The sequence below is a fragment of the Barbatula barbatula genome (genome assembly GCF_947034865.1).
Source record: "Barbatula barbatula genome assembly, chromosome: 17".
In the NCBI taxonomy this organism is placed as follows: Eukaryota; Metazoa; Chordata; class Actinopteri; order Cypriniformes; family Nemacheilidae; genus Barbatula; species Barbatula barbatula.
In genome coordinates, this window is record NC_136780.1 from 15933367 (window position 1) to 16221724 (window position 288358).

General features: G+C 38.6%; 13 protein-coding genes across 21 annotated transcripts; 6 read left to right on the forward strand and 7 right to left on the reverse strand.

Moving 5' to 3' along the window:
• The first annotated feature begins 4735 nt into the window (after positions 1 to 4735).
• On the forward strand, positions 4736 to 17487 carry cdh26.2 (cadherin 26, tandem duplicate 2). The gene is made up of 17 exons (XM_079477952.1): positions 4736 to 4857; positions 7058 to 7180; positions 7361 to 7522; positions 7633 to 7777; positions 7913 to 8085; positions 8244 to 8375; positions 9616 to 9798; positions 9966 to 10285; positions 10376 to 10518; positions 10588 to 10812; positions 12557 to 12778; positions 13757 to 13875; positions 13985 to 14035; positions 14521 to 14604; positions 15077 to 15118; positions 15200 to 15277; positions 15387 to 17487. The coding sequence occupies exons 1-17, from the start codon at positions 4822 to 4824 to the stop codon at positions 15591 to 15593; spliced, it is 2445 nt and encodes an 814-aa protein (XP_079334078.1). The 5' UTR covers positions 4736 to 4821; the 3' UTR covers positions 15594 to 17487.
• Positions 17488 to 29115: 11628 nt separating this feature from the next.
• LOC306906502 (cadherin-like protein 26) lies at positions 29116 to 35994 on the forward strand. 2 transcript variants are annotated; one of them, XM_079477953.1, is made up of 13 exons: positions 29116 to 29268; positions 30584 to 30706; positions 30925 to 31074; positions 31199 to 31328; positions 31416 to 31594; positions 32104 to 32235; positions 32364 to 32546; positions 32673 to 32971; positions 33060 to 33199; positions 33659 to 33877; positions 34100 to 34321; positions 34689 to 34807; positions 35187 to 35994. In XM_079477953.1, exons 1-13 carry the CDS (start codon positions 29236 to 29238, stop codon positions 35277 to 35279), a joined length of 2022 nt encoding a protein of 673 aa, XP_079334079.1. In that variant the 5' UTR covers positions 29116 to 29235; the 3' UTR covers positions 35280 to 35994. The 2 variants fall into 2 exon arrangements, with proteins under 2 accessions (XP_079334079.1, XP_079334080.1); XM_079477954.1 differs by having other exon boundaries at positions 35200 to 35994.
• Positions 35995 to 37531: 1537 nt separating this feature from the next.
• On the forward strand, positions 37532 to 41371 carry rhoac (ras homolog gene family, member Ac). Of its 2 annotated transcripts, none has more exons than XM_079477420.1 (5): positions 37532 to 37678; positions 38972 to 39127; positions 39378 to 39498; positions 40250 to 40380; positions 40491 to 41371. In XM_079477420.1, exons 2-5 carry the CDS (start codon positions 38972 to 38974, stop codon positions 40662 to 40664), a joined length of 582 nt encoding a protein of 193 aa, XP_079333546.1. In that variant the 5' UTR covers positions 37532 to 37678; the 3' UTR covers positions 40665 to 41371. The 2 variants fall into 2 exon arrangements, with proteins under 2 accessions (XP_079333546.1, XP_079333547.1); XM_079477421.1 differs by having other exon boundaries at positions 37626 to 37811.
• A 1544-nt stretch (positions 41372 to 42915) lies between these two features.
• On the forward strand, positions 42916 to 58934 carry rbm10 (RNA binding motif protein 10). 3 transcript variants are annotated; one of them, XM_079478342.1, is made up of 24 exons: positions 43017 to 43058; positions 43447 to 43525; positions 43595 to 43658; positions 44823 to 45276; positions 45352 to 45531; positions 45630 to 45699; positions 49516 to 49589; positions 51175 to 51261; positions 51335 to 51395; positions 51488 to 51646; positions 52727 to 52887; positions 53073 to 53170; positions 53250 to 53337; positions 53429 to 53612; positions 54176 to 54285; positions 54441 to 54528; positions 55480 to 55571; positions 55767 to 55940; positions 56137 to 56295; positions 56374 to 56436; positions 56676 to 56855; positions 57214 to 57279; positions 57415 to 57535; positions 57721 to 58934. In XM_079478342.1, exons 3-23 carry the CDS (start codon positions 43642 to 43644, stop codon positions 57505 to 57507), a joined length of 2658 nt encoding a protein of 885 aa, XP_079334468.1. In that variant the 5' UTR covers positions 43017 to 43058; positions 43447 to 43525; positions 43595 to 43641; the 3' UTR covers positions 57508 to 57535; positions 57721 to 58934. The 3 variants fall into 3 exon arrangements, with proteins under 3 accessions (XP_079334467.1, XP_079334469.1, XP_079334468.1); XM_079478341.1 differs by lacking the exon at positions 43447 to 43525 and having other exon boundaries at positions 42916 to 43058; XM_079478343.1 differs by lacking the exon at positions 43447 to 43525 and having other exon boundaries at positions 42942 to 43058; positions 57724 to 57856.
• A 975-nt stretch (positions 58935 to 59909) lies between these two features.
• Positions 59910 to 105460, reverse strand: frmd4bb (FERM domain containing 4Bb). Of its 2 annotated transcripts, none has more exons than XM_079477956.1 (24): positions 105332 to 105460; positions 89747 to 89812; positions 89538 to 89632; positions 87952 to 88044; positions 87632 to 87716; positions 86058 to 86114; positions 85958 to 85980; positions 84160 to 84243; positions 83294 to 83359; positions 83074 to 83131; positions 75642 to 75728; positions 73381 to 73457; positions 72413 to 72551; positions 71674 to 71812; positions 71288 to 71421; positions 70770 to 70886; positions 68796 to 69024; positions 68421 to 68477; positions 67868 to 68009; positions 67069 to 67233; positions 66214 to 66989; positions 63102 to 63234; positions 62693 to 62788; positions 59910 to 60912 (listed from the first exon to the last, which is right to left on the reverse strand). In XM_079477956.1, exons 2-23 carry the CDS (start codon positions 89810 to 89812, stop codon positions 62710 to 62712), a joined length of 2901 nt encoding a protein of 966 aa, XP_079334082.1. In that variant the 5' UTR covers positions 105332 to 105460; the 3' UTR covers positions 59910 to 60912; positions 62693 to 62709. The 2 variants fall into 2 exon arrangements, with proteins under 2 accessions (XP_079334082.1, XP_079334081.1); XM_079477955.1 differs by having other exon boundaries at positions 62693 to 62791.
• A 3411-nt stretch (positions 105461 to 108871) lies between these two features.
• mitfb (melanocyte inducing transcription factor b) lies at positions 108872 to 139562 on the forward strand. Its single transcript, XM_079477686.1, has 10 exons — positions 108872 to 109020; positions 121000 to 121243; positions 130236 to 130460; positions 131160 to 131258; positions 133140 to 133251; positions 133454 to 133546; positions 133823 to 133879; positions 133964 to 134039; positions 134166 to 134313; positions 135798 to 139562. Exons 1-10 carry the CDS (start codon positions 108917 to 108919, stop codon positions 136209 to 136211), a joined length of 1572 nt encoding a protein of 523 aa, XP_079333812.1. The 5' UTR covers positions 108872 to 108916; the 3' UTR covers positions 136212 to 139562.
• Positions 139448 to 149736, reverse strand: LOC306906700 (2-epi-5-epi-valiolone synthase; the record flags this gene model as incomplete). Its single annotated transcript, XM_079478300.1, has 6 exons — positions 139448 to 139513; positions 139684 to 139751; positions 145190 to 145442; positions 145575 to 145814; positions 147761 to 148394; positions 149603 to 149736. The coding sequence occupies 6 exons, from the start codon at positions 149734 to 149736 to the stop codon at positions 139448 to 139450; spliced, it is 1395 nt and encodes a 464-aa protein (XP_079334426.1).
• A 5602-nt stretch (positions 149737 to 155338) lies between these two features.
• On the reverse strand, positions 155339 to 159661 carry tmem106c (transmembrane protein 106C). Its single transcript, XM_079477646.1, has 8 exons — positions 159541 to 159661; positions 158911 to 159144; positions 158711 to 158774; positions 157707 to 157866; positions 157174 to 157314; positions 157048 to 157097; positions 156704 to 156757; positions 155339 to 156539 (listed from the first exon to the last, which is right to left on the reverse strand). The coding sequence occupies exons 2-8, from the start codon at positions 159119 to 159121 to the stop codon at positions 156383 to 156385; spliced, it is 837 nt and encodes a 278-aa protein (XP_079333772.1). The 5' UTR covers positions 159122 to 159144; positions 159541 to 159661; the 3' UTR covers positions 155339 to 156382.
• Positions 159662 to 169842: 10181 nt separating this feature from the next.
• LOC306906701 (uncharacterized protein) lies at positions 169843 to 177562 on the reverse strand. Its single transcript, XM_079478301.1, has 19 exons — positions 177226 to 177562; positions 176700 to 176794; positions 176459 to 176515; positions 175993 to 176371; positions 175681 to 175857; positions 175453 to 175541; positions 175086 to 175317; positions 174899 to 174973; positions 174712 to 174786; positions 174505 to 174561; positions 174126 to 174220; positions 173885 to 173941; positions 173419 to 173797; positions 173106 to 173282; positions 172874 to 172962; positions 172021 to 172739; positions 171294 to 171841; positions 171141 to 171222; positions 169843 to 171021 (listed from the first exon to the last, which is right to left on the reverse strand). The coding sequence occupies exons 4-16, from the start codon at positions 176327 to 176329 to the stop codon at positions 172485 to 172487; spliced, it is 2094 nt and encodes a 697-aa protein (XP_079334427.1). The 5' UTR covers positions 176330 to 176371; positions 176459 to 176515; positions 176700 to 176794; positions 177226 to 177562; the 3' UTR covers positions 169843 to 171021; positions 171141 to 171222; positions 171294 to 171841; positions 172021 to 172484.
• Positions 177563 to 192526: 14964 nt separating this feature from the next.
• Positions 192527 to 195874, reverse strand: LOC306906367 (PTB domain-containing engulfment adapter protein 1). Of its 3 annotated transcripts, XM_079477704.1 has the most exons (10): positions 195785 to 195874; positions 195039 to 195077; positions 194270 to 194339; positions 194040 to 194111; positions 193856 to 193957; positions 193637 to 193774; positions 193459 to 193563; positions 193312 to 193371; positions 193069 to 193138; positions 192527 to 192805 (listed from the first exon to the last, which is right to left on the reverse strand). In XM_079477704.1, exons 3-10 carry the CDS (start codon positions 194312 to 194314, stop codon positions 192756 to 192758), a joined length of 642 nt encoding a protein of 213 aa, XP_079333830.1. In that variant the 5' UTR covers positions 194315 to 194339; positions 195039 to 195077; positions 195785 to 195874; the 3' UTR covers positions 192527 to 192755. The 3 variants fall into 3 exon arrangements, with proteins under 3 accessions (XP_079333830.1, XP_079333831.1, XP_079333829.1); XM_079477705.1 differs by lacking the exon at positions 195785 to 195874 and having other exon boundaries at positions 193459 to 193524; positions 195039 to 195114; XM_079477703.1 differs by lacking the exon at positions 195785 to 195874 and having other exon boundaries at positions 195039 to 195114.
• On the reverse strand, positions 195785 to 198952 carry LOC306906366 (E3 ubiquitin/ISG15 ligase TRIM25). The gene is made up of 2 exons (XM_079477702.1): positions 198182 to 198952; positions 195785 to 197960 (listed from the first exon to the last, which is right to left on the reverse strand). The coding sequence occupies exons 1-2, from the start codon at positions 198911 to 198913 to the stop codon at positions 197079 to 197081; spliced, it is 1614 nt and encodes a 537-aa protein (XP_079333828.1). The 5' UTR covers positions 198914 to 198952; the 3' UTR covers positions 195785 to 197078.
• An 11221-nt stretch (positions 198953 to 210173) lies between these two features.
• Positions 210174 to 215518, forward strand: twist3. Its single transcript, XM_079478850.1, has 2 exons — positions 210174 to 211233; positions 214692 to 215518. The coding sequence occupies exon 1, from the start codon at positions 210415 to 210417 to the stop codon at positions 211021 to 211023; it is 609 nt and encodes a 202-aa protein (XP_079334976.1). The 5' UTR covers positions 210174 to 210414; the 3' UTR covers positions 211024 to 211233; positions 214692 to 215518.
• A 786-nt stretch (positions 215519 to 216304) lies between these two features.
• Positions 216305 to 283235, reverse strand: hdac7a (histone deacetylase 7a). 2 transcript variants are annotated; one of them, XM_079478329.1, is made up of 27 exons: positions 283012 to 283073; positions 268345 to 268451; positions 267576 to 267644; positions 245442 to 245620; positions 244925 to 245009; positions 240983 to 241100; positions 240809 to 240909; positions 239376 to 239498; positions 239097 to 239206; positions 237058 to 237159; positions 236795 to 236954; positions 235773 to 235951; positions 235003 to 235188; positions 234451 to 234667; positions 234228 to 234361; positions 233974 to 234094; positions 233712 to 233761; positions 229932 to 230039; positions 228936 to 228991; positions 227665 to 227752; positions 227187 to 227306; positions 226941 to 227038; positions 222785 to 222903; positions 222494 to 222627; positions 222208 to 222289; positions 220899 to 221037; positions 216305 to 219721 (listed from the first exon to the last, which is right to left on the reverse strand). In XM_079478329.1, exons 2-27 carry the CDS (start codon positions 268364 to 268366, stop codon positions 219676 to 219678), a joined length of 2946 nt encoding a protein of 981 aa, XP_079334455.1. In that variant the 5' UTR covers positions 268367 to 268451; positions 283012 to 283073; the 3' UTR covers positions 216305 to 219675. The 2 variants fall into 2 exon arrangements, with proteins under 2 accessions (XP_079334455.1, XP_079334454.1); XM_079478328.1 differs by lacking the exon at positions 268345 to 268451 and having other exon boundaries at positions 283012 to 283235.
• Between the last annotated feature and the right edge of the window lie 5123 nt (positions 283236 to 288358).

Genomic DNA, 288358 nt, shown 5'->3' on the forward strand with positions numbered 1-288358 from the left:
TTTTTTCTCTAAAATCTTGGATTTTATTTGTGAAGTAGCTCATCAATTCATCACTGGTATGCTGATATACAGAACCAGAAGTCTCTGACGATTTTTTTGTTTTTTTGTTTATTTAGACACTGTGTTAAATAAAAACCTATAAAACCCCAATATTTAATGTGGTAAAATCGCCTAATAAATATAATGCTTGTGTTGTCAATATATCTCTACAGGTAGAGACGTATTATCAACGAACAAACATTTTATATTTTGTAACATGGTTCAATAAAAGGAAGGAGGCATGAACCGGAGAATGTAACACAAGCTTTTAATAAAATAATCAAATAATAAATGAAAGTAAAGTGTTGTCACGGCCTGTCACGACCGGGGGGATGTGACAGAGGGAGGAAGAAGAACCCAAGCCCAGGCAGCAGTAGCAGACACACAAAACGTTAATATAAGACAAACACCCACGAGGGGGAAAACAGGAACGTAACTGAAAACAAACTGGAAACAAAAAACTCCCCACGATGGGGCAAAACCAAGAAGCAGTAATTAAACTAAAACACAGAACTCCATTAAATGGCAAAAACCACAACTGACTGGGGAACACAACAAAAACCAAGGTAATTCACTATATCCGTGTAGACATGGTGACACGTAATCAACAAGCGATAATGCAAAACGAACTCGCACAGGACAGCAAACACAAGGGCATTAAACAGGGGGAAACTAACAAGGTATAATTAAACAAGGCAGGTGTGGGGAATGAAACACTAATGGAAGCTAACAAGGAAACAAAAGGGGCGGGGCTAGAGATGGGACCGGAGAGAACGCATTTTATGTCATGACTGACGATAATATGTTTCTCTCCACACAAAACACGTGGCTCTGTCATGACTCTGCCACTAGGCTCGAAAACAAAGAAGGAGGCAGAATCATGAATACAAATTATAAAACAGACAAACATAATAAAACTGACATAATAAAAGTCAAGGCCTAGTCCTCTCTTGCCCTTACCTGTTGTTGCTCCTCTCTTATGCTTCCAGAGCTCCACCGTGAAAGATGCGAGACCGGTGCACACACCGTGCCGTTCCCTCGTGGCTCTCGTCCCGGCCTGCTTGCCACATATTTATTTTAGGATTGTTTTTAATTTTTGTCTTACTTTTAAATCAATCCAGCCCAAGTGCCTCAAAAACATTTAGCATTTAAAAGTAAGACCCTAAACAAATTAACCGTAATCATTTATATATGAAAGTTTAAATAAGTTACTTACTATTAAATCAATGTCGTATTTCTGTTGTTTTTTAATGTATAAATAAATCCGATATATAAAAAACAGCAGTTTCCACCAATTAATTGCTTGTGTTTTCTCCGGATACAATGACAGAAGTGTTAGTGTCATTACAATGAATCTGTGTCATATTAAACTGGTAACGGTTTCCTCTGAAGAAGCCCTTCCCTCTGCTCCTGTCGCCACTCCTCGATTCCTAGTAATATGGGTATTGTTTTCATTCATGATTTACCTACTGCCTACAAACTATGACACCTTTTCCCACAATTTCATTCTGCCGTGGAAATATCTCCTTCCTTCTTCTGAGAACAGACGTATGTGAATAAAAAGAAGGAAGGAAAGAGTTTCTGTTCAAGATTAACACCCACTCAGCACTTAGCCAAAGTATTTAGAGTTTTAGACCATTGGCTTGTAACAGTGTTTATATTGTTCCAAGAAATGGAATTTAGGGTGAAGGTAAACAGTAAAATTGATGAAAAAACAGTTACTACCAAACAAGTTATCATTGTTATATCTGAGGTCTCCCTGAACCTTGCTACAATGTTTAACATTTGTGTAAATGATTTAATGGGAAATTAGTCCCTTTCTCATTTATTTCAGTTAAGGCAACAGATAAGTAGGCATCGGGGTCATGGGTGCCCAAGACTAATTGAGCACTTTTCCACCATCCCGCAGAACAGCTCAAAGCACGGTCTGAAACAGTAACACCGTTTGATTCGGCACAGCACGATTACAAACCGCTCTCGGTCCGGAATTTTCGGGCTGATAGAATGCATGCGGTGACATCACCTAGATACCGGTTTCTCTCTATAGCCAAAAAAGTGTGTAGTTAAAAAAGGATATAAAATGAACTTAGCTGGTTAACAGCTGAAGCTGTGGGGTACCAAGAGAAGTGAAACGTTTTCAAGTCATAGCTCAATCTCTTGTTTTACCAAGGCAGTGAGTGCATCGGCATGGCTGGAACGATTAAGCAACGGGAAAGATTTGGCACGATGTTGGAAAAGCGCTCATTCATTAATGTAGGCAGACTGTCTGGTTCGAGGAGCTGAAATAGCTGAAAGTGTAATTCTGTCCCTGATAGGAAGGTGTCAAACAAACAGTATATCACAGTTTCTTTGTACGTAAGAGCTGGGCAGAGTGCCCATGATCTCCCCTGAAAGCGCATGCACTGGGCATGTGAAGGACAGAAACGGACCATGGAGCATCAATACTTTTGGTGTATCTGAAGGTAATGTACAAAGTGTTTGCTTGATTTAGTCTGATTTAACAACCCTGGGATGTGCTGGACCAAAAAACTTATTCATAGAGGCCCCACCCTAGACAGAGCGACAGACGGATAGATGAATAGATTGATAAAAATACATTGACGTACATTATCAATGGATTTCACTTCAACACCCTCACCATCTGCTAACCTGACAAACTTGTTCCGTGTTGAAGAACGATGGGGCAACGTTATTTTCAGTAAGCGCAAGGCAGAACTGAGATATCTGATAAAGCTACTTTCACAATTTTGTACATTAGGCACGTCATGAGTTTGAATTTGCTACTTTATATATTTTTCTTATACCTGTTTTTGTTCAACACTGTTGCCAAACAATCTGACATGCAATAAATTATCCATCAAAACATAAAGAAATCAGTTGATTTAATGAGTGTCACAAACAATAATACAAATGCAAGTCTTAACATGTCCATGCGAAGCTTTGTTTCACAACACTCTCCAAAGACAAAACGCACATTAACAAGGAAAACTTCAATTTAATTGCTGTCTTACATTTTAACACCACAACTGTTTTGGAATTCTGTGCACGCATATTATGTCACTTTCATTGTGAAGTTTGACGGATTAAACTGACTCAATAAGACAATAGAAGGTGTTTGTGTCGTCGCATCATGCCACATCTCTGTAGAGTTACCCTCCAAAAGTCATTTCAAGGTTCTGCACACTTATAAGAACATTATTCTGTGACTTCAAGATTTGCATGGTCATGGAGAAGAGCAAGGTGTGAAGAATAAGGAAAGAAAAAAGAAAAACGTCTGCAAAATATAAAGAGGTGCTAGGGAAAATTATTAGATATTATGACACCCCTAAATTGTAATGTGTGGAAACTTGTTTAGGCTATAATTCTTTTTCACCCCAACCACCCACCCGAGAAATCTCACTCCAGTTGTAATCCAAAGTTGGCAACCTTGCCATTAGATAGTAGGAAGTCTCGTGAAGCTGAACGATAGCTTAATGGTCTGTTGTCTTCCATTACTGCTTTGAATGGCCAAGGACCACCCAAGAAGCCATATGAGAGGAAAAGTAGCCAATCATGTTTCATTTTGTACAGAAATCAGCGTTTAGTTGATCCGGGCTCGGTTGCAAGAAACCCCTTAAGATAAGAAAAAACTTAGTGACAATACTGTTACAATTAGAATTAAAGGTTTTCTTTGCTTTCTTGCAACTGGACCCTGGAGATCTGGAAAACATCCGCTGTGTGGAAACATCTGATTAACATCTTAGAAAAGGCAGTTTTACATTCAATTCAATTGATAAACATCTTACCGACATCTAGATGTCTATAGGACATCTGGCAGGTAACAACTGACCTTGTTGTTAATGTTGTGGATATTTCAGCAAAAGATTGTTTCAATTTAAAAGCATTCGGTTAAAGAGGGAATTTAGATGCTTACGTTATTTCTCCATCAATGCAGTTTAGAATGACAGTGGGTTTGCTTAAACTTCTCAGGTAATATCTGTGGTTTGACCAATTTCAGGACCGACATGCATGCGCATGAATCACAGTCTCGTTTTAAAATTCATGCAAATTTAACACAGTTTTAAAACTTTTGGTACGCAGCATGATTCACTTAAATTATTCCAATGCAATTTTTAAAAATCTTTAAATATCCAGAATATCCTATTATTGCAATTTTTTTATCTAACTAAAACTAACATGGTGTTAAACTTGCTTTTATGATCCAAACCGCAAATCATTACAAACAAACATAACTATAACGAATGTAAAATGTTACCTTACGGGACTTCCTTCACCGGAGCGGCCATATTAAGCGTTGCATCCCATCCCCATCGTACCATTGTAGGAAAAAAACAATTGTAGTCAAAAGTGCCCCAGAACTGTTTGCTGTTCTACATTCTTCAAAATATCCTCTTTTGTGTTCACAAGAACCAAAAAAATTATTACGTATTTTTCCTAATATGGGAGTCAATGGGTGTTGACATCGGTTTGCTTTAAAGCATCGTTACAAATATATTTTTCTGTGTTCATCAGAATAAAGACACTTTTACACATATGGAACAGCCTGAGGTGAGTAAATGATGACAGGATTTAAATTTTTCAGTTGAACCTGTTTTTAGTTCGACCTCTAGTAACATCAAAGGTAGTGACACTGTGGCCCAGTTGCCCTGCCCACCCTCATTTGAATACACCCTCTCCTCCCCCATTTGTCACCTGAGCAGCTTTGAAAACTCGAGAAAGAGGAAAACTCAGTATCAGTCGTATAGGACTTCTCGGGGCTCACAATATTACCACAGCTTTAACATGAGGACCCTTCCTGTCACTTTTCTCCTGTTGCTGGTGAGTTAAAGGCTTATGTGATGTGATACTTGTGCAGTATAGTGTCTTTGGCCGATCATGCCGGGTCACGTTTCTCCCTTCGGCATGATCATCTTTCTAAACAGTGGTTGTTTGTGTTTAAGGAACTAAGTCGGCTGATCACTCTGTACAAAAGGGTGAAATCCAGCTTTATGTGAAATAAGTGACCGACGGAATGATGCTTTTGTAATTATCAGCTGTGTGTGGATTAGTACCATATCAAGAAGAGAAGCAAGGGCATGCTTGAATTTATTCTGTTGAGTATATAGAGTATATATTCATTCCTTTGAATCTTTTAGACACATGACACATGAACGATCGTATTCACTGATATAATCGCTTGCATTGTAAAGTCAGGTTGAATGCCTTCAGGTTAAACAGCTAATTGTCTTTTAAGTGAGGTATAATGTTTTCTTTGGAATGTTGTACAATTGAGACAATGCCGATCTTCAGGTTTTGCGCAGGACTTAAAAACATTCGGTTAAAGAGGGAATTTAGATGTTCATGAAAGTTTGAGTGCATGCTGTTATTTAAGAAATATGGGGTCAAAACAAATAATAAGACATTGTTGCTCATTTCAAAATTTGAATATAAAGTAAAGCTTTTCGTTTTAATTATGTTGGAATGTATCGAAACAAGGTACGAATTTTCAGGAGTAGTGTGTTGTGGTCTCCATCTCAAAGGTTTTGACGTGTCACAACTGGAATAGGCTAAATGAGGTGCTTTGCAAGGTTTTCTTGGGTATGTCCTGAAGCGGTTTCGAAGAATGTAACTGTAAATGAAAGTCGGTTTGCCATTACATACATCAATACACAAAGCACTAAATTTATATTCCCAGTTGCCTGTAGTTCAGGCTCAAAGTTTCACGATCAAGAACGCATTTTTATTTCGGGCAGATGATTTAATTGCATTCATAGCCAAAATATTTATATTTAAATCATACTTATTACACTAAGAAGAAGAACCATTGAAACTGGTTTCCTTTTCACACTCTCACATAGTGCAAAATTACAGAAACAATCCCCCTTAAGCAACCTCAAGTCAACATAGTTTTGATGTAGGGAAAAAAGGTGATAGTTCAAGTTTGGACTGCAACAGGATTCCAAACTTGACCTGTTGATTAATAATCTACATTTTTAACCACTGGACCACATCACCCATATACTCTAAACAAATGCAATTGCAGTAATATAAAAAAATTAAATTTTACCCAAAAAAATACATTAACATTATATAATTCATGACAGTTTGATGCAATTATGCAATTCAGCGGATGATTCTTAGTAGATCATTAATACTATCAATATTGTAACACAAAATATCGTCATGGCTTGAAACTAGGTGCAGGATTGCAGGGAATTATACGCACTTTATAAACTATTCAAGTCTAGTAACAGATTGAAAAAAAACAATTCCCAAATCGAATTGTGCAATAACCGTAACATCAATCAAACTGCCGTATAGAACAACTAAAAAAAACATAATAAAACACAATAAAAACATGATTACATTATTGAACACATGATTTTAAATTTTTTAATGGAGTTATCTGTTTTTGCAAAATGAAATCATTTGTTCGAGGTTTTTAACTAAAACAAAATAAAGTTAAAATGGCCCAACCTATATCTGGAGTAGACACGCGTCTTACTGTCTTAAATATGTTTGTTTTTCAAAAAACAAACAAACAAATGAACTGGAAAACTAACAAGGATAAAAATTACAAACTGAAAGACAAGTTCATACTAAGTTCTGTTTTTTAGTTTATAGGGGAGCATTTTATATTGTGAAAAAAAACATAATATTTCACATACTGCATTGTATGTGAATGTGTATGTGAATAGACATATTGTAACGTATATGTTTTTTTTAAGCAAAGAAATTGAATTGAAAGATGAGATGAGATGAAATACATTAATTTAAAAGATTCTTAATGTTCATTTTCTTAATGTCAATGAGAGCATGGCAAATGTTGAGACATTTTAACAAAAAAGTACTGTATACACAGTTATCATACGTACAATTCTGTGAAAGATAATAAATGAAGACGATAATTTTAGACGAATGTTTCAAAAATAGTTCTTCCCCAGAATCTTACTGTAATACGTAAGATTCACATATAATGTTATAATCTGTATAAATGTAAGTATATCACAGTAGGTTTTGTGTTTATCTATTTACTCAGTTTGCCTGTACCGTGCATACATGGGCTGATACAGGAAGGGTAAGACAGAAGCGTGCATGGATCATTGATTCGTTTTCTATTGAAGAAGAAAATCCTGGACCGTTTCCTTATAAACTCGGAAAGGTGAGTTGCATTGTGCAAGTCACTGCATTCAACTGGGATATATTTATCATCTTTTATTCTTTTCATTTGTAAAATGTTTTTAACATTGCTAATTAAATGATGGAAATAGATTTATTGTAATGAAATATATGAATAAATAATGAATGTCTATTTTCAATGTATGTGCTAAATGTGTTTCAGATTGAACTCGATAGGAAATATTTAGTGAATTTTGCCCTCTTCGGTGATGGCGTGGATAAAGAGCCAAGAAATATTCTGACCATTACAAAGGAAACAGGTGAAATTTATGTACATGGAAAAGTGGATTACGAAGCCATAACGGACAGCAGTAAAGCTCTCAAAGTATGTGTTCCTCAAAAAAATATATATATTTATAACATAATAAATCTGAAATGTCTTTCATTTAAATACACTGCGAGTCAGGTCTATTCAATGTAATCTTACCTTTACAGCTCCGTTTTGAAGCCGCAAATAGATCAAACAATGCAGTGGACACAAGGCTCGGGGTTGAGATCAAGATATTGGACGTAAATGACCACCCTCCCATATTTCAGTATTCAAACTATAACGTCACCGTGGAAGAGTCACACGCCCAAGGTCAAATGAAATTCAAGCAATAGTTCCTAAAAAATGCTTTAAAGTGTTTTTGGGTCCCTTTAAATGTTTTGACTGTTGTCACAATAATGACAGAATATTTGTGTAGTCACTTTTTTTCATTTTTTTCATTTTCAGGTCTCAAGATTTTGACCGTGTTGGCATCTGATAAAGACGATATAAATACCCCTAACGGAACCTTTTCTTTCACCATCAAGTCCGTCACACCAAAAACAGAAAATGTCGAGTTTTATATACAACAGCCTGACAGAATAGGGTTCATTTATTTTAAAGGGTGTTTGGATTATGAGGTATGAACTTCATGAACTTCAAGTACCTGCTATGTGTTTAAATTCAAATCTGCACTTTGTCACAGACATTTTTCAATTTCTACTTAACATACAGGACATGAAACAGACTTTGTGTATCGCGTATGTTTTCTTAAAGCTTCTCAATTAAAATGTTTCAGAAAGCTGAAAAATATACAATTCTGATTGAAGCAAAGGACCACGGAGAAAAGAAACAGCTCTCAAGCACGAGTACAGTAACAGTCACTATTTCTGACAATAACAATCACCTTCCAGAGTTCTCCGGCCAAACAGTGAGTTTCTCTATTGAATTGAAGATTTTTTGGCTGTGATGTTCTCAGTTATTGATTGAATGCTCTGATAAACTTTTTCCCAAAATAACTGTGAGTCAACTATGGGTTAACTGATTCAAGCGTTTCCCGAAACCACAGTTCCAACATGTTCGCAAACAGCTTCTCTTGGATAACACGGCTGGAAGCAACACCCTTATAGCTGCTGTCCTTCTGAAACCTAAATCTACACATTTCATGATTTAAATGTTTTGTCATAATTCATGATTATTAGTCACCGTTTATGTTTGTCGCTGGGTTTTGCAAACGTCTTACCAATAAAAAGTATTAAAAAGTGCATTGACACATTTTTGTCTTGGTTTTGGAAAGACAGCAGCGAAAGTTTCTTATTAGTTTCACAAGCACACTAACACAGATCATGTTCTTGAATGTTGTGTATTCTACAGGATGACATTTCCATTTGATGTATTTTAGTTTGTCAAGAGAAATAAAGCACTGTTTTTGAAAAGTGCGCATGACCGACTGATCATGCTCTAGTGCCACATCCGAGACGAAACATTTAAACGGGCACGTCCCACTTCCAGCCTCAGTGCATTTAAAGGGACGGTTCTCCCAAAAATGAAAATTCTGACTTCATTAACTCAACCTCAAGTCGTTCCAGACCTGTATAAATGTATTTGTTCTGTTGAAAACAGAGAAAGATATTAGGAAGAATGTTTGAAATGTTCAGTTCTGTGACCTCATAAACTACCATAGTAGAAACAAATATTGTATATTTTTTACGCAAAATAAGAATTCAGAATTTGAAGAATTCAGAAAGCAAACTGTTCCGGGGCACCTTTGACTAGCATTTTAATTTTTCCTACTATGATGGTCAATTATGTCCCAGCTATGAAAATTGTCAGAATTATGTCCCAGATATGAGTGGTCTTTCCAGTCCTTCGTTTCTTGGTTTAAGGTGTGCAATATCAAAGCCCCAGTTCTCTGGAATGCACTGAGGTTCTATGGAGGAGAAGCAGCGAGTCACGCCGTTGATCAGAAATGCACTCCAGTTTGACAGAAGATGATAGATGTTTGTGGATCCTAAAAATGACTACCACACAATGCATTGCAGAAGAATGCAGTTTTTTTGTGCAGTTCAGAAACGCAGTTGATTACCTTCAGTTGACGGCTTCCTGCAAGATCATGTTGTGAATATATAAAACTCCATACTATCATAACGTCACATTTGATTCTGTTTTAGGGCACTGGGAAAGTAAAGGAGCGAGACACTGGGATCGAAGTTTTGAGACTTCAAGTGACAGATAAAGACAGCCGTGGATCAAATGCCTGGAAAGCTAAATACACAATCCAGGGAGATACCAAAAATATATTTAAAATAGAAACAGACCCAACTACAAATGAAGGGATTTTAACTGTTGTCAAGGTACGCTGATGGTATTTATTAAGTATGCCAAAAGTCATTTTTATGGATAGAGTGTTTCTGAAAAAAATGTCCTCATAACAGTTTTTCTGATTTGAAAGCTGAAATACCACATACAGTTACATTTAAGAAATGTATATATTTCTCCTGTGGTAACTCTTTCCACCCAGCCAATGGACTATGAGGAACAAACATACCAAAATCTGTCCATCAGTGTGCAGAATGAGGCTCCTTACTTCTCATGTACGATTAAAAAGCGACCAAAGGATGCTTTGTGGGAAGTCAACAGATTTTTTGAACCCCCCGGCACAAATGATCTAAAACTTTACAAGTCCATCCCAGTGACCATTAATGTTGAAGATGTCAATGACCCTCCAGTATTTGTGCCCCCTGTAAAAGATGTTATTATACGGGAAAACACAAATGTGGGAACTTCAATAACAACAGTTACTGCTATAGATCCGGATGGATCTCATGGTAACACATTTAAGTAAGTGAAGCTAAATTAATGTAACACTAATAGCACTGTACTTTGCAAGATACAGAATCATATAAACACAGGTCCCTCTCCTTCTATAAGATATGTCAAGGGGCACGATGAAGCTGATTGGATAACTGTTGATGAAAAGACCGGAAAAGTATCCGTAGCAAAAATTATGGATAGAGAATCACCATTTGTGATAAACAGCACTTACACAGCAATCGTTTATGCAGTGGATGATGGTAAGGTATACTAACTACATTATAAATACATATTTTGGACTGTAGTATGTTCATGCATGTGATTGACAGGTTCACCACCGCTGACCGGCACAGGCACTGTGCGTATTCACCTACAAGATCAAAATGATAATGCACCAGTGTTGACTGTGAAGCATGTTAATATATGCATGGACAAGGAGCCCACAACAGTCAACATCACAGCTGTAGATCTGGACCTTCCTCCATACAGTTCACCTTTCTTCTACGAGCTGTTGGGAGATGTTGAGGGGAAATGGAAGATTGACCCAGCTCAAGGTAATCCCACTTTCCATCAACTGCATTCATTTATTAGAGTTATGATGACGTTTTGACCCAAACAAATGTGAAGAAAATGCATGTTTAAAGTCAACATGAATCTATAATTGACAATGTTTGCTTTCTTAGTACACATAAAGTTAGTACGCCCGCTAATTTGATTTATGTAATTCCAAACCCAAATTTGCTTTTTCATAATACAGAAAAAAAATCCTGTAAAATAGTTTTTACCCGTATTTCAAAAATCTTGTTAAAAAAACTGAAATTTTCTGCCAGCTGGGGCACCAGAAATAGACTATTAAATAAACATTTTCTCCTATAAAATAACATGTTTTCCCTGTTTTTCTGGTAAATTTGTGGTCTTTTTCAGCAATTTTACGTTTTTTTATACTTCATACTTCATTAACGCAGCACAACAATAAAAGGAAGAACAAGAGTGTAGTGCAAACGACTTGTGGATTTTCGTCTTTAATAGAACGTTTCAGTTTTTTACATTATACGTGAACAATCTTTAAAAAAGGACTGAAACTTCTGTAAAATTACTTTTTTTTACAGTGGGTGACACCGGGGGCAGTTGTAACATTTACATTTTCCTTCATAATATATTTCACTCAGCTACATTACTTTTTTAATCAGACTTTATTGAAATTATAGATGACGTACAATCAGAATAACTCAATGAGGTCATTGATGATGTCATTGATCAGCTGATTGATGATTTACAATGTTTTTACTACAACAAACAAGTCTGTTCCAATACGCCCTTTTCAAATGTAGTTTTACGTTTAAACTGAGTAAAAATATGTTCATATTCTAACAGAAAAATATGGTCATGTTGCTTGGGGGCAATTTTGGCAGTGTTTTAACTGGCCCTGGATGTTGCAGCCAAGATAAAATCTTGAATGCTAGCTAGCCACGTCTATGTTAATTTATCATAGAGTTCAAATGCATGTAAACTGTAGAAAAATACATCCAAAAAGTAACCGTGATACATCAAAATCAGTATTTTGTTCAAATCTTTGGCAGGGGTTCAATAATCTTGCTCTTTCTCCACAGGCAGAGAGAGAATCCTTCTGAGCATGTGCAGATGAAGTGTCATCACTTTAGCTTGTTTCTGATTGGAGGAATTTAGAGTTTTCTTTACTGTTACTGTGGTACATGAGACAGACATGGGTTTTTAGTTTTCTGGAACATTTTATTCATAATCACACTGAACCTTTAGGAGAACTTTATATAATCTCCATAAAAAGTGAAATAAAATTAATCTATGAACTTTGTTTTCGTTTTTGTCATGGGTGCGTGTGCCTTCAGCAAGTGATTTGCATAAACTGCTTTCTGCTGACAGTTATATGATTGACAGCTTATAATAGTATGTCGACATGCCATTTTGATTTTGTCATGAAACATGTAGCCTGCCAAACAGGTTTTCATATGGAATGACATTGCCCAGTCACAAGTGTGAAAGTTTCTGACAAGTCTCAAAGTAGACAGCAAAACTGTGCAAAGATATACGTCCTTCATCGTCAAAAAGAGATAATAACTAGATAATTACTAGGTTATAAGATAATAACTGTTTGGGAATAATTGGAAACGATACAAAATAAGAATTTATGTTGTGTGTGTCACCTGCACCATTGTTGTTACGTTAAATGGGTTGTAAACTCATAAATAGTTATTCCGTTTTGAAAAAGACCTTTGACATGCAAATACTATTTTCAGTTTTCTCCCCTTTTCTCTATTTAAGGCACGACTGTGGATCTTGTAAAAGAAAGCAATGTTTATCCCGGTCATCATTTCCTCCAAATAAGAATCTCAGACCAGCAGGGATTTTCCACCGTACAGAATCTGTCAGTCACCGTGTGTAACTGCGCTAGTGATTCCAGCTGTCGTGAAAAGATGGTGTCGAAGGTCGGAATAGGAAGTAGGGGAACCTGGACCATAATCCTTGCAGTTCTGTTTCTCGCAGGTAAGGTGCTGTGCCACTAAATAACAACGTAGCTCAACAACTGTGACAGCAGCTCAGCTGGTTTTATTATAGGCTTTTCCAATAGCAATCTGTTTTAAATATAACATAATAGGACAAGCAAAAAAGAGCAAGTTTCATGAGTTTCCCAAACTGGGTTGACAAACTCCTGGTGGTCTGCGGGGTAATTGCAGGGGGTTTGTGTGCTGGTGGAGCTTTTGCTTCTATTCTACTCTACTATTCAACTATTAAAAATATCTTTAGATCAATATATCAGATCTGAGTGTTAAACTACTGTTAGCTTATAAACTTCAATTTGTTCGATACATAGTTTGCGAGATGGGAAATGGAGGAACATTTTATTTTACTTTAAAACCGAAGGATTTTGCAATAAGTTTAATCATTTTCAGTCCTCAGTTCAGCCATGCAAGGTGTGGTCCTTCAGAAATACTTCTTTCAAACTATCAAAACTTTTTCGCACCTAAAACAAACTGTCAAGCCTGCATAAACCTGTAAGTGCTTGCATTACAGCATGTCAGTGAAATGCATATTTGGGAACCATTTCACATCTATGATTCATTGATGCTGTGTTTGGTTCTGATGAACACAGTTTTCTTTAAATGCATATATTTTACTTTTAACTAACTCAACAGAACTCTGCGATCAAGATTTTAGAAATGTAAAGAACAAAATAACATTATGTTGTGGAAATTATTGCAAATATTTTACATTCTCTTATATCCATGTCAATATTCAGATGTCTGCCAATGGTTCATCTTTTTTACAAATGCTCTCATTTTCTATTGAACATTTTCAATTCATGCTGAAATAACACGAATCATCAGGATTTCCAGGAACTTGTGAAGCTCATGTCAGCTCGAGTGCTGTGAAATCATTTGTCCATCATTCGAATTGATCAGAAAGGAATTTTTCACTGGTGATTTATCCAAGGTTTTAAAAATGTCTTACTTTGTATTTCAGTAATTCTCTTAATGGCACTTTTCATGTCATGCAAGTCACAGAAAAGAATGATACCATTAGATGATGGATGTGGTCGTCTGATCACAACCAATACTGAACTACCAGGAACAGACTGCATGGTAATTTCATCACAAAACTGTCTGCAACATTTGGATTTTGTATTTACAGTATATGTGATATGGCAGATATCACTGAATGATCTTCTATAATTAAAATCTCTTCATGCAGGTTCCTTTCAATGGGGACGGCGAGAAAACTCACTATCCTAAAGATATCATGGTGTGTAATGTATACTTAGATCATCACATAAAAACATCACAAAAAGTAAGATACAAGAAAACTAAATATTCCGTAACAGTTTGTTTTCCTGGGTCTTATTAGTTTTTGGAGAAATATATATAAATATATATGTATCTTGCTATGTGAGTACAGTGCTACCCATTGAGCCAATGAGCTCCCTTGATAATTTACAAATTTGAAAGAACTAAAATAAATTCCTCCTTTATTTTTCTGTAGTACGTTATTGTTCAGTAATCAAATGTTGGCAAATGTGTGACTATATGTACAAAACGCCTTCATTGAAGCACACAAGGATCTTCATGACCCCATTAAAATATAAGATCAAACCAAATACTTAAAAAAAACTTGTTGCTTATATTTTTAGGAGAAACTATTGCTTTAATTTACTTAAACTGAAAATTATAATTTTGAAAAAACTATGAATTTTGAAATCTGATAATAATCATGTTTCCCCTTAAAAAAAGACAATAAATGGACAGCAGACCGTTGCACAAATCCCGAAGCCAGCCTACCTTGACCTGAGTTTCCAAAGGTCAATAGACCAAAGAGTAGGTATTCAGGTTTTTTACTTCCATAACTACAGTTTTTGGTTACACTTGTTACATATTTTAAGGCAATTACTCAGAAGAAGAATATTCATTAACAACATGTACACCTCACTATAAAGTTAGGGTGGATCGATTTTAAATACGCAACTATGTATATTCTTAAAGACCGCCTGTGGTGAAAATCATGTTTTTTAATGTTGTTTATATGTTAATGTAGTGTTTTTAAAATGCATGTTAATTTGCATATTCATGTTTTCTTAATGAGGTGTAGAATTACATTCAAGCTATTTTAAAGCAGAAAGTTTAAAATGTAATTTTGATGGTCAAATATAAGTTTTAAGGGATAACGTTATTGACCACATGGGGGACTTTAAGTAAACATCTACTACAGTATATGAACCATGGCTGAAAGAATTAGCAAACGTAACCATTTTATTTCATTGTTTTTATGTTTTGTGATGTGCCGTTTCAGATTTCCTTAAGACGTTCATACAGGGATTTGAAAAATTATCAGGTAAAGAAAATCGACAGTAATAAGTAGTTTTTCTCATCAAACTGACACCCCGGCTCAATAATGTCCATTTCTTTCATACAGAGATCAAGCTTTAGATCAACCACATCTTACAGTAGCATCATCGTCATGAGGGGAAAACTCTCCAGTCTCATCAACCAGGTGATTTTGTCTCATTTTTTTCAATGTGTGCTACCAGCCTTGGAAAAGTTTGAAGTGATGAAGATATTGAGAAGCTGTTTTTTATGTCTTTTATATTCTTCTTCTGCAGCGACTCCTTGCTCTTCAATCCTGTGATGAAGACCGTGAAGTTTATAAACCGCACTGTTACGCACATGAAGGAGAATTTATTGCCAATGCTGATCTGGATGCAATCTCCATCGCAGAGACAGACTTTCTTCCAGAAACGCTTACTAAGCTGGACTTCAAATTCAATAATCTAGCAACCATCTGTAGTCCTCCCCCCATGAAAACGTGACCACTGTATCAGAAAGCATACCAGGTTCTCTGAGTGCGAGACCGAGATGTTATACGAGCTTGAAATATCCGAGATGTTATAAGAACTTGAAATTTAAGAGTGATATATAACAGTGAATGATCAGGGATGTTGGGTATGGAATATGGGACGAGGGTCTTTCTACTGAAAGTGTTATAGTTCAGAGCTTATGATTCTGTGTTAATAGTATGATTCTTTGCGCACATGTATTGTTTGCTGTAAATAGAAGATCACATGTTTTCACAATTGTGAACATGTAAGCATTCGGCGGGTGCTTTTATTCCAAGTGGCTCGCAGTACAGTGATATCAAAGAAGACACGTTATCAGTATGTGTTTTCATGGTACCTCCAACATTTCTGACTTTTTTCAACTCAGCTTCTTAAAGCAACACTATGTAGTTTTTCGACCTTAAAATAATGTCTCTAAAATTATTTAAGTGGTAGAACAACTCCAAACCGAACGAATTCTGCTGCCGCTGCTACCTGAGCAGCCTCATAGCGGCTACAAGCACACAGCCCCACCCTTCCCTGCCTGCGGAAGAGTGCCATGTGGTTTCCAAACAACGTTTCTGCATTCGCCAGTTCCATTCGTTTAGTAAACAAGTGCACGTGTGCCCAAGGGAAACATAATACCAAAACTTTATTTACAACATTTGTTACACAGAATTGCACTTATCAACCACACAGGGGAACCCGTGAGCAAAAGTTCCCCAGTGTTGCTTTAAGGTCCACTGAGGATTGGAGAAATGAATTGTGAGTTTGGTTTGGGCATGATGTTCTTTATTTACAATTGGACATGAGGTTCATTTAATAGAGTGACGCCTTTGTACTACAAAAACAGGCTTCATTTGCCAACAGTGCACTCAAGGTTAGGGCTTTTGGTGTGACGTCAATATAGTGCTGATTATAGCGATTTGATCAAAACTACTATGGTTTTAAGGTGCACACATTCAGGAATGCTGCCTGAAAAAACATTATGGTGCATGCTTGTTGTCGCCTTGGGATGTGTAGTCATTTATTTTAATTTTTTTCTTTATGTTTTAGCGTTATTGTATATTTGATTGGGCTATTGAAATGGATGACTCACTAATAAAATCCAGTATTCAGTTCAAGAGAGTATTACTGCGGATGAGTTCATTGCTCCAAAACGGCAACGGTTGCTAGACGTTTTCATTTGGAGACCCACAACCCGTTCAACCAGTTTTGTTCTTCTTGCTCAGTGAAAAGTTCCCATGATAGCTCAGTTTAAACTGTAACAGAGTTCAAATGTCAACTTCCTGCAGCTCCCTGTAAAAAACAACACAAAACTTCCTCACATATCATAAAAGCCCACTACGCTCCTTAAAGGGATAGTCATCATTTATTCAACCTGTAAATGACAAAAAATATACTTTTAAAAACGTCTCTCTGGTTTTGTGTCGATACACTGGAAATCGATAGGGGGAATGTTGGAGCTCGAGACCATATCTTTTTTGTTCATCTGTCTGGACGTCAATTCTGCATTGGCCCGGAAACTGAGAACAAGTGACTAACTGTTATCGTGAAAGATATCAGATGATATATTAGCATAGGTAAACTACAGGATACAAAAACTCATTAATGTGTCTATGGTCCCCTATGGTCCCCCAAAAACTTGCTTAAACATCATTTCTTGGCATGGTTGTGGACTCAAAGCATCAAGTTATGATTTACGACCTTGTTCTTACACAATTACTGCACAGCTGTTTTTTTCTTGACACCAAATAACTTCTTTCCAGCCACAACTTTCGTTTGCCTGGAACCTGCATAGTTACTGTCACTGACAGATCCTGTATTTTTATTAGACAAATAATTAAAGTGTTTTCGAAGTGACACAATAAAGATATGAATCAATGTTGACTTCAAAGTCGTCCACTTGTCAAAACCAGAGAAGGCAAAACATTGCTGTTACATGATTTATTAAGTAAAGTTCGACTTAATTTGTGTATAGAGTCCATTTGCCTTGAATGCAGTAGTACAAAGTCCATGTGTGTTTAGGTATGGCAAAACACAAACGGAAAAAATACTAAACCCCAAACAGATAGCAGTTGAGTGGAGAGGTTTATATGGTGCCCCCGAGAGCCCCCCTTATATTACACAATACACATTTTTTTAAAAATTTTCACACAACATCGGCATTCACACGGATCCGTGAAAACGAGTACAAACTGTGTATTACGCATGCCAGGCCAGTGGATGGCGATATTGCTTCGTAAAAAACATGTGCACATACATATACACAGTTATAAATGCCCCTGCCGCGACCGGACGTCTGTTTCATGATTCAGATGTCCAGTGATGTAAACAGTGATGTAGACCCCTGATGATTTACTTATGAGACCACTGATGTGTTGTCTGTTTTGACAAGCAGACGCTGAACTCTGAGAAACTGTTTCAGTGACGTCATCTCCAGGCAGATTATGTGCCAGGTCAAATAGCAGCCCTCCCATCGACCACATCCCTATCGGCCTTCCTCAGTCCGTTAATGAGCCATCAGATGTGAGCACAACACACCAACATCAGCCCCCCAAAACTGGGGCCTTGGACAGAAACCAAGGCTATTTCCACATTCTCAGGCCACAAATCTGCATGTAACCCTTTTTATTTGAAATTGACATTATCATAGAGATATTATTATTATGATTATATTCTCATTATAAGGCTTAAATACTGAGTTAGAAATTAATTCCTACCTCATTCAACTTATCATTAGATGAGGATGAGCATCTGACGCAAGTCTCACACTGCAAAAAAATATATTTTTGTCTTGGATTCCAATACAAATATTGATACATTCCTAAACTTTTGTTTGTGAAGCAAGACAAATTAGATATTGAGTCTTGTCGTCTGAAAAAAGTATAAAAATTGCTGCCACCTGCTGGAAGTTTTAGTTTCACAGTTACCATACAGCCGTGGGAAAAAATACCATTTCAAACCACATTTCAAATGTTAATTTTAAGCATTTCTACATGTGGTCATTCCAGTCCAGTCTCTATTTAATTTCAACAAGATCAAACCTCAGGAGTGACATACAGTCATCCAAAAACAATGTGAAAGGTGGACAGTATGACAAGACTGTGATAAAAACCAATATTTCTGTAATTTCTCCAGTTTTAATTTTTCGCAAATAAATGCAATTAGAAACAATATTTTAAACTAAAATTTGGGAGAAATATTGTTAGTGGTTTGCAGAATAAAACCAAAAAAATGATGTTATATACACGCAAATCTAAAAATAGTCGATTCAAATATTTTTCTTAAATGGTCTTTTAATTTTGTTCCGTAGCAGTGATTTCTGCCCCAATTTTCATTTTTCCATAGTCATCATTTCATTCTATATTAAAAACGTCTCGGTTACGGATGTAACCTCGGTTCCCTGATGGAAGGAACAAGACGTTTGGGTGAGACTGACAGAATGGGGTTTGACTTGAGAACCTATCATCTCTGATTATACTTTGAAAAGGCCAATGAACTGTCCGCGAATCGGACAGCACGCCAGACTCTGCCCCGTACATACGGGTATAAAAGGCTCATTCATTCACCTTTTTGGGCTGAGGAATTTGAGATGCACCCTCGTTCCCTGCAGCGGGCCGGCGTAGCGCTCGTGGCATGATGGACACAAGGTTACATCTGTAACCAAGATGTTCCCCGATGGAGGGAACGAGACGTTGTGTCGAGACTGACAGAATGGGGTTCTGTCGAAAATGCCACGGTGCTGCGCCGCGTCATGATTTCCGGCGTAACGACACTGACCGGCCTAGGCGAGTCACTAATGAGCTTCCTCGCGAATCCTAACCATCCAGTGGTGTAGTAAGACATCAATTCATGTCACCACGACGAGAGGAGGCCTTGCTCCTCTAGAGGCGAGTAGGCCGCCCAACACCGTAAGGAGCACTGGGAAGCGCTACCCCCTCCGGGTTGGGGGGGACGCTGTGGAGACCACATCTGCGGAGATAATTGCGTAAATACCTTCACGGTCTCACCAGTGGGGAGAACTCATGGGAGTAGTAGTGCGGAGTGCACAGAAGCGGTTGGAGTCCACCGAGGGTCGGTCAAAGGTCACATGACTTGGTCGGGTGCCTGTCAAACCGGATCGCGTGGCCAAGACGGATCATCCTCACTAGGCACCCTGATGTGCTGGGGAGATGTGATCAGGCCCCCAGACATTGTGACGGAGGAACTAGCGGGGAGATCTACTTCATTGCCCCCGTAGTGGGAGGTTCTGTGGTGGGCTGCACGGCTGTCCGGCCAGGGTTGTGGCCATGGGGGGGAGCGGGTCTGCTGACTTAACGGCTTTAAGTCTTTGCCACGCTGTCCACGTGTCAGGAGAATTAGCTCTTTTAGAAATATGCTCTTTGAAGACACCTCTGACCAGCTACTGGAAGTTGCAAATGCCAGGACGAGATCCACTGTACTGCGTCGTAGATCCAGTAGGAAGAATTGAAGATCGCTCAGAATAACACTTGCCGGTTCCGAAGAACAAAAAGGTGAATGAATGGGCACCCATTCGCCAAGTTCATCGGGCTTTTCAAAGTATTATCGGAGATGATAGGTTCTCAAGTCAAACCCCATTCTGTCAGTCTCGACACACATCAAGAGGCCGACAGAAAGAGAACCTTGATCATACAACATCATGTATCCACTTGTTATTCATAGTTAAATCTGATTTCTGTGCATTTTGTGATAAATCAAAGTAAATAAGATTAGGAATAAATGTGTGCATGCGAAATGTGAAAAATATTTCTTTTCATCTGTAAAACTAAAACTAAATTTAAAAAATCTGAAAATGTCCATACAGAAATGCAGGCCTAGTACATTCAAAATGCTCTTACACTCCCTCGCACACAAACACTCCTCCACTTTTACTATTTTCTAACGTTTATTAGACATAAATTCACTAAATGTATCGCAAAAGTTGTGATTTGAGCAGTTTGCCACATCCAGAAAAATGAATGGCTCTCTATGGCCTTCCACTGGTGAAAACGATTTATATTATTTCTGTAATCCTTTTATCGGCAGATTTGAGACCTAGATCAATATCCAGAATTTGTTTTTATTACATTCGGATAATCATATAAGTATTTTTTTCATAAAATGTAATATTTCACATTCAATGTAATGTATATATAATACTTTTAATGTATTAATGTATAGATAGGATAAAATTTTTGTATTATTAATCATTTATATTTTTTACAATTACTTCATCAAATGTACCAGTAATGTAAACAGGAAACGAGGACCATATGAGGGTTAAATTGAGCCCCAGCATCGCAGCGTTTACATTTACAGTGAAATAATGATGTGTAAAATATCTATATCAGCCAGGTGTAACACAACACTAACTGATGAACGATGCCAGTCGTGAACTGAGGTGAAAGGTGAATCCAACACAAGGAAAACATGTTAAAAGCCATGGAAACCGGTAACTCCAATACAAGGTAAACTAGGTACCATCAACAGAAACAACGAATAGGAAATTATAAATAGACCTGATAATGACTAGGCCAAATCACACGGGTTAAATAGTGTCCAGGGTGAAGAGCTGCAGGTGGGGGTTTGTGATCAAGGTAATCAGGTGCAAGGGATTAGAGAGCTGTGGGGATTAATATGCTAAATTGTTACACCAGGGGGTGCAAAAACACGAAGTGTGCCAAAGAAATAGCACATTGCAATTCACACTCTATGATTATTTCAAAACTGACACAATGCAGAAGAGTTTGTGAGGCTGCTTGGTAAACTGAGTGAGTTCAGAGCAGCAGGGCATGATGCTATAGCTTTGTGGATACAGGCTAAGCATCATGCCCTGCAAAACTAAGCGAACAAAAAACGTCTCCTTCAAGTCATTGTAGTGAAACACGCTTCTTTAGGGCAAATTCATTATAAACAGGACATATTGTTCCTAAGTATCGTCTTTTTAAAAAAATATTATATTAAGTTTCATCTTAAAGTCCAAGTGAAAGTGAAAATGATTTTGTTTTCAAGAAATATTGCAGCATTTATAGTAAATAGCTTATCCATGTGGGCCCTGTGTCATACTGTAAGCTTACTGTCTGGTCTTGATATCTGCTGTGCCCGTAGATTGCTGCCCCGACCACCTCAGCTCTCTTAGCACTTCTGAACATCTGTTCACTAAAAAACTAATCCTTTTTGGTTAATGACCTCATCACCAATAACGACCTGGACTTCATGTTTCTAAATGAAACTTGGTTAGATGATAAGTTGAAGTGTTACAATCCTCAATGAATCTGCCCCTCCAAACTCAAATCTCTTTCAATGCAAGCGTTACTTGGTGACTACCTGTCCTTTGAATGCTTGAGTATTGCTTTAAAGCAGGGGTCACCAACCTTTTTGATACTGAGAGCTACTTCATGGGTACCGAGTCATACGAAGGGCTACCAGTTTGATTCACTCTTCTGAAATAACAAATTTGCCTTATACATTATTAATAATGTGAAGACTCTGATTCCGTTAATGATTTCTTACAATAATTTATTTCTATTCATCTACAGTTCTTCAATATTTGAATTAAAATTTGCCATGGCACTGACATGTTGCCACTGACATCTGGTATCATTTTCTTTGTTAGTGGGAAGACTGGCATTGCATGCTGCTTACCATTGTGTTGTAATCTGGTGGGTAACTTGACACTGCAGCTGTGAGTAACTCTTTCAGATGTGCATCAGTGAGGCGTGTTCTGTGTTTGTGTTTGTTCTTGATGAAGTTCATGTCAGAAAATGCTGATTCACATAGCCAGAGGGTAAGTGCAGCACCTTTTTTCTCTGTAGCCTATATCCACAGAGAAAATGTTCATTTTGGCTTTAAATGCATTTAAAGCACTTATCATATTAACAACAGTCTTGCCTTTACCTTGCAGCTCGCAGTTCAAGTGGTTTAGTTTCCTAGTAATGTCCGTCAAAAATGCAAGTTCAAGTGTCCACTCTGTGTCCTCTAGCAGTGAGACGTCTTCTCATTTGGACTGCATGAACTCTTTGATTTCACCCAAAAGTGACAAAAAACGATGTAAAACTTGTCCTCTGCTGAGCCATCTGATTTCTGTGTGTAGTAGCAGGTCACCATATTTAGCTGCAATAGCACTTTGAAAATCCTGTGCCGTTTTGCTTTGGAGCGGATATTGTTTATGATTTTCACAACGGGAGTGTCAGAGTATTGTAAGCGAAGAACCCAAGCGCAGGCAGCAGTGCATACACAGAAGAGTTTAATAATAAAATAAAGCCCACGATGGGGCAAAACAGTAACGAAACTAAAACACAATCAAGAACAAAGACTTCCCGCAATGGGGCAAAACGAGAACACAGGATACAAGACTTATTCTTCTCAATTTTGAGAACAAATGATAAATAGTCCAAACCCAAGGCAAGGCAAGAAGACCACAAGACAAGAATACATACAAAACAATTCAGCACAGGATAGCAAACACAAGGGCAATATATAGGGAGGCTAACAAGGATAATTATCAAGGCAGGTGTGGGGACTGAAACACTAAAGGGAAGCTAATGAGATAACGTGAGGGGCGGGGCCAAAGACGAGACTGAAGAGAACGCACTTTATGTCGCGACCGACAATAATGTGTTTCTCTCCTCACAAAAGACGTGGTAATGTCAAGATCCTGCCCTAAGACTAGAAAAGCCTGACACCCAGTGGCAGAACCCTGACAGGGAGTCATCACATGCCCAAAGCCGATCACTGGTGAAACCGAACACAAACCCTGCTGGTGAAGGATGCAGTGGTAATGCAGAAATTTTGGGAAGTCTGGATCACCTTTACAGTGAGCGATGAAGCCTGCATGTCGGCCAATTATAGCAGGAGCCCCATCTGTGGTCACCGCTACCAGCTTTTCTAATGGTACCTTTTTCTGCACGAAAAACTCCTTCACCGTGTTATAAATGTCAACTCCCCTCGTAGTTGTCTTCATGGGCAGTAGTGTCAGGAGTTCTTCTCTTGTGGAGAAATCTTTAAACACCACCTGGATAAAAACCATCAGCTGCGCTGTACTACTGCTGTCCACAGACTCGTCGCACTGGATGCTAAACCACCTGTTCCTCGCCAGATCCCGGTCCAGCGGATCAACCAAGTTACTAGACAAAGCTGACACTCGTCTAGCCATCGTAGATGCCCCCAGTTGAAAGTCGGAGAGAGTGGCTATTACATCCGTTCCATATTTCTAGTTTTTAAGTACAGTGTTAGCAATTATCATCATTGCTTCTTTGACAGCTTCTCCGTCTGAAAATGCCTTCTTCTTCTTGATCAGGAAAAGTGTAGCTCTAAAAGAGCCTTCGGTTGCTTTTTGTGACTTTTTAGCCGGGCTTGTGAAAAAAGCCTGTCGCTTACCCAAAGCTGTCTTTAGCTCAAGGGCTTTTTCTGCCCGTAGTGCGCTTCCCAGTGGGTAGTTAGCATTGTAGTTTTTGTGATTCGTAGTAAAGTGTCTCTCCACATTGTGCCTCTTTGCCGTTGCCACTGTCGCTCCGCATATAAGACGCACGCAGGTTTCTTTCACAGTCGTAAAAAAGAACTCCGACTCCCATTCGTTGTGAAAGTGATATGTTTTCTTTCTTTTTTCTGCCATGTTTTTGGGGTAAGAAACTGCGTTCAGCGCCAAACTTTGCTGCGCCCGCTAGCTTACTCTTCACGAGCACTGTATTGTCACATGCACAATACTGACCTTCGAACTGGAGTACGTCAGAGATCACCTAAACTTATTTAAACTTCATGTATAAGAAACATATTTTTAAGATATTGTCATTTTTTAAATCAATATAAATCTGAGTGTGATTTAAAAAAATAATAGCAACAGAATAAAATAACATTTTATACGCAGCTGAGTTTTGCTATTTTTAGAACAGGCCTGCGTGCAACTCATGTGGTCCTTGGGGGCAACCTGGTGCCTGTGGGCACCGTGTTGGTGACCCCTGCTTTAAAGGGTGCACCACGCATTCTGTTTACAATTATTTACAGACCTCCCAAATACTCCTCAGTCTTTGTTGATGACTTTTCAGAACTGCTATCTGCTATTTCCTCTGAATTTGACTGCTTCGTTATTGCTGGATATTTTAATATTCATGTAGACAAGACAGAAAACAACACTGCAAATTAACTCTTAAATTTTTATGTTTTAAACACTTTTGATCTGATCTGATGTACTTTTTTTAGATATCAAGCAGTCCTGCCACTGAAGATGAAAACAGAGATTTTAAATGAGAACACCAGTGAGCAATTTATGAATGCTATGTTTTTGTCTACAAATATATCTGCAGACTCTATTGATGTTCTCCTTGATTGCTTAAATGCTACATTTTAAAATGTTATCGATGCCATTGCTCCAGTAAAGGTAAAGGTGATAACTGGCAGGCGTAAAGGACCCTGGAGAAACACACCAGCAAATCAAAGCATGAAAGGAACATGCCTAAAAGCTGAATGTATGTGGCGAAAAACAAAGCTTGAAGGTCATATAACACCTATAACGACAGTCTGCATGCCTTCAGGGTTGACTTAGGCAAAGCTAGACAGAACTTTTTCTCTAACATTATTAACTGCAACAAACAACAGTCGCACTCTTTTTGCAACGGTAGAGAGACTAACAAATACCCTGGGTCAAGTTCAAAGGGAAATTCTGTCTGATGACAAATGCAATGAGTTTGCAAGTTTTTCCATGAGAAGATCAATAATATCAGAATGGGAATCAGCAAAGCTCCATGCGGCTGTCAGGTCAGTCTGACTTCAGTACAACACGACAGAAATTAGTATCTGAATTTCAGACAATTGAATACTAAACCTTGGATGAAACGGTACATCATCTTAAAGCGTCAACTTGCAGCCTTGACACACTTCCCACAACCTTTTTTCAGAAGAGTGTTTAACTGTTTGGAAGCAGATCTCCTAAAAATTGTAGATACCTCACTGCTTTCAGGACCTTTCCCAGAGTCCCTAAAAACTGCAGTTGTCAAACCTCTACAAAAAAATAGCAATCTAGACAAAACCGTACTGTCTCACTACAGACCAATATCAAATCTTCCTTTTATAGGCAAGATCACAGAAAAGGTTGTCTTCAATCAGCTGACCAGATTCTTAAACTCAAATGGCTACCTGGACAATTATCAGTCTGGTTTCCGTCAGCATCACATAACAGAGACAGTGCTCATAATAAATGATATTCCATTGAATTCTGATTCAGGCAAAATATCAGTTCTGGTATTACTAGATCTCAGTGCTTCCTTTGAAACTGTAGAACACATCATGCTCCTACATAGCTGAAAACTGTTTAGGACTTTCTGGGTTGGTCCTCAAATTATTTGAGTCATACCTTAAAAGGAGAGGTTACTATGTGAATATAGGCAACCATAAATCTGACTAGACACCCATGACTTGTGGTGTTCCACAGGGCTCAATTCTGGCTCCACTTCCTCTTCAATTTGCATATTCTCTCGCTAGGCCAGATAATGAAGTACCAAATTGCTTAACTCAGCTATGCAGATGAAACTCAGATCTACCTAGTCATCTCACCCAATGACTACAGGCCTTTTGACTCTCTTTGCCAGTGCATTGATGAAATGAACTGCTGGATGTGTCAAAACTTCCTTCAGTTAAATAAAGACAAAACTGAACTCATTGTATTTGGTAAAAAGGATGAAACTAACAAGGTAAACACATACCTTGACTTAAGAGGCCTAAAGACACAAAGTAAGGTACAAAAGTATTGGTGTCATTTAAGAGTCTGGCCTTAGTTTCAGTTACAGAAAATAGTTTATCCTAGTGTCAAAATTCTTTTGAAATATGGGCGTTTCCCCTTAAAATTACAGAACATGTATTTCGTTATATACACTAATGTTTGTAAAAAATTCTATATGATGATGATAAAAAAACTTAAAAGAGCTCTTAAGGTCCAAAATTAGGAGTTGCGAGGAGGACTTTCAATAGACTTAAGAGTTTCTTTAGGAGCAGAGAAAATTCACAAAACAAGAACAGTGAGAAGAAATGTGTTGCAGAAATGTTGCATATTACTTTTAAGGTTGTCTGATTTTTTATTTGTAATGTTTTTTGTGTGTGTTCAACTTTTGTTTATCTTGGTTTTGGTTTCTTGTATACATTTAGCTGCTTTGATGCAAAGCAAATTGTAAAATCGCTATAAAATAAAACTACATTGAATTGAAGGATTAAGTTAATATGTTAATAAGTGACACTACACATTAGATCGTGCAGGTTCCATGTTTGTGATCCTATTGGAGACACGCTACCATCTCCAAGCGAGCAGAAATGCCATAGTGCCAGAGATCACTCCATTAACAAAATTCGCAACTGGAGAAATGCAGCTATGCAGCAGAGATGATTTGGTTCTGTCACGACCTTCTAAAGGGATCAAACAAACAATTACAGCACTTACAGAAACGTGTTGTGTCACCGTCCATTTTTTATCAAATATGTTGACATTTGGTAAATACAAAATAATAAAGAATATATATATTGTGCATGTTTGTGCGAGAATGCGGTAAAACAGGAAAAAATACATGGAATTTCAATCTAATGACCCTATATTTAATGCACTCTTTCAATTGAATCAATACCTTACAACGCTTTCTGTATCGTAGAATACCAAAGCAAGGAAAACGTTATCTTGCTGTGTCTTTTTAATTTCGTTTTCGTTATTTACCTCTGTTCACTTCATTATCTCCCTGGCTGTTGTTATTGTTTCGTATTGTTTTGATAGATTTGCATTTGTACTTCTTTGTACATTATAATCTTTGATCAATAAAAAATCCTCTTTCTTCCTTATCGGCCAACCAACCAATCACAGTTGAATAGACTGTGTCAGCAATGGGGTCAGTCCCGCCTCCTGACAAAGATAAAAGCTTTTGTCTTTTCCTTGCTCAAAATTGGTCCTGAATAGCTTTTAAGCTAAGACTCCTTCGTATTTTAAACTAAATTAAGAGCTTTCTTAGAAGTTTTAAGCATCAGGGCGAGATGTACTTTTAAATCCAGATTAAAACACACTTTTTTAGTTGTGCATTTACAACCTGAGCACTGTGCTGTTTCACATCAACTGCACTTTTACTTCTAATTTATTTTCCTTTTGTTCTTATTGTTTTTTTAAATACACTCACATTTTTTAATCAATTTTATTGCCGTTTTATTGTTTCTTAAAATCTTAAGTCGTATTTGTGTTCTTAAATAAATTTGCATTATAAAGATATGTCTAATTTCTCTTAGTCAATCACTTTATGTAAAGCACTTTGTATTTCCCAGGTATTTAACCTGGATGGTGTAGTCGCTGGTTTTTGTAATGCAGTAGGATTTCATCCTTCCGTCTGTTTTGTTAAAGTGCTTTCCTTCCCACATAACAAAGCAATAAATGGGACAGGTGTGTTATAGTGTGGTCATTATATGATCTGTTTTAAGTCTGTCTCATTTCACTTCCTATTAGACTCCGTATTCAGCGATAATGTTTTCAACATTTGAAATGATAGACTGTTCAAAACACACAACATGTAAATAATCTAGATATTGTGTTTTTTATTTTCTGTCATGTCACGTACCACCAGGTTGAGAACCACTGGTTTAGTTCATTGTAAATCATTTTATTGAAAAACATCTGACTAGTTATTTCAAGCCAACTTGAAGTTCAAAACAACTGCCGGAAAAAAAACAAGCATTTATGTGGAGTTTCATGTAGGTCACAGTGGCATTTTAATAAAAGATGAAAGACTGATGTATTTGTCTCAATACTTTGTTTTGACTCTTATCTGTCCCTTTAATAACCTGTCGTTATCTGCTAAATCTGCTGTTGGACTTTATAGATTCATGATAAATGAAATATGAAATATGTTTATTTGTCCTGGAGGCACTCTTACCATGTTACCTTGTTCAATGGTGTTTTGAGTATTGGTGATTTTAAAAGCAGTTCTTCCAAACTATTTTGCAGACACAGTAATACAAATAATTAATACAATAAACTGAGGCCACATTTATTATCCGGTTTGACTTTTGCTCCTGCTTTACAGGAATAGAAGGGCTAGTTTATGATCCCTTGGAAGATTATTGCTCAGGCACCTGCTGGTTTGACACGTGCCGATTTAACAGGAAATGCGTAGTTTTATTTCAGTGTCAGTCTGTACTGATTGACAAAACTCAAAAACACACACATGTTATGTCCATTCAACCTGTTCCCCCTTTCGAGACAAATAGATTTGAAAACAACTTGTATCTTTCAAAATGAAGGTGTTTGTGTCTAAATCTCGGTCACAGAAACCATCTCATATTTTCTTGAGTCACAGTCCACCGATTATCTGCTTTCAAGTGAATAATCACTCATACCACTCCAAACATGAAAGACCTGTTGTTTCTGAAACTCTTACCACGTAATAGATGTATGAAGTATTATTTTGAAGTGCCACATTCTTCCTGAGCTGATGAAATGGCTGGAAGCTTGCCAGAACATGTAATGCAAAGCTTCCTTGGAAATGACCATTGATAACAGATTTCCAAAGAAATTCTCCTCCATAGGTTTGCTTTAAATACAGCCTCGTTGACTGATGGGCTCATATTTACCACAACACAAGACGAGAAGAGAGACCAGTCAGTGTCATTGCTTAAAATGAAGACTATTGTGTTTGTTGTCCTTGTTATAGTAAGTAACACCTTTTACATATTAGTTTTAAAACTTGTTAAAAGTGTGAAAACGTAAACTGTTACTAGAGTTCATGTTCAATGTTCACGTAGAGATATATTTGTGTCATGCATAAATGATGGTGCATTATTTGACCAAATGTCAAAAGAATTGTCTCGGCGTACGGAATTACCGTAACGGTTATAGTGATACTTAAAGTGCCAAGTTTTTATTGGCACACGCTACCTGTCTATTAGTCAACATTTAAAGTAATAACAGACCGCAAACAAGTTGCTAAACAAGTACAGTACAACCTTTAGGAATGCATTTCTTGATGTGACCTGCCAGGTCCATTGTTTTCTGGTATTGTTCATTTATTTATAAATGAAAATAAGCTTTTCATGAAATGACGTTTGTAGAAAATAAGATGGTATTTCCTGGTGTTTAAATTGAGTTTACAGAAATTATGTGAGAAGTTAGACGCTTTAGATTACGGGCCGCATTCTACCCCATAATAAAACAGAATTTGCAGCATAACTAAATGTAACAACAATGTACTGTACCTATACAGTACATATTTTTAGGTAAAGGGGATCAATATGCAAAGACATATTTATTTTTCAAAAACATATTTATACTGTAAGTATTCTTAAACTAACTGGTTACTATATGTATATATATAATGTATATAACTTATAACTTATATATAACTTTTAGTATAGCGTGGTATGCATGACCTACAGCTACACAACAATCTCAACCATAAATAAGCTTTCTTTATTGATTTTAGGATTGTTGGTCACTATGAGGTATTTCGATGAATTTGAATCCAAATCAAAGTTGATCTTTTGAGACTATATAATCAAGAGTTCAAGAGCGGTTTGGATGTTAACATGGCATGCAGTTCCCTCATAAATAATATTTTTATTTTCCTCACTCTTACCCCTTTATCCCGTAACCGTAACATATAGTTCCCCTTTATTTACAGATATGTACTGTAGAGGTATATTATTGTCACACGTAGTTAGGCTGTTAATCATGTTTAATTATGCGATTCATTATTAATCTAAAGCGTTACCATCATTTCGTTATCAATGCAATGATATTAATGTGGCTTAATGTCAAAAAAGTTTTAATCTTTATAACTTCATGATGTATCTTTTTATTAAATATATGTGTATTTTAAGCACAATAAAAAAGAATTGACTCATTTAATCGTTCTTGAAATTGTATTTATTAATCAAATGTATTAATTAAACTTATTATTGGTAAAAGTTGTTTTGTAGCCACTAGTACAGTTTTATATAACGCAGCTTTATTTTATTATCTGTTTCAGAATGTCTGCTTTCAGTGTGTTACCCCGTCACAACAAAACATACGCAAAAAGCGTGCATGGGTTGTGGATTCACTGTCTATGGAGGAGGAACACAGTGGGCCTTTCCCATATAAACTGGGAGATGTAGGTTATATCGATATTGTATCATGATTTTGTAACAATCATTCGCATGTAGTGTATACCAGAATATTAAGTCTCGAAAATAACTGAAGAGAAAATGCTTATTTAAGGGTGTTTAAAATCTGAAAGAAGAAATGTTACTTTGTTTTGAGGGGATATTTGGGAAATACTGCAGTAATGAAATGGAGCACATTTGTAATGTTTCCACTCTTTGCTTTCAGTTAAATATTGAGAAGAAGATCATCAGTGAATACGTCGTTCATGGACCGGGGCTTGACCAAGATCCAAAGGGAATTTTTTCGATTGACAAGGCCGAAGGATCTATTTACGTTCATGGGAAAGTCGACTATGAGAAATATAAGCATTTAACAGTAAGTACTCATAAAAAATATTTTTTAGTTTGCTATTATTGTTGTTAGTGATTTGGCTTATGATGCGTGAAATTACAGTACGTCAAAGTCACATAAACCCATATTTCGTTCCGTTTGTTTTCAGATCACATTTGAATCGAAAGAAAAGTCACAAACACTTGCCGTGGCTATTGAGATTCTGGATGTTAATGACCATGCACCTGTTTTTAATAAGCTGGTGTTTGAAACCACTGTCCATGAATCAACACCACAAGGTATAGACCCTAACCGCACTCCAATATACAAAAGTTATTATTTATAAATAGTACACTTCTCATGCTTTTTCTCATTCTACCCCTCAGGTGAAGATTTGGTTACAGTACTGGCAACCGATGATGATCAAGGTGGAACAGCAAATTCACTGTTGAGCTTCAGAATCGTGTCTGTGACTCCCAGCCCCTCTAATGCTGAATTCTTCATTCAACAAACTGAAGGAGAATCAACAGGCAAGATATCTTTCAAGGGCTGTCTTGATTATGAGGTATGCTCATTTTGTATACGTTCTATTATTATAATATTAATCATTCGAACACATGTGCATCTTAACTAAATGCATCATATTTAATATATCAAATATAAACCGTAAAACTACAATATGTTTCCTCTGTAAAATAAAGTTTTCCTGGTTTTCTTTTAACGTATTATGAAAAATAAAGGAAAATCTGTATTCTGTGGAATCTGTGGAATTCCCTGAAATGACAGATTTTAAATGTTGAAAATCTGTTAAAAATAACAGAAACATTCATGAAAATTACGAATTTTTAACAATTTATTTTACATAAAAAACTCATAAAAAACTATATTTTAAACGCAGTCTGCATTTCAACTAGCAATTTATATATTAATATAAGATATTTATATTAATATAAGTTTTTACATTACGAATTGCTTTTAGTCTTTCTGAATACATCGTCAGTTTTACAGTCTCATTTTCTAAGGATTTGGACATTAAAATCCCATTGTATCGTTTTTGTCATGTTTATTTTTAAGGAGGCCCAAAAGTACACTATTTTGGTTGAAGCAAAGGATCATGGGAAGAAGGTGCAGCTCTCCAGCACAGGCACAGTGATAGTGAATGTTGTCGACAAAAACAACCATCTACCAGAAATCACTGGAAAAACAGTAAGTAAACATGTTTCAGTTAGTTTGCTATTTGACTTGTTTTTTATCTAATCTGTTCAACTGATCACTGACACAAATAGGGTAAAGTCTTTACAAGTTCAAATGTGTTTCTACTTTGTTTCTCGCAGGGTTCTGTGTGGGTGAAAGAGGGAAAGCATGGAGAACCGGTTTGTCGAGTACAGGTGACAGATAAAGACAGCAGAGGATCTCCAGCTTGGAGAGCCAAATACTCTCTTCAGGGTGAAAAAGCAGATCACTTCAAGATCGAGACTGACCCCGAGACCAATGATGGAGTCATCACAGTCATCGAGGTACTATATTAAACAATACACTTGAATCCATCTTCCTTAAGTTTTCGTTTAAACGTTGTCATCCGATATAAATGTTTTCATTGTTTCATCATAAAGAAAGACTGAATACTTTCATTCTTTCCTCAGCCATTGGATTATGAAGAGAAGTCGAATTTAAACCTGATCGTCAACGTGGAGAACGAGGAGCCATTCTTCTACTGTAGAGTGAAAGGGCATCCTAGCAAAGGCCTGTGGGATGTGGAAAACTCTAAAGGAAGGTCCTTTTCCACATCCGTGTCTCTACCGGTGACTATTGTTGTGGAAGATGTCAATGATCCTCCGGTATTTGTGGAGCCCATCAAACATGTGACTGTTATGGAGAATGTGGGGATTGGCCACAGCCTGTGGACGATCAGAGCTGAAGACCCAGATCAGCATACTTTTGTGTAAGAATTAAGGTTTATTTAAACACATAGGAACCTAGAATCAAACAGGAATTCATATGAATGAATGTTTTTTTGTCTCCTCCTGTAGATTCGTCAGAAAAGATAAAAATGGTTGGATAACTGTGGATGAACAAACAGGTCTTGTGTCTACAGTCAAAGTTCTGGACAGAGAATCACCCTTCGTGAAAGATGATACTTATACCGTCATTTTATATGCTGTTGACAATGGTGGGATATTAACAACTTTAATACTTTGCTTACGCTAATAGTGATACTTAAAGCTGCAAACCATATTTTTGGGGGCCACACTGTCTCTCATTTACAATATTAAGCTCATAATAATGAAGTTGACCCATCAGGTATTTCAATGAAAATGTCCTTTTAATGTCATTGGACTTACTTTTAAATGCATATAAAGGTGCATATTTTAAGTTTCAGATAGAGATTGCGATATAGAGGCAAAATTCACACACTGCAGCTTTAAATTTGAAAATGAAAATAACTACATGAAAGTATCGTTGGCGTTCTAATACTTTTGTGCTACAAACATTTATGTAAAGAATATTTGTAAAATAATATAAGTATCCAGTACTACAGTAGCCTTTCCTTTTGTTGTTTTAATCATATAAAATGATTTATAATATTTATGAAAGTACTAAACTATTTTTTATTATCGGTAATATGCAGGAATACCAGCAATGACCGGCACAGGGACCTTAATTATTCATCTTATAGATGAGAATGATAATTCACCCGTGCTACAGGTCGACCAACTGAGCATGTGCTTGTCTGAGAAAGCCACCGAAATCACAGCTTTCGACCTGGACCTGCCCCCATACGGAGCGCCATTCCACTTTGAGCTTATGGGAAATGTTGAGGGAAGATGGATGCTCAATTCCAGCTATGGTAACGGAAACATTCTTTAGCACCTCAGTACATGTGTCGAATAACCATCCAGTGCATTCAAGATCTCGATGTTATACGTAGTCAACTAGTTCCCTTGTACAGTGATGATGTCAGATGTTATAACATGGTGCTGATTGATTATACATATACACATATTTTAATCAAACTATGCAACAAACTACACACGTTTCTTATATAAAATGTGTCTTCTCTTGTGTATAGGAACAACAGTGGGGTTGATCAAAGAGGACACTGTTTTTGCGGGTGATCACAAGCTCACCTTGAAGATCTCTGACAACCAGGGCCAAAATTCAATCCAGACCCTTTTGGTTTGTGTTTGTAACTGTGATATTTCTGCAAACTGCAATGAGCCCAGAGCTCCAACAATACAGCTGAAGGTCACTGCTGTCGCGGTTATAACGGCAAGCTTCATCATTTTTTTGGGTAAGTCCATGACTTCTGGTTATATACAATACAATGCTACATTTGACTTCCACCATAGATAAACATACAGCTATGGCAAAAAAAAGAAAAGACCATTTTAAAATCTGTTTTTCTGATTTAAAATATATTTCTGCGTTTAGGTAAAATTACCGGTTTGTACTACTTACAATTTTTCTACCAAATTTTAAAAACAAATATTGAAATGAAAATGAACCCCACTGTGTATTTCATATAGTGCATTCATAGTGCTCTTCACTCTTAAACTTTGCTGTACATGTTAGGGGCTGCTCCAGTAACCTACTGTTTCTTCTGACGTCATGGATAAACTAGTATTCTTGTTTTAGACTTTTTTTTTTGATTTCTAAAGGCATCCTGTTAATGGCTTTCCTGATCACAAAGAAGAAAAGGAATGGATGGAAGTATTTGGAGGGATCTGTGGGATCTCTTATGAATTACAACATAGAAGCTCCAGGAACTGACTGCAAGGTAAAAGGAACAGAAATTGTATTTACTAGTGTTTTGATCATTAGAATCAGCTCATAATAATAATAATGATGATGACATCATTTATTTAATATGATGGTTTAGTAGTAGTTCCCTGGCTACCACCAAACTAAAGAAGCACATTTATAATGAAGGCTTAGAGACAAACTTTATATTTATTTACCTATAGGACTTTCCATCAATGGCATGTTCAAGTGAAAAAAAGAATTATCTGACACCATCACTTTATTTTATTTAAAGATGCAATGCAATGAGGTGGTAGAGACACAATTTGTATCTTGCAATAGACACATACGTATATATAGAACCAGGTTTGGGATTTTATGCTTCAAGTGTATTAATCTCAAATCTACATATACAGGTTTTCTCAACAGATCGTGAAACATGGCTATTGAAAGAAGCCTTGTACAGTCCGTACATCAGTTTACCTCGCAGTCAAGAACAGAGTTGGTGAAAAAAAGACTTTTTTAAAGGAATATTTGAGCCAATAATGAATGAACTGTATTACTCATCATCAAGTTCCAAACCTGGATAAATATTTTGGTTCTGAGAAAACCTTTGGATAAATATTAGCATTGACATTTCCCTTTAAGCAGTGCTTAAATGTAACCCATGGGATTTGTTGTGAGATATGATGGACACAAACATTTTTTTTGAAGGAATTCATTATCATCATGTTTTAAAAGCAACAATTTGTGTATTCTCTATTTTTTATAAATTTTTTACTGTATATCCATGATTGGATAGTTTATGTGAATCCGCAACATGCACTTGTTTGTTTTTGGTCAAACTTCGTCCAAAGGTTTGGTCTGCCTAGTTTTTGTGAATGTGAAATTATACCCAGGAAACGAAAAATAAACACATTACTGTTCATTGTTTAGTGAAGTAAGATTCGGTGTCATACATCTGCTGAAGTCAAATGGATTACATGTGATGAGTAAGAAAATAAGCACATAAATGTTTCCTTTGGGCTAACTGCTTTGTTTATTGTATAAATAAAGGAGTTATTTGTATATATGTTGGGAATAACCAGTTTATGTGTTACGATTTTTATCATGTTATTTCTTTGTATTATTAATAATAATATTCATATTTTATTTATAAAGCACCTTTACAGGCTCAGGGTCACTTTTTATTCATTGTGTTCAAATAAACTGCATAAAACAATACATTATGACCATATTTCATCCTTATTTCATACAGTACATCACACTTTTCAAAGAGTTCAGTTCAGCAATTGTTAAAAGGATCAGTGCATAACCTTTTTACAACTTTTTGTGTATGTTTAACTAAATATGTGATTTAAATGTTTTCTTAAAGAAATGAACCGACCATCTATTTCACAAAAAGGATCCTCAATCGAATGTCAGAGTCAGATGAACAAAACAATGCTGAGGAATGCCAGAGAGCTGTAATACAACAACATAAAGCTGCAACACTAACTAACTGGTTATTAAGAAACTTGTGAGACGCGTGAATGATGTAACTGGCATGTTACTATGTTTAGGTCTATCGTGAGTTATTTAAAAAACATTTCCTAAAGTCACAGGCAAATCAAAGCAGCTTCAATGTTTGATGTTTATCTGTTGTTATTAACAAAAGCCATTTAAAAAGATTTGAATCACTTGTAAAAGAACACTAGCATAGTGTTAGATACAGTATTGTGGAGGTAAAGACACCAAGTCCTATCATTCATAACAGTGTTTTGATCGTTTCTCCTGTGTTTTTCATTTCTTCACTTTATGAAGGATTACATGAATTTGCCTGCTCTGGATGTGGATTGTCATTTGCATTGAGATGAAATGTTTTGAGTCTGTTAGTTAATAAGAAAGAATAAGAACAGTGCTTTCCAAATGGTGGGACGTGGTACTCCAGACACCTTCAACTTCAACAGACTGCTCAAACTAAAATACAAAATTTTAAACAATTTTTTTTCACAACCCCACTTGTTAGCCTTGTTTTAACCATTTAGACCACTTGTTAACCGTTTCAATCATGAGGTTTTATTTTTAGTGCATGATTTTTCGTAATAAGTGCCATTTTCAGGATTGTCACATCCATAACGCTACATATCCCTAATAAATGGACACATCAAAATTTAAATAAAGTAACTATTTTATCTTCTATAAAGAGGGATCCCATCTCCATTCGGTATTATTGCTTCAAGATTGTGCAGGATTTTATTTCACAGAAATCCTACAAAGTTCGTCGTCTCCCAAAAACGGCTCCTTTTTTGTCACATCCACAACACGTGTTAATTTCCCTTTTTTAAATACACAATTCAGACTGACATTTTTGTATGTTTAGACTCTATCAACAAGAGTTTAGTCAAATATAAACAGATGGTTCGTAACAAATTCATCCTCGGAGCATTTTTATGTCACATCCATAACGCGAAATGTCACGTCCATAATGTTGGAATTGTCCATGTGCATTACAGGAAAATAGACATTTTCTATACTGCTATAGTACCTCTTAAATTGTACATTGTACAATAAATCATACATCATATTTTTCCTGAATCATAATTGTGATTAAATATCTGGGTTTGGGACAAAACGATAAGAGAAATCCACATTTAAACCAAAGTTGCATCATTGTACCCTTCAAGAAAAGGTTAGAATAAAAGTGAAAAATCGAATAAATGAAATGTAATCCTTGGAAATGAAGCCCAGAGCACACCCATGAAGAACCGTGAAATTAAACACTCGGGCGACTGTAGCATCAGTCAGTCGGTCCAGTGTGTGAGTTTAATGGGCGGGTTTTGTTTCGTGGCAGTAATGGGCGGACGTTAAAATTCAGCCAGGAAAAGACAGGAAAGCCTTTACTTCCCCAGAGCACAACAAGAAAAGGGTAATTATATCAACTTTATACGTGAAGTTAAAATATGTTAACGAATGTATATGGTCGTGTTTTCCTATGGAAGTCATAAGGTCGTGTGCATTTCGAGGGATTCCTTTCTGTTCACCGGCCTGAAGCTGTGACGGTAAACATCAATTTAAGTTCGCATGTTTTTACACGACTTGCGTTATTTAGGCGCAAGGTTTGTGCACTTTTAACCCAAACACTTTACGAGGGTTTGATGGTTATTTTCGAGTTATAAAACGAAGCGGTTTTATTAACATGAGATATAACGTGACGTTAAACATTTCATCCGATCACAGCATTATACAATTTCAAAGCCCTTCTGGTGGCTGTTCAATAAATGTTTAACATACGTAGATTACAGTTAGTTTTCTCTTTTATGTGGATATATTTGGTCGTAAAACAATTAACGTTTAGTGCAAATCGCGAATCTTTTCTAGCGATGTCGCGAAATGCAGGAAAAATATGTTGTGCACTTTGTTTGTTTCATGTTGTTTGTTTTTGTTGTTACGTTGTAGTGTTAAAAGTCTTTGTTTTAAAGCGGACCTGATAAACGTCGGCTAAATTCGTGGCTAAGCCTTACTCTTCCAGATCTGGCACATTTCAAAGCGAGCCCGCATCTTGAAATGCTTTTTAAAATATGAATAGTTTTATATGGTTGTTATTGTTTTGTTTGAAGTGTACGAGTACGTTATTTCGCTGGGATGAATACTAGAGATGTTTTGACGGTGGGGTGCGGTAGCACAGGCCTGAGGACACGACGTCCTATCGCTATTTATACAGCGCTCTTCAGAACGAGTAAAAACACAATGGGGCGATCAATAATGTGCTGTTTTGTAGCTACGGTCTATGTCATCTAATGAACGTTTGTGGAAAGTTTAAGGTGTTTTCTCGCCTTTTCCCCACATAGCGACACGGGTAAAATGTAACTTCCGGTCACGTGAGACTTCCGCAGCTGTGTTTCCGGTTCGTGTTGAGTACAGGAATGATGAACCGAGCACATTTAACTTCCGCTTTTATTCTGTAATGTGCTGTAAAAACGATGACAAGGTTGTTATTATTAGTGGGCCTTCCTGACTTGATTTGAATGAGGATTTACTGTACTGTGGGATATTGAAATGTTAATAAAAACTGTAAAATATGGAAAGAGTTTTATATTACGTAACAGCTCCTTCCTAATCTTTCCCTGTGTCAAATATTTCTGTCGATGGCTCTTCAGCAAAGCAAATCAATAAATTATAGCATTATTGTCTCGACCAAAACTCTCTCTTTCTCTTGCAGATGGCTGCCATTCGTAAAAAACTTGTCATAGTGGGTGACGGAGCTTGTGGAAAGACCTGTCTGCTTATTGTTTTTAGTAAAGATCAGTTTCCTGAAGTCTACGTGCCCACGGTGTTTGAGAACTATGTTGCAGACATCGAGGTTGACGGAAAACAGGTAATAGGACTGCCGATGACATCAGATCACAATAAATGCCATTTTACATATATTTTCCTTGATGGGCGAAATTATATATTCGCAGACTCATAGGCTGCCTTGTATCACCCAAATGGAAACTTTCTCGAATTGAGTTTTTAGGATGTTTCCTTTTTTTGTATTGTTTTTGCACAGTTTAAAATGTTGTTAAATGTAGTTACTGTTTAGTGACAGAACTTCAGGTTGTTTGTTGTTATTTCTCTTTTCTTAGGTGGAACTTGCCTTGTGGGATACTGCTGGACAGGAGGACTATGATCGGTTAAGACCCCTCTCCTACCCTGACACAGATGTCATTCTTATGTGCTTTTCCATTGACAGTCCTGATAGCTTGGGTAAGGTACATTCTACTGAATGTTTTCCAGAATTTACGCACACTTAAAGAGTTACATTTTGTATTTCAAAACCTGTGACTGACTGTTCTGTACAAACACAGTGTTTGGCTACCAACATTCTTCAAAATAACTTCTTTTGTGTAGTGCAGAACAAAAGTCATACAGTTGTTCAATCATGACATCAGAATTCAGTGTCATTTATTATGTTAATAAATAAACTGGATAATGGTGTTTAAAGGGGTCATATGGCGCGAAAACTTGTTTTTCTGTCTTTGGTGCGTTATCAGTTGCCCATACATGTATTAGGCACGTAAAATTGCAAAAATAAAAGTGTGGGAACAAAAGATGCGTTCTATCTTAAAGCGAATACTCAACCAGACCTGTCAGAAACTCCTTGTGTAACCACACCCCCACAAATCTACTTCAGATCGTGGTATGATTTGACTAAGACCGCCCAAATGTAACTGCAAGTAAGGTGTGCGTACCTGTCAGTACAATTGTTTTGGAACCTGATGTTCCAAATATAGCAAGAGACGTTACATTTCCATCACACGCTTGCAGGATTCGACCAATCACTACGCACTGGTTAACTGGCCAATCATAACAGACCTCGCTTATCAGAACGATGAGCTTTGTAAAAAATCTGCGCGTTTCAGAGATGCGGGGCAAAGAGGAGATACAAACATGCACACATCATGTATACACATTGCATTACATCTATATTGTAATATTTTTTTTCTCTGCATCACAGAAAATATTCCAGAGAAGTGGACGCCGGAGGTAAAGCATTTCTGTCCGAATGTACCCATCATCCTTGTGGGTAATAAAAAGGATCTCCGAAATGATGAGCACACGCGAAGGGAACTTGCCAAAATGAAACAGGCAGGGCTGTTTTGCTTTCTAGATTGGATTTAAATGTTGTTTACTTAAAAGTGGAGAGTAAGCAATCAAATGCACGCACTTCACACGCTCTGTTTTATTTCTACATTTAGGAGCCCGTAAAGCCAGAGGAAGGACGCGACATGGCCAACCGCATCAATGCCTTCGGGTATTTAGAATGCTCGGCCAAGACAAAAGATGGAGTGAGAGAAGTCTTCGAGATGGCCACCCGGGCCGCACTGCAAGCGAAGAAACGTGGCAAAAAGACTGGCTGTCTGCTGTTATAGAAAACCTGTAGAGGAGCGGGTATCAGTTAACACAGCCCAGGAGACTTAAGCACAGGGAGGGGGGTGGGTTGAAGCCTAGCATTCGTGTCCTAATAATGTCGGTGTATCTGACTGATACTTGGACAATGTGTCAAACTTAACCAGGAGAGACCAATGGACGACTTTGGGAACAGTTGGTACGGATGACATAATTTTCCTGTCATCACAAAAAGTTGGGGTTTCTGGTCATGTCGAACCAACATTTGACTTGAAATTTGTAAACAGACTCTACATCTAGGGTGTTATTCTCTTTTTTTACATTTTAGCCCCAAACACCAGTTTTAAAAATGTTCTCAAATAAGGGTCTATTTTAGGTTTACCCTCCTGTCTTTAGTGATTGTTTTGGAACGATTGTATGTATGTTTGTATATGTAAGAATATTAATGTCCGTGCGAATAAGCGCATGTCCGTCTTTTCGTTGTATATGAGTGTATCTTGCCTACTTTATTCTGTTTTATTATTCTGTGCTCAGCTAAAGCACACACTGAACGCTGAAGTGGACTGTATTGGGTTTAACCTTCCACTTCAGGCTCTTTTCCTTTTATAGCTGGTGTCTCAAAGGATTCTGGGCTGTACATAAGGATGTAAACCGTTTAACCATTCTGGTTTATTTAAGGCATACCATTTTTTTAAATAATTGCATTTAGAAATAAAACAGATTTCTCATTTTATATTTGTGTTCTGTTCAAGGGCACACTTCATCACAAATGCCACCCATGTCTGAAGCGTTGCAGAGTGCACACTTTGCTTATGTAATGCTGCGTTGACTGTCAGTTCTGCTGTGGAGCATGCATCAGTGCGTCCCAGCAAATCCAGAACTGTTCATAGAGTTGTTCTGGAATAGCTAGCTGAAAGCATAATTAAATTAGCACAAGTATTCAATGAGAAACTTTGGCAGCTTTCTGCAGATTCTATATTTAAAAGATGGTGCCTTGAATAATATGCAGTGAGATTTTCTTATAAAAAATCAAGGTCTACATCAAAATTGGGCTCTTTGTCATTTTAAACATTTGTCAAAATGCTAATTATTTTATAGACAAACGATTTTTAGTGTTGAAAAAGATAATTGCACCTTTACATATCAACAGTGAATTAATATGTTCTAAACAAAAAAAGAACTGATCAAAATAATCCAAAATAAAAGCTCTAATGAATACATAGCTGACGTATTGACATCTCAAAACATAAATGTCTAGTTTATCTGTGCATTGACCAAGGTTATTTTAGTTTACTCAAATGAAAGCTTTGAAAAATTGTTTATCAAAATCAAATATAACTGCCCTTAAAAGTTTTGAAAATAACTTATCTAAACTAAACATTTAAATGTTGCCTCAGAAATAAACTGAAATTTGAAACACTAAAATTACAATAATATTCTTTAGCAACATAAAAAATAAACATACATAATAAAATGACAAAAGCGTATAACAAAATTGCTAAAAATGTTACTAAAATGAACATAAAATATTAATAAAAAACTTTAATAACTCTGGCAGTGACAACAATAGCATGACCTACAATACTGAGGAGAAATTCACTTCAAACAATAAAGTAAAAGGAATAAAACAAAATCCAAGGAATGTGCATCTATTCATATAAATAATAATATTTCATGTTCTAACTGCCAATCAAACGGTATTTACTTTAGCGCCCTAAACAAAACATTTCAGTGATGTCAAAAATTTTTGTTTATATGATTTAAAATCAGAAAAATTAAGAGACCTTTTCAAAGACCATAATCGGTTTGTCTGAATTCATTATTTATAGGTAGGCTTGTGTGTGTTTGAGTCAAATAATTTTTTGTAAACGACTAACAATATTTCTCCCAAATTTCCAACAAAAATATTGTTTCTAGTGGCATTTATTTGCATAAAATGTCAAAATAACAGAAAAGGTGCTCTGTATTTATGCAGACCTCAAATACTGCAAACAAACAAGACCACGTTTACCTTTAAGCAATGCAACACATTTACACGTGTATGTAGGAAAGAAATTAATCATTGGATTGTTATCACTGTTTTGTCACTCTTTCGCATTTCTGTTGGACGACTCAATGTCACTCTTGGTATATTTTGTTTTACTCAAACTGGAATGACCACGATAGATCTAGAAACGCAGATTAAATAAAAAAATGTGTGATGGTCTCTTAATTTGTAGCGGCTGTAGTAGGTCATACGGGTGGTTATATCACGTCCAATGGATTTGCGTATTTTATTCCGGGAGTTCTTTGAGCCAATCAGGTTGAGCGCCGTGACCGCGCCCACCGGACTGGAGCCATCTTCTCACACCGAGCTGTGCGTCAAACGTCACGCATTGTATATATTTTAATGCTGTAACGCTGGTAATGTAACGGAGGTAAGCGAGTGTTGCACATTTCCTTTGTGTAGTTAAAATGATGTCGTTTAAAAGGCCAGTGGCTCGACATTGTATCGATTTGTAGTGCTTGTACTTGTCGCGCGGGTTGCAGTTGCGCACTCCGGACGCGAGCGCGTGAACCCCGGACTGTTTCTAACTGCAGTCAGCACACACGCTCTCGTCAGTTTGAGATGTTTATGTTTATGTTTATTTAGAGGTATGACTTTTGTTGACTGTTGGTGTGTGACGTAAACCTATCGTGCATCATTTTTAATAAACATATTGACCCTCTGATTGGTGTCAGGGTCATTTATGCATCTGCGGAAGAGATCAGTCCGATGAACAGCAGCGTGTGTATCAGACCTGACAGCGTTGTTGTTTGTTTAAGGTTTGGAAAGAACATGCAGTTTGCGGGTCTGATCAATCCAGTGCAACGCATCACATGGACTCTTGTCAAACTTTAAACGGTATATCGATAAACTCAGATTGTGTTTAATTGTTTACCTGACGGCTTGATTGTTGTGTTTTGTCAACAGTTGTAAATGAAGCAGATTGAAGCATTTTTCCAGACCTGCACTGAAACATGGATTATGAGAGAAGGTACGTCAAGGGTCTCTTATGGATGCACAGTCACATGTAAAACATCCAAGCGTGTGTTTATGTACACCTGAAACATGCAACAACATCAATTCAACGAAACGCCAACATTTGTTTAAAACGCAAATGAATGAATGGTGTGGAGTCTGCATTTCAGTTGCTGTGACTGGTGTAATTTTAAGCGTTTATCTTGAATAATCTCGACAAACTATATTCTCTTAATTAACCAGATAGCACAGCTATGTCTAGAAAACATCTGCTGCGTAAAAACATCTGGTAGACGTCTTTGAAAGAGCAGTTTTACCTTAGGGATGCGCCGATATGTCAATATATGGTCGATTATACAGTATCTAATTATTTATATAAAATTCCCCAAGACTGAAACAAAAGCCAACTAAAGGGGACAACTGCTTTTATTTGAAAACGTTCACTGCAGAAAACAAGGTAACCGTTGCCGTTTTTTCTCCTGAAAATCATGTACCAAGCTTTCTTTACATTAGAAGACCGTTCTTTAACCTTGAAACTGTTCTGGTATTTTTATTTATTTATTAAACAAATTATAGATGTTCTTCCAGCGCAACCCCAAACAATGATCTTGATAGCCTCAAGTCTTACAGGTCTAAAAACATACAGCAGTTTGATTCAAACAATATGCTTTTGTTCCTATAATTTACACATTCATAAATACTGTACCTACCGACAATGCTTTGCTAATATTTTAGTGAATGATCACGACAGAAAGACAGAACTGTACTGAATTTTAACTGAGCAGCGTGCAGCTGAAGACGTTTAACCAGAGGAAATGATTTATCGGCTACAATATATCGGCCAGAATTTTATTATCGGCCAATTACATTGAAAATGACCGTTTATCGTCCGATACCGATATGGCTGGAATTTATCGTGCATCCCTATTTTACATCATTCCTAAATATCTTCTATATATCCTATTAGACAGCTTACATAAAACGTCTTGCAGATGTAAATGCATCAAATAGACGTCTCCCAGATGTATGTGTGCTATCAGGAAACGGCTCATGAAACCGAACGCATTATATTAACACAATAAAAACCAAGTTGAAATGAACATTTTTCTCAATTATGAATAGCCATAATACAACATTTCCGTTGTGCGAGATCCGTCCTTTATCTTTCTTTATTCCATAGGGGTGGCCGCGGTGACCGCTTGGGTCGCTATGGAAAAGAGACTGATGATCATGATTACAGGGACATGGACTACCGTGGTTACGGACAGGAAAATGGTTTGGGACAGAATAGCAGCTTAACAAGATCGCATGGGCGTGAGGAAAACATCCGTAATTTTTCCTCAAGTAATTTCTCGAGTAACCAACCAGGTGGTTCGCAAAGCAAGGACATCAATTTAAGATTCCAGCAAGATGATGAAAACTGCGAGTATGAAACGGATGATGCGCACCGGAGGGATACGCCGTCGTTTAGGTCCGGGCAGAAGATGTATCTTGATCAGACTCCAGATGGAGAAGACGTGCTAGAGGACAACACCTGGACCAGACTCGGGGGACGGTACAACTCTCAGGATGAATATGTAGGAGAATGGAGTGCTGATGAAGACAAATATTCCAGACACATCAGTCACAGACAAGTAAGATCGTGACATCCAAATCTATTAAAGCTTTGGTACGTAAGCTAAACCTCATACGTTTTTTCTCTGATCTAGGGCTTCCCTGACCAGGTCCAGGACAAACTAAGGGATGGAAGCATCCACCATGCTCTGGAAATGACCCAGGATGAGTCGGAACCACATGACCAAGACTACAGGTCTGATAATGAACAGACGCAGAAACCTAGCAACATCATCATGCTGAGAATGCTCCCACCCAACGCCACCGTCAACGAGGTTTGCTGCCTCCCGTGTTTGTACATTTTCAGGAATGAATGCACCGTCTCGCCAAACCATGGATTTTGCACAAACATCATCTTGTTATCGCTCTTTAGATTCGTGGTCGGCTCCAAGAGCAGGGGATCCAGCCCAGGGAGGTTCGCCTCATGAGGAACAAGTCTTCAGGTGAGCTTGCTCTAATGGTCCCCTTATAAAGTAATGGAGACCTCGGAAGTCTTTCTCTCACCGCCTTCAAAAACATGGCTCATTCAGTGTTTTATTACAAGTCCGGCCATCTCTTCTTTCTCACTTTCTTCCTATTGTAGTTGAGGTGGGTTTTGGCTGGGACTGTTAAGTGCCGGTGCTATAAAACCTTCAAGCACATGTTTTCTTAACCCCTCTTTCGCTTAAGCCATCACATCTTTTTATTTCCACTTCTGTGATTTGTTTTTTTTCCTTTATCCGGAGATTTATCGTGTTATCTTTATCTAGACAATTTGCACATACAATGTCACAAAAGCACAAACATCACACGTGCATACACAGTCCTCTTCTTCCATCTATCTTTGATCGCTCTTGTTTCGGAATATGTGGATGTTTTTGTACTGTGTAAGTATACTATCCTGTGCTGAGAAGATAAGTGTGGTTGACCATCACATGAGCAGCGTTTGAGACCTGTTCACTTTGGGATATACTGTAGCTTATTTTGATGAACACGTTTGGACCAAATGGGTGGACAAAATAAGGAAACGCCAAGGTTTTTCTTATGTATGTATGTCTGATGCCTGAAAAATTGTTACACCTGTTAAACCAGGTGATAATACCTGCGGAACAAGTCCAAGTCAGATCCCTTCAATGCCCCCCGGCATATTACCAGATGAAAATGTCATTGTCTGCATCGTCTGTAGGAGCTCTGAATTCGCCCTGCTACGCACATTTTACCCACCGTCACTGCTCAAAGAGCGGAAAGATTCTGAATTGTGTGATAACGCACAGCTCACTGTTGAGAACATCTGAAAGAACATGATTCCTCCGCTATAGAATAGGTCCTAGTTAATGCATTATCAGATGTTTCCTTTATTTTTTCCACCCTGTATGTGTTGATATATGTTGGGTTATGTGTAAAAGACTTTAACGCAATTTAGGAAATCTTTGATTTTGACAGATTGATTTGACGTACATGTAAAATGTATGTGCAAAAGAGCTTTTCACATCAGTGCCAGACTTAATGTTTTGTGATAAAATAGCTATGCTTCAGATGTGTTCTTTTCAGAAATCTATTTTGTCTGCAATGGGAAACAATGCATACTGGTTTCAGATTTAGTCTGAATATTATTAAACATGAAAAAGTGTAAATGTAATACATTTGCTTATTTTGATATTTTAAGTCATTTCTCTCACACACCCACACATGTCTGGTTTATAATCTCTGTGGGGACAGTCCATAGGTGTAAGGATTTTTAGACCGTACAAACTGTATATGGTATGTCCTACCCCTAATCTTAAAGATCATCGAAAACATTTAGCATTTTTAGATTTTCAAAAAATATCGATCTGTGAGATTTATATGCTTTTTTTGCACCTGGGGACACACACACACACACACACACGAAGAGTTTAGTTTCAACTTCAGAACTCTGTTTATCAAGGTTTTGAAATATCATGTTGTTTTTTTACTGTGCATTCCAAGTGATATGTTTTGCACTATTATATTTTGGTCTACAAAATGATAAAAGCAAATGCTTTTAGATCATATGTTACCCTAAAGAACAAAACCAGTCTTAAGTCCCATTCGCATGGCCCTTATATTCGATGCGAATACTCGTCGCTATAACATTCTAGAACAAAAACAATAGATTCTTATGAAGCCTTTTGTATAGACCGCGAATATCCGCGCAGCGAAAAAGCAAGTGTTTTATGTGAGAGAATGGATGTCGAGTTGTCTGTCGTTGGTGTTTGAACAGACAGAACATTTGGAAAAGTCACAGCGACTACAAAAACAAGGACAAAAAATAAGTTCTGTGGCATTCAAATATAAAAGTATAAACCCTATATATATATATATATATATAACCTTTCATATGAATGCAATTGACATGTTGTGTTGTAGTATGGGATATTACAAATATATTGGCGGTACCAGTACAAGTCATCAAATACAATCAGTTTCTTCACATTTCTCTATTTTTTGCAGTTTTGCTTGTCGGTAGAGTAGATGCAGAAATTCTAAACTTTACATAGATACCAAATTGAGTGAGAAATTTCCAGTTTTGCTGCATCAACTCACCAAAAAAAGTGTTGATATATTTCCGGAAGCAAATTTACAAAATATCTTTATGGAACATGATCTTTTCTGAATATTCTAATGATTTTTTACATCAAATCAGTCATTTTCACCCATAAAATGCATTTATGGCTATATACAAAAGTTCCTGTGCTACTTAAGACTGGTTATGTGGTCCTGGGTCACATGTGATTTTTAAGAGTCAACACAGAAAATATTGTTGAAAAATTGATTAAATTTGTCATGTGGGTCGAGAAATGCAAGTTTATTCATCAGTTTAACTTTAAAAGAAATGTTAATCACAAAATCGAAATTGTGTGATTTTGTTTTATGTTCATAGTCAACATGTTTTAAGACCTCCCGGCATCTTTGGAACACAAAGATATTTAGGTGACATCAGAGGGATTTCCAGGCCTCCTCATAGACATCATGGTAATAGTTGTTGTCAAGGTCCAGAAAAGTACTGAAGACATTGTTAAATTGGTCTTTCCGCACATAGTGGCTCAGTTTGAAGGGACGAGAATGCTTTGTGCCAAAACAAACTTTAATCGCTATATTCTCCTCTGGTTTGTCAGTCTGTGGTGCACGTTCACGAGATTATCGAAAGTATCAGACATTTTGCGAAGATCAGTTTATATAAAGCATGTGTCTGCTTGTAAAAAACAAGAGTTGCCCTTCTGGGTTGTCCAGTCAGAACGCTGGCAGTGCCCCCACCGAATGCGTTGAAGTGCTCTTGTGAATGCGCAACATTACACTGTGTAAAATTACACCTTTTTTTTTAGAGTTTTTCTTTTTACAGATTTTCCACTTCAAAGGTAAAAAATTTTGAAGTTCCTGTTGTTCTTAGATTTTTATTTATTTTGGAATTGCAGTCAAAAACGTTAAAATTACAGAAAAAACACTTGCAAATTTACAAGAAAAACAGGGCAAAGTGTAATTTTACAGGTAAAAATCTGTTATTTTACAGTTTATTTCTGGCGTCAAAGCTGTCAGAAAATAAATTTTTTGCAGTTTATTTTCGAAATGCGGTCAAAAACTATAAAATTACAGAACAAGACGACAGCTTTACAATGAAAATGGGGGAAACTATTTAATATATATCCTTGTATCCTATAATTTTACTGAAAACTCTGTAAACTGGAAAAACTGAAATTTTGGTAACAACAAGCCAGAGGAGAATATATAGTTTAAAGTCGTTATTTGGGTTTGTTTTTGCACATAAAGCAAAAAGTCAATTAAGCCCCTATGAGCGGACGGATCATTTTTTCCAATGTCTTCTGTACTTTTCTGGACGTTGACGACTACTATAACCATGATGTCTATGAGGAGGCCTGGAAATCTCTGGGATGTCACCTAAATATCTTCATTTGTGCTCCCAGGATGCTGGAAGTTCTCTTAACATGTTGAACGTCATGTGGGTGAGTAAAAGAATAAGACAATTTTGATTTTGAGATGAACTTTTCCTTTAAACGTCATTGTATACTCAATATTGAATTGACCACAACAAAAGTGATGTGCATCTAACTGACCGGTGTAAAAAGAACGGGACCAGATGCCTCAGTTATGGCAGTGTAACTGCAGCACTGTTAGAATAAAGCTATACCTCTATCCACCACTCTCTATCTTTCTCTCTCTTTCTATCTGGATATGAAAACACTAACCCCTCACTGCGTTGTTGTTGTTCTGTCATTGTGGCCCGGCGATGGCTGTGTCTCCAGGTCAGAGCAGAGGATTCGCCTTCGTCGAGTTTAATCACTTGCAGGAGGCCAGCCGCTGGATGGAGACCAACCAGGTCACTGCGCACTGCACACACACATACACACCTTCAAGTCCACACGTGTATGGATGTATGTATAAATATGTGCATTTTTCGGCTGGATTCCTTATGATTTCACAGATTCGCCATTCCCTTAAGAAACGAGGTGTTCTTGTGGCATCATCAGGCATTTGACTGTGTTAATACAGTAGTTGGTTGCATTTGCTGCGTCTATTCAGCAGTGCTCTCGTTTGAGTCTGCATGGATTTGGAGTGTGTCAGAATCATCAAACGCCAGACGTGATGCATACAGTTTTTAGTCTTCCTCTAATATGTGAGTCTGTAGATGGGCTGCAATCGGAATAGGAATAAAGTCTTTTTTTTCATTATGTGGGGTTGTTTAGAGGGACTTTGTATGCAGATAAGCCTGGAGCAACCCCTGGGTTTAGGTTGTTGTATATATGCATATTGGTGACAAATTACGGCTAGTCTCCAAGGTCGGAATTCATCATTAAGGCTTAATTTAGAATTAGTCCTGATTTAAGTTAAATTAGGATATTTAAGTTACTTTTATAAAGATGCCCTAGTTAAAAACATTCCCAGTGTGCCTCCTGAGACGAAACAATGGAACTGACATATTTTAAGATGTTTTGGGGCAAGTTTTCAGTTCAAAACGTTCATTGCAGTCTGGGACTAGCTTTAAAGGGATAGTTCACCCAAAAATATTGTTCCAAACCTGTAGAAATCTCTGTGTTTTCTAAACACAAAGGAAGATATTTAAAGAACATCAGTAACCAAACACATCTCATCCCCTATTTACTCTGATAGTATTTATTTTCCCTACTATGGCAGTAAATGGAGGACGAGATCTGTTTGGTTACTGACATTTTTCCAAATATCTTCATTTGTGTTTAGCAAAACAAAGACATTTATACAGGTTTTACTCAACCTGAGGGTGAGTAAACGATGAGAGAATTTTTATTTATGGGTGAAGTATCCCTTCAAGAAGTCTGATCCAAAGCAAGTATAGAAGATCACTGATTTGGCGGACACCCGATATAGTGCACTACGACACAGATTCAGACACCGCTCTGGTCACGGTTCTTTTCTTTATAAAGAGGACCTACAGCGACAACTCTAAAACCAAACGTAATGTTTTATCTCCACAAGTGCAAGCGAAATAATTCTTTAGAAGGCTGTCGACCTTCTCGACGTCACAAATGAATACCTGCAGACTTTCTTTGAAGCGTTAAGATCCATTTGTCTGTTTTGCTTGAACATTCAGTGTTCTGTCGTCGCTGTGTGGCTATTTATTTTATTTTGTGACATTTCTTGTTGGGTGTGATGTGTAAGATGGGAAGGAGTGGGCAGGGTTCTTTGTTCCCCTGAAGGGGGGAGGTTGAGGGTCCGGGCCCGCACGTTGGCCGGCGCATCTTTCCGAGTCCTCCCAAGCCGATGGTGATATCTGTCTTCTCTCTCTTCGATCCAGTTACCCCCTCCCTCTTCTCTTCTCCCCTCTTGTGTGAGATGTGAGGTCTCAAGTGTGCTACGTCTGCCTCAAATATGATATTTACTCTTTTATTTCTCTTTTTTTCTTCTCTCGCTGTGTGTCTCACTTTTAGAGAGTGCTCACTATATTGGGACAGCGAGTATCTATGCACTACAGTGACCCAAAGCCTCGCGCTAATGAGGACTGGCTTTGCAATAAGGTAACTTTGTTTCACAAAAAAAAGAGACAATCGATGTAGTGAAGTGTTTTAATGCCTGTTATCTTTGTGTCAGTGTGGAGTGCAGAATTTCAAACGAAGAGAAAAGTGTTTCAAATGTGCTGTTCCAAAGTCAGGTGCGAATCTCGTTTTATTTCCTTTCATCAGTCACTCACTTAAATGGAGGAAATCTAAATAGCACTTAATGCCCCCTCGTGTTGTCTTTCAGAGGCTGAGCTGAAATTACCCCTTGTGCCAAAGAGTTTACCCTTGGGCCAGTTAAAGGACTCCTCTCAGGGTTTACTTCCCCTTCCTGCCATATATCAGACTGCAGCTCCAATTCTCAACATGGCGTCCTTGTCCCAGGCTGCTGAGGCAGCCAATGACAGTAAGTCCTGCACAAAGTTCACTTTGACACACCCATCCTGGTCATTCTCACGAAACCAATGAAACGTCATGTCAGTTAAGATTTTAATTAAACAAAATGATCAGAATAAACATGTTTTAGTTCTCTACTTTGCACAAAGCATCATTTTAACATGGAAATTTTGTTTTTTATGCTTGGACAAATCGGGACACGTTATGGTTATGAGAACTTGAGTGCACATATATTATATATATATTACACAATGCCAATGGGCCAATGTTTCTTTAGAAAGTTTAACATGCTGTATTTGAAAATCGCATGAATTCTTTTTGACCATCGATGGTACTCGCAAAAAGTTCAATATATATTTTATTTGTTATAAACGTATAACAAATATTTCACACATTTATACATATTATGTATTATTACTCGTACACAGAAATGACAAAGCAACAGTTTAACATGACAATTACTAAAAACGAGTCATCCCGCCTTCCCTATGCCACAGACATTTCTAGAATTTTCTGACAGTGACGATTGGAAAATAGTTTTACAAATATGTGAAAATGTGTATAGTTTTTGTTTATTTGAAATATACAGATATATCGTAATTAATCAAGAATGTACACATTGATGCTACATTAAAAAAATCCCAAAATATTACCACAATAATAAGCACCACATAATTGTACAAGAACTTTAAAGGGGTGGGGCGAAACATCGAATTGTTACACTGTGTAGTTTACATGTATACATATATACATACAGTGTGTGTGTATATATATATATATATATAAGTTGTAATTTTAACAGTATAATTTTTATATTCTGATAAAAAATCTAATATGTCATCCAATCAGATGTTCTAAATGACAAAAAAACAATGACAGAATATTCATGTATGATAAAAATGTAGAAATAATGGAAGAAAGAAGAGTTTAAACGCACAGTAACAGTAGTTTACCACATTTAATAAAGTCACATGTATCATATTTTTATTCAATTATACTTCATTAATGTATGTACGATTAATACAAACTTGATTAGACAACACGGCTTGTCATGTTTTGTTCTGCAAATTCTGACATCTGTCATTTTCAGCTCTGATATTGAGGAACCTGGGACCTCACACCACATTAGATGCTATTCTGTCAGCTCTGGTCCCATTCGCTACCCTGTCGCCCTCAAACGTGCGGCTCATCAAAGATAAACAGACACAGCTCAACCGAGGATTTGCCTTCCTCCAGCTCACTACGATTGTGGTAAGAACACGAAGTGAAAATCTTATTTAGTCGTGTGTCTCAACGTCCGTTTCATGGCGGCTTGAAAAGTTCTTCCAAACGGCAAACAACACCATGCAAATGACATAAGCTCATTCTTATGAGGCTGTGAAATGGAGTTGTGTCCGCCGAAAACAAACGGGCGCATTGTGTGGTTTGTATTTTAGGAAGCTTCACAGCTGCTCCAGATCCTTCAATCCCTGCAGCCTCCTCTCTCCATCGACGGAAAGCTCATCTCTGTGGAGTTTGCCAAGGGATCCAAACGGTAAGAAATCCTGCTGTTACGATGTCAGGACACTCATGCGTATGAGATGACATGTCAATAGTGTTTCTATCTCTATCAGTGATGGTTTACTGACGGACGGGAATCGAGCGAGTGTGGCGACCGTAGCAAGCACAGCTATAGCTGCAGCTCAATGGGCGGTCACTCAGGTCGGTTTGTTTATCATTTTCTATTGCTGATTGATTATTTTCTGTATTATTCATGATTTTGATCTTTACACATTTTTTGCTGTCCGCACAGACAGCTCAACTCTCAGGTTCAGCTCAAAGCGGTGATTTCAGCGTGCACCACCAGGGGGCAGCAGTGTCTTTGTTTGGGCTCGGGGCTGCGCAGGGCATCAGTGGAGAGGCACAACCCTTTAAAGGGTCAGCAGTGACCAATCACACCTCATTACTGACTCTTAACAGAGGAAGTGCCCCTACAGGTGAGCAGATGTATGAAATAACAATAACTCAGCAGGTAGATTCTCTCTGGTCGAGAACGGTTCACTAGTAAAAGGTCTATCTGAAGTAAAACACATATATGATTTGTTGGTATAGCAGTGTTATTTTTAATAATGTTTGGGAATTTGGAGATGGGGAACCCAAGATCTGGTAAAGATCTTGTTGCGGCCTGCACGTAAATTATGTTAAAACCTTTTTGTGATAGTAACTTGCTCTTATATCTTGAAAACAAACAATAAAACATTATAAACACAATAAAGTTATAATAAGTAATTGTGTTTATATAATTAATGGAAATATTTATTAAATAATATAAACAAATACAAATATAATTTTGGTTTGCAACACGAATAATCCTACAAAACCTGACTATATTTTACAATGCTAAATTGCAGATCAAAAGGTCTGCTAGGTGAAGCATCAAGCACGAACAGCCCTGAGCTTATAGGAAATGAAATTGACGTGCAAACAAACTGTTAATAATTTGTCCTATTTGAACCAGGCCTGTTTATATTGCATGAGTATTGTGTGTTTTTACCTTTAGTTGTGCCGATCTCCACGGAAACTGAATTTGCAGGTGCTGCCTCAATACTGTCTCTCCGAGCATCTCAGTCGCAGATCGTCACCACGGCAACCGCCTCACAGGACAATCAGGTAATTGGCCGTACAGTTTTTTCTTGTACATTCACGAGCTGATTCATTGTCTGAATGTTCCAGTTGAGTGAATGCTTTAGAAATGGACTGTTCTATTTCTGCGACATTTTGAAAATTGGTTTGTGTATTGTGTGTGTGTGTGTGTGTGTGTAAAGATGCCAGTGGAGATCATTGGAAAACCTCAACCTGCCACTCCCAGCCAACCGGCCACACCTGGAACTGCTTTGGAGTGTCAGCAGTACCGTGAGTCATTACAACAAAGCCCATAAACAATTTTTTGTATTTTACATACCTTATGCTGGGGCCACACCAAAAGATAATCGGGCTGATTTCTCCCCTTCCGACAGTCCTAGGTAAAGTCTCTCTGATCTTAAACTGCTCTAAAGATGATCTTGTCAGATTTCCCTGTGGTGTGATGTGTGTTAAGAGTGAATGAACCTGATCGGGTTTGGAACATCGGAGCCGCCCTGATCGTGAATCTTAAATATTCAACATAAATATTCAACGATCAGAAATCCTGATGTGTGGGGGAATCCCCGAGGACAAACACACAAGAACTAAGTTGAATGTGATGGGGAACAAAATAATACCCAATCAGAAAGCCAGCTGACAGAAGTATAACAACCGTAGTTATCACTTCAACAAACCCTTTTCTTTATTCTGTCAATGTTCTGTCAAAAGCATTACAAAAGAGATTTCCTGTGTTCACAGTCAGTGCTGTCTTCATCACATCACGGCGCACCACACATTATAGGACTTTTTCTTCTCGTGTTGTGTGGCCCCAGCATTAGGTGACACAAAGGACTGGGTGCTACTTCGGCTTCGTATAAGAAATGTCAGCAAAAAAGCATTTCCACCATAACATTCTTTGATTAAAAAGGATATTTTAAATAAAAGTATATTTAAAAAAATACATTTATATAATATAATAAAAGGATTCATTTGTCTCTCTAAAGTTGATTGCACTATATCCTAAAAACACACATTTTAATAATATATATTAACACTAATATATATAACATAATAATAAAAGATGAATTTCGTGGGGCAATTTGATGAAACCTTAAGGTTGAGTTGTTTGTTGTGGAAATGATGCCCCAACCCGAGGTTCAATCAAAATAATTGATTTATTCTCATTGCTGCTTTTTTGTCTATAATCTGCATCATTCAGAAATGCGTTTCCTCTTTCTCCAGCGGATCCTGACGTGTCCACGTATCAATATGATGAGAGCTCCGGTTATTATTATGACTCTTTTACGGGTCTCTACTATGACGCAAACTCACAGGTAACAGTTACTACAGAGTCAGACACGAGTGGAAGGATGAACATTTATGATATTAGCAAAATCTAAGCAAAAGTGCAAGTGATGCCTAGCATGTAGACAGAGGCGCCTAAAAGTAACCGTGATCCACAACTCTTCTTTCTACGTAATAAAACTATACTGATCATATTTCAAGTTTTTTTGGTCTTGTTTTTCCAGTACTACTACAATCCTCACACACTGCAGTACATGTACTGGGACGGAGAAAAGCGCACGTATGTTCCCGCTCCATCGCAGACATCTGAAGACGGGACCATGAGCTCTGACCCTTCAGCTACGCCCAACAATGGCAGAGACAAGAAGGACAAGCCCAAGAATAAAACTGCACAGCAGGTACAACCTCAAATAGAGAAAAGTAATGAATGAATCCTGTAATGTTTCTCATCTTTGATGTATAGAAGGTGATGATGTGATCTTTACTGACGTGTTTGGATGGGAAAACGATCAAACTATTCCTGTCTGAACAGGGTTCAGTTGATCATGAAGGTTGCTTTCAGGTGGTCCGTGATGAAATAGTTGTTGTTTACAGATAGCTAAAGACATGGAGCGATGGGCCAAAAGCCTGAACAGGCAGAAGGAGAACGTACGGTCGTCTTCCGTGAGCTCAAACCCTCGGTTGCAGGGCAGATCCGACGACCGCCGGGAGTCTGCCAGCGCTGACGCAGGTTACGCCGTCCTGGAGATGAAGGTGACCACCAAAGCCCTGCTCTTGAAGTACCATCACACATAATTTGAACATGTCTGACTGACGGTGTGTTTCTGACAGGGTGCCTTACTGGAAAGACCTCCACTTCTGATGGAACACATGAGACATCCTGAAGAAAGAGACGTGCGTTTTGTGATATATTGTGTTGTGCCTTGTCGTTTGGTGCATTTGTATTTTTTTACTTTTGTATTTTTCATTTAAATGATATCATTTGGTTGGCGGTTTTTTCCAGTGTGACTTACCGTACAATGTTTAAGCCGTACAGTGCCACTGCTTTCTCATCTTTACCTTGTTTACAGCATCTTTTTTGTATTACTAATGAAGCGTACTGGGGTGTTAAAAACATGTTTTATGTTCGTCAGTGGAGTCCTTCTCAGGGTCTTGTGGCGGGCTACAGTGGCGAAACGGACAGCGAGGAGGAGGGGGGCGAGAGAGAGGAGAAGCTCACAGACTGGTCCAAACTGGCGTGTCTGCTTTGCATGAGACAATTCCCCAGTAAAGAAGCTCTGATCAGACACCAGCAGCTCTCTGAACTACACCGAGTGAGTGACATCACTTGCATCTCTGACACAGAATGTTCCCTTAAAGGGATTATATTTTTCTCATCATTTATTCACCCTCATGTCGTTCAAAACCGGTATGGACATGAGAAACGTCTCTGTGGTTTTGTATCCATATAATGCAAGTCAGTGGGGGTCCATGCTGTTTGGTTACGCACATTCTTCAAAATATCCCCTTTTGTGTTCTGCAGAAGAAAGAATGTTAGGTTTGGAATGACACGAGGACGAGTAAATGATGACAGATTTTTGGGTGAACTGTCCCTTTAAGACTTCAGATTATCAATATATAGTCATACAGGTATTATGTAAAACAATGTTGTTTCTTTTTGTGCATAAAAAGCAAAACCTAGAGCAGAGGAGAGCCAGACAATCCCAGCCGGAGCGGCAAGATCGATCAGAAATGGAAGTAAGCATCACTGAGAGACTTCTTTCTGATGGAACCAAGTGTGTCCTGAACCACTATCTCGCCTTATTGGGTATTTCTGTGTACTGTAGTTTATTATTTAGACAGCATGTCCTCCAGTGTTTGTGTTCATTTCAGCTGACGTACAGAGATCGGGCAGCTGAAAGGAGAGAGAAAGGGGCCTTTCCACAACAACTAGATGCCAAGAAGAGAAAATTCAACCCCGTGTAAGAGGACGCGAGTGACATTCCTCTTTTAGGTAAATGGCGTTTTATTTGGAGACACCACAGGATAACTCGACATTTTACTAAGGACACATTATTGTGTTTTAGGCATCCGTGTATTTACTGCACAATGACAAAGGCACATACTGTTATATGCACCCTGTCATGAGAACAAGACGGGTGCTTGTCTCACATGTATCATTTCTCTTGCTCATGACAGTAGCACGGGATCCCGTCTCCAGGCGGGATGTAAGAAGGAGAACATCTCGGGTCATTGTGAGCCGTTCATACTGAAGCGAGTCCAAAGATCAGTTTCTCATCTGTCTGTGCAGAGATTTCTATCATCAGGGTGTGCGACTTGGAAATGCAAGTTTAAGAGGAATGCTCAGGAATCCGAGCGAGAGCAGAACACAAAAATACAAAGTGTAACCATGTGGAAATATGTGTGTGACCCCCACCGTCTGCAGCCATTCCAGACAAAAATGTGTTTATGAATCATATGTTGTACCCATATATGACACATAGGCGGCATGAATTTATGCAAAATATGTTGGGATTCTAGAAAGCATGTAGAATGATGATGGGTAAAAACCGTTGGTTGTCATTGACCTCATGAAAGAGCTTCAGTCTGATGTGCAATGCAGTTTGCATGTGTTATTCTATGCAGATAATTACAGACAGCATCTGTCTGTGACGATTTGGAAACGCACAGTAGGTTAGTGATTGTATATACAGATGTTATCGGTTTAAATACATATATGACTTTATATGAAGACTCGCAGTATAACATTGTATTTCACGCTATGAGCTGTATAAGACAACGTACGCTTTCAAACTATTTTTAAATGTGAATTTCAGATGGACAACGTGAGTTTAAAAATGTTTGTATGGGCACTAAGTGCCAACGTGTTTTTTAATTTGTTAAACATGATTTCTTTGTGTAAATATATATGATTCTCACATTTAAATTGACTCACTTTCAACACAAATGGATGAAAGCAGTTTGAGAAATGTGAATGCTAATGAGAAATGTTTAGCAATGTGGGTTTTCCTTCATTATATTATGTGAAAACAGAGCATATGGTATGGATGGCTCTAATGTGACGCTTGTTTTGAAAGCACAGATTTTTTGATATATTGATGCAGAGTCTATGAGTTACGTTTAGAGCGAACCGCACAAACTTAAAAGGTCATATTTAACTCACAGTAAATCACAATAAAGAAACAAAATATTCATATAAACAATATTTTATGTTATTATATTACAATATTCATATATTATTTAAATATATTGCCTAAAGAAAATATCTTTACGGCAGTTCCGTTTCAAGGATTGTGACATTTTTCAATGTACATTATAAACACTTAAATTCTTTATGTGAAAATAACCAGACTTCACTTTATGCTAAATAAAGTCTTTCTGAAGTGATTCTGCATAGAGATCATTATTGAAATCCCTTTAGTGAGTGAAATTGTCCTGCGGTGTGTTGTTTTAACATTTGTGGTGTTGATTTGTATAACAACTCGTTGACTCATCACGCTGCACGAGAAGTTGTTTGTTTAGGGTTTAAGCTGAGCTTTGTGCCACAGACCTCGTGTTAAGACATGGAATGATTCACAATAAAACTAGAACATTCTTCGCCATTAAGATGACTAGACTACCAACCGTGCCGTAAATGAATCCACTAGAAATTAGGGTTTGAACGACCTTACGAGGTCGAATATCATGTTTTGCAATAAGATTTGATGTATATATATATATATATATATATATATATATATATATATATATATATATATATATAATATAAATAATGTTGTTCATCTACTGCACAAGAGCAACAACAACTAAACTAAAACTATTACATAATGTTTGCATATTGGCACACTTTGTAGAAAACGCCTTCACTTCATATATCATATAAATAACATTTTATTAAGACCATTTGTTAACCTCAATATTTCTTGTAGCTCAGTGGTTAGAGCGTGACACTAGCAACGGCAAGGTCATGAGTTCAATCCAAGGTATTTTACATACGTAATCCGAAACAAATGTATAGTATAATGAGTCACGTTGGATTAAAGCGTCTGCCAAAGGCATAAATGTAAATATCACTTTTGCACCTGCAAATAATGCTGAAGTTTTGGCTACAATACATATTTTAAAAGAGTTGTACCTTAACTTAGTACAACATAAAATATAGATTTACATATTTGAGTGCTACAGTGTGATAAGTAGAAAGACATTTCTAAGAGTGCTGTCCTCGAGGGAATCCTCAATGAAAATCCTCCAGAAGACACGTCACAACGCTGGTCTGTTGAGCCTTAGCATCGTTTTGTGTAACGACAGCAACATGGCCCGAGTGGATTTAATGTGTGATATCACAATGCAATAATGACGTAACAATTGCATACACGCCTCGCTTTTATTCACATCCCGTTGGAAAACAAGCGACACTTGCTCGGGTACAAACACAGGTCATCGGATGCTGTTGGGTCATGTCAAGGATCAATGTTCACATTCAAACCGTACACTAAAAACACTAAACGACTCGCTAAACGTGTGCTTTTACATCTCATGCGTCTAAGTCACAAATACAGACAATACAGGAAAATACAATCACAACCTGTACATCAGATTTAAAGTGGATCTGTTAGTCCAACATGGCACGTGGGTATTTTGGTAAGGATGCTCGAGTCCAGAAGACTGACGACTAACTCAAATCTGCCACAGTTGTGTATACAAGAACTTTACATTGGACTGAGTATCCACAGATGTCTCAACGTTCTGCGTTTATTTCACTAAATTGACTTCGATCAAGTGCTGTCGTTCTTAAGCACAAAGGTTGTGCGAGGGTAATGAACGACGTCAGTAAAGCCAGTAAAAAGATTCGCTTCTCATCTAACGGTACGTCACCAGAGTGCATATTAAGCGTTTCTACAAGATAAGCAGTGACAACTCAATAAATTACAATGAAAAAGCAATAAAAACCTATTTGGCCAGTCATTATAATATTTACACATTTTGATGTGTGGCTTTTGAAAGCTATCATTGTTTTGTATATGACACTGTAAAAATAAGTCCTAACGGTGATATATGGCTAGTTTCTGTACATCCGGCCTGACACCAAAAAACGAAAATTGTCGTTCTGTGCTCACTACAGTTCTGAATATAAACACTCGTGCTCCATTTCGTCCTACAGGTCTGTGCATGTTCCAGATGTTCCTACAGTAGACGGCCACTGTCACTCATGGAACTGCAAGACGCCCCATTCCAAGGCACAATGATTTAGGTCCATGTGTCCACATCTGTCTGTAAGGTGCTTCTGTTTGCTTTCTGCTTCACGTGTGTCTTTTGGTCCTCCAGAAGCTGGAAGATCCAGCAGTCGAGTTCCTGCGATATTCTCGCGTGCTGTGCGACAGAAATGACACGAATGAGCTGTTACAACTAGCAACCAAAGATACATTTTACAACTTCAAAAGCATGTATTAGTGTAAAGGTCTTTGCACATACAGTCCGAAATTTCCGTAAGCGTTTTTTAGTATCGTGCACTGTTTTGTACGGTGTCTCTGAATTGTCAAAATGCCTCAAAAAATGCTTTCTGGATGCGGAAAACACAGAAAATGGAAGGCAGTCCGAATGTTTTTTGACAGTGGCAGTGTGTTAATGTGACTGACACAACGTTTCGGAAGGAAATTTCGGACTCAATGTGCAATGGCCTGTTACTTTATTTCAGTAGTTTCATCATTGTACATATCGAGAAAAATTGCAATGTTACCATGTACGTGTTATATTGAGCTATTTCTTTTTCTTTATTTTCTTTTATTTAAAGCACATTATAAATAACAGAATTATAATTATGCCATAATCCCCCAATTGCAGCTTTTGTCATTAATTCAGATATTTTCAGATTCACAGTAATTATTGTGCACTTTTGGAAGTGAAACTAGTCACTTGGTCACTATGGTCGTGTTTGTAGGCATTGTTCTAGTTATTTACATAATGTTACACATTTTTACAAAACATTTTTTCTTCATTGAATAAATTAAAATTTAAGGATGTCAAGTGTATCTACAAGTGTTAAGATACACATGCATAATTATCACAATAATGTCAACAATTAATAATAATAATTGTCAAAGCCGTAAAATAAAGATGAATCGCCAGAAATATTCAAAATGAATGCTGAAAACAAGCAAAAATATCACACTTTAATTGTTAACCTTTCGTTTGTTCAAGTACTTTATTCAAGCACCAGGTCTTTTTTTGTTGTTCTAATCATAAACGTATTTTTAAAATCTTTTTTTAATCAGAAAACAAGGCTTAATCTCTTTTTTCAGAGTTATAAGATATTAATATCACTTTCCTTTAAAATTTTTAGAATCTTGTACTGAAAAACTAAGTATGAAATGAATTCCATTTTTTGCATGAAATGTATTAGAAATAATAGATGATCCCTCACGTGGAGTGGTCTTGCAAATATTGATTTGACCTAAAAAAAAATGTTTATCTGTGGAATCTTATTAACAAATAACTCAAGATCATTTGACTTTCCTGGATTTTAGTTTTCGCACTACACGAGAAGGAAAAGGCCGGCACAGCTATGTAGGAAATGTGTGTCCTGGGGCATCTGTCAGAATATAGTGCCTGACCATTCAGAGTCAAGGATTATTGCAAGATGTTATTATTACTGTTATATAATAACATGTGGACGTCATTTTGTGGAAATCACGAATCTCTCTCTCTGTTCTAGAATCCCCTGGTTAGGCCTGGTTACCCTCTGAGGTTTTTTTCTCCTCCAATGGAGTTTTGGGTTCCTCGCCACCGTTTGTTTGCCTGGCTGGGGGGGCTGCTAGAATTTGATAGTCTTATTTAATTAACAATGCATATAGGAATTTGTGTGTCTGATATTTGACCTGTGTTTTGACTTCCATAACCTTTTATGTTTTACTTATAGTCAATGTTTTCTTGTACAGCTGCTTTGTAACAATGAAAATTGTTACAAAGCACTATATAAATAAAGCTGACTTGACTTGACCTCTTTGAGAATTGCTTGAGGTTGCATGATTATATAACCTCAGTTAGGACGTTATGAAGGCAGTGTGTGGCAGTCTCTAACGTGTCAATGAAAGGCAATAAAACGCAACTTAACACAATGACAGTCATGAGATATGGCAGTTTTATAGCCGACCTGTCCTCGTGTGCTCTTTAATGGTCTGCGTCAGAACAGCTGGCCACGGCCTCAAACACTTCTACAGGCTCTGATGTGTGTGATTCAGCTGGGAACCTGCTACACACAAGAGGAAAGAAACACTTTAACAAGCACTATAAATCCATGAATGTCAAGTATGTACTCTGGATAGACACCACACAGTATGAGAGTGTTCCAGGCGAAAACTAAAGACAAACGCCACCTTTTAGGGCCATAAGGGTGCATAACAAGGTCTACAAAAAATATTGTCATATTTACAAAACATTACTTATCTGTACAATACAATATCTACTGAAGCAGTGCTAAACATAATGTACGTTAAAGAAGGTTCATTTACACTTCATTTAATTCAAAACCAAACAGTTCGACCTCTTTTGTGACTTCTCACCTGTGTGTTGGACTGCGGCTGTGCGATGGACTGTAAGCCCCAGCACCTAAGGGAGCGTCTGACAATTCACTGTCATTCATGCCCACGGTTAAATTATTCTGCCAGTTTCCCCCTCCGCTGGCAGTAGATGACACTAGTGAGGGGACGTGAGAGGTTAAGAAACGTTAACTAAAAATGAATCAGATAAAAACATCATTGATTTTTACATGTTAAAGGGATAGTTCACCCAAAAATGAAAATTCTGTCACGAATTACTCATCCTCAAGATGTTCCAGACCATTGGATGTTTGAACCTTTGTTCTAGTGAACACAAAGAAAGTTTTTATTTATGAACTGTTTGCTTCCATACATTCCTCAAAATATCTTCTTTTGTGTTCAATAGAAAACAAAAAAACAATAACTGTTTGTACTGTGGTAGTCGACGGTGCCCCAGAAATCGCTAAAATTCTTCCAAATATCTTTCTTTGTGTTTAACAAAACAAATACATTTAAACAGGTTTGGAACAAAGGAGGGTAATTCATGACTTGGGTTTTTCGGTAACTGTCCCTTTAAGGCTAATTGATCCTGATCCAACCAACGTGTGTGAAACCCTTGTTGGAGTGTGTTGGGTACGGCGCGGTACAGCTCACTTGTAAGGGGATTTCCTCTGGGTACAGTACCTAGGTAGCAGATACTTGTTTTTAGTACCACCTCGGCTGAGGTTCTAAGCGTACTGTACCAATACCAAAATGTGACGTGTTTACATGCAGATCACTGATTGGGCAGAGAGAATCATTACCAGCGTCATTGGATTTGCAACACATGAATATGCATTTAAATACGCCATATTTGCATTTCCCTTTGTGACAGACAAATAGAGATTGAGACCCTTAACGCAATGCTAATTGCTACATTAGCTTACCCTTGTGCAATGTGGAGCAAACCAAATGATCGTTGTCTGCTCTTTGTTTTAAGATTTCCCAAACTCTCTGGTATTTTAGCAGTATTTTGTTTTGCTGCCATACTTCATCGATATGCTCCATTACGCCTGTGTTGTGTGTGTGCTTGTCGCGTTCACAATGATGCTACGGCAGTAGAGGCTGCACAACCATGACGATAAGTTTACACTCCCCACCCACTTTAAAGCGGTACTAAACTGCTGGGGAAAAGCAAACTGAGCCGAAGTGAAAAGAGCTGTACCGAGCCGTACTAAACCTGAAGGTATCATTCGGTGGAAACGCGCCAAATGAGAATTCAGAATGACGCCATTTGTTGGTTTTCGTTGGATCTATGTGAATGATTCTTTATAGGGAAACGGGAGGGCTGCTTGTCCAGGTAGAACCTAGAAGATTCTAGTTTCTTTGCCAGGGCATTGGTCCATTGGTTCTTGAGTGCATTACTAGGATGTTGTTAAGCGATTGATAGGGGTAATCATGATATTATGGTCTCCAGATGTGGCTTGTCCCTTACAAAACAAACATTTATGGAAATATACTGTAAAAAATATAATGCAATATGTTGAATAATACATTTCCATATATTGGATTTAATATATTGAGGGTAAATACAGGTGCTGGTCATATAATAAGAATATCATCAAAAAATGTATTTATTTCACAAATTCCATTCAAAAAGTGAAACTTGTATATTATTTTCATTCATTACACACAGACTGATATATTTCAAATGTTTATTTCTTTTAACTTTGATGATTATAACTGACAACTAAGGAAAATCCCAAAGTCAGTATCTCAGAAAATTTGAATATTATACATGGTGTCTAATCAGCTAATTAACTCAAAACACCTGCAAAGCCTTTAATGGTCTCTCAGTCTAGTTCTGTAGGCTACACAATCATGGGGAAGACTGCTGACTTGACAGTTGTCCAAAAGACGACCATTGACACCTTGCACAAGGAGGGCAGGACGTATGCAAGACATGCCTTTCAGCTGTCGCATTCCTTGTGTCAAGCCACTCTTGAAACGCAGACAGCGTCAGAAGCGTCTCACCTGGGCTAAAGACAAAAAGGACTGGACTGCTGTTCTCTGATGAAAGTAAATTTAGCGTTTCCTTTGGAAATCAGGGTCCCAGAGCCTGGAGGAAGAGAGGAGAGGCCCACAATCCAAGTTGCTTGAGGTCCAGTGTAAAGTTTCCATGGTCAGTGATGGTTTGGGGTGCCATGTCATCTGCTGGTGTTGGTCCACTGTTTTTTGAGGTCCAAGGTCAACGAAGCCGTATACCAGGAAGTTTTAGAGAACTTCATGCTTCATGCTGCTGCCCAACTTTATGGAGATGCAGATTTCATTTTCCAACAGGACTTGGCACATGCACACGCAGTGCCAAAGCAACCACTACCTGTTTTAAGGACCATGGTATCCCTGTTCTTAATGCAAACTCGCCTGACCTAGAAAAACTATGGGGTGTTGTGAAGAGGAAGATGTGATAGGCCAGACCCAACAATGGAGAAGAGCTGAAGGCCACTATCGGAGCAACCTCAGCTCTCATAACAACTGAGCAGTACCACAGACTGATCGACTCAATGCTACGCCGCTTAGCTGCAGTAATTCAGGCAAAAGGAGCCCCAAATAAGTATTGAGTGCTGTACATGCTCATACTTTTAATGTTCATACTTTTCAGTTGGCCAAGATTTCAAAAAATCCTTTCTTTGTATTGGTCTTAAGTAATATTCTAATTTTCTGAGATACTGAATTTGGGATCAGTTATAATCATCAAAATCAAAAGAAATAAACATTTGAAATATATCAGTCTGTGTGTAATGAATGAATATAATATACACGTTTCACTTTTGATGGGAATTAGTGAAATAAATGAACTTTTGGATGACATTCTAATTATATGATCAGCACCTGTATATACTGTAGGAAAATATATTTCCCTTTGTATGAGGAGAGTCACTCATTTTTAGCACACCCTACTTATAATAGCTAGTCAAGGAAACTAACAGGGAATAGCTCTGGCATTGGACAACAAATCAATAACTTTGCACTTTATGATCACAGATGCACAATTCAAGTTTCTAAAACATAAATTCTTAAACTCGTTTCTGGCATTTTTCACCCCATAGGATTCATTGTGTCAGTGAGCTGTGTTGTGTGAAGAACTGTTTAGTACCTGAAGAGAATGAGTTGGTTCTGCTGGAGTGGCTGAAGGGTGCCGGCAGGGTCTGGTAACCCAGGCTATGCTGAGAGCCTCGATCATATTTGTAGGTATAAACCAGGTGATATCCACCCGGGTCCCTGTGCTGGCTGGCGTTGCGGTTGTACCATCCCTTTAGATGTTCAGCCACCAAAGCCTTGTACATGTTCTTTGTCAAAACCTCATTCAGGTGCCCCTGCCTCCCTCTAGGAGGCCTCACAGTAGCGTACGGGTTCTGGGACAAATTATCCGACCCCTCCATTCCATAGTGCCTGTTCCGACTACGCCCATGGTAGCCATGTGTCGGGTAAGAGGGGTTGAGGTTATAGTGACCCTCGAGTTCGCTCTCATAAACGTAAGCTCCGTTGGAGCAGGGCTCATAATCGAAGCCGGGGTAACCTGTCACATAGTACGCATGTGGTCCGTAGTGATTCTGCTGATTGGCGTAACTGCTGGAGTTTTGAGGGACCAGGTTAGGCATGCTGCCCGTATTGCCGTAGATTGCCGTATTGCGGTGGAACCGGTAATCATAGGAATGAGAGTCCAGTGTGCGGTATGGAGGCGTGACTGAACATGGGGGACAGTAGTCCATGCTGGAATAGGATGAGCAGTCGTCCAACACCTCGGTGCTGTTGCTTCGCCGGGATGGAGACAGTGGGAATACCGACTTTGAACAGCGAGAGTGGAGGAGTTGAGACTGAGACTCCAAACTGCCGCTGCGGTGCCGGAAACCATGGATGTGACCTTCTGACCTGTGGGGCACCAATCGACATATCTTACTGGCCATATAATTTCTTTAAAATGTATTGTTGTCAGTGCTGGGTGAGTTACCTGAGCTGGCTGCTGCTGTATGCGTTACGGGGCATAACAGGGGTTTGAGGTAAGCTGTGGGGGGCCTTTGGCATTCTGGGTAAGGTTTTACATGGGCTGCTTTGGGCAGAAAACACCTCACGGGGAGTGTAATAATGTCCAGGCCCTAGGTGCTCGTGATCTAATCTGAAGTCATACGGAAAGAGCAGGAATGATTATACAAGAGTAATATAAAAACACATTCTCATTACTGCAACACTGTGATGTGTAATACAAAAAAACAAACATTATCATTACCGCAACACTTTAATGTGGAATAAAACAAATTCTAATTAATGCAACACTGTGATGAGTTATACAGAAACACATTCTCATTACCGCAACTCTGTGATGTGTTATACAAAAGCACATTCTCATTACAGCAACACTGGGATGTGTTATACAAAAAACACATTATCATTACCGCAACACTTTAATGTGGAATAAAAAACACATTCTCATAACCGCAACTCTGTGATGTGTTATAAAAAAGCACATTCTCATTACAGCAACACAGTAATACCATAATGCACAATACTGAACCTCATTCTCATTACCGTAATACAGCAATGAAAATGATTTTAAATGTTATAAAATGTAAATATTTTATATAATAACATTCTGGCATATATACATATTTTAATAAAGTACGTAACACATCATTTTTGCCTTACGGTAATGACAAAATGCTAAATGCTCCCTCATATATAAGTTGCAAAATGAAAGAATGTAAACGTAAATGTAATAATTTGGCCCCAGAAGTTCACCACAAGTTTCCCACCTGTTATGAGAACTGTCATGCCGTGTGTCGCTGGCTGGAGATCGTCTATCTGGTTCATACTCCAAGCCAGAAGAAGACAAAGGAGGACTTAGACACGGTGAACACTGGACAGAGCGAGAACGTGGCCTCTGGCTGCCATCATCTAAAGAGTGAGAAGAAAATGTCATAGTTTATGTGCCAGTTTCTGGCGATAATCAAATCTACATTTCAAGAGTTCGCATTAACATGTAATCAGATGAGCTGAAGCAAATTTGGCGTGCTGTCCAAGGGGAGGGCTCCAAATTCAGAGTTTTAGCTGAAACCCTGAGTACTTCCCCTTTAACTGGGATAGACACCAGCAGAGAGTGAGGGATGCTGCAAAAACTGTCGGAGACTTCTCTGATGGGTTGTATTGCTCCCAAACTTAGTTAAATAAACTTCATTTAAAAAGATGGTGAAATACATGAACTCGATGTTTGTTTTTGTCCGTTAATTGATCAATGATGTGTGTGTCAATATTTATGACACCTGAGGTATTTCTACATCAGGGAGCAATGCTGTGAGATATTTTTACCGTCATCGAGCTGAAGACTGTCACAGAGAGAGCTGCACTCTGACTTAGCCAGTCCATCTATGGAGGAAGAATTAAATATATTTTGTCAAGAAAAAACACGTTAATTGATACAATAACACACAAGCAAGGGCTCTGTTATATCAAATATCATCACGGCTGAGATTCAGCTATATGTCAAACATTAGTACAGAAAACCTTAAATGCCAATTGTCCAAAGAAATGAATTGGGCCGAAACATTTTACATCACTATATTTATACTGAAGGAATGGGGAAAAATTCACTGAGAGATAATGTTAGGATATGATTTAAATGTACTGTAAGTTGCTTTGGATATAAGCATCTACCAAATATAAATATAGATTTATCTTCTGTACCTGCTATGAGCAAGGAGGCTCTTTGTGTTGGTTTCTGTCCTTTCTTCAGTCTGTACTGGTTCATTTCATCCTCAATCTCCTGCAGTTTCTGCATGGCGTCCAGACAGTTCCTCCTCCTCTTCTTCCTCGCTAATTTAGGGATGTCAGGCTCAGCCGCCAGCTTCTTGGCCGCCTCCACGATTTTCTTCTGCAGCGCAAAGCGGCTCTCCAGATTTCTGAGATATGGATCCTGGGATTAAAGATGATCAGTCATGAGGTATTTTTCCGGTTCAGTATTCCGAAACCATAAAATGGTTTGATGAGCGCAGTATTTTTCTGCTATTAAAAAAAGAAACTATAGCGAGAAATACTGAAGAACTTTTCCCTTTTTTCCAACTACCAATAATCGTTTTGTAACAGCAGGCATGAATTATGGTTCGCTACTTGCTATATAAAATTTGCTAAACTTTGCAAAACATTACGGTAAGGATACTATTGTGCATTACGGTAATGACACAGTCATGCATTATGGTAATGATACAATTTAATGCCAGATCTTCACCGTGCACTTCACACCTGTTTGGAGACCTGTCATGCTAAAAAAACAAGGGAAAAAACGTAAAGAAACAAAATTTTACCCGAAGCGAACAAAAACTAAATCAAGTTAAATCGTTCTGAACAGAAAAGCTTTGTAATAGCATTTAACTGGTTAGCAACGTTAGTTTATTATGTTCCTTTAAATATCAACCAATTAACTCCTCCTATAGCGCTTCTCAGATCAAGTTCGTTGTTTTAAAAATATTTGCACGACGATCTCGCTCACAATGGGAGAAAAGCAGATGCGACACTCATGTGTCGTGACATTCATGTGACATTCAAGCTCAGCAAAGATGAACGGATGATAGCATAAATAAATCTAATACCATAGCTACTGCGAGGGAAATTCTGTGCTTGAAATCGGTTTATCATTTTCATTATCATAAGCACCACAGGAGCGCATCACTTCGGCACGTAGGAGAAAACAGTGCGACCTGAGCTTTCCTGTGTTCTTTTAGACGTGACACTGAATAATGTTTTTGCATTTTGCACAGGAATAGAATATATGATTTATATCTGTTTAGCTTATGAGGCAAAGTGTAAATGGAGACTTAAAGAGAATCAGAGACAATAAAAAGACTTAAAGTTGATCAGAGAACGCATGAAGTGACCAGGTTGTACAAAGCCCCCTATGTCCTTTGTTTATGTTCACACAATAGCGTAAAAGTGAATATGAACGCACCTTGAAATGACCGCGATTTGATGGCAAATTATTACACAAGACATCTGTAAACACAATCCCCACAACACAGAGGAGCATCAACCAAATGCACGGAGGTATGTTTAGTAGCTTTACTGTAAGGTAAAAACTTTTCAAAACGTAAAGTTAAAGACAAAGTAAAAATATGTATTTTTAGGCTTTGTATTTCGACAATCCACAGGCTAAACTAAACCGTTTTTTTTGGTTGTAAGTTAACCGTTTCCGGAACTAAATATTTCAGTGGAAACACAATAACACAAACGTTAAAATACAGATTCTGCTCAGAGTGGAACGAATGAATTTTTTGGGGGTTTTTAAGCCTCCGTTAAGCATCTGCTAAACATTGCACACTAGCTTCATCCTCAAACGTTGTAGGTTACAGGGGAGAACATCACTTAAAAATGTGTGGTTGAAACCACCAATCAATGAGCAGAATTCTTTTTCCAGGACATCAGCTCTTGTCCAAAAATGATAGACCACCGGATCAAATGTAATGACCGCTAAATCTTATATACGATGAAAAGCAAACCCTTGAAGATCAATCAGTCAAAACATTGACAAACATAAGCTAAAAATAGCATGTTGGCATTTGATCAGGTCGGGACAGTCCCATACTGATAAACCCAAACCTCCAGCGTCTTATATATTATTCAGACCTTTTCTTGGCGACATTGCTGTTTGTGGGAATGAAAACTGACCTCATTATATGGAAAAAGGTCGTCCAGCTTGAAGGCCGTCCCGACTCTCTTCCGAACACGAGGAGGCGTCTCGCCCTTGCTGACAGGATACTCTTGTGGGAGTTTTCCAGTGAGCTCCTAATAAAACATTATCATTAAAGTGTTCGTTTATCCCAAAATCTACATTTTGTCACATTATTTAAAGTGAACTATCCAAAAACTACATCAATGATGCGGTTCAAGCATGCGTTGTAAGAAGGCGCAAATAGAGACGAAATAAGTTCATATTGTTATTTTAATGTATATTGTGCAAGCTCATTTCTATGGCAGTCATGTTAGGTTATTTAATGATACTGCGTTAATTCAGCTAATTCACTCATTTTACTGCCTTCATATTCAAATATTTTGGACCACAGAATCCTGACCAATCACAAACAAGTATTACAGAAAGCCATGAGATAAAACTTAATATTCACTTATAATACATATTATTTAGTATATTCTACAATATTTACGAGACAATCTATTCCAGCACTTACAGCCTCTCGCAGGCATATTTCCTTCAGCTCTGTGAGCTTTTGGCTGAGCTCATCGTGGATTTCTCTCTCTTTCTTTCTCAGCTCTGCGAGCTTCTCTTTTTTCTGGTCGTCGTTCATTTCTGAGTCAGCCGAACCTATGAAATAATGAAAATGAGATCAATGTGTGGGTGTGTAATAACGCTGAATAAAATGACGAAAATATCATGTTTGCTCAGATAATAAAGACGCATAAGAAACAAGTCAGAGAGAAAGAAGTCTTTTCAGCTCCTCAATTATCTGATAAATAATGCAACAGTCAATGTGTGTCGACGCATTTCGAAATAAAGCGGTTCAGAGCATCCATCAAACACAAACTCTCCGGAGGGCAAAGAAGATCTGATGTATACCTGTTGAAACCAGACTTCCGTTACTCGCCATGATGAGCTGATTCTTCACTCCTGCACTCAGTTTGTTCATCTTTGACGCTCCGTTCTCTGTCAAGTCAGCTGCGATATCTCCTAAACTTCGGGCTGTGGTGATTTTGGCCTGAGCAGACAAATCTTAAGGTTACTCTGATCAGACGCGTAGCCAGCGGTGGGCCCGGGTGGACCCTTTTTGTTTTAGGGGTTATGCATGCCTAGCTTAATATAGGTTAAATGAAGTGGTAATGAAAACATTATTAAAGAGAGATTTTTTATTTTTGAAAGTAAAAACATGAACGAATGCTGTTAAGTCCAGAGCACCTTAACTGAGGCGTCGTTTGCCTCCAAATGCAGTTAAAGTCGAAATAAGTCAAGTGTTTATGTGCATTGCCTTCATTATAATGGGCATCTTATTTGTGTTTGTTATTGTTTCATCAATGTTTTTTTTCACGCCAACAACTAAGATATTAAAATAGCTTGATAAAAGACAGTGATATTTATAAAACACACACACCCACCAGGGTGTTTTGCATTGATTTAAGCAGACGATGAGTGTTAACGGGCGTGGATGGAATGAGTATGAATAAGAAAGGTCCATTGTTTAGAAACGATTGTAATGTCAGCAACGTTCATTTTAATTTAGTTTAATCCCTTACTGTGTAGTGTATTTGTTTCACCGAACTATACCAATGAACAAACAAATGCTGTGTTTTTTGTGACTTACTTTGCTCTGTTTTCTGTTCAGGTAGAACTGATGTTGACTGATGGCCATGACCCAGATGGTTTTGATCAGTGAGTGACTGGCATACCATGTGTGGATTACCAGTCCCGTCTGGCCAAACGTGCGTTTAGTCACTGTCCGCCTGTACACACACAAATATTCTTCATGTCACAGGTTACAAACTACTGATATTTACGTAAGACGTTAATAATCTTGTCAACACAACCATTACGACACACCTACAGCATTTATTCTTGATTACATTGTCTTAAGTCATTCATGCTATGATATAACATAAATGATTTATTGGTTATTTCTAAAGCAGAAAATGTTAAAATTAGGTGGCTTGGCAACTCTCAAACCACTTCTTCAAATGCATCGGATTGAAAAACGTCAGTTCAGGCACATCTGTTAAAGGTTCAGTGTATACATTTAGCGGCATCTAGCGGTGAGGTTGCACATTGCAACCAACGGCTCACTCCACGCCTCCCCTACGAAGCACTACGGTGGCCGAGAGAGGACTAAGATGTCAAGGTTTCACTTCTTTGCTGAAGGAGGTAGAGCTGTTTTTTTCCGTTTGGGGCTACTGTAGAAACAACATGTTTATTGCATTTCTCTTGACACTTCCAGCAAAAAACTACACACTGGACCTTTAAAAAAATCTTAGAAAAAAAAGAGCTTCAAATAGGCACATTTAAATTTGATTTAGATCTCTAAAGCTCCAATCTCTTTAGTCACAGGGCCTGTGCTCCAGAAGAGCTTTGGGTCATTTAAAATGATGTCATCATAATTAAAAAAGAATTCATCTGTGTCCAAACTTTTAATTGCTAAATTACGAACATATTACTTTTGACACCTATCACACAGTAACTGTACAGTGCAATTTATTTATTATTGTATTCAATCCAATATACAGTACACGATAATTTCACACTCATCCAAGATCAGTGTCGAACATCTCAGCGTCTCACCTGTGAGGATCATTGACCTCCACGGCAAACTTCTTCTCCCTGAAGTACAAGTTCTCCAACTGCTTCCACTGAAAGAGCTAATGAATGAAAAGAAGAAAACACGTATCAGTCCGTTCCAGCAGCTCTGTACAGCTCACAGTGTTCTGTCAGTCATCATCTGATGTTCTCTAACTACACCTCACTGAATCATCTCAACCGGGTGTGCCAACCACTACACAATCACAGTCCCAATTATTATTATTTTTTTTCATGAAATATTTTTGCGTTTATTGTAAATAGTTCATCATTGTGGGTCCTCCTCTTTTTCAAATTCATGTGTCCTCATAATCTTTAGTTAAAATCTGAAATGCACTTCCGTGTTGTAATGACTATCCATCTTAGATGACGAATGTTAGACGGCTTGGGCGGAGCATCTGTAACTCCTCCCCTTCAACTATCAGCCTGCTGCCAGTTCCATTTCAAAATGCAACGGCTGATTTCACACATCCAATCAAATTGCAGAGAAAGACTAAAGTCATGCCCACTCTTTTTTTCTTATTCAAAATTCCATTTCACTCGGAAATGCGTCAACGTGCACAAGTAAAAACGATCGCAACTTCCCGTTCAGGGGGACTTTAAAGAATGTAAAAATCCGCTCGAGTAAAAGTCCATTTACATCAATGATGATAACAATAACTATAAAGATTTTTTTTGATTTAGTAGAATGGCAAGGTCCACACCACAAGCATAACAATAATTATACAGTTAAAAATATTGTTGGGATTAAGAGCTTTTTTCCAGCTGATGAACAAGCCATTAGAATTTAAAGGGCTCACACACTTAAAATGCAAACTGTACATAGTAAAATTTAAGTAATTTTCTAACAATTTTCTTCATTTCATAACAGTTTATAAGGACTACGTCCGTCAATCTACTGATTTCAATGCAACAACATCATTTTTGATTCACTCCATAGAAATAATATATGAATAGGTGCTAAAGTGCTCATATTTCACAAAATTACAACACACATTTTCTCCTCCAACATTAAACGTAGCATTTCGGCAAAAACCTGCGTGTTACCCTTGACATTCTCAAGTTTTAACTTTGGAAACCTCCTGTGTGAGATCGAATTATATTGCTCTTAAAGCTTCTTACCGGTAGTTGAGGAGGTTAAATCCTGTAGGTAATCAAATCCTGAGGTACATAATGTTATCGTCTACTCGCTGTTTCTGACTTGTCTCTTCAGGTTTCCACAAAGTTTCATGCACACAGTACTGGCCAAGCCTCGCTGCTTATGACCTCACTCAAATACCAATGCAACTCCTCACAGGTCTTAAGCATCTCCCTCCCTTCTGTGTTTCTTTAAGCTTTAGGAAAGCACGCATGTGAAGCTACACGGAAGCCCAGGGTGGCTCACTTTCACTTATAGGGTGGGTCACTGTTGCACATGTCCTGACAAAGCGGGCCGAACATATCGGCATAGATTCCTGAATGATTATCTTAACTGAGATTATTAATATGATTATGATTAATGTGTAATATAAAATTTTATATCTGTTACATAAATATGTGCTGCTGGCGCACATGATGCAGGTTTGCATCTGGCCTGCAACATTTTCAACTTTATTTCCAATATTAATCATTTACGAAATGTGACATATTTGTTAATTGCAAAACATATAATTTTTTTGACATGTATTTTGTTTTTAAAATGACATTCATACTGACAGCATATTTGTGTTTTGTTTGTTTGTGTTGTCGTTGTGCAGCAGTGTCAGGTCGTCTCTGGGCCGGTCTTGATGAGTCATGAGATCGCTGTGTGTACAGAAGCTGCCTGTTTCATCACAGATCTCATATCGCTGTTGCATAACACTTCACCCAAACATCCTGTACAGACAGCGCTCGCTCAATATAGCATCTCGGTTCTATATCGCTGGGATCTATAGCTTCTGGATAAAGATGCACTGTAGATGTAGTATATTTTGCATAACTTTGTATTAGCACCTATCGTACTATTGCTCTTGTATGGCACATCGCCTATTGCTCCCTGAACTCTAAATAAGTCGCTTTGGATAAAAGCGTCTGCTTAATGCCTAAATGTAAATGTATAGGTCACACTACATTCCTCTTCCTTCTAATGAACTCAAGTGCAAATGAATTGTGAAAGCAAGATCCGACAGAAGCCACTGAGGATACTGAGCTCTATGATGCGAAGACTGAAGATTCAGGTTAGACGGCCAATATTTGTACAGTGCCAAGAGGTTAAAACTACAACGTACCTTTCGAGGCTTCACTTTGTCCTGATGGTCATATTGTCCTATGCCTTTATAGCTGATGCCAAGCCACCACGGAATGCCTTGCTTATCCTAGTAGACAAGAAAGTGTTCACTTTAGGTTTAGTGGTATAATCAAAAATATAAACAATCTTTGCATAAAGATTTAGTCCATACAGTGTATATCATAATAAAACTAATATCTCTGATTGGTTAATACAGCCTTTCAACAGCGCTACAGAATATCACTTAAAACTGCATTCTTAAAAAAAAGAATAAGAAACTTGTTAAAAAGTGTCTTCTTACTTTACCCTGATACGCAATGGTAAACTTTAATAATGAGTTATAGGTTGGGTCAGGTATTGTGGGTAGTATCACTTGTTCCCCTTCAGTCGGTCTCTCGACGTTGTGAGAGACTGACTGGGGTTTGATCTTGAGAACCTACCTTCTCCGAGATAATTAATTAATAAAACGCCAATGGGCTTGGCGAATGGCACGCGCACGCCAGTCTCCGCCCCGTGCATACGGGTATAAAGGAAGATGGCGGCGGTCATTCACTCATCCTTTGTTCTTCGGAACCTGTGTGTTTGCTGATGCTACACGCGATACTCGACTTCGAGAAAAACCTGCTGGATTTATGACGCGGAGCAGCGGACTTCTCCTTTCGGTGGACTTCCCCTGGGCGTTTCGGCAGAAGGCTACAGACCTTAAGAGGTAAGTCCCTCCGGCTACGAGCATGTTTCGTAGCTGTATCCTTGGGTGCGACAGACTCATCCCGGAGTCTGACGGCCATGATTCCTGTGTCACTTGCTTGGGGCTCAAGCATGCTGAGGCAGGTTTTCACTGGTGCAATGTCCCGTGTGTGCGGACATAGCAATCAGGGTGTTGCGGTCACGGTTGGCTACGTTCTTTCGAGCGCTGCCACCACCCCGTCTGTTTCCCAGGCGTGTTCAGCTGCCGTTTCGGCGAGGTTGACCGCTTTGGCGAGCGGCGGGGGTGATTTAGGGACGCGATAGATGTCGCTCCGTCAGCTTCACGCTCGCGGACCATCTATACCTCTTCACGCTCACCTGGTTCGTCCCCTACGAGCGGCAGACGGCCGTCTCATAGTGGTAAGACTTCGCACACGGATGATGACGCTATCTGTGTCGCTGCGTCGGACAGCTGCCTGCTGGCATCGGATGCGGAAGAGAGCTCCGGAGGAGACTCGGGCTAAGATGTCGGCCATGCTTTCCCGGGCAGCCGCGTGCATCGGGTTGCAGGGTGTAACAACATCCTCGCCGGAACGCTCGCGGCTAGATGCGCGGTTTCGGGGGCGTGGTCAAAAGCCACGCCCCGCTCCGTTACCATTTTTCCCGGAGGTGCATGACGAGCTCGCCAAGTCCTGGAATGCGCTCCTTTTGGCGCGTTTCAGGCTGGAGGGCTCTGTGGCTGTGACTTCCCTGGTTGGTGGGGCGGCTAAAGTCTATGTTGACGTTCCCCGCGTGGAGCGTGCAGTCGCGGGCCACTTGTGCCCGCAGACAGCTGCCACTGGGGGGGGCTCGACCTAGACTCCCGTCCAGAGCACGTAAGCTCTTCGACACTCGTCGAAGACTTGCAGTGCTGCTGGACGAACCGCCTCCGCTCTCCACGCCATGGCGGTCCTCCGGGTTTTTCAGGTAAGTCCTGAAGGATTTGGACGACGGGAAGTTCGACCCAACTCGTATGAGAGCTACGTACTGCCACAGACCTCGCGCTACGAGCGACGAAGGCCACGGCACGTGCACTGGGTCGGTCGATGTCCACAATGGTGGTCCAAGAGAGGCATCTGTGGCTTAGTCTTGCGCAGGTGAGCGGCGCCCAGAACGTCGGTTCTGGATGCGCCCATCTCGCAAGCAGGGCTGCTTGGTGATACCGTGGAGGACGGCAGTTCTCCGCGGTCTGGCAGACTGAGGCGATCGAACAGATCCTGCCACGCGGCAACGTGCCCGCCAACAGGTCGGCATGGTCTCGGGCACAGTCTGGTTCCCAGCAGCCCTGCCCTCCCGCGGCGGCCCTCCGGTTAAGGAACCTCCCAGAGGACGACCCACCAGAGGTGGACCCCCGCGGAAGAGGGCATCTGTTCCCCGTCAGCAGCCCGCCAAGAGGCTCTTTAAAGCGGCCCTGACGGGACGAACCAGGGGGAGATTTTACTGGGCCCGAATCCCGGCCTTTCCAATGCCGGATCGGAAAAGGACGCTGCCTGCCGCGTTCCATCGAGTCTGGGCCCTTTTCAGGGTCCGGCGCCCACATACTCTCAAAGAGACAAATCTCCCCTGGGTTTTCCTCCACAACACTCTCGTCCAGACGGTGTATGGGATGGATCGGGCCGCCGACCGCAATCTCCTCCGGACATTGCGTTGGGCCGCCTGAAGCAGGTAAACATACAGAGCCGTCAACCTCCCTGGGGGTCCCCCCTGTGCGAGGTGACCGTACTGTCAGCCACCGAACCAGCCTCCCCCGGCACGGTGAGGCAGATTGTCCCTCTGGTCCCGTTGTCACGGTTCTTGGGCGCTTGGTAGCGCACCAGCCCGTCACACTGGATAGAGAGGACGGTCCGTCTCGGTTACTCGATCCAATTCGCCAGGCGCCCCCCCCAAGTTTCGTGGCATTCTGTACACCTCGGGGCGAGGAGAGAATGCTTCCGTACTTCGGCAGGAGGTCGCCGCCCTTCTGGCGAAGGGTGCGGTCGAACCCGTCCCTATAACCGAGATGTCGTCCGAGTTTTACACGTCATCGTGCCCAAAAAAGGGCGGGGGGCTGCGGCCCATTTTTGGATCTGCGGCACCTGAACAAGCACCTGCACAAGCTGCCGTTCAGAGTGCTGACGCAGAGGCGCATCCTGGGCTCGGTACGTCACCAGGATTGGTTCGTGGCAATCGACCTGAAGGACGCGTACTTTCACGTCTCTATTCTCCCCCGACACCGGCCGTTCCTACGGTTCGCGTTCGAGGGAAGGGCGAATCAGTACAGGGTCCTGCCATTCGGTCTGGCCCTGTCTCCACGGGTTTTTTCCAAGCTAGTGGAGGCTGCCTTAGCTCCTGGCAGGGAGCAAGGCGTGCGAGTGCTAAACTATCTTGACGACTGGCTTGTCTTGGCACACTCGCGAGATGTGTTGTGCACGCACAGGGACCTTGTGCTTCGGCACCTAGACCGTCTAGGCCTCCGGGTCAACCAGGAGAAGAGCAAGCTCTCCCCCGCGCAGAGCACCTCTTACCTCGGTATGGAACTAGACTCTGTCCGTATGTCAGCACGTCTCACCAACGAGCGTGCACAGTCAGTACTGCGTTGTCTGAGGTTGATCAGTCAGAATCCCTCGACGCCGCTGAAGAATTTTCAGAGGCTCCTGGGGCACATGCCGTCCTCGACGGGGGTAATCCCTCTCGGGTTGATGCACATGCGGCCGCTTCAGCACTGGCTACAGAGTCGGGTTCCCTGGACGGCGTGGCACGCCGGCACCAGGCGGATTACGGTAACGCCTCAGTGCCTTCGCACTCTCTTACCCTGGTCAGACTTGACCTTTTCTCCGAGCGGGGGTTTCGAGGCGTGTCGTGGGAACGACAGACGCCTCCCTGCAAGGGTGGTGTGCGGTGTGCAAGTGGGCACGCAGTATCGGGGCGGTGGACAGGTCCCCGACTGCGTGGGCATATCAACTGCCTAGAGTTGTTGGCAATCCTTCTGGCACTGAGGAGGCTCCAGCCCCTCGTGCAGGACAAACACGTGCTAGTCCGGTTGGACAGCACGACTGCCGTAGCGTACATCAATCACAAGGCGGCATACGCTCACCGCAGTTATCACAACTCGCCCGACGCCTCCTCCTTGGGAGTCAGCAGGTGAATCCCTGCGGGCCACGTTTCTTCTGGGCAACCTGAACCAGACAGCCGATGCGCTCTCTCGACAGTGTACTCCCCACGGAGAGTGGCGACTCCATCCCCGTGCAGCCCGGCTCATGTGGGAAGCGGTTCGGCAGGCACAGGTGGACCTGTTGCCTCCCCGGACTCCACCCATTACCCGCTATGGTATTCCAAGACCGAGGGTCCCCTCGGCACGGATGCCCTAGCACACAGCTGGCCGCGGGACAAGCGGAAGTACGCCTTCCCCCCCCAGTGAGCCTCCTTGCACAGGTCCTGTGCAAGGTCAGAGAAAGGGGCATCAGGTTCTGGTGAGTGGTGCCATACTGGCCCAACCAGACCTGGCTCTCGGATCTGGTAGATCTGACGACAGCCCCCCTGGCCCATTCCCCTGACGAAGGACCTTCCGTTGCAGGGGAAGGGCACGTTGTGGCACCCCAACGCAGGCCTCTGGAACCTCCATGCCTGGCCCCTGGACGGGACGAGGGCTTGCCCGTTAGCGGTCCGGGAGACTGTCTTACAGGCTAGAGCCCCGCCTCTAGGCGGTCATACGCTTATAAGTGGCGCCAATTGTCCTGGTGTTCTCCCCGGGAGGAGAACCCGCGGAGTTGCCTGATCGGATCAGTGCTGACCCGCAGGTAAGTATCCCCGTCAGCACAACCTGGTCACCAGGTTCCTCAGGAGCGCGAGGAGGGTGTGTCCACCCTGGCCGCGCTCCGTACCCTCTTGGGACCCTAATGGGGTCCTACAGGGCCTTGGTACGGCCCTGGTGAGCCCCTAAGTATTGCCAATCTTCCTCAGTCGGATGAAAGATGCACTCTTTGTGGCGCTCACCTCCATCAAGAGGGTGGGGGACCTACAGGCATTCTCTGTGTCCCAAAGGTGCCTGGAACTCGGGATCGGTAATTCTCACGTGGTCCTGAGATCCTATCCCGACAACGAGCCCAAGCTTCCCACTACTCCCTTCCGGGACCAGGTGGTGAACCTGCAGGCGCTCCCCTCCGGAGAGGAAGACCCAACCTTTCTATGTGTTGTGTCCAGTACGCGCGCTGCGCCTCGGTATGGACCGCACACAGAGCCTCAGAAGCTCTGAGCAGCTCTTTGTCTGTTCTGGGAGACGGCACCCGGGGGGGGCTGTCTCCAAACAGAAGTGGCGCACTGGGTACCAATCCCAGGATCGCCGTGCCCGCTGGCAGTGAGAGCCCACTCCACTCGTGGGCACTGGCACAGGGCGCCTCTCTGGCAGACATTGTAGAACTGCGGGTTGGGCTACGCCCAGTACCTTCACGAGATTTTACAATCTCCACGTGGAACCAGTTGCAGCACATCCCTTAAACGCCGCCAACGTTTAGGGTGGGCTCCTGGTTTGGGCGTACGCCTGCGAAAGCGCCTTCTCCCCTCACCAGGTGAGACTAGTGCGCTATTGTAGCCTACCTACTTTCCCCTCTCGGGCGAAGTATAGGCATTCCATCCATCACTAAGCATTGCACTTGGTAACAGACTGGGCGGAGCCGTCTGTTAGAACCAGGTCCGTTACAGGTAGAGTCATCCCTGCTCAGGCAGACCCCTGTATTAGGACTAGTGCCCCATACGTAGTGACTCCCCTTTGGGTCGTCCCGTGTGTTGAATTCCTCACTCAGGATTTCCCGATTGGTGAATCTGTGACCTCCCCGCCGGTGGTAATCCCACCTGGATTGTCCCCCTATTCGGGCTAACACCGTTCCGCATGTTGTTCTCCCCGCCGGGGAGACCATGTCATGTCTCCACATGTACCTCCCCTCCGGGTAGGATGTGGCCTCCGTAGCACACTCTTCTAAGAGGAGAGCAGTGTTTCCCCAGTGTTCGGCTCCGGACAGCTCCTCGCTACTAGAGGCGTACGCCACTGTCCGTGAGGCCGTCAGTAGAGGCTTCTCGGTATGACCAATACTATATGACTGGAAGATTACGTCTCGCGGTAGCACTCTGGGACTCGCTAGCCCAGTCAGGGTCGCTCCGCTAGAGGTCGTGATATCGGTGCAAGCGCTGTGGCGTTTAAGATTGATCCCCAGTCAGTCTCTCACAACGTCGAGAGACCGACTGAAGGGGAACGTCTCGGTTACGTCTGTAACCTCGGTTCCCTGATGGAGGGAACGAGACGTTGTGACTTCATGCCACAACGCTGCACCGAATCACTGCAGTGAACGGGAGTGCCCTCTCAGGTTCCTCAGTACAAAGGGTGAGTGAATGACCGCCGCCATCTTCCTTTATACCCGTATGCACGGGGCGGAGACTGGCGTGCGCGTGCCATTCGCCAAGCCCATTGGCGTTTTATTAATTAATTATCTCGGAGAAGGTAGGTTCTCAAGATCAAACCCCAGTCAGTCTCTCACAACGTCTCGTTCCCTCCATCAGGGAACCGAGGTTACAGACGTAACCGAGACGTTTTTCAACACACGTAATTAAACTGCAATTTTGTGTTTCAAACAGAGATGGCGATAGAGGCAAACGTTGCATGTTGCAAATAGCATTTTGAAGTCTCCTCTAGGGTTGCATGATGTACCGTATACATATAGAGGCATTGCAATGCTAAAGCTTGAAAATACTGGTGATTTTTTAGACTGTAGTATTGTACTACCGTACATAATGTTGCATATGCGCATTAACTTTTATGTGAACTACTTATGTTTGCAAAAGCATCACCTTTTAAGGACCCAAAATGCTGTTTCAGCCATAAATGAATCCGTGCTTTGAATGAGTCAAAGTTTCAGTTAGCCATTCAGTAAGACACACACTTTGTTCGTTCTCTGTCAACAATGTCAGTTTCACATATCAAACAGTATTGCTGTATAGATGTAATGTCTCGCATCGAATTATAATCCTTTTAGTATTTGGTGCACATTTAGGTTGTAAATCTTTGATATGGACATTTTAAACATATCAAATATTTAAGTGTGGCACAGTGTTAAATGACTGGTTATTACAATTGAAGTGTACATTAAACAAAACAAGTCAAATAAAGATTGGCATTTTAAATAATACTACAGTGGCCCAGATATAACTGTAACTTCTGGTAGACCTCTGCAAATAATCTATGTTGAGTAGTTCAAATTAATCTAAACACGATTAATATACAATAAAATATTAATAGAAAGTAGGTTGAATATAAACGAAGAATAAAATTAATTGTTGTATTATAACCAAACACAGCCCAAGAGTCACATACACGGGCCTGCGTGTACGTCCGATGAAAACGTCTATATTTCTCTTTCTGAAAAACAGATACTGATGACATTTATTTAGAATATAAATTGATGCCCCCACTGCCCCCCCCCAAAAAACCCTCTCTCTAACACTATACCTGCCACTGAGCAAATTATGGTTCACATGACACAAAAAACTAAACATTTAAAAAAAAACACAGAACAACTGCTAAACTATGGAGACAGATCAGTCTCAAAAATAACTTTTGATTAACAAAACTGCAACTAACCAGCCATGTCTGGGTCCTTTTACAGATGTTTGTGTAGCTATTATTTTAAAAGTAGATTGTAAGATGTTAGGAATCTTCCTGCACTGTTAATAGTTTTTACCTTTACTTCATAGTAATGCACTCCATACGTAGGCACGGACTCCACGAGGGACAAATACCTAAAACAAAGGCACTGATCAATGTTTGCCTCAGATTAATGTTTGACAGCTTCTTAATGTTCTCAAAGTACACAGCATTAAAGGATTTAAGCAGCCAATCATAAATCATGTCTCCCCGCTGGCCCGCCCCCTGAGACGAATGATTGTTTTTCTGATACTCACTGCACAATGGCCTGGCCTCTGGAGAGGCCTTTCAACAGCTTGTAGTTCTCAATAACACGCTCCTCGCTGCAAAAGAGAAAGCTGATGAAATCTGCGGGCCGGAAATATATCCCCTCGCCTCCCCTCCTACCACCCCAGGCCAATCTCAGTGTGTCAGCATAAAGACCCGAAAACACAGATCATAAACCATAAAGCTCTCGTCAAGAGCTGTAAATGATGCAGCTGCTGTACATTTACATTTCATGCTTGTCTGTGATGCTTTCTTAAATGACAGATCTGACTGAACATCGGTTAAAAGCTTGATTTTAAAATGACTTTGGATGTATCAGACGTTCTTGTTCACACAAAGTATGACAAATGTAAAGCTTACTATAACAGTAACTTTATAATCCAGGATATCAAAAATAATTGTTGAAAGTTTCCTAACTACATAAATACAAAGTCTGAAAAAAATACAGAGCATATTTTCTGTTATTTTCACCTGCTTCTCAAGTTTTCCATTTTTGCAAATAAATGCAAATATAGATTATATTTTTATTTGAAATGTGGAAGAAATATTGTTAGGAGTTCACAGAATGAAACAAAAATAAACACAATACTTATAAATAGTGAATTCAGAAAACAGTTTTTAAATGGTCTATTATTATTTTGTGGCCGTATATACTGTCTCTAAACTGTATGCTGTTTAAACTGTTTATGGTACCCTATATACTGTACTACTGTATATCATTTCACTCCGAAGGGTCATTTGTTATTTCTAATTCTTTATTGATCTCTTCCTTTAATGAATTCCTTTAAACACACCAGTGTGCGTGTCAACGCATGTGTTTTTGATTCCAATTGCTGTGTGTGAGTGTTTACTTTACCAGTATGCTAGTGACGGATGCTCTTGCAGTACTTTAGTGGGCAGTGCTGGAAGTTTCTTCAGGTCCGCCCTGGTGTTTTCATCACTAAAATCCAAACAAATGTACTTTCATATTCAGTATGTTTTAATCATAACATGTACATAATGTTCGGAGCAACATTACCACACGTAATGCTTGGGATAATAATAAGACAATTTTTTTTCTTTTTTTTTCAAGTCCAGACTGAAAATCTGGGCAAAAGTCTTGTAGAGTATTCCAGCCTTTACATGAACTAATAATGAGCAATATAGTTTTCCAGCATTTATTAATCCTTTATTAATGTTGATACAATTATTCACAGGACTGGGTAAAAAATATTGATTCCTCGATTTGAATCGATCTTCAATTTAAAGACAAATCTATTCTTAATGCACGTGCCTCAATGAAGGAATGTAGAATGTATTTCGCCTCTCGTCCTGAAGGGGGTGCCATTATTCGAGTTGAATTTTGAAACATGTTTCAATTTGTTCATGATTTTACTGTTGCACATTTATAATGTTTTTATTTTTTACTCAAATAAAAAGGAATTCAAAACATAAACTGTGTGAGTTCTTCTATTAATGTGAATGTGTATTTCATTAATACAGCTGAGTAGGAGGGTTTCGGTAACCAGCATATATTTAAAAATGGTATTCCATGTCTGCTAAACTATAATTTCAAATGAAATACTGATAATTAATCGATAGTTAATCGAATCGAAGGGCTTAAATCGAGTGGCTTATTGATGAGAGGTGTGCTATTACTTTTATAAGCGATTGGGCAAAAGGTGTTCGACAGGGGGAGGCAAAAATCTAGCATTTTAATCAGGCAACCAATCAGTCTTTCAGGATCATCGTGAAGCTACGTCCATAGCAACCATTTATAGGCAACCTAGAAACCGATCCCATAGACTTCCATTATAAAAGGTCTCAGAGCATTGCGTTAACAATGCAAGGTTGTGGGTTCGAGCCCAGGGATTGCAGATACCTATGTATAAATGTACAGGATAATGCAATGTAATGCAATGTAAGTCGCTTTGGATAAAAGCGTCTGCTAAATGTAATGCATGCTAATTGTTTAAACATTATGTTAGCAACATGTTAATTATGCTAGCACACATGCTAATCGTATTAGCATTATGCTAGCTAGCATGCAAATCACGTTATCATCAGGCTAGTAAACATGCTAAATTTGTTAACATCATATAAGTTACGTGTTTATAATGCTAGCATCAAGTTAGCAGCATGCTAATCGTGTTAACATCATGTTAGCAATATGCTAATCATGTTAACGTTATGCTAGTAACATGTTAATCGTGTTAGTGTCATGCTAGTAACATGCTAACTGTTTTAGAATCATATTAAAACAACATGTTTTTCATTCTAGCAAACATGTTAAAATCCTGGTAACTTGATGTTAAAACTTAATGTTAGTTCCGAGTTTTGTAACGGCAAGCACCACTCACATTTTCTTCTGAAAATGTCCCTTTCTAGTTTTGGCATAAAACTGTGCGGCTTGGACGTGGTGTCCGTCACAAATAGAGTCGTCGCGGAGAGCCGCTTCTAGGACACTTCAGTAACGTGCTGCTGCAGATTAACAGAAGCATTGACTAGAGTGGCCGCGATCAGCTCCGGTGGCTGCGTTGGAGCCGTAACGTGCCGCACAGTGCAGTGTAAATGAGGTATAGATGTAAATGGTGTAAATGTAAAGTGTTACTGCTATTTTGTATTCTTAAACCACAAGGTTTGCAAAATAGATGTTTTAAAATTGGTATCCTTACCTTGTATAGTCTCCTTTAGATTCCTGTCAGAAGAAATATTATTAGCATGGGCAGACGTAAAATTGACAATTAAATGTTTTGATAAATCTGATAGTTTTACCTGCAATGCATGAGCAGCTAATTTGAAAACCAGCTCACTGTCCACCTCTATATCACCCTGTGGACGAATACAAAATATGAATTACTATTATGTGCTATGAATATTATTTATGACTTTATTATTCGCACTCTGCTGTGATATTCCTGCCATGAACAAACAATGCTCACATCCGTAATGTTCAAACAATTGGCCCTATTTGCATGGTCTAAAGTGCACGACGTAAGTGCACTTAGGGGGTGTCCGAATCCTCTCTTGCAAGTTTAACAATGGGGAAAATAGTCGGCACGCCAAGCGCATGGTCTAAAAGGATTGTCCCGATTCTCTTATTGAGCAATGGGTGTGTTTTGGGCGAGAGCAGAAACGCATCTGCTCGTGCGCAAGGTAAAAGCGCGAGAGCAGACCATCTACAGGAAAAAACTTACTTTATATCTATATACACAATAATTATCTTTTACATTGTCATACATTTATTTTTTATATTTGGCATGTTTGTGTGCTGCTGCGCGACCTCAAAATAGCAACGCACAAACAATGTGCCTTAACACACCTCGTTTTCACAGATGGGCGCAAATGCATTTGCTGACACCTATTTACACCAACGTAAATTCAAGCTGATGGCATGTACGTATGTATTGACTATATTTCAACTCACATAAAGACAAACATTATACTGGTGTTCATAAAATGAAAGTTGCAATGGTGTTTTCTTCTGTATAGTGACGTATATCTGAGATTTCGTTTTAAAACGGTCTCCCGACTACACTAGTGTTTTCAGGTGTTTTCCAAATGCTGCCTATCCACACTGAAACATGCTAAAGATCTAAAAAACATTCACCTATCATTCTGAAAAGCAGTCAAAACATTAAGAGAAAACTTTTACTTTTCTAAGAAACTATGAAAAATAAGTAGTACATTATATTATGTCTATTTATTTTTAGATTTATTTGTTGACGAGTTGTGGTCTGTTCAATAAATAGTCAAAGTTCTGAACTGTTGTATTGTGTTTTATTGTTCAAGTCTAGTAATGATAATATTACTAATTATTTATCAAATATTTAAATGAATAGGTGTCTCTCACATTGACCCACAGCAACATAAAAATAGTGTAGATTAGTTGTAAAAAAATGTATACAAATAATTTCTTCGATTTACTTTCCATCTCATTCATTTTTTAAAAGGTAACGCAATAGTTACATTCCCAGGTAATTCATTACTTTTATAATGATGTAACTCAGTTACTAACTCAATTACTATTTGTGAGAAGTAACTAGTTACTATAACTAATTACTTTTTAAAGTGGGAATGAGGAAATCAAATTTGTAGCAACCAGTCACAAAAGATATTTTAGTTTAGATCTCAGTTTTATGGAGCGAGCTACGAGATGTTGCTGGCAATAGTGAAAATCTCGCTGTATTCTCTGATTCAGAAGGCAAGTATGTGCTCACATCCTCTCTCTATGTCCCTGGGAAGCAACAGCATTTCTGCCATGGAGAGATATTAGCCGTCTGAGGTCTGGGACTAAGGCATCAAATGAGACAATTAATCAATTTGGAGGGCAGAGAGACTGTACTTACATTATAAATGGCGGATTTGGCATTCAGGAAAAACAACTCCACGGTTGTTGGATCCTTCAGGAGTGAAATGCTCTCAATATAAAACCTCAAAAAGAGAGAACTTTCAGTTAATGATTATTTACTGATTATCAATAAACAGAGCTTGTAATTTCAAAAGAGCATTTATCCACTAAATCCCGTCCTCAAACTACAATCTGAAACAAGGAGCTTATTTAAAGCAGCACCACAGTGAACTATGATTCAGTGGAGGAATGTGAAAGGGCTGAACTCTGTGGTTAATGTGGTCATGTGACATTAGACATGAGGTGGAGATCACATACCTCACGAGGAACTGAAGAGCAATGGGCCCTGATTTCTTGGAGAAGTCATGTTCCAGCACTTTGCGGTCCAACTGCAACCATTTGCACTGACCACTGCAAGAGGAAAGTTCATCTGACTGAGATGTGCAATCCAACATTCAGATCCGACCCAGTTAAAGCACTGCCATTTAACACTTATGGAAGAAATCAGCAGTAAGACTACAAAATATCTTTCTGCCCAGCCCTCTTTAAAATGTATTCCGGGTTTATTGTAAAATTATGGGTACATTTCATGAACGTGGGATATATTTTTTATATATTGTCATCAATAAATACGGCTGTTAAACGATTAATCACAGTTATTACATCCGTAAAAAGTTTGTATTTACAAAATATATCATGTAATATATATAATATATAATTATTTTGTATTTATAAACACATTTGAATCAGTGGTTCTCAAACTTTTTCGTTGTATGGGGTGCATCGCTTTGGAGCCCCCAAATAAAGACTTAAAATCTTAAACTTATTTTGACAAAATTGTCATGATTCCACTATCATGTCATGTTTATTCTTTGTCTTGCGGCGGAGTCATGGCATGGCCTTAGGTTTTGTGTGAGAAAGTCATGGCTTTGTTTTGATTCTGACTTGCCATGTGCTTTCTCGTGTCTCGTCAGTGTTCCCGCCCTTTTGTCTCGTTAACCTTCCCTGAGTGTTTCAGTACCCGCACCTGACCCTTGTTAATTATCCTTTGTCTGTCTCCCTTTAAAGCATCCTCGTGTTCATTGTCCTGTGCTCGTTCATTGTGTTTTGTACCTTGTACGTGAATGCTGTTTTCCCAGAAAGCCTGGTTAAGTCTTGCTTCGTGTCTAGTTCTTGTTAGTTTAGTCTTGTCCTTAGTGTTTATGTTCCTAGGTTAGTTAGTCCGTGTCCTGTTTCTAACTATTGTTTATCCTGTCTTGTTTTACCCCGTCGTGGGTTTTTGTTTTCTGTTTTATCGTATATTAAAGTATATCTGTTAACCTTCATCCGTGTCTACCTGCACTTGGGTTCTTCAACCACGTCCACCCTCCACGTTCATGACACAAAATAATAAACAAAAAATATTTTGTTTTTGTTTTACAATGCTGGAACATCAGTTTTGTGGTTGGTGGTCTTATTTTTATGACGTTTAATTGCATTATATAACATTTCTGTATTTGATTAAATGCCACAAAACCTGTGCCCCCCCTGGATCCATCTTGGGGCCCCCAGTTTTAAAACCACTGATTCAAAGTATATATCACTATAAATATAAGTAAAATATATCATAAATATATACATGTATGTGTATCCGTTCATATACAGTATACAACATAAATATGCACAGAACACAGACATACGTTAGGTAAATACAAACTTTTATTCTGGATGCGTCTAATCGCAATCAATCACTTAACAGCCTATAATATACATCCAGACAATTGTTATTGTTATAGCGAATTAAGCAAATTATCCATATAAACATCACAATGCTATTGCCCTGAACTATTTTTAAACATGCAACAGTTGTCCAGATGAATTCAAATTTTAAAACAGCATTGAAAAATCAATTTTAAAGTACTTACATGTCATCCAAATAGGTGAAGCCAAAATATTCCTTTTCTTTAAGGTTAAAATGGGACGATACCAAATCCAAAAGTTCACGAGATAACAGCTTTGGCTGCGAGAGAGAATCCACCGATCAATATCATGCAGAGATGTTGACCAAGGTGTGTTATATTTGCATTGACATTGAACTAGCATCAGCAGTGAGACAATCATTGAAAAACGGTACCTGGACCAACATCTCCAACTTCCTGTCGTCCAGGAGCTGCACCTGGCAGAGTCTGCCCTCTGTCATCTGTGGACACAATGATGAAATCAGAAGAATCATGAATGAACTGCAGGGCTAAACCTAATGCTGGATTCACATGTCAGAGTCAAAATACATGTTTTGTGCAATACACTTTCGATTATGTACACACTCAAGTGTTCAAGTAAACAGATCCAGAGGTTTCACTTCCACATGATGAATCACGGCTCTCAGCAACAACAGTACAAACAATGCAGAAAGAATCTGTCAGGTCAATGTGTTCAAAACACTCAATTGTTCAGACCTTCAGCCTTTATTTGGTAACGTTTAAAAAAATGAAGCTTACATTACCATAAATAGCCAGCATTCTCATGTTTACATTAACGGTCAATTGCGAATTGACTACTAACCTCGATCACATGCGGTTCCAATCTTGCATGTACCAAGCAGTGTTGCGTGTTACTAGTTACTAAGTTATTAAATACTGTAATTGAATTACTTTTCTCTTGAAAGGAAAGAAAGGGATTACTCTTATTTTTTGGTGTGTGGTGTAACCCTTGTCTTATCGTGTCACGTAATTCTATTGTAGTCTAGTCTAGTCTAGTCTAATTACTTGTAGTCCTGTTTATTGTTTTATTTAGTCCTGTGTAGTAAGTCTCGTTCCAGTTACCATTCATGTTCAAACCCTTGTCCTGTTATTTTACCCCCTCGTGTTTTTTTGTGTATTTTAATAAAAAAATATTTTGTTAACCGCTTACCCGCTTCTGCACTTGGGCCCTCTGTCCTTGTTCCTGCACCAATTCCTGACTACATGTGCGTACAATAGTGGAATTGACATCAAAATTCAAAGTCTAACTCTAAAATCTTAGCTTGAATGTATAATTCTCACATTTGCAATACTTTGGTCAGTTAATAATACTGCTTTATATAGTTTTGTATTATTTATTTGAATTAATGAAAAGAGACGTTTCACATCTGTCCTTGAATCACTTAACTTATCAAGGTTTATGTAGGATATAGAAAGTAGTTAGAAATAAAATTTACATTTAGTCATTTAGCAGACGCTTTTATCCAAAGCGACTGACAGAGAGATAAGCGATATGTCATACAGGAGCAATAATGAAATTGGTGCTTATACAAAGTTACTAGTTTCAACAAAAGTCGGACAAATACCTGTTGAGAGAAAACCTTTTTTTATATTAATTTCAATAAGTAATGAAACACTTTTTGGAGAGAGTAATTTGTACAGTAATCTTATTACACTATTGAATATGTAATTAGTAACTAGTAATGAATTACTTTTTCAGAGCAACTTGCTCAACACTGGTACCAAGTTAGTGTAACTATTGTATTTTTACTGTACGTTCAATATTTTAGTATTGATAAATTGTTTCTTTTGTTTTGGTGTCTCCCTAAACAATTCTTGAAGAACAATGAGAAATATTTGAGATCTTTAATACGCATGTGCCACCACAAGGCATGTAAATGCATTATTGACATAATAAACAAAAACGTGACGCAGCACAAAAGATAAACTTATTTTGGAAACACTAAAACAACAAGAAGATGTTAGCAGTTTCTTAACCAGTAGAATGTAAAATAACCACAAAAATGTTGCAAAGTTATGTGTGGTTAAACACACAATTGCTTTGTTTTTCAGCTTGACTCACAACTATGTGTTATAAACAGACCAATACTAAAATTGTTTCTTTACAAGTTTAAATGTGATTCTGGGAAACAAGCAGGCTATGAGGAAGTCGTTGGTCAAATGTTATAAAATACAAAGAACATTTTTTAAATAAAAGATAAAAGATAAAACATAATTCCTTGCAGGCTGCTGAGAGAGAGTTAAACGTAATTTACGTAAATTTTAATTTTGTGACCAATATTTGGGAAGAATTTGAATGCACTTTTTCAGGTCTATAATTTTCTAAAAAGCATGAGCTGTATTCTGAGAAAAGCGATTTATCCTTGTGTGTAACAATACAGTGAATAGAGTTCATAGTCAATCGAAATGAAAATTGCAAGCCTGAAATAACCAGTGAAACAAAATCTAATTAAACTTGGAAAGAAACAGATTTTGTTTTATTTAACCTATTTTGAAATGTTTTAAAGTGCTACCAAAATTATTATTTCAAGTTTTCATCATATTTGTAATTAAAATAAATATTTACTTAATAGAAAAACTAGAAAAACTACTGACATTGACCATGTTAATAAATGTGAAAAGCTTGATTTCTTTCTCCAGCTTTTCTTGAAAAACAAAAGATGCTTTTTAAGACATTCTCAAATCAGGCTGTATTGATCATCCGGTTTTAAACTTTTAAATAGTTTTTTACAAAACACATTTTTTTGCTCATTGCTAATAGTTGTGACGACAAAGTAAGAATATATAGCATAAAACCAATGTGGACAGCACAGCTCAGATTTGAATCAAATTTTATTTTGAAATTTTGATTGCAGAACTTGGTGTCTTGACAAATCTGAAAATCTCAAAAATCAAACCAAATAATAATCTCCAAACTAAGCCACTAAAATCACAGCCTCATTTACAGTGTCAGCATGGCACGAACAACAACAAAGAAACTTAAAGAACTCCAAATCTTTTTCTAACCCTCCACCCCAAATCCGATACAAAAGACCAGGTACCTGATAGACTTCCCCCAGGTAGAAGCAGGTTTGTAGGCATTGTTGGCATGACCTCATCCTTCGCAGGTAACACCTCCTGATAATCCACAGTACGATCTGCCATACAAAACCGCCACTCCGAACCAGCAGAGTTTCCACCCCACACGCTAAGCCCCAAGCCATGGCCGCACCGCCGCCGGCTGGTACCCAGGTCGCCCCCGCCTTACGTAACCAGACCTAGTTTGAGTCCAACCCTAGACAGACCGTTCTTTCACCACGTCTTAATCTTTGCTCCCTAGCGCGAGATCGACAAGTAGGTGACATGCGTTTTGAATAAATTCCCCACATGCGTGGAGACTCAGCTCTGGATTTGCAGTGAGAAGAAGGGAATGGGAGTTTTTGAGAGTCTGTGCACTGAGGTTAGAGTCGTAGACTCTGGGAGGGTAGCCAGGCAGCTGAGGTTTGCGGGACTCCTTTGCCAGCCACGGTTTTAGCTCCTACTGGCCTTTTTCAAGCACACATGGAAACATAATGGCTAGATTTGGGTCCACTCCGCTTTCGAAAGCAAACCAGGCTCTGCCAGATTCTCCAGGGCATGTCCAGCCTGTCCACGTGTCTCATGTTCACAGTCCAAACGCTGGTCCAAACATCCCTCCTATGGTACTTTACAGTTTGACAAAATCTGAGAGGATTTACAAAGCAACCCTTAAGACCCATTAGTGAAGGTTATACGTTTGAGTTTCTGACTATGGGAATTAAAGTGGGATCTCATTAGAATCGTATATGTTTCTTCAAGATTAGATGGAAAGCAAATGCAGATTTTTTTCCTGAGATATGGTTTCTCCCATACCATTGCAGAGAAGATCTCAAAAGTCTGTCAAACTATCCTCGGATAGACAAAAGTCTTCAAATTCTCTGCAAATTCTAAATACAATACAACTGACTCAGTTGAGTTTTATATGCTTTGAGGAATTTTAGGAGAGACACAACTCTGCTCAGAAAACTTACTTTGAGTGCATATTTCAACACTCAATGTATCAATTGAATAAATTATATTCCATATAATCCAAAACAACCATCATGTAGTTCAGACATTTTTTTCCAGTGCAGCACGTGTTCAAATCAATGTTCTTTCACAAAATTCCTTTCCTTAACTGACTCAACGTGTTACGACAGAAAGGCAAAATAATAGACAGGTGAGATTAACACAGCCTTCTTAAACACAACACCATTAACAACCGTCTGATGCACTTCTGAGTACCAGGCCGTGCAGGAATCCCACTGAAATGCATTATGGGTGGAGAAAGATGGAAAAGTGCAGCAAGTTAAAATTATAAACCGCCTCTATGCTGTTTTTAGGAATGAACCAGCGGAAAACCAGCGTAACAGAGGCAGCTCTCTCCAAATCCGTTTTTTTTTCATATGGAAACATTATTGCATTGTTAAAGGGCTAATGTGTAATGACAGTGCTAGTTTGCCATATGTTACAGTGCCAATTCTAAAACAAGTGAGGGTTAAAATGAGAGATTTGTGGGCAATATACTTTTCAGAAATGAAGGGCTTCTTTTCAAAACCGAAGGATGCTGCATTGCTTCCCTGTCAGTCACCTTAACAGATGGGCCTTAAAGCTACATTCCGTTATGTTTACCTCTCTATTGCCATCTCTGTTTGAAACATAAAAATTGTAGGTTACTTTTTATATTGAAGTGGCGTCAAACAGACATTTCCTGCAAATTCAAAAATGACGTTTTAAATTATGGATCATTATAAAATTACGCAAACTAGGGTAAATTAAGGATTTTTTTGTTGTTGTTTATTTTCTAACCCCAGTTATGGATTGCAGCTTTAAAGGCACCATATCACCCCAGCTTTATAAATATGCAAGTAGTATAATGTAATAACAATGTAATAGAATAATACATTACTAATAACATAAATAATGGACATAAATTGATTCTTAGATAGAATTTTCTCTACTAGTCGTACACTTTTGTACGATTCACAACATACAAAGTTATACAAGTTGTATGAAGTCATACGCGTTGCCACATCATCCAATAGTTACGAATTCCTGTGAGATTAGGTTGGTATCTAAGGTGTTTTTTGACATGTTTCTATGTGGTTTGGTTCCCTTCTCAACCAAAAGCCCATCTTTACACGTCTATGATATTCGGCTCAACAAATAGATTTGGCTCATACTATATTTTTTCAGTTTCAGAGTGTGAGAGAGTTCTTCAGACTATAACTGTCACCCATCAGACACATAACAGAAAGGCTCAGAACTGAAGATCAGTCAAACCCATGAGACCGGTTAAATTGATTTATCTCCTCCCATAAGAGAGTCCAACCACTCAGAAATCATGTGACCAGCATTACAGCATGAATTAACACCCCATTCAACAGCCTGACCCTCTTTACCCCAGAACAATGACTGTCACCAGTTTCAGAGAAAGTTTTGTCAATTTCATATTCTATGAGCAAACAGAACATCTACTTTGGTATAATAATCTTCAGTTCTCGCAGCGCCTGCCTGCCATTCCATCTTTATTGGCTTTCTGTAGATTCAGCTTCATGAAAATATGACTCACCCAAACAGATATTAGATGTTTTTCTGTGACATTTGTTACGTGCTATTTATAAGTGGCTCTGGTTATAAGTGCTCATATCCTCTCAGAGACTCCAGTCTCTTTGCATGTTGTAATTGGCTACCAGCAGATGGAAGTGCATTTCATTTACTCAACATTACTTGTTGTCTATCAGTCCAATTATTTCTGCAAAGTCATGAGTTATTATTACCACAGCAAATATTACTTTACACCTAAACATGAACAGTGACCGTGTGCATTTCGCATCAGTGAATACAACTGAATTACTAAGTATGTGCATTGTTTTGGTTTTGTTTAGGAAATAGAAGATTGATAGTTGCTTTAATCGAATATTTAATTTGAAAAATAATATACATTCTATTAATTATTTTATACATGAATTATTAAGTCAATTAAGATTTGTATGATTATGACTTGAACTGATTTTGTGTCTATACAATATGAGTTAATGGGTTTGGTTATCAACGTTCTTCAAAATATTTTCTTCAGAAGAAGGAATTAAGATCATAAGGTTTGAAATGAAAAGAGACCCCAACAATCTCTACCTGTGAAAATAAACTTCAAATGATATGAAGACTCGTTTTGAGTTGTTTCATCAGTACATTTTGTAGGCTTGTTTTAAGTTAGACATTATTAAAGAACACAAAAGAAGATAATTTGAAGAATGAACTGGCACCCATTCACTTGGTTTGGTTTCGCATTGGTTTTGTGTCCGTACAAAAGAAGTGAATGGAGTCCAGTGCTGTTCGCTTACCAACTTTCTTCAAAATGTCTTCTTTTGTGTTCTGCGGAATAAGTCATAAAGATTTGAATTGTTTTTTTCCTAAAGTTTGTCTAAACTGCTCAGATGTCTAAATCGTCCGCGTACCCTCAAGACGCTGATACACAGTCTGTGTTTCAGAGGTTATTTGATGTCACAGGGGAGGATGTACAGGACAGATCCTGAGGGTTTGTAAAGTTGTAAAGGACAAATTAAAACATAATTCCCCAGAATCAATCCATGTCCCTAACAAAACATATTTTGTTCTCTAATCTGCAATCTTGAGCAGAGCGCCTTTGCTCAGTAGAAGAACACGGTTATAATTGAGAAAGGACATTTCAGTAAAAAAACCTCAATGAAGATGAGCCTTCATTAATGTGGAGAAGGTTTTCATTAAAGGTGCTGGACTGAAATCCTATATTCCAGAGCATGTTTATCAGTCTTTGTTGTTTTTGTGAGAAGCTTTCACATAATCCATAGGCAAAAAATTGTGTATTGTTTGCAGTAGCAAACGTGTACCCCCCAACACAGATACTTACCTTACGGTGGTATTTTACTAGGGATGCACCGATACCACTTTTTAAGCATTGAGTACGATACCAATACTTTTTCCCTGGTACTCGCCGATACCGACACCGATGCTAGGTTTTTTTTGTTTGTGGCAATTTTCTAAGAACAACACAATGAGACTAATGAACATATCAGCATCTTTATTTTTAACAACTTCAACTCATATTATGAATAAATAAATCAATCTTACGTGCTTATCAAAAATTTTCTAAGCCAAAATTCACAGTGTCCAATAACCTCCAAAGGGCAAAACCGAGGACATAAGCATGCAGATTGCCATGCGTGGGTCGTCATCATTGATTTTGAAATATTTCCACACTGCTAAGCGCCAATGAAGCGTTAAGAGAGTGATTTACATGTTCAACAATGAAGGACTGCGCTGAAGGACTGCGCCTCTGAAGAACTGCGCCTCTGGACCCAGACACGGCGCCGAACGAGTCTACATCTATCTTCAGCCTTCCATAGCACATTATGTGCAGCTACCTGCTCAACAAAATCCATGTCCGCCATTTCGCAACAAGACTGGAGCCGCCTGCCAGAAGCCCCTCCCATGACGCGATTGAAGCGAATTCCACGTGCGAATGAAGCGAGTAAACTCTAAATGTTCAAGCGTCCAACTACACACAAATAGCGTGATTTAGGTGTGAACACTATGACATTGTGTCTGCTACGGCAGGTGTCTCTGTGTGCACTGGAACGTTCTGTCAATTACGTCACGTGAGGTATCGGTCTTTGGTATCAGGGAAGTTTTACGAGTACGAGTAAGAGTACGAGTACATGAGCTTGGTATCGGGCCCATATCTTATAGAGAAAATTGGCTGACTTTTATTGAGAATAATATTTTATAAATAATTTTATCACAGATAAAGGGGTCGTTTCTAAATGTTTGAGACCTACCAGCTTACACAATGAAACCGTTGCTAGAACATTGACAGTGTTAAATAAAGCCACTGAGGGCTGGGAGGCTTCTTTTGGAGACTGTAAATGAGAGGATGAGAAAACACTGCTGAAAGCTGTGACAGTCTGTGCTTTGTTTAACTAATAGCCACCTGTCCACTTTGACTTCAGTGATCCAACATGAAAACTGCAGCTGGGCCACAGTAGCAAAACATCCCACAGTATCTAATGTTTATGGGCTATACAAATAGTGCTGTAGGAAAGTTTAGATGTCATATTTGTAGGATGTGATGTCCATTCAAGTCATTTGGGCTGGAATTGGGCATATTCCCGGTGGGCCGTTGCTCAGCGGCCAGAATGCGAGTGAACTAAGGGGGACCCCCTCCAAACATAATCGCAGATGGACCGCAACTGCACATGAGCCGGAAAGCCGGGAACACAATCGTGCATGTACAGAAGTCCAAGGGCAGTTTTTTCTACGGATCCAGCCCTGGCCAGTACAAGGTCAAATATCAAAACAATTGTTTAAAGTCTTGACACAAATCATTATGTGATATTAATGACTGAAGCTTGACACACATATTCCTTATGTTTCTGCAAAACAGAATTAACACTCAACATGCTTCAGAAAATCATGACTTCGTCATGTCAATATTAGGTTCACTTCAATCTAGATTTCTTGGAACCCGGACAGGACACATGACTGTTTACAAGGTCACCAGAGGAACACTCTGCAGACACTATTAAATTGTCATGACACACCCGTGTTTGAACAAAAAGCCACACTAAAGGAGCTTCCACATTTTTATGGGCTGGAATGCATGGAAAGAAAAAAACTGTTCATCATTATTACATTTCGATCGATTCCGGGAGCACAGCGGGATAGAGATGTGCGGCTCCAGCCCATCTATACATTTAGATTTGTTCTGGATATCATGTCTGCAAAGCAAACGCGCACGGGATGCTCCGTCAAACTCCACCTTGTCTGTGTTATTAGCTTATCTCTGTTTACTTCATGTGATGAATAATTTATCACCACTTGTGTCACAGTCTGTCTCGGTGTATGACTGGAGACAAACCGTTCTGTCACGCTGTGAACATGCTCTTATTCTTATACACTGACTGAACGTACTCATCCTTTCTATTTTCCAGTCATGAAGTTGAAGGTTAATTGTGTGACTGTGAAACTTGCTAATTAAAGTTAATTAAAGTCAATGGTTTTCAGGGAATATGCATTTTTTGCATCATATGCATTGTGTTATTTGCATGTTAAACTAGAAAGGCGAAGCTATTTTAACATTGAAGAAATGACACACGTAAACTTTAAAGTCCCCGTGAACTGGAAGTTGCTATTTGGACGCATTTCAGAGTAAAACAGAATCAAAATGGAACTGGCAGGAGACTGGCAGTTGAAGGGGAGGAGTTAACGCCCAAGCCGTCCAACTTACATCATCTGAGGAGGATAGCCACTAGACGGTGGAAGTACATTTTCAGATTTGAACTATTATGAGGGTACACAAAGTTTTTTAAAGAGAATGACCCACATTGATGCGCTATTTACAATAAAGGCTGCAATATTTCATGAAAAAAAGCTTTGTACGTTTAAGTTTCACTGGGACTTTAACACTGGTGATTCTCAATTCCAAGAACGCATGAACAGAGTTATGTTCTCGTGGTTCTCTTGCGAGGCACCCTCGGAAGAACGAACTTGGATGGATACGCCGCAGTGACTTCTGGGACTTCAAGCAGGTTCTGTACGTTAGCAAGGCTAAGGTACTTCCATGCGTTCTCTGTTCTTGTGTTCTTGAGAATTGGAACCGGATTTTGATGATGTAGAGCAAGAACACGAGGACACAAGACCCCGGAAGAACGCATATTGAGAAACGGCCACTATCTGTCCGAATGACTGATACGGGCCATGAACTCACACATGCTGACCAGACAACTGCATAAGTTATCAAGTCGCTGCCTCACAACAAATAAAAACATTCCTAGAGGCAAAACAATGTCTTCCTGTCAGTCTACATCCCCGTAAACAATCTCAAACATGCAGGATGCTCTCTCGCAAACAACCATGTCGTTGTCAAACATATGTTTACCTCAATTCCAATACTGAAGAGAATCCTATTCTACTATTTTCTTTCTCTGTGAGTCTGTCTCTTTTCCAGTCTCTTGTCCAACTGTTTCTGATATAGACACTCAAATGCCTGCAATGACCTTTGACCCTCTAGACAAGAATTCCTCCACATAATTCAATTCAAACCTAATTCAGTTAGTGGTGCAGTGTGTGTGTCCGTTTGAGCAAATTCATAGAGGATTCAGTGCTGAAAGTCAGTGCAAAGTCCAACCAAAACCTTTGTGTGCCAAGACACACACATACAAATTCAATGGGCCTCATTCATGAAACACGAGCGGAACGATTCTTTTGTGTAAATCGTTCGTAAAGCCGTTTTGACGAACATTTTCGGATTCATGAAAATGTTCGTATGATCATAATGTTAATTGGTAAGGAGAAAATGTAAACCTGCTGCATACCACATGTAAATAGTGCGTAAACTTGCACGAAACGTTCTGTATTCTTTTAGATAAAATGACGACAATGCATTTTGATGCTCTGTGTATCATAAAGATATTTCACGAGTTCGTTTGCCCTGTCTTTTAGCATTTTTAGCTTTGGGACGGGTAAAATGCAGGGCTCGTCACCGTCCTTTTTTACACAGCAGTCCAATCACAGTGGAGAAGAGGCGGGACAAGCACTACATTGACCAACCATCATAATGGAGAAGTTAATATTAATGGTTACTGCATTTTAAAATGAATTAACTTTCTTCTAAATAAGATACTAGTAACATGTAGACTAACTCTTGCAGATTTTCTAAATCCCAGCAACAAATGCATAACGCGCAGTGCCCCCAAAGCGTTGTCAGGCGCCACCAGCTGGAGCTAAAACCCTTCGGGGAACACAGTTGAATTGATTAATTTGTTGATAAGCATATAACCTATTAGTATATTATGCATTTATGCAATATAATAAAGTCCAGCGGATTCCTGTAATGGTGGGGATTATGTTAATTGTGAATGAGCGTGCATGCACGCCCTGTATACGAATGATTGTAATTCATACACACACCTTACAATAAAATCCGACGTTTACAAAGTTTTTGTGAATCCGGAAGAAAGTTTTCAGGAATATTTACTCATATATTTACGAATGTTTCATGAATAAGGCCCAATGTGTGATGAGAATTCCAACAGATTGAGACTGCATGAGACTAATGTTTTGAATCACTGAAGATTCTGTCATCCTTTACTCACCATCTTGTCTTTTCAAACCTGTATGACGTTCTATGTTCCGCAGAACACAAAAGAAGATACTTTGAAGAAAGTTGGTAACCAGCACTGGACCCCATTCGCTTCTTTTGTATGGACACAAAACCAATGCAAGTGAATGGAGGCCAGTTGCTAAAATGTTTCTAAATATCTGCTTTTGTGTTCAGTAGTATATACGTTTTTACTATGGTATCAAAAGTGTGAAATCCTTTCCAGCACAGGCGTTATAAATACAATACAAAGAAAGACCTGAGTTTTGAATGTTTATTTGGAAGACATTTATGTCAAATTCTTTATAAATGTTATCGTTACAGTTACCATCCTGTATCATGCTGCAAACAGGCCTTTGGTGCTTTGTTTCAGTAACTGTATTTATTTCTCAGCTGTGGTATCAGTACCTGCTGATGATCATGTTCATGTCACATCAGAGCAGAACTGCTCCCCGGCACCATCAGCAACTGCAGACTTTCTCAGAGAGAAACTGCACTAGTTCTCTCTGCAACAGATTTAGACCGCAGTCCCCACGGGAGGGGGGCTCTCCCTGACTGAGGGGGAGAAGAAGAGCCTTTCAAGCCGCAAATGAACTGAGGATACGGCTTGTCACCCATTGAGAATCAGAGCGTTTGTAACCTGTGCTGACAGCTCTCACTGCACTCGTGTGTAGTTTCACAGCAGTCCAAGCCTGAACATGCGGCCTAACACAACTCATCTGCTCTGCGGTTCTCTTCAGAGATATGCTATTTTCAAAGCTGACATTTAGAAAGATATAAGCTAGGCCTTTGCAATATATTGAATTATCGAAACATCGCAAATGTGCTAAATGCAATATGCATATCGTATAGACCACTTTGGATAACGTAAACATCGCTGATCCAAAGCTGGATCCGAAGATCCTATTTCTATTTTTTACCACTACGCAACTTCAACCAACAGAACATTTGTATATCTTTATACGTACATCATATATTTATATAACTTTAATATCGGAAGTTTCAATTATAAATGTGAAAAGCTTCTAGACCAGTGTTTACATCTTGCGAAGTGGTCTCTAGTATATTTTTTCAGTCTATTTTAAAACGGTTTAAATTGATATTGGAAATTTAAATATCGTATCACATTATTTAGCATGCTATCACATATCGCATTTTTATTTAATATCGCACAGCCCTAATAACAAATGTGGTATTGTATGCTAGAATTAACATTTATTTTGATTGGAATTACTGAAATAGATAAACTTGTTTATTAGAAGGTGGCATACAAATGTTTTTGTCCCTATAGTGTACGTGCTCGAAAAGTGATGTATATACCGTACATCCGCCCCAGGGTCTCTCATCAGTGTGAGCACTTTGGCTTTGGAAGCTGTCTAGGATGACAGCAAGTCATCTCACTAGATTTTGGGAAAGCCGAATATTTAAGCAGATTTTTGTGTAGCTACAGGCACGTAGTTCCCTTGAGAGACTGTTTAGGGGTTAAGTGGCTCAATCAAGGGCACAACAGATGTACTTTTCAATCAAACTCTTTGATCTTACATCCCTCTGGTTAAGATTTCATTATTCCAGTGGGGCATTATTGAGAAGAATTCCTAGCAAAACAACATGAACACATATTCTGCCTTGTTTTTCAATACAATTCCATAAAGATTTGATGATTTGCTTTTAGAGAAAGTATTTGATATATGTGTTTTTACTTGAACTAATTCAAAATGAAAAATAGTTGGCGTCAATAGCCCTGGGGTAAGTGCGCTGACATATACTGTCCGTGTGTTTGATTCCTTTCCATTTCTGTCTCAGAGGGTCCTTTGCAAATCTCACTCCCCCATCTCTACCCCCACTACTAGCCTTTCATAATAAAAGCCATTGGAAAACAACTTAGACATTAAAAGTTTGATTACAAAATGTCTACTCTTCTTCTTCATATAGCTGCTCCGAACAGTCCTGTCTTTGAAGACAGCTTGTTTGGACCATTTCTAAGGCAGCATCACAGATTTTCTATCACATCACAAGATAAACGTTATGGAGTAATTGCATCAGCCCCTCCAGCACTTTCTTACTGCCTCCTATTTTAAAAGCGGATTTCTATACCCTAAAAAAATGTAATACAGAAAAACTAACATACAGAGAACTTTAAGACAATTAACCATTATTACATTTGGCAAACAATGTTTTTCTTTAACGTGTTATAAAAGATGTTTAAAGAATCATTATATTGATGTTTTGTAAAATTGCTTTTTTTTGTTTGCTTTTTGGTGTATACAGTTTGTTGGCTTATAATAATAAGGAAACAATCTCAGGCAAGGTATTAATTATTATTATTGCTTTTTTAATAAATTATTATTTATCTTTGTTGTTTAGGTGGAGGCTTTGTATAAGCCTTTGGGGGGTATCTTGCTCCCTTGCAAAGTATATGAATTGTGTTTTTTCTTGTTTTCGAACTATAAATACATTTCACATTGTGCAAAGAATAATCTAAACATTACATTTGTGGAAATCTATATATCAAAGCATCTACTGAAGGGGTTAGAAAAGAGCTACAGAGACCTATTGTTGTGCTCAATTTGGTTTGACATACTCTATATTGAGGGTATCCTCATGAAACAGATTTGACAAGGACGATAAATCTTAGCAGGATTCAATATGACTCAGCATATGAAGACACTGTGTGTAGAGATACTACGGTATCTGGTTTACAATCCACCGATGCTCACATACATACAGTACAGAAGGAGGTAGTTCACTCTCACCGGTTTCTCTCTGTAACAATAGAGGTCGATACCATGACATAGGATCCAGCGTTAGAGTGATTACACACACCTCTTACATAAACACACACACACGGTCCCGTCTGCAGCTCATATCCTATATGGGCGAGTGATGGTCGTATGTTTGTCGCCCACCTGCAGCTCACAGTCTAAACAGCAGCTGTTGGGTTTATATCATATCTGGGACTTTGAAGGTCAGTGGTGTCACTACGCTGAACCGAACGATAAACTGTATGTGATTATCGCGTGTTTCTACAAAACAAAACAACTCTCTCAGAGATGTGTGAGAACGGTTTATCATTCACGTGGGAACTGGTTTCAGAGCGCTGGGTTTGTTGACAACCTACAAGTGGCTTACAAATGCTTTTATTTAAGATACCGTCTTGCTGTGAAACGTCAGGTCGAATTGCGATCTTTTCGCAGCCACCAGGTGATGAACAATACAACATCAGAGAATTGGGACACAGAATGACTTAAGATGTAACAGACATGAACAGTTGAAAAATGTTCATCCTCTTTTTCCCTCTGACAGCCGGTCTTGATGTTTTTGCTTGTACTTTAAAGAAACAGTTCATCTTATAAATAAACCCTTTTGTAGTTCAAAACCCGTGTAAGACTCTTTGTTCTGCGAACACAAAATAAGTTATTTTGAGAAATGTCTCAGTTTTGTGTCCCTACAATGGAAGTACAATGTTTAGATGTCAACATTTGTGTTCTGCAGAAGAGGGAAAGTGATTCAGACATGAGGAAGAATTGATCCCAGTAGTTAAATTTAACCCAGATCTTTCTTGACTTTTTTTCAAATGTTTCTACTCATTGTTCTGTTTTTGCCTTTATTGTGAATGATCAGGGGATCGTGTCCCATTGAGACACCTGCCAACTATGTGCTGAAAGCGAGAAGACCCTAAACTTAAAATATGTTTGCTTTTAACTAAATTTGTACCACAACGGCACTTTGATCCTGAGATGAGTGAAACATGAACCTTTCACAGAGAGATGTCCTGCAGGAGGATGCAGAAAGACACTTCCAGAAGTTTTCAGGGGAACAACTGATACGCAAACAATGAGTTATCTTCTCCGATACAGGGATTAAAATAGTCGCTGTCTGTTTTTGACAGGACTTCCTGTACAATTCCTGCAGTTGTTTCTCACAGACACGATAGTGGAAGCTCATTTCCACGCTCAGACTTCTATAGCCAAGTTCCTGTTTACAAAGCAGACGTACGTCAAATCCACTGTCTTTTCCTGAGAGATTCGATAAAAACAAAGAAACAAGACAACGACGGTTCAAGAGTCAAACAGATGCATGAATCGAAATTCAACTGCTTTCAGTGTTTTGGGAATTTGGTTTCGCTCCTTTCAAGAACCTACAGCATGGCATGCAAATAAGGGATGCAGATTTTCCTTCGGCATCCTTACCTTCTTTTACACTAGTAATGTGTCAAAAAATAACGAACACAGGATTCGCATCTATCTTTTCATTCATTCACTATTATTACGAACACGTCAGACCATGTGCCGAACACATGACATCAGTTGTGTTTGTCATTTCCCGTGTGTCCTCATCAAACAGGAAAGGTTCCTTATACAAAGCGCCTTACGCAATCCAGTCCACCTTTCCAAACTGATCACCAAAGAAGAGCTGGACACATTGGCCGTGGCTTAAACCCTAGCGAGCCGTCTACCCAGAAAGCCTTCTGCCACCGCAAAGCATCCGATCTCCTGAACATGACAGATGCGTTTCCCGCACGCTGCTTTAATACAAAACGCGTGATGTAATGAATGAAAGCATCTTCACTCCTCGCAGTGACACATCTCGTCCTTATTCAATTTCCCTCAAAGCGAACATAACAAACGCATTTGCTCGAATTCGCGCTATTTGCACACGGACTGAATCCGAGTTTAATGTTGTGCATTCACGTGCGGTACAGCCTGTTGTCAAGCCCAATTGCGAGATAAATGATACTATTGCGAAAGCGACTATTTTGGTGAATGCACACGCGAATAAATCTTACCTTTTCTATAAGGGCGTTTCCGTGTAATTCAGAGGGTCTCTGTGTGATGTACCGCCGCACATCTGCCTTATTCCCTCAGCATCATTTCATTCTGAGCTTTACAGTCACTCACCACGCCTTCCCTTTACCGGCTACAAAGAGACTGGGGCCATGCCGTTATCCACACGCACGCACACAGACCGCTGTTCCTGCCCATCCACCGTTATCTTGATGTCCAATTTACATTCGATTTATGATTTTTGGATTAAAATAGGCTTGTTATAACTTCTCATACTTTGCATGCTTATCAATTCAATTCAGAATTAACTTAATAATATGACTACATTTTTACGTATTAGAACATGATTAAATGTTCATTTTAATCCAACAGAAAACGATTATTACAGTTGGCAGTACTGCATCTTCTGAATAATAACATTCTATAAATCACCATTTTCACGTTGTCTACGATGTCATTTCATACGGTTTGCCTTCCTTGCTGAAAAAACAATAGAACCCTGCCCGAAACACAATAGAACATGGATTTAATGGTTATAATCGTGGCTTTAATGAAACGGTGTCTACTGGTTCGATGGTGGGGTGTTCTCTAGCAGAATAATCCTATTGGAATAATGCCAAAAAACACGCTATAATAAGGAATATTTGTAATGGTTTCCATGGTTCATAGAGGTGTTTAAACGGAACCATTGGAATGTCTGCAATGGATTCTATTGTTTTGGCAGCAGGGTTGTGTTTCTTCTGCTTCTAAGAGGTTTTAGTTTTTCAAAATAGCAGAAAGCAGTATAGAAATACAATTGAACTGAATCGTATACAGTATGATTATGTACTCAAGTCTTAAAAATATTTGTTTGGCATCTTTGGAAACATTTGCTTCCTTTGAAAAACTAAAACAGGAAGTGCTTTTTGTTTACACATTTGTCCATGTACCCATATGACGTATTACAGCAATATAACACAAATCAATTGTAAAAATGATATCTTTCAAACACTTCTCGATCGATCAGTTTAGTAATTTGACAAAATAAGTGAGCGTGAGTGGTGAATTAGAAAGTCTTGTTTCTTACGGGATAATGAAATAAAGCCCAGGGCTCAGGCATGAGAATACATTAACATTATTGAACCTGTGTCCAGGGCTGAGGCGCCTCCTATACACATCTGATGTCTCTGCTCTTCAAAGTCATTACTCTTTATATATAGATGAGACGGTGTAGAGTGCTAAAGGGTTTTGTTTATAAAGGTTCCCCCATGCACAGCAAAACAGGATCAGACTGTGCTGAGATATTTGAGTTTATCTATCACAAATATATCTATCAACAAAGGGTCTCCTTTAGTACCATCTTCTCCCTGCCCACTGCAAATGCCCACGGGACCCTCCTTTCTCCCCGACACATGCATACCATCTGCAATGAATGAGCGGCTCAATGTCCAGCTGGGAGTTAGCCAATCAAAGGCCTGTTAAAGTTTAATTAAAGATCGTGAAGAATCTACTCTGCATGTGAGCAAATCACTTGGCCGGACGTGTTATTGAGGATTAGTGGAGATGCTCTTGATAAATGACCATCAATAAATCTGAATGTTTTAGCCTTTCAAATCTCTTTTAAATGACTCTCAATGACACAGTTCACAGTTGTTGTTTATCTTACATGCAGTATTATTGTATTTTTGCATCATCGATGCTGCTGTAGGAGTGTCTTCAGTCTGAAATCACTAGTCAGACTAGACAGACTCTTAAAATAATTATGTAAAGTAAGAAACCGAGTCATTGCAGTAATATATTGCCTACTTTCCATTTCCTAATACTGGAGCTAAACTTCCTATGTCTTCATTTCCTTCCTGATTGTCTAGACTCTTACGATGCACACTTTTGTGAGTGCACAAGGCAAAATAAATAAATAATCATATAAAATAATAAAAAAGGACAATGTAAATCAGGTACACTGTAAAGAATTTCTGTAGAAATGTACAGTATTACTGGCAGCAAAGATACATGCTCATTAAACACTAACAAGTCTTTATCCATACAGAAAAAAACTATAAATAACAGCCTCATGCAAAGCATTCTGGGAACCAAAGTTAGAAAAAAAATGAAAAAGGTATATGTGGATTTCTGGTTCCAAGAATGCTTTGCATGAGGCTGTTATTTTATCGTTTATTCTGATAAGGACTTGTTCATGTTTAATGTTCATTTATCTTTGAACAAACTGTTGACAATAAATTAGATAAATATAAATAACATCGGCAAACAGTGTTCTACATCACAAACATGCATTCAAATATTAAACATTAAGTACTAAAAGTGTGTAAACAGTATGTGAATTGTCTTCATTTTTTCCACTATTATTGTAAGGCGGATGTCAGTCTGCTTCAATATTTGAGGTGGAATATGAGCAGTCTGTAAGAAAATGCTCATGTAAGCATTTAAAGTGATGCTTCACCCTAAACTGAAAATGCAGTCATCATTTACTCTCCTTGAGTTGTTCCAACACTGTATGAATGTCTTTTTTCTGATGAACACGGAGAAAGATATCTGGAAGAATGCTTATAACCAGACAGTTTATCCCCCCATTGACTCCCATAAAAATACAATGGAAGTCAAAAGTGCCCCAGAACTGTTTGCTGTCCTACATTCTTCAAAATGTCTTTTGTGTTCAACAGAAATAAAAAAAGATAAAGTAATTTTTCCTATATGGGAGTCAATGGGGGGCAAGATCTGTCTGGTTAGTATTCTTCCAAAATCTTTCTCTGTGTTCAACAGAACAAAGACAGATTTGGAACAACTCGAATGAGTTTAAATGATGACAGCATTTTCAGTTTTGGGTGTCCATCAGGATATGTTTGAATGTTTGGTTATTTTTTTAGTAATCGCTAAACCTCAGTATACATCTAGTAATGTCCAGCTCTCGAATGCTTTTAAATATAAGTATTGAGAAATCAAAGAGGTTGCAATTCACCTCCCAAAAAACTGAAAGCTTCTTTTCTCGTGCATCATGACTAGCTCTGCTCAGTGTGTATTCAAATGAATAAACCAGCATCCAGTCACAATCCAATGCATTACTTGACCATTTATGAGGCAATAGATTCAAAAGCTGACGTGGGATCTGTTATTATTTTGACTGCACTGCCACCGCGTGGCCACTAATTGCGCTGTTTACCAAATGTTATCTATAATTTAATCACGTTATTATTTCGAGTTCTTCAAAAAAAGCGAATATTTATCCGACGCAAGTTCTACATATTATTCAAAAAAAGTAAAAAGCTCATCCGTCCTTTTCATTTACTTTAACAGCCGATAAAGTTTGCTACAGATAAAGCTCTCTTTCATTGACGGCCAATGAAGAGCTGCTGACGCATGACTCTTGCGGCTCTGGGATGTGTAGTTTCAGTAGTCTTTCGTCCCAACCGGCTAAAAGTGAAAAGCCCTCTTAACGGACTACAAAACGACAGCGGCGCACTACTGGAGCGCACGAGAACCGAAAGCTTGACATCACGGTGGCTGGCACTTCGTGCGTCTGAAAGTAAAGCTTTGAACAAACTGACGTTTCGTTTTTTCCACCTGGGAGCTGACGAAAGTTGACAACTTGTAAAATGCAGTCAGAATCGGGGATCGTGCCCGACTTTGAGGTCGCCGAGGAATTTCACGAAGAGCCAAAGACGTATTACGAGCTGAAGAGTCAGCCGCTGAAAAACAGGTCGGTGAATTAAGCGGAGCGCGTCTCTTATTTCTGCGTCTGACAGCTGTGATGCGAACTGCCTTTATTGCATGCGCATGGAGTTGATAAAGATCACAACACGTGTTTCTGTTATATTTCTTTGTTTTGATTTGTTATTCAACTAGTTTGTTCTTTCGCGACGCGAACGCGGCTTCTATTATAACCAGCGAGCGCGCCGCGGACTGCTCGTTCATTACACTGAGCGCGCTCAAGTTGGTCGCGTCGCTTTCAGCCTCGTTGGGTGTTACAGTTAGACAACGCCTTAGGATACAACATCATCATCAAATATTTACACTCATATATATATATATATATATATATATATATATATATATATATATATATATATATATATATATATATATATATATATGTGTGTGTGTCTCCATAATGATCAAACTCATAATGAAAGCTGTTTAAGAAGTTTAATGAACTCTGGCGAAACTTTCGTGCATGCGAATCAAAACTATTGGACATTGCTGGACATATTAAAATATGAATATTTATGAAAATGCCTTAAATGGGGAATATCAGAAAGGTGCAGCCATGTCACTGTACCTGGTGAACAAAACGGATGATGTTGAATCATAATTTAGGCAGGAAGATTATATATTAAATACATATTTGCCTCTTAAACTGTAAAGGCAAGTGTGTAAACTAACCAGATAGACTTTTATTATGCCAGGTAGGTTGACAAGCTTATAGTCCTTTCATATATACACGAGCACCTACTCTTGTTATGGTTTGACGTCTAAATGCATAATAATGATTTAATATCTGAATGCATTGAGTTTATCTCTCTCCTTATCTCAGACTTTCTGGCAGAATGTACATTTTTATGCAGAACCAACTGATTTGAAACAGTTTCCATCAGCACTAAATTCATTTTCCTTCTGTGATGCTGCATTGGCAGATGGAGAGATCTTAATTTAGATGAGACAGACAGCTCTGGCCGCCATGAGGTGAAAATTGACAACATAAATTTAGAAGCGCAGGCTAATACCTCAGATGCTGTGGGTAAATTTTGGGGCTATTTTGGTTTGTTGCTGAGATATGAGTGTAAATAAATTGCAGCGTTGAAGCACAACAGAATTCCAAATGAAGTTAATTTAAAAAACGCTTTATCTGCGTTTTATGCTTTTGTGTGGAGGTTTAACGTTTGGTTGGTGTTTTTAACATTATGACTAAAGATGATGCACGGCCATGCATAGGTGACATTTGCACAGAAACCTGGTTTTCATGTTCCATACTGTAATTCCCCTTATCTACATTATTACTTACATGAGCATGCAGGTTTCTTTGTGTTTATGAATATTTCTGTCCCTGAGAAGCACCCTATTCATTTTGGACATTTAATCTCCTGTATAAAATCTATGTATACTTTGGTCTGTTTGAATACTGGATTCTGATTGGCTGGAAGGTGTGCATTAAAGCCCTTTAACGCACAGCTGACATTTTAACCGGTTTGATCTGAAATTGCGTCGTAAACTTCAATAACAGCTTTAACTTGGCAAATGACCATGGTATAAGCGGTATAATCCACAGCTAGCTGTGCGTTAAAGGATTTTAATGCACTTCGCACTTCACGTCGGTGGGTTCTTGGCCTCCACGGGGTGCATTACAACCCTTTAACGCATGACTCGCTATGGCCTTGTCGGATGCAGTCGGCAGAACAAAAAAATGTACAATACTGTTTTCCTACTATGGTAGTGGATGATGTCCCAGAACTGAAAATTGCTAACATTCTTCTAAATATCTTTCTTTGTGTTCAACTGAACAAAGACATTTATACAGGTTTGAAACAACCTGAGGTTGAGTAAATGATGGCAAAAAAAATGTTTTTGGGTGAACTATCCCTTTAAGAGTCTTAAAGACTGTCAACGGTGACACTACCATTGACAATCGACTTAACCGTTGATTGTTTCTGATAATCGCACCTGGCAGAGGTTAAGTTTCAGGGAACATGTGTTTTTACAGTCTAGTAACACAGTGGCCTGTAAAAGGAACATCATCACATCTCTGACACGTTCACTAGACCATGTCCAACACTCCTTGCTTCTCCTCTTTTTTTTTCCTCGAAACCCCTGTTATCATTCATGAGCTGTTTTTATGTGGATAAGACAGTTAAGGTGTTTGTAATTCTGGGGCGGTGACTGCGGTTGTGGTTGATTCACAACACAATAACCGATAAGGACGAGCAAGGTGGTTTGATTTTTCATTGCTCTGTCATTTTCAAGGCCATCACGGTTGGGTGTTTGACGCAAGACACCGGAACGGTGGAGTGTATTATTAGGAGGTCGTCAGTGTAACTCCTGAGTCAGATTTCAAGAGTTCCTGTTTTTGTTCTGTTGCTCCACCCACAATTCCCCAAAATAGATTAAGACGCGAGTCTTCAAACGTGCGTTATCAACCTCTGTGGAGCAATTTTTATTATCTATATTAGTTTATTTATTCCTTATATGAGCATGCAGTAGCAATCAGAAATGTCCATGTATGCTTCCCTTTGTCCCCTTGTAGGACTTGACCCCATAATTGCTGCTTGCAGCTATATAATATTTTACCATTGCTGTCAGGTTTTACTGCGGATTTGAATATACTGTATTATTAAAACTTAATATTATCAAGCACATTTGTTTTTTTCCATATTGGTGATAACGTGGGAACATGATGAAGATGGGTGGTTACACACCTAAGTGAGCTAGGGTGCAGCTTGAGGTCCCTAAAAACACAACAGTCCTTAAAAGCACAGTTGTGAAATCAGTGCTGTATCACGTGGATTATGAGACATCTGCGACCTTTTGCCAGTGCTGGGAAACTTGAGCTAGATCCTCTAACATGATGTAAACAAAATTATTTTATGCACATTAGAAACAGGTCTAGTTGCCAGTTTGTCTATGAGATTTATTTATTTTTATCTTATTTTTATCTGCTATTATTGCGTGATTTATTTATCATTATTAATTTAATTAATGTAAGAACAGAACACATTCACACCCGCTGGTAGACCCAATCCCTATTAAAAATTCAGAGCGAAAACAAACTTTTTAATGTTACTTGCAACAACTCATATAATGTGATTTAATGGTGTAAAGACTTGTTAATCAGATCTTTTTATTAATAAAGCTGTTATATCATATAAATCAGTAATGAATACTCCAGAGCAGGAATGTGAAGGAGAGGATGAATCAGCGCAGAGCGATGTTTTAAAAAGAAACCCAGCAGTTTCATACACTCTGTTGTAATTTTACGCCTTATCAACTCATTCTGTTGAACTGCGAGTGCGTCAGTGTTTCCAGCAGGCGTGAAAATTTTGAGTTTCAAACAAGTGAAGAAAAGAAGAGGAAAAATAACAAGTTGAGAGATTGACTCATGGTGGTATCAATAGACTCAGAAGCATAAATGCAGTGTTAAATGCGCTCAGTGTGAACAGTACAGCAGTCAATTACTGGAATTAAGATCAACAGTCAATGACACAAGTCAAGAGGTAGGAGTTTCATCTTTTGATTTAAGATCAGTAAAATTTGTCACGGTGATATAACTTAGATTTGAATTCAATGCTCTTTGCAAACCTTTAAAAATATAAGAAATACATAGCATTAGCAATAGTGTCATAGATAAGGCTATGACATTTCGTTCAGTAAAGCTTCATTTCATAACCTTTCTTTGGTTAAAAATAGTACTTTTATAATAGTAATTTATAAGTGAGGTTTTGGGTACGGTTTCGTTGGAATTTTTAATTTGATGTTATTTTACTTCATTTCTTGTAATTATGTGAAGTTTCACACAGACATGAAGGTAGAGAGACAAAAGTTACGGAATGCAGCTTTAACATATATTCGGTTTGTATATTTCAAATTGGTATGTTTCAAAATCAACATCAAATTTGACTTTTAGAATTTTGACTCTGGTTGAGGGCATATTTTACATTTGTATAAGCCGTAGATGCAGAAAATGGCACTATATTTATGTACATGTAGCTGCTATATGAGTATCTATGTGAGAATCTCTGTCTCTAAATCATTACCCATACACCTTACCATAGCCGTTCTCTAGATCAGTGGTTCTCAAAGTTTTCTTTGTAAGGCCACCTTTCTGTAGAGTGCAACGCTTTGCGTCCCCCCCCAAATAAAAACATAGAATCTTAAACTTAGAATTTTAAAGAAACCAAAAACAAATTCTGTTATGCAATGCTGGAACATCATCTCAACTTCTGCTCAACTTCTATATTTCATATACAGTCATACCACAAAATCTGCAGCCCACCTGGATCCATCTTGGGGCCCCCCGTTTGAGAACCACAGTTCTAGACATCATTTCTGTAGCGCAGAACGATTTGCCTTAGATTTTAGTCTGAGTATGGAGTGCACTAGATGGCATATTGAATTTGTCGTAGACAAAAACAAGGTTATGAAGTATAAACATATAATAGGTTGAAGGCTGTTTCTCTGAAGTCTCCTGTCACACTTTACACAGTTGATATGTGACGTCTGAGCTTGTGTGATGTTCAGGACTCGGTAGCCAGAGCTGAAAGTGAGTCCAAGCTAAAAAACAAAGGAGGAAAAAACTTGATTACGGAAAAAGGAGGCAATTTAAAATTGAAGTTATTTCCACCCATACTATAAATATTAACAACACACAGCCAATGATGACTGTAAACATGAAAAAAATACTCATTCAATATCACCTTTTGCGTTTTTTGTCTAGGACAGGTCATGTGTCAGTGTGGTTTTGAGTTTATTTGTGTTTGGAATGGCGTAATAAACCATTATGCATACTATTTCTGGAGTGTATAGTATACAGTATATAATGTGCACAATATGCAGATATGCGTTTTTCAAATAACCTGCTACGGTTCTTAACGTACTGCATTCATCCTATGCACACTGTACTGTCCCACAATGCAATGCACCCCACTCAACTTTTAATTTTTAGTGTGATAAAAGAATACTAGTGATACATCTACAGTTAATATCTACCCAGATATATTTCCTGATTTGGAATAAAAATGCAGTTTTTCAAAAGGTACTGAGCGACACTGACCGAATGAAACATTCGATGCTGTGAGGTTTTGGGACAGTTACAAATGTTTGCTCAGTCTTGCGTACTGCTAAAAATATAAATAAGCGTAAATCTAAAGTATAAATAAAATTGTTGGCACTAAATACAGTGTGGTACACTAGTATTCCATTCTGGACGCAGCCAAGCGCAGTAATGGTTTGTGTCTCCTCACTCTGTGTATGTGCGGATTGGCAGGCCTGTCGAGCTGTGAAAGGAAAGTGTGCTATCAAGCATGCTTTGTTATAATTAACACGATGCTGCTTGCCAGGAAAGTGAGTGAGCAGGAGGGTGAGAGAGAGAAAGAAAGTTTGCAGAAAATCGGTGCCTGCACCTGTTTCTCTCCCACACCACCTGTAATGACCTTCCTGTATAAGAGGGTGACTGTGAAGGTGAGCCGTAAGATCCACAGAAAAGAGTGCCCTCTGGTGTAAAGTTCAATATACAGCCACGATCAGAGTCATTTTATTTTGAGTAACTGCCGATACAGAGTCCTTGTGTATTTTCTTAGTGCTCACTTGAAGGGTGCACACTTTAAGTACATTTTTGTTATTCGAATCAATCCATTGTACTGACAACGGAAAAGCTGTGCAGTATATTAAGAAAAAATCGAATTGATCTGCCGTTCTCTTAAATTATTTTATTGAATTTTTCATTTAACAAACAAACAAAACATACTGTTCTTATGATTTTATTAAATATTATATAATAATTCAGATTAAGCCAGATGTGCGATGTGATTCGCGATTCACGTTACTGATCTCACGATACAAATTATTCACAATTTATACAAAATAAGTTGAGACAAATTTGAAATGCCCTTTTATTATTTCTCAAATGCTGCACATTTCTTTTTAAAATAACTGATAATTTAAATCAAATTCCAAATAAAAGACTTTAGATTTAAAGAGTACATAGTGCGATCATGCAGTGTCTAATGTTGCCGTGTGTGAATGTAAGCAGTCTGCCAAGTTGTAAAGCCAAAGGTGAATGAACAACAAAGTTATTGGCTTGGAAAAGACTATGAAATTCGTAAACGAGTCGTGCCCTAGTCCGTTTCGCGAACCGGTGCCAATGCTTTGCTAGAACTGACCGCAAAACATCACTCTTCTCCCCCAAACACTGTAGTTTGTTAGTGTCATTCGCGGTAGACCAATCACAGCAGACTAGACCATCTGACCATCAGATCAGAGTAGGCTGACAGAGAGGAGGGGATCATTTGAGAGTCAGTGAAGAAGTAAGGTAAGAAAAACATGTTCAAAACATTTATTGCGATTAAACATCTCAACCGGCTCGAATCGTGAATTATAATGGATTTTTATCCGGCTCACGGTGAATCTTCATATCCTTTGAAATCGTCCTTTTCTAGTTATTCAAGTAGGAGCATTGCATTAATGGGAATCTGTCATAACTCAGGAGTTGTTTCAAACCTTTATACATTTTTTAGTTTTGAAGACACACGTGGTTATAAGAAGTATTTCTGTAATACATATGAAGTAATTTCACAAAGGTCGATCAATGTTTTTATTTCACCAGCGTTTGTAAGAGTCATTTCAATAATTAAGGCCTAAACGGCTCCTCATACTTTAACTCCTCCAGCTGACACGTGCAGCGGTGTTGTGTGTTTACACCGGTGAGCTCATGTGCGTCTCTGCCCTCTGCCTGTGGTGCCTCCCTTTTTGACACGCACCCAACGCTGCCGTACCAGCGTGACTCCCGCAGCCGTCCAAGGGCGTACAGTGCACCTTCACCACAGGAAATAAAGATGGAGCCTCTGAGTGTCCACAGACCCAGTGTCTTTCATTTCAGCCGCTTGTGAGTACCTGTGAAGGAGTGATGCAGGATCGTGTGTGTTGAGATTGTGTGACGGGGTGAGGGAGGTATGATATGTTTATTTGGGTGAGCTGCAAATAACAAAACCTGCCATGACTATTCATATCGCTGTGTCTGGTAACTTGAGGCTGTTAGTAAAATCAGTGTGAGGTGAGTGTCGAAGTGTCCTCGATGGCATTTTAATATATCGATATTAGGTTTATGTTTTTGTTATTGCAGTTCTTTTGTTTTGTTATTTTCATGGAGTATTTAGCTACAAATGCAAAGTTTGCATAATTTACTGTCCCAGAATGCATTGGTGTTGAAACTTGTCTTTTTTCATTGCTATAAAATGTTTTTACAATGTCTTGGAACAACTGATCTGAAGTCTGCAGTACATACAGTATATACAGCATTGCTCTGAGGTGAGTGAAGGAGGTCTAACAGAGAGCTCTGATTGGGCAGGCCTCTGTCCGGATTAGGGCCGTGTCCACGCAGGACTGTGTACACATTGTTTTTTCCTGACACACATACGCAGCAGAGATGGGCTGTGCATACCACACACACGAAAATGGAAAATTCCCCCGAGCATTAAACACACACACATTGTTTTTATAATGACAGTAGAAAATGTGCTTGGAGTGGGTAATTTAACAGAAAAGATTTACTTCATGAAATTATGTTTTGGTTGAACTGCTATTGGGTTGGGTTTTGTTTTTCAAAGTATTTTGTTTAAGGGCATTCCCTTACAAAAAAAACACCATCTCGGATATGACTGTAACCTCTGTTCCCTGATGGAGGGAATGAGACGTTGAATGAACTTGGCAACTAACAGGACTTGATAAACAGGCTATCACACCAGCATCAGCACGGATTTGAAAATGTATAAAATACCAAAGACATTCTGTAGAGTAAATTAGTTGTAATGTTTTAAACTGATTTAGCTTCATACACTGTGAATTATAATAACCATCTGAGAGAACTATTGCTAAAAATAAAACAGATACTTGAGATGTGACTTGGACTCCACCTCAGAGACTTAAGATGTGACTTGGACTCCATTTTAAAGACTTGAGACTTGACTTGGACCTTCGAGACTTGTGAACATGTCTGTGGGTCGCAACCCCCACCTTTCTTGGGGACAATGATGTACGGGCCGTAAAACCCCAAAGACATCTCGGCTGGAGGCACAGGCTCGATCTCCTCCTTCACCAGAAGAGCGTAGCTGAGACGGATCGTCTTCACTAGCCAATGCGAAGGGCTGAGGAGCTGTAACCACGCCCCCAGACACGGCGACAGAGGGAGCGATCTCTGTCATCGTCTCCAAGGGGGAAGGTTCTGTGACTTGCAGAACGGCCGTCTCGCTGGGGCGGGGCCCGGGGAAGCGGGCAGTTCTAATGACTTAACCGCCTGTGGCCTTCGCTACACGACGCACCATCCAGTGGAGAGTGCAGAGCGCTGCAGGATCGGTATGACGCAACATCCAGTTGAGGCCTTCTCTGCTGAGAAAAAAGACAAAGAACCGGGCACGAGATGGGATGGGGCTGGAGTCGTACGTGATGTCTTAGGTCTCCCTGGGCTGCCCTGGTCAGGGCTGCTTAGCAGATCTCTTCCTGGGTGTCTGCTGACGGGAAGTCGAAACTCTCCTCCTCAGGAGGGGCTGCTGGGGGAGCAGACGCCAGCCGGGAACTCGACGTCCTGAAGGCGGCTGGGGCAAGATCTGCTTGATGGCCTCCATCTGCTTCTTCACCTGCGAGGACTGTTGAGAAAGTGTACCTTCTCGGCATCTCTCATCTGCGCATGGTTAAGCCATAGGTGTGTCTTCTGGTCCACCAGAGTGGACATCATACTACCCAGCACGCACCATCACCTTGTTCGCCCGGAGAGCAAAGTCAGTGGCAGTGCATTAATGCATGACAGCTGGGTCATGTCTTTTCTCGTCCAGTTGTTTTAACGCCTTGCCGGAACCTGCATGATAGCCATGGCATGGCGAGTGGAGGCAGCTTGACCCACAGCAGTGTGTGGAAAAAAACGTACATGCCTTTAAAGGGAGCCTTGCTCAACCCCTCCAAGTTGTCGAGAGACCATGCACGCTTTTCAGAAATTTGCTCTTTCAGACACCTATGTCGCTGCGGAAACGCCCATGGGAAGTCGCACACAGAATAGGACGAGTCCGCTGCTCTGTATTTTAGGTATAATTGTAGTGCATCAAAGTGTACTATATAGGCCAACTAGAAATTAGGTACTTCATCTGATTTGATCATTTTCCTGATGAATGCAAACCGAAATATGATTAAGCATATGCAAAACCCTACTTTTGCTCAGGTGCTGGACAAAACTCACAATTTTTTAAATAAAAATAAAAATGTCCAGGCATTGTTTTTACAGCACAATGTCTGATAAAGACCTGATGGTCAAAGTTTTGCTCTGCTGGTGAATAATGTCTTTAGGAACTGCAAATTCGTTGTGTGGACATTATACCCATATGTAACCATGGACAACATAACCGGTCTTGTGGGTAAATGTTTCGAAATTGAGATTTATACATTATCTGAAAGCTGTATAAATAAGCTTTCCATTAATGTATGGTTTGTTAGGTGTAAAGTTGTCCATCAGAGGCGCTGTAGCAGTCCGTTGCTAAGAAGAAACAGGTTTGTTTTAACGCTCTCTATTGGTTTACCGCTGTAATGACATTGTGGACAGCAGATGAACCGGAAAGCAGAAATTCTAAGTTTTGCGTTGATATCAAACTTAAGTGGGTGATTCTCAAAGAGACTTGATTACTTGATGTATCTTTTATTATTTAAACATAATCATAGCAAATAAATCAACACAGCTATTGAAGGACCATGAGTAATGAAGGACATTATATTTGGTCCCTGTTTTATTTATTCAAGGACTGTCAAGGTTATGATTCAGTAGTGCCAGACGCACCATGATCAGTTTTTAAATAGAGGAAGCATGATGCATCAAAGACACGCGCGCAGGCCACTGCTGACCCAGAATCAATGCGTCTGCATTTCTTCTTTCTCTGCTCTCTTGACTTCATTTGCTTCCCTAATATTTGCATGCAATACAGACATCGGTACACTGAATACAGCAAAGATTTCATTCGGTTCCTATTTACTGTAGGGCTGAAGTACAGCACAGAAAGTTTCATTTTTGCTACTTGTAAACAGTGGGGGCGGATATGACCAAAATCTCATATCAGAATTCTTTTATACAGGTATATCACAGTATACACAATATGAATAGCAACAATATTGTGATATCAACAGTTCCACCTTAACGTTATGTTAAATAATTATGCTTCAATGGTATTTTTTTATAATTTAGTCAATACTTTAGTCATTTATAGTCAATACGTTATGCTGCATATGCTGCGTTTTAAACCACCCAGCCCTATATAGACGGTTTCATCGGGGTCTGTTCTGGTCTGTGTTTTCTTATAATATATCTATATATTTTATATTTAATTCATTTTATATCAATGTATATTTTAATAATTGTATTAAATTACATAAAAGGTCTACCGCAAGTTAAGTTTGGGCGACATAACATTTGTTTATGTTGTTGCCGCTGAAACTGTCTAGAGTTAATAAGTTAAAGCTGCAATCAGTAACGTTTCACTCTCTTTCGCCATCTCTTTTTAAAACATCAAATGTCATACTTGTCTTTGCGGGTGTTAAAGTCAAATGACGACAAGCTGACATTTGAATACTGATTTTTTGAATGTACTTCTTCAATAACGGATTTAGCTTATTACTTAAAAAAGTTACAGCTTTAAGAGAAACAATATTTATTTATTATATATTCTATAGTTACACTGCAAAACGTGATTTTGCTGAATTTACTGTTTTAATATACAGAATTCTCAAATAATTTTCAACGCAATCAAAATGTGAAAACTTCCAAGCAAACTTCCAAGTTTGATGTAAAATAACATAAAACATGTACTGCTATTACTTTTCAAAAAAGTGTATGTTACCGGTTTTAACGGGTATTTTTTTACAGTGTGTTGTTAAAAGGGCTTTTAAATTGATTCAAATACAAACCAAAAAACCCCACCTGGATGAGCAATGGATTCTTAATATTTCAGACAGACACAGAAATGGAAAGCAGTGGAGATTACGGGTGTTTAAACCGTAAGGTTTGTGTTTGACGGGGCCAGACAGGCTAATTAGAGCGATTACTGCACAGCTGGTTTGGGTGGAGGATCAAGGGATCTGAAAACCTCATCTCCACAGCTTCTGAACCAGCACATCGCCGGAGATATTGGTCACCGTTTGGTAACAGCAGTTCCCCTTTGATTGATTGATGAAGAGAACTGAAAGTGGACGAGGGAACGTTGCGAAAGTTGGAAGTAGAACAAAGGATACAGGTCTTTGCGGCACTCCGGATGGAAACAGATGGTGAAATGTCGGGAGCAAAGATTTTCTAAAGCTGTGTGAGAAAGACAATGTAAACAGCCGCAGTGATCAAAACATCAGCTGATGTGGAGGAAGTAAAGTCTAGCGTTGAATTGAGAATAGTGTCGGTAAACTCATGGTTTGAGTCTCCACCTTCAGGCTGAGAATCTGCGATACGATTTGTCTCTTTAAATCAGTATCAAAAGGAATTTGGCCAATTTATGAACAACACACACATCAACTATACAACGCTTATTAACAATGACGGTGAATTTAAGACCTGTTCAACTTAGACTTTAGTATAAATAAAAAAGATCAACTTTAAAAACTTTGGGATTGTTCACCCCAAAATTTCATTCAAAACTGTATCTGACTCTTTCTTCTGTGAAACACAAAAGAAGATATTTTGAGAAATGTCTCAGTGGTTTTGTGTCCATACAAAATAAGTCAAAAGGGTGATGTTTGGTTACTACGTCCTTTCTCCGCCTTTCTTGCCTAGTAGCTTCTACGTTTTCAGTCCATCTGTATTCTTGTAGATAAATCTTTAGAATCTTCATTCAATCTCAGAGGTCTGGATTTTAGTCAGTTGTCCAGGATCTCATGCACCACTTTCCCTCAACAGCGCCTCTGTTTTATACCTAAGTCGACTGTCTGGCTTTTCTCCCTGTCTGTCTGTCTGCAGTAATCCATCTGAGCAGCAGCATGGCTCCTTGAAGCCCCCGCTGGGTTCCTCGGCCGTGACCTCTCGTATCCTGCTCCGCCAGCAGCTGATGCGCGAGCAACTCCAAGAGCAAGAGCGCCGCGAGCAGCAGAGACGCCAGAGCGCATCTTACGGTCAGCCCTCCGTCACCCAGACACCCGCCATCAACGTCAGCGCACCCACCGCTCTGTCCGGTGCAACCCCGGTGCCCATGGAAGTCTTGAAGGTAACAGCAGAACATCGGTTTTATCATAATGTCTAAGATTGAATGGCTTTGCTTGTTGGAAGTCGCTCTGTATCATTTTTTGTTGTTTTTGAACATTAAAATCTTTTGTTATATGGCATTTTGGACCAAGACAAAACATGTATTGCTCTGAAGTTGCTGTTTCATAGCTCAGGAGATTTGATGAGCTCACTGGAGTGTTTTAGGTATCAGCTTAGTGTGAGATGTTACTCTCAAGAATTAAAAACAGAAGCAAATGAGACCATTTTTATAATACATAAAGAATATGGAGGTTTAAAAACCCTCAATATCACATTTTCACATATATTGTCAAATTTTCCAGAACCTTTTACTGATTTTTAAAATACGGTCATAAACCATTGAATTAAAAAAGACTACAAATTTACAAGAAAAACATGGAACAACTTGCACGTTTATGGTGTGTAAAACATGTTTATATATTTGTGGCAGCCCAACCAAAATCCCATAAATATTTGTACTTTTTTAATGGAATTTTCTAAACAGTCTATCTTTGAAATACGGTAAAATAACCCGTCAAATTACAGAATTTTTACAGTGTAGATTATAGAGGTAAAAAAATCTTTATCTGGGTCAATTTTATGTGAAATGTTTGATTTCATATTGAGATCTTCAATAATACTGACTCTAATGGAGACATTTGTGAGATTTATGAGACTTCAGCAAAAGTTTTCATTTTCTCTTCATTTTTCTCATTGCTAATGCTAACAATAAACATGCCAACAGTTTATCCAGTGGTGTGGTGGTGCCTGGATAAGTGGGTATACTGTTAACTGATGCCACCATGTTTAAAACGGCCCAGCAAAGGATGAACGCATCGGTGGTATAATGTAGCCAGGTTTCAACCCTGGTTTTATGCACATTTTGAAGTTTCAAATTAGAAAAGAGTGATGACCACAGAAGAGGTGCAGATTCGGCCATCAATCCTGGTGTAAAGAATGAGAATTCATGTAGAAGTTACGCATTTGAAATATTTGCAAACATTATAGCTGTTTTAACCACAACACAAACGCACCTGAGTAAGCCATGCGCTATAGCATGAACTAGACATCTGACATCTGAAATCTGCATCTGACATAACACTGACATCTGTCAAGTCAAGTCAACTTTATTTATATAGCTCTTTTTACAATTTTCACTGTTACAAAGCAGCTGTACAAGAAAACATATTGACTAAAAGGTTATACAAGTCAACAACAAAAAAGGTGAAAACACAGAAGACAGACACACACACAAAACACTCCACACAACACGCACCAACACAGACAGACACACATAGAAACGCGCACACAGACAGACACACATACGCACAGGGGCCATCACCTAGAACCACACACCCAAGATAAGGAGAGAGAAAGATAGGTCAAATATTAAGCAGACTATAAATTCCTATATGCAGTGTTAATTAGATAAAACTTTTAAAGTCTAGCAGCCCCCCGGCGAGGCAAAACATTATGCAAACGGAGGCGAGGAACCCAAAACTCCATTGGAGGAAAAAAAACTCAAAAGGGAAACCAGGCCTAACCAGGGGATACCAGTTCCCCTCTGGCAAAAACTGCTGCCTCTGCACAAGCTCGACAGTGCTTGCACAACAAGGCAAAATAAAACATGTTTGAGTTACTTGAAACGTGTGATTGCTTTTGGCGTTTTGTAAGTTACATGACTGGATTTTACATTCAGTCATTTACCATGTAGACGTGGGTCAAGAGCGCCCACAGTAAACGACACCACGGGCAAACTCCTGCAAGCTGTGGAAAGAGCATAAGGGTATTTGGTAAAAAGAATAAAAGACTGGACAGAATTTGACATAAATATAAATTGAATTTGTAGGTCATATTTTTTCCACGTAATATCTCATTTTCTATTGCAGCATTTCAAAAAGCCTCTTCATGTTTTGGAGTTGACATTAGCACACGATACATTTGAGCGTTGACCGCTCGCTTCAAGTCGAACTGGAGTCTTTATCAGCTCAAGTGTGTCTGATTATGATACTGTCTGTACAGGAGGGGCGAGGACGGGGTGGGCGGTGGACAGTGAAGTGTGTTAAAACGCATACAGGGATTATCTTTCCCTAGAGAATTCCTCTTTAATGCATGCTGTGTTTCCAGCCTCTTGGAATTAGCCATCTTTAATCCTCTTTGCTCAGCTACGTTCAAAATCTTTTCATAGCTTTGATTCCTTGTTAGTCCGCAGAACTGTGGACTGTTACTGATTCTCCGTGCTGTTGCTGTGATAATTGCCTCGAAATCCGCTTCGTCCCAACGGAGGCGAGCTGCTAATGTCACTCGGTAAGAGCTGTTAGGTTTCGTTTTTTCTCTTCGGTAAAAAGTGATCACAGCGCTGTCACTGTGATGGGGTTTGGTGGCATGGGAAACACTTGTTTGCATTGTTCAAATTTAAATTTTGTTGCAATGATGTTTTGTGAATGATGATATTTAATGTCTCTGGGTTTATTTGTAGTACTTAGTTTGCAAGTGTTCTTGCTATGTTATGATTGTTAACTTGCTTGTATAGCTGAAACAGTTAACATTTTTAATTTTCAAGCACAGTTTGTAACGTTTTAAACATTTGGCCTTAAACAAGTGCTCAGTTGAAATGTATTGTTTCATTCAAAATTGTTAGGTTCACTTTTAATGATTATTTATTCATTGTTTGTTTTTATTTACATTTAACGCAATTTAAAATTTGTTGTAGCCAGGAATTAATTTGTTTATATTTTTCCAAAGTTGCTTTTGCACACTTGTGAAACTGAGGTTTCACACTCAGCTGAAACTGATGTGTTTTGGGACATTTATGAAGGCATTTATGTTCTTGTCACACAACAGTTTTCAGTAGATGTGTGGATTATACTTTATTTACATGTCGTGCCCCCTATAAACAGAAGATGATCACACATTACAAGACCACCCAACACGCCAGATTCAGTCTTAAACTAATCCTGTAGAATGAATGCAAAACAAATAGAACATTGCACAGTTTAGTTCATATTTGATGCTGTTGGCCCTCTATAATTGATATCTTATAAAACTGATGTATGAAGTTCAGTTTACGTTCATTGTAAAATGAACAAAAATAGATGGAAAAAATATCGGACATATAGAGTTAAAGAAATAAAGAAGTTCACCCACAAATGAAAGTTCTGTCATCAAATACTTAACCTCTTCACAAATTTAAACCTGTATGACTTTATTCAGCAGAACTTTTTTGATTACCAACAGTCTTTAAAATATCTTCTTTTGTTTTCTGCAGAAGAAAGATAGTCAAACAGGTTTAAAATGACGAGGGCGAGGAAATGATGACAGAATTTTCATTTTGGGATGAACTATCCCTTTAAACTATGTTGTAGAATATCTTTTGGACAAAAGATGATACTTCCACGTCTGGTCCAGATTGCTTATATGAAATGAGTATAAGGGCATGTACAACATAATCTTACCGTAGTATTATGTTCGGTCAGTCGTAACTTATGCTAAGCTGATGATGTGCCGGTCCTTCAACCCACCAAACACGCCTGTCGACTGTTAACACACACTGTTTCCATTGTAACACATGCTCAGGTTTTATTCTACAACTAACACACACAGTGTGATGTAGGTTTAGAAACAGTATTTATAATACAAACTACTGCAGAACATGAAGAGAAATAGATTATTGAGCACAGTAATAGACTAAATGTGCATTTGAGTTTACTGTACTTATTAAATGCAATTATACATTCAATAAATAGTCTATAGTAATACATTATAGACATAGATTGGGAAATAAAGACTGACATTTATGTTATTTATGTTCTGTTAAATAAATGTGATCCAGTCTGTGCAAACCCAGCTAAAGTCATTTTGCGTGATTTATTGTCTTATACATAAAATGATACTACATAGGCTAATGTAAAGAACATTCTGTGAAAATACAACCTCGATATCTTTAAAAATGACAGAGTCAAAGATTGAGGCCATGTGAAAGATTGAAATCATAGTGAAATGAATGCCTGAAACCAAAGTTTTATTGATTTTTACTGCAACACAAATATACAAAAATAACATATATTATGTATAGGCCGTCACTTTGGATACTGGAATTATGTTTCTTATGATGAAACAAATCTGTTGATCTACAGACTAACGTCCATGAAAATGTTTTGTTCATTATTGCTTATGTTATGTAGGGTCATAGGGAGGGCTGGAGTCTGTCCCAGCATCTCAGGCCACAAACAGGGAAACAGCCTGAACAGGTGGCCAGAGCTAAAGTCTAGTACTAATAATTCATCATATATATATATATTTTCTAGTCACAACGTAATTTTCATACATCAATTTGTGCTATTTTACTGTTAAAAAATAGCAATGATAAGCAAGTGTTTTCCACAAATGTTTTATTTATATAGAATATTTGAAAAATAGAGAAAAGTGTGGTCGAAACTACTTTGAACAGAGAATTATTCCCAAAATATTATGAATTAACCCATAATTCTTTGGTAGTAAATGATGTCCCAGAAATGTCAGTCGGTAGCATTCTTCCAAATATCTTTCTTTGTGTTCATCAGAACAAATACATGTATACAGGTGTGGAACAACTCGAGGGTTAATAAATGATGAAAAAATCCCTTTAAATCTACAAATGACAAATTCGACCTTATACTGTACATTTCAGTTATACAAGAGAGGACGAAAGCTTTTTCATCAGAATTAAAATGACCAAACGATCAAAAGAAAGAAAAAAAGAGAGTTGAGTCTCTGTCTAGTTTAGCAGCCCCTTTCCCAAATCTACACGAAATTAGCTTAGGTGTACCAGGCAGAACCTCTGGAGCTTAAAGTGAAAACATTCAAGCTCAGATGAGTTTGTCTAAAGACAGATCGCCCCCTCATTAGCCAAGTGACCTTTGATCTTTTCAGAAATTAAGTACAGGATCAGGTTAAGGAGGGAGACAAAGGCAAGAACAGTCTTAGCAAACACCAAACGCTAATTCACTCAAGAATGCCTGTAATTAGCAGCGCCATATTTAACATTGGGAAGACGGAAATAAGCTGAAAACATTCCTGATGTAGGAATGTATGTTGAGTTTCTCTGTTGGCCGTTTCACGCAAAATACGACAAACGAAAACAAACAAAACAGACGAACAAAGTTCGGCGGCACGATTGCTTTGCCATCCCCGCTAGAAGAAAGATACTTCATTTGGAGCTTGTTCTAGTCTTTGAGACGGGGTTAACGCAGTTTTTACCGCTGCCATTGTAACGAAATATTGTTCGTACCATTTTTCCTCATGATTGGCGGTATTGGTGATAAAGCGGTGTCAATATTGGGAGCATCCACAGAACAAGACTAAAGACGCAAGATATTGAATTCACGGTTGACAATCATTAAATATGTTTAACACCTTTTATTTAAAGCCACTAACACATTTACCCAGTTTGAGATCATAACAGTTTCATGTTATGCTAAAATCAATTATGTTACAAAATAATGTTGTGTTATAATCAGAAGCTTTGTGAGAATGCACACAGAACTGTAAATGTGAAACGTGTTAATGAATCACCGCATCTACAAAGTTTTGATTCATACTTTCTGAGTTTCAATACTCACAGAACCTCCTTTAGCTTTGGGACCAAAACATTGGATTGTGGAAGCCTCCTGTCAAGTTTCAAAATGATGCAGAAGACTTATAAAATAACTCCTTATGCTGCCTCCTTACAGTACTATTTTAGTCTGTACATTGAGAAAACGATTCCTGTCACAATAGTTATGCTTGGCTCTAGACTGCCAAACCGATCAATATATCATTTTTCGCGACATTGATTTAATGCGCAAAGTTGTTACGTCCATTTCGTCTACCCGCCTTCAGCCATTCGCTTATCTATCTGTCATGATTCTGCCTCATCATGTCATGTTTCTCTTGGTTTAGTGGCAGGATCATGACAGAATCTCATGTTTTGTGTGGAGAGAGGCAATTATTGTTCTTATGGCCTTCCATACTCTCTCCGGTCTCGTCTTTGTTCCCATCCTCTCGTTACCCTCGTTATTGATTCATGCCCTTCACCTGTTTCCCTCTTGATTTGCTCCCTTATTTAATGCCCTTGTGTCTTCTGTCTTGTGCTGGTTCATTGTGGTTGTGTGGTGAGTCCATGTGTCTTGTCAAGTCTAGTCCAGTGTATTTGTAGTTCTTGTTTTGAGTTTATGTTAAGTCTTTGTGTAGTTAGTCTTAGTCATGTTATTGTTTCCATGTTTTGTTCTGTTACCCCCTCGTGGGTCTTTGTTTTATTATTTATTAAATTATTTGTTAACCCCTTACCCGCTGTCTGCACCTGGGTCCTCTCTCCGTGTCTCACCAAAGACTAAAGTCAAGAACTCTATTTATTAATAATAATGTTGCTCACCAACATTTTGCTGTTAAACAGTTAATCGTGATTAATCGCATCCAGAATAAAAGTTATTTATAATACGTATACATAACATGTATAGTATATATTCAGGAAATATTGGCCTGTATATATTTATATATAATTGAAATCATGCATTAACATGTATTGTTTTTTATTTTATTGATTCTTTTGTTGAATATTTTTCTTAATGCTCAAAAGTTGGCATACCCTAGGTTAATATGACCAAAGAAAGCTGTGAACATAAATCTGCATCATTAAACCTTTTGATCTTTTGTTTACAAAATGCACACAAATCTAACATTTCTTCAGAGAATAAAGATTTTTAAATTGGGGCAATTTCACTATGAAATAAATGTTTTTCTCTAATACACATTGCTCATAATGAATCAGACCCCTTTACTCTATACGTTTTGCAACCTTTTTTGTCAAGATAACAGCTCTGAGTCTTTACCTATAAGGCCCTAGTGACTTTTGAGAACATCTGACGAGAGATCATAGACAATTCCTTCATACAGAGCCACTCCAGGCCCTTCAGATGTGTATATGTTTATAAATACAAAAATAAATGAATTAAGAATAATAACCTTATTTATGTTCTGCTTTATCTTTTTTTTATTTCCTCCAAGGACAGCTGACGAGTTCAGTGAGGATCTATCAGTCTGAGATCACACTTCAGTCTTTCTCATGTGCTGAAAACTGTGTTAGGGGGCAGAAACTCTCTTCTGTAAATAGGATGGAGGTGGGAGAACTTGAAGTTGCTGGAGTGAGAGACTTCATTGTTTTTAACATTACGCTGACGTCAAACGTTGCTCCGCAAATGCTCACAGTCATATTTGACAGAAAACAGCACAACATCAATAGTGTTTCTTGTGTCTTGGCCTAATTGGTTAAAGGCACAGTGTTGAAAGGCATAACCAGCTGCCTTCCTTTCGGTCAAGTCAATTTTCTTGGAAATTAGTTTTTAGGAGGTCAAACGGTTTGTGTCAGTGGTTTATTTACAAGCGTTTAAGTATGCTTGAATGTCATCGTTCTGAGTTTACAAGTCTGGAGGATCTGGACATTTAGCATGGATATTTCTCACAATGTGAAGGTCATTCTGTTTATTTAAAGGGGCCATTCATCTAAAAATAAAAAATCTGGTCATCATTTATTCATCATCGTGTCAACTCTTTCTTCTGGGGAATACAAAAAGAGATATTTTGAGAAATGTCTCCATACAATACAAGTCAATGGGTCTCTAAAGTTGTTCGAATAATAACCGTTTTTGGGAATATCTTCTTTTGTGTTCTGCAGACAGTCATACAGGTTTTGAATGACATGAGAGTGATTAGATGACGATTTTTTCCTTTTGGTGTGACATGTTCTTTTAAGGGATGCTCCTAATAGGTCATTTGGTTGAATAATTGTCACTCACAGCTACTCTGTATCCTGTACACACTGGTACACAAAAATCTCTTGACACAAAGGAAAAAAATATTTGTTGTACTCATTAGCAGGAATTTAGTATTTGGTTGTTTAGGCAGTGAACAAAATACACAAAAAACATTTCTGTTATTTTTTATACATTTTGCATGTTACATGTAAAAACCTTCATTTAAAAAAATGTTTGTGTTCGTGAAATATGGGCAAACAAAATGTAAAATTACAGAAAATTCGAACTCAGGTCGCCCGAAGCACTGCACAACATGTCGACGCACAGTCCACTGGACCATTGAACTGTAAAATTACAGAGAAACTGCAAACTTGCAAGAAAATTGGGGAAAACAATTGTTTATATATCCTGTAATTTTACAGGAAAAAAGTATTATTTTACGGTATATTTCTGTCACTCCAGCTGACAATTATGAAACTACTATCTCTGTGGTCATGTGTGTCCTGTTTAAAAGTGTAATATCAGTCATGACAGGTCAGAACGTATGAGTATGAAGGTCATTTTGTTGAAATGCCTCACAGGGAGGAGGAACATAAAGACTCGAGGGATGAATATAGTGCTATGATTAGGATGGGAGAAACGTTTGGAAAATTACTGTTGATATTACTCATTTTACGTAATAATACGCGATTACATATTTATTAGAAATGTGACCTGGCGTTTAATATAGATTGTGTTTTAAGAAATATTTTATGGTTTTAAGACTGAAAAGTTTATCAGTTCTAAAAGAAACTGAAAGTTACGGATGTTATAAAATCGCGGTGTCTGTGAAGCCTTTGCTGGTTTGGTGTTTTTTTGTTATTTTTAGGTGAGGTTGTTTTGGAACGTTTTTATTGCAATGACCACATACAAAAAATATCAATGCATTAAAAAAATTATTAAAAGGCTTTTGAAATGTTTTGAACTGTTTCTTTATCTTAAAAGCATGTTCGTAAGAGCAAGGGGAAATGTCAGAGAGTCATAGAAAACAAAGTCATCATTTATTTCAAATATGAAATGAAAATATTTACTTTAAATGAAAAAGAAAGACTTTATTTGGCAATGTTTTATATTGTATTAGCTATGGATCATCCTGTGGACTATGTTTAGCCATCAGCTATCATACGGCTTGTGATTTGAAATCTCTCTCTTTTTCTTTCTCTGTAGGTTCAAACCCATCTTGAAAATCCCACCAAGTATCATATCCAGCAGTCTCAGAGGCAGCAGGTGAAAGCGTATCTGTCCACCACTCTAGGAGGAAAGCTGGGATCACAGCCTTTGAGTTTGCCGTGCCCCAGCCAGGCCACAGATCGTGGGGGAATGCCTCCGGGCAACAGCGCACCCAACAGTCCCATGGCCTTACTGACACTGAACTCCAACTGCGAGAAAGAGGTGATGATCCTGTGAAACTGTGAAAACACAGAATTATATTCGTGTAATAGTGTGCAGGAATCATTTGTACACTAGTATAGCTTCTCCATATTGAAATCAAATCATACATGTTTTGATGTGATAATGAACACTAAATCTACACTAAATCTATAGAAGTTATATTTTTTTTATAAAGTAAACAAAGTCTTTATTTGTACCAGTAATATTTGATTGTATTGAATTGACCTAATGATTATAAAACCCACCTTCTAGACAAGAACATTCTTATTGCTGTATTACAGTCGGCGATAAAGAGAACACTCAACTCCAAATCCATTAAAAACCCTTACAGTAATACAAATGGGTGGGAAGTCCTTAATAGTAATCATTTCACAATAGAACAAGACAAATTGACAGTGTTTGTTGTCAAATAAGATGGCATTACGTGCTGATACAAAGCAAACTAAAGATCTGCCTCAAGCAGAGAAGCAGCAGAGCGAACCGCCTTACTGTTAACATGTTTGTGAACAGCTGCCGCGTATCGCGTCATCACTAACAGTGTGATATAGAAGGTTCAGTGTTAAAATGAGTGTTAATAGATATGAGAGAGTCAACACAGGTGCTGATTTTCGACATAGTAACTTATTGATTTGAGCTGTTGCAGTATTCCAGCATGGAGGTTATATACTGTACTGTACTAGCTTTGTTTGTTTTTTTCAGATGGATGATGTCCTTGATGGCATAATTAGTTTGGAATCAAGCTACAATGATGATATAATGGGTCTCTCCTTGGACCCTACGCTTCAGATGGCCAACACGGTATACATATTTATTTACATGATTTGAAAACGCAAAGGTAAAAGTGTTCCATGACTATGCTGTGTTAAATGTAGACGGTTTCAGTGGCTACAAAATAAAAGTTATGTGGCCCAAAGTTAACTTCCGGTAGACCTAAGTAATACCATTAATATACAATAACATATTAATATAAATTAAATATAAAACAAACTGTTATAATCGCTAACCTTGGCTAAACCGTCTATACAAAAATGTGAATTAGTAAAAACAGTGGAATCATGTGCATATTACGTGTTCAGAGTGCACCGCTCTGTAGATGAGTATCGTTGCATCCCAATTGGCATACTATCCGTCCTAAATAGTATATGAAATAAGAAGTAGTATGTCCCGAATCATAGTATGATGAATTGAGTATTCTGAAAGTATGCGGATGGTCTACTGTTTCCGGTGAAAATGCAAAGTGCAGATCAAGAGAGGCAGGAGTTTAGTGATGCTACACTGCAGTAATAAACTTAAATAAGTGATGCTTCACTGATTATCAATGTAAGTACACAGTAAACATTACATATGAAATAATATATAAATGCACAGAAGGGCTGTATAGTGCAATATAATCTTCGAAAAAAACGGTCAGTGAGAAGAAAACATTTCCCAGTGTTTGTGTGTGACATTAATCAATGGCGCACTGCTATTTTACTTAGCTTTGGTCTATTTTGCGATTGAAACCTGTTTTTCCAGCTGCATTGAGTCCAGTCTAGATGCAGACTCGCGGACGTGAAATCCTGTTATATAAATATGTCATCTGGCTGTGTGAATGAGTTGCACATTTTCGTGACACACTCGTGGATGTGTCTGCGTCTGCACTGTATGAGCATATGAACACATGAACTTCATCTCTAGAATTGCTCTGAGAGTTTATTTCACAAGCATTTTACTGATTGAGTAAAGCTACTGCTGAAACTTATGCGTCTTCGCAACAACCCGTCACAATAAAAGTCCTGTTAACCTGAACACTCAGATTCAAATAAAAATCTGTTGTGTACGATAGTATTTGCTATAGAAAATTGTAGTACCCTAAATTGAATTAAAACTGTAGTCAAAACTAGTATACTATAGGAAGGTTCAAAAACACTATAGCATCTAGGACTTTTACTGCAGTGTACCATAGTAAATATTAAACCTCTGTAGCAGCAGTGCCAGTGGAAAAAAAGTTGACGCATAGAGCTGTAATTGTAAAAATGGTGACCACATTTTCATTCAACTATGCTTTTAAGGATTGTGTGAAGCTGCATGCCTTAACATTTTGCTAAATTTTTATTGAGTTATCGGTTGCAATAAACTCATTATTCAGTCTCAAAAGAAGCCAATGTCCCTGTCAGTATTCCAGAAAGCACTGTGTTCCAGCTCTCATAACCTGATCTAATATCTGTCTGTCAGAGACTGCCGTGTTCTTAGCTGCGGTTTAAGGAATGGATCATCAAAAATGTCAAATCTTTGACTGCTTAATTGTTTTTATAAACCTATTTATGTCTTCTTCTGTGGAATCAAGGTGTAGCCGAGTACAGCAAATAAAATTAATATTAACAAGATGTCGCCACTGCCATTGAAATAAACCGTGAGGAACGCAATGCCCAATATGGCCGCCCTAGGGAAGCTTTGCGCATGCATAGAATTCAAAGCAATATGAAATATGTTTTTAGCGCAATTTGATCGTAGGAAACAAACATTATTGTACAGTTTACGTTATTTAAAAATTTAGCCGGCGATTGTAGAAATATCTTTTCTGAATGACGAAATAACTGCCCGGAGGCGCGTTGCAAACATGGCCGCCGAGTGGCACGACTTTCCTTAACGGACTTTGAGGACAGTCAATTGATATGTAAACTTTTTATTATGTTGTAGATTCCTGTGTCGGCCAACCTCATGGACATGTACCCCGGAATTCCTCCTCCTGTAATTTCTATCAGTAACTCCTGCCCTGCTAACCTGCCCAATATTAAAAGGGAATACTCGGGTAAGTCTCATTTATCCACACTGACTCTATATAAAAATCATTAAAGCTGCTTTTTCAGACAGCGAAGTTTAAACAACAAAGACCCTCCAGGCCTTTAAACAAATGCGTTTTTGTACTGTAATGTGTTTTGCCTCAAGCCATGTAATACAGAAGATAACAGTTATCCTAAAGAAATGTACAAATGTCATCATGTGCCGCTTAGTTACTCCATTTCCAGCCATGATGCACATGATGGAGAAACCCAGCTCCTGCGGCAAGTTTGAAAACTATCAAAGGCCTGAAGGGTTTCCTGTGGGTACGTTCAATGATCTTCTCCATCGTCGGCATGCCTGTGTTTCTCTGAAAGAAAATTATCGGTCAAAACCAATTATGTTTTATAGAAACTAGTGGTAGGTGATGAAAAAATACATATATATATATATATATAAACTGAAAATTTGATGTCTTATGCTGCTATGGCGCACTCCACAAACGCACTCACGACTCATGACTATTACTTTTACAAAATATGACAGTAAACCATCTGTCCTGTCTTCAGTTTCTCCTCTCACATGTTTAAATCTTTTTATAGAGTCTGAAGTTCGCGCTCTCGCAAAGGAAAGGCAAAAAAAGGACAACCATAATCAGAGTGAGTGTTTTGAGGTCATGTTGAATAGTATCTTGAGTCAGTCGTGTTTGTTGTGTATGACTTGTTTTTATGCATATTTTCTAGTCGAGAGAAGACGAAGGTTCAACATCAACGATCGAATCAAAGAACTAGGAACTATGATCCCGAAATCAAACGACCCGTAAGGATCAAAATGTTCAACAGAATTGAACCAAATGAACAGATGATATTATCACAGAGGACAGTGATATTTGTTATGTACTGCCGTCAGCTGAGGGTTTGCTTGTTGTTTGTGTGTGTTCTTCAGGGACATGCGCTGGAACAAAGGCACCATTCTTAAAGCTTCGGTGGACTACATCAGAAAACTTCAGAGAGAGCAGCAACGTGCCAAAGAGCTGGAGAACCGTCAGAAGAAGCTTGAACATGCCAACCGTCATCTGATGCTCAGGATACAGGTGAGTCAGGCCTGTGAACTCTCTTCATTTAAAGAAATGAATAGGCTAGTGTTGTCATCATTTCAAATAGTAAAGAAGACATTGAGAAATACAGTAATGGGAAGGATTGAGAGTTGCTGTATGTTCACACTGTGTCCAAATCTAAATTTGAGTCCAAATCCAATTTCTGTGCAAATTAGCAAGTGTGAATAAAAAATGAACTCAGTTTTGTCATGACAACTCTCAGAGGGTTGTGTACATGACATGTAAATGTATTTGGTCTTGGTGGAATAGATCTGCTACGCTGCTGCGGCGGAGCAAGTATGGAGACTTGCTACTGCCAATACATCTACATCTGCTGTGTGCATATAAGAATTCTGCGGCTGCACATATAACATATGAATAAACACCCATAGCTTATGTGATCACCTCGTAGCAGATCTATACAGGTGGAGCTGGGGAAGGAGGTGCTATAACAAACACTAGCCAATATTTAAACGTAGAGCAGCAAGCTCATTGGCTGGTGATACAGACGGAACCAATCAGCTTCACCGTATATTTATTATGTCCGATTGGTTTAGACTTTAGGACTGCACCATCTAGACTTTCATACTTTCAAACTACATTCATATTTTATTTGAAATCATATTCAAAGGACATATCTAAAAGTCTGTTTCGGTCTGATTGACTGACTTTTGTGTAGCTTATGTCATATTTTCATAACACATAATAAAAACATAAACAAGGTTGGATAGATAAATGTTAAAGAATTAAATTGAACAAAGTTGTAAAGTTCTAAAATATATATTTTATTATTATTATTATTATGATTAAATATTGAGTCATCTTATATGATATCAGTAAATATCATTGTATAATATCATACAAACATTGGTAGCTAAAAGTGATGTCCAATTTTGGAAAATGTACACATTTAGCCTTCATTCAGTTCAATGATTAAATCAAATCATGTATTCATATTGCATGGTTGTCCTCAGGGTGTAAACTGAATCTTAGCTTTGGGAAGAATTTAGAAGGCTTGGCAAAAAAACACATGTGCAAAGATTGCCTCATTTAGTCAGATAAGCTCCGTCCCCCACAGACCCCCGGTGGGTCCAATATATTGCATCATCAAATCTATAGGTTGTGAGATACTTCAGGACCTAAGTAACATCAATTTTGCATTTATGTTACATAAAAGAACATGATAAAGTCTGAAATTGTCTTCCCTACCCTTCCACCTTACGAAAATCATATGAATAATGTTCGATTTCAAATTTAAATCACACAAACTTACAAAACATGGACCTATCAAGTGACATCTATCAGTCATCTATCAAATGAAAGCTCTCACTTTCAAGAATATTACTGTGTATTTCACCGATCTAACACTTTAGCGTGTAAAATAACTGTCAAATAGTTTTTCTGCATCTTATGGGCTCAACAAGAGCAAGTGTTGTATGAATGATGGACATTACTTTATTTACTACTCTGCACTGATCCAGGAGTTAGAAATGCAGGCTCGTGCACATGGACTCGCCGTCGCCTCTTCTGCGCTCTGTCCGTCTGAGCTGGTGGCCCGGGCTATAAAACGGGAGGCAGCCCTCGGAGACTGCACCCAGGACATGTACCCCCACGCACACCCGTCTTCCTGCCTGGACATGGGCCGAACCAGCACCCTAGACCTTAATGACGGTACAATCACCTTTAACGACGCCCACGGTTCAGGCCCCAACCTTTCCGCTGATGCAGGGGCATATGGTCTCGTCCGGAAGGCACACGGGGCTAAACTCGACGACATCCTGATGGACGACACATTGTCACCCGTAGCAATGAGCGACCCGCTTCTCCCCTCCGTCTCGACAGAAAGCAGCCGTAAGAACAGCATGAGCATGGAAGAAAACGAGCATGTCTGTTAGCGCAATCTAAACTTTCCTTTTGGCTGTTCTGTTGAGATTTGAGACACTTTGACCGGGGAAGAGGAAGAACTGCCTGTTCCGTGTCAGCGCAATGTAATATTATTTTTGTTTACACTCACGTTATCGTGTATCCCTCCTGACGTTTTTATTGTGTTATAACACATCATCCGTGCGTAATATCAAGATAATCAAGGTGTGTTTCATACTGTAGGTTGATTAACTTTGCAACGGTGTGTTTAGAATATCATTTCGTCAAATTTGGGATGGTATCAAAGTGCACTTGAATGGTGGTTTCTTCTGGTTGTACAGTAGCATATTCGCGCACAGTATAAGAAATATTTCTTATGTATATACTTGGAACGGAATGAAGGATAATACTCGCCATTTAACGTATGACGATATTAAGTGACCGCACTAAACACAAGCATTGAGGAGTTATAAAGAGTTCAGTTATTCCCTCAACCTTATGTTGTTTTAAACCTGTTCTCTCTGATATAAATGTTCATTTAGAAGGATCCGAACACTTGTCCATTCAATGAACGTTACTTTACAGTTTAAAGTGACCCCTTTTGTTACGCTTCGAAAGAACAACAACTGTCTTGTTACGAAAAGGTTGAATTAATAATTTATTATATATAGTATAAATATTTAGAACAACATGGGGATGGGTACGAAATAAAATGTTTATTCTTGGGTGAAATATTTCTTTAAAGCCGCAATTCGTAACATTTACCTCTTGTCATCTCTGTTTGTAACATAAATGTGCGGGTTACTTAAATGACGTTACCAATGAAATCTTTGCCAACAGCTCAACTTATAATCCGTTATTAGCTCACCGTTGTCAGTCGTAAAAGGTTTGAAAACTGATTGTTTATGCACTTGTTACTATGTACTAAAAAGTTACAGATTGCAGCTTTAACACAAATCAGAAACATAAAACATTATTAATCTTAGTGTTCATTATTTTAACATTATCGAATGTAAAAGTCTTCCTGAAAACAAAGTCATCATCTGGGCTAAAAGCGTATGCTGTCAGGGAACCCAAAACAGCTGATCCTAAATCATTTGTCAAATAATAGAGGCCAATATATTCAGTGTTATTTTTTATTTGATTTGGTCTGTTGAGAATCAGTTCATGTCACTGGATCTTCCACTGCAATAATAACATGTAGTCCCTGAGGCTACATGACTGTAACGCACATGCAAGAAATGCACATACGATGGTTTCACTGATGCATTAGCAATATTCATCGTCCTGTGCCAAAGCCCTTTAGCAATATTCAGCTTTATACCAGCAGTGAATTGTGGGTTTGATGGTCTGTTATGGTTGGTCGCCAAGTGTGTTATCGAATAACTTTTTAGAAACGGTCAGGCCGTGGTTATGAGCAGTGCCTTGGTTCTTTCGCAAAAGTTCTTCAGTTTTCTATTTAATATCTTTTTTGAATATAAAGTATCTAGAGGATACCTGCGAATTCAGTGCTTCTCACAGAATACAGCACTGAAAACGTTCATAGGAATGTGAATTCATGAATACTGAAAGAATAACAATAATATACTTGTAGCAAACTTCATTTCAAATCATTGTAAGAACGAATCATTTTGAATCATTCAAACTCTTATTTCCTCAGTGGATGGTTATGTGTATCTCCTGGTTTAAACTGCAGAAATTGAGAAAAATGCTCATACCTTAAATTGGTCAAATGATGAAGAAAAAAAAAGGCATAAAAATGTTTATACTGTATATTCTAACACTTGTTTGGGTTTTTAAAATGACTGACTGTGTATGTATGTATGTATGTATGTATGTAATAATAAGCTGTACTGTTACTGTATATTTCTGCTGTAGTGAAGGTACTCATATTTGCCTTTTGAGAAGCATCCGTGTGTGCCACTGTAATGATCATGTAAGTGCAACTATTACTGTATCTGTCGTTTTATAGAACTATGCACAGGTTACTTTGAGGTTAAAAATCAACATGTGTTTCATTGAAAGATTGAAGATGTAATGTAGGTAGTGTAGGCCGAGACAGATCATTGTTAAGTGCCTTACATTACAAACCTTGTGCTTAAAGGAACAGGTCAGCCAAAAATACGCACCCCCATTTGTCCCAAATTGAGACTTTCACAGAGCACAATGGCAGAATGTTCAAATGAAAGTGGATGGGGATTGTCTTGACATAACTGTTGTTATGTGTTGAAAATCAGATTCAGAAATCTGCATATTTAAATATGCATATGAAGACGAGCATGACAGACAGAACTGTGAGGGTGAATGAGCAATGAAAGATTTAAAATTTTGGGCGGAGAACTGTTTCTTTAAACTTGTTGTTGACTATTTATGTAATTTTAGTCTTAGTCTAAGACTGTGGTACTTACTGTAACTGGCGTAAGGTTTCGATCCTCAAGGGAAGTAAAGGAATCTCGTGTTGTGATCTTCAGTAAGACCATAGAAACAGGGTTTGACTCAAGACTTGACTGAGTGTATATTTCTGCGTCAACTACACTGTACAACTACAATATTCATGCAGCTGGGGCGCCTGAAAAATTACATTTTTAAACCCAACTTGTACATTTGGAGTCTATTTCTGTACATAGACACTTACCGTATTTCAAAAATGTGTCAAACAGTAAAATGCTGTAAAATTACCGTTTTTACAGTGTGGGGTTGTCTTGAAGCACTTTCAAGACTAGTGTGTATTATCTCTATGGTTGCTAGAAAGAAACTACTGAAAGTTGACTGGTCTTTGAATGTAATATTATACAGTGTTGACTACTAAACTTTGCCAAATTCCTTGTGAAATATGTCAAAATATGCAGTTATGAATATGAAGCTATTACATATTGTATTGTGGATTTGTAGCAAACAAGATGGCTGCAATTTCTTTCTGAGCAATAATTCAGACAATCAGGTAACAGGTAAAGCACAAGAGAGGTGATGTGCCTTTAAAACTCTGCATGGCTTCCATTCAAACTTACACCAAAAGTTTTTTTAAAGCAAATACATATTGGTTTGTCTTTTATGAAGTTTTGTTTTGTTATACTTTTGTATTATGTTTTTGAAGCTTAACCAAATGTTATTTAAGAGAATGTTATTAAGAAACGTAAAATAGCGTTAAATGTTTTTTGTCGTTGTAAAATTTTCTTATGAATTTGCTTATGAATTTATAATGGAAGTCTGCCCACTTTTCACCTGTTGGGGAAATCAATCCTTTCAGTCAAAAGATTTTTATAAAACTTCAACTGGAAGCTTCATGATGAAGGTTGATGGTCACAGTTGTGACCGAGTCATTGTTGGGGTTGTACTGAGAATGAAAGTGTCCATTAAAATCATATTCAGTGGTTTTCACAGTTTCCGTTGTTTTTATTTGTATAACATGATGTATTCTCGTAAATACTTCATTACAATATGTTAAGATTCAACGTATTTAGTAACAGGTTTAGTAATACTGTTACATGATATTTATTGGTCCACTCTTTGTTCATCACACCATTTCTCGAATGCTCGGCATAAGATACTCTCTTCTATGTCACTGAAGATTCCTGTGGGGTGTAAAAGACCAAAAATGTAAAACTGTAATCGTAAATTACAGTACATCACAACAAAACATGTTCAACAGACACCATTCAACTTGCTGCATGTTTAAATTATGCTCAAGAAGCAATATTTCAAATCCATAATGGACATCAAGACTCAAGTATTTATTAAAGCTATACACACAAAAAACAAATGGTGCTATATAGCACTAAAAGTGGTTCTTTGGCTCGTAATCATAGGGGAACCATTTTTAGTGCTATATAGCACCTATTTTAAATGGTGCTATATGGCACCTTTATCAAATGGTGCTATGTAGAACCATTAAAGGTGCCATATAGCACTTTATGCTTAATGGTGCTCAACAGAACCAACAATGGTTCTCTGGATCATAATCATAGGAGAACTTCTATATGGCACCTACTTATAAAGAAGCGTTATAGCATTTATCAAAAGGTGCTAGGTAGAACCATAACAGGTGTCGTATATTGTTTTAATTTATCTAATAGGGCTCATTTTAATGCCAGATACTACCATAGACAAGTTGAAATGCTTTAATAAATGACACTTATTAAAAAACATTTTTTAATCGTATCAAAACACCATAGATTTAAAAACCTTTAAATTTATGCATTTAAGCAGCAAATAAAATCTATGCTTAAATAAAGGGAATAAACAGAGGCAATACAAAATTAGATTAGATTTAACTTTATTGTCATTACACATATACAAGTACAGTGTAACAAAATGTAGTTTAGGTCTAACCAGAAGTGCAATTAGCAGGTGCAGGATATACAGTTAGAATAAATACAGGATACAATTTATTTCTTACCACTGAGCTACAGGAAACTTGCCTCTGGAACCACTTCTGTCCAGCAAACGGTTTGCGAGTTATCGCTGATGATGTAAAAAACCTACTTTTGCGAACTAGTCCTTGGTTTTTCGACCGATCGGAACCAAACCAATGCAGATGACTTCTGTGGAGTGTGAATGTAAATAACTAACTAAGTTTACTACTTGTGTAAATGTTCCATTTCAGTGTTTTCAATGTAAAAAATGTGCAATAAGTTCTTCAAACTGTAATCAAATGTTCATGGCTTACCTCAACCTCAAACAGCAACCCTGGGTCCTACTTGAACAGTGCAGGTAAATACAATAACCTCATTAGGTTGACATAACATGGTGGATGCTTTCACCAAATACTTGTTTAGTTTTTTAAACATTCATTACTGTGCAGACAGAAACATGCAGGGAGACTATCTAAGCAGTGCAGATTGAATTACCTTTTTTAGTCTGCCATTTACACAGTCCTCAATTTTGCGCCTGAATCTCTCTTTCAGGGGACTCTTCAAGGACTCGAGGTGCCATTACAGACAGCTGCGCAAGAAGTCGTTGGTCCACATCAACAGATGTGTGGTCTCTCAAAATCCAAAGTAGCTTCCGATTAAGTAAAAAAGACACGTATTAAAATATAGCCATAACTCAATTAAAGGAGCCAATTAATATACTACTGTACTTACTATTTTGGCCAGTCTAAAACACGTGAACTCAGAGAGAGCCTCCTCTGTGCTGTGGTTGGACACAAAATTTCTTTGGTAGCATTTAATCAGTGCCAACTTTTCTTTTCTGAGCTCTATATTTGGTCGAAGCTTCTCAGTTTCCACCTTCATTGCTCACAGATGTTCCTTGATGCTTCGTTCATCTTCTCCGGCATCTACCTATTAAGGGAAGTTAAATTGTCATAAATGAGGGTTGTCAATAAAATGTAACAAATAAGTGTCAATACTAAAGTGATCAATGACATTATAACCTGTTCCAGTCAACTATGCCATGTTATGTTTAAATAAGGCACAATACTAAACTCACCGGCCACTTTATTATGTACACCTGTCCAACTGCTCGTAAACGCACATTTCTAATCAGCCAATCACATGGCAGCAACTTAAAGCATTTAGGCATGTAGACATGGTTAAGACGATCTGCTGCAGTTCAAACCGAGCGTCAGAATCAGGCAGAAAGGTGATTTAAGTGACTTTGAACGTGGCATGGTTGTTGGTGCCAGACGGGCTGGTCTGAGTATTTCAGAAACTGCTTATCTACTGGGATTTTCACACAAAACCATCTTAGGGTTTACAGAGAAGGGTCCGAAAAAGAGAAAATATCCAGTGAGCGTCAGTTCTGTGGGAGAAAATGCCTTGTTGATTCCAGAGGTCAGAGGAGAATGGCCAGACTGGTTCGAGCTGATAGAAAGGCAACAGTAACTGAAATAACCACTCGTTACAACAAAGGTATGCAGAAGAGCATCTCTGAATGCACAACACGTCGAACCTTGAGGCGGATGGGCTACAGCAGCAGAAGACCACACCGGGTGCCACTCCTGACAGCTAAGAACAGGAAACTGAGGCTACAATTCGCACAGGCTCACCAATATTGGACAGTAGAAGATTGGAAAAACGTTGCCTGGTCTGATGAGTCTCGATTTCTGCTGTGAAATTCGGATGGTAGGGTCAGAATTTGGCGTCAACATCATGAAAGCATGGCTCCATCCTGCCTTGTATCAACGGTTCAGGCTGGTGGTGGTGTAATGATGTGGGGGATATTTTCTTGGCACACTTTGGGATTTTATGAGTCTGAAAAAAATGGATACGTAAAGAACTTACTCTTTTGTACCTTTTTAGGCAGCCACTGTGTCCACATACAACAAAGAAATGTGGCTCACTTTCATGGAAATACTGCAGGTGTCTGAGGTATTTGTTGTAAGTGAATGTTCTTACATGGCAGTTAGGGCACTGGTACATCAATTGCAGAATACTTGAACCTTACCCAAAAAAGTTTCACAGAATTCCCCCAATTCGATATCTTTTAGCCGCTGGCAAACTTGAACAGAAGTCCATCTCATAAGGTCTGTCATAATCTAAAGAGAAAGATAAAATAAAGGTGAATGTTAGCCTATAACATTATCTGCTATTATGCCTACATGAAAACCTGAATTACTCATATCTGCTAGAACTGTAGTTTAACACAATTTAAACTGAACAGTTACTGTAAATCAGTTAAATGACCACAAGGCCATTAAATGTCTTAAATCCAATTCATTAACACTTGCAATGAATCGCTTACTGTAAATACAGATACAAAAAATATACACGTAATTATGAAACCAAGGATATTTCGTTACACTTTACTGTTTGTAAACTTATCTCTGTTACGTTAAATGAACCCTGTTTTTTTAGTCTCGAGGTTAACGTTATGTGTCTCGAGCTTTGTCGGTTGGTTCGATTTTTTGTTTAAAACTAGCAATTGCAGCTGGTTCGACTTTGTTGGTGTTTTTTGAGCGTGAATGGGATGGTATTCGCATAAAGAAAACTAAATCTGCAATTTAGCTTTACCTTACGCGGTTGGTTTGGCTCTGTCACAAAACGCTATAAGTTAAAGTTACGTTTGCAAATATAAATGAAAAATGTCGCCTGTAGAATACATTTTGTAAAGAGCATATTTCTGTGGCACTGTTACTCACCTCGATATATATTTGCTTCTTTTCCGTCTGAATCCGCGTCCACGATGAAGTTTTCTCCTCAGGAAGCTTTGAACTCGCGCTTGCATGGTGCGTCCACCTGATTGGCGAATGGTTGCTAGGTTACGTGACGTGCTCTGGTCAAAGGTAGTTCTGAGCAGGTCCAGCTCAGGTTTTTAGCGATTTAAATTCTTGTTCATGGTGGGATTTTATAATCTATGTAAATAAGATTAAAGATGTTACGGTCTAAACCTTTTATAAAGGAAATGTAACTATATACGTAAGATATAATTTAAAACAATGGTGTGATAAAAAACACTTCCAACTCATTTTTGTGGGCAGGACACATAACCATTGTTGTATTATGTCTAATATCAAGACTATAGTTATTGAGAATATTGAGAATGCTTTTGATAATCTATCTGAATATTGCCTATTTATAATTTATTATATTTTGCTTTTCACCCAGTATGTGACACACTGAAGACATTGGAAATTAGTAGTCTACTTGAATGCAGTTTCCAACAGAAAGGTCAGGGCATTGAGATCATAGTAAATGATTGAAAATGTCATTATATAAGCTTAAATCACAAAACATTAATATATAATATTTCACTAAATAACACAAAGCAAAGTTAATATATGAGAAAAAGGCAATAGCCCAAAAATTGAGTTTGTGATATAATTTCGGTGACTTCGCACACCCATGTGAAGTCTCTTATCCATTTACATTCATTCAAAGACTACAGCCGTTCACCATGTTTTAGCTTTCTCTCATCCTCCTTTCTCCTTCCACATAATTTAAGCTACAACTAACAGCTCTCACATCCCAGAATTATCTTGTTGTTTATGTTGTTTTCAATCCTTTCCCCAACTAAAGAGACTAAGAGAGAGTTGAGATCCTAAATAACTATATACTGAGGGGTTAACGGTTTACTTGTACGGCAGTGGTGCTATATAGCACCTTAACAACCCCAAAGAACCAATGAAGAACCGCTGAAGAACCATACAGGTGCTTAACTGGTTCTTTATACAGTAGCGGTGCTATATAGCACCTCAATCATCCCGAAGAACCGGTGAAGAACCGGCGAAGAACCTTTTTTTTTCTGTGTGTACCCACAAGAAAAGAGCAAAATAGGCAAAGTAGTGAGATATGTTCTCAAATTATCCCAGTAAACTACTGTGTTTGTTTTACTGTTGTCTCAAACTTTGTTTAGATTTTCAGAACAACATTTGCATCAAAAGCCAAAGAATTCAATATGGACTAAAATTTTCCATATTTATCTCCATCCCCAACTCCACAATATCTATTTTTTCTGTGGATTAAGTAGATTTAAATGTTATATAAACGGCGGATATATCAATGGATTTGGAGATTGTTTAAAACATTTGCTCCCTGAACTCTTTGTAAGTCGCTTTGGATAAAAGCGTCTGTTAAATGTAAACGTAAAACTGATAGATGGCCGGGCCCAGCGCTAAAAGATGCCGGACATGAACTGCACGCGGTAAATGAAAGTGCCTCAAATGTCTGTGCTTTGTTGGCTATCGGCGCAAACGTGCATAAGGTGAACAATACGAACTTATAGTGAATCAACAGTTATGCAAGGAAATAATCGAATAGCTGTATCTGTCTTTTATCAATTTGATATAAACGTAATACTCTTTGCAGACACAAAGTATGCAATCCTACTCTATAGGTACTCAAGATTAATATGAGATTGGCAGAAACTGTGTGCGTTACCACCGCTTTGAGGTTGATACAGCAACGATAAAAATGTACGTTTTGTGCTTGTAAACTACGTACAAAAACCTGCATATAAACAATGAGACCAGGCTGAAATACAGCACTCAGGTGTACTCCTATAACTTCTAAGCTCTCTTTATAACGTTCAAATACCACCATTCATTCCTGTTTTGTTATTTCCCACATACTTGCTTGGCCAAGTCCTGTAGGTAGAGGCATCCTCAGACGTCCAGCAGAGTGTTTGAGTCGTTCAGCAAGTGATTTCTGAATGAGGTCCAGGGTGCAATCCACATGCCACACAGGGAGCTCTAGACCCCTCATACACACTAAGATATGACTTTTCTCCTCTGATGTCAGCAAGCCCGTTTCATGAGCTACATAACTCATGAAAGCCATATCTATGTTCACAGCTTCTCCATGAAGCAGCGTCGGAAGTATTTTCTGTATTCAAGAAAGTTACGTTTACACACCGTTTTATAATTTATTCAAGCATTTGACATGATATAAGACATTATGTGTGTCTCTGGGGATATTTAACCTAGAACAGTGTTATTGAGGCCTAATAAATCAAACCATTTCAAGCTCAGGACTGATGATATGCCCGAAGTCCACCAGTCTGTCCAGGTCATCCTCCCACAGGTTCGGGGCGAGTTCCTCCAGCATGGTCTCTATGGCCAGTCTTGTGGAGACTCTCGCTGCATCTTTCTTCATGTTTTCTATAGTTTCTTCTGATTCCTGGAAACTGGTGTCCAACAAATGTTTGCCATCATTCTCCAAAAGCTCAAATAGTCCTTTGTGTTTCATCAGCGCCATCTGGGGAAGACACATGGATGAAAATACTCATGTACAGTGATGGGTTTCACAACATTCATTACATTAAATAAGTAAGTTCCCTAGCAAATATAATGAAGTAAAAAAAAGTGTACTTATAGATTTGCTTACTCAAGTTCAAGTATAATTCTAAGTATACTTTATGCAGCATCTTAACGCATCTTTTCAGCCAAGCATTCACTTAATGCAAATATGCTAAATAAACCACCAGGAGAAGCTGACATTAGATATTATTTACTAGAATAATTGGATTTATTATATAACACACCATGCAGTGTGTTTTACCCTTTCTTGGGTTTTTTGTTTTTCCCCTGTAAAGCTGCTTTGGAACAATGCAAATTGTGAAAAGCGCTATATAAATAAAATTGAATTGAATTGAATGCCTAAATGGACGCCTTCCCCAGAAGGTGTTCCGGGCCCGTCCGAAGACCCCGGGGAAGACCTAGGACACGCTGGTGGGACTATGTCTCCCGGCTGGCCTGGGAACGCCTCGGTGTCCCCCCGGAAGAGCTAGAGGAAGTGTCTAGGGTGAGGGATGTCTGGGCATCTCTACTTAGACTGCTGCCCCGGATAAAGCGGAAGAAAATGGATGGATGGCATTTAGCAGACTCTTTTATCCAAAGCAATTTACAGATGAGGAAACATTGGAAGCAATTATAACAACATAGGCAACAAAATAAATAAGTGCATCAAACTAGTCCATTAAAGCCTAGCACAGTATACAAAGCTAAGAATAGTGAGGTTAGTAAATTTATTTATTTATTTTTGTAATTTTTTTTTTAAGAAGGAAAGGGAAAGAATTAGGATAAATCAATCAGTGACATGTTGACGGAAGAGATGCGTTTTTAGGCGTTTTTTAAAGATGGCAGCAGAGTCTGCTGATCTTGTAGCAGCAGGTAGATCATTCCACCAATGTGAAACAGATCCAGAGAAGGTACGGGAGAGTGACTTTTTTCCATGCATAAACCTTTAACTGTACTTTAAGTAGATTTTAGATCAATTCTTGTACAAATAAAATCGAAATCATCTTCAATGTAGTGATGGTTGCTTGTCGCACTGTACAAACATGACTGAAAAACTGACATGCGCAAGAAGATTCATCAGGAGTGTTGTTGCTAAACTATATCAATAAACTCTCGTGTTTTAGAACAAATTAGCTGTTAACCTGGCACTTGTATTTCCAGCGCTATCTCTCTTGCTTCCTTTGTTACCCTGTCGTGGTATAGTGGTGTAGAAATGTAATTCAAAACAATATTTTTCTCTCCATAACTCCAAACGCTTTTATTTCTACTGCACAGTCCACCTGGCTCTTTTTCGGTGCGTTCCAAGCAGGACATATCGCCCTACGAAGGGCACTTCGGGCTAACAACAATAATGGCAGCCATATTGAAGGGTCATATCTGACCACCTCAAAGGGCACTTTGGAATGTCGGATTTTAAAAGTTACATTTCATGGATACTTCTAGCTCCCATGATTCTTTGCGTGACGACGGAGCCTCCTTAAGGGCAGGGGATAAGGATGCAGGAGGGCACTTCAAAAAACAGTTGTCCTTCAACCCATCAAAGCTCTCACGCTGGAGAGCAAACCCTTTGAAGGGTTGAAAACAGTGTCTGACATTTTAACTTATTGATTTGATGTTGCCTTCGAAGTAATTGCGTCATTGGGTCCAATTGGTTCATGATTTAACACTCATCTTACGAGACGCCACACTGTAGAATATTATCTAAAAAATTCTGACACTGCTAGAAATTTTTCAGAGGGCAAATTTGATCACAGTGATCATTAATCGGCTGTTGCCGAACCTGTCAAACTAGCGATTGTAGACTACAGATGGCCTAGGATTTTCAAAATTTTGAGATAAAAGTTGACCACAGTACATAGCTTTTAAACTGACCCTTTTTGAAACTCATCCATGCAGTTAATTTACCTTTAACATCTCGGCCATCCCGTTAGAAATATGGCGGCGTGGTAGAGTGCGCAGAAAGGTCCTGTCCAGGAACGTTGCCACAGGTGGTATGTATGACCCCAGCTTATTTTTACAGTTGGCAAAGTTGACTCCATTTTTGGCCCCCACACTGGCGTCGATATACGCCAAAAGAGTAGTAGGAACACGAATATACGGAGTACGTCTCCGATACAGAGATGCGGCCAAACCCACAATATCAAGACACACCCCGCCGCCAATAGCGATGATGGGCTCTGTACGACGATCAATACCGAATTTATGGACCTCCTCCAAGATTTTGGTCACGAGTAGCATAGATTTGTTCTCTTCAGTTGTTGGCAAAGGCAGGATCTTGTAAATCACGTTTCTTGCTTCAAAGTATGCTGCAACCTGTGAGCCGTAAAGTTTGTTAACTGTATCGTCGATGATGATGAATCGTTTTATTCCGCTGATGTTGGTTTTAAGAGCTTGAAGCTCAGTAGGATTAAAGATGTGGCCAAAAAGTAAGGTATCATTGCTTGCATCCAGTAATCTTTTACATTGCATGACTCGATAGGTGAAGATGATGGGACTGACCACCGTCCAGGTAACTCCATGTTCTGTAGGTGACTCATAGCTGTGGGGTCAAAGCATTAATAGTTTATTTACTATTATAGAATAAAGTTACCAATTACATTTAATTAACAAATTAAAAACAAACGTTTTGATTGTTTATTGGACACAGAACCTTGACTTTTAAAAATCTAAAATAGTCAGTGGTGTGCAAGGGCGTCGATTTGCACTTATGAAGCCTCTTAAGGATGAGTCGATTCTTTCTGGAATCGATTCCCAGCCCCTGTGTCCTTGTCAACAAGACGCGATAAGCATGCAGGCTACTGGTAAGAAAACCTTTTTAGCAACAGTTTATTGACCAAGATTACGGGACAAGTTGTGTCACATATTGATTCAGGAACATTGTTTTTCCCAATGCATGAAAATCCCCTATTGACCGGATGAGTCGCAAACTTAAATGTTAGTCTTTTCTTGTTTACTTCTATGAGGATAACTAACTATAGTTGATTATCAAGACACTCGACTGTTTCATATGCCTTCATTAGCTTTTATCCAAGTTATGAAACAAACTGTGTGAATTAACAAGATAAGAAAGTAAAAGAAATCAAAGTAAGCCACTTAAACTTTTTCTGAATTGCTTTTGTTTATGGCATTTGTATTGATTATAGTAAGCAACCAATGTCTAAGCCATAAATGTGTTCCTATGGAATGCATTAATGCATTATTTGATCAGGTCAGGTGACAGAAGCAGTCCTGTCATGTTGTGGAGAGGCTGATGATATTTGTTGTGCATTATATTATAGTTTATTAAGGTTGCACTGTTATAGAGGTCTAATAAGCACAGTAGTTTAAAAAATGTAGGCATAAATACGTATAAAAGTAGTTATTAGCCAGACTTTAGATGCAGTTCATACGGCAGTTGCTAGTTGTATATTCTGGAGGAAAGTGATCTTGCTGTATACAGCAATAGATGGTGTAGCATAGAGAGTGTGTGTGTAAACTTGTCCATGCTTTCATGCTGTAAGATCGACTCTTAAAATAGAAAAGCATTTCAGCTTGAAGCGAACACCTCACAAATATACTGTAAGCACAACTGGACCACAAAGAAATCTATAAAAAGTTCAGACCTCAACAACCTCACAGAACTCATTTCTGATGTGTTATTTCTCCTTTATTACGTTTATGTTGAAATAAATACAATTCAATCACTTCTATCCCGTCCAGCAGTGAGATTGATATCAGCGTTTTGCTGTTATTCATGTACGTACTTACAGTTTGGCATCTGATAGTCGTCCTTTCACATCTACACAGTCTGTAGTCCGTCTGCTCCATGTGTCATCTGCATGTATTAATCTGAATTCTGTCATTTGATCAGACACATGACTGATTCCTTCAGCGTGGGACATGATGATGATCCACCAGGAAAGTTGGCCACTTGCCTACTGTAAAGACACTGGTGAAGTGCCAGAGGAGGAGGGAACTTTAGGCAAACTATAAATAAGTCGGGTACCTATTAAAGGAGTGGTATGAGTAAAGAAGAGAAAAATATGTTTAGGATGCACATCTACAATGTGTACCTTAGACTTGATTCTGATTGGTCAGTTGGGTCATTATTCCCTGATAACATGCAGAAAAGGTAACACAGCACTCATCCAGGGTTCTCTGGGTCGTCTTGACCAGTGCAGTTTAATATTATTTATATATGAATCATAAATATGCCACATTAATAACATAAATAGGCAATTCCAGCTTTCTGGAATTTTGAGTCAAAACTTGAAATACAAATTCCCAGAGAATATATTTATTACTAATACATTGAATCCTCGGTTTAGATTTGACTAAACCCCTAATCCAGACATCAGAAAATATTAATCCATGCACGGGTTTGCTACTTTAAAAGAGGAAAATATACATGTGTTGCAATGTATGACAAAAAAAGTATGCCTGACATTGAGAGACAACATACTTTGTAGGATTTCTTTCAATTAAAAACCTAAAGCAATAATACCCAACACATGGAGAACGGATGGCACAAAATAGTATTTTGATTTGTCAGGAATAAACTGTTACGGATGTGACCATTCACTTACCTGACAATGGAAAACTATTCTTTTAAGAACTTAAAAAAGTTTTTCACATGGGTATTTAAACCACAAAATATTTATATCTGATCAATAAGTATGGTGAAAACCTTTGGCCCACTTTAGTTTATTTTTATGAATGATTAAACTAGTTGCATGTTCATCTTGTGCGGATGAATTTATTATAAATAAGATCAAATACATTTTCCTGTCCAATAATTTACTCATGGTAAGTACATACATGGGGAAATACAGCCAAGATAAGACCCTTTCGTAGTGATCCAAGACCCCTCTATTTCACATCGAGTCCTGATTCCCTGTCTGGGTTTAATCTGGAGTAACAACTGTTAGATCCTCAATGTTAGATGATGCAGTTGAGTAGACAAGGCTAACCTAACTGAAAGTGAACATGGCTGTCATTCATTTTGTAAGATTGTATAATCGATATTTAAAGGGGTCATATGGCTTGAATACGTGTTTTTCTGTGTTTTTGGTGTGTTATCAGTTGCCCATGCATGTATTAGACACGTAAAATTGCAAAAATGAAAGTGTGGGAACAAAAGATGCGTTCTATCTTAAAGCGAATGCTCACCCAGACCTGCCTGAAATGCCTTGTGTAACCACACCTCCACGAATGTACGTCATTTCGTGGTATGACTTGACTAAGACCGCCCACATGTAAACAAAAGTAAGGTGGGCAAACTTGTAAATCTCAACGTATCGTCGCCTCCGCAGCCATATCGTGGAAACGCTGTGTGTTTCTTTGCGAATAGAAAGCCTCTTTGTTTGCCCTTCCAGAAGACGAGACAACTAAAAACAGATGGTTACATTTTATTTACAATACTGTTTCAGAACGGTACAATCAGAATATTCAAGTGTGTGCAGCGCATTTCACGGATGATTGCTTCATGAACCTGGCGAGATAAAGGTCGGTACGAAAGCATTACATCTTCGCAACGACAGTCTGGCGCTTCAGATTCACAGACTGTTAGTATATTTTCATTATAAAAAACTGTGTTACGGACTAACCCGAGTTGAGTTTGTGTTGTGCTTGTAGCGCATGTTCGTTCTTCGTGTGATCTGCAAATGCAGACACGTGCGCAACCTGGAAAAAAGACAACATAAGTCCTAATAATCGGCAATAATGTTCCAACTAGAGGCAACAAATATCGTGTTTATAATGGGGTTCATTGTCTTTGTTGAGTCGCCCTGAGACATGGAGTTACACTGGTTGATCAAGAAGGGCCAAAGCGCCCCTTATGTATCATGTTTCCATTCCCTGCTGTAATGCGAGTTTGTTTCTCTCTCACACAAACCCTATATGATGTATATGGTTGTTTGTTTACACTCCTTATAACATCGTATACAAAAGGTCAAACAGTTATCTATATTCTTTTACTATTTAACAATGTTTTTTTAATAAAACCTTACCAATCCTTTACATCCTGCTCAAGTCGCGCTGGCCAAGTTGATGTATTGGCTTGATCATCTTCATTCTCCAGATCAGATTCGATCTGGCATTGATATAAGGAAGTACCGATGACATTTTATCACCGGTCAGTGCAATTGCTTTGGACCCTGATGTTCTAAATATGGTAAGAGGAGTTACATTTCCGTCACACCCTTGCAGTATTTGACCGATCACTACGCACTGGTTAACTGGCCAATTGTAAGACACCTGGCTTTTCAGAGTGATGAGCTTTGTAAAAAATCAGCACGTTTCAGAGAGGCGGAGCAAAGAGGAGATATAAACATGCACATTATGTTACCCCTTCAATATCTGTAATATTTCATATTCATTGATAATTGTTATTAGACATATCAACAAATATTACACTCTTGAAAATAAAGGTGTATGGCATCGTAGAACCTCTAAGCAGCTTTTTTTTAAGGAGTGTAGACAAAAAAACGATTCTATGGCACCTTTATTTTTAAGAGTGTATTTGGCTACATTCATCGGCTTCTAAACATATGACAACAACTAAATCACGTTGCATGCGTTTGTCGTAAAAACACTCAGTTGGCTTTGTGTGTTTGCTTTGTCGACACCTTTGACTAAATTTGATCTTTAAGTCCATTTCTTGGCCTCCTGCACCTGCGCTTTAAGGTCAGATAAGCCTTAATCTGTTTAGGAATCAAACACTGGAAGATCTCAGATAGTTCAGACTGTTAGCGGTAGCAGACTTCTGATATCTCCATAGCCAGCTCGAGTAACTCGCTGGTCTCGTGGCAGGAGTCCATCAGACCGCAGTCAAAATCCACATTACAGCTGCAGCAGTCTTTGGCTTTGTTCTGCTCGTTGGCGGTGTTAAAGTACTTGTAAGAGGGGAAGCAACGGTTAAAGCCCCTCTCACAAGCATCCGGCAGCAGGGTCATGATGTCACAGAAGCTGCAGTAGAGACACGCCAGGAGCAGGGTTGCGCAATCATCTAAACAAAAAACAGCCAGTTCAGACACATCGCAGTATTCCCATTGCACTGATGCAATAAACGTGATGTCATAGAAATGTGTTATAGCAGGGTAATCTCTGGGTGTTACCTATTTGTGAAAGAACAGTAACCACTATGTTCTGTGCAATTACATTTAAGCTCTTGAATTTCACTCACAAAACATCACAGAGAGTAGTGGAAAATCCCATTCAAGTGGCCGATCGATGTGAATTAATGCGTGAAAGTGCGAGTGAAGTGTTACTGCCATCAAAACATCACTCACGTGAATGCTTCTCACATACATTATTTAGTTTTGTAGACTTCCGTGCACCAGCTTAAGTGCAGGAAACCTTATGATGTTCTTGGCTGCTCTAATCCCAGTGAAAATGGCCCCAATCATCCCACCGTTCCGAAGCGACGGATGAACCACAAACAATGTCAATTCCCAAGAATTACAATATCGAATTTGGCAAAACACACGCCAGGCCATCTCGCCACTTTGCGGAGCATTACAGAACTAATGTCACATATGGCCGGGAAATCTCTAGGCGTGTAATGACATTAGAGCTGTTTGCAGGGTTGTGTTGGAGTTATGAGCAGAAATAAAAGGGGACCTGCAGACGTTAACTCAATATTTTTGTTCCCCCGGCGAACTAAGTCAATATGCATAGGAACAGCTGCCCAAATATAGCTTCAGCTTGGAATGAGCACAAGTCTTCAATATGTCGCCAGAACAATCATGTCTATCTGTGAGCCGTTCTGTCACTCGGGGAATGTGTCTTAGCGTCAAGTGTTGATGTACAGTAAGTGCTCTTAAAAGGACACAAGATGCGTTCACAACGATATCCGAGTCTGGACAGAAACAGAACGTAAACAGAAATTACGTTTTTGTGGCAATTGGTTATTACGGTGTACCTTATCATACATGTTTTACTTAATTGTACAATATAAGAGGGAAGTTGGAATGATGGGAAAGGGTATAGGTTACAAAAAATGTAAACCAAAAAATAAGAAACACAATATAGTGAGTGACATGCTCGCATAAAAAAACATCAAACCACTTTGATAAATATTCTACTTAACTTGTGTTCCATCAAAACTTTAACACATGACAACTAGTGTTCCAGTTTAACTTTGAGTACATGTGAATATGGTGTGTTTTATTATATTCTATTATATTCTTATGGCTAACATAAATATATTGAAATTAAATGTTAAGGACACGATTTACAACAATGACTATTTTAGAGATTTAAAATAGGTGTTTGCATAGGCGTAGAATATGCGAGGTGCATTGTAAAATGTAAAGCATCCCCTGCACTTTATAGGGCACTTGAAATCTCTGTCTCCATCCTTCTGAAATGATAGTTATGTTTTTTATATTTTTAACGTAACACCATTAAGATTACATTTTTAACAACCTTAGATAAGATGTACTAAGAATAATTCAACCGCACTTATTAACAATAACATTAATCGATTATATTATTAATATTTTCTAGAGATGCATCGGCCAATATATAAAATGTTAAGAAACATCACCAGTTTAATGTTTAATATTTATAATCATTACATGAATGAATAAAATATTTTAATCTTCAGAATCGGATATAAGTCTGAATAACTGTGCAGAAATGTAAAATCTATTGCATCTCAAATATTAACTGGTAAATATTTTTTATTAAAAGTCATTTTAGTTCAAATTGGCTAAATCACAGTGAAATGAACAAACAATGAACAGCTGTATTAATATTGACTAACACTAACAAAGATAAATAAACACTGTAAACAAATCTTAATTTCTTAACGTTTTTACCAACCCCCAAATCAAATAACTGTCGCATGAGACATCTATAGCAGCCACTACAGCAAAAAGAGTATCCAGTATATGAATAAAGTGCATTACCTGCAGCATCAGGCTGATAGGACTCAAGTGATGCGAGCGTGCTACTGTCCACACTTGGCTTTCCGCGCGAGCAGAGCAAAGCGACCGATCCTCTCCATTCACTCTCTCCTGAAGACTGGTGCTCATCGCCAGGCTCCACATCCTTCTCTGAGATAGTGCTCAACCTTCTCACCCCGCTCACCACAACTTCACTCATTTTGCATCCAGGAATTGGAAAAGTTCACTCCCAAACATGAAAGAAATATTATTCACTCCTGCGCTAAATCACGTGGAGAAAGACTGCGTAAGATTTGGGGAGAAAACAGGGAAACTATTCTTTGACTGGTTCGGAAGCCCTGCCTCCTGAAAAGATACGGATTCCAACAGCAATAGAGTATCTTCAGACGTAAAGAACCTGTACGGAGTAAATGATGAAGAACACCACGCACATGCAATATGAGGAAATAATGAGACTCTAGAGATCTTCGGTTGCTCCGGTGTGTGAGTGAGGTGGGGATGAACTCATAGGTCAAACATGTTTACATTAAAGGAGTAGTTCACTTCAAAATGACCCACCATTGACTTTCCATAGCAGGAATAAAAATGTATACGGAAAGTGAAAGGGGTAAATTTTTATGTGAACTACTCCTTTAAATGTTTACAGTCATGACACTGCAGATAAAACTGGTGGTAGTTGCAGATTTCCCTAAAGATGCTTTTGCATGCTGAAATTCTTGCCATGGCTGCAGGAGCTTGGCCCTTTTCTGCATTACAAGATTGAAAGAGACGTTACAAAATGACTTGTTTTAACGAAAAATTATTTTGTTTATTCATCTCTACAAACATCAGGTGTAAAACATGAACTTATTTCTCTCCGTTTTCTCCCGTTTCACTGCAATTTAAGGCGAGGAGTTTTGATATAAAAAGAATCATTTAACCAAGTGTGCAAATCAAAAAAAGCCCTTTTTAAAACACCAAAGCCCACAAGATGCTCATGTTTGCAAATGATTCAAAGAGGTCATTTTAATAACATTAAAAGCATTATGTCCTAATTCAACTCTGGTAACATACAAATAATCACAGTTCCTAGTTAAATACCCTTATTTTAGTTATCATGGCATCACAGAGCCAAAATAACATTCGCTAGTTATGCAGCGGTCACCTCATGCACAGTATTAACAGTATTAGTACTTTTTCAAGCAGAAAAACCCAAAACAGGTCTAGGTTTTTAAACCTTTATATAATAAATATGCTTATTCTGTGTGCTTTCTTCACTGATAGATTCAAGTATTGCCTGAGCTGAATGAAACACTATCAGAGAATGCACCCACGAAAAGAAGACATTTGTCATTAAAGTAAACAAACCCCCCAAAAAACACAACAGGGTATATTTGCATAAGTATGTTTTTTCGATACTGATTTCTTAGCGTAGAAAAGTGCACCTGGCATTAAAAAACCCTACATTACTTTGACGCTGCAATCACGGCAACATTAAATAATTCCCTTTATAGATAACTACTTTACAGCACTTTCTGCTCACGTCATAACCGCTCTTTTCAGTGTGTTCAATACCAGCAGCACTGTGAAGAAAAAGATCTTCAAAAGTGTTACAAAATTGAGCCGTCATGAACAACCTAAGCATCCGTGGGCTGAAGTTTCAGCGGAGCTGTTTTTCATTGTGAGGGAGGTGAGGTTTAGACCATGTTATTCCTGAGGGCTGGTGGACGGTGGAGTTGGCACCGCAGTCGATGTAGCGGTACGCTTCCAGAGTGTTCTGCGCGCTCCGCACCATGTATGAGGTTTTCACTGAGGTCCTTTGGTAGATGAGAAGGACAGAGAACAGTTTTAACCCGTTTGGCTCTATGTACTGTCTCACAACAACTGCTAAAACGGTCCTAAGGTTTCAGATATTTTACAATTTCGGATTTTAACGGAACACAATAATGGAAGTGAAAGGGTAGTAAAAGGTCAAACTTACTGCATGAAAACCACAATGTTGTGGACCTTGATGCTGGCCATAGTGCAAAAGGCACTGGAAATAACAAACAAAAGTGTAAATGGATGAAACGCAGATGCCTCAAAATGTATTTGTAAATTAAATAGTAAATACAAGCCAAAGTGCCATCTTGGTTTTATTAAAGTGTGCTTGTGATATCTTTGATCTGATGTATATCAACTTTCTTTACGTTTACAGTCTAATGTGATTTATAATATAATACATTTCAAGTGTTTTAAGTGCCCAAATGGTAACATAACAGCAAAACCATAAACACAGTGTCAAAACAAGAACAGATTCTGGTGCAAGAACAAAGTGATACTCACTTAACATACGACAGGCTTCCACCGATTTCCATGCTAACAGTGAAGTTGACCTGCGTTTCAAAACACGTTACTAAGCGGACATATACCAGAGAATGACATCTCAACTGGATGGCAGGCAAATCATACCCGTCTCTGGCTGAGAGGCTGAATGTGGATGACATTGTCAAGCTGTTGTGATCCAATGACGGTCTTCATGTAAAGCACCTGACAGCTGACGCTGTCCACCCACACCGTGAAGAAGTTTGAGTTGGTGAAGTTTAGAGAGCTCTGTTAAATCACAGCCAGGACAGACCGTATTTAGCATCTGACATCAAGGCGAAACCAATTAAGATTAATTTGATGTTATCAAAGCTGCGTCACTTTCGCCTCTCTATTGCTAAATGTGAAACAAAATTCCCCCCACGAAAAGGTAACCAAGAGATCATATTGAATACCACTTTGTGAATCGGGGTAGGGTTAGAAGTAGAGTTTCGAACATGAATTGATCCGATTTGCTTTTTAATAGAACAGCATTATATGAATATATTGTATTTTATTTGTCTCCACCCAAACAGCCTTGGTTACGGAATTAGATAAATGTTTTCATATAAGCTGAGAATGTTATTCAATGAGAAGACTATGAACAACAAGGTTTTAATGTAAGTGACAAAGCAGATCACCGTCATGCTGATGAGCACTTTGCTGTGGTTTCGGTCAAAGTGCACGGTCACAGAGCGGATGCCATCGTCGACGACCAACACGGGACGAGGAAACATGAAGAAGGCCACCAGTGATGATGCAAGGAGACACAGAATCACTGACAGAACCACATACGACTTCCTGCAAACAGCATTGCGCAATCGTTAACATACTGATGTCTGGTAAAGCACGATAAAAATACTATCACAAAGCAATGAATCGTGTAAATAAAAAGGATAATCCACCCAGAAATGAACTCTTGTCATCATTTACTGTTTTAAATTCTGTATAAATGTCTTTGTTCTGGTGAACACAAAGACAGATATTTAGAAGAATGTTTTCTAGGGTAGTCAAAGGTGCCTCACAAGTGTTTGTTTTCCTAAATTCAACATAACAAAATATAAATACAATCATTTGTCCTGCTTTGGTAGTCAATGGTGCCCCAGAAATCTCAGTTGCTAACATTTGTCCAAATATCTTTCTTCGGTTGACCGAACAAAGAAACGTATACGAGTTTGGAAGAACTTGAAGGGGGAGCAAATCATGACGGACTATCTCTTTGACATCTAAGCACGGTCAGAAAACAGTTATGTTTCCACACGAGCCTGGTTCAACACGGCACGATTACAAACTGTTCTCGGCTCTGAATATTGGGCTTGTGCTGAATCGTGCCAATAGAATGTCATGCTCAGTCTCTTGTGTTACCGAGGCGCGTAAGTGTTTCCGTTATCAGCCCTGCGGTGGCCTGGAACGGCACGGAGTGGAACAATTGAGCGACGAGCCCCATTTGGCTCCATGGTGGAAAAGCGCTCACTATGCTGTTTTGAAAGTGCAAAAAAACACACGCACACGAAACTTGTAGGCATGTTTCTTTCTAGACAACAGCCTGATCAAAAGGAACACGCTATGACACATTGCCGACTGCATCTTAAACCCGATGATTACATCAGCATCAAGGCTGAGTTCATAGAGAACGGACACTCACGTTCTCCTGGGCTGTAACCTTTGATCGCTGTAGGGGATGAGAGCAACCAGCTCATTCACTTGCCCTGAAAGAAATCAAAAAGGCAGATATCTCCATGGCTTCAACTGATAGCAAAGAATGTCTATTGACCGACAACCACACTAGATGGGGTCAGAGAACATATGAAGACATCCAGTCACTGTGTAGATGATTGATTCTACCTGATGGAATGCGGCCAGACCCCTGGCAGGTAGGGCAGGTGATGCTGTCCCGACCTGTGAACTCCACATATGGGAACTGGGCGATGTCCTCCTGTCTGTCCAGCCCGTCCAGAGAGTCATCGCCACCCAACAGAGTGTCCTTCTGTCCGGTCCTGACGTGATTCAGGACAGACAAGAGCGAGTGCCCATGCCGGCACACAGACGCACCCATGAGCGGCTCACACAAACTCCGGCCTGGGACACAACCATCAACACACACATAGGTTAACCACACTGTGTACTATAATACAAACACGCTTCATTTTCACGGGCTCAAAGTTTTAGAAGTTTAGAAATGTCTTGCTGTAAAATCACTTCTTGATGCATTAAGTTGAGCCGTTTCTTTATAAGGGACTTCTATGACGTGCAGTTATTCACTTTGTCTGTCAAATAAGCGCTCGTTCTTTTGACAGCAGCTAAACGACGGTTTGACAGAAATGCGGTTTTCACTGATCGCGGTTTAGGACACCGAAGCGTTTCTCCACGATGTCACCGATTCTACTACGAACCGAAAGTAAAACCGCAGTTAAAACTACTATTGAAAGTGTGAATTTAATCGGGAGAACCACAGACTGTAAGTTTGACACTTACCCTTAAACTGCAAACATGTAAACTTGTGACAGTGCCGGTGTTGTGTAGTTCTCTCTCTCGCCGCTCTGGGTGTGTTCACGTGATCGTTCTTTTGCTTTATACCGCCACCTGCAGCTGCGGAAGCGTCCTGCGTCCTGACCGACTGTACACTTCAACCGAAGTTGAAACACTGATTTTGTGGAAGCGAGTTATTAAACGTGGACTGAAAAGGTTGAGTTTTGTTAAGGACATGTAAAAGGTTCATTTTGATTGTTGAATATTTAAATGGTGAAACCGTGTGTGCGATGTTTCCATTTGAAAAATTCACAGCTTACATATGCAACCATGTTGAATTACAGAACCTTAAAATGCATTCGCTTCAAGCTTATTTGATATAATATATACATTTCATAATAATGATTGATTATCAATGTCCTCTTGGGTTCATACCATTTGACATTGATACCCAAGAACACCTGATCACTCTAAATGTCACATTATCTCACATTTTAATAGTTTGCATGCAGCCGGGGAAAATATGCCTGTGTGCTTACATGTTGTATTTTTGACCAGTTTTGAAGTAAAAAAAAGAAATGTGTTTGTTTCTGAAATCCCCCTTTCGCTGGGATCAGTCATCCTCATTTTTGCCTTTGATTCAATCCAAAATACAATCAGAACAAATGGCTCCAGCCAGGGGTCATTCTCTGTGATTTCATTTCCTGTCACATGTCTTCGTGTACAATATTAAAAACATTGCTCCTACACCGCCTTGACACTTCATGAATTTGACTCGCATGGATTTACGGTTATGCTACAAGGACGTGCACAAACATTTTAACGTGCAGGGGCTCATGTGGAAAAAAGTGCACTTCTCATATCCCTTTTTTTCTTCTAAACAAAATGATATATATATAGGCTATATATATATATAAAACCCAGCTAACTTACCAATTTATTGTTATTCCCTCACACTCACCCGTGTTTCATGTGGTTTCATTTTTCAAGAGATGTCTACAAAATAGACATTATTTTACAAAATAATCAGATACAATAGAGACCATGGTCTTCTTTAGCATTCACCAATTTTATCACAAGAATAACAAGAAACTAAGCCAAAGTGCGCATGTTTTCTATGCTACTAGTTTCAATATTGCAATAAATGATTGCACAAAAGAGAGTTACATATGTTCATCAATGATTTGTTTATTTTGCACATGACAGTTAGTTATTTTAGTGTTATAAAACACACGGCAAACAATTATTTACAAAAAATAAAACCGTAGCTTAACTGAACTTTTTGCTGGTTTTTCTGTGGTGATATGATTTAGTTATTTTGTTTATCCTATTCATCTGCGATGCCGCTCATGAGTTACAAGCAAGACAAATTACTCATATTTTGCTTTTATCTTTTGTATAATTGGCATGATCATTTGCCTCCAAATTACAGCTAGGGACATACCAGGAAAATGTTAGGACAATAAACACTCAAGATATTTGTTGGATAATATTTGTCTAAAAATATGTCAGAAATAAAAGAATCTCAGACAGGTTTGTCAGTAATAACCCAGTGGATCATCATTTGATGAAAAATATATGTTTGTGTGTTTATTGTGGCAGGTGTATTCATTACATTCACTGGAACCGCTGTATCGCAATTCGCTTTTTTTAAACTGTGATCATTGTTTTTCATAAACATTAAAATTCATAAACATTTGAGTATTATACAAAATATTGCGTTGCAATTTATCAGCAAAGTTCAGTAAAATACAATTTTTAAGTTGCATTTGCTTAATCCGCAAACAACTCAATGAAGGGTTATAAGAGAAAATACAGATCGTAAAAACAACATTATTTACAATTTAACCAGATTAATGTTTATTAGAAACCAATAATAATAAAGATATTGTTACCATATGTGATTCGATCTTTGAAAACCCAACACATGGTGAAAATGTACGTTACAGTTTTTGATACAATATGAAAACTGGATTCAAGCCCTTTCGTGGTCCGGAGGCAGCCCGCATGAGCAGCGGACTGTGGATAACTCCCGGTGTTCCAGACAGTGAGCTAAAACGTGTATAACATTTTTTGCAGCAGTAGTTTACACAGGACTGGCAATATATGTGCATCTATACTCCATTATATTATGTGATTTACCTTGATAGGTGAATTGACTTTGTAATGTTAAGAGAGCATAGTTGTGAGTGACTTTTTGCAGCTCTGCAGGATGTCCTTACACATCAGCAATAAACCAGTAAAATTTGCCAGTATATTTTCAGAGATGATAGACAACAAGTTTTAGTTTTTCATATTACTGAAAACGTCCCAGCACGGGTTTCCTGAATTGCATCACATATTTGTAGAATTCATCAGTTTTGTATGATGATGGCAAGCTTATGTCGCCTAGAGTCCTCGCAGAGATCGTCTGAAGTCTTCATAAGAGTCTGGATGCTGGTGTAATGTCTAGTTTCCTCAGGATGGGCCCCAGAGGTAGAAACAGAAAAACATTTGGAAAATAACTAGCGTATCTGCGGTTCATAACATTTCAGTCAAAGAGAAACATGTGAGTTTTTAATCTGATACATTGAGACACATGTGAAAGCTTGACTAAAGAGTCATTAGAATAGACAGGTGCCAAATGGATAAACTCTCGACCTCTTTTAGAGGATGTGACTATATAGAAAGACCTTGATCAGCTTGCTCGGGTGTGTTTGATCAGAGTTGGAGCTACGGCTCTGCAGGGCTTTGGCCCTCCAGTGTAAGATTTGAGGAAGCCTGCAGGAAGGACTACCAGAGAGCACAAGGAGTTTTGTCATCTTAATGAGTGAGATGGAGTGTAGAAGTTAGAAGTCTGGTTAGGTATACAAGAGCTAAGCTGTTTGAAGAACTAGTAATTGTGTGAGGCAGGGCTTCTGGCTGACTGGCTTGCATGAGCCGCAATGCATAACAGTAAAAGTGAGCGAGACCCACAAAAAAGGCAACGTTACATTTATTTTTGTGTATGATACTACTAGATGAGAATAATACAAATACTGTTTACTACCGCCAATTGTTAGTAGAAATGTTAAACGTTAGTTTATGTTCATGATAACGATGATGAATGATTTGAAATGCACCAAATATGCAGATGAAGATGTGCAGAGAAAAAGAAGTGCCAAAGATTTGATTATGACTAACCGAGGTAAAAGTTAGATGCACAAAGAAGAAAATAAAATTGAAGCATTTTTTATACACCTCCTACCTTACGCTTTAAAAAATCAGCATCTTAAAGCTGATAATACAGAATCATGAAACATGTTATACAACGCACAACAGTATTCCGAAAATAAAACCACATGATGTAAACACATTCATGAAAATATCATTCTCACCCGTAACATCTACGTTCACAGCTGCAGCAAGCAAATCAGCATCCGATGGTTCCTCTGCAGCAGATGACCTGGAAGGGCCCACTGTTAATATTAGGATGAACAGCATTGATAAGTACAAGACATTAAAACAACAGGAAATATGAAAACAAATGAGAATCAATCCCAAGCAGACCAAATGGAATAAGAAGAAACGCTCTCACGGAACATTGATGTCATATTCTGATCGTTCTGCGCAGCGCGTAATGAAGTTGATTTCAGAACGGTCTCTCTCACTCCCTCACACTTTAATCAAACACAAGGTCAGAATACAGAATCAATGAATGTTTCACGTGGTGCATTGAGAATATTTTTACCTGAAGAAAGCTGGGTGTTTATGTTCTCAAAAAATGTCTTCCAGTGAAGTGTTTCCTTCTATCTTTTGTGATGTCCCAACGGCTGTGAAAAACAAACAGCTCATAAATGTCCCCTAATGGTCGATCTGCTACATAATGATTCATTTGAACAGATTATTTTCGTTGTAACAACTTACATGTCGAACACTGAACTCCGTCAGTGAGTAAGAGCCAGGCCTGGTCCTCTCTCACTGATGGTTCGATCGCTCATCCTCGTCTATTCATAAATTATTCGCTGTAGAGCCCCATAAGGTCTGACATGGCTGGCTCCCATCTGACAGAGTCTCAGCTCTGTCGGCCTTACGGTTTGGGCTGCCCCAAATGAATTAAGACGGAATATCAAACGAATTAAGCTGAATTTTATCCATCCTGTACGCTGCAATATCAAACTAATTTAGCTGCATTTTATCCATCCTGTACGCTGCAATATCAAACTAATTTAGCTGCATTTTAACCATCCTGTACGACGCAATATCAAACTAATTTAGCTGTATTTCAACTATCCTATTCGATGCAAGTTCAAACGAATCCTGCCGTATAAGATCCTCCCAGTCTGACGCACCACTAACTAAAGTGTGCAGGTTTACCACGCCTGACACACTACCAACTGAGGTCCGCTGTAATAGAACCTCCACATCATCTTTAAAGTCAGAGCCAGCATCATCTGGATCCTCAATGACATCATCACTCTCAGTGTGGACGGGAGTCGGGTAGCCGTCAGCAGGATATTTGTCCTGAAATAAAAAGTTATATAATTGGTGTGCTGTCTAAATATATGATATTGACTTTCAATCTTCCAGATTTCAGAATAAACCAACAACAAGAAACGAATGCAGAAAATGTGTCAAGTGTATAAACATGTCTGTACCAGAAACCATTTGTGGTTAAGGATCTCTTCCAGTTCAATACGATCCTTTGGATTCTTTTGCAGACAGGCTTTGATCAAATTGCAGCATTCTGTTCAGAAAGACAGAAGAGACGATTATTACCTTAAACTGTGAGTTTATCCGAATGTCACTTTAAACTCATTCAATTCTTTCATCAAAGCACTTGTTCTGTTTTCTATCATTCAGAAATGGTCTGGTGAAGATCTCACCTTCTGTTAAGCCGTCTCTACTCCATGACTTCTCGTTGATCTGGACCCGGTCAAAATAGGTGGGAAATTTCCCGCACACCATGGAGAATAGCAGCACGCCCAGCGAGTACACCGTAGCCGGCTTTCCATAGTACTCGCCCCAATCAATGTATTCAGGGCAGGTGTGGGTCCTTGTGCCTAAAGAAAACAGATTTGAATGCAAAAAAAATGTGATGTCTCAACAGTGAGAAGAAGAACTATCAGAAAAGATCTGAAAATCATCATCTTAGTATTTATGTAAAGACCTGTTCATTAGGAAAGTGATAAAACATACCCATATACACCTTGTACACTGATGTTTTAAAAAGATCGCCACACCCAAAGTCGATAATTTTGACCTCCAGCGTGTCCGGGTTAATCAGGAGGTTAGACATTTTTATGTCTCTATGGAAAACCCCCCGCTGGCAGCAGATTTCCGCCGCATAAGTCGCTTGCCCCATGATTTCCAGTGCCATGTCCTCTGTCAATCTGCCTCCATTTTCTTTCCTGAAACGGGTCACGTCCATGCAGGGAGAGGGGCACTCCAGAACCATGAAGTATTGGTCCGAATAGTCCTGCCAGTCCAGAAACTGGATGATTTCAGAAACATGTTCTCCCGCACAGGCAAGCATCTGAAGACCGACCTCTCGTGGAAGAGGCTCAGGATGACCCGGCTAGAAGAAAAACAATTGTTTGTCATGAATAGATGAAGGTGGTTTAACAAACAAGGATTTAGCTCTGTCTCAAACTAGGCTACTTACAATCTTGATATAATCCTCCTTCACATATTGGGTCTTCTTGACAATTTTCACTGCCACCTGAACAACAAAGAAATGGATTTGTGTAAACATTCATCCTGATCAGAACTGTGCTATAATACATTTAAAACACTAAAGAGCAAGCGGTCAGAATTCAGTAGATCAAGCACTGAAGTCCTGGACACTGGATACATTATCTTTTGAGAAGATGACCACAAGACTGAAAAAAAGAAAAAGATCAAACCTTCAGTCCATCCTGCAGACACGTCCCTTCATGGACGGTTCCAAAACCACCTTCACCCAGCTTTCTGCCGATTTCATAACACCGGCCATTGATTTCTATTAAAAGAGAAATGAATCACCAAACATTAGCAATACTCGTTGGGCGTGCCCAGCTAGAATTGTATAACAATATTTGTTTAAAATGTAAAATATGGTGTTGTTCTTAAAAATTATTTTAAACTGAATTTTGATGAATATGTCATCACATCCACACATATACATCACAGAAACAGAATGTTTACATTTCTTAAGGTGTGAAGTGATACACAGAATCGTTGTGTGAATTAAACACAGCTATTGACCAATCAGAATCAAGGACTGAAAGTTGAAAGTAAACTCGCCTTCAATTCTCACAATTGGCTTCTGATCTTCCACCAACTTTTCTTCAGACTGCCTGCCTGAAATGTGCAGCATTGTATTGTCAGAGCTAGCATCATCTGGATCCTCAATGACATCATCACTCCCAGTATGGACGGGAGCCTGGAGGCCGTCTGCGAGAGTAATTTATGAGCAGTTGTGTTATGTTGGGATCATGGAAGTAAACTCACCTAGAATGACCACGCTGGGCACTTTATCCTCCACTATCTTCTCCTCTATCTCCTCCTCAGCAAGACTGACTGATGCTGAAAGACATAAAACACAAAGCATCAGCGATTCTTCACCAAAACAATTTTAACAATATTTGTGTAATTAATGAGCAGTTATGTTATGTTGGGATCATGGAAGTAAACTCACCCAGAATGACCACGCTGGGCACTTTATCCTCCACTATCTCCTCCTCTATCTCCTCCTCAGCAAGACTGACTGATGCTGGTTGGATTTCCTCATCCCAATCCAACTCTTCCTCGCAGAGGATAGCCACTGGATCCTGAACGGGATCCTCAGTCAAGTCTGCACCACAGTGCACCTGCACCTGCACAAGGGACTCAGACAGGACTGGATCCTGAGTGCTGAGGATCTCCGGGTCACAGGTGGGAGTTTCCTGGTTTTCCTGAAACTCTGCAGTGACAAACACATAAGATCAAGTCAATCAAAGAATATTCAGGAAATAATCGACACTTAACGTTCATGAATCCAACACAATAGTGAAAAGGGAAAAAATTCACTCAGATTGTCAACAAAAGGATCCGTTCATCATTTTAACCAACAAGTTACAGTAAGACATCCTGACAAACACCAGAAATAATATTCAACATATGAGGCGTAACCAACATTTTATTACAGAATGAAAAGATTATGAAAGTTTGATTCAAATATAAACATTTTTGAAATAATTTGTTTTGTTTGTTTACTATTCGAGAAACGGGGAAATGTTTATTAGTGAACTGACACTAAACGTTTGAACGGAAGTATAAAGTGAAGACATTAAGGTCACTTACCGTCGCTGTTTCTGTCAGGTGCCACATCCATTCCTTCAGTAGCCTGATCCTGACCTTCACTGAGGCCTTTCTTCCATCTCCAGAACCTCTTTTTCTTCTTTCCTCCATCGCGTTTACCGTTCGCGGTCGATGGTGCAGGTGTGCATTGTTGGTACGCACCGCTCCGATCGTCAACGCTGTCGGTTTTAACGCATTTGCAGAATGTTTTACCCATTTCACCGTTAGCCGTAAGCAAACCGTCAAGAAACGTCAAGTGAACCGTAGTAACTGTCAGCAAACGCAGCAGAAACAACAATAAGCTGAGCGCGTGCTGTCAACACTTTATAAGATCTGCAGACGCATTGTTACGTCATTTTAGAACGTTTGTGGCCCAATGAGCTGTCAGTAGAAACGTGGCTGACTTTTTCTCACGTGCAGGCTAAACTGAGCGCTCATTGGTCGGTTTCGCTCAGTGAATGTTTTTGAGGAGAACGGAAAGTCCCACATTTCATGTCGTTTTGTTATTAATCTGTAACGATTACAGGTAAACACTTAACGTGCGATTGTTATGTTTGTTGCTGCATTTATTAATGTCAATAAATAAAGTGTATTTAAAGACTAAGATAGTTGTTGTTTAAGAGCGCTTGTGTGTGTTCATGTATCGCACTAGACGCGTCCGCCATGTTGGACCGCATCTGATTCTAAATACTGAAAGACCTTTTCATAAATTAAGTCTGGTTTTTAAATTAAAACAAAAATAATTAACCTTTATCTGACAGTTATTTTTATTTCCTTATTTAAAAAATAATTTGACTAGAATCAGCTTAGACCGCAAGATGACACACTAATGTCAGACAGATCGACATCTGATCACAAACTATTAAACACATATTCAGGGCTCGACATTAACGGTTATCCGGGATGAATAGTGAATGTTTTGAGAGAATTATACTTGCCCTACCGGACAGCTTGAAACATGTATAATAATAATAATAATAGGTGCATTAGAGAGAACTGCGTGTTTTTATGAATTGCGTTTGTGTGACAATAATCAATGGCGCACCGCATTGAGTCCATATATGCGGAATCCTGTGATGTCATCTGGCTGGAGGTGCACATACAACACGACTGATGGTCGAGGAGGCGTCTGCACTGTATGAGGATATAAACACATGAAGTTCATCTCCAGAGTTTATTATCAGCTATCATCAAACACACACTAACTCCAGACCCGTCAAAATAAAAGTCATCTAGACAAAACATGCTGCTGTGTACTGTAGTATATGCTAAAGGAAATTGTTGCAGCCTCGTAGTAAATTTAGCAAACACTGTAATGTTAAAAACACTAGAGTATCTATGAATCATTGTGCAGTTTACTGTAGTAAATAACATTTATGTGGACACATATATATCTTTTGTATAGTAAAACAAAATACACATAACTTAAATTAGGGCCATATAATTCTTAGTTTATCCATATGTACGTAACATTAATGTCATTTGTAAGTTATCTGCCTATTCATGTGATGAACTGTCCTTGCATATTGTTATAATGATGACAACAGATGTAATCTGTGAACAAATGTTTATTTTTTACAGGTTATTGTACAATGTTTTAACGTTTAAACTGATGTCTTTTCGTATTATTATACGCTGTATAACATGTTTTGCATGCCGTGGTTTACACAGGACTGGCAATATACAGTGGGGCAAAAAAGTATTTAGTCAACTACCAATTGATGAGAGAGGCCTGTAATTTTCATCATAGGTACACTTCAACTATGGGAGACAGAATGGGAAATTCTTTTTTTTGCCAATTATTGTGGGAAAATAAGTATTTGGTCAATAACAAAAGTTTGTCTCAATACCAAAAAAGGGTATATAACAATGACAAAGGTCAAACATTTTCTGTAAGTCTCCACAAGGTTTTTACACACTGTTGCTGGTAGTTTGGCCCTTTCCTCCATGCAGATCTCCTCTAGAGCAGTGATGTTTTGGGGCTGTCGCTGGGCAACACGCAATGATTTTCTATGGGGTTGAGATCTGGAGACTAACTAGGCCACTCCAGGACCTTGAAATGCTTCTTACGAAGCCACTCCTTCGTTGCCCGGACGGTGGGTTTGGGATCATTGTCATGTTGAAAGACCAAGCCACGTTTCATCGTCAATGTTTCCACCCCCCATGCTTCACAGTAGGTATGGTGTTCTTTGGATGCAACTCAGCATTCTTTCTCCTCCAAACAAGACAGGGGGACACATTGTTGCTTTGGTCCCAGCTCTCTGCAGGTCATTCACTAGGTCCCCGTGTGGTTCTGGGATTTTTGCTCACCGTTCTTGTGATCATTTTGACCCCACGGGGTGAGATCTTGCGTGGAGCCCCAGATCGAGAGAGATTATCTGTGGTCTTGTATGTCTTCCATTTCTAATAATTGCTCCCACAGATGAATTCTTCACACCAAGCTGCTTACCTATTGCAGATTCAGTCTTTCCAGCCTGGTGCAGGTCTACAGTTTTGTTTCTGGTGTCCTTTGACAGCACTTCGGTCTTGGCCATAGTGGAGTTTGGAGTCGTGGACAGGTGTCTTTTATACCGATAACGAGTTCAAACAGGTGCCATTAATACAGGTAATGAATGGAGGACAGAGGAGCCTCTTAAAGAAGAAGTTACAGGTCTGTGAGAGACAGAAATCATTGTAGGTGACAAATACTTATTTTGCACCATAATTTGCTTATAAAATCTTTAAAAATCAGACAATGTGATTTTCTGGATTTGTACTCATATTTGTAAGTGGGAGAACTTGCACAATTGGTGGCTGACTAAATACTTTTTTTGCCCCACTGTATGTGCATCGAAATTCCTTCATTATGTTATGTGGTTTACTTAAGATAGGTGAACTGACTTGATAATGTTAAGAGAGCGAAGTTGTGTGTGATTTTTTCCAGCATGTCCTTACACATCAGCTATAGCCACTATAAATCGCTTTGAAAATATTGTGGCAAATTTGACTGGTTTATTGTTAAAAAACAGAGATGATAGACAACAAGTTTTTGAATAATATTTTTATGAATAACCAATTTTGACAAAATAAATTTACTTTATATCTATCTATTTTTTCATATTACTGAAAACGTCCCAGCACGGGTTTCCCAAATTGCATCACATATTTGTAGAATTCATCAGTTTTGTATGATGATGGCAAGCTTATGTCGCCTAGAGTCCTCGCAGAGATCGTCTGAAGTCTTCATAAGAGTCTGGATGCTGGTGTAATGTCTAGTTTCCTCAGGATGGGCCCCAGAGGTAGAAACAGAAAAACATTTGGAAAATAACTAGCGTATCTGCGGTTCATAACATTTCAGTCAAAGAGAAACATGTGAGTTTTTAATCTGATACATTGAGACACATGTGAAAGCTTGACTAAAGAGTCATTAGAATAGACAGGTGCCAAATGGATAAACTCTCGACCTCTTTTAGAGGATGTGACTATATAGAAAGACCTTGATCAGCTTGCTCGGGTGTGTTTGATCAGAGTTGGAGCTACGGCTCTGCAGGGCTCTGGCCCTCCAGTGTAAGATTTGAGGAAGCCTGCAGGAAGGACTACCAGAGAGCACAAGGAGTTTTGTCATCTTAATGAGTGAGATGGAGTGTAGAAGTTAGAAGTCTGGTTAGGTATACAAGAGCTAAGCTGTTTGAAGAACTAGTAATTGTGTGAGGCAGGGCTTCTGGCTGACTGGCTTGCATGAGCCGCAATGCATAACAGTAAAAGTGAGCGAGACCCACAAAAAAGGCAACGTTACATTTATTTTTGTGTATGATACTACTAGATGAGAATAATACAAATACTGTTTACTACCGCCAATTGTTAGTAGAAATGTTAAACGTTAGTTTATGTTCATGATAACGATGATGAATGATTTGAAATGCACCAAATATGCAGATGAAGATGTGCAGAGAAAAAGAAGTGCCAAAGATTTGATTATGACTAACTGAGGTAAAAGTTAGATGCACAAAGAAGAAAATAAAATTGAAGCATTTTTTATACACCTCCTACCTTACGCTTTAAAAAATCAGCATCTTAAAGCTGATAATACAGAATCATGAAACATGTTATACAACGCACAACAGTATTCCGAAAATAAAACCACATGATGTAAACACATTCATGAAAATATCATTCTCACCCGTCTACGTTCCGATGGTTCCTCTGCAGCAGATGACCTGGAAGGGCCCACTGTTAATATTAGGATGAACAGCATTGATAAGTACAAGACATTAAAACAACAGGAAATATGAAAACAAATGAGAATCAATCCCAAGCAGACCAAATGGAATAAGAAGAAACGCTCTCACGGAACATTGATGTCATATTCTGATCGTTCTGCGCAGCGCGTAATGAAGTTGATTTCAGAACGGTCTCTCTCACTCCCTCACACTTTAATCAAACACAAGGTCAGAATACAGAATCAATGAATGTTTCACGTGGTGCATTGAGAATATTTTTACCTGAAGAAAGCTGGGTGTTTATGTTCTCAAAAAATGTCTTCCAGTGAAGTGTTTCCTTCTATCTTTTGTGATGTCCCAACGGCTGTGAAAAACAAACAGCTCATAAATGTCCCCTAATGGTCGATCTGCTACATAATGATTCATTTGAACAGATTATTTTCGTTGTAACAACTTACATGTCGAACACTGAACTCCGTCAGTGAGTAAGAGCCAGGCCTGGTCCTCTCTCACTGATGGTTCGATCGCTCATCCTCGTCTATTCATAAATTATTCGCTGTAGAGCCCCATAAGGTCTGACATGGCTGGCTCCCATCTGACAGTCTCAGCTCTGTCGGCCTTACGGTTTGGGCTGCCCCAAATGAATTAAGACGGAATATCAAACGAATTAAGCTGAATTTTATCCATCCTGTACGACGCAATATCAAACTAATTTAGCTGCATTTTATCCATCCTGTACGCTGCAATATCAAACTAATTTAGCTGCATTTTAACCATCCTGTACGACGCAATATCAAACTAATTTAGCTGTATTTTATCCATCCTGTACGCTGCAATATCAAACTAATTTAGCTGCATTTTAACCATCCTGTACGACGCAATATCAAACTAATTTAGCTGTATTTTATCCATCCTGTACGCTGCAATATCAAACTAATTTAGCTGTATTTTAACCATCCTGTACACTGCAATATCAAACTAATTTAGCTGTATTTTAACCATCCTGTACGACGCAATATCAAACTAATTTAGCTGCATTTTAACCATCCTGTACGACGCAATATCAAACTAATTTAGCTGTATTTTATCCATCCTGTACACTGCAATATCAAACTAATTTAGCTGTATTTTATCCATCCTGTACGCTGCAATATCAAACTAATTTAGCTGTATTTTAACCATCCTGTACGACGCAATATCAAACTAATTTAGCTGCATTTTATCCATCCTGTACGACGCAATATCAAACTAATTTAGCTGTATTTTATCCATCCTGTACACTGCAATATCAAACTAATTTAGCTGTATTTTATCCATCCTGTACACTGCAATATCAAACTAATTTAGCTGTATTTTATCCATCCTGTACGCTGCAATATCAAACTAATTTAGCTGCATTTTAACCATCCTGTACGACGCAATATCAAACTAATTTAGCTGCATTTTATCCATCCTGTACGACGCAATATCAAACTAATTTAGCTGTATTTCAACTATCCTATTCGATGCAAGTTCAAACGAATCCTGCCGTATAAGATCCTCCCAGTCTGACGCACCACTAACTAAAGTGTGCAGGTTTACCACGCCTGACACACTACCAACTGAGGTCCGCTGTAATAGAACCTCCACATCATCTTTAAAGTCAGAGCCAGCATCATCTGGATCCTCAATGACATCATCACTCTCAGTGTGGACGGGAGTCGGGTAGCCGTCAGCAGGATATTTGTCCTGAAATAAAAAGTTATATAATTGGTGTGTTGTCTAAATATATGATATTGACTTTCAATCTTCCAGATTTCAGAATAAACCAACAACAAAAAACGAATGCAGAAAATGTGTCAAGTGTATAAACATGTCTGTACCAGAAACCATTTGTGGTTAAGGATCTCATCCAGTTCAATACGATCCTTTGGATTCTTTTGCAGACAGGCTTTGATCAAATTGCAGCATTCTGTTCAGAAAGACAGAAGAGACGATTATTACCTTAAACTGTGAGTTTATCCGAATGTCACTTTAAACTCATTCAATTCTCATCAAAGCACTTGTTCTGTTTTCTATCATTCAGAAATACAGTTGGTCTGGTGAAGATCTCACCTTCTGTTAAGCCGTTTCTACTCCATGACTTCTCGTTGATCTGGACCCGGTCAAAATAGGTGGGAAATTTCCCGCACACCATGGAGAATAGCAGCACGCCCAGCGAGTACACCGTAGCCGGCTTTCCATAGTACTCGCCCCAATCAATGTATTCAGGGCAGGTGTGGGTCCTTGTGCCTAAAGAAAACAGATTTGAATGCAAAAAAAATGTGATGTCTCAACAGTGAGAAGAAGAACTATCAGAAAAGATCTGAAAATCATCATCTTAGTATTTATGTAAAGACCTGTTCATTAGGAAAGTGATAAAACATACCCATATACACCTTGTACACTGATGTTTTAAAAAGATCGCCGCACCCAAAGTCGATAATTTTGACCTCCAGCGTGTCCGGGTTAATCAGGAGGTTAGACATTTTTATGTCTCTATGGAAAACCCCCCGCTGGCAGCAGATTTCCACCGCATAAGTCGCTTGCCCCATGATTTCCAGTGCCATCTCCTCTGTCAATCTGCCTCCATTTTCTTTCCTGAAACGAGTAACGTCCATGCAGGGAGAGGGGCACTCCAGAACCATGAAGTATTGGTCCGAATAGTCCTGCCAGTCCAGAAACTGGATGATTTCAGAAACATGTTCTCCCGCACAGGCAAGCATCTGAAGACCGACCTCTCGTGGAAGAGGCTCAGGATGACCCGGCTAGAAGAAAAACAATTGTTTGTCATGAATAGATGAAGGTGGTTTAACAAACAAGGATTTAGCTCTGTCTCAAACTAGGCTACTTACAATCTTGATATAATCCTCCTTCACATATTGGGTCTTCTTGACAATTTTCACTGCCACCTGAACAACAAAGAAATGGATTTGTGTAAACATTCATCATGATCAGAACTGTGCTATAATACATTTACAACACTAAAGAGCAAGCGGTCAGAATTCAGTAGATCAAGCACTGAAGTCCTGGACACTAGATATATTATCTTTTGAGAAGATGACCACAAGACTGAAAAAAAGAAAAAGATCAAACCTTCAGTCCATCCTGCAGACACGTCCCTTCATGGACTGTTCCAAAACCACCTTCACCCAGCTTTCTGCCGATTTCATAACACCGGCCATTGATTTCTATTAAAAGAGAAATGCATCACCAAACATTAGCAATACTCGTTGGGCGTGCCCAGCTAGAATTGTATAACAATATTTGTTTAAAATGTAAAATATGGTGTTGTTCTTAAAAATTATTTTAAACTGAATTTTGATGAATATGTCATCACATCCACACATATACATCACAGAAACAGAATGTTTACATTTCTTAAGGTGTGAAGTGATACACAGAATCGTTGTGTGAATTAAACACAGCTATTGACCAATCAGAATCAAGGACTGAAAGTTGAAAGTAAACTCGCCTTCAATTCTCACAATTGGCTTCTGATCTTCCACCAACTTTTCTTCAGACTGCCTGCCTGAAATGTGCAGCATTGTATTGTCAGAGCTAGCATCATCTGGATCCTCAATGACATCATCACTCCCAGTATGGACGGGAGCCTGGAGGCCGTCTGCGAGAGTAATTTATGAGCAGTTGTGTTATGTTGGGATCATGGAAGTAAACTCACCTAGAATGACCACGCTGGGCACTTTATCCTCCACTATCTTCTCCTCTATCTCCTCCTCAGCAAGACTGACTGATGCTGGAAGACATAAAACACAAAGCATCAGCGATTCTTCACCAAAACAATTTTAACAATATTTGTCTAATTAATGAGCAGTTATGTTATGTTGGGATCATGGAAGTAAACTCACCCAGAATGACCACGCTGGGCACTTTATCCTCCACTATCTTCTCCTCTATCTCCTCCTCAACAAGACTGACTGATGCTGGAAGACATAAAACACAAAGCATCAGCGATTCTTCACCAAAACAATTTTAACAATATTTGTCTAATTTATGAGCAGTTATGTTATGTTGGGATCATGGAAGTAAACTCACCCAGAATGACCACGCTGGGCACTTTATCCTCCACTATCTCCTCCTCAGCAAGACTGACTGATGCTGGATGACATAAAAGGTTTACCACGCCTGACACACTACCAACTGAGGTCCGCTGTAATAGAACCTCCACATCATCTTTAAAGTCAGAGCCAGCATCATCTGGATCTTCAATGACATCATCGCTCTCAGTGTGGACGGGAGTCGGGTAGCCGTCAGCAGGATATTTGTCCTGAAATAAAAAGTTATATAATTGGTGTGTTGTCTAAATATATGATATTGACTTTCAATCTTCCAGATTTCAGAATAAACCAACAACAAAAAAACGAATGCAGAAAATGTGTCAAGTGTATAAACATGTCTGTACCAGAAACCATTTGTTGCTACGGATCTCTTCCAGTTCAATACGATCCTTTGGATTATTTTGCAGACAGGCTTTGATCAAATTGCAGCATTCTGTTCAGAAAGACAGAAGAGACGATTATTACCTTAAACTGTGAGTTTATCCGAATGTCACTTTAAACTCATTCAATTCTTTCATCAAAGCACTTGTTCTGTTTTCTATCATTCAGAAATGGTCTGGTGAAGATCTCACCTTCTGTTAAGCCGTCTCTACTCCATGACTTCTCGTTGATCTGGACCCGGTCAAAATAGGTGGGAAATTTCCCGCACACCATGGAGAATAGCAGCACGCCCAGCGAGTACACCGTAGCCGGCTTTCCATAGTACTCGCCCCATTCAATGTATTCAGGGCAGGTGTAGGTCCATGTGCCTAAAGAAAACAGATTTGAATGCAAAAAAATGTGATGTCTCAACAGTGAGAAGAAGAACTATCAGAAAAGATCTGAAAATCATCATCTTAGTATTTATGTAAAGACCTGTTCATTAGGAAAGTGATAAAACATACCCATATACACCTTGTACACTGATGTTTTAAAAAGATCGCCACACCCAAAGTCGATCATTTTGACCTCCAGCGTGTCCGGGTTAATCAGGAGGTTAGACATTTTTATGTCTCCATGGAAAACCCCCCGCTGGCAGCAGATTTCCGCCGCATAAGTCGCTTGCCCCATGATTTCCAGTGCCATGTCCTCTGTCAATCTGCCTCCATTTTCTTTCCTGAAACGGGTCACGTCCATGCAGGGAGAGGGGCACTCCAGAACCATGAAGTATTGGTCCAAATAGTCCTGCCAGTCCAGAAACTGGATGATTTCAGAAACATGTTCTCCCGCACAGGCAAGCATCTGAAGACCGACCTCTCGTGGAAGAGGCTCAGGATGACCCGGCTAGAAGAAAAACAATTGTTTGTCATGAATAGATGAAGGTGGTTTAACAAACAAGGATTTAGCTCTGTCTCAAACTAGGCTACTTACAATCTTGATATAATCCTCCTTCACATTTTGGGTCTTCTTGACAATTTTCACTGCCACCTGAACAACAAAGAAATGGATTTGTGTAAACATTCATCATGATCAGAACTGTGCTATAATACATTTACAACACTAAAGAGCAAGCGGTCAGAATTCAGTAGATCAAGCACTGAAGTCCTGGACACTGGATATATTATCTTTTGAGAAGATGACCACAAGACTGAAAAAAAGAAAAAGATCAAACCTTCAGTCCATCCTGCAGACACGTCCCTTCATGGACTGTTCCAAAACCACCTTCACCCAGCTTTCTGCCGATTTCATAACACCGGCCATTGATTTCTATTAAAAGAGAAATGCATCACCAAACATTAGCAATACTCGTTGGGCGTGCCCAGCTAGAATTGTATAACAATATTTGTTTAAAATGTAAAATATGGTGTTGTTCTTAAAAATTATTTTAAACTGAATTTTGATGAATATGTCATCACATCCACACATATACATCACAGAAACAGAATGTTTACATTTCTTAAGGTGTGAAGTGATACACAGAATCGTTGTGTGAATTAATCACAGCTATTGACCAATCAGAATCAAGGACTTTTCTTCAGACTGCCTGCCTGAAATGTGCAGCATTGTATTGTCAGAGCTAGCATCATCTGGATCCTCAATGACATCATCACTCCCAGTATGGACGGGAGCCTGGAGGCCGTCTGCGAGAGTATTTTATGAGCAGTTGTGTTATGTTGGGATCATGGAAGTAAACTCACCTAGAATGACCACGCTGGGCACTTTATCCTCCACTATCTCCTCCTCTATCTCCTCCTCAGCAAGACTGACTGATGCTGGTTGGATTTCCTCATCCCAATCCAACTCTTCCTCGCAGAGGATAGCCACTGGATCCTGAACGGGATCCTCAGTCAAGTCTGCACCACAGTGCACCTGCACAAGGGACTCAGACAGGACTGGATCCTGAGTGCTGAGGATCTCCGGGTCACAGGTGGGAGTTTCCTGGTTTTCCTGAAACTCTGCAGTGACAAACACACAAGATCAAGTCAATCAAAGAATATTCAGGAAATAATCGACACTTAACGTTCATGAATCCAACACAATAGTGAAAAGGGAAAAATTTCACTCAGATTGTCAACAAAAGGATCCGTTCATCATTTTAACCAACAAGTTACAGTAAGACATCCTGACAAACACCAGAAATAATATTCAACATATGAGGCGTAACCAACATTTTATTACAGAATGAAAAGATTATGAAAGTTTGATTCAAATATAAACATTTTTGAAATAATTTGTTTTGTTTGTTTACTATTCGAGAAACGGGGAAATGTTTATTAGTGAACTGACACTAAACGTTTGAACGGAAGTATAAAGTGAAGACATTAAGGTCACTTACCGTCGCTGTTTCTGTCAGGTGCCACATCCATTCCTTCAGTAGCCTGATCCTGACCTTCACTGAGGCCTTTCTTCCATCTCCAGAACCTCTTTTTCTTCTTTCCTCCATCGCGTTTACCGTTCGCGGTCGATGGTGCAGGTGCGCATTGTTGGTACGCACCGCTCCGATCGTCAACGCTGTCGGTTTTAACGCATTTGCACAATGTTTTACCCATTTCACCGTTAGCCGTAAGCAAACCGTCAAGAAACGTCAAGTGAACCGTAGTAACTGTCAGCAAACGCAGCAGAAACAACAATAAGCTGAGCGCGTGCTGTCAACACGTTGTAAGATCTGCAGACGCATTGTTACGTCATTTTAGAACGTTTGTGGCCCAATGAGCTGTCAGTAGAAACGTGGCTGACTTTTTCTCACGTGCAGGCTAAACTGAGCGCTCATTGGTCGGTTTCGCTCAGTGAATGTTTTTGAGGAGAACGGAAAGTCCCACATTTCATGTCGTTTTGTTATTAATCTGTAACGATTACAGGTAAACACTTAACGTGCGATTGTTATGTTTGTTGCTGCATTTATTAATGTCAATAAATAAAGTGTATTTAAAGACTAAGATAGTTGTTGTTTAAGAGCGCTTGTGTGTGTTCATGTATCGCACTAGCCGCGTCCGCCATGTTGGACCGCATCTGATTCTAAATACTGAAAGACCTTTTCATCATTTATGTGAATACTTGTCTGTCAAGTATTCACAGAAGAGAAAAACGATATGATTGTTTTTGTCACTATGGTTACCGCTACCACAGGCACAATTGAGGCAGCTAACAGCTCCTCTTAGGACCCAGGGGGCGGGGTCAGGAGTCGTAGCAGGTTAGAGAAGATAAACGTCGGCGGCTGAGCCCGTACTGAAACGCTGACAGCAAAATAATTAAGGAGCGGCCTGTCCGCCACGACAGCGGGAATCCCGATGAATCCTCAGTACCGATGTTTGTCGCCTTTCGTAGGAACAAGGAGGTGGACGGATCGGGTCACTACGAATCTGAGGCCGTCGCTATAGCTATCTGCAACGGCGGTACGTGACACGACAGAAAACATATATTAATTTACATCTCGTGTTTTAAACACACAATTTCAAATGTTTAATACATGGTTGATAAATACGGAATACATCTCAGCCTATGTGCAATTTTTAAATAGTTGTATGAATGACTGTTTTCATTGGTCGATGTAACTCAGGCGCGTGAGCAGACAGGTTGTTGAAGGGATACAGCCACGACCGGAAGTGGTGCAATCACTTGCCATATAATTAAGATAAATTACATTATCTAAGACCAACCCTTAACCCAACCTTACAATAATACCAACATTTTCAGAGTGTCTGAACGTTTCATTGCCCGTCTGAAAACCAAACGTACGTATGATTTTTAAAAATCTGTGGATACATGTTGCTATATCTGCATTGTGTGCTCAAACAAAGCTTTTGCTTTTATGGATGAAGAATATGTTTTGTCATTCCACCGCTCTAGACTCGTTTTTTTCTGAAGTCTGTACTGTTTTAGACAAGAAACAGGATAGTAAATGTGATTTGACAATGACGTCGGCCAAGGGGCGGGGCTTGTGCTTATGGAGACTCTTAAAGAGGAGTCGATTCCTTTCACTCTCGATTCTCAGTGTCCTTGAATAGAGGAATTGACTCGTTTTGGAATCGATTCCCAGCCCAAGCTATTTAAAACCAGCAGACAGGCGCAAATAATTCAGTCCCTCTCTCTCTCTTCCGACGAGTTGCATGCAAATGAAGTTGTCTCTCATTCAATCTTTGGTGTTTTAAGTCTTAGGAAACCTTAACCCTAACCTAACTAACCATCTAAACCACCTTTGATTATTAAACTGGCCAGAAAACACAGTTGCTTGATAACGTCAGGCCCGAAACACCACGTATTCAGTAAGAGCCAATTAAGTTTCTTATGTATTTCTGCACTTCAACCACTGTTTAAAGCTGTTGTTATTGCTGTAAGTGCCAATTCAACACACAACTGCATTAAATCGATGAAGAGCCTTGCTATTTAGTTTTGCCATTTTGACAAAAGGCGCTGCAGTAAAGTGTACGTCTCTGTCTGTTATACATCCCTTGATGTTCAAGTATAAGTATATTTATTTATCTTCAGTGTTAAATATTCTTTACACATTGTTTGTCTTTAATATAAGTTTGTTGTCTTTCTGCAAGTCCCTACAAATTTAATAAATACTCCATAAAAGTAATTTAAAGAGCCCTGTTTACAGTGCACAACAGAAAAGTTTTTTGTGTCTACTATTACTGCTGACTAACTTGAAAAACATGTTCTTTAGTTTGGAACATTGGTATTAATAATAGATTACACTTGGAGGACGAGGTGTAAAGGTAAAGATTTACAGCTCCACTATTAATTTGAGTGTTAATTCATGTGATTTTTCTATGGCATGTCATTTGAACCACTTGAACTTGGAACAACTAATTTGATAAAAGGTGGTACTTGATCTGAAAAGTTTGAGAACCACTGATCTAGCTGGAAAATAAAATAGGCGGAATAACAAAAGAACATTCCTGCAAATTCTTGGAAAACTGCGCTGTTGATGCTAAAATATATGCAAAAAATTTGATGAAAATGACAACTAATAATAAGTTATATAAAACATTTAAACATTTTAATATAAGCTTTTTATCCTTTTCAACTAACCTTTCAGCCCATAATTAACCAGTTGAGAAAAGCTCCTTCACATCCTACGTTCTCTTGAGGTTCAATGAGCTTTAAATGATTCGCTGATCTATTATTTTTAAACTAATCTGTTGAAAGGAGTCATTTGTTTGCGAGTCTTTCTGAACAATGGTAGTGCCCTAGAACGGTTTGCTGTCCTACACTCTTCGAAATGTCTTATTTTGTGTTCAACAGATAAAAAAATATTATAAAGTAATTTTTCCTACTATGGGTATGAATTAAAAACCAGAAATGTAATACTTAGGCCTCAGAAAACAGAATGTATGGATGTCATTTGATTTTATTTATAGCCATTTTTAATAAACCATAGGGACAAAAATTTGCATCACGTCATTGACCCATGTAAGTAGTACACACACATGTACACACGCACACACGCACATACAGTACAAACTGTATATTGTACGCCCTTAACCTTACAATCACAGAAACCTCATCTTATTTATACGATTTCAAATAAGTTTAATAATGAATGTTAAGGCTTTTAGTGTCTACAGTATGTGAGGAGTATTTATACACTGCGTTCCAAATGATCATGCCAGTGACATCAGTAGAATGTTGACAACTGGTATCAACAGAAATGACAATATAGCCTTTGTGTTCAGTTGTCTGTTATGAATTAGTCATGTTGAGTCTGATTCATTTCCGTGAACCGATTTTTTTTTTCATGCTTTTCGTTCGGTTGGGCTGGTTCAAAAAACGATTGTTCGCTATAAAGGTAAAATCATGCCTAAAAGATTTGCATTCGCAGGAGAACATTTGTATAAGCGTACGTGACATAGCAAGTATAAAATAAATTTGTCCAAAAAAGTTTTGTAAAGGTTTAAATCAATCTGCAAGCGAAAGAAAACAAGTTTTGCCGAATTGTATCGTTTTGTCTAATTCATGTGTTGTGAAACGGCAACTTCATGTTAACGCCTAATAGTTATGATCTGTAATCCCATGTTGACACGTACAAAAATCATTGCGGGTCTGTAAACAGAGGTGTGCGAGCAAAAACAAGTGTGTTATGAACTGCAAAAAACGGATTCACTGCGCAGAACCTGTCTTTGTGCATGTAAAATAAATTTGTTGCAAACGTCAGAAATGGTACTTTAATGCATGCACAATGAACAATAATAGAGATTTAATACTTAATATATACACGATTTTTGACGTACACGATTATTGACTGACGTGTTGAATTACCATTTTAACACTTTACTCTTTCGAAAAAAGCCAAATGTATGAGAATTATTCACCCTCTAGTTGTTCCAAACATGTATACATTATATACATATATAATATATTTTGGAAAAAATTTATCAACCAACAGTTCCGAAGCATCTATTAAATTTCAATTTCTGACGTTTCCCTTGTGCATTATTGAACCAATCAGATAAGAGAAAACGATGAGTCATCGGGAACCTCATTTGATTGGTCACAGAAGGAAGACCTGCCACCCGACTCACGCTTGCAAACCCAAATGAGTGAGACAATTGTGCCAAAACTTTAAGCACAGCTACAAGCGAGACTGAACCGTACACAGGTTGCAAGTGTTCTGTAATCCCCTGCATAACATATGACAGTATATCTTATATTTTAATATATTTGAATAAATTATAATATAATCTGCATACACAAACTATTCTTAATTTCATCTTGAAAGAAATGTTTTAGCATAGGCTATGCGGATATTATAAAATGTAATTTACTTTTCAGTACGTGTACCATCGTCAAGGTGTCTGACCCCTCTGCAATCTTCGGCAGTTAGCTGAAGCGGCTCATTTGGTTCATTTTGTGTACGACGAGATACTTCGGCTTTACATCGCAGCATTATTAACCCGGAAGTGACATTAGATTCAATTCGATTTTGCGAACCGGCTTGACCTGCTTCTTACTGAGAATGGGTCAGAACCGGCTCTAAAGTCTAAAATAAAGGCTAACATCACTATTGGGAATCGTTGTTTAATGTTACGCCGTGCCGATCCTAGACGTCTGGGGGCCCTATGCGAACCTTTATGAGGGGCCCTTGTCATAAAAGTTCAAATGAAATATGCATAACTTTAAACTATAAGTAATAAATATAATTAACCCACAATTTAACAAACTTAAATGAATTAAAACTGAAAGACAAAAAACCTTAAACTGACAATAAGAAAGTATAAAATTTAATTCTCATTTTGATTCATGTTTGATTACATGTTTATGTAAATAATCCTTTACCTACAGTATCACATGGCTCTGGAACCATCTGGGTTTTTACTAATCAAATGAGTGCCTAACAAAAATAAAACATGATAAATCTAGTTTACTCAACAAAGCTAAGCATACGAAAACACATTCTCTAAATGTGATACAACAAAAACATATTATCGGCAAACGAAATGCAGTGGTGCGCATTAAAGCTGAGATTCAGAACATTGTAAGGCGGTTTTGTGACTGTAAATGCAATATGTGACTAAAGACCTATCGAGTGTACACAGTCAAACCAACTGTATGCCAGTGGACAAATACTGAATTTGTAAATCTGTATTTGCTTAATTTGGCAAAACTAAATAAGACTTTGAACACATGCCTTGTTCTTTTGCTTCACTTTGTTGCCGTTTGTCCGCTACGCATCACCTGTGCGCACTGCATGATGTCCGAGCATGTCACAGTAATTAAATTTATTAAAAAGGAAATTTCCAAATGATTCCTGTAAAGTTTGTAACCGAACAATGCGAAGGGAGAAAGTTCGATCCGCGTTTTATATACATTATAGTGTTTTTGACTCCGCTCTCAATGAGGCCACCTGGGGATGCAGAGGCTCTAAACAACTTGCATAGTTCACGTATAGGAAGGGTTGGCTCTGATGTTACGCCTTGTTTAGTTATATGTTTACTAAATGCTGTATCGCAATTCAGTTTTTTTACTATTTCAAACTATTAAAACTTTTTTTAATAAATGTTAAAATTGTGTTGCAATTAATCAGCAACTATGTTGAAACAAACCGCAATAGCAGTAAAATAATATTTTTAAGTTGCGCTTGCTTAATCCGCACACAGTTCAAGTTAATACAAATAATCAGTTTAAAAAAACTCACAATGAAGAAAATATCACAGGAACTCAATATATTTTGTCCAACTACTATTATGTGCAATTTAACAAAATTGCGCTTAATCTGATAATTTCAGACACATTATTTGAAATTATCACATTATCAGCTTGCTCGGGTGTGTTTGATCAGAGTTGGAGCTACGGCTCTGCAGGGTGGCTAGTAGGATCTGGTTATTTACTGTATCGAAGGCAGCATATTAATCGAGCAGAAGAACAGAGGATTTGGACTTAACCTCAGTCACTGAAAGCAACGCAGTCTCATTGGAGTGGTTGCTTTTCAAGTCTGACTGTTTGCTGTCCAGCAGGTTGTGGACTGGTTGAAGACAGCTTGTTCCAGCGTCTTTGCAATGAAAGGGATGGGCGATATAGGTCTTTAGCTGTCAGTGAGTGTAGAATTGGAGCAGTGGAGTAATCTGGGCCTACTTAAATGATGTCAGGAAAGTGCCAGTAAGGAGTGACGAGTTGATGATATGAGATGCGAAAATGGCCTCTAGGAGATGGGAGGGGACTGGGTCAAGGGGGCAGGTATCGGGGTATCTGGAGAGAAGTTTAGCCACATCAGTTTCCCTCGGGGCAGAAAAAGACAAGAAGGGCAGGTGTGTGTACAGATGTAACCAGAGCAAAGAACTGGCTGCCCATCTATGAGGTTTTGTTTACGTCTGCAAAATCATCAGGTGTCAATAAGGGGTTAGGGAGAGGAGGATGTGTGCAGATGAGGGAGTTTAGGTTCTAAATAGTAGCATTTAGTTTAGTACCATTATGGAAGATGTTCATGCTTTGCATGCTAATGGATGATGAGAGTAAATTTGATTTAAAGATGAGAACAGGAGACTTAGTTAACACTTATAATGTATTCTTTTTTGTTGTTATTTTAATTAGTTTTTGTAATTGGAGGTTTAAGGGTTTACCTTTGTGCCCAAGTGAACTACAGAAGTAAAATTGCCTTTATTTTGTAAATAAAATCTACTGTATCCTGTGTAATCGTAAACACTAGACCATTTAAAATTAAATAATATTTTAACTTTGTGTCAATATGGATTTATCAAAATAAAAAATAAGTGTCTGAACTAAAGAATACATATAATTTGAGAAAAACTAATAAAAATGAGTGTTAATAACTAATTAGCCATTCAACAAATGTCCAAACTATCTTTTCAGTATTCACTGTAATGTGTACTCGTATTCAATATCATATTTTATCATATTTCATATCAATGTACCGCTAATATTATTAAAAATGACGTTTAGTCTATTAACAAATATCGACCGATTCGCTTCAAAAGATGTCAATATGTCACCAGGAGCCTCTTTTGTTGGAATTTTGTCCTTTAGGTACTTTTAAGACAGGTGGACCCCATATTCATCCATTATATGAAGCACAGAGGGTTGGAGATCTACCAAACAATCTTCTTTATGGTTCTCATCAAGAAAAAATTAAATCGCTCCGAGCAAGCTATAGTAATAATTCAATTAATGTTAATCATTTAGTATTACGTTGGTATTTTAATGCCTAATGTAAGTGAATTCTGTGGCTCACCAGTTTTTGAAACAGTGTGGTGATGTGAGCCAAGCATAACACGCATCCATACAGGCTGTCATGTGTATACTTAAAATACTTAAATTAGCTTGCGATCTGACTGAACAAAGATTTAGGAACACATACAGAAAATATAAAAATGTGGATATTAAAAAAGTCATGACTGATGAAGTGAAGAAATGTTAACTTAGACGAGAAAATTCTAATAAGGTCTTTTGTTGCGTAACTTAACCCTGTGGTGACCCAGTTTTTTATTATGCGAAAATTTAAAATGCTATTCGAAATTTCATAATTATTGCTGATCAAACAATCGAACATTCGTGCACATCCCTAATTTTAACTATTTTGTACTATGCAATAACAAACAAATTCTGCTGTGTATCACCCTCCCAGTCCAACATGCTATCAAACAAATTATGCTCTATTTTATCCATCCTGTACGCTGCAATATCAAACTAATTTAGCTGCATTTTAACCATCCTGAACGACGCAATATCAAACTAATTTAGCTGCATTTTATCCATCCTGTACGACGCAATATCAAACAAATTATGCTCTATTTTATCCATCCTGTACGCTGCAATATCAAACTAATTTAGCTGCATTTTAACCATCCTGTACGACGCAATATCAAACTAATTTAGCTGCATTTTATCCATCCTGTACGCTGCAATATCAAACTAATTTAGCTGTATTTTATCCATCCTGTACGACGCAATATCAAACTAATTTAGCTGCATTTTAACCATCCTGTACGACGCAATATCAAACTAATTTAGCTGTATTTTATCCATCCTGTACGCTGCAATATCAAACTAATTTAGCTGCATTTTATCCATCCTGTACGACGCAATATCAAACTAATTTAGCTGCATTTTAACCATCCTGTACGACGCAATATCAAACTAATTTAGCTGTATTTTATCCATCCTGTACGCTGCAATATCAAACTAATTTAGCTGCATTTTATCCATCCTGTACGACGCAATATCAAACTAATTTAGCTGTATTTTATCCATCCTGTACGCTGCAATATCAAACTAATTTAGCTGCATTTTAACCATCCTGTACGACGCAATATCAAACTAATTTAGCTGTATTTTATCCATCCTGTACGCTGCAATATCAAACTAATTTAGCTGCATTTTATCCATCCTGTACGACGCAATATCAAACTAATTTAGCTGCATTTTATCCATCCTGTACGCTGCAATATCAAACTAATTTAGCTGTATTTTATCCATCCTGTACGACGCAATATCAAACTAATTTAGCTGTATTTTATCCATCCTGTACGACGCAATATCAAACTAATTTAGCTGCATTTTATCCATCCAGTACGCTGCAATATCAAACTAATTTAGCTGCATTTTAACCATCCTGTACGCTGCAATATCAAACTAATTTAGCTGCATTTTAACCATCCTGTACGACGCAATATCAAACTAATTTAGCTGTATTTTATCCATCCTGTACGCTGCAATATCAAACTAATTTAGCTGTATTTTAACCATCCTGTACGACGCAATATCAAACTAATTTAGCTGCATTTTATCCATCCTGTACGACGCAATATCAAACTAATTTAGCTGCATTTTATCCATCCTGTACGACGCAATATCAAACTAATTTAGCTGCATTTTATCCATCCTGTACGCTGCAATATCAAACTAATTTAGCTGCATTTTATCCATCCTGTACGACGCAATATCAAACTAATTTAGCTGTATTTTATCCATCCTGTACGACGCAATATCAAACTAATTTAGCTGCATTTTATCCATCCTGTACGACGCAATATCAAACTAATTTAGCTGCATTTTATCCATCCTGTACGCTGCAATATCAAACTAATTTAGCTGCATTTTATCCATCCTGTACGACGCAATATCAAACTAATTTAGCTGCATTTTATCCATCCTGTACGCTGCAATATCAAACTAATTTAGCTGCATTTTAACCATCCTGTACGACGCAATATCAAACTAATTTAGCTGTATTTTATCCATCCTGTACGCTGCAATATCAAACTAATTTAGCTGTATTTTAACCATCCTGTACGACGCAATATCAAACTAATTTAGCTGCATTTTATCCATCCTGTACGCTGCAATATCAAACTAATTTAGCTGTATTTTAACCATCCTGTACGCTGCAATATCAAACTAATTCAGCTGTATTTTATCCATCCTGTACGCTGCAATATCAAACTAATTCAGCTGTATTTTATCCATCCTGTACGCTGCAATATCAAACTAATTTAGCTGCATTTTATCCATCCTGTACGACGCAATATCAAACTAATTTAGCTGCATTTTATCCATCCTGTACGACGCAATATCAAACTAATTTAGCTGCATTTTATCCATCCTGTACGCTGCAATATCAAACTAATTTAGCTGCATTTTAACCATCCTGTACGACGCAATATCAAACTAATTTAGCTGTATTTTATCCATCCTGTACGCTGCAATATCAAACTAATTTAGCTGTATTTTAACCATCCTGTACGACGCAATATCAAACTAATTTAGCTGCATTTTATCCATCCTGTACGCTGCAATATCAAACTAATTTAGCTGTATTTTAACCATCCTGTACGCTGCAATATCAAACTAATTCAGCTGTATTTTATCCATCCTGTACGCTGCAATATCAAACTAATTCAGCTGTATTTTATCCATCCTGTACACTGCAATATCAAACTAATTCAGCTGTATTTTATCCATCCTGTACGCTGCAATATCAAACTAATTTAGCTGCATTTTATCCATCCTGTACGCTGCAATATCAAACTAATTCAGCTGTATTTTATCCATCCTGTACGCTGCAATATCAAACTAATTTAGCTGCATTTTATCCATCCTGTACGACGCAATATCAAACTAATTTAGCTGCATTTCAACCGACCTATTCAATGTAATATTAAACTAATTTAGCTGTATTTTATTCATCCTGTGCGACGGAATATCAAACAAATTTAGCTGTATTTTATCCATCCTGTTCGCTAGTTCAAATGAATCCTGCCGTATAAGATCCTCCCAGTCTGACGCACCACTAACTAAAGTGTGCAGGTTTACCACGCCTGACACACTACCAACTGCGGTCCGCTGTAATAGAACCTCCACATCATCTTTAAAGTCAGAGCCAGCATCATCTGGATCCTCAATGACATCATAAAAGTTAAATAAGTGGTGTGTTGTTTAAATGTATGATATTGACACATATTAACTTTTCATCTTCCAGATTTCAGAATATACAACAAACAACAAATGCAGAAAATGTGTCAAGTGTATAAACATGTCTGTACCAGAAACCATTTGTGGTTAAGGATCTCATCCAGTTCAATACGATCCTTTGGATTATTTTGCAGACAGGCTTTGATCAAATTGCAGCATTCTGTTCAGAAAGACAAAAGAGACGATTATTACCTTAAACTGTGAGTTTATCCGAATGTCACTTTAAACTCTCATTCATCATCTTATTCAATTCTTTCATCAAAGCACTTGTTCTGTTTTCTATCATTCAGAAATACAGTTGGTCTGGTGAAGATCTCACCTTCTGTTAAGCCGTCTCTACTCCATGACTTCTCGTTGATCTGGACCCGGTCAAAATAGGTGGGAAATTTCCCGCACACCATGGAGAATAGCAGCACGCCCAGCGCGTACACCGTAGCCGGCTTTCCATAGTACTCGCCCCAATCAATGTATTCAGGGCAGGTGTAGGTCCATGTGCCTAAAGAAAACAGATTTGAATGCAAAAAAAATGTGATGTCTCAACAGTGAGAAGAAGAACTATCAGAAAAGATCTGAAAATCATCATCTTAGTATTTATGTAAAGACCTGTTCATTAGGAAAGTGATAAAACATACCCATATACACCTTGTACACTGATGTTTTAAAAAGATCGCCGCACCTAAAGTCGATAATTTTGACCTCCAGCGTGTCCGGGTTAATCAGGAGGTTAGACATTTTTATGTCTCTATGGAAAACCCCCCGCTGGCAACAGATTTCCGCCGCATAAGTCGCTTGCCCCATGATTTCCAGTGCCATGTCCTCTGTCAATCTGCCTCCATTTTCTTTCCTGAAACGGGTCACGTCCATGCAGGGAGAGGGGCACTCCAGAACCATGAAGTATTGGTCCGAATAGTCCTGCCAGTCCAGAAACTGGATGATTTCAGAAACATGTTCTCCCGCACAGGCAAGCATCTGAAGACCGACCTCTCGTGGAAGAGGCTCAGGATGACCCGGCTAGAAGAAAAACAATTGTTTGTCATGAATAGATGAAGGTGGTTTAACAAACAAGGATTTAGCTCTGTCTCAAACTAGGCTACTTACAATCTTGATATAATCCTCCTTCACATATTGGGTCTTCTTGACAATTTTCACTGCCACCTGAACAACAAAGAAATGGATTTGTGTAAACATTCATCATGATCAGAACTGTGCTATAATACATTTACAACACTAAAGAGCAAGCGGTCAGAATTCAGTAGATCAAGCACTGAAGTCCTGGACACTGGATATATTATCTTTTGAGAAGATGACCACAAGACTGAAAAAAAGAAAAAGATCAAACCTTCAGTCCATCCTGCAGACACGTCCCTTCATGGACGGTTCCAAAACCACCTTCACCCAGCTTTCTGCCGATTTCATAACACCGGCCATTGATTTCTATTAAAAGAGAAATGCATCACCAAACATTAGCAATACTCGTTGGGCGTGCCCAGCTAGAATTGTATAACAATATTTGTTTAAAATGTAAAATATGGTGTTGTTCTTAAAAATTATTTTAAACTGAATTTTGATGAATATGTCATCACATCCACACATATACATCACAGAAACAGAATGTTTACATTTCTTAAGGTGTGAAGTGATACACAGAATCGTTGTGTGAATTAAACACAGCTATTGACCAATCAGAATCAAGGACTGAAAGTTGAAAGTAAACTCGCCTTCAATTCTCACAATTGGCTTCTGATCTTCCACCAACTTTTCTTCAGACTGCCTGCCTGAAATGTGCAGCATTGTATTGTCAGAGCTAGCATCATCTGGATCCTCAATGACATCATCACTCCCAGTATGGACGGGAGCCTGGAGGCCGTCTGCGAGAGTATTTTATGAGCAGTTGTGTTATGTTGGGATCATGGAAGTAAACTCACCTAGAATGACCACGCTGGGCACTTTATCCTCCACTATCTCCTCCTCTATCTCCTCCTCAGCAAGACTGACTGATGCTGAAAGACATAAAACACAAAGCATCAGCGATTCTTCACCAAAACAATTTTAACAATATTTGTCTAATTAATGAGCAGTTATGTTATGTTGGGATCATGGAAGTAAACTCACCTAGAATGACCACGCTGGGCACTTTATCCTCCACTATCTCCTCCTCTATCTCCTCCTCAGCAAGACTGACTGATGCTGGTTGGATTTCCTCATCCCAATCCAACTCTTCCTCGCAGAGGATAGCCACTGGATCCTGAACGGGATCCTCAGTCGAGCAATTTTATAACAGAACTAAAAGGTTAAATTGAAAGTTTGATTCAAATTAAAATATTGTCAAATATATTATAATTACATATTTGTTTTTTGAAATAATTTGTTTTGTTTGTTTACTATTCGAGAAACGGGGAAATGTTTATTAGTGAACTGACACTAAACGTTTGAACGGAAGTATAAAGTGAAGACATTAAGGTCACTTACCGTCGCTGTTTCTGTCAGGTGCCACATCCATTCCTTCAGTAGCCTGATCCTGACCTTCACTGAGGCCTTTCTTCCATCTCCAGAACCTCTTTTTCTTCTTTCCTCCATCGCGTTTACCGTTCGCGGTCGATGGTGCAGGTGCGCATTGTTGGTACGCACCGCTCCGATCGTCAACACTGTCGGTTTTTACGCATTTGCAGAATGTTTCACCCATTTCTCCGTTAGCCGTAAGCAAACCGTCAAGAAACGTCAAGTGCAGGTTTAATTATGATGAGAACGTTTTGTTATTAATCTCATTACAGGTAACACATTTAGCATGTGTTATGTTTGTTGCTGCATTTATTAATGTCAATAATAAAGTGTATTTAAAGACTAAGATAGTTTTCATTTAAGAGCACTTGTCTGTGTTCATATATCACACACAAGCTGTGTCTCGTTTCGGAAGTCCGTGTCCTCCGGAGGTCTCAATCGGAGGTCCTACTTTCATGAGAATTTGTAGGACCCATGAGGTTTATCCTTCGTTGCTAGAGATAATCCAGAATTCTTTGCGTTGGCCAACGTCTGTTATTTGAATAAACAGCAGCAGCTGCACCTTCAATCAAATATGTGGTGTTTAAATATTATTATAAAATGCCCCGATTTATAACGGCTGACTGCATGACATAGCCTAAATATCATTTTATTTACTTAATTTTATGAAACCTTGCTACACATGTAGAATAACTGTTTTAGAAAAGCAATAAGCCCTGCAGGTTCAACGCCCTTAGCTGTTATAAGATGCACTGTAAAGCACTGCTTTTTGGGGCTTATTGCTTTAACAGTTAACAAATTTGTATCACTTTGTTTGAATCTTAGCAGGCAGATGTAGTAAATAGGTTTACAAGTGTTTAGATATTTGTAAACGTTTAAAAACAGTGAGACAATACATTTTACATTTGTTTGTCTCTTGGCATTGTTCAGGGTAGAATAAACCAACTTTTTACCTGTAGAATCACGTAGAAATCATTTTAATTTATTTGACAGGTGTGCGAGTCCAACGTGTTGTTATAGCAACGTGGTACTTCCTGTTTCCTTTTCTGCCAGTGTGTCCAATGAAGTTTGAATTCTGGGTTGAGAATCCTGCGTACACCAATTTCGATACCAATATATCTTGTATTGCTCCCTGAATTCTTTGTAAGTCTCTTTGGATAAAATCGTCTGCTAAATGTAAATGTATACCGCATCCTTGAGGATGATTCCTCTGGAGGACACCAGGATGCAGCCTTACGAAACGAGACACAGCTATAGCCATGTTGGACCACTTCTGATTCTAAATATTGAAATGCCATTTAAAAAAATTGAAAGTGTTTTTTTCAATGAAAACAGAATTAACATAAAAAGTCTGACTTTTTATCTTGAAAATGTTATTTCCTTTTTTTATTTTTACTAGAATCAGCTTAGACCGCTGCCATTTTAAACCACAAGATGACACATTTACACTTATGTCAGACAGCTCGACCTCTGATCACAAACTATTAAATATGTATTTCTTTCCAGAAGGATTGAACATGATTTGGTTTAGTGTGCTGTGTGTAAGTGAATGCAAAAGAAAACTTGACTCTACAAGTTCAAACAAGTTTATTTTTTACAGGTTATTGTACAATGCTTTAATGTTTAAACCGATGTCTTTTAGTATTGTTACTTACATTTTTTGTCACTTTTATGTTTTACTTTAATTTAGTTTTCTTTTGACACAAATATTCTCATGTGTTTTACGGAGTGTTGTGATGCTTTCAACCGCAGTTGGTGGTTCTTCAGCTGCTGATGTAATTTCTCTTGAATTAATTTTTACTCAGAAATTCCCTTTTAAAGGAAGTTTGTCGTCTTCTGAAAAGAATCTCACTGAAAAAAAGTTGAATTGGGCAAATGATGTGTCAATTGCTATAACCGGATTTAGAGACACCCCATTTTTATTTCTTGGGAATACATGTTTATCATGTTTTATTATGTGTTAGTTGGATGTATTTTTGTTTTTTTTATGGCTTAATACAAAACAAACCAACTGCAGTTTAATTGATAATCATTGGAATGCAAAATAAAAAATATGTTCAATAAATGTTGCTTTATTGTATTAACAAAACGTATATGCATGTGAAAGCACTGACCTTGTGATGTGGACTGTCCTGAGTGAGAAGAAAGTTTTTCAGTGTCCGAATCGTTTTCAACATCAGCATTCTGTAAGATAAATATCTGATCACAGAGAACCTCAGCAAACTCAATGAACACCAGGATGGATCCATGAAATATCACCTTCTAAGGGTTTCCTTCTTAATATAATAAGATGACATCATTCTTTAATTGTAGCTAAACACGTTTCTGAGATTTGAAGCCTCGTGATGATAACTCACTTCTCCATTGGCTCGCAGTCTCCTCTTTAGCTCTGTGTTCTTGCGCTGCAGTATCTTATTCTGAACAGCAGAGGGAGCTCTCAGACAGGTCAATACAATCAATTAAATCTAGCTGAAAAATGCCTTAAAACTGCTTTAGGTATTTACCTTGTGTCTCAGGGCCTCCACCACTAGGTCACGATCCCCTCCTAGACTTTCATTCTGTGTACAAGCCTGGAAGGCGTCACCGATAACAGACACCAGCAGATGAGACTCGAGAGAGAAAGCAAGAGAATCTAAGCTTTAACTCAAACTCAGATGATATTGTACGATTTCTGCAACTCACAAACTTCTTGCTTTGTAAGATGTAGCAGTGGAACATGTCTGCCGCGGGGTGTTTGGCTACGAAGCCGAGGATTTTGGACTGGGTCGGATGAACTGCACAGAATGAAACAGAGGCCAGAGGACACGTGTACAGCATGAACTGTGATAAATAGAAAGCGAGAGAGTAAACAAGGGTTACACACTGTCTTAAATATATGACAATGCTCATCATGAGTCACACCTTTGTCCTGTGTTCCAGGATGTCAATGGCACTTCTGGTCAGAAACAGATGTACTTTACTTTTACTTTTCTTCATTTTCACATCCAATTGTGTATCAGGGTTCTGAAAAGGACAGAGGCGAAGATTCAATAATGTGTGAAAATGATTTGATGTAACGGTACAGTGACATCTGTGGTTATATCACCTGCAGGGCTTCTACTGCATCTGTGAGAATCTGCATCCCACCTGGACGGACCACCTCGATACGTCCCAAAAACTACACACACAACCCAGAAACCACTATGCACTGTAAGTGATTGTCCCGGCTATATCACCCCATTCATTACAATAAATTAAGAAATCAATCGAAGACGATTATTAAGTACAAACATCATATATTGACTGTAGCAACCAGATGCTTCAGCTGATACTCACTTTTACTGAGAAGGATATTTCAATGTCATCATCTATGTCACTCATTTTTATCACGGTTTCACCCGCACACCTGTTTCAATAACAAAACTAAATCTGCTGTGTGGTCTACAAGATGACATATTTCATATTTTACTAAAACAACCGAGACTATTTTTACTGTGCTGACACATAATATTTGTTGTAATTTTAAACATGTTTAAATGATGACTGATAAAGAAAAGCATAAAGAAAGAAATAGAAATAAAACAAGATGCATATCAGGGGAAATAACAAAAGAACATTTTTAATTTAAGCAGTTTTAATTTATTTAGGATTTTTTTACCACAAAATTCCTTAAGTAACATTCATTTCAATGTGTTTAATGTTATGAAAACATATAATTAATATATATATATATAAATATAATGTAATAAGGACTGAGCAATTGATATTAGTGGTAATGTAAAAGTTATTCGCAGGGCCTTATATTTTTATTTGACAACTTAATGCTCTACAATTATTCTGTCAATTATGAAAGATGTGACTGATAAAACTGCTTCACAAATATTCAACTTTGAGGCAAAACAATGGGAATGTGGAAAGCTAGTTTTATACAAGACAATCAAATAAGTGTTGTATCTTTTAGGACCGGGCTAAACGTTCAACATTTATTTACTATTTTACCTGTACTTTTACCTTTACACCCGGAGCTGTACCTCAAGCGATGTACAGTAAATTTGTAATATACATTTTGATTACACGCTTAAGAAGAAACAATAGTAGTACTTACGTTTCAATGAGATCTTTGGAACGTTGGGGTTCTCTTCCGCTGTTTCACAGGGTTAAAGTCACACAATGTTAATGGTTAACTAAAGTGCTTCTTTTCTTTATGGCACATCAAATCTGATAACAGGCCATCATCAGTTATATTAGCATTGTGATGTCATAGCCTACATGTTTAGGGATATGTGCATATTGTCCATGAAACAATCAAACTTTTATTGGGATCAAAGTTTATTTGAGAAATTCAGGACATTTTTTACGTGAAATTGAATTTGTATGGATTTTCTATAACCAGTAGATGGTGCTGATGTCGAGAAAACAGGAAATACTATAATATTTATAAAAAAGAAAAATTAAAAACTTGTAATTTGTAAATAAATCATTACAATGTTGTAAAACCTACAGAGATTTAAATCCTAGTAAAGTGAAAGCAAAAATAGAACATGACAACTGTCATGCTGCATTATGGTTTAACATAGACTGGAACAACTGGTTTTGAGAGACAAATTATGTTGGAAAACAAAGATGCATCATTAAACAATGAGTACAAGAAATACCTTTGTCTATTTGTTAGTATACAGATAAAACAGGGTGTCAACACTGCACACAGTGAAACCTGCATGTTCAGTACTTTTATGTAAGGTCTGGATGTGCCATTGCCTTTGTATTGACGTTTACTGCCAGTTTACTGGAGGAAAAAGTCACAGAGACCGTTTTAACTGTCAGTCCAGAGTGAGCAGAGAAACGACTTACGATAAAAGGAGAGTGTGAACAAGTATTTCTGGTTTTGGAGTTTACTGCAGGTCGTACAGTACCGGTATGTGCAGAGATAAATCGTTTATGCTTGAATAAAGAAGCAGAGTTACAACATTCACATACACACCTTATATACTATAAACGTTTTAATTTCCACTCCTTCAAGTGCATCATTGTAAAGGCGAAACATTTGAAATATACTCAAGCTGCTGATATCCACTGTTAAAAAAAATCACAATATTTGAGCTTTTATTTGAAATATTGATTGAATCGAGCTCTGGATGCAAATGAGCGTATATTGTTCTGTTAATGATGATACCTTTTTTAAATCTACTTTCAAAGATCCTTCTTACAGTAAATTCGTAGAAATTCAGAGGTGCCCACACAGTACTGCGATATACATGCTTATCATACAAATATTGCATTTACAGTATTAATAAAAATACGTTCCTTTGAAGTGACTCTATGTCTTTAAATGTTGACCTCTATTGAGGTTGTCACGGTACCATAAATATATCTTACCATAATATACCAGATGACGTATCAGAATTCCAAGCAGTATCACGGTACTGTACCATGTTCATAATTGAAATCAACAAAACCAAACTAAATTTCTTTATAGATCTCAATTTAAAAAAAATATTTACCATAGTTAACTGTATTTCAGTGTCCACTTTAATATTTTGTTGTATTAACTATAGTAATTGGATTAATTATAGTAAATACTTTAGTATACTTTAATATTTACTTGGGAAGACTTAAAAAAAAAGTTTACACTAGAACATTTTCCAGATGGGAACTAATTAAAATATGTGACAAATTTAACGTTTTATATAGGGAAATGTAAGGCTTTGAATGCGAAACTAAAACCCGTAGGTGGCGCCAATTTTTTACCGAGTCAGTTAATCATTCAACTAACTCGTCCAAACTGATTTATTCAAGAATGAAGCAAGTGTCTTGATGAATGACTCAATGAATCAATATCTCGCCCGAGTCCTTCAAAATCAATTCGCTCAAATGAACGTTAATGTGCAACATTACTTAATTATTCTACCGTTCAAAAATAGTGCAGCATTGTGGGTATTTTGAAGCTAAAGCATTGCAATAGTACCACAGCAGCGCTACACCGTACAACTCCAGAATTAACTTTTAAACAAAGGTTCCTTTTCAAATATTTGAGCATTAAAATGTTTTGCAATATTTGTTTCGTGAAAAGCCAAACAAAACAATGAAAATTAGGCAACATCTAACAAAAAGTAAAAATGAAAACCTGTGTGTGTGTATGTGTCAGTTAAGCTGCACTTGAAAGTGTTATCCAAGATTCCTCTGAAGTAGAGTGGATTCCAAACGCAGGATACACAACATCTTTAAACAGCGCACTGCACGTATGAAGATGCTGCTTTCGTCCTCCGTGGCCTGTGCTGTGGAACGCAACAGTTCCGCCTTCATAATCCAGGGTCACTTCCACTTTCTTCGGCGGCACGATCAACCCATTGCCTACCGTTATGTTAACCGAATCGTGGCATGCCGTCAGCTTCTTGCTCTTCCATTGCAGCCTCCAGGAAATGCTGTTATGGCCGAGCTTGCTGTTGTCACCTTTACGCGGAATGCACCTGTAGCACAGTCCCACGGACCACATGCACCCAGGACCTATCTCCACCGTCCACATGTGGACTCCAGTGGAGAAACCCTGGGAGCACATGACCTGAGCGGCCGTGATGAAGCGCTCGCTGTGATCTCCAGCACTGCTGCTCTTCCCTCCTCCACACTGCTTCACTGTTTTGAGATCAGTGGACAGCAGAAGGCCAGGGTTGGTTGTGGCCGGGTTGAAGGTTAGGTCTAGAGGGTTCATCACGGCATGAAGACAGTCCAGGAGGAGGCTCATCTCTGCATGGAAGTTGTCCGTTCGCAGGGTGGTGCGCAGGTGTTTGCCATTGGACCGCTCTTGAGCAGGTAGGCCAGGGATGGTGATGTTAACAGCCTGGCGCACCATCGCCTCGATGTTGAGGTATTGCCGGATGAAGACGAATTCAGAGGACTCGGAGAGAACCTCTTGTGTGCTCTGGTGGGCTTCCCTCAGCAGCTGTTGACAACCCTCCAAATCCCTCAGATTGGCCTGCCAGCTTTTGTCGCGCAAATGAAGCTCATCTTCCATCAAAGTGCTCATACGACTCTTAAGAACATAACATATAAACAGTGGTAATGTAAGTTACCGCAACGTGATTGGATGTCATCAACATTGGTAAAGATGTGTTTTCTACATAAGTGATGGTGATGTTTTGTTGGCATCACTATTTACAACCAGAAGAGATGGCTTCCACACTACACCGTACACATTATTGCTAAACTGAACATTCTCATTTGTTACTTGTTGACTTTATCATTTGACCTTACCTTATATCCACTTATAAGTGTACTCATGTTGTCCAGAAGAATGTTTGCCTTGCCCATCAGTTTGTCTTCTACCTTGTCAAATCCTTCTCTTTCAATGGCGTTTCTGAGCAAAGCTTCTGTCATCTGAAGCTTGTCAGACACAGTCTTCCTCATCCCCTCCAGGACTCTCTTCATCTCCTCCTTAGCCACCTCAAACGTCTGCACGTCAGGGTTCTGGTGGGTCCCCTCCATCAAACAGTCGGAGCAGAGGAACAGTCGCTTTTTCATGCACAGGTATTCTGTGGTCTTCCTATGCACCGGGCATCTCTTCTCATTCTGCTCCTCGGACGCCTCTACTAACATGTGATCCTTGTGCCACTCGAGGTGGCCAGAGCACAGTGACATCTCGCAACATGTGCAGAACTTCGTCGCAGCCACAGGATCATCCAAACACTGGTCACACGGGATCGAAGGATTAGCTCTCAGTCTGCCACTGGACGTGGCCGCCAGGTATCCATCCACGATACCACTGAGTTTGAAATTTCTTGGCAGCGTCTTTGGGCTGCTGTACTCCTCTCTGCATTCTGGACAACACCTTGGGCTCTTAGGATCCACCGCGTCGGCTGCGTTTTGTATGCAACCCAGGCAGTAATTGTGTCCGCAAGGAAGGGCCACAGGGTCACGGTACAGCTGCAAGCAGATGGGACAGCTCAACTCCAAAGTTAGCCTCTCCTCAGGTTTACTTTGAGACATGTCGACACGTTCTCAGCAAATGCACGTCTGCATGTACACAAGGAAATGATCAGATCTGTTAACCAGCTTATCTTGTTGTAAGCCTGCAGAGCGACATTCCAGATCTGAAAGACCTTGCCGAGAAATGCAAATGGGGTTGTATTGAGTAATATGAGAATGGCAAGATATTTATAGTCAAGGTGAAAGTTAAAGAGATGGATGCAGTAAACACTGCAGACACTCATGCGTCTTACTTAGTCTTAGAAATAATTTTGAGATGAAATGATCAAGTTTACTAGTGGAAGACATTCCTAAGTTGTTTATAGTAAACACTAATTTCTCAGTGTGGGGCTTTTTTGGGCCACATCTAAAAACCTTGAGAGCCCTGCATCCTGTTGTGCAAACCAGAAAAGTTTGGCACTTGTTCCGAATAAAGGATATGACTTTTTGAAACTGAGTCACACATGGCCCCTTTGAAAACGAATTAACATCACATGCCTTTGATCGTGCTGAAATATTTGAACTTATACAATATTATATTACTTCAATCTTAAGGTTTAACAATCCCTTGTGTAGCATTTTTGTAACTTAAAGGTAAACATGACAATATTCTTATAATACCTTAATCTTAATAAGCTGCAAGCCAAATAGTGTTTTTACAGCTAAACACAAATATACGTTTAGCATCAACAGATCCAACAGTAATTGTAAACGTCTGAAGGACCATTACAAATGTAAAATTTATTAAACCTCTCAGTCATTTTTGTAAGGCGCTATTGTTTGATATGTGGGAGACTTCCACATGTTGTGATCAAAGACGGAAAAAAAACTCTCTTGTCAGACTCTGGCATGAAGAAGTAGTGTGAAATAGCTGCAGGGAATTTTGAACCAAAGCCCTACAGATTTGCAAAACCAGAATTATTATACATGTACACTGTAGCTGTATAAACCAATGTAATGCTCATTTAAAATGATAAAGGGTAGTGCCATCTTATATTTAGGAGTGAAATGGATTTTGAATGTAGTTAAAAACATTCTTGATACCCGAAAATAATTTTGTCGTCATTTATTCACCTGCGTGTCATTAAAAACCAGTTCTTCTGAAACACAAAAGGAGATTTTGAGAAATGTCCCAGTGGTTTTGTGGAAGTGTGGAAATGTTGTTTGATAACCAACTTCTTTTGGGTAAATTATATATTTTAAGTTAATGTATAAAAGAAAAAGTTTGTATAAAACGCTGGGACAAAACTCGCTCTTTTATTTAGTTGTAGTTGTTGCGTGCGGTCTGTCATCTACACACCTTCATGTGACGTCACTTGTGTCATAAGATACGGTTTTATCTCTGTTAGATACCTTGTCTATCTTGCATCAAAAATGCTATAGAATCACACTACCTGTTTTGTTGCTCGGTTAATCTAAACCCATTGAACTTGTAACAGCATGAATGTTTTTCATGCATTGGGTACTTCATGTTCACCCAAAGCCATTTCATGTAGACTTTTTTATGTATATGTTTGTCTAGACTTGATGTTTATGATTTTGACAGTATCATCTGTGTTTTATGTGTAAATTATGCCATATGCAATGTTGATTTGAATTGACTTCAGAGTAATGGAACAGCCAGGAGTAAAGGGTCACAGACCCAATGTAACTGTGAACATCATGTCTGCCATCTTGTGGTGTAACACATCAAAGATAGTCCATTACAAAACACATAGGTCACATTTTCACTACGCGGTAAAAGTTAACCAATTCCGATTATTTCCACCCTCATGGCAAAAATTGTGGAAATAAATCCGATATATATCGAATTTGTGCAATTGTGTCAGCCATGTAAGCGGACTGATCAGAAGTTTGTATAAATGTTTTGTCTGCGTCCATTGCATATTGCACATTTTTACTTCATTTTACCTACTCTTAAGCTTTACCGGGTTAGTACATTTAACTTGGGTTGTGTCATCACCAAGTGTATTGTGCAAATGTCGGATACAGGACTATCAGTAGACACATCCATGATAAAACATGCATTGTAATATTTCTTTAACCTGTTTTTGTAAATGGCATATAGAACAATTTGTGTGCATGTACGGTGGGGTTCAAAAGTCTTGTATATTTAATGCATATACATGCATTTAGAAAGTGTCTAAACGATTCAAATGAATCTGGTTGTATAATGACAGGTTTGTGAAATCTGAGCATGATGTGTCCTTAAATGAAAGCGAGAAAAACGTTACAAAAATGTGATGTTGCTCATGACAACCCTATCCATTTAGGAATAACAGAAGTCAATGGGAGGTCTTCACAAATAATATAAAAGTAAATATGCATGTGTTTTGTGTGTTTAAACCACAGCTAAAAAATAAGATGGAATTGTAATTGTTATTTGGAAGCCGGTTCTTTTCTAAACGCTTGTTAAAGCATCCGTTGGCCGTGCAGGTAATGGGACCCAAACCCAGCAATAACAGCCGCTTTGAAGTGGAAACGCTATTAAATCAATGTATGGTTTCCCCTCCTCCCACAGGAACAAAACACCGGCCAGATAGAGCAGGACTTTTCCCCGCAACCTACCACGCAGCGCTGGCTCTTAAATTTAATTAGGCTGTAATAAAAAAATGTAAAACAAAGGTGCACTACACAGAAATGCGCTCTGTAGTTTAGTCTGAGCAAATGAGCTGATTGTCATTCAAGTTTTAAGTGGATTCAAAATGGATGACAAATGTTTTACCAAAATATAGTTGGTGTAGTAAAATTATACAGTAGATTCGTTTTTGGGACAAAATGCACTGACACCTAGAGGTGTGGATGGATCACACAAAAACAATAGATATCCAAAACCGTTATAATCAGAGAAAACGATTTTGTGAATTCACCTTTAACTATAAGTTCCGTGGACTATGTCTAATAAAAAGTGGAAAATGCACTTTTTGTTGGCAAAAAACCCTAAGAACAGATAACTGTTATAATGTCTTTTAATGAAACGTTGTAGTTGAAAAAGCTGGACACAAATGTGTAAATAAATCCAGTCTTATAGCTCGTATTGTTACCTGCCATTCTGGAATATTCAAGGGATGCATAACTTATGTGAAAAGAAAAGGCTAAGATGAGAGAGGGCATATGGTGTGAGGGGGGTTACTGGAAGAATCCGAGGGTCTTGCAGTTATTTTGGTCCAATAGCATTTACATAAGACATGAATGAAAAGAACCCATCTTGAATCAGGCAGAAACCAGATGCCCATGCTGACATTAAAAGATTCTTTGGAGACGCAGCTTCAAAAACGAATTTAAGGAAATTCTGCGAGTGCGGAACTAAAGCCTTAAGCTATTTATGCCATATCCATCAAACTTTACAGTTCTGTTTAGATCTTTTCAACTCTTTAAACCTGTACTGGGTGCCTTCGCTTTTGTCTGTGCGTTTAGATAGTTGGTTGAATAATGAACATTACGACTCGCCTTTTGGACAGTCGAGCCAAAAACTATTCAGTTATAATGTATGATTTTTTTACTAGTGGGTGCAGGACACTGAAGTTCATATTTGTAAGTGACGATGGCAAAATTAAATAAACTGTGACATATTATACCTCTAAACTCTTGAAATAGTGGACTACCAGTAAAATTGAGGGACCAAAGTATTCAGACACTTTGTTATTTGTTTTAACACAGAGTTCTTGTCATTTTTTCATTTTCATTTTCTAAACTAGAGCGAATAAACTGTGATAATGTGATAAATGTCTGAATACGTTTCAGTTTGACTGTACAGCATGCTTTGTGATTTAAGGTTCAGAGTGATGTCTTTCTCTGATGGCTTTATTTATGGATCTGGGACTGGATATTTACAATCCTTTTTCTTTGATCTAACATCTGATGTAAGATGTTGTTTTATGCACATTTCACAGCACAAACCAACTCTTATAAAAATGAACCATGATTTTATTATGTTAAACGGGTGGTAACCATGTTTTGTTTTTCCATATTGATTATCATTTGTACAACTATGCTTTACTACAAATACCGGGGATCATTTTTCCATGGTTAAAATTTTACCTTTCTACTTAGTTCATGTAGAATTGGCCCAAATTGATGTCTAACTTTAAGTTGTATTATAGATGCATTATAAACGATGTGTACATGTTGCATTGGTATGTTTGGGGTAATTGAGGAGCCTTGGCCAAAAATAACAACACAACACATGGCAAAGTTCATAGACAACCCAGCAAATGACTGTATGATATTACCGCAAAGGATCAACAAATATATATTTGCTTATACAGTAAGGCAACTCAAACAGTGTTTTGTGTGTTATCTACCTTACATCTCATATTTTGATGGTTTAATGGAACCTGAGGGGGGAATTCAAAGCCAATATTGAACAAAAAGTATAGTGACTGCATGGCGTTTAAAGTGATAATTCACCCCAAAATGGAAAATCTAACCCTCTTGTCATTTCAAACCTGTGTGACTTTCTTTCTTCCGCAGAACACAAAAGAAGATATTTTGAAGAATGTTGGTAAGCCAACAGCACTGGACCCCATTCACTTCTATTGTATGGTCACAAAACCAATGCAAGTGAATGGAGTCCAGTTAACAAGATTCTTCTAAATATCTTCTTTTGTGTTGTGGGCAGGAAGGAAGGAAGTCAAACAGGTTTGAAACGACAAGAGGGCGAGTAAATGATGACAGAATTTTTGGGTGAATTGTCACTTTAAGCTTGTGCCATATTAAAAGTTTTGAACAGTAGACCTACAGAATTTAGGCATTGGTGTTCATGTTTGCCCTTCACCAAATCAATTTACAAATTCAGATTAAAACATGATGTTGACACACTGAACAAGATTTTACACTTACGAAGCCCAAACTCAACTGATTCCCGCTTGTGTCATCAGTGATTACTGAGTAAAAAATGGAACGTTCAACATCGATTCCTTCAACAATGGAACCTCCTCCTTGTTTCGTCATAGTAGAGGTCAGGCTTTGAGTTCTCATGACCTGGAACTGGATCAATCTCACCTTTTCTGTGACCTCTCACAGAAACACCTCCACGTTATGCAGAAGCTTCTCCTCCTCCATTTCGCCTGCCCACAGGAAGTGGGTCCTTTGGGGTGGAAATGGCTCCCAGATGTGTGGAGGTGACCCAGAGCTCTGGAGAGAGAGGTGAGAGAAGGTCAGTCCTGAGGGAAGACGAGGAGGAGGACAAGAGCGTGTCACAGCCCACCTTCATCGGGGAAGTGAGAGTGGATTGCGTTCGCCCTCGGGGCTAAGACTGTATTTGTAACTTTAATCGAAAACTTCAAGGGCCAATTCATCTGGTCATACTCTGCTTATAAAAACAGAAATCACAAGTCAACGGTTTTTATACATTTCTGATGATGGTGGTCCACATTAGTCATAGTTTACAAAATCCCTTTCAACTAGAGCATTGATTGGAGCTAAACAGGACGTTGCATCTCCCTAAAGCAAAAGTTGAACATATTTAGATCTCTCGGACGTGCTCCTTTCCTGAAGTTGGAATGAATGGGCAAAAACAATTGCAAATTTATAGTTTAGATTCGCACGATACCGTCCCATGGTACTGGAAAACATTCCCTGTTGAGAAAAACCAGCACAAGCTGGGTTAGGTATGTTTTGATGCTGGTTTGACCAGCTATGGACAAGCTTAAACCAGCACAAACTAGCATATGCTGTTTTTTTCAACAAGTTTACAACCATGTTTAACTTGGAACTTTGTTGGGAAAACCTACTTAAACCAGCCTAAGGGTGTTTGCTGGTCTTAAGCTGGTTTCGGTGTGCCCCAAACCAGTAAAACAGTCCACACTTCATCAGACCACCTCGAGACCAGCTTGGCCAGTCTGCGAGACCAGTTAAAACCAGCTAAGAACAGCAAACAACTGGCCTTTTTTTACCACGGGACATGATTGAATCCAATCCTAATGCTAATTTGTAGAACGCTAACAAAGACATTTTGTTATGGCTGCGTTGTCAAACCCGCTTGCAAACACAGATTGCGATGGCCTTTATGACACAGCTTTTCCGCACGAAAAGCAACAGTGATGTCATATCAAACAAGTCTCGCAGATGTCCACCTTCAGTGGACTGAAAGATTCCTCCGAATCCGTATCCTGACTACATATGGCTGTTCCTCATGCCATGTCATGTTAGTGACTGTGTGATGCTTGTGTTTTGGTACGTGTTGATCGATGCGGTGTTGAGCGAGGCACGGACGTTTTTGTCTCTTTGTTCATCGGCGTCCCTGAGCGCTCCGTGAGGTGGCAGTGAGGGGCAAGAAGTGAGGGACAGAGATGAGAAACAGAACGAGGGGGCTCAAGTGTTAGTGAAACATTATGTCACGGCCTTGACGAGGAAATGAAATGCGCAGCATCAATCAGGCGGTGAGCCAAGATCAAAGGCAGCCCCACACTCTCCCATATGGTTCTGTTTGACCAGTGCTTTGCTTTTTTCCTCTTTGCTTTTTTCTCGCTCTCTTTGGGCGTTTTTTCTTCTCTTTTTCTGAGAGCGGCCCTTTTGTTTTTCCCCGTCAGAAATTCCTGCATGTTACTGAAGCAACGACGTGGTAGCACGCAAGGTGAGAGGTCTCGAAAAACCATACCTGCCGCAGAATCTCCCATTTTTTTCTTTTAGCGCTTTCTCTTTCAAGCTTCTTTTATTCTGCTTTGCAGATTTGGATGCTACAGATATACGTGTTTGTTGACTCGTTGCGTCGGTGTGTCGTAATTGAGCATAACACTTAGCATGTGTCTGTGTGTGAAAGGTTACACAGAGACATGCGAGAAATTAGAGGCACATGTTATTTATACGCATGCTGTATGTGCATATTATTGTGTTAAAAACAACATCATCTGTCCTTAACTGAACACATGGGCAATTCCAGCGTTATGGATGTGACATAAAAACTCTCAGGGAATGTGCTTGTTTAAATTTTACTGAACCCTTGTTGAAAGAGTTTAAACAGGAAAATGTCAGACTATGCACACGTTTTCTATTTTAAATAGGGAAATAAACATGCGTTATGGATGTGAACAAAAAAGGACACGTTGTAGGATTTCTTTGTAGGATTCTTGTGAATTCAAATGCACAAACCTGAAGCAATTATTCCCAACAGAGGGGGAAGGGATGTCTCTTCATAGAACATAAAATAGTTACTTTGTTTGAATTTTCATGTGTCCATTTATGAGGAATATATGTATGGGTGCAACAATCCTGAAAATGCCACTTACATGACCGTGATGAGATCATGCACTAAAAATAAAACTATTTCTTTGAAAACTTGGAGGGGTCTCACATGGGTATTTGAACCCGCAAATGTCCATATCTGTGCTGTTCGTACAGTAAAAACCTTAGTTTTTTTCATGGTAAGGTTCACATTTTCATGGAATTGCCCACATAAAACACATTATGTGTTACTTTTAACTCAACCTCATGTTGTCTCTTTTATTTAACGAAGTCAACACAAAATGACTCATGATGTGTTAGAAACACATGTGGTTTTACATGTGTACATCGGCACAGATGGGTTTTGTTGTATCTGTGTGTATTACGCAGCTCTCTGGAATACTTGATTCGGATTGGTCTATCTCAGGGGTTCTCAACCTTTTTGACTAAACATCTACTAAATAAAATATTTTAGAGCTTGACATTACCTGGAATTTTCATTCGTCCATGTATCGTTTTTTAGTGTTTTAAAATGTATTTCAATGCTCATTTTTTCTTAATTTGGAATTATTTGTCATCTTGAGGCCGTCTTGGAAGTCAGCGGGGGCACCCTCGTGGGCCTTGACCCCCCCTGTTGAGAACCACTGGTCTATCGCAACATTCCATATATGTTATTATAACAACCACCAAAAACGATGAGTCATCTTGACCTTACAAATAGTTTGCTTACAAATAAATGATTTATAAATATGCATAATGTATAACACGAGATATTTACAAATGGTTGCATCTTCGTCTCGGTTGCATGTTGTGTCTTGGCTCAAAGGTGATAGGAAGCTATTTGCTCACAGAAGACAAATAAATGAATACAATATTATCGCAGTAATTTACTTGTGGCAAGTAGCCGTAAAGTAAGCGGGATAATGTACATCCAGACGATTGTTATTCAATATATGACAGGGGTCCCGATCATACTGTCAGGGTCTTTTTTGCAATAACAACCTTTACGTAACATCAACAACATGGGATGTCGGTACATTATAACTAAGAACAATTCTGATTACACTTATCCACCATACTTGAATGACCAGCCTTAGTGTTTTCTTTGTTCAAAACACTACATTCAGCAACATGCACTTTGACATTGAAGAATGCCGACGTCCATGAACCATTAACAGAACCTTATCAACATTTTCAGATCCAGTTGCATAGAGAAAATAAGTTCCTCTATTGATGATTCATTTTTCTTTATCCTCCTAGAATCCTGGCCAGAATGGAAGAGGCTTCTGAAGTTTAATTCTCATATGAGGAACTTACATTATCATGACCTCCATAACTCTCATTCGCTCCAAAACTCTTCCAGCACACCATTGTTTATATCAGTCGTCGTATAGCTTTCCCATAGTTGGAGTACCTCTGGGCTGTTTATTTCCTGTCAAGGAGCTTCAGTGACGTTGTGGCGTATAAACGCCTTGATCAGACGCAGGTGCGCGGTATGTGAAGGACATGTGATCAGATTTGCTCTGGGGGCTGATTTTGACAGAGACCACCATGGTGAAAAACCAAACAAGCAAAGACACAAGTGAAAGTGCCTCTATGTTATTGTTTAAGTCTTTGCCGTATGAAGAATAGCGAAATCGGCTGCATTACATGCGATTCTAGATTTAAATGAGATATACTGTCATTTGGCTGCGGATAGATGCTTTTATTCTGTCTATTTCGGTCTTTTAATCTCATTCAATCTTCTTATTTAAAAGTCATAGGTAAAATAACCAGACCCAGAGGATATTGTAGATTTGTGGGTCGGACTATATTTCGGTTGACTTGTTACTCTACTGGTTTAATAGCCTTCTGCAATGAGTATTAGTGTTGGATATGGTTTGTAATTGCTGATTTGATTTTAGTAATAAAAATATGTGAATATATAAAATATTTTGTTGATATTCCATCCAATGCTCATCCTTACCATGAACAAAAACTATGGCTTAGGTGTCAATAGTTGGTGATTTAGAAAACCCTTCTCTTAAAGTTTTAAAAGCATTTCGTTGTTGAATTTTTTACAAGCCACATCCATAATTTATTCCTCATAAATGGGCACACATAAATAAAAATATAATAACTATTATACAAGTTATGAAGAGCAATCCCTTCTACATTTGTGGGTTATTGTTGCTTCTGGCTTGAACATTTTAATTCACAGAATGAATATAGTACAGTATGTTGTCTCTCAGAAAGGTGCATCCTTGTTATTTTTTTTAAATAGAAGAATTCTGCATAAATTAATATTTTCTAGACTCTAATAACAGGGGGTTAGAAAAATATAAACAGATGGCTCAGTAAATCGGTAATAAATACATTCTCTGAGAGTTTATAGTTCAAGTTTTGACTCAAAATGTCACACCCACAACACTGGAATTTCCCCAAAAATGAACATATTTTTATTACATTTTTAAATAGAAGATCGTTGGTTTTGTCTGTGTGTTTGTAGATATTAGTTTTAAATGCTTAAACCCTCGGGACCATCAAATTGGATCAGTAAACTGAACTTCAACTTTGATCGATACCCTTCATAGGAACTTTCCTAACCATCATAATCACCATTCCAAGCTCCTGCTTCTTCATTTGTGCTTCATTGTGTCAAAAGCAACATGTGGACAGGATAAAACTAAAGCTTTTTCATCAGAAAAATACATATTCAGATTTTAAAAAGCAAACATGGAATTTGTTCTCATGTTAAGTGAGCTGTTCTTTATAAACAGGTTATAAACAAATATTACATTATAGTATAAACTCCAACTTTTGAATGTTTTAGATTTCTCTCTTATCTTACCATCTTTAGCTCATGGCGTCTGTACTGATAAATTGAATCAGGTGTGTTGGAGTCGGGAGATGGTGGACCAGTACTGCGAACTACACACTTAACAAACTTACAAAGAACAGTCTATGGGCACTCTGTAGAGTGCACCACATTTTTCAAGTTCCAAAAAAAAGAATCGAAAAACAAATAGGAAACAATTACATTACATGGTTGTTTTAGTCAGCGTCAGAAATACTGGTCTTGTACTGAACATTCAGTCCCTCTAACATCTGAAGTGATTGCTATGCCACTGGCTACAATATTGATCTGCCAGCGTTCTTAATCTGATAGATTTTTTTGTTTGTTTCCTCTGAGATGTTGAGAAATGAAACCATTGTAAAACAACGCCCATTGTGTGTGTTTAATGGTTGATTAGAGCTCATTCTTTTAAAGTCGCTTGCAAAATCTGACCTGAAAAGCATTCAGTTTTGGAACTTCATGGACTTATATAAAGGGTTTTTACATCAATTTTAAGTTTGTTATTTGATGATAGTTATGCAATGGCAGAATGCAGTAGAGATATGTTTTTTTTACATTTTACTTGTAACCCTTTACACTTGGTCTTGACTCAGACTCAACTATAAGCTGGGCTTAAAAGCAACAACTGGGTCACACATAAATATAGGCAGTTTAAAGTATTTCGTACATTATAATGTATTTATGTAATTATACAATTTGTAATGAAACAATTGGTGTTCGTTCATAAAATATGCAGATACACATTTGTTTTGTTGTGGCCTCAGACTTTGAGACCCCACTGAAAACACACTTATCTATAGATACAAAAGAGGAATCATCGGTTAAGCATATGGCTTATGTGTTCTCGCTCGGTATGCTGGAAATAAATGTTCAGTTTACTTTTGCAAACCTGCCATAAAGTCAACAGGGATAAAAACAGCAATCCTGCCTATGAGCTTCTCAGTTTCCTATTGTCTGTGTTTAGACGGAAAAAAGACGTGTGGGGTGTTGGGTTGGTGGAAATGTGTATGGACTAAAGGCTTGTTTGGGGAGAAATCTGGAACCAATATGCTTCAGACAATCTCAAGAAAACTCTACAGCGGAGTCTTTGCCCCTACCTTAACTCAATCCCCCACCCCACGACTCCGTCCTCCAATCGCTGTGTATATCACCTTCCTGTTTCCTCTGAGGGGATCCACCCCTTGTCCAGTTTCCCCAACCAATCACCAATCAAAGTAGGTCGGGCTTTGGAAGTCTTCGCTACTGGCCTTTATAAAAGACCTGACAGCCCGAGAGTGATTTGAGGTTTCAAGAGCACAGAACTACATTGACTGTGAAGACAAAAATTTAGAGACGGATTAAGACGTTTGCGAGAACAGATGTACGGCCATATAACAGCTCACATTTTTGAGTTCAAAGAAAGTTTATTATCTACCAGTTTTTAGTTTCTGCTTGCTTTGCTTGCCTGCTGCATTGTCCTCAAGACAAAGAACCGGGTGACAAACGAAAAGATTTGGGAGTGGAAGCACAGGATCGTCGAGCGATGCGAGAGGAACAGTCTTGCAACGACTTTCCCGAGGGTGGGGTCCTACCCAGCGACGAGGAACAAGAACGTCGGGCCAACAAGTGCCCAGTCGTTGTCGCACCACCGCCGGGTGCTCGAAAGCGGTTGACAGGTCCTAAAAAAGAACCCGTCGGGCCGTTACCCGACGAGGATAAAACTTCGGAGAGCCTGACTACACTCGTTCCTTCTGGCCCCAAAAGACCCAAGAGAAGCTCTCCCTCTTCCTCCTCAACCTCTTCCTTAATTCCCGTCGTGAGTGCTGTGTCACCTGTGCCAGGACAACCCTTCGAAGACCTGCACACGCAACGAGTGATCGCGAACGTACGAGAACGTCAACGCACGCAGTCCTTAAACGACGCATTCGCCTCGTTGCGGAAGATCATTCCCACGTTGCCCTCGGACAAACTTAGCAAGATCCAGATCCTCAAACTCGCTTCCCGTTACATCGACTTCCTCTACCAGGTGCTCCAGAGTGACGAGATGGATGCCAAGCTGGCCAGCTGTAACTACCTGGCCCACGAGAGGCTGAGCTATGCCTTTTCTGTATGGAGGATGGAGGGTGCTTGGTCCATGTCCGCCACCCATTAGACTCCCATCTAACATCCGAAACTCCAACCACCCTCTGAACTCTGAACCTGAGAAACTGACTCTTATTAAATCCATCGCTGACTTTCTGCTAGCCGACGTCCTCATTTCGCCAGCTATTTGACCCCTGCTTCTATGACCTGACCCTGCCTAAAGCTGACCTCTGACCTCCACAGTGATCTCTTCTGTTTTTGTCAACACAACCCTCCACAGGTATGTCTGACCTCAATAAAATGTTTGAAGTGTTAAAATGAACTACAGATGACGTGAGCACACGGTTCCTGTTTTGATGGTTGGAGTTCAAAATGATTTAAAAAAGATCTGTTCATGCTTTTCTTTTACAAATACGCAATGATGCCTGTTGTCTACTAACTTGTTGGGGTTATGTTATTACGCATATCACAACATGCAGGACGTTTATTCAACTCTGTTTAACAACATCATGTGGAATTCAACTTGCATCCAACACTGTTAGAAATACAGATGTCAAAATTTCAGAATGTTCACAGTTCATTTATATTTATCTGAATTTAAGTAAAGGATAAAAAACAAGTATAGATTGATAAACACTGGTGCTGATCTGAAAAGGTCTGGCGTTTATTATGGCTTGGAACAAAACAGAATCTTATTTTTATGTCTGGATCTTCATCCAGGTGGACCAGCTTTCACCCGCTGAACTCATTGAATTGGTCTTAGTTAACCTTTTTCGGGATGTAATTTACACACCAATTCCTATGGAATGATGCAAGTAAATATATGCACTGTATTTATTTAATACAGCATCATCTTTCCTAATTCATACTGTATAATTGAGCATACATTAGAATATATATTGGAATAGTATGTGATATGCAACAAAGAAAATTGATAAAAAAAGACCAAACACAGATAACTCTCAAATTGTGTGCGGAAGAAAACATTTTAACAATGTTTTAGAAATCATTTAATTTCCACAAAATACTTTTTGCACCAATAAAAGGTTTTTTTTTTAAATGTCGCCAACTTTAACAATAACCCAAATGTTGATAGAAAGTAAGTGTCCGTTTTTGAGACACTAGCTGTACAGTTGCAAAATGAGTGAGAATGCTGTAAAAATCTGTAATATGTGATATATTAAGAAAATTGATCGCCCAGTTGAATGATCAAAAAACAAATAAGTGATCAAAAATACAACATTTTCTCTAGATTATTTTGAGGTCCAAGACTGTAAACTAAACATCTCTTATTTTATACACACTGGCAGAAAAACTATAATAATGAAACAGATTGAAGTTGATGTCTTTACCTGCCAGGTGCATTTATATGCCTCAGCATGTGTACTCTCTAATTTCTCCAGATTTGCACTGCATCGATTAACCCCTTCTTTTCGTTTCATAGTGTCTCCTGCCTTATTTTTTATTTCAAATAAGTTTAACGAATCTTACCGAGCACAAAGAAATACTAGATAACGGTCATTTAAAAATATTTTTCTTTCTGCCTTCGTTTATTCGTAAAATAAACTGTTATTGTATAATAATTACACGCTAATACATTAATAATAACAATGTAACAACAAAACTCAATGATGCTGCAAACTGCTGTTAAATATGAAGAAAAAAGATTAAAGCACGTTATGCCTAAAACGTAAAACAAGTCCACTTAAAGGCAGGGGCCATGTGTGCTGTTAAAGATGAGGTTAAATAACAAAAAACTTTAAAGGAAGAGAGAAGCTGAAGGAACAGGAAGAAAGGGAAAGGTGTACACGGCTCTCCTTTAGCCCCCGGGTGGAAATCGCCCTCCCTCTGCCCTTCATGAGATCTCGTATCCAGTGTCGTGCAATCAGAGGCGACCGGGCCTAGACATGCAGGAACCTAATGATTGGAAACAGTTGTGGGGTGTTACAGAGGTGTGTGTCTCTCAACACACACACAAATACACACACTCATTCACTGTGTCGAGATAAAACTGCCATGCATATCAGTTTAATGTTAACATATACAGGGAACCTAACAAGAACGTTTCAGTGATGTAATGTGTAGATAGGTAACTTCGTACCCATTTGAAGCACTCGGTGTTAGATCGATAATAGAAGAGTATTTCGCAAAAGTATGATTTGGCTTGGTGTTATATTTGGATGCTGAAATAAAACAGATACGTTCAGCACACATTGTTCAGATTTTAAGCGGCAGTTTTGGGGAAAATTCTGCGGTGTGTGTTATAAACAGAGCTGAAAATGAAGTATTCAAAATGACCTGATAAACAAACAAAAGTGGTGTAGGATATAGAACGTCCCCCAGCAGCAATAGACAAGTGTGAATTTTGCGGAAAGAGTCACCTTTTTCTGCATCGGAGATTCCAAGTGCCTGCTGATCATCATCTTGTTCGGTTTTTCGAGAAGTGTTATGTTTTGAATGACGCGACGTGATCGATAAATACGACTTAAAAGAAAAGCCTGAAGCTGTCAGCTGTGGGGAACTTATAAAGTTTATTATTAAAAGTTACAGTTAGAATTAAATGGGGTTTATAGAGTTTCTCTTCATACTGTGCGTTCTGTACACTATAAAAATCGGGTTACACTTTATTTTACATGTCTTGTGTGACAGTGTCATTGTATATTTAAGTACGAAGTAATGATAATAAAGTCAATGTACGTACTATAGGGTTAGGGTGTTGTTTAGGGTTTGTTATTATGCAACATATGTAGTAAATACATGTACCTTATAGAACAAGGCCACTGTAACACAAAGTTTTACCAGAAATGTTGACAAAAAAACAAGGTACATACAGTCCATCCTGAGATTCATAATAGTCCAAAATAAAGAATCTTAGAGAACAGGTTTTGATATCCAAATGCAAATTCTAATTCTTTGGAAAACTTTGAATGTCAACCGTGAACTTGTTTTAAGTTCATCTTCTAGGAAGAGAAACCTGGTGTATAGTTGTATTTACATGTAATAATAAATGATGATCTTTTCATTGAAGTCCCTTTGTGGACTACTGCAGTCGTCCAGACCTTACATGTTTGGGTCGGAGAAAAGCTTGTGTGCTGTTTATGGAAACAATGTACAGTCACTATGATTCTTCGTCAAGGTTTATTCTGGACTGTGGTATCCAGCACATACTGCATTGCTTTACAGCATTCTCCTTCATTTATACAAGATGACTAAATGTGTTTGCCGGTGCTCATGGGAATGTTTGCTTCACTTTAGTCTGCATTGGCATGCAGATTCCTACAGAATGATTGGACAGTTTAAATAAAGCTTTATAAGGGCAAATCCAATCTAATTACACCAATCCGAGCATTAAATGCGTCTCCTGCTACCTTTAAACACTCCTTCCTGTTTTTCTAGACGTTGAATGCTTTACCAACATCATGTTTGCTTTAGTGCATTTAGTTACAGTTTGTTTCGGACAATATTGTTGAGGATAAAATACAAACAGTGCCGATGTATATGAGATATTGTTCATAGGTCATGTGACTGTGAGTAAAATGTTTCTGCAATGTGACTTTAGATTCGTAATTATTCACAATAGTGGAATACTTTTCGCATTGGCATAAGATATGCGTTACATTCTTTAATGTATGACATGTCAACAGATTGCTATAATCACTTGTTAAACACTTTTAATGTCATGTTCAATTTAAAGAACACATTTCTAACCACTTCAACCTCTTTTGTCCGTCTCAACAGTTTTTTCGATGATCCCTGAGGAAATAATTCTTTAACTACAAGCCAAAAAGGTTTCCCTTCCACTACCGGAGCTACACAACAATGCAATGGAGCTGGAGGAACACACACTTTGTTTGTGATAAAGTCATGTCATGACAACTGCAAGTGACTCTGGATCAAAAACTCTGGAGTGGCAGATTTGACAGCGGGCTTTGCCGACTTCGACAGACTTTTGGTTTGGACTCACAAAGGCCGACACCGTTATGATGTAATGAGGCCTCGATAGATAAACCTGAATGAATGCGATGTAGACTCTTCAACTATATTCTCTGTTATAACCATCACATCATTACAAAGTTGTTGCGCTAGTCATTTATGCTGTATATTAGCCTACATTATTGCTTTTGTGACGGTGTAACAATTTCATCATGGAATACGCATTTTGTATAAAGGTGTATAAAGGTTGTCACACTTTATAAAGATGCAAGAGCAATTGTAGAATCTCTGCGAATAACAAATGCATTATGGGTGAATGCACAAAGTCAGGTTGAACAGTTACTTTATAACAAGCATTTTGCAGGCTTTTAGAGCAATGCAAAAACTTGGAGAGACAAGTTTGAGGAATACTGATATAATCGATTTAAAAAAGGACAACTTCAGAGGAAAGCCTGAAATTCGCTTCACGAAAAGCTCAAGTGTGTTTTTTTAAACTCCGCTTAACATTGCATCAGGATCCAGACACTGCTAATGAATTACAATAAAATGTCGTCTAAACTTGGGCAGCACATAAACTTGATTTCTTTGCCTTTATGTCTGCATGGCATGAAATAAAAAGGACGCCTGACCACAAAAATGCCTTTTCTCCTGTTCAGTGTGTGAAATGATCCATTAGAATATACAGTAAATTTGTTTAAACTGAGTTTTCAACGCTAAAGCTGGAGTCTTTTCTAACATTGAAAGGCAAAGGTGTAGCTACACTTACAGTGATAGTGAAGCTGTTGTTTACCAGTGTTGTTTTATCGTTTACTCAAACTCATATGGCTACAAATCTATTCACTTCTTTCTTGCATGAAACACCAAAAATATGGATTCCTTTTAGTCAATTGGTTCTTCTTTGGTTCACACCAAGAAAGTCAACCGGGGTTTGAAACCGCAGTTTTCATTTTAAAGATTCATTTGTTAAAAAAGAACAACATAACAAATATTGACCGTATTGTGTGTCAAAACAGAGCAATAAGTACAGTTCATGTTATTACTGTAAAATCATAAATTATTCCAAAATATGCTTTTTGTTTTGATGAGTACGAGATGTGGGTTATAACAAATGACACAGTTTTACTGTAGTAACAATAGCTGTGGTTACTGTGGTGATCTCTGGCTGAAGCTATGTTTCCGTAGTATGTTTTAATAATGGAAATGGCGTGTTAGAAAATTAAAAGAACCTCCTGTAGATCCGTCTGATGTTTTGAGAAATAATAGAAAGCAAATAGGTAACTACATAATGTGCACATGTCAGACATTTTCATTCAATGCAGAGAGATATTTAATCCACCTATAATTTTTTTGTAGCTAGCGGAATAGACCACATGCACATAAAATGACAACACCAAACCCAAATGAAATTTAGACAAACAGAAAATGCTTTCGTTTTAATTAGAAAGATAGAAACGGTACAAAATAGACGTTCTTTTCTATACACAGAGAAATAAAGAAATCAGAAATAAACAAGGGAATCATTAAGTACCCGAAGAATCGGAAACACAGTTTCTGTTATTCATTGTTAAACAGATCCAGTTAGTTGGGAACGTCAGAACTTCAAGGCACGCATGAAATCTTTTGGTCATAGGTACTGTAACTATTTACATTGTCGATACATAAAAAAAGCGATGGTGGGAATAAAAGGCTGAGGAATTAAGACTTCGCAGACCATGCGCTCGGCACACTTTTACAAGAGCGGTGCCAAACAGTCCACGCTCTCCGTTTGATTTATAAAGGGTTTAGAGAGACATGAAAATACAAGCGCCTCGAGAGGTATATCAAAACAGTACAAATGCACAAAGCTATTGTAAGAATACACCATTACGATATAACCGTATATAAGGCATCCAGAACTGAAACAGAATGTCGAGGTTTGTTTGTTGTCACAGTCCAAACCGCCTGTAACTAAGTGCTGTCAAATTTAGCCGGTAACCAGGTCGGCAAGTCAATCTTTTCCAACACTCGAAGGTGACCGGGGATGTTTTGTTGGTGGTGAAAAGCAAGTGCACTGTTTGAATTACTACAGTATAAATACACAGTGAGATCGCCGGTAGTTCAGAGAAATAAGCTATGACTTCATTAACAATGAACGACTACAGTCTTCATGGGGTCTGGTGGGCAAAGGCTGCCCAGGGTCTTCACCTCACCCAGAAACACAAAACACTGACGATACATGGGGTGAAGGTACTATATACACACAATCAAACGCGTAACTATCCACGATGGCTTTGTGCAATGCAATATAGGGTAGAAAAGACTTAGTCGGCTTGTACGGACAGGTGCAATGCTGAGCCTTTATAACGGTGGGTTTTGTACTAGGAATGTGGCTCTATGACCAAAACATAATCTACGCAAGCTGCGTATCACGCAAAGGTTACATTCTCAATGTCACCGCTAGGGGTTCTATAGCAAAAAAATTGCAACATTGAGATCGAGCAATTTTAGGTAGATTTAGGTTGTTATAATCTCGCACATCTGAAGGTAACAGACGACCCCTTGTGTACTAAGGTACACAAGATCGCACATCAAGCATTTGCGTAGAGAATGTTTTTGGCATGATTAAAGGCACAATGCAAACCTAAAAACAATATAAGGAATGCCTCTGAATGTGTTTAAGACTTAAGAAAGTACAGCAATTTGTCAGGTCGTGGTTGTTTCTTTTAGTGAATGCAAGAAAACATAAAACTCGCCTCTCTTGGTGTATTTGGTTGTAGAGACCGAGGTATAGGCTTATACAGAATAATACCCACTCAAACGTTGAGATTTGGTCATTGATGTATATGTAAGTCGTGCAAAATATTGGTACAGATTTGCACAATGCTGACCAGGGGCACACAAAAATCAACCCTTGAAAAACGAACCATCATTTACAAAGTTTTACGGATTGCCTGCCTCTCACGTTTTCTTTTGTTACATTTCTTATTATAATTTAATTTAGCTAACAATAACTATGTAGTTCTCTCAGTCTTACTGTCACAAAAAGCAGCAAAAACATCGGCAGATTCCGTCTGGGCCTGACGACTTCTGACCCTCGAGTTGTCTGGAAGTTCGTCAACCAAAAGCACGACGCAAAAGTCAAGCGAGCACCACGGACCGTGTTGTTGGTCGAACAGTCCAGACAATAGATGAGCTAGACAGCTTGCCTGAATTTTAAGATACCATTACGGCTTTAAAATGTCGTAGATATGGCCAGGCGGGACTACGCAACTACAACGTAGCTGACGTTTGTTGGGCAATTGTTTGTTTATAAACTAAAAATAATATTACAAATGATATTCTTTTTGAAAGCTGTTGGATTGGAGGCACAGTGTACTCTATGCTCAACAGTGACCTGCAGGGTTTGAAGAAGAATGTCCGCTTTGGTTAACTGTCGGTGTTATATTCATATTTTTATATTTACGATGGCATAAATGTGAATCCCAGCGACTGAGAGACATATTTAACCACTATAAACCTCATCCGCACAACTGGTGTGAATTAAAGGCCTCTGTGCACACGGTGGAAAACAGAACGCCATCCAAAAACAATGCATCCCTCGTAAAAGTAAAAAACTTCGTAAGTTCAGTGCACGGCAATGAAAGACAATTATTAAATGTGCACCAACTTGAAACACTCTCCTCCACAGGTTATAAGGCTTTTCTAAGTATCACAAAAATAGAGACATTGTTTGAAAAATAATCAGATTGGGTTAACCGCCCATTCAAATGTCATTTAGTTTGATTGTGAATCGAGAACGATCTAAATATGACTGATAGATACACGCAAAACTACAATTTGGTCTAAAGAAAGCCTGATCTACCTTAAGCTTTTAGTCTGGGGAATGATCAGCACTCCCTGTGATGTATAGTGGTCGATCAGATGTGTTTGCGTGTGTCTGTGTGTTTTGGGATAGATGTGTGCAATAAACTTTCTAATAGCTGGTTTGTCCCTCTGGCCTTTAAACAAAACAAGGCTTAATACAAAATCAGTACAAAGACGTATATCTCGAAGTATTCAAGCGTACAGCCATCATGCTGGGAATGCAGATAGAACGCCACTGAACTTGACATGAAAGAAAATGTTTTGCTTTTCGCTTCGTTCGTTAAAAAACAAATGTTAAGCTTAAGACTAGATACACAATTGGATCTGCCTTTTCCCAGAGGTTTGGAAAAAATGTTCACATTATGGAATGCACAGTGCACAATTTACAATAAAAAACCCCACAGTCGTCGAAATCAGACATTTTTTCTTCTTTAGTGGTTAATAGTAATGACATCATAGAGTGGAGCCTTTTGTGGTTGCCAGGTGCAAGGAAACCCCTAATTTTCTATCAGCGCTTCAATACTTTGCTTGTCAAGGGTAGTAAAGTGGGCTGCCTTTGAAAAAGTAAAAAAAATCCTCAACCGTTCTCCTTATTTTCCTCTTCAGCCCCAGTGAGCTGACTCTTTTGAGGCACCAGAGGTGAGTATTGCGAGGGACTGGAATTCTTCTCATTCTCGTGAATGTTTAAAACAAAGCTGGTTTCATGCTTTCTAGTGTATCTTCTTTGTCCGGCACTTAAGTGGAGAGGATGTTGTGTATCCCAGAGCCGCAGCAGAACGTTGCTGTTGGTTGTAGCCGCGCTGCGCTGGTGGTCAGTGTTGAGGTGGCGTCGCGGGGAGGGGCTGTGACGAGGAAGCCACGCCCCCTGAGGCAGAACTGGTCTTGAGGCATGGCTCGTTCGTGTCGTGAAGTGCCATTTGGTCCTGGACAGTTTTTCAGAGCTGGTTTAAAGGGAGTCTTCATCATCATGCTCCATTGGTTCATCGGCAAGGCTGTAAAAATGAGGTTTATATTTAGCATCAAACAATCACCATATGGCGTTTTACTCAAGAATGTATAAAGAGAATACTTTTCTCCAGCCCAGCTTACATTAAAAGGGAAATGTCACCTGTAAAAAATATTAAAATACATGGACAGCTTGTTCTCCAATGATCACAGACAAAGTTGTACTGTTGTTATAAGAAATGGTTATGAGGGAAAACTTGAGAAGAACAGGGACATCTTTCGAAATATTAGTGAGCATTTTTACTGTGTATTGTGAGAATTTCATATTGACCATTAATGTGAACAATATTCCAATATAAAACCTTATTTAAATCAAAAGCATTTGTTTGACGTATTTAATAGTTTTGTATTTGCATTATACCTTACAATTTCTCTGTATCAGTTATTATATACAAGTTTACATTAATGGATCACATTTTGGTAAAGCACATTTGCTATTTGCTAATCCCGAAGCTTTTCCGCTCCCTGAGATTTTATTCGGAAATACGTAGGCAGCGCTCCCTGCATTGAGACTATTAAGCCAAGTCAACAGTCCCATTGAGTAAGCCAGTGGCAAAGGTATTCAGGAACCAAAACTCCACTATAGATTTTATAGTACGTATGTGTATAAGAGTGGAGAAAAAACCTTGGGAGGGACTCAACAGGGAGAGCCAGTTCTCCTCTGGCATATTAAAAATAGCACTGCTGCAACTAGAGAGAATCATTACTGTAAACTGTAAGATTCAACGAAAATAATTAGCTGGGCTGGTAAATGAACAGATACATATATTTAGGAATAAACCCCCGTATGATCCCAACCTATTCTTCAACCGTATAGATTGTCTGACCTTTCCCTCAAATATAACCCATAGGAACGTATACTCTATCAGCGGCAGCAGGTGACCCCACAGAAACATTCAGGTTCTTTTGTTTTGTGGCGTTTAATGTATATGCTAATCAGAAGATCACTTTGTATCAAACAACTGGTTTGATACCAGGGAACACACACTCTGATAAAATGTATACCTTGAACACACTGTTGCTTATCCTAAGTCACTTTGTAAAATGGTGTGTAAGGGACTATTTAAAAAGCTTACACATTATGTAAAAACGAACATGCAGGATTCATAGTGATGGACCGTTCATGATGTCACAACTAAATACCCACATTTACAGTGTACCCACCTCTTGCTGGTCAGGACGCCCACAGACAGAGATGCCATCGCATTCACTGTGTCCGTTTCCTCACAGTCTTTTCTCTGAGCACCCAGAAACGACATGCCCACTGTGCCCATCAACGGCTTAAGTGACGACCAATACTGACCTGAAACACACATGACGACGCAAATAGATACAGATCAAAAATGAAGTTGCTGTTTTTGTAACATTGTGCCTCCCCATCCATAGCTCTCAAGACTCATTGTGTGTTTTGATTATTATTAAACAAAAATGTAATCACTGTTATAAAACTTGCGTGATGTATGATGTATGCAATGACCAGTGATATTTGATGTGTCGTTCATGAACGATTCTTTAACATGACTCAGGAGTAACAGAAACAGAAAAGATTTGTTAGTCCCTCGAGTCATCGTGTCCGAGTCGTTCGTTCTTTTACACCAAAAGAGCAATTATTAGTTTTTCTGCCGAGTCAAAAGATATGTAATGCACAAGTGATCTCTATTATTAAATAATTGCACATTTAAAAGATATATACTTTGCTAACTGCAAACCTTTATTGCATACCTGAGTAACTTAAAATTCATCACTAATGTGTATGGCAAATGGTTGGCGAGCACACTTTGAATATAGTAAATATAGTATTGGCAACTATATTACCCCTTATTACAAGACCTTATTTCATACTTCAATAGCTGTATAACACCTCATTCCAAACCCTGTAGATAGGAAAGCATGAGACGAAGAGACAACCACAAAACGCTCCACGTAGTGCATACCATAGTTTTGCTTATAAAGGAATGTTTTGGCGGAGCAGGAAGCATATGGTGAAAAATAATGATGATCATGATTATAATTAATTACAAATAATTAAACAAATGTGTGCTATCAGGAAGCTAGTGCATTTCAGGATAATGAGAGGCAGGCTGAGAGAGACAGAGAGAGAGAGAGAGGGAGAGAGAAGAAAAAGAGGGAGAAAAATAGAGAGAGAGAGAGACACAGAGAGAGAGAGATAGAGAGACAGAGAGACACAGAGAGAGAGAGACACAGAGAGAGAGAGACACAGAGAGAGAGAGAGAGACACAGAGAGAGAGAGACACAGAGAGAGAGAGAGAGAGAGAGACACAGAAAGACACACAGAGAGAGAGAGACACAGAGAGACAGAGAGAGAGAGACAGAGAGAGAGACAGAGAGAGAGAGACAGAGAGAGAGACACAGAGAGAGAGACACAGAGAGAGACACAGAGAGAGAGACACAGATAGAGAGACACAGATAGAGAGACAGAGAGAGAGAGAGAGAGAGAGAGAGAGAGACCTACTCTGTATTTGTAGAACCCTCTGGAGTGAAAGAACTCCGTTGGCACTGGGCGTCTGCAGTAAAGTAGACTCAGCAAGAGGCTCCTAACAAAAACGAAAAAGTGCATCTTTGTTTCTCTTTTGAAACAGTGAGCAAACCATGCCAGGAAATTCATGTTAACACCCTTACATAACCAGAACTCTCAGTCTCTGTTTACGGAAACTGTATAACAGCATTATAAAGGTATAATAATTGTGTTATAAAGAATCGGGTGTAATATTTCGACAGCTTTTCATATGAAATCTGACCTCCAGCCCCAGCAGAGTACTGACGCAAGCCTCAGAAGCGTCGCATATGGCCGTGAGGTCGTGACCCCCCTCTAATGCTAGAACCACGCGTCCTCCTGCTAACGTCATCAACTGCCGGGTCAAAAACCCAAAACCTGCCAAGAGCAAAGCAATAACATTACTGTCACACCAGAAGCCCTGAGGAAATAAAATGAGAACTGACGAAAACAGAAAACTATATATAAAAGAAAAGAAATGTAATTAAATGATAATATGTTTTAAATAGTTCATAACAACAGTAATGTATCGTACATTTAGCGGTGACTTTGTATCCTCCTAAAGGAGTCGAGTGTCCTTCTGCGGCATCGAAACCTGACGACACCAATACAACGTCTGGCGAGAACTCTTGAGCAATGGGCATCACCACCGTCCTAAACATCACAACAGCACATACATAACATTTAGTCGATTGCACCTGTATCTGTGAAAGCTGCTGTCATGAAAAGGACTTCATTAAAGTGCTAATTCTTGTGTTCTTACTGTTTTACAAACAATGTCCAAAAACGTTGCACATATGTTATATGTTTTATTATCATAGGGGTCAAAATTGCTTTAAAAATTGTTTTGTTTACACCACAACTATAACTGGGATTACAATATCGTTGGGATCACTGTAAGAACCTATTAGATCCATATACATGTAAAGGGCTCACACATTTAAAATGCAGAACCGTATAAAGCAAGTTTAGAATCTGTTCCAGAAAGTTTCGAGTTGTTTTTGAACGGCTACATTCAAAAAACGTAGAATGCGGATCATCCACAGGTTTAATATCTGTTTCATATACATGTTGGATGAAAGTGATTTATTTCGTTTACGAAAACTATAACGCATATTTCATTGTGTTTCGCTTTAAAGAGTCGTTTCTCAAGGTGTATTTGTCAGTTCATTGAACCGCTCAGTTCTGATCAAAGCCTTGACAGAGATACGTTTCATATGAGAAACTGTTTGCCCAAAGCACTAAATTGTTCGAAAACGTACAGTGGCCTGGTCCTTCCACTTGACAGATTCTACGAAACTGGCCAGGACGCAGCGTGACTGTCCAAATGACTAAAGTGTTTGAATTAGTCTCTGGTAATGACTGTTCCTCTCTCTCTTCCTTCCTCTTCTTTTCACGTCTCCCTCTTTCTTGCATTCGGAGGACGCAGGCCCTGCCAGCGATTTCGCCTCTTGAGCGCATCACCAGCGAGTTCAAAGCGACCGCCGCTGCATCTGGTTCCTATTTGGAGCTTGTCGTTCTCCTCACGTCACTGACAGCCCGCCATCTGGGAGCCATTTGCCTTAATTACCCAGGATCCTCCACTGCTCCCCCCACCTCTCCGCCTACCCTCACCGTTGTAACCAACTCCGCCTCCCCTCTAGACCAATAAAACTACCCACGCTCCCCTGTGTGGAGTGGAACAATTTTAGTTTGCGTGGAGGGAGAGAGAGAGAGAGACAGAGATTGAAAGCGAGAGAGAGAGAGTAGCGTTCATTACAGACCAATAAAAAGAAAAGAAAAAGGGTACAAGACACAGGAAGTCAAGGAGAGACAGCCTGGTTAAAGGCATAACATTCCCAAAACTTTCAGTCCTGAAAGATCTTAAAGGTCTTTTGAGACGCCCACCCAGTTTCATACCGGGACCCTGGTTAACTTGTGGTTGGAGATGCTTGCCTGGACCCAACCCAAAAATCTGAAACAGGCGTTCTTCAAAAAAACTGAAAGAGGTTTTAATAAAGCCACCCACTGAGGGCGATTAATTGGCCCGTGGAAGTGGCCGAGCTTGAGTTTGATCCCAACGCAGTGAAGAAGCTGGAAATCATTTGAAGCGCTGCAAACATTTGAGACTACAATAAACACCTTGACTGATACAGACTGGCCAACAGCCAAAGTCGGAGTTTGTCCAGCTGGGATCAAACCCAGATCGGAAATCAACTTCCACACTTTTATGTCCAAAGGAAAGAAACGACCTAAAGGATGTTTGAGCTTCATGATTACGACCAAACATCATAACTAACAACGCTTTTCTTCAATTAAAGTACATAATAACAATCTACAGTTAAACACTACACGAGTTTGTTGCTGTTTCGTGGGTTGATTTGTAAATAAAGATGCGTTTAAAGGTGAATTCACACTGATCTGACCAGTGCCGTGGAAGCATAAGTGCTGTATTTACACTGCACCAACTCACACGCTGTGAGAGAAACACGTTGAACAATATTAATGTTTCAAACGCAGTTTTGAGACACTGTTAGCACATCGATTCTGCCCTGCAAAGGCAAAAGGCAGTAACTTAGTTTTTTAGTAAAAAATTACTTCTTGATATTTTTTGGTACATTCAAGACCTCGTTTATCATGTGGATTAGTAACTCGAGTAATTTTTTTCCAGAAAATAATGGGTTGTAACTGTAAAAAAACAACAAATACAAATATTTAAAGTCATTTTTCTCAGTTGCACACTAGCGGGTTTATATGGATGTGCTGCAAAATATCTTTACACACTTCACAATAACTTGCATCAAATAAACAAAAAACTGAACGTCAAAATGCAATTCGAAACTTAATTCGAGGGGAACCAGTAATATAAATAGATTACAGAAAATGTCCTTAATTTTAAGTGTTTTGTTTTTATAGATTTTTTATAGATTTTACACTGTACACTGTACACTGTAAAAAACATAATTTTAAATGTTTTTGATATATTTTTAACGTATAATGTGCATCATTTTTAATTTGAATGTTTTTACATATTTTTTACATTTTTCATGAATTTTTTTTTTATTTTACAGAATATTGCTGGTACCCCAGCTGCCAGAGAATTTCGGGATATTTAACTGTGAACATCCTTTTTATACCGTCTGCATTTGATGACATTAATGATATACAGAATAGGAGTTATGTATTTTCTGTCTAACGAAAAAAAAAGGAAACCAAAACAAGCTTTCACGTCACGTTTCTGTTTATATTTCCCTACGCATGTCATCCACGCAAACCTTTCAACAAGCATCATTTTATTTTCAATATTTTAAATGATTATTAAATTGTACATAAAAATAGTTTATTTATTTATTGCACAATTCAACAGAAACAGTTGAACATGGTCATGTGGTGAAAAACCAACGTCAACAGATGTCAACACGGCTCTATCACAGATCCATTGGTCGTATCGGTGTAGAGCACGTTTCATTTACGTCTTTCTTTTTTAAAACCTATTCGATTTGTTTCTATTGCGTCAACAGCTGCACAAAAAAGTGTTAATGACAAAGCTATTACTATATTGCGTATAATAGTATTGACCAATCAGAATCCAAGAACAAAACTATGGTGTTCTTCAAGTTTTAAAACACTTGCGGTGACTTTAGATGTGCCTAAATGCTCTTCTAATAGCATTAAAGACATGATGTTTGATGACATTAATAAGATACAGAATAGGATTCTGTCCGAGTAAAGCAAAATCTGCCGCACTGTGTCTACGTATCCCTTAAAACGATCCATTTGCACGTCTTCTTGTTTCTTATCGCCCAACAGACTATTGACAAGAGCGATTTTTAAAGCCCCTGATTTGCCGCTGAATCACCAAACACTTGTACACAGCAAGAGCAGATCTAAATGGAATGCTGTAAGCGCCATTTCTCAGGTTTAGTTCATCGTGGCAGCTGTCATCTCAACTTCTGTTATTTTCGATCAATTGTGCCGTCCTTATGGATGCCCATACGACAGGGACCTCCTATGAAAGATCCGTTCTCGAAGACCATTAGCAAAACTGATGATGTAAGGTCAAACACTTCCTCTTGAATTCTGATTTGATGATGATGGAGGCATGTAGACACTTTACAAGACATATAAAGTGGATGGCGGTGGGGTTGTGGTTAAACATCTGGACGAGGGGTGATCCGTGAATTACAGAATCGCTCCACAAGCACCATTGTGCCCTTGAGAAAACATTTAACACCACAGACAGCCTTCTGCAAATTCACTGTTAGCCTTAAATGTACGAAATATTAGCGCGGTAAAAATCGCGAGGATTGATGCGAATTTGTTAATATGACGGATGAGCTGTGAAAGCTAACATGACAGAGAACTTTTTTTATGGTAGTTAATACACCAAAACTATCCCTGAACTCAACAAATGTAAAGTGTCTGACAAATCGGCATTAGACAGGAGCTATTTCATCAATTCCTGGTTTTATATTTCACTGAATTTAATGAATCGGCTGTCCTGTGAGCGAGTGTTTAACGTCATAACTGCTACAATTTTATGTAATCGAAGTATTGACCAATCAGCATCCAGTAACACATTGAACACATTATTATTACCGACTAATGATCACATTATTATGTTCTTCCAGTTTAAAAACACTTGTAGTGTCGATTCATATACTTCCCATGCAAGTTTGGCTAAATTCATTTAAATGAACCTAAATGAATACCTGAATGCTGCCAGATACTCAGCATCACCCATGGGGGGCTCCAGACCACCGGTCCATGCCACATTAATGTTGAAACCCTCTCCAGATCCAGATCCCACCTGAGATGTATCAACCAAAACACTGTTGTAAAACACTGTCTATATCTATATGCGCTAAAAGCAGCAGACTTGAAAACGCATATAGACTGATGGCCTACAATGAGTTCAAACACAATTCGGTGAGCCAAAGAGTTTCATATTTGCTGACCTCTGCTGGTCCTCCACTCCCAGGGAAGAAGTTTCCGTTGTCATAGCGATGTAAAGAGATGTAGAGAACGCTGGGGTCGTTGTAGAATATTTCTTGGGTGCCGTTGCCATGGTGAACATCCTGCATGACATAAAAGATGTATTTGCTTTTATACCAACAAGAATATTTCAACGTTTTGATTTTCTTCCATCATTAAAAAGAGACACATGATGTGTTATGATTTAGTTTGGTTATTTACTCAACAACCAGTGCAGTCTATTAAAATTCTGTTAACATGTAAACTGGTTCAATTGATTTACTAAAAACATACATGTATATACACATATATATATATATATATATATATAAAGCCATTTTACGTATATTTTAAAGCTAAATATTGTAGTATAATAGTATGACTTGTAATTGAATTGACTGTACTGAAGTAGAGAGCCACTGGAATAATATTGAACTGATGCATTGAGTTAAGAACTCTCACCCAATCAACGATGAGGATTTTACTGACACTGAGCTTCTGCTGGAGTTGTTTAGCGGCGATTGCCACAGAGTTGAAGAAACAGAAACCCCTAAGAGAGAAAAACAGAGATGGAGAGAAAGTCGTTTTTAACAATGAGTATAAGAAACAACATCTCTCATCCATCCAATGACAAAATAGTCAATAATAAAACGCTCACACATTTGTGATGTTATTATTTTAACAGGGGCTAACTTTTTTCAGCTTTGATATTTTTGATTTTATTTTATAATGAATTTTTAATGATTGAATTGCCGTTTTAAGCACACTGTAACACCAGTAATATTACAAACACATTTAATTTAATAATTTGTTATGAGCTTCTACACTGAATTCCTCTCTAATGGAATCAGTGGTGTCAGATTTTTGGATCCACTGTACATGTATACAAATAATAAGCATGTGGAAGAGCAGAGCAGAGGGTTTACGATTAGATATGCATGTGACAGCCAGTAAGGGAGCGAGGTGAAACGCTGAGATGTTTGAAAAGAGCGAACTCAGCAGGGTAATAATGGCTGAAATAAATCAGCGTCTTTCTTTCCGTTCCCTCCAAACCTTCATTATCAACCCATAAATATCCACACACACAGACAGGCACGCTGACACCGTGTGCGAATGCAACAAAAAACAACACACGCGTACCATTCTACACTATCATCCACAATACGAGAAGTGCAATAAATGAACACCAGCTCATATGCGTGTCAAGCCCCCTCAAGAAGTTTATTTTGAAATGATTATGTCTGTAGATACAGTAATATAAAATAATGTGTAGAGATCAGAGAGAGAGGGAGGGAGACTGACGGGTGCCAGACTCGAACCCACGTCTCGCAAGAGTATGACAGCTCAACGTGATAGCACGGCTGCTGACTCACAATAAGAACCTCAAGTGAACACGAAAGGACAATTTTCTCACAAAGTCTGATGTATTTCCAAGTGAAACAGGATTTTCGATGAGAAAAGAAAAGAACAACTTGATTTGATTCGTGAGGAATTGATTGGGTCATGAAACGTTATCTGTGGTTGGAGGGGAAGAACTGAAAAAAAGTCTTCTCAGACTTTCAAGTTATTAGAATTTGATGAAAGATTGCGAAGACTTTTGTTTGGAATAACGGTCACTGATGAATCAAGCACAACAAGACCGAAACCAAGATGTATTTGATTTAATTCTGACTTGAGTGTACACACTAGCCCATAATCACTCAACATCCGTGAAACGCACAGAACAGACTTACATGGGGTTTGACGGGTCTGCGTGATGTCCTGGAGGCCTGACCACAGCAAAGCCGTTCTGAAACATGGAAACCAACATGTCATTAACTCGCCGTTTACCAGCTGCCTCTCACACAGAAATGATGCTTTCACCCAAGTGCCCTCGACAAGCGGCCCACCACTGTCAACTAAAGCAATGAAGACCCTTCTAGAACCTTCATTACTCTTAATGACCACCAATTGAACACAAAAACTGTTCATCGGTGTGATCTGTCCCATTTACTACTTCGTTTTTGAAGCTCACCCAAAAATGAAAGTTCTGTCTTCATTTATTCACCCTCGAGTTGTTCCAAATCTGTATACATTACATTGTTCTGATGAACACTGAGAAAGATATTTGGAAGAATGCTTACAAGCAGGCAGTTCTTGTCCACCATTGACTCCCATAGTCGGAAACAAATATTTGTAAATTTCTGTGTTTTGTTGAACTCAAAAGAAGATATTTGGAAGAATGACTCCCATTGTCATTTTTCCTACTATGGTTGTCAATTGTGGCCAATAACTGTTTGGTTATAAGCATTTTTCCAAATATCTGTCTTTTTAAAAAATTTATACAGATTTGGAACAACTCGAAGGAGAGTAAATGAAGGCAGAATTTTCATTTTTGGGTGAACCGTCCCTTTAATTAATGATGTCATAATGACGTTGTTAAATTCTTAAATTCTAATTCGTCAAATTTGTAAAAATGTTTTCGTGTTGTGAGTAAAAATTCTGTCTTCTTTTAAGAAATTCAATTTGAAGTAGCAACAAACTTTAGAGCAGATAAAACGACAAATGCTTCACTGTTCTCGAAAGCCTATGAAAACAAAGTACAAAGTACTACAATGCCAGAATTATGCATTTTCAAATGAATACGTATTTGTGTGGACATGGTATTCATGACACCCTGGCGTCTTAGTTCACTAAACAGATCTCGATAAATGAACATGTCGTTTTCAGCTATTGTTTTGTAGACGGACCTTGAGCTCTCCTTTAGCCACCCTGAATGCCAACTCTGTAACGCTCCCGGCCGCCATGCGAGACGCTGTGGAGGTGTGCATCTCATTCCAGATGGTGTCGTTGTCCACCTGTCGAGATAAAACATTAACAAATATTGCGCAAATGTATTGAAACAAATAAAAAATACAGCAAGGTATGCATGAGTACATAACATCTTAAATGTCAGTAATATTCATCACACAGAGCTCTCAGTATAGCTGCGACAGATGTGGAATGTAGCACACGAGTCATATGGACTACTTTTAAAGTCATTTTCGAAAGCCTTATTTTGTGCATCACAGAGAAAAGTCAATTCAGTTATGGCTTTGTAACAACATGCATATTTAAAACTCAAACGTTTAAACTATGAGTAAGCGCCTCCACCCAAACCCTGGGTCACATAATCCCTCGGCACCACGCGTATGACAAATAATCTGTGTCAGTCAACCAATCTGCCAGAATAAAGTGATCTAGCTGATGTACGTAGCTTGCCGTGCATCAACACATTTATCATTATGACAGCTGTGAACAATGTTCATAAATCTGCAAAAAGCCGCAAACAGTGGTTCAACCGAGGGGCACTGCGAGATGCCAGCGCTGCGAGCGGTGTGACGGGCAGCTTCGACGAACACGCCCTCGTAAACAGATGACACAGAGATGTGCATACCCCATAGAGAACAACCACAGGCAGCGCGCCCATAGACTACAGACATTGAACAGCCACTTTGACTTTTAACAATCTCATTTTTAATTCCCCTGAATTCACATGAATAAACCGGACCATAATCCTATTCAAAATAATGGATGAGTACACAATGCTTTCAAACAGATGTTATGGCCGGAGAACTATGATGAAATGATGTTTATTCAAGCGTATTTGTATGAAGACCACTCATGCTCACAAAACTATTTAGATGCTTACTTTTTGTTAAAAGCATCCACAAGGCAAAGTGTGTGTTATAAATTACGGAAAATAAACTTCATTTCAAGAACACACTTGAAGGAAAGAGGCTTGAATGACGCTCGCTATAAATAGAGTTTCTGTTATGTGTAAAACGAAAGGTATGTTTAAATATTCTTTCTGTGCGGTCTACATGTTTCTATAAACATGGCGTTTCATCCTGAAATCTGCATATTATCAAAAGGACAAAATGAAAATCACCTGTTATCTTTCCAGTATGTAGTACTGCTTGTGCAAAACATGCCACCGCAGTGTTTCAGATGGTTGCCAGGGGCATGCTATGAGGTTGCTATGGTGTTTTAAGTCATTTTGTGTATTGGTACGTGGTTGCTAGGGTTTTCTGATGGGTTGCCAGGGACTTGTTTACTGGACTAAAGCCGTGGTCACGCTACACTTAATATTCCATTGACTTCAATTCACATGTGGCTAGAATGCAGGAAGATTCGCATTTCCGCACATTACAATTTCTCCACTCCGACCTGTGAATTCATGCAACAGATTTACGTAAGATACGTTTTTAGAAAATCCAATATGGAGGAAACTAAGGGTGTCACAATTTACCAGCATTATCAATAACCGTGACCTTATATAACTATGATTATCGATACGGTGTTAATTCTAATTCTAAAACTCTCTGCCTCCATGCACTTGTATTTTGGCTGTGATTCATTGACCAAAATCACAAAATAAACCAAATTAAAGATAAATATCAATGGGACAGCCCTAGAGGAAATACAGAAAATAGCGATATTGCGATATCTTTTATGTCCAGTGTGACCTCGGCATACCGCATTTAAGCTGTCAATCATTACCGATTTTTTTCACACATCTGGCAGTGATCTAAACTTGCTGTATGCATGTAAACAGCAAAAAGCTCATTTTCAAAAGCAAAAAGCTCAGATGCTAAACCGGCCATTTAACCAACATCTGCTCATCTGCCCTGCATCTGGACACATCAATGCTTGAGTGAATTAGACAATATTACTATCGAATAAAACAAATCTATATTTACACACACTCGGACTTTATACTCGATTAACCCCAAAGTATTAATAAAACAGCCAGTTTTGGAAAAAGGGGAAATGATTTGATTATTTATTCACCCTCGTGTCATTTCAAACCTTTCTTTTTTTTGTGTAGGACGCAGGTAACCAAACACCATTGAAACCCACCATTGTATAGATACAAAACCACTTTTCTTCTTTTTCACAGTATCTTTCTATTGTGTTACACAGAATATACAGCTTTTGAACGACATGATGGTGAATAAATGATTACTATCCCTTTGGGTGAAAGTCAGATACTCCAATTGCAACATCAATGAAGTGAAAATGAAGAACTGAACATCACGAAACTGTTCACGCAGCCGTTATGGATGCCTTCTATAAAACTCTGTTCATAAGGAGCAGGAGATTGCGGGGTGGCCACGGATGAGGTTATACATTCCCTTCTCTCTGTTGTTTGTTGCCCCGTTCCCCACGTCTTCCTTTTCTCTTTTCTCTTTTATTTTCCCTCATCCCTTTTTTCACAGAACTTGCATTTCTTGTGGTTTGGCACTGTGAACAATGAGAAGACTGGAATTCCTTTTATCCTTCATGGCACATATTGTTCCAATCACTCCACATGGACCTGCTCTGAGCTTCATCGTCAGAGTGAAGTTTTCAACATTTTCTCCAAATTATCGACTGGGGTGCTGCCTGCATATGCTCTCGGACCCCAGATTTGGTTGTGGAGGGGCCCAGAGTTTAAAGAACACTGGTCTAGGGTCATCGATTTGATGCTTAGAAGCTCCAAAAACGGCAAAAGCAACATTTAAGGATTATTCGCCCTATTGCCTTAAGTCATACAGTAGTGTTGTGTAATGAATGTACCATAATTGTAGTTGATTTCATAACTTCTAATGGCGTTTGTTGTCAAATGGCATCATTACACAATTTTTGAGACACGCAACGTTTTGTTCAGATCTGCACAAAATTCTTGTTTTTGATGAATGTCTCACACAATGCATTCATAAGACTTTGCATAAGACGGTGGATATGTGACTCTGCCTGTGAAATCCAGATTAAAGTCGTATGATTGAACACTTTTATAGAATGAGAACATCAAAATAGACGCAGCCATGAAAATAATGACAATAGTTATTAATATTGATTTTCGAGATTTCGAGACGTTCATTTATGATAAACATGATAAATTCTCAAATTGACGATTTTATAGACACTTTTAAAGTGTTTATTTACGGTTGGCTTCTAAAAACATTGATTTCAATTACAGATGCACCGATAAATCGGCCAATCAACGTTATCGGTCGACAAAAGCAATTTTTCACGCTTTCGGCTATCACTTTGAAAACAGCCAATGATCAAGGCCGATATTCCTGTCCGTTAAGAGAGGACAAATAATGCAATGAAGTGTTAAGAAACATATCCTGTTTGATGTTTAACATTCATAGTCATTATATGATTAATAACATTCATAAATCTTCAGAATCGGTATCGGCAGATCACCAACATACGACTATCAGTATTGGTGGAGAAATGTAGTATTGATGCATCTTTAATTTCAATCTATGATATAGCCTTGGTCATAACTGGTAATAACTGTTAGAAAGCGTTAAATCTGGGTCTAGACTGGGTCGCCATTTATGATACCTTCATAATACGTAATCTTCTGCATATCATTCGTCAAGTCATTCGGGTTTGAACCGATATAGTTTTTCGTTTTTCAAATGAACTATTGCTTTAATGTTCCTTAAGTGACTTTGTCCAACTTGTGTGTGTGTGTGTGTGTTTTCACTCACCCCCACTCCTCCGCAGGGCAGCATGACAAACATCCGCTGTGACAGTATGCCTGTTGGACACACAGTGACGTCAATTGAATTAACTGTCATTCTCATATTCAGCAATTGACATTTCCAACCCTTCGTTTGAAGTCGCTGGTGTTCATGCGCTGGCACGACTGAGCGAGTCTTTGCGCAAAAAAATCGAGGTGCTTTGCTCGCCAGACTGCAGTTGACTGGTTTCTATCAGTCCTGAATGATGTGTGTTTGTGAGATGTGTTACCGGCCAGTTTGCGGTTGTCCAGTTTGAGGCGGTTCAGAGGGTTGGTGCCGTAAAGCAGAACGTGACGTTCCGTGTGGACGGACTGAAGTTCCTCTAGGGTCGCCTTTCTGCCTCGAATACTCTGCGTGAGTACAGAAAAACATCAAAGATGACTGTTGACATTGAAGTTATTAAAATAGTCATCTTGGAGTTTCCAAACAACTAAATGTAACGCGTTATCCAGCGCCCCCTTCAGGAAAACAGGAATGAATTACCTCACACTGGCCTCGGAGGCCTCGCTCCTGCAAGCGTGACCAGATGCTCTGGATTCTCCCAGCATGCTCTGGGTGACTACTGTTGTCTCCACATGTGCACTGATGCTTCAGCATTTGAGAATCGTACACCAGCCCTGTACACACATGAAACTTTCGGTGGGTGAAGTTGAATTGACTCTTGGGATGTTAGTGACCGTCACTAGCCATTGTTTGGGAATCGCACCTGTAGTGAAGCGGGGTTGGCTCTGCGGCGGCTCTGTTGCCGTGGTGAGGGGCAAGGATTTGTCCGGCAGCGTTAGCGAGGTGGAGGCTGGAGATGATTGAGTGCGTGAGAGGGGACGATGTGCGCCGCCGAGCATCATGGGTACAGCCAGCGTCTCCATGTGGGCTGTCTGCCTGCGCAGTTGCTGCAGTTGTTTCTGTGTCTCCCACAGACGTGACTGCACAGGAAGCGTTTTGTAATGAGTTAGGAAATAATTACATATGTATTGTGCAAATGATAGTATATAATACTATAAATAAAGTATCTTTCTGGTTAAAAGCGTTTTTCCAAATATCTTTCTCCGTGTTCATCAGAACAAAGACATTCATACAGACTTCGAAGGCGAGTAAATGATGACAGAATTTTCAGTTTTGCCTGAAGTATCCCTTTAAAGATGTGGTGAGATTCACTTACACACGATTAATATGTGGTTTTAATCTAAACTAGTGACCGTTTCATATATTTACACATTGTTTTTGGTGAAAATGATGGATGTTGTTGAAGGCGTTTCACCTGGTTGAGGATGAGGGTGTGTTGTAAGTGAATTTGATCGTCTTGAGTCTCCAGCTCTCGCTGCGATTCCGTCCTCAACCTGCTCTGATGGGCGTCGCCAACCGATGTCCCCAACTCCTCTGAATCCATGTCCTCCGAGGGGATTTGCGTGAGACGCCGTGGCTTCTCGCTGGACTTTGACATGAGCTGCAGGCCATACAACAGATATCTCTATGAATTAGTTTCAAATAATACATTAAAGCAACTCTGTCCGTTCGGACTGAAACGCATTTCCAAAAATCTAGTTTTAATGAGATTTCAAACCACATATGAATGTGGTTTGGATGTGGATTTTATGCGTTTTGTTGCGGCTCAGACTACAAACAATGTCAGTCGGATTGAGTCGGATATGCCAAAAATAAACGTATTGTTGCCCGTCTGAACACAGCATCATTTAAATTGTATTTCAAAAGCCATTTCAGTCTTACGAGCGCGCTGTATTTTGCTTTCAAAAACTTCAGACTTCTCCCGGTCGAATCAAACTGGGGGTGATGATGTCATGGAAATATTTGCATAGTGCTTTGCAACTGGTCTGAAACATCTGGTTTATTAATAAAATAATAGCACGGACCAATTTATAATCTTCTAATATTAATATTAATGATTTATGTTGTTATTGACGTTTTTATCCAAAACGCCATCCAGCATATACCCTGGAAACCAAATCTACAACATCTGCGGCACTAACAGTGCTTCACCCAAATGAGCCACGTGACAGGTGAGGCGCGTACCTTGCCGAGGTGAGTCTGCTGTTTGAGTCTCTGCAGTAGTTGGGCGCTGTGGTGTTGCTGGAGCAGGTGAGGGTGGAGGGCGCGAGGGCTCTGCGGCAGAGGCTCTGACCGCGTGCGGCTCAGCGGTTTATGAGGACCAGACGCGCTGAACTGCAGTGGAACCGGACCCAGACCTGGAACTGATCACAAACAGCAGACGCAAATCTGATTATGGTTTCATAAAAACAGAAGTAGATGAAAGCATAACATTCAAGCTAGATATCAAAATATCATGCCACATAGTTAAGATCATACGACATGTGAAATAAACATATAAAATGAGTTACAACGACTTAAAAATAACAATGTGTTTTAACGTCATCAGGAACTCATTAAACACGACACAAAAATGATAAAAAGAGAATTTGGGTTTAGCATATTATTGACAGTACATCTCCTATTTGAATATTAAACAGTCAAACTAAAGTTCATATTGTTAGTGTAATGTATTGTTATTTTCTCATGAACAAGTAATTAATAAAAAAAGATCTTATTCAATAATAAATAAAAAGGGCATTTTATAATAAAAAAATAAATGTAACACAACGTCAAGTACAATATGATATGACTATATTCACAAAGACGACATCTTTATTAATAAAACTCTGTAATTCTGCCTATAAAATGTATTTTAAAAAAAATTATGTCAATTGTATCTACAAATCAACTTGATTTTTTTTCTGTATTTATTGTATGGTTACTGCACCTAGGTGTATGTCTTCATTTTTTTATAATTATAAATAATTACAAAATAATTAATAATATTTTTTTTTACATATTTCATAGATTTTTATATGATACATATATTTAAAGATAAACAAAGGTAGTTCGTGTAGCATTAAGTTGTTAATGTACTGAACCAAGTCACTCTATTTGTGATCCTACATGGCTGTGTCTCGGGTAACCACTAGGGGGCGACAGCGTCAAGCTAATAGTGTTTCCAAAGCATTTCCTCAGATAGATTTGGACTGCAGTGCTCTTACCGGCCAGTAAGGGGGGATGTACGAGTCCAGAGGGCTCCAGAATGATGACAGACTGCATGAGCGCCCCAGTCTGCTCTTCGACACCCAGAGGAACCAGCACCGGAGAACCGCCTGGACCCATCGGTACTCGACTTAGCTTTAATGAACCCAGTTCACTTTCCTAAAGTGACGGAGAGAGGACGATCGAGTGTTGCTTGTCAGGGTTATTCCTTACGTCTAAGGTTTTTTGAGTGCTTATTAAATGTAAGGAAGTAAGAGGATACCCTGGCATTGGCAGGGAGTCCCAGTGTGATGGTTGGGAGACTGGATGGATTTTGCACCGTGAAGTGAGCTAAAGACCCATCCTGCAACAGCAACCTCTGAGCCTGCACACATACACACGTTTGTTTGTATACATTGTGCGGACTTTCCATACAAATACATGACTTTTATACTGCATACTTTATACTACGCAGCCTGAACACACAATATACAACACACTTTGTTTCTGATTCAGTGACACAGTGAATCTATGTACACATTTAAAAATACAGAAGAAAATATTTACAAATATAGAAGTCGATGTTTACAGTACATATTTTTCTGCATAAAACGCTACAAATGTTTTTTAAAAACATATGCATGTGTAAATAAAAAAATGATATTCGTCACATCTCAAGGTCTTGCGTGAGAAGGGACGAGGTTCCTGCCTGCGACCCATCAAAGTGTATTGCATTAATGCAAGAACAAAATTGGTGGAGCGCACAGTTATGAAGCGATGAGGATGGAACGGAGAGATTGGGTGTCCTGGCAGCTGCCTGCAGCTGTTCTTCTCCAGTGTCTTTGTTTAAAACATGTCATTATGTGTCATGAACCTCCTGAAACAAGCCCTGTCGATATCCGGTTTCTCAACAAACAACCCCTACCGGAGGAATATTAAATCCCGTCATGTCTCTGATCGCACGTTGCTGTCTTCAAAAAAAATATATTTGTCTTTTTATTTCAAAAAGCGAGCAACTGATGTCAGATCAATAATGTGAGAAACTTTCTCTAACCACTGCACTGCCTTGACCATCATTTCATAATCACCTCAATTTTCATTAATCATTCACTTATATTCAATTTTAGATTGTCATGACTCAGGACTAATCCTGGGTTCACACCAAACCATATTACACACAAAGTCAATGCAAAGACGCAAACAGATGTGAACTCACGGAAGGCGATGCGAATGACGCGAAAGGAGCGGCGCGATTGCCGTGAACGCTCGTCGATCGTGTCTTCCGCGCAAGTTGAAAAATTTCAACATGAGCGAGAAATTTGCGCAAAGAGTTCATCGACACCTACTGTTTGACAGGTCTGGACGAGCGAACATCAAACTTTTCCCACTTGTAATTAAGAGCGTAGAACGTGATCGTTCGCGTTTGGTGTGAACACAGCATCAATCTATAAAACTATTAAAAGAAACTTCCATAGTAGTATTTTAAGAAATGTTCCTTATAACAGAAATAACACATGCTGTTCACACTGTTTTATTCTACCATCTCAAATTAGTCACATACTAACCTAATAGTTTCATTTTTCCCCATTTTAAAATGGTATTGAACGTATCAAGCAAGTATTCGAACTTTCAGGGTCACCAAATTACTAATATTTTTCCACATTTTTTAATAACAGTCAACATTTTATGGGTCAAGACAAATTTAACCATGGGAATTATGTTTACATAATAATGAAATCATTTGTATTTTTGCATCTTCAGTATCCTTGTTAAACAATTTACAAAAATGTTATTCTGGCATTTTGTCCCGCAGCTTCTCGTGGTCTCACCATGTGGTGCTTTATTCATCAACAGTATTGAAGAAGTTCCCATCTATTCTGGATTCTCATTGGCTCCTTTTTCTTCATTATTTACAAAAACACTGTTATGTTATTGCATAATATCCTTTTGTCTACAAAACTAAATTTATAAAACAGTTGTGGTCCTTGATTCTGATTTGTTGAGCCATTATAAAATACCTCCATTTATAACTGCTGACCGCATTACAGTACATAGCCTAAATATCACTTCACATACATGATTTTATGAAATCTTGCTGCGCATATGGAATAACCGTTTTATAAAAGCAATAAGCCCCGCGAAGCAGTGGGTTACAAGTGACGCTTTGCATCGTGCCACAACGCACTTAGCCGTCATAAAATGCAATGTAACCCACTGCTTCTTGTGGCTTATAGCTGTATTAGACACTTATGTCTTCAGATATCACACACACATATACAGTATAAGCTGATCTACACATCTAAACATGGTATTTCGTGTTACCTCGTGTGATAGGCTGGCACAAGGGGGCAGCACTCCATTCTCATTGGGTAGACTGTCGTTTGGAGAGCTGCAGCCGGATACTGGTGTGCTACTGCTGCTGGGGGACGAATCTGAGAGCAGGACAGAGACTTGATCAGATAACGCCATTTAAAACCTGGCCAGCACATCAATGTATGTATTTAACTTGTTTAGTCATTCATTCCACTGTCGCGCTAAATGAATATAAATATGCATGGATGTTACTCTCAGCTCTCTGTGAGATGATGATGGTTAAGTTACCCAGTGTGTCCGGCACCCGGTGTTTAACGGTGGGCGGGGCGCTCTCTTTGCGTGTCAGCGGGCTCTTACGGGTGTTCAGGTGCTTTTTTAATTTATGCTTTACCTTCAGGTTGGGCTCTGAAGCTGGAAGAGAAAGAATACTTTTAACCAAAAAAGAGAAAGAGACTGTTGTGGAGTGGACAGTAGTGTATAAAACATGAATTAGACCAGTGGTTCTCAAACCTTTTGTGCCTCGCTTAACAGCCCCCCCGGATAAAAACTTAAAATGCTGAACTTCGAATTTTTATTAAACAAAAAACATATTCAGTTATACAATTCTGTAACATCAATTATTTTGTGGTCTCATTTTTCTGATGCTTGATTGCATAATGTATTATACATTTCTAAATCTGTGGTCCCCCACGGATCCATCTTGGGCCCCCCCCAGTTTGCCAGTTTGAGAACCACAAAATTAGACACCACACGAAATTAGTTTGTGTTGTGTGAATTTATAATGTAAATGTAGCACATAGTTTCTCTGTGTTAGAGCACACGGTGACTCTATTCTTTTGACAGTTGTTGGTGGTTCAGAAAAAGGAGTAAAATCTATTCTCGACTTCCTGATGTATGTTTTTGTCATTGTGAAAGCAGTATTTTACCACAGCTGTATTAACTCATCTTTATCGATCCATAAATACCATCGCTCTGTGCCGAATCTTGGGCTGGGTTAAATCTTGAGGTTACATTGTTAAATAAAAGTGATTTGGAGCGACTGAACTGATATGAAGTGGACAGGTCAAGTGTATGGAAACTCTACCAAGGACTACTTGAAAATGACTATTTTCTTCTGCAAAAAGCATTCAGCTATCCAAACCAAACATTTCTCACCTCCCAAAATCCAGTGGCTTCAGTCATTCATGTCAAAACAAGGAACTTAAGTGTTTTATATAACGTTGTGAATTACGGAACATGCCTTGTACTTCAGTTACGATGAGGACGGAATCGTCCAGTCCAGGAAACGTCCAACAAAAGGCGCAAACTTTGAGGCCCGATTTCATGTTCATGAGTAACATGCCAAAGTTGAATATTCATTTGAAATGTAATGTAAGCTTGCATACTTTTCGTGAGTCATCTGACGTCCAGTTTGAGTTATCATGACATAATAACGCAGTATTCCGGCCGGGGTGAAGGGGTGTGTCCTCTGAAGTCAGAGGTAAAGGCTTTGTTAGAGCTGTGCTGCCTCGAGGCGCTGCGTCAAATAGGGAGTATGTCTAAACATAGCTGGAATGAGTCCATGCAGCACACCTGCTAAACATCGAGGTCCTGTCGATTTCCCGACACACCCCTTCTCAGGTGAGGCAGTGTGTGTTTTTTATAGACCGAGATTTAATTAAAATCTTTGTTCACAAACCAATGACGTTTGAACTTTACATGTGTGTCGGACAGTGACATACTTGCTCGTCTCAGCGGCGGCTCGTCGGCTCCTTCACTGAGAGACGATTTCGGAGAGGACAGAAGCGGTTGTAGGGTGGCGCTTGGATCTGGACCCAACTCCCTGTGGGTAGACCATAAGAGATGTTTAAAATGAGCAGGTTAAAGTGTGCGAGGTGGTGAGAGACGATTCTCACCGGTAAGGGACTGACGGGGTGCTGAGAGGGTTGGAATTGGTTCTATCCAGCACCGCCTGCTGTTTCTTCAGAATCACCTCTGCCAGCTTCTGCTTCACCACCGCACTGGCCACCGCACCTGTCAATCAACACGACCAGCCAATTAAATCACAGGAAAGCATTTGATAGGTTAAAACAATGATGAAACGCAAACAAATGTTTAAATCTAAAAAAGACATTAAACAAGATGTGTTCGATGTTTTGGATGCATTTGATCTATTTTAAAGCTGCAATTCTAGGCATCGCCACCTTTGTTTCGAAAATAAAAGTTCAGGTTACTTTATGTTTATGCGGGTCGAAAAACATCCGACATGTTCTGCAAAATCTGACCCGCTTGCTTAAATAATATATGATTTTGAAACAAAAAAGTGACGGGTTGCAGCTTAAAGGGATCGTTTGCCCCAAAATGAAGATTATGTCATGAAGTACTCAACCCCAATAGTTTCAAATCTGCGTCAACTTGTTGAACACAAGATATTTGGATGGATGCTAGCAATTGACATTTCTGTGGCATCATTGACTACCATTAAAAGGGTCGGCAAAGTTGCTAGTACTGTACAGAAGTTTTCTTAAATTCTTCAAAATAGTTTCTTTTCTGCTTATATAAAATTTTTCTTTCTACTAGGGTGGTCGCTGATGCCCCAGAAATCTCAGTTGCTTACATTCTTCCAAATATCTTTCTTTGTGTTCACAGACATTTATAAAGATTTGAAAAAAACTTGAGGGCGAGTAATTTGTTTCAGGATTTTCATTTTGGGGCGAACTATCCCTTTAAACATTAAACAGCTAATTGTATTAATTTTTTTCATTAAACACCAACAGGCTGTGCCCTTTGTTCAATGAAATCAAAAGAAACTGCATTTACAAACAGGTTTTTAAGTTAGCATATTATAATATATATAGGCCTATGTTTTAAAATAGCAATCATTTTAATAATAATATTAAGATTTCATGTCACAAACACGTACTGTACATATACAACCTGTAGTGAATTGTTAATCTGGTAAACTCATAAAACTGCGCAAACAATACTTTAAAGGATGCGATATTTAAAACTGAGACTAATATAATATAATCAAGACTGTAACATATAAAACAGGGCTGTCAAACGATTAATTGCATCCAGAATACAAGTTTGTGTACTGTGCATATTTAATAAACACATCCATATATATATTTGGGAAATATGTTGATCGATTTATGTTTACCAATTATTGTAATGTAATGTTAACGTTTGTACATTATTACATGTCATATTGTTCTTAAATATATGCATGTACACTACGCGCATATAAATACAAAATCAATACGCGAAGTACACAGACATATATTACGTAAACACAAACTTTTATTCTGGACGCGATTAATCTATTGACAGCCCTGAAATACTGTAAAACATAAAAAATATATCAAAAGTACCAAAAGAACCAACAAACCGTGGTCCATTTCATTCTGTTTGATATCTATATTACCACTGACCCCACACCCAGGGATTTATTATTTTTGTCGTGAGGTTGCCGTGAGGTCAGGGGAAGGAAACTGTATGTTGACTCAGTTACTGCCTCACCTTCCAGGACAGCCATTATGTGGCAGCAACGTCATAGTGACTCTGACCGACACGTTCAATATTGACACGGTTGCTGTTTGCACAATGCAACTAATTTTACCTCACGCAGTGTACTCTCTCCCGTCACAAATTTAGCACCAAGGGTGTCTTTATCTGTATGCGTGACACCTGCACACTTCCATCCGTGGTAGCCGCGGTTAATAATCAATCATAGTAGTGTGTTATTAGTTTGTTTTATGAGAACAGCCTGCAGCAGTACAACATGTATTGTCTGCTTAATGCTTCGAGTAAGTTGATGATAGCAAACCAGATATAGGTTTCACACGAAGACAAAACATTATCGGCTTATACATCACAGTCCACTTGTACATAAGCTGGTAATGTGTTGTTTAACAGGCTTTGATTCTCAGTGTAATGTGATTCAAGAGCATAATTACAACCCTCGCGTAATGAAAGTAAAACAACAACAGTGGTATTAATGTTTTGCTCCGGCGTGACCGAGTGTTGCTGCGTGACACAGCTCCGGTGTGGCAGGAGACGGCCACGATTACAATGGAGCTTGGTGCCATTATAGTCACACGCAGGGAAAAAGTGCACAACCTCTCTTGCAAACACACAATATTCATTGAATGGAAATACAGCACAATGATACCATGGTATTCTTTCATTGATTCTTTTAAAGGGGTCCACTTCTTTGATGCCATGGAAGAACCTTTGCTTCCATAAAGAACCTTTAACATCCTTAGATTTGATCTTTTGACTAATTGGTTCTTTGTGACACAAGAGTGTCCAAAAATATCATTTATTTATTTTCATCGTGTCATTTTAAACCTGTATGGCTTTCGTTTTTCTGCAGAACACAAAAGAAGATATTTCGAAGAATGTCGGCTCCCATTGACTTCCATTCAAAACCAGAGACAAATTTAAAAATATATTCTTTTGTAAGAAAGTTTCATATATGGGTTATGAATTGCATGGGGGTGAATAAATGATGACAGAACTATGCAAATCCTAATATGTTAGTATGTAAGTAATTAAAACGAGAGGAACTTCAATCTTTCAGTCTATAGATAAATAAACAGTAAGGAGTATTACATTACAAAAGATACATACTTGATTCAAGAAGTGTGTACTTGATGTAAGCGAAAGACCATTAAGCGATAGTATGACAACACATCCTTTTATAGAACAACAGGGTTCCCATGTACATTCATTGAAACTCCGCCCATATGTTTTCAACCGCAAGGTTTTGTTTTTACTCTGCGAGTTATTTCCTGAGGCGACCGTGGCTGTTTCTGAGAGGTGTTCGTTTAAATACAGCATTAGCACAATGTACTTTAATCTTGTCAGTATTTTTTAAGGGTGCAGTTATTTGCTTAACTGTTTGGCAGGCATTATTGGCATTGTTAAGCTCCGCGGGTCAGAAAGCACAATCTACTCACATTCACATTTATCAGTGAAGAACTAACATGAGAAACTGCAGTTATTCCTGGAACTGGAAATAAGTTGCATTTGAGCGCCTTAGGCAATAACTGAATGAGGCATATCATTCATGAAATGAAACAAGCTTGAAACATTAAACATGAAAAACAAATCAATACTAAATAGGCCTACGACACTGTTTCTGTTGCAATACTTACATGCAGTTCTATGGTTTTTACCAATTCGGTTAAAACGTGAATGATTTTCACAACTATGGGATCGCTCCATAGATTAAAGCAGGGGTGATGAATTTTTGTAGGCAAAACTAGTTAGCATTTTAGCACCTCTGGTTCCATCGCACCAAAGTCAATGGTTTTGGTTATAAATATTTGATTTTATTCTTAGATATGAATAATATATCGTTTATTGTATGACATAAATCACACACATGACCCGCTAATGATTTTCTTAAAGCTTCAAAACAGAACTTGCTAACAAGTTGCTAAATGCGACTACAGACGTTGTCGGGGACGGTTAACATCATCATGCGGCATAAACATCTCACAAATAATGCAACGTGGGCGCAGCTCTCTAAAAATGTAGATGGGGATTCATTCACAAAGGTTGATGTTAAGCGACCTCGGTGTAGTGTGTTAATGGCCTCAAAGCCTTCAAGATTAATACGGTTGCGTTCATTTGTTCAGGTTATCTTGATAGACATACATGTAAGTATCATCAACATTTGTGAATCACTGAGCTTATTTTGTGTCTTCTTCCAAAAGTCTACGGAAAAAATGCATAGACTTTCGATTCAGGAAACCAAATTTCGGGTTGGTCTACGAAAATACGTCCTCCCTGTAGCACTCTTTTAGTCTATGTCTCGTGCTGATTGTAAACAATGGTTTTAAACTTACTCTGTTGGCTTTTGTCCTTGTGTTTGAGTTGTTGTAACTGTTGTTTCGCTTGCTCCTGGTCTCGTAGACGCTGCTCCATGTTAAACTGCAAAACGACAGAATGCAACAGGTTTGATAAGTGGCAAACCACATACAACATCAAGACAGCTGCATACATAACATAGAAAAGTACCTATTTTAAGTGTCATATTTGTGTATAAACACCTGACACGCAAGTTAACAGGAGGATTTGCATGCGTGGAAAACTAGTGTGGATAGAAAACTGATATTGTTCATATTAATACAAACATATCAGATATAAATGTGCGAAATTAAATAAAAACAATATACTAATGATAAAATCATTTACTGTAGTAGCATCACTAGTATGTGTTTTCACCTAGACTGCGTATGATTATTATTATTTTAATGTTGAATAACGTCACACTTATTCCACTTATATCAGCTGTAGTTCCAGGACGTCCTGGCTGCACTGGGATCAGAGTGATGTCACAGTAAGTGTGTGTGGCTCACGTACCTGTATATGCTGCATCTGTGACTGGGTGTACTGGGAGCAGTGCTGCGTATTGAAGGGACTGAGCAGCAAAGGAGGGTGCAGAGGGGACAGGATAGCCGTGTCCGAAACCGGACGCACCATACGGTCGCCTATACGCAGGTCCATGGGGGCGGGGCCCGTGGGCGACGACAGTGAGGTTTCTGTGTGGAGAAGAACAGAAAAGTCAGTCGATGTAAATGTACGATTATTTTCACCACCATTAGTATTTTAGTCGTGAAAAAACTGCTTAATATTCTGATTTAGAGACCGGAGGGGAAAATAATGCAACCCTCTCCATTGACTTTCTATTGCGGGAAGCTGCCTCCTCGTCATTTCTGACTGATAACAAAAAACAGAACAATGCCTGAAAGCTGCTGTGTGACGAGGTTTACAGCAAACAAGCTAAAACACACCATGTCACAATTTTTTATAAGCTACCGGACTGTAAAAGCCAGACTTTAAGTGGACAAAAGTGGATACAGGCAATAAGCCGTGAAGCATGAGCAGGAAGAATGGGTCAATTGCGGTCAAGAGGTTATATCGGCTAATATAGCTTTCGAACAGCTTGTCCCTCCATCGTTTTAGTTTACAAAACCACAATATGACACGTTGCGCTCCACGTTGTCGTTAAACGCTAGTTTTTTGGGATCGACAGTTTATAAAAATATAGTTCTGGATGTTTTAGCTTGTTGACTGCTTGTCACATAGCAGTTTTTAAACATAGTTCGTTTTTGTTATAAATCAGAAATAACAAGGATTTGAGGGTTTTCAGATTATGACGCGTTGCCCTCCGTGTCTTGAAATAAGGTCTGATTTATTTAAAGCGCCAATCTGTAACTCCTGCCTCTATAGCGCCATCTCTGTTGAGACATAATATTGCAGTTAAAATGTTAAATCATTATTATACGCTTACTGTAGTGAATCAAGATGGTATAAAGGCAGTTTTGAACACAGTTTTTATTTTAAACCAATGCATGTTACAGACTTCTGGGGCAAAATATAAAACACAAATTAAAAAGTCACGTTCTTTAGCCCGTTATTTATGTAATGCTCTTTAAATGAATGACTACACATTTCCAGAGGAAACATGTGGAAAATAAAAATGAAACTGAGCAAAGAGTGTGTTTGTGTGGAAGAAAGCGCATGTTCCAGTTTTCCCTTACGGCACATTCCACAGTGATATAAAGATGGGCTCCTTTCCATAACTTTAGCACGCTGCTTTAAGAATATTTGCATAGTACCAGTGACTCAATGGGAAGGACTGCCTCACCCTTACAACAAGCCTTTCATACAGATCAAAACACACAAACACACTAAATACAGCCCTGTTCATTTTGGTATGTATCTAGAAGCTGGCGCATTGCCCATGCGATGCCTCAATGTGTTTATCAATGTCAGACATCCACAACGGTACTTCCGCTAACATCTTTGATTTCCTTCAACTCTATTTCGCTCATGTCTCTCAAACCGTCTGTTTCTCGGCCCCTCAGCAGAAGACTGACTTGGAATTTGTGACTAATACCCTTTCGACACCCCAACGCACACTTACTAATGTGTTCCTGTGCATTGTGACTGCTTGGTCATCATTATTCTGAAACAAAGTCGCAGAACAAAAGAGCTTACAACAGCACACCAATCAACAGCCTGGAAAATGACTCATGAGTGACATCATACAGCGCAACCGAAGAACAATGTGTACCTACGAGCTGCCGTGTTATGCAAGAGGAACAAAACTTGAAAATGTGATCAGTAGAGAAGACATGAGGTGGTAGATGATGAAAGGATTAAGAAGAACCGTAAGACGACAATACGCCCAAAAGTGACCCTGTGCGAGTACAGGACGCCCGTCGGTGTTGTTTACATATGTAGTGATGTCCTGACATGCTCTGACACAGTCCAGGATCTCCTCAGCCCCATTTTAGGATCCTGTAATGAAGAGGAGGAACATCTTGGCACTGCACCTCTGCATGCCAGACGTGTTTTGGGTTATTACCCTCGACATCTACCGAATTCCCACCCAGACAAGTACTCTAGATCTGCAGCGCTCTACTGTATCGTAACGGAAATAACATCACTCCCACATTTCTTTCCTCAGCATTCCCTTCCTGATAACAGAACATTCACTATATTCCCGCCTGGATTGGAACCCTGTTCTGAAAATCGACCTCTACGGCAACCCAGGTTTGACGGCTCCAGGAAAGTAACTAAACTCCCAGAGGAACATGAGACAGAATTGTGCAATGTGGTGTCTTCTGATCTCTGAGTGCTAGAGAATACCTTTCCAAAAAGTAGTACAGTGGTAATAACGTGTTTTTGGGCACTATGATGAAGATACTGTTTTAAGGTCTATTTTGAAGGTCTTCATATAAGCTTAAGGAAACATGTATGGTATGGATGGTATTATGGATGGCATCGTGGTATTACTATCTGCTACCATGACTGTACCACAGTACTGCCTCAGTACATTAAAGTAAGGGTTAAATGGTTGTAATTACACCTGTTAAAGAGTTTAAAATGTTCTGTACTTTACATTACCTACACCTTATGAGTGTGCTCATGAAAAAAAAAACTTTTTCCAGAATGTATTGTGCTGTTTATTTGGGCGTCCGTTTTGTTTTTAGCGCCCAGTTCACTGAAGTAATTATATAAATCTGATAATGACAAAATCACACCCGCTTCACTTGCATAGTGCACTTCTCCATCTTACACTTGGCTTCTGTGCACTAGGTTCACAGTATGCAGCAGACAACTGGCAGACTTTACAAAGATTTTACTACGGCAAAATCCTTATTCCCGAATCGCCCCACACTGAAAAGAACACAACGTAATTTGACAGAATTGTATGGTTTCTTTAATGTAGATAAAACTGTTCTTTTACTAAGATTTTTACAGATATGTTAAGTCTTTTTGAAAAACGCTTTGAACCGTCAAATTACAGAAACATACTGCACAAACGTGTCGTTTTCTTTTTTACTGAATATTTCTGGCCGCCATATTTCTGTTTTTTAAACAGGATTTTTTCACCGTATGTCATGTTCGCACTGCCTTGATCACTAGAAACTGCACAGAAACAGTACTTTACGAATAATACTAAAAAGATAAGTTGATACAACGTTGCATAATTAGCACAGAAAATAGCAACGTTTTCTATGATAATAATGACAATGACTTGTTAAACTACATGTTGAGCCGTTGTGTATCCAGCTTGACTAAATTAGACTTTTGCAATACAACAATACTGGAACACTGTACAAACATGTTGGAAACAAACACACATTTACGTTATTTCACATAGTTTGTGCATGCATTTTTGTACTCCTACCCAGACAGCAAAACAATACTGCGTTTCTAAGCCAGCCCAACAGAGAGCTCCAACAAATACACTAATAAATGTGACAGACAAGCAGATGTGCGCTGGAATGCACACAGGAATGTATGTGTGTGTATGAATATGCGTGTGTGCGCATCCGATTCTAAGGAAACTGCGAGTTGGGGAATACGTTGGTGTTTGAGACCTTGCAAAACAAAACCGGTTGTTAAATGGACAGCTCGACCCAAAATAGAATTTTTTTCATCTCTAATTCACCATTGCTCTCATTCCAAACCTGTTTGACTTTCTTTCTTCAGATATTTTGAAGAATGTTGATAACCGAAAAACGGCGGTACCCGTTGCATTGGTTTTGTGTCCACACAATAGAAGTCAATGGGCGCCGCCATTGTTCGATTACCAACAATTGTTGAAAACATTTGGGAGAAAGTAAGCACACAAAAGAACTAACAAATGACACTATGGATATTTTAATGCAATATCTTACATATTGTGCCTTTATGCACAGCCAATATGATGACCTGCTATTCTGTGTATCATGATACAATAGCGCTCCTCTCGTCTTTGCAATGCTCCTCAATTTTTGGAGAGGTCACGATTAAACTTAAGCAAGTATTTTACTGTTAATCCTCCATTTTGCTGACACTGCGCTAACAAAAGACGAACACATGAGGATCACTCCCATTGGTAGTCGCTCCTAAAAGTCACACAACACAGCCATAAAGTTTAACTTTGACATGCCCACATGACATCATCATGCCCTACTGTAAATGAATGGTCTCCTGATGCTTTGTGAGTCATTGACATGCATTGCCTATTCTTGTCAAATCCGAAGAGACCTTTCTCCAAAAACAAGTTAATGATGTAATAATAATCCGGTGCTAAACGGGATTATAAAATAACCCTCCCTTCCGTTTTTCCTTGTCATCGGCGTCACAGAAAAAAAGTAAAGTTCATGTGTGTAACACACACCTACTTCCAGCCATCTCACGCCCGGACCTGTCTAACCAGCATAACCAGTTAAAAAAAACCTTCCTCAACACATTCTGGCTGGAAGTCAAACAGAGCGTGTGTAAAAGAGATTGAGTGGGTGTGTATTGTTATAGTTAGATGCTGACTAACTTCAGAACTCAAAATTCTAAAATAACGTTTACAGGTTCTATGATGTGTAACCTGCTCGATGGAGGAACTTTCATAATCGGCATGAATCACACAATTAAAGGCTCCTGTTTGTCTGACTGTTGTCCATTTTTAATCCTAAAAAGAGTGAATGAATCATGAAAATGTGTTACTTTGCCTTAAATACAACAAAATTGATCTAATTCTCAAATCTCACAACCCCTTGAAGAGTGATCTGCACTTATGGGGTCTTGTTTATGTTGTGATAATGACCAGCTGACATGATCTCACTTATTACACCAGGAAAATAAATAGACATGACATGTTGATTTAGGTTGAAGTTATTAGGTTATAATTCGTGAGTAATACGAGACTGCTGAGTTTCATATCTACATCAGCCTATCTATGAAGACAATTGGTCAGTAGTTTTACAACATCATACAAAACATGGAAATGCCATAGTTGACCAATCAGAATCAAGTATTCCAAACAGCCGTTTAATACAGTGGTGCCCAACCTCGGATCCCCAGAATTGACAGACGAGCGCAAAATCACATTTTGTGGTCAAATATCAATGCAGAAAATCCATTCCACTAATCATTTTACATAAATAAATTCTACAAATGTTTATCTCTGTAACAGTTATGTGATCAAACTTAATTTATATGTTATAGACCACTTCACAAGAAGCACCACCAGTTACATTTTTATTCAACTTATAAATACATAGTATTTCGATTAAAGAAAGATGTTTATTTAACATTTTGATTTGGGTATAAATGTTCTGTTGGTTGTATTTTGTTCAAACGTTTTTGTAATATTTCTGGACCAGTGTTGGATCAGCGTTTCTTACGTTTTCCGAAGTGGTCCATAAGTGGACGTTTTATAAGTTACTGCAACTCATCACAGAACCTACCTAAGTATTGTTTTAATATCAATTTATATCAATAGCTTATCAATTCAAGTATTCAAAATGCTATATACAGTTCAAAGGTTACGGGGGAAATGAAGGGTCTGATACCACAGGTATTAAGGGTGAACCTCAGTATCGATCCAGTTCTGGTTGGGTTGTTTTAGGTTGTAGGTTATTGATGTCTAGCCTACAGCACTCAACCTCCATACACAAGTCCGGTCCAAGAACACCAGCTGCACGGTTCAGGCTGTGTTAAGCTTCACAACAACACACAAAAACTTCTGCCGGCCAGCAATGTCGCTCCGGTTACAGGAAAATGGGAACTCAAGAACAATAGAAGGCAAGCTGTCAATGTAAATCAGGAGCCCAGAAAAAGACCTGGTTTGTGTATGTGTTTATGAGTGTGTGCGGAGCTCAAAATAACACCAGCCAGCAAAACAGGAAGTGCGGAACGAATGACATCTGCTCTTACGGGGTCAGACCCCCCTCTTCCGTGACTCCCCTGCTGTGAGATGTTGATATTAAACTGCAAAATTGGCATGTTGATCCACAGCTTATCTGAAGCGAGAGGGAGTGACGATAGTCATTTCTTTCACTTGAATGGCTACTTCTGTTAGTTATGTTCACTGGACTGTGTTACCTCAGATTAGGATCAGAAACTCAGATTGACCTGGTTTGTAAAAGTGAAAGTGGTGATAGTCTGTGCATGTGTATGTGTGTACACGGGTTGGTTGATGGGTGGTGTATGTGAAGAGGCTAACATGATGTGTGCAACTTGAGTCTCAGTGCACTCCAAAGAGATTGAAAACAAGTCCTGACCGCTGTGTGGTCTGTCATCAGTTTCTAGGAGTGTGTTGAGTGATTGGAGTTTTTTGGGAACACACATACACACACAGCTACATGAGAGGACTTCTACAGACATCTTCAAAGCTTTTGGGATGGATGTGTGTTCACACTATCAATGTGAGATTAAAGTGTTCCCTCTTGACCACATACCGTTTTGATGACCCACGGCCAAAGTAACATTACATTACATACATTTATCTATATATTTACCTGATAAAATCCTCTTTGCTTTAGATGTTTAATCAACGAGGATTTTATCAGGTAAATACAAAAGGAGGGACCAGTAATTTAGCTGAATTCGTTCACTCGTTCACTATTTCCTATATTGCAAATACTAAAACGTCCACTTTATGGGGAAGAAGTGGATAAAAACGAGGGAACGATTTTGGACATCGACGTAATATATTCTTGCGTCTGATAGTACTTTCGCCAACATTCGTCATAACGCTTTTATTACACCTGTGTGGCTTTATGGATTGTTTGTTTCACCTTATTTGTCACGTTTATTGTATTAGTGTTTAATAAATCGAACAAAATGAATGTTCGCAACGTTTCTTGACTATTATGTTTACTACATTTAATAAAATTATCTCATATATTTAAAATAAAACACTACTGTATATAACATTCATGTAATCCGTATATTCTCAAAAAGTAGAAAATAACAGGAACAAACAGTATAAATGTGCATTCATGGCATTAACGGTCACTCCTCCAGCGTATTCTGATCAGACGGTTGATTCGCGCTGCATCATGGGAAATAGTAAGTGAACGAGTGTAGGGAATGTGTCTCAGAATTCAGACAACACTACAAAATGGCAGACACCCGATATAGAGCACTAGGAGGTAGGGGGAAAATTCAGACACAGCTTTTCTGATTAGGTGCCAGTGAATAAAAAGCGGGTAGTAACCAGAATATAATAGTTTTTTTGGGGGTGTTAATGTGCAAATAACCACCAACCACCGCTACAGTATGCGTTAAAGCAGTCTCATGCGCATATTTTACATTCTTCACAGTAAAGCAAACAGATTACAGCATATAAATCCTCAGGTATGCTTGCAATGTTTATCAATGAATTCCGAGCGTTAAAATCAGTGGCTGTATTTGAATTTTGCTTTATGATAAATCAGAAATAAGTGATAAAATCCTGTTTTAGTGACATTGAACCTATGCACTTCACCTTTACGATCTGTGGACTGTCTATGGACTACAACAAGTTACAACATCCACGTCAAGCGATGTTACTTTGCACAGAAAATAATGCTAACACGTACGGGTCAAGAGGTCTAGAGGATTTAACAGCAGAAATGTGAAAGCGATGTTTTGCTTTTGCTGCAAAGCTATCTTTATTGTTATATTAACGTCGTGAGGACAGTATTAGTCATAAAAGACAAAAACAATCAAATGTACCCTTCTAAAGTTTTGGACACATGTTTAGTATCTGTTATGTTACGTTATGTTTTGAGCTCAGCGTTATGCCAGTACCTTGTCATTTCTGCGTACGAGTAATAATACCGAAAGCATGTTAAACATTCATAAAGAAAAATGCTTTTAACGTGATTATCAACCACAGTACTAGAAACTATTTTTAGATACAGCGGCTCTCACATCATTGTACATTTTCATTAGTTTAAAGGCAAGATTCATTTCTGTGGAACAGCAGGAGTAAGCTTAACGTGTGCTTACATTTTGAATCCAGAATATTCCATTAATACATTTGTGCCTGATAAAAGAGCATTCCTGCGTCTGCACTAATCTCACAGTATTGACCTCTGTCAGGCCATCTCTATGTCCACAGATGCTGGAGATGAAAGCTTTCTCGGCGTGTGTGTGTGTGTGGGTTCATAGAGAGCTGGGGGGTATAGGAGAAAGAAGCTGATTCGAAAACCTGACACTCCTGAGAAAGTAACTCAAGAGGCCCCGTTTAGCCACGACTGGAGCAAAAATCTCACAAAGCTCCTGTCCGAGAGGCCAAACGCATACCTCACGTGAAATGAGGTTTGTGTTCGCTTTCTACTGCCGTGCACATAAAAATTAGTTTATGAAATAAAATAGTTTTTCTTGCTAAACTAAAACTTAATATGTTCGTATAACCCTAATAATGTCAATGGTTTGTTATGCAGAATGAAATACATTTAAGATGAATACAACACATTTGAAAATATAAGTAAACTTTTGTGGTTAATTTGTAAGATTGTGCATTTGGTTACCGAATTAAGACAAAGTCATACTGTATACACACATTAACATAACACCTATACATATATATATATATATATACACATGCACAAACACACGTATGCACACACATACACATAAAGTAAATAGATAGAATCAGTGAAGTTGGTTTGTTTAAGTTAGGGCTTCTGTTTATTGTGTCGCACTTAAAAATTGTAATTCACAAAAAACATTAATCGCCATGGAAATGGGACATGCACAGTTGCAAATCCAGCCTCTCACAAAACTTGGTGCACTGTTGCATTTAGTAGTCACACATATACAATCCATAGCGTAAATTTCCATTTATTGATTCCATTGAAAGTATCAGAATGTTAATTGACATGTGCATTCATCTCATCATAATGATTGCTTTTCGTAAGCAAGGGAAGGGTTGCGTTACAGCATTGTAAATCTTGACTTATTGATAGAAAGCAAGCTACTGTGATTTCAGAAAATCTTTAACAATTATGCTAGAAGGTTATCTATGAACGCTTTTTCACCTTCGCGCCAAATCGTTCTCATTGCTTAATCGTTCCACTCCGTGCCGATCCAGGCTAGCCGGTACGCAAATGGTTTCAGTTTTCATCGCAGGGCTGATGACGGAAATCTTTATAATGAAAACACAAACTTGGTAACACCAGAGACTGAGCTATAACGTCTCTGCATGCATTCCATTCAGCACGCTAGGACAACCCCGAGTCGAGAACAGTTTGTAAACGTGCCATGTCGAACCAGGCTCACATGGAAACATAACTGTAACCATTTCAGTCCGTGCTTAGAACGGTTTGGCGCGATGGTGGAAAAGCGATCTATGTTAGTCATCAAAATTGCCTACGGCGACAATATTGTTAACAAATTAAATCGATAACCATCTTATTGAATATCGTCACATGTCTAAAATTGTTACTATTCAAGTATCTAGCTATAAATATGTTGACACTTCAACTATACTTTTAACTTGCTAAGAAAATTTAGCTTTTTGCAGCTAGCTTAACAGCTAGCTTCATGTACCAGCGTATTCTTTTCATAAACTACAGTCAATTTACAACCAAACTACTACAACTTGATCTTTTAGCACTAGATACTCGGCTAGTGTATCCGTAGACCTGCTGACTGAAAACACAGAACAGGTAAGAAAGAGAGAGAGAGACAGTACAAGGAACTATGAAGGTAACATGATAGTCGCTTTGGCAGAAAGTTTCTAATCCAGCTCAACAGGACCGAGTTGTATGCACACACACTATTCAAGCGCATGTGTGTACGTTTGGGGTTATTCATACTTTACATGTTTGAAGTAGAGGGGTCATAACTTTACGTAAATACTCTCCTATGTTTGCAAACCTGTTTTCAAGTCAAGTGCACTAAAGGTGCTAAAACCTCATGTTAGGCGAGATGGTTTCTTGAATGATCTGGAGTTTATTTTTACTGTGCGTGAAGACACAGTGTGTGTGGTTGAAGTTGTCAAAAGCATCAGCCCTCTTCAGTGTTCGTGGCGTGTGCATGTGTGCAAAGCTGCGGGACATTCAAACTCTTGTTCTTGATTTTGAAAATGCAAAGGCTGCATACTGTTAGGTACTTTGTCTGTAGCTAAACAACGGAAGTCTATGATATTTCCCCATTTAGCCAAGTAAACAAGTGCATGTGTGTGTGTGTGAGGTCACATTAAAAGACTGTGGAACACAGGCTGATCTATAATGCATTCTGAGTATAATATTCCCACACTGTTCTGACACAAGTTTCCAAAACTGCTCATGTTCTCTGTGCGATGGGTCTAAACAGCACCACTGAAACATTCAAGAGGAACACGAGCCACAAAACACCACCAAAATATCTGCCCGTATCCTGTTTCACCCGGCTATAACAATAACAATTAACAATCCACCAACCGATATGATTCATTAATATTTACAGAATCCCTCATGCTTGAGTCCTGTCACACAGATATTTGAGAGACGACTTTACGTTGTAGATAGTCCTCAGATTTTAATGCAATATTTTTAAAGTATGTCTGACATTTCTTTCTTTCACAGTCTCAATAGATTTTTGGAACTTATTTATCTGTAAAGAATATATACTGTTCAACCCAAAATAAAACATGTGTCATCATTTATTCAATCTCATGTAGTTCAAAACATGTACATCGCTGCTGTCCTTCTGAAACCTCAGAACTCCATATTTTGAGCCTTTTGCCACAAATCATTATTATTACGTTTGTCACTGGGTTTTCCAAATATCTAACCAATAGAACGTTTTTAAAAGGTGCTTGTCAACTTTGACAACACAGAGTTTAATCATTTAAAGGACAGTGTTTGTTTTCCATTTCCTTAAAAATGGCAAATATAGACATCAGAGGTTTCCAGCGACGTTATGAATCTTTCGCGCGTGGAACACAAAATAAGATATTTTGAGAAAAGTTTCATTGGCTTTGTCTTCATACATCGAGGGAGGAAGTCAATGGAGGTCAAGGTTTTTGGTTACCGACATCCTTCAAAAATCTTCTTTTGTGTTGTGAGGTCAAAATGAAGTCATGCAGGTTTGGGATGACATGAGGTTGAGTAAATGATGAAAAGAATTTCTATTTTTAGATCCTTTAAAAGTGCTGTATATTTAGACAAAGGTGTGGTTTCTTCCTGTTTCAAAGAACAAAAAACACGTTTGCAGGACTGCAGTCAGAGGCCCCAGAGGCCAACACAAAGAACAAGGGGAGGTTTAATAAACAACAGAGGAGACCTCAGCCATTTTAATTAGCCACGCACACACACACACACACACACACACAACGTTTCCCCTGTGTGTGCTGGCGATAGGGCCTGGATTGTTTGGTTTCCTGCTCGACTGAGGAAACACTGGTGATTACAGCTCTAGTCATGCCTACCTCAAAAACAATCTGCAATTTTATATAAATAGCCAGGGGATGAAGTCCCCATTGCGCTGTAAAGCAACACTTCTCCCTCTCTTTCTCTTTCGGAACTATTATTAGTCAAGTGTGTTGCTCCCATGTGGCCGCCTTTGGTCAGTATCAACATCCTCATTTACGAAATACCGTTTTTTTTTTTCTGAGTCTCGCACTTATTTAACATCCCGGGTGCTATTCCATAAACGCCAAGTTAGTGGTGCCAGTTGCCATGGAATCCTTTATGTGTACATGTAAGAGAGAGAGAGCGAGGAGAAAGAGTCACGGTACAACTCAAGAGCGAGACACTCTTCCTGTTTGCAGACTTGGGCTTCGTTTCCTGTTCGTGACTTCTTGTATGCAGCTATTTTTGTTCCTGCCGGTTTCTATTGAGGTAGAGGGCAACAGTTCGTGTTGAAGTGCTGAAACGCTTACAAACGTGCTAGCGCTGTGACTTTAAAAAACCTGTAGATTTCTTCACACTGCTAAAACCCCCCGGCCTAAACCAGCCTGAGGTGGTTAGTGGATCTTTAAGTCTGACCAAACTGTTTAGACCGGTTTGTATCGGAGGGGTTTTGATCACGCAAGTTAGTTAGACACACTTAAGACCAGCCCACTTGGATGAAACCAAAGCTCCAGTAGACCACCTTAAACCAGCAAGGACCGGAAAACCATACCAGCTATACCAGAGAGATTTAACAAAGTACAAAAAAGGAAAGAGACGAATTCAGAAAACTATTCGTAAGAAACAAACAGCACAATGGAAGACAAAATTATATACGGTACAAGTTTACATTGATGCAGTGATGTACAATGATGTTCAGGCTAATGTTGTTCCATTAGCATGCACTTCACGTTAAGCACAGAAGCCAAACTTCAAACGTTGTTTTTCAACTAGGCAAACCAGACAAATGACACTGCAATTTCTGTTGGTCTGACATGTCGCAAAAAAAACCCACAATGTAAACTGTTGAGAACGAAAGCTGACCATTAAAAACAGTCGACTAATGGCTAATAGGCTAGCGTCTGATTAGCCTTGAGGGTTTAGACCCAAATCAGTCATTAGATGGAAAAACAAGTCAAGCATGTAAAGGCCTTTTCCGGTCAACATGATATACAGTGGGGTCCAAAAATCTAGGACCACCAGTAAAAATGCATTACCACCAATGTTTTATGCATACAAATTCAAGCAAAACTAAAAGGGATAGTATACCCAAAAAGATCCGTCTCACCATCAAGTTGTTCCAAACCTGTATAAATGTCTTTGATCTGTTGAACACAAAAAATGGAAGAATGTGGCAAACGAAACAGTTGTGCATGAACTATCCCTTTAAAGGGACAGTTCACCCAAAAGTAAAAAAAATTGTCATAATTTACTCACCCTTGAGTTGAGTCCAAACACGTGTACATTTCTTTGTTCTGATGAACACAGTTAAAGATATTTGAAAGAATGCTGTAACCAAACAGTTCTTGGACACCATTGACAACCATAGTAGGACAAATTACAAATGGAAGAGCCTCAAAACTGTTTGCTTTTTACATTTTTGAAAATATCTTCTTTTGTGTTCAACAGAACAAAGAATGTTTTCCTTCTATGGTGGACAATAGCTAGGTTTCCAGTACTATAGTTTTATGAGCATTTGGAATTTATGAGCATTTTCGCAACCATTTTACGCTTGATTGAGGTAATTTTTCTTTTTTGTGAAAAAGGGTTAATGAGAATAATGGGAGGGTAAACACATATGCCTAATATATTCCTTCAAAAAGTCTATGAGATGGCGTAACCTGACTAACCAGACTACTGATTTTCTTACACAGCATCTGAAATTTTATGATCATTCTTTAATGCCTGAGCAAAGTCGTCAAAGTATTTCTATAATTGCCTTCCAGAACTGTCACGACAACCTTTCCCAAACAGCAGGCATCCACAAAAGCATTAATTGTATTTAGTCTGCTTGCGCAAGTAATTACTATATACGAAAATGATCAGTGGCTTCTCTTAGTGCCAGTTTATTAGGAAGTGACGGTTGACTAGTTGGATAAAACGTGGCTTATTCTTCCAAATATATTTCTCTGTGTTCTTTAGAACAAAGAAATTAATAAAAATGTTGAACAACTTGAGGGTAATTGAATGATAACAGCATGTTCTTGTTCCTTTAATATCCCTTTGATATCCAGATGACATATTTATGCGATAGTCGCTTTTAGTGTCACCTCAGGTTGGACAAAATTATTTGGCAACTAAAGCATATCAGGGAATATTTCAATATGTAAAAACAAAAGAGCGTAGACTGACTACAATTACGAAACCCTTATTTTTAGCCGCATACTCCTTAGTTTGCTACTCAATAAGCTTTGTGCACTTTTGAATCAGTAAAAATTCTACTTCTGTTAACCGACAAAGGAATTTTTCATATTCTGCACTAATATTTGTAGTTTACTAACTGAGTCTATTGTATAAAAGGTCAGATTGTCTTGCTTCTATTGAGGCACACAGGATGCTTTTTGGAACATTCCCAATTCATGCCCGGTTCACACTGTAGATCAAGGCTTTTCTCATTAAAGCAACAAGCAAAAAAGCTATATTTTATAGATGTATTGAACATTTTCTATGCATGTCATGTAGTTTGAGATTCTTTGGGTGTGAACTGAAGCTCAGTTTTGAAAAGAAGTTAAGGAGTCTTGGCAAAGACACAATTCCTTCGTCGGTTAACAGAACTTGAATTTTTACTTCAGTGTTCAGCGTTTTCTCAGTGCCTGCCAGATTTGATGACCTTCATTTCTTTTTTGTTTCAGAACTCTTCTTTTTCTCAATCTTTTTACTTCATTTGAACGTAAAGTAAACACGCTTTTCAAAGCGAGAGTGGGATAAGCCGTCCTATTTAAATAGGCCTCCCTCTTTCAATTTTACTGTTGCAAAATGGACCTTGTGCAAGACAGGATCTCCAATTTTAGACTCATCTGACCGCATTCGCATACACCCTCTCTTTCTCGCTCTCTACTAATCTCACCATCTGCGTTAACTTTCTTAATCTTGTCATCCATCACTGCCGTCCTGATATTTCCCCATTCTACATGCTTCGAGAATTCTGCTGTGACATAATTTATGCCTTTACAGTTTATTATCTGTCTCTGTCCAGCACACACATGCTCTAGACTACTAGGCACTGGCTTATAAAGCAGCTGTCTTTTAAGGCGAGATTGAATCTAACAAGGGACTCGATTGAAGCGACACAAATGCGTGTGAGGCACACAGGAACGTTTATCTTGCTGATCTAACTTTGCAATTTACCAACAGGCATAAAAATACATTCAACAAATTTAATTAAACATGATCATTTTTACGCTGATCTCAACGGGATGCCGTCTGCGATTGCTTACATGGTGAAGCATACATGCGATGTTGCCAAATAACTGAGACAGCATAACCGTGCCGCAAACCTTTTGGAAAAAAGCACCAATTATCCTTAAAAACACTGCACACTAGGTTTAGATCAAATGAAATCTTAATGATCACATATCAAGAACATGTATAGGTTGGGCCAATACACTTAAAGGTGCAATCCATAATTTTTTAGAGGTCAAAATATACCAAAATCAGTTGTTGAGCAAGTACATTAGCGTATACAACCGTCTTCTAATGATTTAGAATTTGAGCTCTCTGATCTGATTTAGCAGAAAATGTCACTTGGACATCATATGACTTTAACCCACATGAAGATTTGTGTTTTAAACAGAGATGGTGACATAGAGGGAAAAGTTACAGATTACAACAAACGACTTTTACTTTGTCCCAGATTTTTTTATTTTAAAAGGTTTTAGGAAAAAAGTCTTTAGAGTAAAAGACAATCAAGGCAACTGGTTATATTAAATGAAACATATCAATGCAGGCGATTCAGCGTATATATTTGGGAAGAACCTAATAAAAACGATCATATTGACATTTCAGATTTATCATTGCAGACTTTGATGTCTTGGCAAATCTGAGCACAGCCTGAGATGTTGTTGAGAAATCTTCTGCATGGAGTTACAATATAACTTCATAAGAGATTTTAAAGAAACCTGATTTCTAATTTCCTTTCCTATTTACATTTCACTACATGTTGTGTAGGCATATACTAAGTGTGTATGTGACGAATAAAATTGTCAACGAATGAATCTGAGACTGCTGCTCAAGTTTAATTTGAAGTTTAACAGACCGATGGTGTTCTCACTATGGCTCCGTCTCGAGCGCTGCAGCACAGTCCACAGCTGTCTGAGTTATTCAGACCGCTTGCTTCCGCGGCAGCTGCTCAGGACGTTCCTGCAGCCAGCGCGCGTCTTTGTGTATCTGCGCGTGTGTGTGCTGTTCTGTGTATTTATAGCCGGTCGCAAATACTAGAGCATCTACAGATACACACGACTTGTGTATTCCTGTCAGCAACATGTGAAGCGTGTGCATGCATGCGTAAAGGAACGTGGATGGAGTGTTTGGACACTTTTGGAGTGTTTGTTATTCCCTCGCAGAAGTGGAGCAGGTCCCACTCGATCCTAGACTACTCTTAACAAGGACAGCGTGTTATTCTGGGAGATCGGCTCAGTCCACGAGTAGTTTAACTCCGATTAAGTCCAACTCAAAACAAAAATGAAACGACGCGGCGTTGTGTCAATGTGAGATTAAAAGATGTGTGTTATATTAGTCTGGTGAACTTGTAAGGAGCATTTGTGGTTGGAAATCTCAGTCAATTTAAGGTTTTGACAGACCTGCTATAAATCACCTTTATTGCACGGATCTCAGTTGTTTCTTCAGTATGAACTTCACGTTAAGATGTGATGCTACAACCATATCTCTGTGAAACAATTCTTTGCTGCCTAACATTTTGAATCAACTTGGCTTTACAAGTCATTTCAACTTTCTATTTTAAACTTAAGCCAGTTGTGAATTCATATAACTTAAAATCGAGTCAATATAACTTAAACAAATATATGAAATTGCTTGAATTATTTTGATGTGCGTAAGTAATGTAAAAGCTCAAATGACTTCTAAGCCACGTTGATAGTAATTCAAGTGATTTGAATTCTCACCCTCCTTTTAAACCAGTATGACTTTCTTTATTCCGCAGAACACTAAATAAGATATTTTGAAGAATGTTGTTAACTGGTCCCCATTACCAACTTTCTTCAAAATATCTTCTTTTGTGTCCTGCGGACCAAAGTAAGTCACGAAGGAATAATGTTGTTAAGAGTTTTCGATATTTGGTGAACTATCACTTTACTAATATAATTTTGGTAATACTACACAATAAGGTGCTATTTGTTAACAATTAGTTAATGCATTAGCTAACATATACTAACAATGAATCTAATAAAGCATTTATTAATGTTGGTTCATGTTAATTTCAGGATTCACAAATACATTATTCAAATCAAACACTGTCACTGTTAACATGAGTTAAATGAATAAATTAACCTGTGAAAATCTAGAAGAGACACATGATAGATGACTGCAGTCTATTTCTCATCTTAGAAGTCTCAATTTGATCTGGCTGCTGTCAAGCAGAAGCAATTGAAATATATGTGCAAACCTCGAAACCATTACAATTTCCTTAAACACACATGATCAATGTCGGAAGAGGTTAATAATAACTAAACTATTCTCTATCTTGCTAGTTGTTTTCCAGTTACCACAAACACATAAACTGCTGACCTACTTAGTGCATGAGAACCCTGTGGTCTTCGTACTAGCACGGACTGAGAAGTTCTAAGACGATTGTGAAGTTGCACTTGTCAGCTGATGCTACTAGACATCACCATGAGTGTGTGCGTGTGTCGGTTTATGTGTGTGAGACTGCATTTTATCCGCAGAAAGCCTTAAAATGAAAAGAATGTGTCTGAAAGAAGACGAAGGTGAAGGGGCAGGAGTGCCTCGGGTCAGGTCACGTCTATGAGTATGTGCTGGTTGGAATGGTGTGCAATGTATAGCCAAACATATTCTGTGCATGTGTGTGAACCGCTTGTAGTTACGCAAGCCTGATTGCATGAAGGTTGTTTCAAGTGCCTTCATCCAAATACTGTTATGGTTGGGCAACAGTCTTAAGAGAATCTTGGTTAGAAAAAAGTGACAACACGTAAAGCTCAAAGTCAACAAGAAATCTACATTATTTACTTTCCTAATACACGCATATTATTCCAAAGTTAAACTATTGTCTTTATAATCTTTCATCAAATAACTCGTTCCGCACCGAAATGAATATCCTGTTCGGTCACCAAGCATCAAGGATTAAACTCCACCTTCCAACCACATGTCAAATTAATTTCACTTACAACATGGAATTAAAATAGGTTGAGAAAACTACGTCCGTTTTTTACCACCACAGCAATGCAAGAACATGCGTGCTTGGAATGCGTCGGGCAAGCTGTCCGATAACCTGCATGTCTCCATAGAGTACGATTCTGGGATGTGTATGTATGTCCATGCCATTAAATGTAACTGTGATATACAGTAGTTATGATCTCTGTGTAAATCAATAATAACAGATGGACAAGCTTGATGTTTTACGACTACCTGCGATTTACAGCGTACTCAAAACAGCGCCACTCGACACTGTAATTCGCCGTTTGAACTCCAGCAACCCTCGAGTGGACACAAAAATGCACATAATGACACCTCTCTGAGCAAATTTCCCTTCCTCCTCGTAGCCCTCTTTCCTCTCCTCCACTATCCGTCCCCTTTTCATGAATTCTTTTTATTTAACAACCGTTCTGGGAAAGCGTTCGCCAGGAACACATCTCATACATATGCAGACTCACGGACTTCTGTCCGAGCCTCCAACAATGAGGGAGAGCATTAACATTCCCCGTTACCTCAAACGCATACAGAGAGAGCGACTCACACTGGCTCTCTGAGCTCTTTTTGTCCTGTACGCTCTAACAAATGAGCACCTTTGTGTTCGAACACTTCCTTGTCTCCAAACATTCATGGGGTCAAACACAGCATTCTGATCCTGGTAGACCTCGACTGAACTTGCTTCTAAAAACAGCAGGCCGGCGTGGGCTGCTCTGGGAAAACGGGATTAGTTCATTCCCAGCGACTTCAAAACACTGGATGGAGTCGGCACGGTTTGTACTGTAGAGTATATATATGCATGTAAACAATATATACGAAAGTATATATATTGTATATTTGCGTACAACATTCCTTATGTTTCGATTCATTTTCACATTAACATGTTTCCAAAGTATTTTCTTCCTTCTGTTTCGCATTGAAGTCAGATGATCCATGATGTCAAGAGTGGCGTCATGTCATTCCAAGCCTGCATTTTATTCTTTCCTCTGCAGGACACAAAATAAATGTTTTGAAGAATGTTGAGAACCAAACAACATCGACCCCCATTGACTTCCATTGCACAGACAAAAAACCACCGAGACATTCCTCGAAATATCTTCTTTCGGGTTTCAGAGAAGAAAGAGTCATGCTGGATGAATAAATGAGGGGAGAACTGTCTCTTTTACATGACTTGTAAGCAACACAGTTCAGGGACAACTGTGAAATAAAGTAGATATTTAATCCGGAGGAGAAACTTTCACAGTATAAATTACCTCAAATACAAAGACACAAAAATCACACTTAAAATCAGACATGATTCAGAAGCCAGTGGCATCACATCATTCAGAAAGCTTTGATTTACAAATAATCTTTCTCATGCTTTAGTTAAGGTACCATGATCAACATTTGGATTTGGACACGGTTACCATCTGACCACAGGTCGTGTGAGTACAAGTTAAGAGTTAACTCATGCCCTCAAGCTGTTGTGTCCTTTTTTCTTCTGAGCGGTGATGACAGTCACAGCGGTGAAGGAGGCTGGTGTCAGCTGACCCTGCTTTCAGCCAGTAACAGGAAATGTGATCTTTACGGCAGCTCCCTGAAAAACAATCTTGCTATTGTCGGCTTGACTCTGCTGTCTCTCGCGCCCGAACACAAAAAAAGACCTCACAATGAACGTCGTCCTGTCATTCCTGACAGTGAACAAATAATCCAGTCCCTTTATGTTGCCCTACAGGTAAATCAATTCCAGGAAACTGACACAAAATCCCAACATTAAGCTCTGAAGAATAGTTAAAAGTTCAGTTGCCTTAAGGAAACAGTCATGAAAATTCTTTCGTCGGTGTCATTCAAAACCTGAATGACTTTCTTTCTAATCCAAAACACGAAACTAAGCAGTATTCTGAAGAGTGCTGGTAACCAACAAAAAAACATTGGATCCCATTGACTTCCATTGTACGGGCACAAAACCACTGATCATCGCATTCTCACAATATCTTCATTCATATAGAGGTTCTGTTGAAGATACGGACTTCAGGCTTTGATGAGAACTTCCAACTCAAAAGTGATTTATGAATCTAAATTACACCAAATGATGATTAGATGACTTAAGATGATTTCCGAGCAATTAAGACAATAAAGTCAGGGGGTGTTGTACGTACATGTCAAAACCACTGTTGGCAAAAAAGAGCAATTCCTTCTAGATAAACAGTGGTTTCCTACCTGAAGCAATACGATTTCAAGGTGTATCATAAACTATGACTTTTAAAGCATCAGGAGCCACATAAATCATATCGTGAGAAAGACAAAAGCTTGGCACTTCTGTAACACACTGATCAGCGGGCTTCACAAGCGGTCCAAGGGGCCCGGTTACAACCGAACAAAGAAGAAGGAGCGGTGTCGAATCCCTCTGGCGAGCACAGACGAAACTTTATCCGCGCACTGCTGGCCATGACCTCATCGTGTTGTTTTTCCCGCGAACGTTCGGCTCACTGTGGCGCGCGCAACAAGAGCGCCGGGCTATGCGACCCCAGCAGATATCGAGAACGTACAGGTTTACTTTTGTTTGCAATGTCACCCACACTATTAAGGGATTTAAAACTATCACTTGGTTTATCTTCACTCTTATAACATAGAAGAACCAATTTTGGTTCCATTGGTCAAAGGTTCTTTAAAGAATAATCTTCTTTAATCTCTTTCTCACCGTTCCATAATCTGAAGAACCTTTTTTGCTGCAAAACAGAAAGGTCATTAAACACAAAGGTTTCCGATGCTTCTATGGCATTAAATAACCTTTTGAAAATGTATTAACATTAGATTAAGACAAAACCTGGAAAATGGCAAATTCCATGTAGACATTATTGTGTAGCTTGGGTGCTCATCATCAAAATCTGAATTTTATTTTTAATGTTGGGTTAAAAGTAATTTATCTTTAAACAAATCAATCATTAATCTAGATTAATTCATCATTAATGGATAGGAGCCATTTAAGGCTTCACTTTAACATTCTCTCAATGATCCGAATGTAAACTAATTCAAGTCTGTATAAATTCAAGTCTAAAACACATTAAATGAGTCAATGGTAGGGACTTAGTCAGCCTCAAATGACAATGAAACGTCAAGCAGTGCAAAGTAATTTAATCTCCATGCGGTGTAGAGCACAGGTTACACAGTTACTAGAAGACACTAGTAGCAGACTCCAAACTGGGTCTATTACGACTGATGCAATCTAAAGACAAGCAAGAGCCACATCCATCGCTCGCTGTCAACAAGCCCAACATGTCTGAAATGAGCAATGCCAGACCAATGCTAATGCTCATTTTGACTACACACATCTCACACTCCTAACGCATCTTCGAATTAAAGTTCAAGTTCCTATTCAGACTTTGCTCAGATTTCCGAATGACATACACTGATTTGTTAAGGAAGTGACAAACAAATGACTCGCAACGACAAATAATGATATGCAGTGGCCCCAAGAGGAAAAATTACAACCATTGTCAATTACATCATGACTTGCTCTGGCTGGCACACACAGTATATCGCAGGACCATAAATTTCATTTATACTTCAGTTAAATATACATCAACATACAATCGGCTTTCACGAGGAAATTTGGCTGACGATTAATTGTCTATTAAATAATTGCGATCAATGCGATTAGTAGTCTAGTTTAAGGCTTTGACAATACAACGAGTAATAACAATTAATTTATTCAATGAAGAAAACCTTTATAAATGTGAAAATGTTGCAAATAATTAACATGATTGACTAGAGAGTGTCCTTAAAAGACAACTAAGACTAAATATGAGGATGATGTCCTCTTGGTGTGTGGAGGCAGCAATTCTAACAAATAATAACAAAACAAATCACAACAAAAAACGCAGCTGTACAACTCCAATTATGGAAAAATGTCATTTAGTGAGTGCAGAGCAAGGGCAGCGCATGTAAAATGTTGCAGATACTGCCGATCCTTGTTAAAGGATTCACAATAACTGCGGTTATCTGAAATAATTGCGATGTTACGAGACGATTATTTCATAATTGCCCTATATACAAATAAACAATATTTCATTCCTAATTTTATTTCATCAGCATTTCTAGTATTGTGACTATTCCAGTCCAGCGTCTGTCAAATTTCAACAAAATGAAACATCAGGAGTGACAGAAAGTCATCCCAGCAATGTGAAAGACTTGACAGCATGACAACTGTGGTCGAAATCCAGATTATCACTTAAAAAAAATGTGTTTGTACTTTTCCTGAACACACGTAGAAATATAACTGTTGTATTGCTTAAAAGTAAATAGTATTTGAGGGCATCCTTTCTGTTATTTTGACTTTTTCATTTTCTGCAAATCAATATTTTCATTTGAAATGTGGTTGTCCTATTGTTAGAAGTTAACAGAACGTCTGAAGCATGTCTGGAATGGTCATGCTGACATATTTTGTGTCTATACTTTCAAGAGTTTCGAAAGGCGTCGACATAAATCATACCTGCCACTCCCCAGCGGTGAGTGTCCCTGCGATCTGACTCTACGATCAGTCCCGCCGCACAACTTCCATCTGTGGAGATGAAGAGGAGATGTTTCTCAGATCTTTCATTTCCTGTTTCTCACACACAGACTTATTAAACATCACCATATTTGATCAAATAATACTACAATTAAGTCGATATGAGCCACCCTGTCATAACAATGAACACAAACCGCAATAATAAAAGACATTTAAAAAACTTCTTGTTTGTGTTTATTTTAACGACGGGTGAAACTACAGGGAACGCTCACGTGCACGGCGGGTTTGGGACCTTAAGGTGCGTTCAGTCTCACTCGCACTTAAGTTAACAAACTGAAACTCATAGGATGCGATCATGTCGGTTCCTGTAATGTGCTACAAGAACTGAGAGAACTACAACTCTCAAGAAGCGAGTCAGTCGATGTCTACTTCACTGTTTTACTTACTTGGTGTGTTTGTTTGTCCTTCATTTTACTCTAAACGTATCCATGCATGTGATGTTTCTACCATGTAAATACAGGTGTTGAAAGTCGTGCTTGATAACAATCGTCTCAAAATGACAACTACTTCAAACGCGCACGAAACAGGGATTGACAGCGATCTCAAAACAAACCATCCTAAACTTATGCAAAACATCAAAGCCTCGCACACACACACACAAACACACACTCAACGTCAACCAACCTACACTTCCTAATAAAGCAAAACAGCACACACATGATAAAATGCAGCAATAAACACATGTGTGTACCTTCAGTGAAAGACAAAAGCATGCAACAGGTTTGATATTCCCTTTGTAATTCCTCCTGCAGTCGCCTTTTGAAATCTTCCGGCTTGACGTTAACGTCCAGATCCTTCCTGTGTAAAATCTCGTGTTAATCCTCAGTTAATAGTCTCACATCCATTAAAAAGGGCAGCAGCGGCGTTCAGCAGTCGTGCAAGAGGGAGAAAGTGAGTTATTACAAGTATCTCCACAAGCCCCGCCCCCGAGGCGGACGAAAATAGAATTGTGGGCGGGCTCCACCAAAAATAGCGCGTGACGTCGCTCGACTGCCTTCCCGCATTGTTTCGCGTGCATTCTTCGATTGGTTGAGGGTGCGCCACACATCCACACTGCACTCTAGTGTACTCACTAGTTCTCTGCTCATCATTTAAACCGCCACCACTGCAATAGAGCAACATGTATTGAGAAGCCCAAACATTTCTCTGAAATAAGTGTCATTTTCGTCCAAAAAGGATCAACTTATAAATACCTTGCAAAGTGGCATGTGCAAATATTTGAGGAATATGATTCTCTTATAAAACAACTCATTCTGATCTATTTAGCAGAAATGATTATACTTGTAAAGAGTTCATATGATTATATACACTCTTTTAGTGCACGATTGCACACATAGTCAGATATATGTATAATTTCATATGCATACTGTCTCTATGAGTGAAACAGAACCCGCCAGCGTTCACGCGCCACACGCGCTCTGAAACCACTACCTGAGCTGTTTCTCAGAAACCAGGACACACAGTGACGGTCTCCAGTGGGTTTCTGATTTCCTTTGTGAGGCCCGCTCGCTCACTTCTCATCACCGGCGTGGTCTCAAAACGTACTGAGCGGCCTACCCAGCTTGCGGAACTGCTCTGTGTTCCCCCAAAAAGTGCAGTCGAGTGCGCAACTCACTAGGTGTTGACAACAATTACAAGCAATCGGGTTTGAAAAAACTCGATATTTGCAGTGCAACGGGTTGTGGGTTCGATTCCCAGACAACACACGTACTAATAGAAATGTACGGCTTGGATGTGCTTGCAAGTGGATAAAAGGATAAAAGCATCTGCCAAGTGCATACATGGAAGGCCTGAATGTAAGAAAGTAGAATGAAGTCACGTGTCTTTTAAATTAGCGTTGAATTGATAAAGTCGGTTTTGTGAAAGCTTTGACAGTGTAGTGGATTCCTGCAAATACTGAATGCTCTTTACGTACTTGAATTTCTAGGGCAGAGGAAACAGAGACCCCATTACACACACGCACGCACTACACACTTATAACGAAACTAAAGCAGTGCTACACTGCACCTAAAGCTCATCCAACCGGGGGATCCCAGCAGTCTTACCAGAAACTCTTGAGTGTATGTGTGTGTGTGTACGTGCGTGCGTGTGTGTGTGTGTGTGTGTTATAATTACACAGTCCTTCAGTCTGAATCATATCCGGCATAAGATGAAAATAACAAGACCACGATCTGACACTGAAACAGCACAGCAGGGGAACAGACGATACACATACAAACACAAACACCCACACACACACACAGGCACCTATGTCAAAAGCAAGGTCTCCTACGACGGCAGCTAAACATAATTGCATTCTTGCATATGCTTATGATACGTCCAAACTATACATTTTAGAGAGCGTGTGAATTCCCTGAAATCAAAACCATGACCTCGCCGCTGCTCTCTTCATTTTGAACTACAGGAAACCTCATAAGCGGCGACATTTTAGACGCAAAGAAATGCACATCTCTGTTCTTTTATCTTTATCATGTACATGGTTTATTCACACTGTGTTTCTCCAGTATGATAACAATCAGGTGCTTTCTTTACATACCAGTAAGTAAAACTGACATAGTGTATTCTTTGTTCTATAGGCACAGGAAGTGGTCGCACATTTCTCAGATGCTTTCAGGTACAGTTGCTCCCGTTCAAAACGGCAATGATGAACTTTCATGCAAAGAGATTGGAATTAAAAAAGTCAAGAGACAGATAATACTTTGCTGTTTGCTGTTATATTCATGATTATAAAGCCATGTTTAGGAGGAACAAGGTAATTGAGGTTTGCCCTGTCGGAGAATTTTGCTTATTCTAGAAAACGTCTTGGTGCCTTAAAGATCTTTTCGTAAACACTGCACAAAAGATTAAAAACTCGTCATTACCTCAAACATATATTGTTCACATTTGAGAAATATTTTTTTCATGCAACACAAAAGGAGATATTTTACAGAATGAGGAGCTTGAGAAAATGCTCTGAAAATACAATCCATCTATCAACGCTTTGTCTGCCACCTCGTGAAACTGACGTTTTTAGCAACGTATGCGGCTGTGATTTTAGAGGTGTTAGTTAGCCACATTGTAAAATATGTACGACTTGTTTTGATATCAGTTATCAATCATAAATGTAAATACACACGCTGTGTGTATCAAAATCTGTGTTTTGAAAGTCCTGCTGAGTGAATTAAAAAAAGGTTGTGCGCACCCTCACGAAAAAATGGGGATAATCGTGTCCATGAACACGCATTAATAGATATTGCGTCTATGCCATGGACTGCCGTGAGACTGGGTTGAAATAATAGACATGGTGTTAACCATCAATTGTAAATTGACATGGGATTAAAACTCATGGTTTTCATTTTATTTTCACCCTAACAAACACTCGCAACATAATAGCAAGTGCATGCCAACCACTTACTTTTATTTTTAGTTTGATTGTAGTTTTAACTTGTATTAGCTGTTCATTTATTCTTTGTGTGTTATGTTAAGTCCATTTTGTTGCTAATTTGTTATGTTTTTGTCACAAATTTATTTGTTGAATTTAAATTTTTTTTTTTGAATTTGAGATTTGTTTATTTAAGTTTTCCTTTAGTTTTTTATTTATTTTGAGTTAATAATTTTTGTGCCTCAGTTTTCCTGTCACTCAGCATGACTACATATTTCAGGAGGTGGCTAACCAAAACCTTACCTCTCCCCAGACCCTAAGATCACAACCGCAAAGGCTAATTTAGCTAAATCGTGATTTTCACGAGGTGGCAAAGCAACGATAAGTGGCTACTCTAACCCCGCCCCTAAACCTAACGTCACGGGGCAGTCAGATCATAAAAAAACATACCAATGAGATCTAGGAAACAGGAATTCCCAAGAATGGGCCATCTTGAAAAACAGGTATGAATTGCATTTATATATATGTATACATATGAGATGGGTGTCACGAACACAAATGAATAGATTACAGTTCATGACAATGTCACAAATTCCCTTGAGACTTCCCAGCATCATAGCAACTGCATGCCAATGGTCTAACATCCACCTGAAAAACACCAGCTTAATACCACGGGAATTCTGAACTATTTTATTTTATTTACAAGTTGATAATTTGTACTAATGTAATAACTAAAAAAACACATTGCTAGAAAAAAGCCAGAAGCCCCACCATCAGTCCCGACTCTAACCATAATGTCACTAGCGCAAAAGCAAATCGTACTAAAATGTATGAATAAAATCGTAAGAATTCATACGAATTAATCAAAGTAATCCACCTCATAAAATCGTTATGTTGAATAGTTATAAAAAAACCCTAAGTAGCTGCGTAGCAAATCCATAGTACTCACCCACGTCCTAGAGACGGCATGTCAGTGTGCTAACAACAACCCAGAACACCTCAGGAATTGCATAGCAACCCCATGGCAACCACCAACATAACCCCCAATCACCAAAAGTGTCAATTTGAGGTTTTTGAAGGGAAATATTCAACATCCCACCCTCAATACCGCAGTTTCTTCCAACCTGACTAACATTTGGCAATAATTACACCGTTATTGTACGACAGATCATGCAAAACAAGGTTTGTTCTGTTTGCTATACAAAATCAGCTTTGTCACTTTCAAATTCTTTCTCTCACAGACAAATGCGGAATTGGGAAACCGATGCTGAGCATGCCAACAAAACCAGTCATATGAATCAACCAGATTTGATTACATCTCTGGCCTCAATGTGCTCTTTCAATTTCTGCTGCACTACCTTCCTCTTAAATAACCTCCACACACACAATGAAAGCGGGTCAGTGTTCGCCTCCTAATGTGACAGGTTTGATTGGGATGTGTGCTGTTATAATGGCAGCCATTGATAAACTTTAATCGGATTCTCTATGGCATTTGGATGGACAGTAAGAGAGTCATGCACAGGCCCGCCCGGGGTCTCTTGTGTGGAAATGTCAGCATCTACGGCTCTGTTCAACTGTCAGATTTACCCTTTGGTGGCCAAGTATTAATAAATCCTTACATTGATGAAGGTTGCTTGTTCAAAGCACTGTTTCTTCAGCTTGACTTTGTTCAATTGGCGCTACTAGTTACTGTATTTCACCTATTTTGCATGGTTTTGGAAATAGAAATATTAAGTTATAGTCATGCAAATGAAGAAAACAAAGAGAGAGAGGTGGGGTCACAGTGTGCCAGGAGGGTCGGTCCCTTAAGGACTCTGAAGGAATCTAGAGAATGTTGGATAAGAAGAGAGAGCAGTTAGCCCTGACAGAGAGAGAGAGAGAATGAGGGCCAACGGGCTGCAAGGCTTTCAAACAAACAGAAAAAACAGATGGAGCTGAAGGAAAAGAGAGGGCGTGGAGAGAGAAAAGAAGAGTTTAGAAAACGGATCAAGTGTGTGTGTGAGATGGGAAGAGGGATTAATAGGGAGGAGTTTTACTGGGTGTGACGTGGGCCGGCGTTACACTTTAGATAATGTGACTCATGGATGAATAAAGCAAGGCAAAGCAAACACAACACTGCGGCACATTGTATCTGAGAGTTTACTTTGGCTTCCACTCGCTAATTAAAAATCCCATGTCAGGAGTTTAGAAACGTACAAAAGCCTCGTGGGAGGTTCAGCATTCCAAGAATCTTGGCTGCGCTTTAGGTTCTTTGAATTTGGGAACGTTCAGGCACTGTTTCGGCCATCGACTTTTTTGGTTTTGGTTCATCTGCATGTAACCAGAAGCCGTTATTGGGATGCAAGCCTTGCAATAAATGCACGAGAGAAGTGGTAAAAGTTAAACATAGAATCACTCATTCACAATGAGTGTTATTGAGATGATTCATGCATGCGGTGAGGTGCCATGTGATGTGATTGTGTGACCTGTTGTGTACATTTCACACAAATGCAAAGCTTTATGGTTTCACTTCTTTTATTGCTTTTGGATTATACTGGATATATTTTATTATATATAAATATTCGTTCTCAAATCTCATTTATTGTGCTTATTTAACCTTGGTGATTAGTTAAAAGATAGTAAACAACACTGTAAAATACTATTTTGTGTGTACTGAGCAAAATTCGTCCACCAGAGTGTTGCGAACAAAGATTATTTTGTTGACTGGATGTAGATACTCAAGTTTTTGTCTGAAAATTATGTAAACTCAACAAACAGACAAGTTCCCATCATGCATTGTGCCATATTTAGTCCGGTTTTTAATAAAATTTTAACAATGATTCCTGTTTTAGTGTTTGCTAAGTTTATTCATGCAGTTGTTGTTGAAAATGATGCTTAGTACCCTGTTGTATTTAGAGTTGTTTTTAATGAATGATGTTTCATTGATTGATGTTTGTGTTTCTGGGGTTGAGGTCTAAGTACATGGTCCCTACAATGTACAATGTTTTGGGCGTTCTTCATTAGACTTAAGTTTGAGCATGTTTATAATTTCATACAACTAATATAAGAAAACTTAATATTTTGAGGTGGGTGGACTTTTTAATATTTGGGAAGTTAGCTTGTTGTCCAGTTATTTCAAGTTGGTTCAACTGATTTTTCTTTTTGTAATTACTAATAAAATTTAGTTGAGATAAACTACTTGTGAAATGGAAAACATGCTGTGTTACTTCACATTCACACACATATGATTTGAGGTCTGCAACATAGGGCAAGAGTTTAACATTTACATTTAGTCATTTAGCAGACCCTTTTATCCAAAGCAACTTACAAAGAGTTCGGGGAGCAATAAGCGATATGTCATAAAAGAGCAGTTACAAGTTTGAAATTTTTTTTTAATCTATTTCTTACTGATTTAGAAAGCTTTGAACTTCATGACAAAGAGCAACGTGGACATTCTTTTGGATTTCAGAGAAAAAATTAAGTTTCATGGGTTTGGAACACATAGCAGCGAGTAAGTGATGACAGAATTGTATTTTTTCGGATGAGATATTTCTTTAAAACTTAATTATTATGTTCCTGTGGTTCTGTCTATTTGGCAGTAACACAATGTCTTTTAATATCCAGGAGTGGTTTAACATCACACCCTTTCACACCCTTGTTACTGTATTATCTGGGATCTTTACTTTCTCATAAGAAAGTAACCGTGTCTACACCGGACGTGACATGCGCGATGCGACATGACTACTTGATTGGTTTTAATGGTTTTGTTGCCTCATGCCGTTCATTTTTGCATTTATTTATGATTTGTAATTCATTAAAGTGATAGTTCCCCCAAAAAGGAAATTTCTCTCATGAATGACTCAATCTCTAGTTGTTCTAAACCTGAATGCATTTCTTTGTTGGGTTGAACACAGAGACAGATATGTGGAAGAATGAGTCCAACCAAACAGTTTTTGGACCCTATTGACTACCATGGTGGGAAAAAATACAATTGTAGTCAAAAATGCTCCAGAACGGTTTACTTTTCTTCATTGTTCACAATGTCTTATTTTGTGTTCAACAGAACAAAAAAACGATAAAGTAATTTTTACAAAATTCTTTTACAAAGAAATGTATACAGATTTGGATGATTTTGAGATTTTGGGTGAACTTTTCCTTTAATATTTAACGGATCAAGCTATTTCAAGGTCGTACGTCACAGAGTAAATTTGATCACATTAGATTCTAAACACTGAAGCTAATGAGTACTGTTGTGAAATATTGTGCACATACACACAAGAAAACACACATGCGCTTGTTCAGTGTTGAACACATTACTGGGTTTCGGTGCTGGAAATGGGGCCACAAAACCTCTTCATTTTTTGGAAATAGTAATGCACAATGCATATAGAAAACAGACAAAGGATGAGGCGCGAAGTACGACACAGATGAAGTTTCCACACTCTTTCCAGTGTTTTTTGGGTATGTGGGTACGTGTGGGCAGCAGAAAGCGTTGCAATGCGACGCTGAGAGTTCAGTTACTGCTGCTGGAAACCGTTTCATATGTGATGTTCATATATAGTACATCAGAGACCCCAAACACCAAATTACAACATGGAAAAAAAACATGGGGGTGGGCTTATTAACACTAAAAGTTTTATTATTATTAGTTAAATAATTTTAACTTGACATTATGGTAAACCATTTATCGTCACCAAATGAATATTCAGATAGGTGTAGATAACAGTTGTTTTGCCTTTCTACTTATTTCTTTTAGGTATTCAGTGAAATAAATGTTTTAAGTTAAACAGTGAAGGAATTCATTTTAAAGGGACAGTTCATTTAAAAATATTTATTTTATCAACACAAATGATATTTTGGAGAACGTTGGCAACATTGACTTCCATTGTATTTACATAAAACCACTGAGGCATTTCTCAAAATATCTTCTTTTTTGTTCCACTAAAGAAAGAAAGTAATCTAGATTTGGAATAATATCAGGTTGAAGAAATAATGCATTTGTTTTAAGTAACTTAATCATTTTATTTGTCATGTAATATTCAGTAATTATTTAATTAAAGTATATTTAAGCATCAAATAAATTGTGGTAAAACTGAACCACAGCAAAAATAAGTATATAAATAATTAAAATAAGGCCAGTTATAATTACATTTTTGCAATAATAAAATCAGTAAATTAATTAATAATAATTCATCATAAAATCTGGAAACTTTTCTGGAAACATGAAGTGCAGTGGAAACTGTAGTGAGACTTCAGTTTGTGGCTCTATATGGACAGCGAGAGCAGTGAAACCGACACTGGGTAATTCCCAGCAAGCGTTGAGGTGGACGTGATGTACTGACAAGCAACCACCTTTTAGAACAACAACAATCCTGAAAAGGTGGGCGGAAGAGGTGGAAACAGAAGCTAAAAATAAACTCTGTCTTTACTTGTCTGCGTCTCGGTCAAACTACCATCCGTTCCTTTCTGTGGCTGCGCTGCGTGCTCGTCCCCTTTAGATTTAGGTGCTGAGCTCTGTCGCATAGAAACGTCTATTAGATGCTGTTTTAAAAAACAGAGCTTAAAATAGACGGCCACATAGCAAGCAAATGTCAACCTTATAGTTTGTACATTTGAAAATATAGCTAGTGTGTGTAGGCTTCAAATGTAAGATCTAAGTTTAAAAGCTAGAAATCTAAAAATATCAACAGCAGTGTGGTTTTCTTGAGAACTACTGAATATAAGGTTTGCATGAGACCATAATGTTCTAAAAAATACGCCTGCTGTCCTTTTGAAACCTTTTTGTGATTTTATTTTTTGCCGTAAATCATTATTAGTCACCCTTTATGTTTGTCACTGGGTTTTGGACAATTTCTAACCAATAAAAAGTTCTTGTCAACTTTGACAACACAACATTTAATTATTTAAAAAGTAGGGTTTTTTACAATTTTCTGAAAAACAACAAATGTGGACATCCGAGGCTTCAAAAGGACAGTACAGCAAGTTTTTACATTCGTAGTATTTTTACACCAGACATGTGTAATCTTTAAAGTGTTACGTAAAGTCTAAAAGGAATGTGTTGGAATCTCGTGGGTTTCCAGCTGAGCGATACTGAATGTTTCCAATCTAACCTGTATGTGTGTGCAACTCAAATAGCTGAAATACTTTGCGATGAAAATATGCATAGGAACATTGACCAGCGCGGACAAGCTGGTGACACAATGGAATTCATGATTTCTCTAGATGTCATTGTTGGTACATCTGTGTGAGACAGTGTGGTCATGATGCACTGCAGTGACAATGAAGACCCCCAAAGTGAAGCATGTGAGTGACACATGGTGCTTCCTGTCAGTCTTTGAGTCTGACTCAAGAACGACATGGAAACTCTCATAGTCACCGCTAAGCAGGAGGACTGCTGAGAACATAAATTCTGCGAGACGTTTAGATTAAAGTGTACATAGATTTAGGGAAATGTCGACCTGTGAAGAAAGACTGATCAGACACAAAAGCACTATATGTTTCAGTTTTCAATGCAAAAAACACAACCAGAGCAATTCGGACCTAATCGTGCCATCTTGAGTAAATAAGGACAATGGAATAATCTTCCAAATTCAGTCCGGTCTGCCACTTTTCTCACTTTCTAAGCAACCAAAACACATGTTTCCATTAATACCGGACAGGAACATGCTAACTGACCTTCTTACAGAAAAAATACAAATCCTGGCGACTTGTATAATTGTTGCGTTCTTAAGAGACGGCCGCAAGGAGAAAATGAAGAGACCACTCCACATTTTCATTTCATCAGCATTTCTGAATATATTGTGTCCATTCCAGTGTTGCATGAATTTCGACCAACCTCAAGAGTGACATGAAGTCATCCAACGGCATGACAAGACTGTGATCAAATTTGAGGTTATCACATGAAAATATAATCTGTGAACCTATCCTAAATGCATGTACAAATATATCTGTGGTGTTGCCAAAATTTAAAATGAACTTGTTTTCTTCGCAGTTTTTGAGTTGACTTGGTTTTGAGTTTCTGCAAATAAAAACAACATTTTAATAAAAATGTGGTAAAAATATTGTTAGTTAAGCGAAACCAAAAAATATTTTACCTAAACACATACTCATAAATAGAAAATTTTGAAATTTCAAATGTAAAAAGTCTCTTAATTATGTCCTCGTGTCGCTTCATTGTTTCCTATATTTTGTGACTCAACAAACTTTGGACAAATGTGTCTGCTGAATACCTAAATGTAAATTTGAAAACTCAATTTCATGAAATAAAACAAATCTGAAACAGGAAGTGTTGTCTCCAACTTGCAAAATTAACTAATACTGTCAAATGTCATTTTACAAGTTTCAAATCTGTTTATATCTTCTTCAAACTATTGATCAAGATTTACAAATGTTTTGAAATATACACTTGTGTGAATTATCAATTTCACCTCATGCAAACCCAAATCACATGAAATGACGGACGTAAACAGGCATAAAATCCATAACGAGTAGCCAACCTCCGGAAAATCTTCCTGAAGAAAGCAACAGAATAACACTTAGCTCTCATGACCACATTATGCGGCGTGGTGAAACAGATTAAAATCTGGCCTGGTAACCAAAGGTTTCAAGCTAACACACTTAACCTCAGGTTGCTTTTGAAGGTTTTGTGCTGTAATAAGTCTGCTGCAAGTGGTTTTGGATAGAAAGTGTTTATAAAATGTCTGTTTGCTTGAACAAGGAAAAATCTAACACAACATGGCTTGAAAAAGTCTCTATGTACAATAAAAGTCTGATCTGAAATGATTTCGCAGCATGTTCAGCTGCAAACATGAATCATCACTGGGAGTAATTTATTAATAACTGGCCATAATGTGTGTTTTTCCAGGAAATGTCTGAATAAATAGGAACGTTTGGACTGCCAGCAGCAGGCTTTCGGCACTCTTTGCTTAGTGACTAATGGGAAAGCGCAAAACATAACAATGTTCTTATTAAAACATAAGAGACGTAGATGTTGAAATTCAGTGGGAGATATTGTATTAACTGACACATTTAGCAAATGACTCCCAAGATTTAAGTAATACATCCCACAGGATAATTTTATCGCTCAGGGTTTCCTCTTATGTGTCCCGCGAGGCATTGACTTGTTTTTAGATTTTCTTTATTAAAATGCATCACAAGAAATAAAATGAGAGTCTTGACATACAGAAAGAGTTTAAAGCCAGTTAATATAGTTGTTAAATGAGCTCATTTTTTAATCTCATTATTTCATACTGTAACTGTGCTCAGATTCTTTTGGCAGATCTGAGCACAGTTTGCCCACTTTGACATCATTTGAGGAGACACGTGAGATTATTCGGGAGAAAAATAGGTAACTTTATTGACTTAAATATTAAGATCTCTGTGACCTTAAACACGATAATATATACCACACATACCCACAAAAGGACGGAACGGGTCACCAGAATTTATAATCCAAATACAATGTCAGACATTTACTCCTTGTGCACCACTAGTAACAAAAATAAATGGATGGAGACAAATAACTCAAACTCAACTGCAATATGATAAATCCACCACATGCTTGATAAATCTATAGCTAATGTAAATTTATTGCCTCATTTTGCGGTTTGAAAGCACAACACAAACAAAAAACTTTTCCATGCACTTATTTACAGACATTTTCTATTTATTCAGTTCGCTGAAGTCACCAGAGGAGGGCATCAAACACATGACCACATCTGAGAAGAACCTTCGCTATGACTCTGTAAACAAAGCACTCATGTGGATAATCCCAAAATTGTCGGGAACAAAAATAGTTTTCTCATATCCTGCTCGGTATGGAGCTTCACTGTCATGCTATGCACGAAAGACATATTTTCATGTCTGAAGCAATATGTCAAAGCAGCTTATGTTAGGGATTACAGTTGATCAATTCCAAGCAAACTGGGAATGTTGTCTTGGGTCCTGTGGTTGGGGGGTTAGATTCATACACACCGCTGTGAGAATGGTTGGGGATTTATTTATGAAGGTCCTGTGAATAAACTCTTCAAAACACGTAAGTAATTCTAAATAAATCTTTCAGCAAGCAAAATGCATAAACGTATTACATGAAAAGAAAAGACGCTCCAAGTGTTTATAAATAACTTGTCTCTTTTCGGCTGTTAACATTGATGATGCAGACATGTGGCGTTTCTGGGAATGGAATAGTTTAGAGATCAATCTTTGTCTGAAAGGATGTGCAGTCAGGTGACCTTCTTACCCCTCTTGACCTCAGGGCTTCATGCGAGTCGGCCTCTGGGAGAACATATTAGTGAGTGCTGGTTGGAGATCGGGTTTCCTGTGACCCATTTCCAGGGTTGAGCAAAAAAATGTAAGGGGTGCTTTCTGAAACATGCATCTTCATTTCTAATGATCGTATGTGTTGTTCAGGGCTTTTCAAAGCCTCTGACTAGAAGTATTTAACTTTGACAAGTTATCCGTCTTGTACCATTTGTACTAATAAATTTGCAAAAAAAAACATTCAGACATCATTTACTCATCTTCATGCCATTCAAAAACTGTATGACTTTCTTTATTCGGTGGACCACGAAAGAAGATATTTTGAGAAATGTCCCAGTGGTTTTTTGTCTATGTAATGGAAGTCAATTGGTCCCAAAGTTGTTTGTTAATTATCATTCTTTATAATATCTTATTTATGTGTTCTGCAGAAGATGCATAAAATATGTTTTTTAAGAATGCCATTTATATTCCAATAAAATGTCTATATATTGCATTTAAATTAATACAGCAAATAGAATTTGAACTCAAAGATGCTGAGAATCCAAAGAAATTCAGTATATTAACTAGAAATGCTGTATGCTTGTCGGGAAAAAGCTTTGCACGTTGGCTTGAAAAAGTGTCAAAAAGATCTATGTAGAAACTAGAATATTGTTCTCATGATTTTATTGGGCCAATAGTCAACCACCCACAACACCCTAGCGACACATTATAACCAGTTCCAAGACCTTACAAACTGCACAACAATGACCTGGCAACCATCCACTACACCTTAGCAAGTGTTTTCCAAGTTTAGAACAGTCAACCGACAATTTGTCCTGAAAATTTAAAAACTGAGTTGTGTGATAATCTGACTGTGAAACCAAATAGACAATAATCTGTGGTTTAGAAACAAGAGCGAGTTTTTCTGTTGCATGTTGCAGCCCATGGATTGGCAGTGGATTGGAACATCTGGATGATCTGAGGTCTGCCCTCGACAGTACAGTGATATTCCCAATGGATGAGAGGAAAGATACAGGACAGGCCAGTGGCAGAACAGAGAGTACCACTTCCTGTTCAGGACAGGAAGGGCTACCGCTATTCTATCTTATCACTTAAAGCACAGGCGGTCCGGTGAGACAAGGGTACAGCAGAGAGGGGATAATGAGAGGAAGACAGTTTAACTCCCTGTTTAAATGAATGCTTCTGGAAAAACGAGAATCTCAAGTCACTTGAAGGCATCGAATTCAGTGGATTGAATTCAAGTGAATTTGGCCCTTGTTTTCGTGCCAATTGTCACGTTTCAGCGATGCATCAAGCTTACGGCGTGCTATTCATTGACTACTTCAGCAGAAACTGGCAGCATTCCTAACCAAAGCTTCTCTATTTAAAGTTCAAAAGTAAAGACTTCAACATATAACATGTTTACTTCCTATTTTCGATGTTAAAATGGGCATTTCACATGGACAGACTCACAAAAGTAAGCAGCTAATGAGGTTTTGGGGAAACAGACGTCTACCTCAGACTGTGGGACTAAAGCATCACAAGGCCGGCCACAAGGCCACTTCCTTGTGGATGTGAGAAGAGGGCATTTCCTCTCAAATCTCCACAATTAGCCTAACACGTCCACAAAACCATTGGAACATTTAGCGGACCCTGACGTAATGAGTCTTCTTATAGTCTCAATAAAGAAACTACTTGTTCCAAAGTCTAGAATAATAGATGACTGACAAACTTAAATCTATAAATTGACTCCTTTTAGCAGGCACACTCCCAAAACAAGGTAAAATATTGATTTTACAACCTGACGCTATTAGAAAATCTATAAAGATCTACAGAGAATGTGTATTGTGAGGTTGTTCCGAAAGCCAACCCAAGAACCCAAGAGTCAATATCAATCGATACATCTTATACATCTTTAATTTTTAAAGAACCCCCCAGAATCCCACAGGGAGAAAATTACCCCCGGAAAAAGAAGAACAACAACTGAACAACCTTTAAAGGACCATTGAAGAACCTTTATTTGTTATAGACATTCAATCATATTCCACCCACCCAAAACACAAACATAACCATCCCTTCCCATCCATTTCTTCCCCCTTTCCACTTCCTGAACCCAAAACATTGCAAACATCACCCAAGCAAGACTTTAGAACCCACTGAGAATTCCTCAATTCCCTTTCCAACGTCTACAAACATTTCTCATTTTCCCTTTTCTAAGTCATGAGACTGTTATTTGTCCTAGACTGACACAGATGCACTATGCCGTTACACTCACTTTAGCTCTGGGTGGGTCTGTTTCCAATTTTCTCACCCCTCCACCCATAAAAAAAGGTACCTCCAAAAACAACACAACAAGTGAAGAAAACGGCTCGCGCACCGTTAAAAGTTTCCCTCCTTCAAAGACACACGCGCACTCACACACGTATCGAGGCAGCAAACAAAAGCTGCTACTCCTAAACTCTTATCAGGGCTTTCCTTCCCCTCCGCGAGAGCGTGGGAGCAGGGAGCCGGAGCAGAAACCTGTGACCGCAAACAACAGGAGGAAGCCAGCAATCTGAGTTCAGACCATTCCAGAGAGAGGGGAAGAACGAGACATGCTGAGAGGAAAGGATCGCACAGAACCGAGAATTAAATCAAAACCAGAGGAAGCTTCAGAGCGAAGTTCAGAGGACCAGAAGCGAGCTTGTCGTTGGTGCCTCTGTGATGCTTCTTGTCAAATGAAACCAAAGCTGGAAAATGTGACTGAATGGAGATGAGAGAAATGACAAAACAAACACTCACCAGCGAGTCGAGTGTACATCCAGTGTGTAGGGCTTTACAATGCCATAGTCACCAAGTGTGTCTCACAGTGTCCAACCAGCGCAGTCAGTGTCCTCAACAAAAGACAGAAAGAGAAGGAGTAGGGACACGCTCTCTCTTCTCCGCTCATTCAGACAGTACTTGCTAATAGAAACTGGCAATGCGTCTTTGCAGTAACAACTTGTTTGAGGATTCCCCAAATGTCTGAAGCTGCAAGCGGAGGAAGAAAGGAGAGGAAAGAGAGTGTGAGAGTGAGTGAGAGAGTGTGTGTGCTTGGTGCTGAAGGGAGGGCTGGGGGGTTAGGGGAGGTGGGAGGTACACGCTCTGAGGGGACCGGAGCCATCGTAGCAGACAATAGCAGGAAACTGAACATCAGGAGCTAAATAGCAACAGGCAAATTATTAGAAAGTACAAGAAGAAACAATTCAAGATTGAAGGAAAGTTGTTGTTGCCACTGCATTTCAAATAATTTTCGACAAATTTTAAGGCGTGTCTGGAATATTATAGCAACAGTTTTCCAAAATGTTTTCCAACCCTGTTTTCTTTTGTTATGTTTGTTCAACACAAAAAGGAACGCTTAGGCAGAATCTCCGAGCTGACAAAAACATTGTTGCATGGATTGTTTTCTTGTCAATGCAATTCTTTTGTCTGGGGAAGTGTTTTAAATAGAATATTAGTCCATAGTTTTTTGCAGACTCTATCCTGCCTGCCATTTTTACAAATTTGCAAGTGAAGCAAAATGCATTGTGTAATGCTTGTTGTGTATTACAATGTCATATGACCCAATCACGTGTGTCAAATATCATCAATCATGTCATCAATTATCATCATAAATGAACCTAAGTTTGTGGAAATATTGACTAATTTCCAATCTTTCAATAAAAATTTTTAGGGTAGAATATTATTATGTAGTCCTATTCTATCGTACATGTATTAACTGTATATTTACTGCAACTACTAACCGTACAGTCTTCCTGGACTCTTAGTTCTTAGTGTGGTGCAATGGCCAAAAACTATAAATAAACAATATAGATTACTTTGAGTGATTGTGTTATTGTTTTATAAAATAAACCAACCGATAACGTGAAAATATAATTATCGGAAAGTATTATGCCTACAATAACCGGGTAGTGAAAATCTGATATCATGACAGTCCTTTTAAATCATACCTGTCAAGACTCCCGTTTACCTGGGTGTCTCCTGTTTTTCAGACCCATCTCCTGACACCCTCATGTTTTGTTATTTGCTACCAGTAAACTCCCGGAATGGACAGATGGGGACTCACCCAGGAGCATGATCACAAACAGATGGAGGGGGACACCTTTAGGTCTCCTGGATTTTGGTACGCAAATGTTGACAGGTATGTACGTGTAAATACAAGTATGTGGTTGTTAATGTACACTTTAATTACACATAATGTGAAATAATGAGAATGAAAATGAACAATCCAGTCATGTGCATTGCATATGGGACAAAGCATTCCTCTACTTTGTGAAACGCTTTACATTTTTATCAAAATGTGATCCAGGTAGTTTGTGCTTACGCAAAGCAAATTATGCATATGTGTGGTATGTAAATCCGTATTATTATCTGACTTTTGACACAATGTATAGTATACAGTAACATATCGAACTGTCAAGGCATTTATATACGATAAATATTTATATTTTACAGAAATATTTAAATTTGAAGGTGTTTCGCACCAATTTTATTATTATTGTTATATATTGTTATTATTAGTGTAAACAGATTTAGTTTGATTTTTATGCAATCTGGAGTAGGTATACACTTAATCTGTATGTGCGTTCGCAAGGAATTGAACCTTTTACCTTTCCACATGATCTATCAAGCTGAAGTACAGGAACAGTTTAGCTGTGTTTTCCTTATTTAACCCAGTTATCCACATGGTTGATACCAGTCAACACATGAGTGCTGTATTTGTTTGACTGCACAAATCTACTTTGTCTGTTCCCTTTCTTTGTATCTGTGTGTGTTTCTGCATGTACACACACAATAACAATGTAACCTAACTTCCTGTCTTTAGGTCACAGCCTCAATACTACAAAAGACTATATTATTAAGTGGTCTGATTACACACACAACGAGACACATTTCACCACTGTAATTCAATTTCAGAGGTCTTAGAGAGGACAGTTAGACATACATTTTTCTTTCTGTGTCTTTACACAACCTACATCATTTATTAGCTGATCTTTTTTACACCACACAATAAATAAACAAAATAAATAAATAACTAAACGGAAAACGTGTAAAAGTAAAAGTGTAGAGCAACTGATTGAATTATTATTGAATTATGATTGAAACATAGTCAGAAACTGAGTAAAACGTGTGGGTCTGGTCTCATGATTTAATATAAATGTCAAATCTATGGAAATGCTGTGTCACATTTACTTAGAAGTAATGGTTGACCAGTTCCTTTAATCCATTATTCTATAATTATCGTTATACATAACTCTTGATCTATGTATTGTTATAAAGACATGTATTACATTGTAATAACAAGATTCATAGTCATGTCTACCCACTCGAGTCCATGTGGAGCTTCAAGACATATTGAGTTGTTAAATGTTGCAGAAACGCAAGGGGGGCCTCGAGCATATGAGTTTCATTTCGGACATTGAAAACAACAACATGCGTCATTATGAATTGCATGGCGAAAAGAGAGTATGTGGTTGTCATTAAAATTACTAAACACGTAGACGAATGCTCTCCAGAGGCCGGGATACAAACACACAAAGAGAAACACACATTCAGGCACAAGAAGAGGGCAGACGGACACACACACACATGCTTTGAGGAGAAAATTCTTTGGATTGTTCCCCTGAATGTATTTGGGAGACTTGCTGTTTTAATATTCGCTAATATCAAACACACAGGATTGATTAAAATGTTAGAAACACATATGCTTTTACTCACTGGCCTACCAAACAAACTCTTCTTCACAAACTTATTGAATAAGACAACCATCACTGCTTTTGCTAATGCGTTGGGTTGTTAACTATTACATTCTGGTGCAAAACTCCTATAAATTTGCATTGAAATAATTGATATCTACATGGTGGGCCAACTAAGTAAAAGCACTGCCCTAGCAACCACAACGAACACCATAGCAACCACCAATTTTATTCCCTGGCAGCCACCACAATGTTTTTTTGGCATTTTTTGAGGACATTTCTAAGTCTAGTATTGACATAATGCAGTCTATCTTCTTCTATATTTTTAGATTTCTCTTGTTTTTAGCTACCAAATGAATAAAACTTAATTCTACATGCGTGCATTGCTTTTTCGTGTCAAGTCCAGACTTTGTTTTGTCTTTTGCATTCCCACTAGTGGCAAACAAATATAAGCATCATCAAAAACCAACTCATAATGACATACTGGCGTGCTTACCTATACTGTACATCAGTCTATAAATACTGTATGTTTCCCTAAAGAGGTCACTCGGCACACGGCCAAGAGGTTAAAAAAGTCTAGCAACATGCAAACAATGCCGGGGCTTTTTCTGGGTCGATGCACTTTTTGTTTTGTTTGTGTATAATCAGATGCTTCCTTTTCCGACAATTCACCGAACCACGTTCAACAAAGAGAGGACAGAGATGGACAGAGACGAGTCAGGAGGAGAGGAAGATAGAAACAAACATGAAAAAACAAATGTATTAGAAATTGTGAAATAAATGTTTCATAATATTACTCCAAAGTGATTTCCAAAGAACTACAAAATAAAACATTCCCAGTGAAACGTATTTTTTTATCTTATGTCATCAGACAATAAAACACTTAACTTTTAACACTGTGGTCATTCTAAGAAATTAATTAAATGGAACTGCGTGATGGAGCAATAAGATCAAAAGAAAGCATGAACCCAAACTGTACTATATGTGTGAACCGGTTTTTTAAAACATATTGACTGGCAACTGTCAGGATTCCAGTGAATGGCAGATCTAGCACAAGTGTAACGTAATGTAACACACCAGCACACATAGAAACACAAACAGATGCTCTGCATCCCCGGCTAGAAGTCTCCCAAGGGACGAGAGAGATGCTACGTGCAGATGCTCAGTTCAGCTCCACTTTCACCATATAGTCGAACCTCCTACGTAAAGGATTTAGTTGTAGTTCGATAATGATCTAATTTAGGGCTGTTTAGAAAAAAGATTTCAAGATAATGTAAGCAGGGTCTATTGAATTATATTGCTGATTTAAGTTAATGTTTGGACATGTATTCATTTTACATAATACATGTTCCTATGTTATTTATTATAGAACCAATCTTTGTTTGGATGTAAACACATCAATTGCTATGGAAAAAAAAGTTGAAACCTTTACGATATAGAGACTCTTTAGCAATAGATGGCTTCAAAGCAACAGCATTAACAAACGTTACTGCGCATGCACGTTTATGGACTGCCCTTAACTTCTGATAAACATTCACAAACAATAGGGCGCATGTGGATTATTTCAGATAAAAAGCTAAATAAACCGAGAAGACTTGGCTAAACTTGCCTCTACAATATTTTTTATCTAGACTGCAATACCAAGCTCAACCGCTAGATGTCAATGACTATGTTTACATGTGCACCAATAATGCAATTATTTCCAATAATCAGTGTAAGCTTAATCGCAGAAATGTGTTTACATGTCATGGGAACACCTCTTTGCTCCTGTTTACTTCAAATTTGTATTAATCTGATTATCCTATAATACACAGCACAGCTTTAATACACAGCACAAACGATGATCTCAGTGTATTACTGGCTATCGTTTTAGTATTTTTGTGTCAAATGCAAAACACCATTATATGGACATATTCTATGGTTATTGGGCGGCGTGATATAGAAATGTGATGGTAAATACCTCCGCAACGGTGGTATGTGTTGTTTCTGTACGAAGATAAGGAGCAGAGACTGCTGACAGCGAGTTGTGTTGACGGTAAAACTGCAGACTGTCATGTTTACCATGAATTTGCGCTTAAGGTGCGTGATAGAAGCAGATGCGCACCTTGGTCAGAGCACCATAAATGCGATTAAGGTGTTTACATGCCTTCTTACTGCGATTAAAACCGGCATATGTCACATATGTTACTTCGATTATGCTTACTGCGATGATGAGCTCAATCACATTATTTAGATCGAATTATTGCATTTACATGAGGTAAAGTGTAATCGCATTAGCAATATTGTGCTATTATGAGGGTGCTTGTAAATGTAGTCGTTGTCCCATACGGTTTCTTTAAATGCCACCAAACTAGATGACCCATTCAACAAATTGTTTATTTAATACATGTATTATACAATAAAAATAAATAGTT

Excerpts from the sequence above, each read along its gene's own strand:
- cdh26.2 (XM_079477952.1), top strand. The coding sequence starts at position 4,822 with ATGAGGACCCTTCCTGTCACTTTTCTCCTGTTGCTG. Across the intron at positions 10,813-12,556 it reads GAAGATTGACCCAGCTCAAG|GCACGACTGTGGATCTTGTA; the intron begins GTAATCCCACTT and ends TCTCTATTTAAG. Across the intron at positions 15,278-15,386 it reads TCTCCAGTCTCATCAACCAG|CGACTCCTTGCTCTTCAATC; the intron begins GTGATTTTGTCT and ends CTTCTTCTGCAG.
- LOC306906502 (XM_079477953.1), top strand. The coding sequence starts at position 29,236 with ATGAAGACTATTGTGTTTGTTGTCCTTGTTATA. Across the intron at positions 31,329-31,415 it reads CCATGAATCAACACCACAAG|GTGAAGATTTGGTTACAGTA; the intron begins GTATAGACCCTA and ends TCTACCCCTCAG. Across the intron at positions 34,322-34,688 it reads AAGCTTCATCATTTTTTTGG|GCATCCTGTTAATGGCTTTC; the intron begins GTAAGTCCATGA and ends TGATTTCTAAAG.
- rhoac (XM_079477420.1), top strand. The coding sequence starts at position 38,972 with ATGGCTGCCATTCGTAAAAAACTTGTCATAGTGGGTGACGGAGCTTGT. Across the intron at positions 39,499-40,249 it reads TGACAGTCCTGATAGCTTGG|AAAATATTCCAGAGAAGTGG; the intron begins GTAAGGTACATT and ends TCTGCATCACAG. Across the intron at positions 40,381-40,490 it reads AACTTGCCAAAATGAAACAG|GAGCCCGTAAAGCCAGAGGA; the intron begins GCAGGGCTGTTT and ends TTCTACATTTAG.
- rbm10 (XM_079478341.1), top strand. Across the intron at positions 54,286-54,440 it reads CCGCCTCACAGGACAATCAG|ATGCCAGTGGAGATCATTGG; the intron begins GTAATTGGCCGT and ends GTGTGTGTAAAG. Across the intron at positions 57,280-57,414 it reads AAGATCGATCAGAAATGGAA|CTGACGTACAGAGATCGGGC; the intron begins GTAAGCATCACT and ends TGTTCATTTCAG.
- frmd4bb (XM_079477955.1), bottom strand. The coding sequence starts at position 89,812 with ATGACAGAGGGCAGACTCTGCCAGGTGCAGCTCCTGGACGACAGGAAG. Across the intron at positions 85,981-86,057 it reads TAGCTGCTCATGCATTGCAG|GAATCTAAAGGAGACTATAC; the intron begins GTAAAACTATCA and ends TTCTTCTGACAG. Across the intron at positions 68,010-68,420 it reads CAGTCTTCAGCTCGATGACG|ATGATGGCAGCCAGAGGCCA; the intron begins GTAAAAATATCT and ends CTCACTCTTTAG.
- mitfb (XM_079477686.1), top strand. The coding sequence starts at position 108,917 with ATGCAGTCAGAATCGGGGATCGTGCCCGACTTTGAGGTCGCCGAGGAA. Across the intron at positions 131,259-133,139 it reads CGCTTCAGATGGCCAACACG|ATTCCTGTGTCGGCCAACCT; the intron begins GTATACATATTT and ends ATTATGTTGTAG. Across the intron at positions 134,314-135,797 it reads ATCTGATGCTCAGGATACAG|GAGTTAGAAATGCAGGCTCG; the intron begins GTGAGTCAGGCC and ends GCACTGATCCAG.
- tmem106c (XM_079477646.1), bottom strand. The coding sequence starts at position 159,121 with ATGGGTGCGTCTGTGTGCCGGCATGGGCACTCGCTCTTGTCTGTCCTG. Across the intron at positions 157,315-157,706 it reads AAGTGCTCATCAGCATGACG|AGCTCTCTAAACTTCACCAA; the intron begins GTGATCTGCTTT and ends GTGATTTAACAG. Across the intron at positions 156,758-157,047 it reads GGAAGCCTGTCGTATGTTAA|TGCCTTTTGCACTATGGCCA; the intron begins GTGAGTATCACT and ends TGTTATTTCCAG.
- LOC306906701 (XM_079478301.1), bottom strand. The coding sequence starts at position 176,329 with ATGCTTGCCTGTGCGGGAGAACATGTTTCTGAAATCATCCAGTTTCTG. Across the intron at positions 172,963-173,105 it reads TAGAAACGGCTTAACAGAAG|AATGCTGCAATTTGATCAAA; the intron begins GTGAGATCTTCA and ends CTTTCTGAACAG. Across the intron at positions 172,740-172,873 it reads TTAACCACAAATGGTTTCTG|GACAAATATCCTGCTGACGG; the intron begins GTACAGACATGT and ends TTTTTATTTCAG.
- LOC306906367 (XM_079477704.1), bottom strand. The coding sequence starts at position 194,314 with ATGAGTGACATAGATGATGACATTGAAATATCCTTCTCAGTAAAA. Across the intron at positions 193,139-193,311 it reads GACTGCGAGCCAATGGAGAA|AATGCTGATGTTGAAAACGA; the intron begins GTGAGTTATCAT and ends TTTATCTTACAG. Across the intron at positions 192,806-193,068 it reads AGGACAGTCCACATCACAAG|TGAGATTCTTTTCAGAAGAC; the intron begins GTCAGTGCTTTC and ends ACTTTTTTTCAG.
- LOC306906366 (XM_079477702.1), bottom strand. The coding sequence starts at position 198,913 with ATGTCTCAAAGTAAACCTGAGGAGAGGCTAACTTTGGAGTTGAGCTGT. Across the intron at positions 197,961-198,181 it reads CACTTATAAGTGGATATAAG|AGTCGTATGAGCACTTTGAT; the intron begins GTAAGGTCAAAT and ends TATGTTCTTAAG.
- twist3 (XM_079478850.1), top strand. The coding sequence starts at position 210,415 with ATGCGAGAGGAACAGTCTTGCAACGACTTTCCCGAGGGTGGGGTCCTA.
- hdac7a (XM_079478329.1), bottom strand. The coding sequence starts at position 268,366 with ATGCTTTTGTCTTTCACTGAAG. Across the intron at positions 239,499-240,808 it reads GCCGCCGCTGAGACGAGCAA|CTTCAGAGCCCAACCTGAAG; the intron begins GTATGTCACTGT and ends TTTCTCTTCCAG. Across the intron at positions 219,722-220,898 it reads GGCGTCCTGACCAGCAAGAG|CCTTGCCGATGAACCAATGG; the intron begins GTGGGTACACTG and ends TCATTTTTACAG.